This window comes from Cibotium barometz, chromosome 9 (assembly GCF_041138505.1).
Source record: "Cibotium barometz isolate CiBa-2024 chromosome 9, ASM4113850v1, whole genome shotgun sequence".
NCBI lineage: Eukaryota > Viridiplantae > Streptophyta > Polypodiopsida > Cyatheales > Cibotiaceae > Cibotium > Cibotium barometz.
In genome coordinates this window covers 25,123,257-25,411,279 of record NC_141054.1, presented here as the reverse complement: position 1 = coordinate 25,411,279, position 288,023 = coordinate 25,123,257, and the positions used below count along the sequence as shown (strand labels likewise).

The 288,023-nt window shown below is 44.4% G+C and overlaps 6 protein-coding genes across 21 annotated transcripts; 3 read left to right on the top strand and 3 right to left on the bottom strand.

The window, feature by feature from the left end:
- Positions 1-6,563: 6,563 nt before the first annotated feature.
- Positions 6,564-68,595, top strand: LOC147635373 (uncharacterized). 12 transcript variants are annotated; one of them, XM_086802633.1, is made up of 20 exons: positions 6,572-6,750; positions 6,935-7,452; positions 47,970-48,257; positions 48,456-48,521; positions 48,622-48,762; positions 48,881-49,013; positions 52,674-52,753; positions 52,891-52,954; positions 53,042-53,154; positions 53,320-53,497; positions 53,592-53,626; positions 53,721-53,774; positions 53,858-53,947; positions 54,041-54,169; positions 54,356-54,457; positions 54,552-54,599; positions 54,758-55,051; positions 55,141-55,272; positions 67,684-67,755; positions 67,875-68,595. In XM_086802633.1, the coding sequence occupies exons 2-20, from the start codon at positions 6,940-6,942 to the stop codon at positions 68,253-68,255; spliced, it is 2,913 nt and encodes a 970-aa protein (XP_086658759.1). In that variant the 5' UTR covers positions 6,572-6,750; positions 6,935-6,939; the 3' UTR covers positions 68,256-68,595. The 12 variants fall into 12 exon arrangements, with proteins under 12 accessions (XP_086658758.1, XP_086658765.1, XP_086658762.1 ...); XM_086802634.1 differs by having other exon boundaries at positions 6,573-6,682; XM_086802640.1 differs by having other exon boundaries at positions 6,574-6,682; positions 54,044-54,169.
- Positions 57,010-58,296, top strand: LOC147635375 (uncharacterized). Its single transcript, XM_086802645.1, has one exon. It carries the CDS (start codon positions 57,246-57,248, stop codon positions 58,164-58,166), a length of 921 nt encoding a protein of 306 aa, XP_086658771.1. The 5' UTR covers positions 57,010-57,245; the 3' UTR covers positions 58,167-58,296.
- On the top strand, positions 58,247-59,497 carry LOC147635374 (uncharacterized). Its single transcript, XM_086802644.1, has one exon. The coding sequence runs from the start codon at positions 58,324-58,326 to the stop codon at positions 59,362-59,364; it is 1,041 nt and encodes a 346-aa protein (XP_086658770.1). The 5' UTR covers positions 58,247-58,323; the 3' UTR covers positions 59,365-59,497.
- Positions 68,596-89,588: 20,993 nt separating the features above from the next.
- On the bottom strand, positions 89,589-118,540 carry LOC147635372 (uncharacterized). Its single transcript, XM_086802630.1, has 8 exons — positions 118,223-118,540; positions 116,400-116,543; positions 92,585-92,712; positions 92,225-92,410; positions 91,976-92,059; positions 91,809-91,880; positions 91,554-91,676; positions 89,589-91,310 (listed from the first exon to the last, which is right to left on the bottom strand). The coding sequence occupies exons 1-8, from the start codon at positions 118,434-118,436 to the stop codon at positions 90,057-90,059; spliced, it is 2,205 nt and encodes a 734-aa protein (XP_086658756.1). The 5' UTR covers positions 118,437-118,540; the 3' UTR covers positions 89,589-90,056.
- Positions 118,541-143,368: 24,828 nt separating this feature from the next.
- On the bottom strand, positions 143,369-195,261 carry LOC147635371 (calmodulin-binding receptor-like cytoplasmic kinase 2). Of its 5 annotated transcripts, XM_086802625.1 has the most exons (9): positions 194,908-195,221; positions 194,565-194,635; positions 189,266-189,511; positions 188,885-189,117; positions 188,545-188,713; positions 188,362-188,451; positions 144,128-144,426; positions 143,754-144,047; positions 143,369-143,636 (listed from the first exon to the last, which is right to left on the bottom strand). In XM_086802625.1, exons 3-8 carry the CDS (start codon positions 189,375-189,377, stop codon positions 143,799-143,801), a joined length of 1,152 nt encoding a protein of 383 aa, XP_086658751.1. In that variant the 5' UTR covers positions 189,378-189,511; positions 194,565-194,635; positions 194,908-195,221; the 3' UTR covers positions 143,369-143,636; positions 143,754-143,798. The 5 variants fall into 5 exon arrangements, with proteins under 5 accessions (XP_086658751.1, XP_086658752.1, XP_086658753.1 ...); XM_086802626.1 differs by lacking the exon at positions 143,369-143,636 and having other exon boundaries at positions 143,651-144,047; positions 188,885-189,108; positions 194,908-195,261; XM_086802627.1 differs by lacking the exons at positions 143,369-143,636; positions 194,908-195,221 and having other exon boundaries at positions 143,651-144,047; positions 189,266-189,293; positions 189,414-189,511; positions 194,565-194,794.
- Positions 195,262-204,360: 9,099 nt separating this feature from the next.
- Positions 204,361-264,269, bottom strand: LOC147635370 (uncharacterized). The gene is made up of 10 exons (XM_086802624.1): positions 263,206-264,269; positions 243,802-244,350; positions 243,634-243,721; positions 242,930-242,992; positions 242,652-242,812; positions 211,123-211,198; positions 209,160-209,219; positions 205,952-206,062; positions 205,650-205,859; positions 204,361-205,551 (listed from the first exon to the last, which is right to left on the bottom strand). The coding sequence occupies exons 1-10, from the start codon at positions 263,757-263,759 to the stop codon at positions 204,979-204,981; spliced, it is 2,445 nt and encodes an 814-aa protein (XP_086658750.1). The 5' UTR covers positions 263,760-264,269; the 3' UTR covers positions 204,361-204,978.
- Positions 264,270-288,023: the final 23,754 nt, after the last annotated feature.

The following is a 288,023-nucleotide window of genomic DNA, read 5'->3' as shown; positions in this document are numbered from 1 at the left end:
ACCCCCGAGGGACCCCCGGCCGAGGGACCCCGAGCTGCCCCGAAACAACGCAACTCCCGACGGGGGTCTAAACGATGGAATTTGGGGACACGCTATATATGAAAAATGACCAGTTTTCCGAGGGGATCGCAACCGCGCGGTCCGTTCGAAGAAATTCCAAAGTTGGCCGACATGCCTGGGGGCTAGTGGACAGTTGGGTTCCAAGCAAGGTGAGGTCCCGGGTGCAAGTCCAACATGCGACGTTGGCAAATGAGCTGAGCAGAGAATCAAGCAAACTGGATCCTTGTGGGGGCCGTTAGCACTTCAGAAAAGAAGAACAGCGGGCTTGGGGATCTTTCAGAGTTACCACCAAGGGAAGGTGATGCTTTGAAGAAAACGGCGAGGCTGGCGATACGTCAGGGTGACACATGGACCGGCAGCACCTCAGATGGGGACCGCGGGCTGGTAGCCACTCAAGGGCAAGCAAAGCAAGAAGACAAAGAGGCCACGCATGCAGAGACAGCGCCGGGAATGGGATCGGGTCTGCTTATGCTAAGAAACTGGATGCGGCAGAATGGGACGTCGTGTTGGTGTGGTGCCCAGTAAGACACAGCAGAAAGCAAGCCGCCGAGCCAATCTTTTGGGAAAAGTAAGCGGCAAAGGTGTTCGCTGAGGCCATGGTGGCGCCTTGTGGCAATGGAGCCACCCCCTCTCATCACGAAGAAAACGGGCTAGGCAGGAGAAGCCGACGCCCTTCCAGATTTTAAAAAAAAGGATTACGCCTTGGGTGGATGCAGCAAAGCTGAAGCCCCAACTTCTCCAAGTGCAGAGAGTAAGGTCTAGGGCCGGAAGGAGCCGAAGCCTTTTCCAGATCATCCCAGGATCAACTTGGGCGAGGCAGCAAAGCCGAGCTCGCACTCCTTCGCAGTGCAAAAGCAGGGTGAGACAAAAGGCGTCAATACCCCTTTCAGGCTTCTAAGAGCCATACAACGAACCTTCACACATTGAGCATGCGGGTGAGGGTAAGGCCGTGCGACGGCACCAACAGACCCATGACCCCAAAGGCAACAACGTCTCCACCTGGGTGAGGGTAAGTCCTAAGAAGAGGCACCAAGAGCCCTCGGCTTTCCTTCTCTGTGGCCGTGTAGCCCGCCGAGGCCGGCGCACGCGTCACCTCTCCTCTTCTCCGAAGTCTCCGCTTGGTGAGGGTAAGTCCTAAGAAGAGGCACCAAGACCCTTGGGCTTCCCTTCTTGTGGCCGTGTAGCCCGCCGTGGTGCACGCGTCACCTTCTCCTCCGAAGACTCGCGTGGGTGAGGGTAAGTCCGCGCGACGGCACCAAGGGCCCTGGGCAACCGAAGCAAAGTGGGCCCCACAAAGGTCCAAAAGCTCCAAGGTGCCAAGGGCACATGACGGCCCGAGCTGGAGCAATCCGGGGAGCGCCAAGCTACAGAACCATGTCAAATCAGGACGGTAAGGCACAGAGTTGTGTGACTTGGGAAAGCAGGTTTGAAGAAGGGGACTACTTGGGAGCTCTTGATTGCAGCCTAAGGACCGTGGTGCCGGGCAGATAGCACTCTGTATGAAGGAGCAAACGGGTATAGCTGGACTCATTCAGGTGGACTCGAGTTGTACGGCTCACGAGTTGAAGGGCTTTGGAAAGCAAGTTTGATGAAGGGGACTACTTGTGAGCGCTCAAGCACAAGACATGGAACCGTAGTGCCGGGCACATAGCACTCTCGGTGAGGGCGTGAACTTGTACAACTGGAATTGGGCAAGTGGACCCGAGTCGTTTGGCTCTCCAAGTTCACCCGAAGATGGAAACAGTTGGATGTGCAAGTGGCAGTGTGCATGCAGTTGGGTGGGTCAGAGTGGCAGCAGCTGGCTCACTGAAGTTCGAAGGCGTCTCGGACCAGGTTACCAAAAGATGGAAACAGCTGGATGTGCAAGTGGTAGTGTGCATGCAGTTGGGTGGGGCAGAGTGGCAGCTGGCTCACTGAAGTTCAATGGCAGCTTGGATGTGGAAAGCACTCATATCTAGCCAAAGGGCAAAGTGGGTGCAAAACTGAAGATCCAGCCCGAGACGACGAAGTTCAAGCAGGTAAAACTTGGGTCCTAGCCATCCAAGCAGAGCTTGTTGGGATGACGTCTAAGAAGACTAGCTCTTCGTAGTACGACAAGACACATTCTGAACGCAAAGGTTCAAGGTGATGGTGTAGAGTCAGGAAACGAAGCCGTGTGAGGGTCGTCATGGTGTCATGGGGGCCTAAGCAGGACCAAGTGGAGGGACTTTGCACCTTGGTGAACAGGAACAGGCAGATTCTGGCTAAAAGGTCGACCGCCTGAAAAGGTTTCGGGACAGTTTGGCTGGAGCATGGCAAAGCACGTCTTGGTGTCAAGGCAAGCTAGAGCACTCAAGTCAGGTGAACCAAAGCCGAAGAAGTGCAAAGATTTGAATGCCAAAGGTTCGCGGTGGTTTTCACTTGGTGTCATGTGGGGCCAAAGGCACTTTGTCACTTGGTGTCAGGTGGGGCCAAAGGCACTTTGTCACACAGAGAATCAAAGCACTTATGTACCGAACAGGTTGAAGCAGGGCATCAAGGTCCATGACAACCAAGTGCAGAGTGAAAGTGGCACAAGATGGGGCAAACCAAGCTGGAGTCAGTGAGGTGGGCAACTCTTGTCCATGAAGATTTTGCACAAAGAGCTCAAGGGGCATCGGCGAGCAGCAAGGCTCAAGACAACGCTCCAACGAAGAGGAATGTGAAGTCAGATTTGAAGTAAAGATGTTGCAACCAAGTTGCCGTCAACTCAACAGACAAGTCTCGACTTCCTTGAAGGCTTATGCATTCCGGGCAACACTGCATTGCCTCAGGTAATCACTCTTATTCAGCTCAGACAGGAGCCTCGGCGAGACCACGCAATCACCTCGCCAATTTTGTGGGGATTGGGGGACTTTCAAGCGGGGGCTTGAAGTCCAGGCCTTTTAGATGAAAGAAAAGAGAAAAATACAAAAATATGCACATTTTCTTTGTAATGGGTTAGACACTGACCCTGCTCCTGGCTATAAAGCAGGGTAAAGACCTCCCGTCGTTAAATATTATCTATCACTTTGCACATAGATGCTTTATATGAGGCGCATGCACTCAACCTTTGGTTTCAAAAGTAATTGACAAGGGCGTCAATTCTATAAAGGGGGGGTGTATGTGATGCGGTTGGGATTTCTATCCGGAGGGACTTGGTGCCCGAGGGGTATGCTAGACCGCCCCGAATATATTGCATCTATATGGGGAGGAAGTGCTAGGAGAGGCAAGGCATGGACCCATGGTAGGCACCCTAGAACGCACTCAAGCACCGGGTAGACACGTAGGCCTTTCCCGAGTGCGGGTGGTGTTCCGTGGGTGCCGGGTGCCCCGGGGGATGCCCTCCCCACCTTGACGGCGTCGGGACTGAAAACGTCGACGAGACCAAAAATGGTAGAAAAACGGCCGACCGGCGAGCCGTGCTCCGAGATGAGGCCAGGCCGGCAGATCATGGATGGAAGGCAAGACCCGAGACGAGGCTAAGGGAGCCGAGCCGGGCATGAATGCAAGTGATCGGTGAGACCCGCAAGGAAAACGTGCGAGATGCGCTCAACGGGCCGATGGAGCCGTGTCATGAAGCATGGTCCATGGAAAGCCGTGTGCGGCAAAGGCGTGGGCTCGTTTCCGCCGGGGCCCATGACACTTGGTGGTTCAAATTTTTGCGAAGAGGAGACTTAGAAATAGTAGAAAAATGCATAGAAATACAGCCGCTTATTTTGAGTGATTGTCCAAAAAAAAAGGTAAATTATAAAAAGACATGCATTATTTCTACTTAACCTGTCATTTTGCAAGCCCATCAAAAATCATCCTTAATAGGGAGGCTTCTTTAACAAGAAACCAATGATCTTACATTAGTGTGTTTTGGCATTCCTCCATGTGCCTTGGAACTTTATGTGATGGCTCAAAGGTAGAAAAGACATGTGGAACCAAAGGGAGAAAAGTAAGTGGATGTAAATAAGTAATGTGAGTGATTAGATGTGACATACTCAAGGTGGAGTGATTCTAGAAAGATAATAGATAAAAATTAAGAGATAAATTGGTTAAAGGATTGCTTCTCTAAGATAATAAATATATACATTTTTATGAAAACACTTAAGGGGGCAATTTAAGATTTGGGTTTATCTTGCCGTAGCTCTGAGCTTGTTTTATTTTTAGCATCTTATAAGCTTTCCCAGTAGCTTCTAATTCATTATGTATCTCTTACACTACCACCTACCATGAAGCATAGTATTAGAGCTTAAGTTTTTGGATTTATGTCTCTCTTTTCTTTTATGTCTTCGTGGTTATAGTTTCTAGCAAGCTATTTTTTTTTAAAAAAGGTAAAGCTTCTCTCAATCTATAACAAAATCTTCTTGTCAAGAATTCCAAGCCCTTCCATGTTGTGAGAGTTGTTTACATTTATGTGCTCTTTAAAAGCTTCCAAAGAAGGGTTTGCTACTCTCAAACGGTGCAAACTTTGCGGAATCTTTCTTCTACAAAGATCTAAAAGTCATTGTGATTGAGTGAAAATATTTGAGCTCAATATGATTATGTAAGTAGGAGCTATTATCTCTACCCTAAAGAGTACTTGTGCAATTATAGTAGTGAACAAGCTGATAAGTGAAAGTTGCCAAGCAACTTGGTAAGATCTTCAACAACCTTGGTGTTAACCTTAGGCTAGAACGGGTGCAGTAACTGTCATTGGGACTTGTTACCCATGCAGAGCCGAGTCATTGGGACTTGTTACCCATGCAGAGCTCGGCTCTGCATGGGTATAACAAGTCCCGCGCTCCGCATGCGGAGCCAAGCTCCAAAGCACAACTTTCATTTAGTTGCTCCTCTCCTCCTATGTGTGTCATTCACTGTGGTGCTTCACTCCAATTAAATATGTCATCGACTCACTCTCACTCTCTCAAAGAAGGAAGGCCAGGAAATGGGCCATCAATAGAGTTTATCGTGTTATCATAATAGAGAGATGCCTTGCATGTGATAGGGCAGAGTCTGTGAAACCACAAAGTCCAAATGAACAGATCTTGGTGGGATCATCAATCCTCCCCACATGACCTCATATGATCGAACTATTGAATGGGAACTCCACTTCCATTAAATTTGGTCATCATGCTTAAGATATGGATTAGCTCCCAAGTCGGAGCATTTAGGTGTTATATTTGTGGCAACACCATTCCCATTTCAAATGCCATCCTAAGCACACCTTCTACATATTCATGTGGTGGTGGAATGTATGGGAGTGGTTACATAAAACCTTATGTTTTAAGGTTTTAGATTTCTCACCCCATTAGGTTGGGTTGTGTCATTTCCAATGGCACTTGGCCTATCTTGGCTTAGCTATATGCCGAGGACACGTTATATAAATGCCCTTGTGGATCCCTTAGGTTCGAGGTAATCATAGACATTGGCTCTTTGCCCTTCCTTGTGTTCTTTATTTTCCTTGTCTAAACTAAGGATTACTGGAGCTTAGTTCCATGGTGAAGAAGCTTCTATAATGGGCTCCTATGGAAAGTCGTACTCGTGCTAGCTTGCACATTGTTTGTGCTTGCTATTTGTGGGTTTTTTGTGGAATACTTATCTCTGTACAACCAAAGAGACATGTCCCAATTGTCATAATTGTGGTTGTTGGACTACTTGTCGTGGCGCCAACTTCATATAAATCCAGCATAGCATCGAGACTAAATGTCTAACATTGTAGCATTTGACATGGTTTGACCACTTCCTTGGGGAGCGAACCATGAGGTTCGTGCTCATGCTCCCACTCTATCATTGGAGAATAAGGTGGTTTAATGCCATTTTCATAAAGTTTGTGGCACTCTTTATAGAGCTGATTAGTGAATCTCGGGCTTGGAGGACCATAGTAGCTCTTGTTTCTAGGTGTTCCGATTTTCCTTCATTGACGTCTTTGTTCAGTTGGCTCATTTTAGCTCCTTGCTTGAGGTGGATCCGAAGGAGTTTTGTCATCTTAATAAGGGAACACTATGTTGAGGCTGGACGATTTAAGGAAGTGTGATTTGATGCCCTATAGTCGAGTGTATGTCATTTCCAACAATTAGTCCATATCACGTTGGCATTAAAGATTTCACTCTAGAGAAACCACATACAACTTTTGAATGTACCCTCACTATGTCTTGTAGATTGCACGACAAAAAGCAAGTTGAGGTTCATAGATACTATCTTCCAATGCAAAGGTTATAATTAACATGAAATTAAAATGACAAGCTTCTGCCAAGGGCTTCATTTGTTGGAGCAAAAGCAGTTTACTTGTTCGAGTAGCAATTAACGCAAACTTCCCCTAGGGGCTTCACTTGTTGGAGCATAAGCAGTTCACTTGTTGGATCAATTAATGCAAACTTCTTCATGAGGAATCTCTAATGTTCTTACTCCTGGTGGGTGCCCACCTCTCTCTTGCTTGCTTCACCCAAGTGAGCATGAGAGAGTTTTCAAGTGTGCCAAGGTTGCAATTAACTTCATACATCATTTAATCTGATTCATATATATAGTTTCTAATCATGATCATGTAATATCGTTATAACTTATTGCTAACCCTATGTCTCGCCGACGCCCTAACTTTCTTGGATCTCTTTCTCAGCACTGTAAAATTCGGTACGACGGAGACGAGAAGGTGCTCGAGGTTCGTCTGCGCCTGCGTTTCTAGGGTTTTTGTTTGCAGAACTTCGAGTTTACCCTGACAGCGCTCAGGTTAGGGTTTGTGCCAATAGGGATTCTGGTTGCAGAAATTCTATTGGCTCGGAATTGTAATAGACGTGAGCACTAGAGATCACGGTTTCTGCTGGAGATTAGGGCTTCTGCTAGACTCCAGGTTTCTGCTGGAGATTAGGAGTTCTTCTGGACTAGTGTTTTTTTGTTTTGTTTTTTTGAACAGCAACTATGGCTTCCCAATCGCTGGTTGCATTCTTGGCCGAGGCCGGGGTCAAGGTAGAATCTCGCAGCAACGGCGAACCGGAGACAGCTTCACAGAATGCCGCAGGCTCTGCACAAGACAAGGGTGAAGCTTCCCCCCCTTCCCTTGCAGATGCTCCTACCACTTCTCCTACTACCAGTGGTAATGCTGCTTCCCCGCCTGCTCCCGTCGCCCATAAGGCTCCTGCTGAAGAGGTGCAGAAGAACGACAAACCCTCGGAGCCTGTAGAAGAGGTTCAGAACATTGAAAAACCCTTGGAACCCGAAAATGCCGTGGCCTTCACTGCGGCTCCTATATCTGTGCCGTCCCCCATGTCTGCAAATACCGGAGCTGATCCACCTTTGGAAGAAATCAATAGGGCAGCAGATATTCAGGAAGAGGAGCTGCCACCGGAAGTAGATGGTATACAGGTTCCTCCACATTGGCATGCGAAGCCGTGTGTCCATATCAGCAGCATTGGAGGACCCCTGACTGAAGAGGTAAGTGTTAAAAAATGCCATTGTTTTTGAAAATTCTGTGCAGTCTATTCATCACGGGATGCCTTTGAAAACTTGTTCGAACAGAATAAATTAGATTTTGTCGTGGTTATGCAGCTCTGAAAACCCTTAGTCATCAATTATAGCTTTGCTTGTAAGACTACAGTTGAGCTTTTGCCTATCTACGTTTTGGCTTCTACTAAGGGGGCTTCATAGACGTAACTCCTGCCTGAATAGTTCTCAACAAACCACCCCCCCAACGCCCTCCCCCCTGCCCCTTCTTTTCCCCTGGGTCCCTCATAGGCGGGGATCTTTCCCCTTTCATGAGTAGGGGATCTGTCTCTACATACTGTTAGAAATGTTGATTCACCAGTAGTGGTACACGATACAGAAATGTTGATTCACCAGTAGTGGTACACGGCACAGAAAAAAAGTAGGACATATGTTGGTCATTAAGTACATCAAACTATCTGCATTGTAAAAGCCAAATTAACATATCCAAATCGAAACATATGGACTTTGCCATTTAATGCCAAAAGGAATCACTCATTTGATGGGGCAAATTTGTGAATATGCATCATTGTTGGTGATTTTTGGCTTATGAAACTTTTCAACTTAGGGGCACCATTAATGCGTCCATTATGTGACTTTGGGGTACTGCATCTCTTCTTTTCTTTGAAGGTGGGGGGTAATAGTCTAAATCTTCATCAAGTATCACATCTGGCTGAAATTCTTCACCTTTATAAGGTGTGCCAATTGCTTGAGTTTAATAAGTTGCTGTGCTGGATTTAATGGGTAATATACAAGAGAGCAAAATAACCATCATATTTAATGTGAAAATGGTACCTCAGAAAGAGAACAGTATTGTTTAATTTCAGTGTTCTTTCATACGAATATGGACAACAGGGCTTGGAATTTTGAGAAAAAAGCTGAAAGCTGAAAGGTTTGGGTTTGTAGATGTTACTACTTCTGCTTGATTTGGTTGGTCTGCCCCTGAATTGCAAGCTAAAAGCAAGCATCATAACAGGATAAGCTCTAAGCACTATGGGCCCAGCAGGAGAAGGATAAAAGCTGGTGTGCTCGAACAGCTGGACTATGGGAGGAACCAGGGTATGAATCAATCCTATAGGACAGGAGAATGACATTTAAGTATCAAAAAGTTTGCCAAAAAGCAGAAAAGGAAGAAATATTTTCTTGTTTGCCTGGGTCCAAGGATAAAGAGGGACTGTTTTTGTATTTCTGTCGTATAGGAAGGAGTCAAATTGGGTGGGCTTCAGCTTCGTTGAATTGAAGTGTCTAAAGAGCAAAAAAACGGTGGATTGTAATGAAACTGAGTGACGAAAGGGTGTGGAAAAGTATGTTGGGGTTTTATGTGTTGAAAAGGTTTCTTGCACCATCACAGCAAAAGAAAGCAAGTTATAACTTCAAGTTTGGAGTCATGAGAGGACATTGAAATGAACAAAAAAGAATAACATTTGGAAGTTTTTCACCTTATCAAATGGGACCTATCATTCAACATTGGTACTATTTTCTTAACAAAAAAAGATTAGTTGCAAGCAGTACAAGAGCTGTCATTTCTATTATGAGCTGTTATAGCTTTGGCTTTAAAATGCACTCTTATTTGTGTTTTAATGAGTGCACTTATATTGACTTGTGAAGTTCTTGAAGAAGTGAGTGACCATGTAAGTTTGTGTGCGCACATGTGCGCACTGTGATGTGTGTGTGTGTGTGAGAGAGAGAGTCCAAGGTAATACAATCATTGACCTACAGGCATGAAAATGTAAAGTTAAACAGTGGCAGTCTACTTCATAATAGAGGTCGAAATGGGTGACTATAATAGCTAGGTTCAAACTTCAAGTGATGCATGAAACAAATGCATATGCCTGTGTTACAGAAGACTTAAAAATACCCATGTATCAGCTGTTCCTTGGCCTCTGCAATTAGAGTTTTTTGGCCATGAGCGGGCCTTAGTATCTGGATACCTCTATATGATCGTGTCCACCTATCTTTTCGTTTGTTGTCATCTGGTGCCAGGCATCAAATTGTAACATGCGAAAGCTTAGACAAACTTTTACTTGTAAGTACATTGAGAGAACTGGTGCGATATTTTGCAAGAATGGGAGAGAATAGAGAACTGAGAGGAAGAATAGAGAAGCACATGGTACACCAGCTGGGGCCCCAAATACCCACTGAAGGGGACCCGCTTGAAGGAGTATTTGCTGTAATTGCTGCAAGTAAGAATGAGTACAATGAACGAGGCTGAATCTGCCCGAAGAACTGGACTGAAGTGTTACCTTGAAATATAACAATGGAAAACTAAAAATCTTCCAGCTCGGAGTAGACAAGATAACAGCTGCCTATGGCAAGGGCCAGTACCAGACCTAATGAGAGTCTACCTTGGTAGCCTTTGGCTCCAAGAACTCGAACAATGCACCTCGCCTTACTCCAGACTAGAAGGCAGGCCAACAAGACAGGTGGTAAGCTCAGTCTCGAGAAGCACGAACAGTATATGCTCAGGTCAACAAGACAAGTGGTAAGCTCAGTCCTGAGAAGCACGAATAGTATAAGGAGGAGGGGCCATGTTTCTTTTGTCACACAAAAGGACATACATGCCCTAAGACGACCCCTGCACAGACCACCACTCTTACTTCGAGAGCTTCTGTGGTGAGCCAGACTCCCACACTGACCCCCTAGGTTGTCGCTATTCCTCCAGCCATAGTTGTTTCTCGTACCGGTACGAATGGGTTCGTTGTTAAAGTGAGTATCTCATGTGGAAATAAAGTCGTAACTAACTAAGTCGGCCATTTCCATTTTGAGGGTATATATACCCATGCCCACTATTGTATCTAATCATCTATTCATTGCTAATCAAGGTCAAGCGTTGTTCGTCAACTTTTCTCTCTCTCTCTCTCTCTCTGCGTCAACTTCTCTCTCTACGTGTATTCAAACTTCCGCTGGATCGATTCTGACATGGTATCAGAGCTGAGTGCTCGTTGATTCTTGGGCACACGGAGGAGTTGGAGAAGGTGGCTGCTGCAGCGTTTCAGCGTGGCAGAGCACAATAGCGAAGGTGTTGGCGGCCGGTTGAGGCGAAGGTGTTGGCGACCGGTTGAAGCGGCTGGATGGTGGTCGGCTGGTGGTGGGATATTCTGGGCAGCAAGGAGTGTTTTTTTTCTTGGCGGGGACTGCAGATGTTACGTTTTCGGGGACATTACCATACCCAGCGCTGAGCTGGACAACTGCCTCTTGGCTCGATTGTGATCGGAGCACGCCCTGCCCAGCGTTTCTTAAAACGCTACTGCTCTCTGTGCTTGGCAAACTTTGGAGCAGGCAGACCGGGTCGACTGAGAAGAGGTGGACGGAGTTTTCGAGATGGGACTCCCGTGTTCGAGCAAGGACGACAAACTGAATGGCGACAACTATGCGCATTGGAATTTGATCATGAGGCTGTGGTTTAGCAGAAAAGGCTTATGGGACATTGTTGATGGCTCGGAGGAACGTCCCCGAAGGGATAGCAATCGGTTCACACGTCTTCAGGAGGAGGAGTTTCTCAAATCTCTTGTGGATTGGGATGCCCACAATGCGAAGGCGATGTCGGCGATTGCAGAATCTCTCACCAAGGAAATTTCCCCTGCCATTCAGACTTTAAAGACTGCCAAGGAAATGTGGTCAAAGCTTGCAGGAATGTTTGATCGAGACTCAACAATGCGAGCAGTAACCCTTCTCGGCCAGTTGTTTTCCATCAAGTTTGAAACCGGGACCTCTATGCAGTCACTTCTAATGAAGGCAAAGGTTATCCATGATCAGTTATCGGCTATGAATAGTGCATTAACTAGTACCCAGTTAGCTGCCTTGGTTCTTACGAAGTTGCCTGAGGAGTACGAGATGGTCTCGAGGGCATTACGCTTACAAGTCACGAAGGAAAAGCTGGAATTTGATGATCTCAGCTCTTTTCTCATTGAGGAGGAAGCAGTGCTCATTTCCCAAGGCAAGATTCGGGTTCCGAAGGATGTAGAATCGGCACATGCTGCATCGGAATCCAATAAGAAGTCTAGGAGCCGTTGTTATAAGTGCGGAAAGCGAGGGCATTTGGCTCGGGATTGCACATCCAAAGCTAAAGCTCAAGGCTCGACAAATGACAAAGGCAAAGGCAAAGCTGACGAGGATGACAGGGACAGTGATTCTAAGAGGGATGCTACGGCGTCTGCCGGTGTGGCGAGGACTTCACTGGCACATGCTCCAGCATTCTAGCTTGGTGGATGGATGCTACCACGTGCTTCAGCCAGAGAGAGGCATGTGAGTGGCAGAGAGGGGCAGTCTGTGCTCCCGTTTTGGTGATTTGGACCCGTGTGTCGGAGTTCAAGGCACATGCATCTGGCATGGAACAGCTTGACAAATCTATGGACGTGATGTGTTCGTAGTTCATTGGTAGTAGACTATGGATGGGATGAGTTCCTTGTTCATTGTGTAGCAGAATTTTGGGCGTCGTGTCTGACAGTTCAAGCATTCAGAGATTTTTGGACGTGATGTGTTCTCAGTTCAACGAATGGGGGATCATGGATGTGGAGTTGTCTGCAATTCATTATTCTATGTGGCAGCTAAAGCTCAAGATGGCATTTTCTTGAGGAGACATGTTGTTTGGTGCATTTTCCGAGGTGTATTCGGTATCCGGCCGGTACTGAGGTGTCCATGGTTGCATCTACATCAACTTGGTTTCTTCATCTATGTCCACTATGAGCTACAGAGAGGGTGTTAAAGTGAGTATCTCATGTGGAAATAAAGTCGTAACTAACTAAGTCGGCCATTTCCATTTTGAGGGTATATATACCCATGCCCACTATTGTATCTAATCATCTATTCATTGCTAATCAAGGTCAAGCGTTGTTCGTCAACTTTTCTCTCTCTCTCTCTCTCTCTGCGTCAACTTCTCTCTCTACGTGTATTCAAACTTCCGCTGGATCGATTCTGACATTCGTACGGTACGGTTCGTACGGTACGATATCATACGGTACGGTTTTTTTTTCAATTTTTTTTTTCCTTGAAAAAAAAATTCCAAATGCTAAAAAAAATATAGAAACCCTGCTTTACGAAGATCCCAAATGCTCGCAATACTTCGCAACTTTCATGTCCACTCCCTATTCCATATAGGGTTGTTGAGAGACCAAAAAAATCTGGCGAGGTAGACTGGTAGTATACACTTGATTGGTAGGATGAGAGAATCTTGCTACATCACTTGGGGATCCTTGGTATAGGTAGGCTAGACAATTAGATTCTCAAGTTATGCATGAGGGAGAAGATTTGGACATGGCCATTTTGATCTAGAGAGGAGTCCCTAAACTTATCACCCTAGATGCACTCCTCGTATTTGTGCAAGGACGGTCCCTTAGTCATAAACGCTACAGTGGGAGACCTTTGGTATTGCATTACCCATCCAGGTTCTTTTTTGGAGACAATCGGGAGATCCAACCGGGAGAGACACATATCCATGTTCTGGTTCCTCAAGCACTTTAGACTCCTCCCCTCCCAACCTTCCCTCACATTCAAGCTTGAAGCTCCATAGGTTGTGAGTGTAAAAAATAAAAACCGTATTTTATCGTACGGTATCTGAAAATTTCATATCGTACCAAAAATTCCCGTACGGTATTGTATCGTATGGTATCGTATTTTCGTACCGTGACAACCATGCCTCCAGCTCCACTCCTACGGTTGGTGCGCCATTGTCAATTGGAAGCTTGAAGATAAGTACAAGGGAAACCATTTAACCACGACTAGTAGTAGGAGCGAAATGAGTTTGCTTAAGACGTTTGGCTACATAGGTGGCCAGAGAGGAGTCATATTGTTTGATAGCAGTAGTACGCAAGACGTGGCCACAGAATAGGCCGCTTGGCAAGCTTGTTTTCCATTGACCTTGGTGGATAAGCAAGTGGAGGGATTTAGCATCAAGTTTGAAGCTCGTCGTGCTAAGTTAGTCATCTAGGGCACATGATTTGTGAGAGATTTAATGGTTGCCCCTCTTGCAGGCATGGTTGTTAGAGGCGTTAGAGGCTTTTGGTACGAGGCGGGTATGGTACGTGCCTCGAAAGACTCGTATTTTTTAGAGACACTAAAGGCGTCTGTTTTATATATATATATATAGATATATAGTGAAAGTTGAGAGAGAGAGAGAGAAATGAAATGAAATGAAATGATATATTAACGTCTTCAAAAGGCCAAAATGACCTATGAGACCAAAAAGGTTACAACAATTGGTGGATCTGATACAATGTCTGTGTAAGGAAAGCTAAAAACAACTAAACAACTAACTGAAACTGAAACAACTATGAGGAAAAATACGGTACCAGAAGCTCCTAATGGATAACATCTGGGAGGAAAACTCCAGCAACAAAGGTAAGCATCATACACATCACTATCCAAAGATGTCTCTCATCGGTCGATGGCGGATATCCTCAATGTCCTCCATGGTGAGTACTCTGACTGGACGTCTCCCATGCCGAGAGAGAGAGAGTAGAGTGTGTATGAGCCTTGAGGGAGGGATAGAGAGGGTGTGTGTGAGAGAAGGAGAGAGAGTGTGTGTGTGTGAAAGAAAGAAAGCTGTATGAAACGTCTGGAGAAGGCCAAAATGACCTATGAGACCAAAATAGTACATCCTCCTCATTTGGATACATCATCAAAATTCATGGGTACAAAGTAAAATGAAATGAACTGAAATGCATTGGTGGAGTATAGAGATAGCTCCAAAAGTGGGTATAAAAAACATCATCATCCTAGTGTATTTGACCTTTGAACTTTGGGTCTTGAGAATGTATGAGAGAGGGAGAGAGTGTGTGTGAGAGGGGCTGCCTTGGGCCCTTAAAGCCCTCGTCTAAAGATTCGAACCAATATATATATATATATATATATATATATATATATATATATATATATATATATTTTTGGAGGACGCTGAAACTCGCGGCGGTACCTGGGGGACTAGGGCCTTTGACACACTTGTTGATACCATCAATGCATATTAAAACACTTAAACATGGCCACAGCCTTAACACATATCCATCATCACTTTGCATAAAACATAAAAGCTGGACAAAACATCCACAAATGCTGAAAATGGAGCTTGCACACGTGACACCGCATAGAGGCCGGAATGGGCCGACCCCCCCCCCCCCCTTGGAGTATTTTATTACCCAAGGAGAATAATATCATGTACAAGCTTTGAGGGCCTTACTCTCCCCACGGGAGATGCCGGTTTATCCATATACAAATGCCATAACACAGCCCAACACGAGGCAACCAAGCCGGAACATAGGCTGTAGAAATGCCGAGCCAACAATATAATCCATATACCTCCGTGTGGGTACTGATTCTTCCCCAAAAACCACGGGTCTTCATGCAATAGAAAGGGTACATCAAGTACAACTCTCCATTCAGCCGGTACAGCAGGTACAGTGGCTGGTACAATCGGTACGGTGGCTGGTACAGCAGGTAGTGGCTGGTACAGCCGTACGGTGACTGGTACAGCAGGTACAGCAGGTGGTACAGCCGGTACAATGGGTGGTACAGCAAGTACAGAAGCTGGTACAGCCAATACAAGGGCTGGTACAGCAGGTACAGTGGCTGGTACAGCCGGTACGGTGGTTGGTACAGCAAGTACAGAAGCTGGTACAACCGATACAATGGGTGGTACAACAAGTACAGAAGTTGGTGCAGCCAGTACAAGGGCCGGTATAGCAAGTACAGCAAGTACAAATGCTGGTACAACAAGTACAATGGCTAGAAATCATAATAAATGATTAAATACCCTTGCCTTCAGTATTTCTTCGCGATGGAAGCCTCCAAAACAGTCCCCAACAGGCGGTATTCTTCATGGGCAGCCTTCAAGAGAGAGAGAAAGAGAGTAGCCATCATTAGGGCAGCCTGTAACGGTGGTAGAGGCTAGTGTGCAGCAAGAGAGCCTCCATTAATGAAGAGAGAGGGCTCCAATTTATAGATTTGGGCCTCCCATGAGCTAAAATGCAAGAGAAGGCTACAATGACAAGTGGAGAGCCACACAATAGCTGAAGTGACAAGTGTGAGGCCACTTGTCTCACTTTGATCCACTTTCTAACAACTGTCAGGCCACTTGTCTCACTTTGGTCCACCTCCTTGCCACATGTCCCAATCTAAGAGATGGGTCCTTCCATAAACTTTATCTCTAAAAATATCCCAACTGGTAGATATTCTGTCATAGGCCCTTTGCCAACTCTTGGTATCTGCTCAATTCCAGATGTAATGACGCGAACAGAATTTCCATCGGAGTCGGGGCCAAAAATAGCAACTCTCCTAAATTTTAGGAGTGTGGTCCTTTGTATTCTAGGATAATCCCCCATTCCCAAAGCTTGTACTTTCCAAATATTTAAACATCCTGGAGTCCACCAGACCCCTTTCAGACTGGGAAATGTCCAGGCTGGTGACATCCTCCCCAACTTCTTAAAAGTTGTCCGCAACTTTAAGCTTCAAGCCATATATTCAAGATATAATCATGTCCCATCGATTGGGCGAGACGAGACAGTCTCAAAAATCCAATATAACTGAAGAATCCATGTCCCACAGAAATGGGTGAGACTAAATAAGTCTTCATAATACCAATATCAAAATCATGTCCCAAGATAAATGGGTGAGACAAAAACAGTCCCATAAGTCCAGATATTATAATCATGTCCCAAGATAAATGGGCGAGACAAATCAGTCCCATAAGTCCAAATATCATAATCCATGTCCCAAGTAAATGGGTGAGACAAAACAGTCCAGATATCATAATCCATGTCCCAAGTAAATGGGCGAGACAAAACAGTCCCATAAGTCTAGATATCATAATCCATGTCCCAAGTAAATGGGCGAGACAAAATAAGTCTCCTGCCAACAAGACATCGGTCCACATGACCCTTGGCATAGACATAAGTCTCGTCATGTCCACTTTACCACTTGCACTCCGTGTTGGTACTTTGACCACACACCTTGGATGAGAGGTGGGCTCAAGTAACAAGATAAAACAATCACTCGCAGGCGTAGATAACCTGGTGTTCCATAAGCATTTCTGCTACACATAGTTTATAGGCATTTCGGCCACCAATAGTTTGTAGGCATTTCGGCCACCAACTCACACTACCTTCTCAAGTGCCCATGTTCCCTTCCATCTGCTCTCTATTGTTCCACCCACACATGGTAGAAACAATCTTCAAGAGAGCACGTAGGACAAGAGAACACTACACAGGGTATGTTGTGCTTGTTACTACCCTTTGAAGTGCCCATGTTCCCTTCCATCTGCTCTCTATTGTTCCACCCTCACATGGTAGGAACAATCTTCAAGAGAGCACGTAGGACAAGAGAACACTACACAGGGTATGTGATGTTAGAAGTCATCTCCTGTCCAGTTTTATACACCAGGGCCTTTGTTGTGGGTGTGCCCGCCCTTATGAGGTGTTTTATCATTTTTCCCCACACTCCGTATTTTTCCCCTATTTTTTTCCATTTTTCTGAGGCTTGGGAGGCAGCTCTGAGGCGGCTGGAGGATCAGTAGCTGGCCGATTGCCTGGACATCAGTCGTGGACCTCTGTGATGCTGGCCGACTGGATGTATGCAGTCGTGGGCTTGATCTGCTATTGACCGACTGTTGTTGCAGTCGTGGAGGCCTCTTCAGCAGGCCGACTGCCTACCTGGGGGCATGTATATAGGCCCCCAGCCCCCATACCTTATTTGTATCATTTCTCGAGATCTTCTTGTGTATATAGAGCAGAGTTACACGCCTACATCTCTCTCTCTCTCGTGCTGTTTTTCTGCCTGCGTTTTTGCTCTTGTGTTCCCAGATTTGGTCATCATCTCCGCTGCGTATTCTGACATGGTATCAGAGCCCTAGGCTCTAGATAGGTCTTGGGATTTGTGTGAGCAAGAGGGGGACTGTTTTGTGGCTGATTGGTGGACTGTTTTGGGCTGATCGGGAAGAGGAGAAGCAAGAGGAAGGCGGGCTGATTTGCTGGACAGCCACTTGCAGGTTTTAGTTCTTCTTTGTTTCCACCCACCCACCCTTTTTAGAGTACATCCCCGCTATGGCAGATCTGTTTGAGATGGCCGAGAGACATGTGAAGATCTCGACACTCCCCACCTTCCCGGTGGACCGTCAGTTGGACGGAAGCAACTACGGCATATGGAAGGTGATGATGGAATCTGTTCTGGAATCTTACGACCTCGCCGATTTCGTCGTTGTTGGTGTTCCACGGCTGGAAGTAGAGGAAGGGGAGTTACCGTCGATCCGGAAGGACCGGGAGGCCCAGACACAGATGTGGGATCGTGTCAACGCCAGGGTCCGTTCGTTTATTTTCCTCAACTGCACACCACAGGTAATCAATCATATAAAGCATATGACGCTGGCCAGAGGTATATGGCAGCATTTGGCCTCACTTTACAACAGGGTATCGCCCATGAAGAGGATTTCCTTGGAAGTACATGGCCATCACGTTGCTGTCACATTTGCCCTCTTCGTACTCAGCATTTTACTCCTCTTTGATTACCAGTGGCAGGCTCAGCACCATCACGTGGGAGGAGCTTGTGCCCATGGTCCTGGACCAGGAGGAACGATTCACGAACCCTCCTCAGGGTGGAGGTTCGGAGGCCTTTTACTGGCCAACGGTCGAAAGGCCGTAACTCGGGCAAAGGGAAGGCCTCATCGGAGAAGTCTTCTGGGAAGAAGTCCGACGATGATCGCGAGAAACTGAAGGCAGAGAGGACCTGTAATGATTGTGGTGAGAAAGGCCACTACTGGAGGCAGTGTCCCAAGGAAGACCGAGAAGGGTGAAGATTCCTCAGTAGCAATCATGAAGACTCCGGCTTTTGTGCACCTGGAGGTGCTGGACACCGATGCTTCATTTTCTTCAGGCAGGGAGGAGATTGGAGGACTCTCCGCAACGGATACTCGGGAGTGGATTCTCGATAGTGGTGCTTCCAGGCACATGACTCCTTCCCGTTCCGGTTTACAGGATCCCTGCAGGCTTTCTGGTCATATTCTTACTGGGGATACGTCCACTATCCCAGTTCACAGTGAGGGCAGGATGGAGATAGTTCCCGATGGCAGAGGGGGGAAGCATTTCTCCCAGGTGTTGTATGTTCCGGCACTTGGTTTTCATCTGTTGTCAGTGCATCAGGTTTGCAAGACTGGCGTACGGGTGGAGTTTAATGAGCATTTTGTTGCTCTCCAGGACAAAGCAACAGGCCAAGTGGTTTGGGAAGGCGGAGTGGAGAATGGAGTTTACAGGCTTTCAGCACTCTCTCTCCCAGGTCCTCGGGTTTGTGATGAGTGGCAGTCTGGTAATGGCCACTTAAGTGTGGATACGCTGCAGGTACAGGCTTTCCGGGACCAGATGGTGGATAGCTTGCCAGTAGATGGCAGCAGTTGGCAGGAACTTTCCAGTACTGATGTTGGTAGTTCTTGTGTTCGTGAGTCAGAGGAAGCTGAACAGGTCACTTATGCTCTGATGTCTCGTAGTGTTCGGGACATAGAACTTCCAGTTGTTGAGGATGTTCTTTTCACGGGGACCTTTCGGAAAGCTAGGCAGGTGGTAGGTGATTACTTGCAGAAGGAGGTAGTTTCTCCAGGCTTTGTGGTTCCGGATTCAGAGGGGGTGGTTGACAGGTTTCATCAGGTTTCCAGGACTTGTTTGTGCACCGTAACAGGTGTTGATCCTTGTGAGCAGTGTGATGTCTCTGTGACTCAGAAGCTGGATGGTTCATTGATCTGGTTGATGGACACCAGATTGGACGGGAGCTTCCTGATGAGGCGGTTGAGCTCATGGTTGCAGATGTCTCTTTGGGAGGCAGGATTGCGTTTCCTGTGGTTTCTGCGGCATGCGAAGGATCATAGACTCTTGTACACAGGAGGGGGATTGTTGGATGGAGTCCGACTCCACGGTTGAAGTGACTCGGTTTGGGGAGAAGATCCGGACACGAGGGGATCTACTTTAGGCCCCGGAGCAGTTTTACGGAGCAGCAGGAGGTTGCATAGCAGGCTTGGGCTTCCACTGGAGGAACCCATGGTCATCCAGAGGCACTTTGTTCGTGAACAGATCGTTGCTGATGACATCTTGCTAGAGTTCTGTTCAACGGAGGACAGTATGGTTGACCTCTTCACGAAGTTGCTCTCTCAGGATTTGCTCAGGCGGCACCCCAACTCCCAGTGGTTGGTTACACAGCCAGGAGCTGAGAGGGGGTGTTAGAAGTCATCTCCTGTCTAGTTTTATACACCAGGGCCTTTGTTGTGGGTGTGCTCGCCCTTATGAGGTGTTTTATCATTTTTCCCCACACTCTGTATTTTTCCCTTATTTTTTTTCATTTTTCTGAGGCTTGGGAGGCAGCTCTGAGGCGGCTGGAGGATCAGTAGCTGGCCGACTGCCTGGACATCAGTCGTGGACCTGTGTGATGCTGGCCGACTGGATGTATGCAGTCGTGGGCTTGATCTGCTGCTGGCCGACTGTTGTTGCAGTCGTGGAGGCCTCTTCAGCAGGCCGACTGCCTACCTGGGGGCATATATATAGGCCCCCCCAGCCCCCATACCTTATTTGTATCATTTCTCGGGATCTTCTTGTGTATATAGAGCAGAGTTACACGCCTACATCTCTCTCTCTCTTGTGCTGTTTTTCTGCCTGCGTTTTTGCTCTTGTGCTCCCAGATTTGGTCATCATCTCCGTTGCGTATTCTGACATGTGAATCATGAGTTTCATAAGTCCAATGCATCCCAAATAAAGGGAGCCAAAAAGAATAATCCATCCCAGTAAAAGGGAGCCATAAACATAATCCATAAACCTGAGGATGGATCCAAATCCCTAGAAAAGAAGTCCAGGAATCCATAGACCTGTATACCATAATCCTTGTATACCATAACTCTTACCACATACTCCGTGCTAACCACACACCTTGGAGTAGAGGTGGACTTTATCCATAAAAGCATCATATCCATGAGATATCCAAAGATTTCTTCTCTATAAACTCGGACAGATTCGTCCATAGAAATTGCTTGTGAAGCCCAATATCTATATAAATCTCGTCCAAGAAAGAAATCTCCCTCGATATAATCCATCCCAATAAAGGGAGCCATGAAAAGAATTCATCCCATTAAAGGGAGCCATAAACAATGTTTCCCTTTCCTGAAACCATCTCAAGGCAAACAACAACACCTTTTTCCTTGCATAGCTATACAAGGGTTAGTGAACATCAAAAACACTTCATAGTAAATAGCCAAAGCACCAACTTTGCAAACTCAAAGTATACTTAGCTTTTCTTTGCGAGGTTGGTCATGAAGCCAAAAGAAATATCTCGTCACCATATCCTTAAGATATCCTGAGATATATCTCCATATAGCTTGCCTGTAAGCTTGATAATATAATCCACAATATCCATATGGAAAGAGTGCTAAACGTGTGCACATAAAGCCAACTTCACACTTCCACGATAAAATTCTGTGAATTCATAAATCCTTAGATCAACAAGCTGTCTACTGCTCATGCTCTTGCTTCATAAGCTATGAAGCGGCTGGCCATACTTAACAGCAATGATGGTAAGTGTGGTTCCCACTTGAGATCTTTTTTCTTCCTTATTGATAGAAGGAAGCCTCCGCTTCCAAGAAAGCCTATGCTCTGATACCAATGAAACTCGTGGCGGTACCCGGGGGACTAGGGCCTTTGACACACTTGTTGATACCATCAATGCATATTAAAACACTTAAACATGGCCACAGCCTTAACACATATCCATCATCACTTTGCATAAAACATAAAAGCTGGACAAAACATCCACAAATGCTGAAAATGGAGCTTGCACACGTGACACCGCATAGAGGCCGGAATGGGCCGACCTACCCAAGGAGAATAATATCATGTACAAGCTTTTGTTGGGATAAAGGCATTATGCCCACCCTTATAGTGTGTACAAGCCCATAAGTTATAGTACATAGTACACTTAGTACTTTTAATGTACTAAGTGCACTATGTGTACTAGTGCAATATACATGTGTGATAGGGGAGTCACACACTCATCATTCTCATGAGTTGACTTATCCCCACATATGTCTCTCTCTCTCTCCCTTCTTCTCTGTGTATGTCTCCCACATGAAACCCTAACTCCCATTCAACTGGTATCAGAGCCCTGGTTTTAGGGTTTTGTTCTCAAGTGCTGCATCACTGGAAATCAACTGTAGAAGAGCTGCGTGTGGTGCCGCCTGTTTGTGCTCCCTGCGTGTGCTGTACGGACTTGTTTGCTGCGTGTGTTGAACAAGTCGCAGGCGGGTGGGCCTTAAGCAGGTAGGCGAAGGCTTGCTACCCTCAAGGAAGCGTAACAGCTCGACTCTCCAGCAGCTGCTTTGCTGCACGACTCTCTACGCTGGTGGAGCTTCGCTCGAGCTGCTGGTGAAAAGCGGAGGCCTTTAGGTGGACTCCGTGGGAAAGCGCCTAGAGCTACTAGGCGAAGGCGTAAAACCGCTCAGCAGCGAGCGAACACGTCTACGAGGCGAACACAGGCGAACATGCATGTAGGCGTGCGCGTGTGCGCGCTTAGAGTTTTGACTCCAACGCGGCCAGCACAAAAGTCATCGCCACGCGTCAGCGCCTAGAGGGAGTTGCAGGCAGCAACGCAATTGGGCGTTAGACGGTTGGCTACTAGGCGCATCAGCATCAACACAGAACAACAACGAGCAGCAGCGCCCGCAGCAGCAAAAGCAACACCAAGCGCAGCCAGCGCTTGCAAAGCAGCAGCAGCCAGGCGTATCCGTACATCATCATCATCATCATCATCATCATCATCATCATCATCATCAGCATCAGCATCAGCATCAGCATCAGCATCAGCATCAGCATCAGCATCAGCATCAGCATCAGCATCAGCATCAGACGTGCCCCCCCCCCCCCCTTCTCTTGCAACAACAAAATTCAGTCTGCAAATCTCAGAGAAATTCAAAAATTAAGAGGTATTTGCTTCAATTCTTTGGGAATTTCTTATCCATTCAATCAATTGAGCAGGTACAGGTGCCAAATTGCTCAAATTTTGAGCAAATTTGGCAAAATTGGGTGACATTGGTCACATTCAGGATCAATTTGCAGGAAATTGGATGTCAAAATTTGGGACTTTTGATGTAATTGTGCAATTAAGCATTCATACATGCTGTATGATGTGAGAAATCGCACATTCGGGCAAAATTGCAGCAAATTGCAGTGCAGATCAAAGGGCTTTTGTGTCGATTGGATTGATTTGCATGCAGGCAATCGCATTTGATGCTTTGGGCAATGTGTTGATGCCTGACAAGCACTCAATGTGCCTGTAAATCAAGGGGCTTTTATGTATTGGATGTATATGTGGCTAGGAGGAAGCACTGTGAAGACTCTGGATGCCTTCATGTGCGTCAATGTACCATGTATGATCAGCAATTGATCTTAAATCAAGGGGCTTTTCAAGATTTTATGCTTGTTGAGCTTGGCAAAGCAGCAGGCAAGACATTTATGCCTTGAATCCTCAAAAATCAACTTGCAGTCAAGGGGCTTTTGTCCAATTTCTGTTCGGGACTGTTGTATGCAGTGGTCGGGACTGTAAAAGTCTGATTTTCACTCATTTGGACAGCCAGGAGAGCATTTATTGCTACTATACTTGCTGGTACAGATTTGGTACAGCTTTGTACAAGTTTTGGCATGGCTGCACATTGATTTGAGTGACCAAAAGGCTCAATTTCAGCTGCTGTACTTGCCGGTACAGGTTTGGTACATCATTGGTGAGCACTTAGTACTGCTGTACAGTACTTTGGAAGGGCAACAGAGCACATTTAAGGTGCTGTCCTAAATCTGCAGCAACCAGATTTTGGTGATTTCATCACATACATTGGGAGTAGAGTTGCATTTGTGCTTCCGCAGTGGGAGATAAACTTTGGGAGAACAACTGTGAGCACTTTGTGTGCTTTTGGTGCAGCGTTTGCACATTTTGCAGGGAGTCAGGCATTGACAGGTTGCATATTGCTATGGCAACCACCGGTGAGAGCTCTTCATTGCTTCACATCAAGAAGCTTGAAGGCTCACATAACTATGACATTTGGCAAACCCAGTGCTATAATGTGTTGCTCCAGAAGAAGCAGCACAAGCCTATCAAAGAAAGGGGTGTAAAGCCCGCTTCTCTTACTGCTGAAGAGTGGGAAGATATGGATGAACTGGCAAGATCTACTATCATGTTGTCTGTGTCAGACACTTTACTTTTCAGCATTCGTGAAGAGAAGACAGCTTGGGGAATGTGGCAGAGATTGCAGGACTTGTATGCCCAGCAAAGTGCCTCAAGCAAAGTGTATTGGTTGAAGAAACTCATAGGTCTTCAAATGAAGGAAGGGGCGTCTATGACAGCCCATCTAAATGAGTTTAATGGTATTGTCAGCCAAGTTATAAATCAAAAGTTGGCAATGGACGATGAGTTCAAAGCCACTTTTCTCTTATGCACTTTGCCAGAGAGTTGGGACACATTCAGGACAGCCACTAGCAATTCAAATGCTATGCTGTCATATGCAGATGTGGAAGGTGCTCTTCTTCAAGAAGAGATGAACATGAAGAACAATTCTGTTGGAAAGTCCAATGCAATGAATACACGTGGGAGATCCCAGCAAAGGGGTAAAAGCCAAGAACGGGGAAGGAGCAAGTCCCGCTCCAAAAAGGACTTGGAATGCCATTATTGTGGCAAGAAGGGACACATCAAAAAGCAATGCTACAAATGGAAAAATGATCAAAAGGAAAAGAGAAAAGGCAAAGACAAAGACAAAGATGAAGCCAAAGATGCAAAGCAAAAGGGCAAAAGTGGAGTCAAGATTGAAGAAGTCAATGTGTCACATGTAGGTGACAGTGAGGATGAGGTCCTATTCACGTCTTCACTTGATGCCCATTCACTTCTTACAGGAGATGGTCATGGTATGCACTCATGGATCATTGATTCAGGTGTCTCCTTTCATGTCACAGGTTGCAGAGACTTGTTTGTCAGGTATACTGCTGGCAATGAAGGAGTAGTTTATTTGGGTGACAACCATGCATGCAAGATTCTTGGCAGAGGTGATGTGAGGCTTGTGTTTTCAGATGGCTCACAGCTTATGTTCCATGATGTCAGGCATGTGCTTGAGATCAAGAAGAACCTGCTTTCTACTGGACAGCTTGATGATGCTGATTATGTTACCACATTTGGTCGTGGAAAGTGGAAGATTAGGAAGGGCTCACTGGTTGTTGCCAGAGGCTCTAAGGTGGACACTCTTTACTTCATGCATGCTGGTGTTTGTCACCATGCTAATGTAAATGCAACCGAGCTGCCGGAAATCTCTATGTGGCATAGCCGGTTGGGACACATGAGTGTCAAAGGAATGGAGCAATTGTCTCGTTTTGGTTACTTGCCTTCTCTAAAGTTTTCAAGTTTTCAGTTTTGTGAGCATTGTATATATGGCAGGCAACTCCAGTGCCCCCACAAGAAAGCTCTTGGACAGAAAGATGCTCAGTTAGAGCTTGTGCATACAGATGTATGTGAGATGCCTCAGCTTTCTTTGGGAGGGGCAAAATATTTTGTGTCTTTTATAGATGATGCCACATGCAAGGTGTGGGTCTATCCTCTTCGTTTGAAGAGTGATACATTCTCAGTGTTTCATAATTTATTTGCTCATGTTGAGAATCAAACAGGCAAAACACTGAAAGCTTTGCGTTCCGACAATCATAGTTGCAAGCATTCTTTGCATTCGTGCATTCGCATTCGAGAATGCCGAGTTTGCAAAAGAATGCATTGAGGGTGGATGCATTCGCATTCGTGGCAGGTTTAAAAAATAATTTTTTTGGGCATAAATAGAATGTTCAAAGTCAATGCTTGAAAACACAATGAAAAACTTGAAAGCTTGAAACTTGAAATTGCAGGCCAAGTTTGCAAAGGATGCAAACTGCAAACGTTTGCAAACGATTGCAAACGTTTGCAACACCATGCATTCGCGAATGTTTGCAACTATGCCGACAATGGTGGAGAGTATATGTCCAAACAGTTTCAGGACTTTTGTGATGCTAAAGGCATCAAGAGGGAGCTCTCTACTCCTTATGATCCTCCACAAAACGGGACAGCAGAGAGGATGAATAGGACCATTCAGGAGAAGGTCCGTTCTATGTTGTCACATGCTGCGTTACCTCATGGTTTTTGGGCTGAAGCTGTTATGACAACCGTTCGTCTTATAAACAGGTCACCTAACACGAGGCTTGGTGGGAAAGTGCCAGAGGAAGTATGGACAGGGAAGCCTCCGTCATACAAGCACTTGAGAGTATTTGGTTGCGTTGCGTACGTGCACAGACGCAGGGAAATGCGCACCAAACTTGATCCTAGGTCTCACAAATGCATATTCCTAGGATATGGTGATAGAGGTGAAATGGGGTATAGACTTTGGGATCTAGTGAATAGAAAGATTATACGCAGCAATGATGTCACTTTTGATGAAACATGCGTGTATAAGGAGCCTGCAAGGCAACAGGAACCTGGCAGAGTCATCTTTGATGATGATGGACATCATGGACAACAACCAAGGGCTGTAAATCAGCCATTACAGCAGCAAAACCAGCCCTTAAATGGTGCTGAAAATGGTCCAAATGGACAGCCAGAGATGGCAGAAGATATCCCTATGGATATACCACAGTTAGAGGAGATACCGGGCATGATATTTCAGCCTTATGGCATGGAACAGGAGCCACCAATAGGTGATATGCAGGCTGGACAGCAACTTGCAAATCATGGTCATTGGGTACGGAGGTCCACAAGACCCTCCAGAGCCCCTGACAGGTTTGTTCCAGGGGTTGACTACTTGATGCTCACTGACTGTGGGGAGCCCTCATGTTATAAGGAGGCTTTACAGAGGGCAGACAAGGCTCTTTGGGAGCGTGCTATGAAGTCAGAGATGGATTCTCTGCACAAAAATGGAACATGGAAGTTGGTGCATTTGCCTACAGGCAAGAAGGTTTTGCCATGCAAGTGGGTTTACAGGCTCAAAGTTGCACCTGATGCAAAGCCAAGATACAAAGCCAGGTTAGTGGCTAAGGGCTTCAAGCAGGAATATGGTGTGGACTTTGATGAGATCTTCTCTCCAGTGGTCAAAATGACCACACTTAGAGCTGTATTAGCTTTGGTTGCTCATGATGATCTGGATTTGATTCAGATGGATGTGAAGACTGCTTTTCTTCACGGTGATCTCCATGAGGAGATATATATGCAACAGCCAGAGGGTTATGCAGTGAATGGAAAGGAGAAGCTTGTATGCAAGCTGAAAAAGAGTCTTTATGGGCTCAAACAGGCACCAAGGGAATGGTATCATAAATTTGATACATTCATGAAATCCCAAAATTTCAGGAGAAGTGACATAGATCATTGCTTATACACCAAGAAAGCTTTGGATGGCAATCTGTTGATCCTCATCTTGTATGTTGATGATATGGTGATTGCCGGAAAATCTCGTAAAGAGATGGATGCCTTGAAGAAGAGGTTGCATCAGACCCTTGATATGAAGGATTTGGGTGATGCAAATCACATTTTGGGTATGCGGATACTTCGGGACAGAAATCAGCATGTGTTGTATTTGTCTCAGAAGGAATACATTGGCAAAGTTTTGCAGAGGTTCAATATGGATGAGGGGAAGAAGACTAGTACTCCTTTGCCTCCATATGTGAAACTCAGTGCTATGGACAGCCCACAGTCGGATAGTGACAGGGCTAATATGGCTAAGATTCCGTATGCTTCAGCTTGTGGCAGTCCCATGTATGCCATGGTTGCTACTAGGCCGGACATTGCATTTGCAGTGGGAGTGGTTTCTAGATACATGGCCAACCCTGGCAAGAAGCATTGGGAAGCAGTGAAAGGTGTCATGAGATACCTGAAGGGCACACAAGATATGTGCATTTGTTTTGGCAAACATGATGCATTAGTGCATGGTTACACGGATTCGGATTATGCCGGTCATCCAGATAACCGGAAGTCTACTACCGGTTATGTGTTTACATTCACAGGAGGTGCTGTGTCATGGATATCCAGGATGCAGAAGTGCACAGTCTTATCTACTACAGAGGCCAAGTATATTGCAGCCACAGAGGCTTGCAAGGAGGCATTATGGCTATACAGGGGATATTCCATTGTTACATTGTGACAGTCAGAGTGCCATCCAGTTGGCAAAGAACCCTGTCTTTCATGCAAAGACGAAGCATGTGGATGTGAAGTATCACTTCATCAGAGAGGTGATAGAGAACAAGCAAATTCAGCTCGTTAAGATTCATACGGATAACAACCCGGCTGATCTGTTGACAAAGAGTTTGCCTTCGGAGCGGTTTGCTCATTGCAAACACTTGATGGGCATTGGCGGATGAGGCCAGTTTCAGCCTTGATATGGCCTTGTATATTATCATGTACATGCTGATTTTTCTTTTCCTTTACTTAAGGGCACTTTGCCTTTAAGTGGGAGGTCGTTGGGGTAAAGGCATTATGCCCACCCTTATAGTGTGTACAAGCCCATAAGTTATAGTACATAGTACACTTAGTACTTTTAATGTACTAAGTGCACTAGGTGTACTAGTGCAATATACATGTGTGATAGGGGAGTCACACACTCATCATTCTCATGAGTTGACTTATCCCCACATATGTCTCTCTCTCTCTTCCTTCTTCTCTGTGTATGTCTCCCGCATGAAACCCTAACTCCCATTCAGCTTTGAGGGCCTTACTCTCCCCACGGGAGATGCTGGATTATCCATATACAAATGCCATAACACAGCCCAACACGAGGCAACCAAGCCGGAACATAGGCTGTAGAAATGCCGAGCCAACAATATAATCCATATACCTCCGTGTGGGTACTGATTCTTCCCCAAAAACCACGGGTCTTCATGCAATAGAAAGGGTACAGCAAGTACAACTCCTCATTCCTAGTTATGTTTCCCTGAAGGGCAACAGACAAAGAACCAGTTTCGAACCAGATACAAGAGCTTGTGCAGCTAGTGTGGGCGCATGAAGACTTGTGGTGGAACTAGGTGGCTATTGGCCAGCACATAAAAGGAGTATGCTTTTGTTGGTTGCAGATAAGGACAATTATTTGTCGAGGGATCTCATCGACAGCAAGTCGGCCAGTCCATGAGGGCACGATTGAGATTCCCACAGATCACTAGGCTTTGGGTTGGCTCGAGACGATGCTAGGCCTGAATTGGAGTGACCCCGATAGCACTATTGGACCTTTTCCCATTCTAAATAAGATCAACAAGGTTTCTCTGAAGCTAAAGCTACCTCCAAGGGCTGGGTAACAAGTAAGCCAGCACTTGGGCACTCCGCACCAGGCGGCTAGCACTCAACAGTAGGCGGTCAGCAAGCAACCAGTCGACCAGCAACCCATGTGGGCCACGTGTGAAAAGGCGCCACATTAATGGTGTCAAAACAAGTCGTCGAGCAATATGGAACAAGCTGACATGTCTTTATGTAGACCGATCCTCGAGTTCTATAAGCTAGCAGAGGGTCAAATTATCCCATTATTTACAAAGTGCTAAAGTACTCCAAGGGCCAGGACAGCCAAAGGGAGTTTGAAGCAAGGGTGAACTTGAAGGTCAAGAAATAGGACATCGAAGATCTCCAAGAAGCCAGTCTTGTTCAGCTTTCAATATATCTTGTTTGCAAGCTTCCGCATGTTACAACATATCTTACTCTCAATGGGTTACAATGACAACGCCTGATGTGTATGTCTAGAGGGGGCGGTCCGGGAGTTGCAGTGAAAAGCGTTTCATTCAATATGAAACATGTATGAAATGTGTGAAACGTTTCATGCATTTCAAATGTAGTTTTTTCATGGAAAAAACACGAGTTTTCTTGAAAAATCAGCATGCTAGTTTTTCTAGCGATTTTGAAAACATGCCTTTGTTTTGCCCCTTGTCTTTTGATACAACTAACTCAAGAAAATCAACTTTAGTACATAAGTTACCAAAACTGCTTGCCGGAAATGGCTACTAAACTTAGCATTTGGGTTTGAAACTATGGTAGGAGGAAGTCCAAAGACGGGGTATTGAAACCTAATGAATAGACGAGCAATGTCTTTGGCGGCGATGTTGGATCAACACGAGATACGCATGAAAAATTTCCTAAATTTGTCAATAATGGTTAGATATTGGGTATTGTTTCTTGGTAGGGGAGGCCAATTCGTCACAAATTCGATTGAGAAAGCATTAAAGAGTCCGCTTCTTGTTGTCGATGACGAGCTCTTTGTCATCCATAAGGACTTGCTCTACGTCATGCTTGTGCTACTCGATTGTTGTTGAAAATACAAGTATGTTGTCCACAAAGATGAACACACACTTTCCAATCAAGAGCCTAAACACTCGCATTGTCATTCTGGTGAAAGTGGCCGATGCATTAGTCAATCCAAAGCACATGACTACGCTCTCATAGAGTGTGTTCAGTGTAGAAAGCGGTCTAGGGAATGTCGGACTCCACAATTTGGACTTGGTGGTATCCACTTGTGAGGTTAATCTTTGAAAACACTTAGCACTGTCCAATCGTTGGAGGATACAATTGATCGGGAACTTGCTCTCAACCATGTGCTTAGTTAAGCACAAGGTAATCCATGCATAATCTGGTGGACTTTTTTACGATCAAATAAAATTGGAGCTAAAAAAGGTGACACTAGTGTGTATGAAGCCCGATCTAAGCAGCTCATCTAGTTGGGGATCTAGATTGGCCTCCATAGATTTATTGAGGGAGTAGGGAAATTTGCTTGTGTCACGTGCATCCCGCACTTGGATGCCATGGACATGACTATACAAAATAACTACAAGCATTGTGGCTGGTTTACCATGTCCCTTGTGAGCCCTTATCCAAGACATGTTAGCTAGTGTGCCATCAGAGAAATGTTAGGGTCATGTGTGCATGTTCCGCATAGGTGAGTCGTGCGTATCTTGCCCGTCGATGTAACCCTCTTGAATGATGTATTGATGTTCTCGGGCACTTCCGATGTAACCCTACTGAATGATGCATTGATGTTCTAGGCACTTATTAGGCTTGTAGCCGGGTGTACGGGCATCCGTAAGCAATTCATCTAGTTGGCGATCTAGATTGGCCTCCATAGCTTTACTGAGGTCGTAGGGAAATTTGCTTGTGCCACGTGCATCCCGCACCGGGATGTTGTAGACATGACTATACAAGATAACTACAAGCTCTTGTGAGCCCTTATCCAAGACTTGTTAGCTAGCGTGCCACTAGAGAAATGCTAGGTCATGTGTGCACGTTCCGCACAGGTGAGTCATGATTGTCTTGCATGCGGATGTAACCCTCTTGAATGTTGTATTGATGTTCCGGGCACTTTCGATTTAACCCCATTGAATGATGTATTGATGTAATAGGCACTTATTACGCTTGTAGCTGGGTTTATGGGCATCCGTCAGAGTCTTAGATTTAGGTAGAGGAGTGTGTATATGTGTGAACCCATCATTAGCATGTTAACTAGCGATATGCATTATGATGAATGTGGGAATAAACAGGTTCTAGGTGGTTGTGTAAACTGGCACCTAATTCTAGGTTTAAAATAAAGCGGCTCTAGTGTGTGTGAACAGCCGCTAGTGTGTGGGTTCTTTTGCTTGTAGGTCATGCCTCTTAGGGACAGTTGGCATCATAGTTTGACATGTGGCATATGTGGTGGCAGCTATGCTGCCCCATCATGTGCATCATCACTTCACACTATGGAGACATTGTGGACTCCCCCCAACCCCAACCCCCCCCCCCCCCCCCCAAAAAGAAAAAACAAGAGGCTCGGCCAGTAATTTATCTTAACAAAGTCCTTGCACCGTCTCTCTCTCTTTAGTTACCCAACCATATGCTAGGGTGGAGGCACTTTTCTAGCACACATCTGGTCCATTTGCACCTCTTTTCGTTCGCTCAAGTGTTGCACATTTCTCTTGCTTCAAATTTGTTGCCCACGCATTGTTCTTTTGTTTCCAGCCTGCTTATACTCATAGGCCTTTGCCTCCAGGCCCTTCAGTCACGCACTTGCCACCTACTTAATCTAATCTACCATGTACATGGACTCCACAGTCACGGCATCAAAGGCGTGATGCATGTGAATGTATATTCCGTGTTTCTGTGCTTCATGAAGGGCTGGTGTGCGAGAGAGAGAGAGAGAGCTTCATATGATATTACTTGGAAATCTCACTACAATTGACAGGGATTTCATATGGAGTTCTTGAGGCAGATGGAGTATTCAGTATGAGGGAGACTTTTTAATGCTTTAGTGAAGTGCAGGGGGCCAAAATGTTGGTACTCTCTGATTCTGGTAGTAATTTGGGATTCGATATCCCCCACAGCAGTGCAGAGAGCTAGTAACATCCACGGCAGTTTACAGTTTCAGATGTGTTTTCTTAGGCGTGTTTGCTACACATATTTAGAGAGAGAGTTGAAGTGCAGATGTGGTTTGAAACCAGCATTTCAAGGCCTGTGACTTCACATTACTGAATGCGTTAAATTGAAAGATAAAGGTCAGTAGCTGCTCATTTTTGAGCCTTTTTTAGCGTAGAGAACATGGTGAGGAGTTCACATTTTAGCCAGATTTTGCATTGTACTCCTCATTCTCCTCTGATCCCATACATGCATTAAAACCTAAAAACTTATTTGTTTGAACTTCTACAAAACTTTTCATAAAGCTATGAAATGTGTAAGAGATGGTTTTCACAAAACAGCTAACAACCATGCTCCTATCAACTTATTATGGGGGTGGGTGAGATTTTGGCCATTGGGTTCTTTTTTTGCAAGTTATTACTACTATTATTATTATTTCTTCTCGGGTGTCTCTATTAAGCTTTCCTATTTTTGATTTTGTTTGTTTTTAGTGATTCTCTTCTTTCTTTTAAATTATTCGTAAGTTCAAGTTCATGTGGCCTTATGGCGATATATATATATGTATATGTGTGTTCCTGGATTCATCCAGGTATATAATTCAGCCGTATTAGCGGACATGCAGATTTCACATTGTGAAGTTTTCGTTCAAGCTGCGGTCAGTTGATATTGTGCTAATTCTGGTGCATTTGCCCTATCAACTACTTATTTGCTGTACTAATTCTTTCTATTTGCTACTTCCCTTAGTGCTAGGCTTCATTTTGGCTGGGTCTGCCCTGCATCTCCGGAGGTTTGACAGAAATTTAGTACGAAGTCCTTTGTGTGAATATATGCTTTTATGTGTGTGTGTGTGTCACTGTGTGGACTGCGTGTGTGAGAGCATATCTTGATACAGAGTTCTACACCCACTATTGGGCATTGATGATGTTAGTGGGGATGTCGTAGTATCTAGTCCATACTATGCATAATGGAGTTGATAGTTATATAGTCTTGTGGGTTGACTACCATGAGTATACCATGCATGTTCCTAAAAGGTGAATTTGGGCATGTTCTTGGATTCATCTAGGTATATAATTGAGCCGTATTTGCGGACATGCAGATTTCACATTGTGAAGTTTTCGTCTAAGTTGCGGCCAGTTGATATTGTGCTAATTCTTTCTATCTTTAGCGGTGCATTTACCCTATCAACTACTTATTTGCTGCACTAATTCTTTCTATTTGTTGCTTCCCTTAGTGCTAGGCTTCATCATGGCTGAGTCTGCCCTGCATCTTCGGAGGTTTGACAGAAACTCAGTACGAAGGGCTTTGTGTGAATATATGCTCTTATGTGTGTGTGTGTGTGTGGAGTGCGCGTGTGAGAGCATATCTTGATATAGAGTTCTACACCCACTATTGGGCACTGATGACGTTATTGGGGATGTCGTAGTATCTAGTCCATACTATGCATAATGGAGTTGATAGTTATAGAGTCTTGTGGGTTGACTACCAATGTCATTTAACATGCACGTTCCTAAAAGATGAATTTGGGCATATTCCTGGATTCATCTAGGTATATATATATAATTCTTTCTATTTGCTACTTCCCTTAGTGCTAGGCTTCATTATGGTTGAGTCTGCCGTTTATCTCCGAAGTGGGCCTCATAATGCATAATTGGTGAGAGCGCACTAAATCGATCTCGGAAGTGACAATGGAATCTCCCTAGAATCTCATAGTAAGCTGGGTGTGTGAACATATAATGCTCCTTCGTCTCGACCTCCCCTATCGTGCATACCCTACATATCTGTGGCTCTCGAGGGGCGTGATCTGCTCTACTGGACTCAATCCATAGACGGTGGGATGATGCCCCAGCTGGCCAATGGTGATCAGCATAGCATGTAATGTGTGCCTTTGAAAATAGCCGGGGCTCACTAAATCCATCCGTTGAAACGGTAAAAAGTGCTCTGTTGAACTGGAGTTTCGTATAGTGAGCTCTAGTGGAGCCCCCCATGTGTGGCTCATCTGTAGCCTTGACAGATTGAGGCAGATAAGGCAGTTGATCTCTTGCCGAGAGAGATCAAGAAATGGTATGTACTCGAAGGGTTGGAGGCGGTCCATCTGAAGGCCATGTTTGTCAAACAGCTGACGACTACTGCTCATATATAAGTGATGGTCTGAAAGATTGCATCTATGACGAGAGGCCAAACTCAGCTAAGATAATCTCATGCAGCATTGTTGGCTTACTGCAAATCATATGTGAGAGCATCATGACCTACAATCTCGCTATAATCCGCCACTCATTCCAAAAAGGGACTCTGTACATTGCTGCGGGGCGTACCAAAGTGTTGAACAACCAACACTTTGTGTGAGGATTGTGGAATTGGGCCCGAAGTAGACGTAAGATGAGAGGATCTCCATGGGGGCTCCACTATAGAGAAAGGACCCGCCAGCCCACACTTGGTAGGAGGTGTTAAAGACTATGACCTTGGTTTTCCCGAGGTAGGTTGTGAGGTCTCTCTCGTCACAAAATCTCTGCAATGTATCTAGATGTCTCTATTATAACCCTCTGCAGAATTGGAAATTAAGACTATGTCATCTACATATAGCAAGATGGGCACCACTATCTGAGCCAACCGTGAGCCTGCCCCTCCCAACTTTGTCTACAGATGATGTGATCTCATCCATATACATCCCAAAAAATGTAGGAGATAGCGGGCAGCCCTGCCTGACTCCAATAGTACTGGGGATGTCTCTTGAGAGCCCTCCTAGTGCCCGAACTCTGCCAATCACGGTCTCATAGAGAGCCATTGGGTCCAAGATACAAAGCTGGCTAGTAGTGGTTTCAAATCATACAACCAAACAAAAATTAAAACAAGTTGACCTTGTGAGAGGGTCGAGGTCTCATGTAAGAAATTATAACATGGTCCTTTCCTAGCTTGGGTGCATGAAATTACTGGATGATGGCCCTTTCCACTTTTGAGAAAGAAAGAAAGAAAGTTATAGTAACGTCTACGGAAGACCCCAAGGGCCTATGAGACCAAAAGTAATACAATGGTACCGTGGATATACTGAGCCATGGAAAACTGAAAGAAAAAGTAAAATAAAGACATTGGACAGTACATGTGATCAATAGATCATGTGTAGATTGAGATATGCTGTGATCATCTAATGATGATACCCGCCTCGGCCAGAACCGATCTGATGGTGGAGTGAATGTCAGGCCTTTGTGATGGGAGCGTGTCATTTCGGCAGGTAACCTCACGAATCCGTCTCTGTGTGGTGGAGGGTCTTAATGCTCTAGGTCAGGGACATCTGGCTCGTAGAATGGATCGGGCTCTGTCGCCAAGATCTTGTTTGGGGCGTGGAGCTGGAGCGTGGGTATGGGGGGTATGGGGGGTATGGGTGGTGGGCTTTGATGTCGTAGTAGAGGAACTGTTGTGGGTAGTGGATTACGATGTGGATGTGTGTGCCACAAAGAAATCTGTGATGGCTCTCTCTGAGGTGTCTTGAGAGAGAGAGAGAGAGAGAGAGAGAGAGAGAGAGAGAGAAGAAAGTTATATTTATGTCTTACAAAAGGCCCGATGGGCCTATGAGACAAAAGATGATTACAAGTATCCATGGAATATCATCATCACGGAAAACTGAAACAAAACTTGAACCTGTTGGGTATTTCAGAGTCTCTTGTTTCCTGAATGTCCACCCGATAAACCTATTAGTATGTATTTACCTATGTGTGTTTGTATAGGTGTGAACACCTCATGAAACCGATCCCGTCGAGTGGGAGTAGACTCCGTTGGACACCCACACGTGTAATAGCACAACTTAAAAATCACAATATGAATGAACAACTCAATGACAACTGAAAAAAACTGAAATTAAATAATGATCAATGGACACCAGCATTGGGGCCGGAACGGGCCGATCCCCCCCCCCTCAATATATAATATATTATTGGGAGTATTTAAGGGGTACAATGAACGAGATGATGTCCATGTACAACTGAAATGAATACAGTTACTAAACAATAGTCTTGAAGTAGACGTTCGAAGTAGAGCGAACCACTTGAAGAAGCCCAGTCTTTACGGTCCCGTGCCTTCACTGGAATCCGCAGAGCGCCCCACTGGTGTTCTAGGACCACGCACAAACAGGTGCTCCCGTACTAACGCCTGGCTCTCCTGATCTCGGCACCCACGGACTGTGGTTCTCCAAAAGCTTGGACTACCCGGCACCGAACGGGTGTTAGCAGCAGTGAATATCCCTCGAAAAATTTACACCAAGGACCCGGTAATGAATATGGCCTCAAATAGAGCTACAAGAACTGAAACGGTTGCTGTTGGCCGGCTGAGCATACATGCTTCTAAAAGGAAGTTCAGCTGCAGTTGTTGTTGTGTCCTGGGCACCCACGCATGAGAGGAGAAGGCCCGATAGCTGCTGTTGCTGCCCGCAAGAGAGAGAGAGAGAGAGAGAGAGAGAGAGAGAGAGAGAGAGAGAGAGAGAGAGAGAGAACCTGTTGCAGCCCGCTTGCGTGGTAGAGAGGGGGTCGCCTGCAGCTACCCGATAGCTTAGGGGAGAGAGTCGCCTGTTGCAGCCCTCTTGCGTGGAAGAGAGAAGCTCAAAGCGATGGAGAAGGAGTCCCTGTTGTAGCCCGCTTGTGTGCCAAAGAGAGAGGCGCCAAGCGATGGTGGCCGAACCACGTACAGCTGGCCGACCCACCCTTTGCATGGGGGGCGGCCAGTTCGAAGGCTCCCAAGGGGGGGTAGAGAAAGAGAGAGAGAGGCGCGAAGCGATGGTGGCTGAACCACGTACAGCTGGCCGACCCACCCTTTGCATGGGGGGCGGGGCCAGTTCGAAGGTTCCCAAGGGGGGGTACGTAGGTGGCCATGCACGCACACACCATTAAGGGAGGGCTTCTCTCCCCACCATAGCCCATGTGTGGGTGCCCATAATGGGTGCCCACCCTACAAAAGGGCACCATAAAATATTGAGGAGGCTGCCCACTCATTAATGAGTGTGAACCTGCAACCTTATAAAAAAACAAAGGTTAGAAATAATGCTATAAAATAAACAAATGCAATACATTTACCACCTGTTCACACGCAACAAAACTCGTCAGAAGACAGAGCAAACTTCACGACTCACTGGCAGGCGTCCCCGCTCAGTAAGTGGCACGTCCTGTCGGGCACAGTGATGGCACGACAGAAAGTATAAATCCCGGTCTTCCTATGGAGTGACAGTCCCATAGGTAAGACACAGATCCAGGCACGAGCCTCCCTATGGAGTGACAGTCCAATAGGCAAGACACGGCACAAATACTGGCTCTTCCATGGCGTGACAATCCCATGGATAGAACGCAGTCCAGGTCATACACGGGTGGCACCAGTGTGGCTCCCGTCCATACAACACCATCTTGCTAACACACGGGTGGCACCAGTCTAGCTCCCGTCCATGTTCTGCAAAATACTGGCCCCTTCACATGAGACATCGGCCTGGCCTCAAGTGAACAAGACACAAATCTGGAGATGGACCAAGTGGTCGGCCAATTGGTGACATCCCCCCGGGCTTCTAAAGAGTTGTCCTCAACTGAAAAGCCTCAAGATACGCCTGCAACAACTGTGGGTAGTCAACAAAATAATCCTCATTTACCCACTTTGCATCAGTGGGCAAATAATTCTTGAACTTCACAAGGTATCTCCTGGAAAGCTTTCCTGCAGGTAGCCTTCTCTTCTTGTGAAAGACAATCTGCTCTGGCTAGAGGATCTCAAGCTCATCAATCTTTGGCGGATCTTCCGTGACAGGCTCGTCAGGATCTGGCCCGACATACTTCCGCAAAAGACTCACATGAAAAGCATTGTGAATCGTCCAATGACTAGGTAAAGCAAGTCTGTATGACACTTCATTGATTCTTTGAATCACCTTGAAGGGTCCATAATACCGAGTAGAAAGCTTAGGATATGATCCTTCTCGTCCTGGCCTCTTTCGAAGCCTAGCTTTCTCAAATTTCAGCAATACCCAATCACCTTCTTTGACTTGCATGTCTCTTCTATGCTTGTCAGCAGCCATTTTATGCTTATCTTGTGACCTTGCACTGGCTGTCCGCACCTGAGCAAAGGCTACATCCAAGTCACGCACATACTCATCAGCTGCAAAAATCTCATCCTTTGTACAAAGGATGGGTGGTAGGACCACTCTGCCATAAATAATCTCAAACGGGGCCTTTCCCGTGGAGGCATGAACTGTGTTATCGTAGGCAAACTCTACAAGTGGAAGATACTTCTCCCATGCAGTCTTTTGATCTGCCACATAACACTTCAACAAATCCAACACGGCTGAATTTGCAGCTTCACTTTGGCCATCCGTTTGGGGATGATAAGCTGATGAAAACTCAAGTTTAGTGCCCATGTTATCAAATAAAGCCCTCCAGAAGAGGCTCGTAGTCCTGGGATCTCTATCCCCAACAATGGACTTAGGCATACCATGATGCTTGAAGATGTTAGCAAGAAAAAGCTTCACCATATGATCAACTTTAATGGTTTTCTTGACGGGCAAGAAATGAGCTTGCTTGCTAAACCTGTCCACAATGGTCCAAATAGCATCATTCCCATGCTGGGATCTAGGCAAGTCCATAATAAAATCCATAGTAATACTTTCCCATGGCTGTGAGGGAATAGGTAATGGCTGAAGTAAACCTGGAGACTTTTGCCGGTCAAATTTTACCTTTTGACAAGTAAGACATGCACATACATATGCCTCAATGTCTTTACGCATGCTTGGCCAAAAGAAATCTCTCTAAAACATGCGTGTAGTAGGCATGATACTTCTATGACCAACATAAGGTGGAGCGTGACATTCCTCCATAACCTTTGGACGTATATCCTTCACCACACATAAGCAGTTATCCTTCATAAGATAACCCTCTTTGATCACAGAAGAGGCATGTGAGTGACCAGCCATCAAATCAGTCCATATATGGCAAAAATCAGCATCCAAATGATACAAGTCTCGCATGGCAGATAAGTCCCCATGAGAGGCCACTGAAACTGCAGCCACATAAGGCCTCCTGGATAATGCATCTGCCACCACATTTTTCTTTCCCGGAGTATGTACAATCTGAAAATGAAACATGGGAATTCTCATCTGCTTCTCCGAAAGCTTTATTTGAGATAGAAAGTATCTCAAGCTTTGATGATCTGTCTTGACTACAAATTCAGTCCCAAGGAGATAATGTTTCCATATCTTTAAGGCATGAATTACAGCCAAGAGCTCTTTCTCATAGATATCCATATGAAGCTCGGCATCATGCAATCAACGGCTCTCATATGCAATTGCATGACCTTCTTGTTTTAGGAAACCCCTATACAATCGCCACAAGCATCACATTCCACTATGAATGACCTTTGCAAGTCGGGAACAATCAATACGGGTCCACATATGATAGCATGCTTGAGTTGCAAGAAGGCATCTTGCTTTGAAGTCCATTTAAAAGTGGCTTTCTTCTTTGTGAGATCATGTAGAGGGATGGCTATCATAGCAAAATGCCTAATGAAATGCCTATAGTATGAACATAATCCCAGAAAACTACGTACTTGATGTACATTTTGCAACTCTGGCCAATTCCGAATGGTTTCTATCTTGGCAAGATCCATTCTTACTCCATCCTTGGATACAATGTGACCCAAATAGTGTATCTCTGAAAGAAAGAACTCACTTTTCTTGGCATTAATGAAGAGTTTATGCTTTCGCAACTCTTCAAACACTGTGGCCAAATGATTTCTATGTTCTTGCTCATCCTTGGAGAAAACCAAGATGTCATCAAAGAATACACCTGTGAATTTTCGATGGGGTCGGAATATCCTATCCATCATACGATTGAATGTGGCTGGGGCATTGGTGAGACCAAAAGGCATCACCAAAAATTCATACAATCCAAAAGCCGTCCTGAATGCAGTTTTATGGACATCCTGTGGCACCACTCGTATCTGGTGATAACCACTCTTCAAATCAATACGGCTGAAACAAGCCGAGCCATCAAGCTTATCCAAAATATCATCAATACGCGGGATTGGAAATCTGTTCTTGATGGTGAGCTTATTTAGAGCTTTATAATCCACACACATGCGGAATGACCCGTCTTTCTTTTGAACAAGAAGCACGGAAGAGTAATAAGGTGAGGAACTTGGTTGAACCAAACCTTTTTCCAAAAGCTCACTAGCCTGCTTCATGATCTCTTCTTGTTGTGTGGCACTCACACGATATGCAGGTTTGTTAGGTGGAGAACTACCTGGCACAAGATCTATGCGATGATCCTCGGGCCTTTGAGGAGGTAGTTCACCAGGCAATGCATCAGCAAAACAATCTTTGTATGCATGAAGAAAATTCAGCCTATCTTGAGTCAAAATATCCACATTTTTATGACTTGGTTCAATGCTATCACGAACAAAAACCAAGTACGCAGAAAGACTCTTTTTCATTGCTTTATTAATCTGGATGTAAGATACAAGTGGGATAGAATCCCCATCCTTGCCAGCATCAATAACATGCATGTGGCCTCTATGCATAAAGGAAATCATGTTTGTCTTGTACTCTTTGCGGGACTCAAGCCTATGATGCCACGGCTTGCCAAGCAATACATCACATCCATTAAGTGGTGCAACCAAGAAATGCTCATGATCAAGGTAACCCTGGATATGTATGCGCAACTTCCCTATAAGTGGGGTAACCTGCACCTCTTTACCAACAAAGGCAGCTTCTGCTTCAGTATGAGGCTCCATGTTCTCAACCTCAATATCCAAGGCGGCTGCCATCTGAATAGAGTGAAGTTATCTGTTGCACAATCATCAAACATGAATAGGGCGGGCTGATCCTTGATTTGACCCCATGCTTTGCATACCATCCTCTCTTTTCCATCATGCTTTGCACATTGGGAACTGCATGCAAATTTGCCTTGGTTTGATTGTCCTCAAGTTTTGGTTTGCGGTTAGGGCATTGTCTAAACATATGCTCTTTGCTACCACAAGAAAAACATTTCCCCTCCTTGGCATATTGCTCCCTTTGCTTGGCATACACGGGTGGCACCAGTCTGGCTCCCGTCCATACAACACCATCCTGCTAACACGCAGGTGGCACCAGTCTGGCTCTTGTCCATGTTATGCAAAATACTGTCCCCTTCACATGAGACACCGGCCTGGCCTCAAGTGAACAAGACACAAATTTGGAGATGGACCAAATGGTCGGCCAATTGGTGACACCTCATATGTGTAAGTGTGCCTACATGTGTGTGACCCTCTTATTTGGATAAGATAAATGTGTGTCATGTGTCATGTCCCCATATGTGAGTGATTTGTGTGAGTCAAAAGATAAGGTTTGCAACCTATAAAAGCATGTACTTGATGTACTTCATATAACATCTAATCAATTCGCATTGAGTCGTGCAATCATCTCTCCCTAGAGCATTGTTACATTCTCTCTCTATAGGTCGCCTCTCTCCACACCAGGGGTACACTGATTGATCGTGCGATTGAGCTTGGGTGGTCCAGACGCCCACGACCACGGAGGAGGGCATCCCAGCATAGACGGAGGTTGCAGCGGCAGATTCGGATTATTCTTGCGAGGCATGCGAGACACCCAGTCAGGGTGCTGACCACAGAGGATATTGAGGAGATCCGCCAGTGTCCGATGCGGCACATATTATGAGATGGAGGTACCTCCATAGTGTACCTTCCAGTTCCAGTTTCATTTTCTAGGTGCCAGTAGTATCATCTTTATTTTTCATTTTCTGGGTTTTTTTATCCAGACATTGTATCAGATCCACCATGATGTAACTTTTGGTCTCATAGGTCATTATGGCCTTTTGAAGACGTTAATATAACATTTCATTTCATTTCATTTCTCTCTCTCTCTCTCTCTCTCTCTCTCTCTCTCTCTCTATAGACGGAGGTTGCAGCGGCAGATTCGGATTATTCTTGCGAGGCATGCGAGACACCCAGTCAGGGTGCTGACCACAGAGGATATTGAGGAGATCCGCCAGTGTCCGATGCGGCACATATTATGAGATGGAGGTACCTCCATAGTGTACCTTCCAGTTCCAGTTTCATTTTCTAGGTGCCAGTAGTATCATCTTTATTTTTCATTTTCTGGGTTTTTTTATCCAGACATTGTATCAGATCCACCATGATGTAACTTTTGGTCTCATAGGTCATTATGGCCTTTTGAAGACGTTAATATAACATTTCATTTCATTTCATTTCCACTCAAGATAGAGCTCTTCCACCCGCCATAGCTGGTTGCTAGTGCAAAGCCCTAACTGCCTGAACCAACAAATGGTATCAGAGTAGGTGTAGGTTTTTCTAGGGTTTCTATATCTGCTGTCACTTGTAGTTACTACCTGTCTTCACTGCTCGCTGATTTCTCTCTATACTGCTGCCTATCGCTGCCTCTGCTTATGCACATCTACATCCACTAGCTATGCACAGCCTCAGCCCTGACTAGATGCCCCTTACTTTGACCGGCCATATGCCCTGTATCTGCTGGTGCAAATAATCACATCAATGGCGCCCTCTCCACGTACGCTCATTGCCGAGTGCTTGGCTAGTTGTGAAGAGTCGCCTGTGAGCGCTACCTCTGCCATCCACACGGTGCCCAGTCTTCGCTGCCTCAACCTGCTTACATAGTGTTGAATGCGCCGCCATGTCAGCAGCCCAGCGCTGGCCCTCTATCTCTGTCGCTTATTGCTCTGAAGCAGCCGCTTGTGAGCCTTTGCCAAGCAACCCGCCACAAACAGCAACATTGCCGGCACCAATAGTACTTGTGTACCTGCAGCAAGTCAACATTAGAAGTCCATTTCATCAATAAATGGTTTAGGGTTTTTCAAACATTAGGTAAAAAATGTCTAATTGATGCTCTTGCATGAACCAAAATTTTGGACTTCTCATACATTGGGGGAAAATCAGCAAAATTGAAGGCCATGCATTCAAGAAAAATTGGGGGGTTTTAATTTCAAGGCAAAAATCATCAAATTGAAGCTACCGTAATCTGTAAAAGTGGAGAGTTTTCTCCAAAATCAGTTAAAATCAGCTAATTAACCCCTCTGCACATGCCCAAATTGACCAAAATTGGTCAAACGGGACTGCCATTCTATGCATTGAGGTCTTCATAGTGCCATGGAGGGTGCGGTAGCATGGAAGAGACGTCACACCACCGGCATCGAGGGGGGATTTCACCTTGATTTCCTCGAAATTTGTAATTTCCATGTTGTGTGTGTGAGTCAGGGTTCTGTGCCCGGGATGTCTCCCAAAAATCTGGAAAATAATCATGTGTGTTATGCGTTTTGCCTGTGTGTTTTTCCCACAATGTTTTTATCGCCTTGTGTTATAAAAGGCTCTGTAATTTCCTCGGCAACCTTGTTTTGAGTCAGGAGGGTTGTTCTGGAGACTGAAGAATCATACGTGTGGTCAAGCTCCATTTGCAAGCTTGGCTGTGATCTGTTGTATCACTCAAAGGATGGCCATTATGATCTTTGGCATCAGGAGCCCATCATCATAAGTATGAAGGCTAGTCCTCATAACTCCACCCTCGCTCCAAAGGGGGCTTTGTTGGGTATTTTGGAGTCTTGTCCTGTATGTCCACCCGGTGTACCTTTTAGTATTTGTGTAATCATCTATATGTGTTTGTATGGGAAAAAACTGAAACTGGAAACCTAGTGTGTGCGTGTGAGAGAGATTGAAATTATGTGTCCATGGGGCTGAAAATGATCATGGGAACAAATACAAACATTGGGTCATAAGGCCTCAAATATGATCAACAAAAAGAGAAGATTTACTAATCAGCTTTGGTAGTAGCTTTGTGGCTTAAAGATGCATCAGCTATAGCTGAAGGTCTACTGTTTCAGGTTTTGGAAATTCTTGGATGATAGCTTTGTCTCCTTGCAGTATTGCCTACCTGCCCACCTTGCAGGCTGCTCAAACCTTGGCGAGTTTTGCTCCTCCTGCTTAAGCTAAGCTAGCGTGAACTCTTTCACTAGAGGATTTTGAGCGTGTTTGTGTTGGTTTGTAGGCGATGATTGCGTTGCTCTGCCGATGGTTGTGTTTGGCTGGTACGTTCTACTTCACAGGCGGCGTTTCCTCGATCACCGTCACTTCGAAATTTGTTGAGTCTTCCTACAACCCCATTGGGTAGCCACACCACTGGGATTTGAAGTGCTTGAGAATCCCTATGTTTGTGCTCCTCCAGTTGCACTGTGATCTGTGTTGTGATTTCACCTCGAGGTTCCCTTGCAAGTTGACTTCAACTCCTTGACTTCGGTCAAGATTTCTTTAGTAGGGTGGGTCTCGATCCCTGGGATTGGTATGGTCTCCGAGGTCCGGCTGCTGAATGCGACCTGCACAGTGAGGACATAGTTGTGTGTTGCTGAAGAAAGAGGTATATGGGTTGCTGCCACAGTGATGAGAAGCTGTGAAACATTTTCCTTAGGCTAGTGCGAGGCCCCGCCTCAACAACCTTGATGGGCAAAGGTGGTGGGGAGTAAAGGTAGGTTAAGGTTAAGGCGAGAGAGAGAGAGAGAGAGAGAGAGAGAGAGAGAGAGAGGAGTTGTATTAACCTCCACTAAAGATCCGATGGGTCTCTGGGACCAAAAGTGTTACAAAAGTTCCATGTGTAAACTGAAGATCATAAACATGGAGATAAAAAATGTGCCTCATTCTTGCTTAAGCTGAGCTTGCATAGCTGAGCTTGCATGAACTCTTTCACTAGGGGATTTTGAGCCTGTTTGTTTTGGGTTGTAGGCGATGATTGTATTGCTTTGCAGATGGTTGTTCGGCTGGTACGTTATACTTGACAAGCGGTGTTTCCTTGATCACTATCGCTTCGAAACTTGTTGAGTCTTCCTACAACCCCTTGGATAGCCACACCACCGGGATTTGAAGTGAATGCCTCACACTAGCCAATGTGGTCTCCTTGAGGAAAAAGTTTTGCAGCTTGTCATCACTGCAGCAGCAGCCCGTATGCCTCTTTCTGCAAGAGCAGCAGCCCCTATGCCTCCTTGGAAAAAGTTTAGCAGCTTGTCATCACTGCAACAGCAGCCCGTATGCCTCTTTCTGCAACAGCAGCACACAGCTATGACCTCATTGTGCAGGTCACATTCAGCAGTGGGACCTCGGTGACCATACCAATCCCAGGGATTGAGACCTACCGTGCTGAAGAAATCTTGACCAAAGTCAAGGAAGTTGAAGTCAGCTTGCAAGGAAACCTCGAGGTGAACTCATAACACAGATCATAGTGCAACTCGAGGAGCACAAACATAGGGCCTGCCTCAACCACCTAAATATGTGAAGGAGGTGGGGAGTAAAGGTAGGCTGAGGTTAAGGCGAGAGAGAGAGAGAGAGAGAGAGAGAGAGAGAGAGAGGGGAGTTTGTATTAACCTCCACTAAAGATCCGATGGGTCTGTGGGAAAGTGTTAGAAAAGTTCCATGTGTAAACTGAAGTTCATAACCATGGAGATAAAAAATGTGCCTCATGAAATGCTCTCTATTGAACTAAAACTTTGGGGAGAGCTTAGTGGGGGATTTCCAAGTCCGGTGTATGCGAAGCCGGGTCAAATCCAAGCAGATGTTGCTGTTATTCTCCTGCCATGAGAGGTGGAGGAGGGGGGATCCAAGCTTTACTCGAAGGGAGGGAAGTGATCCATTTTAAGGTCATGTGATTCAAACCAATTGGTAGTGGGTGCATACCAACAATTGCTATGACCCTTTTGTTCCAACCATGTAGGGGACTCCAGGCCAACTGTATGAAGCGATCTCTATTGTGTTATGTATGTGATGGTGTTGCACATGTCATCGATGACGAAGGGGCATGTGGCACTTTGGGTTTACTCATGATCATGTGTGAAAGCATCATAACCTGCAATCTCTACACTCTCCTCCAGTTCTCCATTCCCCAATCTGCACGCCCCCCCGACACACGCACAAAAGGAGGAGGAGAAGAAAACCACCCCCCAACCTCTGTGTGACACACACACACACACACACACACACACACACACACACACACAGAGAGAGAGAGAGAAAGAAAGAAAGAAAGATACTTTAAGCGTCTACTAAAGACCCAATGGGCCTATGAGACCAAAGTGATACAATAATGTCCATGGCGTATCTCATCATGGAATGGAAAATAAAATAGAAAGAAAACATAAACATAGCTATCTCACTATACAAAACTGTCCATGGAAACTCATCATGGAAATACCAAGAACATAGAAACATGAGAGCAGCATCAACTCCGAGTAGATGGTATACCACTCTCCAAAATATCAAGCATGACGCTAATGAGAGAGAGAGAGAGAGAGAGAGAGAGAGAGAGAGAGAATTCTATTAACGTCTACTAGAGACCAAAGGGTCCATGAGATCAACGGGGTTACAATATAGCCATGAAGTAATTAAATTCTAAAAAACCAAGTAGAACTGATACAATGATGTAATGTGGTGGGGCCAGTGAGGTTGTAGTTCAAGTGGTAAGTGTTTGCCTAAAAAATCATTAACAAACCAATTAGAATTGATACAATGATATAATGTGATGGGGCCAATGAGGTGGTCGCTGGTAGTTCTAGTGGTAAAGTGTTTGCCTAGGACCACATGGTCTTAGGTTCAAACTTTGCTTGGACCCCTTGGCGGCATCTTTCCTCCGCACCCTCCAAAGCCTCATCCATGACGTCGTTCGTGTTTTAACCCCTCCAGGAGGATTCCTGTGTAGCCGCTCCGCTCTCCGTGGTCAAGTGCAGCTGTCGCTCTCTTATGAGGTCCGCTTAGATGCACTTCGTAACTCTCGTCACCAGCTTGGCTGGGACGATGAGCAAGTTGTAATGTTAACTAATAGTAGGATCTCTCTCTCAGAAAAAAATTGATATAATGTGATGGGATCAATGTGGATTTTCAGCAGCATCAGTGGCTGTATAGAGGCTCTCCACGTCCACTGAGGGGCAATCCTGTGTGTCTGGAGGATTTCTCCGGATCTTAAGTTGTCGAGTTGAGCATTTCCTTGGACCAGATGAAGATCCTATGTTTATGGGCCTCAATCTGAGCTCTGATTTAGTATGTTTGCTGTTTTTTTGCCTGAGAAACAGTGGTAACCAAATGGTTGTTATTGTTGTGTGTTTCTGAGAACCTAGGGGGAAAATAGGGGCTATGGCACATTGTCTTTTCATGTTTAATACAGCCTTTCAATTTGTTCAACAAAGTCTTTTGGGTGGGCACTAGAGATCTCAATATTTATGTTGACATGTGCTTTTAGGTAACTTTTATAATTCTTTATTCAAAGCAAATTTGTCACTAGCAAATGTGATACCTCTTGTAGCCCGAGCAGAGTATTTACCAAGAAAGCAATCAAACTCAAAGTTGGCTTGTCATGTCAAGTACTTTTCGCCGACCACATCGACCAATCTGAGTGTTGAAGATGCACCAACCACATGGAGGCAAAGATAGGTCAAATACTTCAAAGACTTTTGAAGATTCTCAGCTATAAGTTTTTCATTTTTAAGACCATAATTGTCTTGCACGGAATACTACTGGTTGAGGTGGTGATGGTAGTGAAAGTGTTAAAAAGCAACAATTACCGTACAAACAATGTTTTCAAGTACTTTAATTGTGTTGTTTATCAAATAGCATGTGGAGTTGTCTGCAGATGCACCTTTTCTTTGAGAGCATTGCTCATAGCGTCAAAAGCTTGCTAAGGTAATAAGCTTCTCTTCTTCCTTCTCTGCCTAGCCTATGGGTGCCCCTTTAACTGTCGGTTTTTTAATCAAAGCTTCCCTGCCTCCCCACCTGTCCATCGGTGCCCTACCTGAATTGCGCTTCTCCAATATTACGTATACACTATGTTACATATTTTGGTCCATGGATGCCCCCTCCCTTTACCTGGTCATGCATGGTCTATTGTGGTTATGTGCTTTCACTTGGGTGGACTTTCAACAGTTTGAATCTTGATGTTTAAGCTTTAAATAGAATGGTAGCTTGCTTCTTTACTGTGGGTCATTGTTTTCATGCTGAGATGTAGTGCATGTTTTGTGATGTGTAAAGCAAAGCAGGTGGTATTAAAGGTGACATTTTAACTGCGAACCCTGTCCTGATCATAGGTGATACTTGGTTGGCATTGTGTGGTGTAACAGGAGCTCTTGCCTCTCTTCATTAAGTATGGGCCAATATCAAGTGTTTCATTTGAAAACGAAAGGCACGATGCAGCACTCATTCGTTATGAACTTCATCTTGAGGATGGAGAAGCGTTTCTTGCACGAGTCCGTCAAGCTACAAATAGCACAAAATTGGGAGACAAGACTTTGATAGTTGAGCCTTTCCGGCCGGACTCATTGCTCTTTATTGGAAATCTAACACCTAACATCGATGATGCAGCCTTGCAAGCAATGTTTGAGCCACATGGGAAAATTGAGCGTGCTTTTGTAAGATTTTCTCAGACTTGGCATGGGCACGCGCACGTGCACGACCATACAAAATCATAATTATCATTGTTGTAGCATCCATGCACCATCTGTCTGAGCATGATTGTAAGAGTAGGTCGATGGGACTCTAGGTACTATGCATTTTTGCAGGATTGTCTGAGTATAAAGAAGTATGAGGCTATGTTGACATGTATGTAGGTGTTGCAAAATGCTGAAGGGCAGAGTAAGTGTTATGGCTTTGTCGAGTACGGCTTGAAAACACAAGTAAGCATTATTCACATGACGTAGCTCAGCTTGCACAGATATGCCATGTTAGTCATCTCTTAAGCTTTATGGTTATGGTTTTGTTTGCCTTCATATGCAGGCAACTGCTGCTAAGATGGCAATGGGAAACATTAACATGGATGGGCGTGTGCTAAGGGTGGAGTGGTCTGATTGTAAGAAGGTTGCGGATATGTTTTCTACTGTTCTTTTTATTGACAGATTACCCAGAGAAGGACCCCATGTAAGTGACGGCTCTTGTTATGTGGGGTAATTACCCTTCTTTGCATGGAGTCTCTCTTGTGATGTCGCGGGTATGTATTCTGCATATGTAGATTAAATTCTTTTTGTTTACTTGGCAGATTGAAGCGGCCTTGATAGAGGTGTTTGGAAACTTTGGGAAAGTACGAGACTGCCATTTGGCAATTGGCATTGGTAATCAATTTCGAGGCTTTGCTTTCATTGATTTTTACCACTCTACAAGTGCAGACAAAGGTGAGTTGTTTTCTACGACACTAGATCGCGTGTGAGAGAGAGAGAGAGAGAGAGAGAGAGAGATGGAGAGAGAGAGAGTATTAATGAGAGGTGTGTTAATGTCTACAAAAGACCGAGTAGTCTATAAGACCAAAAGTGTTACAATGAATCCATGAAATAATAAAGTGACAAACTAGGTATCTAGGTTAAAGAACCACATGAATGACAAAGTTACAGAGTAGCGGTATGAAGGTTGAGGCATGTGAGCTGGTTATAGTACAGGTCCTTGACCGTGTTACTCAAGCAGGGGGATTGTACACTTGACTATTATCGCAGATTAAACACTTATGGATGGCCCCAACCACATTTAACACATCATTCAAATGACAAACTGTGAAAGAGACATGTGCAGGTAATGACATACTAGGGGCAGAATTTCCCCTCCCCTCCTTCCTCACGTGTGTCCCCGCCTGCACAGAGTATTTACAAGCTTGGGGGCCTTTCACTTCTCCACAAGGAGACGGACAAATTATCCTCCAGTGTTACACATACATATAGGTCTTTGACTCAAGCCGAAAAGCACCAAGCGGTCTTGCAACAAAATGGACGTCGAGTTGCTTACATGTCTCGTAAGGCAGAGAAGAACTACTCGGTCTATGATCGGGAACTCCTCGCGGTGATACATGTCTTGAAGCATTGGAAACATTTTCTTTATGGACGCAACTTTGTGGTTTGAATAGATCACCAAGCTTTGTGTTGGCTTCAGATGATGCCAAGCACGACTTGGAGTGACCGTCAACACAACTGGAGTGAGATTTTCAGTAGTTTGGTGGAATGATCAAGTACCTTCCAGACAAGGCCAACCCAGTGGTCGACGCCTTGATCAGGATAGGAACCGTGTCCCACATCCAACCCACACGGATGCATCTTACTGGTACAAGACTAGATGAAATGAAGCACAAGTACGCGGATTCTGTGGAATTCGATACTCAGTGGGAACATGCATTGGATCCCACATGACCATGCTATTTTTTGATGTGCGATGGTTGGCTTTTCTGCAAAGGTCGCCTTCGTGTATTGAAACAATTCCGAGCAACTTGTCAGGACCTTTTGACACTTGTAGAAGAATCCTATTTCTCAAACACAAAAATTAGAGCACAGCATAGACTTGGAACAAATTAAAAGCATTAACCTTACATAAGCAATATTAATCTTAATTATATCATACCAGCGCACACAATTGATTAATGTGGAAAATGATATAAATATAAGGCACATTCAAAAATAAAATACCCTCGTAAATAATGGGCATCCCCATAAAGGTTATGACTAACATTCCCTCTTGCTTGGGTTGCAATTGATCTAAATTGCGTGGGTGGTATGAGTGGATGAGATTTTGGTAAGAACGGAAAAACTTTTTTTGGCATCCCATTAACATCTTCAATAGGTGGTTCTTGAAAGTCACAAGATACTTAACATAAGCGTAACCTGTGCATGTAGTGATGGTCTCATGGTCAATGATACACTTAGACACAAGATGCTCAAATTGCCATTGAACCCTGATTTAATCTCCAAAAAATATCCCTTGAAGATTCTTTGCTCTTTCTTTTGTCACAAGTGGAGGCTTTGATAAAAAAAATTGGCTTAAAACTATGTAAACTTTGAAGCCTTAGGTGGGACTAAAAGCTTTGGAATGTAAAGCTTTTATAGCTTGTAATGTATAAAGTTTTAAAGTTTTTATAGCTTTAAATAGTTAAGCTTATAAGGTATAAAGCTTTGGAGCCTTTTTTTAAAGCTTTTAATAGATAAAGCGTTAGAGCTTAGCTTATGGCCTTTTTGTAAGCTTTTGAACTTAGAGACTTAATAGAGCTTGGCGTATGTCTAAGGCTTTTCTTAAAGCCTTAGAAAGCTTTAAAGGCTTTTATGCCTAGCTTATACACTAGCTAAGCTATAACTAATAGCTTTAGCTATTATAATCAGTAAGGTAAAAACGATGGCCGGCAGTGCAAGATAACCCAATGGAAAAAGGTATTTCCGGCCGCAGCAAAAAAAAAAAGATCCGCAGTCCATAATCTTTTGTTGAAGGAAAACGTTGAGAGAACAAGCGTCCCAACGTCCCTTAGCAGCCCTGTTGACCCCGAGCTATGAGGTGAAGATGGGTAGAGGCAGTGAGAAATCTAGATTGGCTATATGGCTGTCTAGATGAGTCTGGTATATGGGATCCAAGGCATTGTAAAATTGGATGCAGCTGAAGGTAGAAACACGGGGATTGGGGGGGTGGTGTAGGTGGAGATTTGGATCTAGTGAAGGTATAACTAAACCGGTGCCTGGCGAACTAGGGCCTTTGACACACTTTTGGTACCATCAATGCAAATAAACATTTTAAACATTGGCCACAGCCACTTCCCATATCCATAATGCTGAAAATGAACGAGACATTCTACAGAACTGAAAAATAGAGAGATGCACAGGTGATGCCACACTAAGGCGGAAAGTAATATTCAAGTACAAGCTTTGGGGGAGCTTCACATGCTCTGGATTTTTTCACATACAACCATCCATGATCCAAACACTCATGGGCTGTCATCAAATGCGCCCTAAAATAACCATGGATAAGTTGTCAACTTGTTGGGTACTGGTCTTTCCCCTCAATCGGGCCTTTTAAATTAAAATACTCATGAGCTGTCATCAAATGCCCCCTAAAATAACCATGCATAAATTGCAACCTTGTGGGTAATGATCTTCCCCATCAATCGGCCTTTAAATTATAATAAAACATCAAATCAAACCTCAGCTGGTGCAATGATATTAGCCTGGTTGTTGCAGGTACTGTACTGTGTGGACAGCAAATTCACCATCTATATGGTTCAATTCTGTCCAGATAGTAGGTACAGAAGCTGCTACAATAGGTACAGAGGTTGCTATGGCAATCCATGGAGAGAGAGCTCGTCTGAAAAGAAAGGAGCTTGCCCAAAAATATGTGTCCAGACCTAAGAATGTCACTTGTCAAGCTAATGCATACACACTTGCCCAAATGTGTGCAAAATATCCAAAATGTCCACCCTTGTGAGTAATGTAATTTGTTTCACATGACATTAAAAAGTTGGATGCCCATTTTTTTTAAACAGTGTGAATTCTTTTAAATACGAGGAGACCAACTAATAACTTGTCCACCTGGTTATCAGTGAGTGTGGACAACAAAAAAATAAAGAGCCTGTTTCCATGCCAATTTTTTCCCCAAATCCTTGGAGCTTGTTAGGCGTGCTTCACATGCACAAAACCTAGCTTCCAATGTCCAGCTCTTGTTCCGGGCGCCACGGTTCTTGGATTGGATAAATCCCCATTCCTAGAGATTGCACATCCATAATCTTTTGGGCATCCAAAGCCTGTCCACATATGAAAAACATGAAAATGTCCACATATGAAAAACATTAAAAATGTACAGGCTGGTGACAGAAGGCTAGGTAACCCCAAATGGGGGGTGGGGATGGTGAATTCCTGGATGGGTCACATAAAAGTAGGAGACCTCATCAGGGAGTCTGCAGTACTTGAACCACTGCTATGTGGGGGAAGAGAGAGAGAGTGGTATGTGTGCCTATGGCTTAACTTGTAGAGAGATAGTAAACTTTGTAGATTGCTGTTTTAGTTTTGCTGAAGTTGTGATTTTGTCCATCATATTAGCACATCGAGCATTGGATGGGCATGTTTTGGAGGGATCCAACATTCGTGTCAGCTTTGCAAACCCCTCTAAATCAGCGCAGGTAGTTTCTGAGTTCCAGTGCTGCATTCATGGTATATGACAGCAGGTTTTGGGTGCATGACTGTTTTTCAAGACTTTTTTGGTTGGTTATGGCACATCTTGTTGAATTATAATATAAAGAAGTTTTTTTTGTAACAGTCCTACAAGTTCCGTTATGGTAGCCAGGCAGCCCAGGCTTTTGTTGGGAGAGGAGGGATTGCAGGTACCATGCTGATATGTTTGACTTTCTTTTTGGCTTACTTGTAAATTCCTGTTTTTGGTTGTTTTAATTGAATGACATAACCTCAAGGTTCTGGAATGCTGATGGGTCCATCTCCAAGAGGTCCTACACCGATGCCCCTAATGCCATCCCGGTTCATGAGCCCTGCTCGGCCAGGAATGCTGGGTTTTGGAATAGGCATGGTATACTTGTTTTGTCAAATTTTTGTAGAATGATCTTAATCTTCTTTTATGTGTGTTGTGTGTGTGTGTGTGTGTGTGTGTGTGTGTGTGTATTGTAAGCTCAGTAAACCACTTCGTAGCTATTTCTTTTACCTTAATTTTCTTGACTTTTTGATCTGAATGCAGCAATTTGGAAGAGGGTCCTTTGAACGAGGTACTGTTTCTCCTCTTCACGGTAGTGGAGGGATGCTCGGCCCATCCTCAGGGGCGGCAGGTCGGGCAGCTCTTTTGTTGGGGAATATGGCCCCACGAGCCGGCATGGCAGTAGGGGAGAATAGTATGCAGAGGCTGCCATTTGGACAAGGTACTTCAGATGGTTGGATGATCTTCTTTTTTTGGCACTAGGGGAAAAATGAGAAATATCTAGATATTGCTGATGGTGTTTCTGAAATTTGCAGGAGCTGTCTCTATTACCCCTTCTGCTATCGTTCAGGTTAGGGCCATGCTTCTACCCTGGTCAGTTATATCAATGCTTTCTTGGGGAGAAGTAGTTTATGTTGAAGTGCTCTTTGCTTCTGTGAATATAGGTTGCTACTGCCCAAGCTAAAGCACGCGAAGAGGAAGCAAAGGCCAGAGCTGAGGTAATGCACCTCCTGTCTTTCCTCTAAAAATTATCAAGAGTCCTCCCAGTTGTTTTACCTGTTCCCTCTGTTTTTTGTGACAGGCTGCAAAGCAAGGGGTGGCAAGGCCAGTCTTGGCTGCTGATTTTCCGTCAGTGGACCAATATCAGAAATTCCAACAGGGGCCACATCAGGTATGAGAACATCTTTGCCTCCTCGTGCAAGTCATTTCAGGTGCAAAAATTTCAGTATCAATGCATGCTAACATTCAGAACTACCACCAACAGCAGCAAACCACTACCTATGATCAGCACTATAAGCAAGTTGATTCCTCATACACCTACCATCAAGCTTATCAACACTCTACCCCTCAGCAAGCCTCTTTGCAGCCACAGTATCAGCCATGGAATCATCAGGTAAATTATGCAAGGAAATGTTTTTATTGGTTTTATCTCATAGAGGTAGGAGATCTTGGGCTGGTATTCACGATACGACACTGATATTTTATGCAATGCTGGTTTGCTTCAATACCTGTATTTGCCTTTTCATACTGCTGAAACTTTTTTTTTTTTTGGCCGTGGGTTGGTTATTTGGGGCTACAGCAGCAGCATACCCAACAATCTCTGCAGACTCAAAGAATGCAGCATTATTCGCATCCAAGCCAAAATTACTCACAGCAACAGCAGGCAGATCAGGGCACACAAGTATGTCCTAAGAGCTACCTTCAATGCTTCTCTTTTGACGGCCGTTTGTTTGTGATTATGGGTTTCCTGATGCAAAAAATCAAAACTAATGCAGTATTCCCAGAATGATGGGTACTATCAGCAGACTGCCCAACAAGCACAGGTAAAGGCTCTGCATTTTGATTAATCACGTACGTCATTGCAGAATTGCCAGGCTTTCATGGGCCTTTCACCTTCAAATTCCTTTGGTAATGTGTCAATTACAAGCTTCCACTTTTACCAAACATAAATGTTAATTGATTTGCGTGACTGTTAAAGCAGCAATATAGCTATGCATCACAATATGGGCAGCAGCAAGGATATCAATACAGTCAGCAAGTGGCACAGACCTATGGTCAGCAGACAGTGCAACAAACAGGTCAGCAGTATCAGCAACCAACACAACAGCCACAGGCTGCTTACCCTCAACAAAATTATAGTGAGCAATACGTGCAAACACAGCAAGCTTCACAGCAGAGTTACAGTGGAGCCGCTATCTCAGCAGTGAACTCTGGGGGATCATCAGACCAGGATGCAGCTCAACAACAGGCATATTCTGCGTATTACCAGCAACAAGTATTCTTCTTACTACTAAGTTTTCTCTTTGGCATGGTTGCTGACTTTTACACTGCTTTTGCTGAATGCTTTCTTCTGTTTTTGCACAGGCACAGGCACAGGCGGCAACAGGCACCGTAGTTGGTTCAATGACTACGGCATCTTCAACACCTTTAACCACGCAACAAAGCTATGAGGCCCAATGGGCTGCTTACTATGCTAGCCAAGCAGCTTATCAACAGGTATACAGGATTTTCAGGTTTAGGGTCATAGGAATTGGCCAAGATTTATGGTGCATATTGGAGGCTGAGGTTATGGAGGAGGCTAGGTCATGCTTCATTGTTGCTTTGTGGACTCTGAAAGGCTTTTGATTTAGTCCCAATCACAGCTCTTGGGATGCTTGGAGGAGCTTCATTTTCTGCCAGAGATGATGTGAAATGCGATGGCATTGTCTGAGTCCCTCGCTGGTTGGGTTCAGGTACCAGGGGGTCTATCCAGGAAGGTCCATATCACGAGTGGGGTCAAACAGGGTTCCCTACTCTCCCCTACACTGTTTGAATTGTATATTGATGGGATCTCAGATATTGATCTATAAGGGCCACAGGTTCTGGGCAAGAGATAGTGGACTTCCATTTGTTGGATCGCTCTCGGCAAGACACCAATCGATACAACTACACATGAGTCGGACATTTTGGATAGCCCCAAAAGTCCCCACAAAGCCCCAGTTCTACAGAGCACTTTTTGAGGCTTATGGAGGATGGGTTCATTGAGAAAACTCGGGTATCTCTAGACACATGTGCCATCCTATGAAGATAGCCATTGGTCTAGTTGAGGGTGTCTTTTCACTGCCTTCAGATTGTGTCAAGGATCTCTGAGGGCATCCCGGGAAGGAGAGGGTATGCAGACTATGCATGATTGTGGAGATAGAGAGAGGAGTTCTATCTGTTTAGATGCCCAGTTTACTTTTAAGATACAGGGGAGATTGCACCGCCTCTTTAGGGATGGGTTTTATCAGTAATGGCTCGGTTTACACCTCCTAGATCTTTGTTGTATGATGAGGGTACACTGAGGGAGGCTTGATGGTCATGACTCTACTCAGACCTCCATTACAGATTTCTTTGGCCCTCACTAGATGGTTGCAATGATGACCTCACAGCTCTGATAGGGGCATGGAGATCAGAGCCCATGGCAGGGTTGTCATAACCTTTAGAAACACGTGAACAGCACGGATTTGGAATGGGTTTCTAAGTGTCACGTGCATCCCGCACTTGGGGGAGGTACTGTACACGTGTACAAATGTACATACATATTGTCACGTGCATCCCGCACGAGGATGCCACGTCTTAGAGTGGTAATTGGCGCTTGTGAGCCCTTGTCCGAGACAAGTGAGACATGAATCCAGTGTAGAGGATCAAGTTAAGTGTGCATGTCCTCGACAGGCCCGTTTCCCACTAACTTTGTTAGACAAAGAGGTTGAGGGAGTTAGCATAGGAATGACCAGGAGTATCAAGTTTGAGGCTCGTAGTGCTAAGTTAGTCATCTAGGGCACATAATTTGTGTGAAATTTCATGGTTTTCCCTATAGGAGCCAGGGTTGTTTCTCGTACGCGTACGACTCGATTCGTACGTACGATTCGTACGGTACGATACCGTACGATATCGTACGGTACGATATGCCAGATTTGCCCGTTTCTGTCCGTTGCGCCGCCGCCGACTGCGCATTTTCGTGGCCGTTTCTGTCCGTTGCGCCGCCGCCGACTGCGCGTTTTCGTGGCTGTTTTGTAGCCGTTTGCTGGCCGTTTTGGGCATGGCACATGCTTTGTGGCCCATGTGCCCATTGGCCATGGCCCATGCTACATGGCCTTGGCCCTTATAAAATGCCCACCCCCTAAGCCTCTCTCAAAGCTCTAGCCTCTCAATGCTCATTACTCAAGCCATCAAGCCCCCCCCTCTCTTGAGTCTTGCTCAAGTGACCATCAAGCCCCCCCCTCTCTCTCTCTCTCTCTCTCAACTCTCAACTTTCAAGCCACTCTCTCCCCCATAGGCCCTCTCTCAAGCCTCTCTCTCTCTCTCAAGCCTTTAGGCTTTCTCTCTCTCAAGAGTCAAGACTCAAGCCTCACTCTCATTTTCTCAAGCCTCTCTCTCTCTCTCTCTCTCTCTCTCTCTCTCAAGCCTATCCATCTCTTGAATCTTCTAACTTCTCTCTCTCTATTACAATGACAAGGGAGAAGAATGAAGCCTTCAATGTGCATGCTATCCATGTAGAGAAAGCCGATGGAAAGTCCAAGTCATATAGGTGGACTTGTAAGTATTGTGGCAAACAATACACAAGTGGAGTTACTAGGCTTCTCCAACATGTTGGAAAGGTGGGGGGGCAAGTTGCGCCATGCAAGGAAGTCCCCCTTGCTATATCCGATGAGATCTTCAACAAGATCAAGGGTGGATTGGGTGCTCACTATGATAGTGGTAGAAGCTCAAGGGCGGATGATGAGGTCATTTCCCCGCCTTGTGATACATCCTCCCCCGCCGCCTCCATCGGTGCCACCTCCATCGGTGCCACCTCCGCCTCCGCCTCCTCAAAGAGACAAAGGCTTGAGTCTCCCATGAGGCAAGCCACTCTAGCCCAAGCCACCGGGGGGTTCTCTTCTTCTCTATCACATCTCCGAGAACGGCAACGGCTAGCGGATATAGAGATTGCACGCACCATTATTGAGTGCAATCTCTCATTCCATGTGCTCAAGGTAGATCAATGGAAGTCAATGGTGAAAGCCATTGCAAATGTGGGCCCATGTGAAGGATGGACCGGCGTCTCCTATCATGACATGCGCACGAAGAGGCTTGTGGACGAGAGGGAAAGAATCGATAGATCTCTCAATCCGGTGCGGGCGGCATGGTCCAAGTATGGGTGTAGCATCCTCTCCGACGGATGGAGTGACCGGAAGAAGAGAGGCATCATCAATATACTTGTCTCTTGCCCTCTTGGCACATACTTTGTGCGGGGCGTGGATTCCGGAAAGGCGGGGAGGAAAACATCGGGTGCATTCATATATCGCCATATCAAGCAAGCCATCATGGAGGTAAGTTCCAACTTTCAAATTGCACTAAAGTCTTTAAAGTTTAGGCTTTGGTATATGTGATATGAATCATATGATCATATGTGGCTATATCATGAGTCATGACTCAAGTCTCATACGGCATACGCTCATTGCATCCATTCATGTGCATTGTGACATGTAGGTTGGATCGAAGAACGTGGTGCAAGTCATCACCGACAACGCTTCAAATTGCCGTCAGATGGGGAAGTTGCTCGAGAAGGACTATCCCTCCATAGTATGGACGCCTTGTGCCTCCCATTGCATTGACTTGCTCATGGAGGATATGGGCAAGTTAGTGTGGATGAAGGAAGTAATGACCGAAGCTATCTCTATTGTTACCTTCTTCACCACAAAGGTGAAGGTGCTTGCCATGTTCCGCGAACATAGCAAGTTGGAATTGAAGAAGCCTTCATCTACACGCTTCGCCTACATGTGGCTCGTCTTGGAGCGCCTCCACGATGTGAAATCCTCCCTTCGCCAAACAGTGGTCTCCACAATGTGGAATGAGTGGGATGAGCGAGAATCGGCGGAGGCCAAAGCCATGCAACGGCTTTGCCTAAAGGAGGAGTTTTGGCAGTCGGTCCGCACTATTGTCATTGCGGTCACGCCCTTCTATAGGGTATTGCGGATGACCGACATGGAGGGAGCCACCATGGGCCTTCTTGTTCACTTCATGGGAGAGGCCATAGCAGAGTTACGCGTTTCTCCTTCCATCGACGAGGAGAAGCGCGATGGTATGTTGGCCATTGTGGAGAAGAGATGGAAGTGGATGCGAAGACCTATCCATGGTCTTGCCGCTTTATTGCATCCGGCTTACAAATCACCCGCCCTCTTCACCAACGTGGAGCTACTTGAAGCCCGAGATGCTTACTTGCCCAAAGCATTGCCGGAGGATTGCCATGGGAAGTTCCTTGAGGAGCTCATAAGCTACAATGACCAAAGGGGAGGAGCCGCGTTTGCATCTACTACCTGTTGGAAGAGGGAATCCCTTGTGAAGCCCCTCTTTTGGTGGGAGACATTTGGGTATGCGCTCTCAAGTCTCCAAAAGGTGGCTTTGAGAATCCTAGCTCAGGATTGCTCTTCGGGTGCATGTGAGAGGAACTGGAGTTCCTACTCACTTGTACACACGAAGTTACGTAATCGCTTGAGCACGCAACAGTTAGAGCGGCTAGTGTATTGCCGCGCTAACTTGCGCATGCTGCGCGCAATGCAAAAGATGGAATCAGCGAGACAGGTATAAGTTACAACTTATAAGTTATAAGTTATAAGCATTCAAATTTCAAACTTCAATGTTTATTGAAATTTGGAACCAAATTCTAATACATTGCTTGTCACTTGATCATTGTACAATGTAGGTGAATGTGGATGCATTCAAGCTCACAGGGGACACTCTTCAGAGTGTAAACAAAGTGCAGGATGAGGAGGAGGAGAGGATCTATGCAGAGATCTATCGAGAGCTCGAGTCATTTGATCGACGACCTACTCGCACTCGTCGTGGGCGTGGAGGTAGTGGCAGAGGAGTGCAAGTAGGAAGCCGTGGATGCACGGTTCGTGGTGCTCCCAGGGACATAGTGCATACCTATGTGCGGCGTGGATCGGGTAGCTCCACACTCGCTCTTGCAGATGAGGATGCTCCCTTTGGCTTCTCACATGAGCTTAGAGAGCCCGAGTTCGATGATGAGGGCAACCTTCTTAGCGATGGCGACTTCGGCGAGGCCACTGATGTGTCCTCTTCTCATGAGGATGATTTCAGCGAGAGCTCTGATAGTGATGCCTTTGTCTAGTGACTAGTCTCTCCTTGGGCCTTGGCTCTAGCCTCTCTTTTTGTACTCGCGCCTAGCGCGCATGATCGCATCGCACCTCTATACTTATGTACTTTTGTTTGTCACTTCAAACTTGTTTAGTTGTTTTTAATGATATTTTGGTTTGAAACAACTTCTCTAGACTCTACCCTTCCAAATTGAAAATGTCTATGTTTGTAGGTGTTCTTTAATTTAAAAAACCGTATTTTATCGTACCGTATCCCAAAATTTCATATCGTACCGAATATTCCCGTACGGTATCGTACCGTACGGTATCGTATTTTCGTACCGTGACAACTATGATAGGAGCAGATATAATCTTAGGGATTTGTTGGTTTCACAAGTTTCAGTCAAACACTAATTGGGAGCAGCACACTTTCCATTTTCTCTAGAACATGTCCAAGACTCCGGTCATCATCAAATGTGAGCTAGGAATTCCTAACTTTCCTCTCGTAAGCAACATGCAGGCCAAACGAGAATTGAGGAAAAGGGTACACGGTGCGGTGGTCTATATTCTGATCACCTATACCGTTACCAATGTTGCAGAGAAGTATTGAGCCCTACATTATTGCTCCTTGCTTTTAGACCCGAGGATTACTGAGATGATCTCCTCCAAGGCTCGGATTCCCTAAGTAAGTTTCCATATCGCTTGAGTAAGGCTATGGAATCGGAGTTGGACGGCCAACTCCAATAATTGTTGCAATCAGGATTCATATTTTCCAATGTCTCTCCTTTTGCAGCACCAATTCTTTTTGTCAAGAAAAAGGATGGATTTTTGAGACTTTGTGTGGATTATCGTGCTCTGAACAAGCTAACAGTCAAAGAGAAAGTTCTCGATGCATGGATTGATTATATCCTATAGAGAGACTGAATGGAGCCAATGTCACAAATAGGGGACCCGGAACAATAACAGACCAACACTTAAAATACCAGGCAGAGCATGAAAAACATAGCAGAAGAACCATAAACAATATAAAAACAACGCACTGAGCCAGAACGGCTGGCCCCCTATAGGAACTTCTTTATTGAGAGAAGCTTTTACAATAAACCAAGGTGCGGGTCGAGACAACACCGGATTTTCCACAAAGTTTCAACTTGAAGCCAAGATACAAACACAGCACCAAAAAGCCATCCGAAGAAGTGTCTGTAAACAGTCCCATGAATCAGCCCATAAACTTTCCATAAAATAGCTTGGTTCGGAGCCAAAAACAGCCCCAAACTCCACACCAAAACAGCTCCAAAACAAAGTCTCCCCAGAAGAGCTCTATATCAGCCCAAAAAGGAGTCCACCAATCGCGTTAGGCTCTGGGAGAAAGCAACTAGCCATGTGGCTATTCTGGAAGAAGTCAACCACCCCTGTAGAAGCTATGGAAGAAGTCGACCAGCCCTGTAGTAGCTATGAAAGAAGACGATCAGACGTGTAGGAGCTCTGGAGCAAGTTGGCCTGCTGAAAACAGCCCTCCTACCTTGCTTTAATAGAGTCGACCTGAAACTGGACGGGAACCCGGAGCGATGGACAAACACTTCAAATGCCAAACAAAGATGTAAAAACGCAGCGGAAATGACCATAAACAATGCTAAAAGGAACACAACATTGAGCTGGAACGGCCGGCCCCCCTTAGGAACTTCTTTATTGATTGAGAAGCTTTACAAAATACCAAGGTGCGGGTGTGAACAACACCAGATCTTTCCACAAACTTACTCAGCAAACACTTGCACAAGAATCAAAACACAATCTTGTTTCTCCAAAAACAGTCCTTGATTTGGCCTAGCTGCTGTACCATTGTACAACCTGAGCAAAAATGGAGAGAAGTCCTGCCTGGCGCACAGTGGAGTGATTGGCAGCACCGTTGGAGCCATATTTTCTAGCAATTCAGTGGCATGATTGAGTATCTTCTAGGCAAGGCCAACCCAATGGACAATACAGCTTTTGTAAAGAAGTCAACTCTGTGTCTTGTTATGGTTTTGGGAGTTTTGGACCTTTTCCCATTTTGAAGACAATCAATGAGGTGTCCATGAAGTTGAAGTCACCTTCCAATTGGACTATGCCGGACTTTCTCCCATAGATGTCCAAGATGAACTGGAACTTGATATCATTGACGAAGCCGAAGTGATGGTTCCAAGACTGATCCTTTTACACTGTTTGAGGCATGGCTTTAGTCATACAGAGCATTCCTCACGAATTTCGAATTTTTTGGGCTGAGGGACTTATGGCTTGACAAGAATATCTTTGAAGATTTTCGAGCATTATTGACGGACTATTTGGAGGTTATGAAGCTTCCGTCAAGTAAAGCAAAAGGGATGTCACATGCACCCCGCACTTTGATGCCATGTGGCATATCTGTACAACATAAGCAAGTCTTAGAGTGGTAACTCGCCCTTTTGTGAGCCTTGACAACTTACAAGTCAGCCATGAGTCCACTGTACAGGGTCAAGGTAAGGTGTGCATGTCCCGCACATGAGGTCAGTGCATGTCTTGCACGTCTGTCACCCTCTGGAATGGTATAAAGGTGTATTGGGAATTTATTAGGCTTCCTGCCAGATGCATGGGCATCAAGGTTAGGTCAAGAAATGGACTTTGTAGAAGTCTTCTTTCAGGGACAGCCCTTGCAGGGACAGCCAAGGGCTGTCCATGTGACAGCTAGGGCTTAGGCCACCTCTTAGGCACTTGGGAGCATCAAGGTTGGGTCAGGAAATGGACTTTGTAGAAGTCTTCTTTCAGGGACAGCCAAGGGCTGTCCAAGAGACAGCTATGGTTTAGGCAACCTCTTAGGCACTTGGGACACTCCATGAACCCCTATCAGGGCCAGCAAGAAGGTTGTCGGTGAGTAGGAGGGCCATCATCAGATGCCTTATGGAACAATCTCAGCATTTAATGCAAATAGAGCTAGTCGTGGGCTGATAAAACAGGCCAACAGCCTTATGAGACAACCGACCAGCATAGGAGGGCCTATATAACATAATCATCTCATAAATTTATGGGCTCCCAAGGAGGGGCCGAGTAAGGTGGAAAGTGTAGTTCAAGGCATTAATCTTCAGGCTGAAAGCTGTCTCAGCCAAGGGAAGACATCCAAGTTAATTCAATCTTGGCTATTTACATCGAGAAATGTGTCATTCTACTCATTCAATAAAGCAAATACACCATATGTGGTGGGGACTCTCTTTGCACTCTTATCTTCTCTACATTGTGCTATTCATTGTCAAGAACCAAGGGCTGAAAGTATTTAATCGTCATCCATACGCGTCTGCATGTTACACACATGTATGTATGTATACAATGTACATATACTCACATAGATACATGCATGCATCCTACAACATGCATACATACATACATACACGTGTATGTATGTATGATGTATGCATGAATTTATTTATGATGTATGCTTGAATGTATGTATGTTGTGTATGTATATATGCATGCATGTATGTATATATGTAATATGTATCCATGCATGCATAGTTCCAATCACACATTTCATATTGCCAAACATCTCGGAGTATTATGGGTATGATAAAGTATGATTCAGCTCCTGGTGGAGTTTCATATGTGGCGCTATATATGTGTGTGGGAGTTGGAACTTAAAAAGAGTCAACCGTTGAGAATTTGACACTTGAAAGTTGAAACAAACCTGAAGGCTAAAATAAATTTGACATTCCAGAAAGCTTGATAACACAACGGGAGTCTAGCTTCTAGCAATTTGAATACAAAAAAACAAAGAAAATGTCATGTGACATGGCAAGGCACAAACAATCACTCCATACATGAATGATGAATGATAGTACTATGCAAATACAGGATATGAATCATGATAATATGATATGAATCAGGCTCATTCCTCATCCTCATCCTCTGCCTCTCCATGAGAGGGAGATGATGTAAGATCATTATCATCTGAGTCATCATCTGCAAGCTCTTTAGTACCACTTCCACTTGAGCATTTATGGGCCGTGCATCCCCCATCCTCCTCAGGCTCCTGTAGTTTGGAAAAGCAATCTGCCTGCCAATATCTTTCTCCTTGTTGATCATCTCCAAAGTCGCCTGCATCTTCTCATACCCTCTAGCCTTGATTTTGGAAATGAGGCAAAGATTTGAATGTACATCAACTTCTCCGTGGTTGAGTGCTTTAACCTAATCCTTCTTTTTGTATGTATGAGAGAGAAAGTTCTCCAATTTCTCTCACATACGAAGCTCTGTTCCCTTGAGAAAGTACACGGATAGCAAGTTGCCGCGCAATTTTGGAGTACCTACACCAGATGCCTCCCACCACTTGAGTGCTTGATGCAATCTTTTCTCCTTTTTTGCAAGTGCACGAGAGAAGCTAACCCCCTCCAATCCACAAACATCCAACTCATATATCAACACTCCCTGTTCTTCCACATTATACCCACTGTAGCGCTCCATGAGTGTCATCCATCTGTCGTGCACCTCTCCATTTTCCTCTTGCCCGTTCTCTCTCCAAATGGGATGCAACACAAAATCTGCAGCGTGCAAGGGAGAGTGTAACATGTCCCATCGACCAACACACAAATCCTTGACTTCTCTGAGCTTGTCTGCATCAAGACCATCCGTTTTTTCTTTGTTCTCCAACATTCGGTCTGTGGGCCCATGAATGAGCCCCATAGTTTCTCCCTCCCTATCAGACAAGCGGAGAATCTTGAGGATGGGTGCACAAATTTTCACAATCATTTTGGCAGCTTGCCAAAAAGAGTTTCCTAATATAATGCTTGTTACTTCCTGAGTAGCAGTGTTGTTGGAAGCATAGTCACCAGAAACAGGAAACGGAAACGGCACCCCCCTCCCTGAAACAAAAACATAAAACTAGTGAGAAACAGAAATAGGTAGGAAACGACACGTATACTTGATTTATTAAATTAGTGAACCAAAACTAGTAATTACAAACTCAAGAGCTAGACTTTCTCAAATTTGCATAAAAGAGCACACATTTAGAGCAAGAACACCTCAAGATCAAGTCAATTTCTTATCAAATTTAGAATACAAAATACAATGCAAATACATCAGCCAAGTTTGGAGCTCATGAGTAGACTCAAACTTGTGACAGATGCACAACATTTGAGCCCAGATCATCATAATCTAGGGAGTTGTTGGAGCTGCAATCCCCTGCTTCGTTGGAACTAGCTATCGGATCATGCGGTATGGTTAGAGAGATGATAAGTTCACATCCCTAATTTTACATTGAGGAGTGCTGAGATGTGTATGTAAAATAAACAGGTTATTTGGTTGAGTGTGTGAATACACCGTAGAGGTGCAAGATATTAGGTTATAAGAATGCCACATGATATATTATGTGAATGGTAAGAGCCACATAAAAGAGTGTGGAAAAGGGATTGCCACATGGCATGATGATGCGTAAAGGAGATTGGGCTAGAGGCTATCTATATTAGAAACCTTCCATTGTATAGCTCATAACATATTGCAAATACAAGGTGTTGAGCGTGCCTATCTTGTCCACCTCTCATTAGTGTGTAATTAGCATTATGAGTTTTTTATTACTAAGAGCCTACTTAGGTATATGGTTAATATGTGATTAATACTAGGCTTAGCACGTTCTCAAATTATTAACAGGTTTATTGGGAATTTTGGAGTCTTATGTGTGATCAGCCTCTTAGAAGGCTAAGTCTGCGAGTAGTGTGTGAGCCCACTCTTTTAGTGGTTCAATAATATCTCTCTCCACAATAACCATGAAGTCCTTTCACCCTCCATAGCTCTTTCTGTGTACATGAGATTTTAGCTGCAAACAAATGCTATCAGAGTGGCATTGCTCTTCAAATGGTAAAAAAAAAGGGGAGAAGAAGAGGCTTAGAAAGCCCACTCGTCCTTGACCTCACCTAGAGCAAGGTCTTTGACCTAAACCGTTGTAGAGGAACATCTACTTCAAGGCGATTTGCATGATGCTTTTCTAGCACTTTTTTCAACTTTTTAAAGCTGTTTGCCTCCATGCGTCCCATCCTTGTGCAGTACCTGCATTGAATGGTCTTCCAATTCTTGTTTGTGCTGATGAAGGCTTGATCAAAACCATTGCTGGTTTGCTAGGAATCGAGTGGGCCCTTGCATGCTCTGAATAAGCATTGCCATTTTATCCGCATCATCGGGTTCAAGCTGGTAAGCTGCTGCACTATGACCCAGGCTTGGCCAAATGATCGCTCAACTCTTCATTCTAATAGATCTTCAGATCATAAAACTTGAGTTTGAGGAAAACTTTATGATTACCAAAGATTGCTTCGAGCTTCTCCCAAATCTCCTTAGAAGACATGAAGTCAATATGAGGCACAAGAGTCTAAAGGGCTGAGTCTGATGAGAGCAATAACTCTCTCATTCCATAGCCGCGTGAACGGTACCCCATATTCCTTCCTGCATAAGGAGCGGTTGCACCTTGGTTTACCAAGTTGAAAACTTCTGAATGGATGGTGCAGACATCATGACGAGAAAGAAGGTTTTCCCCTTGAATGAATAGTACCTTTATGCAAGCAAGGGAGTGGATACCTCATGCTCCATGCACATCATGCAGCTCAGAGAAGGTGGCAGCAGGGCAGGGCAGGTCATGGAAGCGGCGGCAAACTGGTCCATGCAACTACAGAGACAGGCGACTTGTAAGATGACAGCAGGCTGTCGACGATCTCAGCAGCTGGTCGGTGACCTGGTGGCGATCTCAGGGATTGGGCCGAGCAGTTGGGCGGCAGATCTTAGGGGATGCGCCGAGCTGTTGGGCAGCAGATCTGTCCGTTTTAGCGCCACTCGATTTTGGCAGTGCCACCAGCGGGCTTGGTGGTGGTGGTGTGCCCTTGCCACCACGGACTGCTCTAAGCACCAGCAAGTTGAGAACCTGCACTCTGATACCATTTGTAGGCCCATGCTTGGTTGAGCTGAAGCAGTTGCTTTGGAGGCTTGAAGATATCCATGGTGGTGTGTAATAGAGAGAGTGAGAGGTGTAACAAACTCAAAGAGAGAGGAACAGTGATTGCATGACTCAATGATACTTTAGTCTTTGATTGATGTGTATTTGCTTCAAAGAGAACAATGCCTTTTATAGGCTTAGAAGCCTTATCTTTGACACATCAAGTACATTGGGGCTAAACTTATGACATCACTGCTTATCACACTCACACATAAAACAGCTATAAGAGTAGGTTCGCGCACACACTAACATACTAAGCCATCTAAGGTCTGTTTCACACACACGAGGCTCTGAATACCCAACAGTGCTCCCTTCATGGATATCTTCAATTCTCGTGTGTCCATGACCCATGTAAATAACAGAAAGGCAAGAAAACCTAGGCAATGGCCATGTCCAGGCAAATCGGCATTCACCGTGACGATTGGACCACACTGAAGAGCTCTTTCAAACAAGCAGTCCCATCAAAGAGGCATTCACCATGACATTTGACCACAAGAGCTGATTTAAAAAACTTTGAAATTCACGTCACCAGCTGGTGACAGCAAGCCTTTTCACAAGTAATTTTTATTGGGGACACTAGTATTTGTTCAAAACATCAGAAGATCTTATAAGTAAAATCAAGTATATGGAAAGCACTGGGAAGTCTTGGACAATTTATTTATGTTGGCCCAAGCTCCACCATTGATAGTGCTTATATTTATGCTAAGAGACTGATTTGTATGCATTTTTGGCTTAAAGGTTTCCACATTGCCCTCTATTACAAGAGATCTCTTCACATTGTTCTCAAGGGTGTTTTTTAGAGAATCGTAAATATTTCAATATTGCTTTTGCCTTCTGCAGCAAACCTCTACAGCAGCCGATGCTGGCCAAAAGAGAGCAGCTGACCAAATGGAATTATCAGCACAGAATCAGGTTAGTTTTCCCTTTGTCTGTTCATTTGTATTTTGCAGTGCGCCCCCCACCCCCCCTCTTCCGACGCCCGTTCCCTCCTCTCCAACCCCAAGACATTCATTGACAGTAAAGTTTTGCAGGCTTCCTACAACTATGCAGTTTATTCTCAACAGGGGGGTATTGCTTACCAGCAGCAGCAGCAGTCACAGATATCCACCAATGCTGCAACTCCTTATCAGCTGCAGGCTGCTAACACCACAGCTGCTTATCAGCAGCAACCCACCCTTGCAGCCACTGCCTACCAGCAGCAAGGGACTTCAGGTGTTGCTGGCATTCAGCAAGCCGGAGCAGCTGCTAGCTATTTACCTGCAACAGCAAGCGGGCAATTAGGATATGAGCAACCCATTTCATCTGCTGCTGATGGCTATCAGCAGCCAGCGACAGCTACACCAGGAGCATTCCAAGTTGGTGTGCAGGGTCAGACTGGTGTGTATGACTATAGCAAAAGGCCCAGATATTAATGTCATATACAGGAATGACAGTCATATCACTTCAATGTCAAAGCAATATCGCCCATTTTAAAGGGCATGTTGGAGGGTACCAATTTTTGGCTAAGAAAACTTGGAGAAGATCTGGACTTCCCGGAAACTTGGGGTACCGCAGGAGTACCCTAGTGATAGTTTTGCAGTGTGCATGCTTTTTTACTCATATTTTGTAGGTGTAGGGTGTTTGGAGGGGGTATTTTCTGTCCAGTCTGTAAACTCCATATGGCTTGGTCTTTGAAGCCACATGCTGTGGGGCAACCCGAAGATGGTCCATTGTTGTATTTTATTCAGCAGCACAGTTATTCTTTTCTCTGAAGTAATCTTGTGGACTACATGCACTATGAGCTGATGGGTCATATATGTGGGGTGCTTATTCGAAGTGATGAATCTGCATTAATGGTCAATTTGACCACTCTGCTCGATGTGGATGTTACACTTAGCGTAATTCAATAAATACTGTGGAAAAAAGAGCTAGACTTGTGGTCAATGAGCTGTGAAAATGCAAATGAATCCAGGACTCTTAATCCTATGGATTGAGTTAGTATATGGTGGTAGTTGGTTGTAAGATCAATGCATGACCAAGAGGTTCTCTCTCTCACTTAACAGAAACGTGCACCACTGCCTGTGCTTGTGAGTTGTTGCAAGAAGATGATGGTCCTCTCCAGGCTAGACTGTGGTCTATATAAGCACAAAAAAAGTCGAGATGTGCCAAGCACTTGAGTAGAATGAGTGTATAGACTGAGCAGATAAAGGAAAGCATGTTTGTTTTGGTCGTCTCCTAGGGTGCAGAATTTCTAACCACCCCCCCAGCATCCCCCCCCCCCCCCCCCCCCCCCCCCCCCCAACCCCCTCTTCTCTCTCTTAAATGGTTCAACCTTAATTCCCAAGTCGATGGGACCTAGAGTGAGCCAGTATGGTTGCACACCTAGCTTGGTGGGGGTTGATTTTCTGTAAGGTGCTCGAGCTATTGTAAGTCACCTAGCATCCAGGGTGGTGGTTTGTATAGCAAGCAAGTTTTGGCAGTTTTAGGCCCTCTTTCTATTAATTGTGCAGATGGAATCCTATGATTTGCAGCTTCATGGAAATCTTCCACGTTCTAAGAACCCATCTCGATTCAAGTAGTGAATTTTTTTGAAGGGTTTGTGATTTAAAAATCCCTCTTCCCGAGCGTTCTGTCCATGGTGGAGCATGCTTTCATTTTCCATTTGAGAGTGTGCAACATGATCTAGTTTTCTTAACCCAATGATTCCTCCTCTGGTCACCAAACGTGGTGTTCTTTTTTCTTTATACCTCAACATGTAAAGACAAGGAACTCTTTGGCTCTTCAGTGTCCAATCGATTGCCATTAGCATGAAGGAACTTTTTGATGGCTAAATTTTCACTTCCAACAATAGAGATCAAAGATACATAATCCTCAAGTAGCCCAGGAATTTAAAGAAATGGGCAGGATACTTGAGCCCTTGCCATAGAGTTCAAACAGCAGACGCGAAAGTTCTAGTACACTTAGCTTTGGAGTATGGAGACATGTAGTTTTATTTTCTTTCCTTCCAGCTTATAATAAGACCTTTCATGGTCAATGCTTTATGTTGCTGGAGATTAAGGGGAACCTCCTATGAGCCTCACAAGAGTGCTAATGGACATCATTAGCGCCTTCTTTTTCATGTGCAGCTTTGTGGTAAATAATCCTTCATGACAATATAAAAATTGGGTTAATTGGGTATGGTCTTGTTCTTATATATTTTATTACAGGTGATTTTTTCTACATGGAGGTTAATTGGGTATGGTCTGAAGTAATGCAACTAGCCCTTACAGATGGGTTGGTGATTGCTTTGAGATACATTTGAAGTTCATGTGCATTTGCAATTGTAATCTTGTTTCAATTGCCAAGCAATTTAGTTTAGTTGCAAATTGAGGTTTGCAGTTTGCATTTAGTTGCACCATGCCACTACCACGTTATTCACAATGCCAATCAGCTTTAATAACACATTGCTCATACAAAGTATACTTGATTAACCAAAGCCCAAACTATGTAATTATAGTAGTAAAAATAGAAACTTGATCGAATAAGGATTCGTATTCCAATGGTAAGTTTTCAAAGGCTATGCAATTCACTTAGGAAATAAGTAGTAGTTTCCAACTTTCTTTAAGCCCAAGATACTTTATGAGGTAGATATTGAGCTCTCCATGGCTCTCTTCCTCTTTTTTGCCTAATCAAGTGCAAAGCTCCGTTATAATGAGACCACTAGAGGCAAGGTTGAGAACCCTTGCTCTCCACAAGAGAGGGCTGAAGGGTGTAAACCAGTTACAACCTGTGCATTCCTTTGTTCTTCTCCCTCATGTAAGGCACAAGTGTTCCTTACAAGAGAGGGCTAAGGGTGTAAACCGGCTATGACCCTTGCATTCCTCGCTTCTTCTCCCTTGTGTGTAAGGCACAAGTGTTCCTTATAAGAGACAGCTAAGGGTGTAAAGCGGCTATGATCCTTGCATTCCTCGCTTCTTCTCCCTTGTGTAGGCACACATCTTTGCCACCACTAATCAAAAGGTGCCCTAGCTAAGGACTCCGTTGCTATACTTTGCATTCGGTGTTTTCTAAGGCCAAGTTGGTTCTTCTTATTTATATTGATCTAAAGCAAGCTTGGAGCTTTAAGGATCAAGCTGCAAGTAGGTGTTAAATCCTCTTTTCCCTTTGAATTTTACCTTCTTTTGTTCAATTATGTATTTTCCAATCTTGAAATATTAATTACTTTAATCCAACCCTTAGCCTCTCTATTGAAAAAAATAGAATCTCATTGTAAAAATTAGGGGTTGCTCATTATCTTGTTTATAATCTTTCCTTTTTGCACATTATCTTGTTTATAATCTTTCCTTTTTGCACCTAAACCAATAGACCAAAAACTTAGCAACAAAAAATTATGGGAACAAGTCCAATCTATGTGGAATTACGTTTTTCGATGTCAAATCATGTGTTCCCCAGAGAGGAATGACACATTAGCTCAGTAATTGTGCACGATTTTTGGAGGCCCTTCATGCCAATCCTGACAACTAAATTCTTGTCCTAGTCTAATCTTGGAGGGGATATTGGTCTTAAAGAAAAATTAAGGGTATTAAAGCATCTGGCACACCACTCCGAAGGAAAAACTACCAAAACACAATTGTAGGTAGGTATGAAACGGCTCTAACATTAACTTGTCAAACTCAAATTGTGCCAATCGAACAGCCCACTATTTCTAATAACGTGACATCCTCAGTGGCAGAAATGGCCCACCGAACAAACCTTAAATAAATCCATTGCAGGCCTGGAACACGATGCATCAAGAGCTGGGGATGGGAGTGAAAGCATGAAGCCATCTCCATGTCCACAACTAACACCACAACCATAGCTGCATCAGGAGCTTTTGGTTCTACCACCTCGGAAGCCTAGGTTTTTTGGCTTCTTTGGCCTTTGAGATTTCAGGGCGGTGGAAACATCAAAGAGTGTTTTGCCATATCCTTAGTCTTTGACACAAAACACTTAAGGAAGTTTTAGTTGGACACTAGAGTAGACACCAAACATCCTAGGTTCCTAGAGGGAGCCTTTTATCCACTTATGATCCAAACATTCACACGGATATTCTCCTCAGTATTTTAGCACCTGAGTTGGACATATGCCATATCATGCCCATACCTTGGTGCCATATCATGCCCATGCCCTGGCGCCATATCCTCCACTCGTATCCCTATGCTTACCCACCTCAACCCTCACCTACCCTCATGCCTTACGCAGGAGGGTTAACCCCATATATGCTTAGGATAGCAATGGAAATAAGGAGGGGGTTGTTGCACCTCTTATATAGCATCAAGATAGGGCTTAACAAGGTCAAACTTGTTTGGATTGTGTTAAGCTCCTATCGATATTCAACTGGAGAGGAGATGCTATTGCCCATCTAGAGATGTTTGAACAAATGTGTGAAACGTGTAATCGATGAATTGACCAAGTTAAGGTGGGTGCCTTTGGCTTCACCATGGAAGGAAAAGCAGGGTCTTGATTTAGATCACTCAAACCTAAGGATAAGGCAGATTTTGATGCCTTAGAGATAGCCTTCATGTAAGGTATTTGTGATAAGGAAGATGTAATCCCTTAAATAAGCTTTATCACGTAATCAGGTATGAGACTACACTCACTTTAATTAGGTCTATTAATACATTAAAATAGGTACGATACTACACTCGCATTAATTAGGTACAATACTACATTAATCAAGTACGATACTACACTCACATTGTGCAAAAATAAGGATAAATTCTGTGATGAGACACTGACAAGGAGATTCTCAACAACCTTTTACAATGCCCTGTCCTCAAAAAAGCATATGTCTTTCAAACTGTGTTGTGTTAGAGCACACTAGATAATAATCTCATGGGAACTCCCTCACGAGAGCTCCTTGAGGGGATCCCATCAAAACATCTTTCGACATAGAACCATCGAAGGCAAACATAAGGAAAAGAGCCACCACCATAGCACCACCCATAGAAGAGCTCATTACTATAGCACTTTATGCAACAAATGAAGCAACATTGTAGAGTTAGGTTGGGAAGAGACGACACATGCCAACCACATGAATTAAATTTCTATGATAACCATATGAGCACATAATGCGTGAATTTGAGACCAAAACAAGGAGAGTTTTGGTGTGTACATTGTAGGACATGACACGACTCATTGCTATAATAAGAACTAGCTCGCAAGATAACACGCTTGACAGCTCCATCAGCAAGGCCAGTGCGTGCTCGGCAATAGAGCAACAAGTGTCCCGAAGAGGAATCTTGAGTTCTAGAGATACCTTTGCTACTTTTGGTGTTACTGTCGTCTGTCTCGCCGCAACCTCCTATCCTAAGAATTGTTAGCTCACATAACGGAGCTAGAGTTAGACATACACCACGCTCAAAGACAAGAACACAGAGGTGTAGAGTGTGAGAGAGATGAACTTAAATGAGAGGGATAAAGATCACATAATAGAGCTAGAGTCAGGACACACACGATGCTCAAAGACAAGAACACAGAGGTGGAGCTCTTAGTCACCTTTAGCTTTCTCTTTAATCCAGGCTAATCTAGATTAAGCTAGGCTAATCCATGAAGCTCTCTACAAGTACAAAGGAGAAAGTAGTACAAATGAGCAACAATCCTAAACAGTGGATGAGGCTGCTTATATACTAGCTCCCTAAGGTGCCCATTCACACCTAAATAGCCATGAAAAAAAACACAATGTGATAAAGTGACCATGGCATAAGTACATAGCCTCACGATGTAGTAATGCCAAATATCTAACAAACCCTCCTATAGTACAAATGTGAGGTTTAGAGAGATTAAATATCAATCTATGAAAGGGAAGAGGCCCAAAGCTTTGTAGAAGGCCTCAAACTTTTCACGTGATAAATCTGCCACATTGTCATTGTACTACAATAGATTAGATTGATCTCTCCTACATAGAGTCTCTCTGACATAGTTGTAATGCATCTCGATGTGCTTGGTCTTGGTATGAAAGACATGATTCTTTGACTGATATTGCGCTCTGACTCACAGTAAGAATAGGAGTAGGAGTGTCTGAGGGGACACAAAGATCCTCCATCAATCTTCTCAACCATACACATTTACCTATCACAATGCTACTCTATATTCAGCTTCATAGAATGATGATATGCACGAATTGCCAAGAAAGAAGAAACTTCTAGATGTGGGCTATCGTGTATTGTAATCGCTTGCCCACTCAAATTAGTGAAGGTCTACAGTTGTAAATGATCCCTTGGCATTTAACAATCCAAGATCTTGAGTGTATTGCAAGTATTTGAAGATACGTTTAACTACCTGCTGCCAATGCTTGGTGCCTACCAAAGTTGGATACATTTAACTACCTACTACCAATGCTTGGTGCCTAGGCAATGCATGAACTTTGAAAGTTGTGACACACCATAGTGGATGTTTGGCCATGAGTTGCACAAATAGATTAGGGATCCAACAGCTTGTTAATCATAAGTGGTTATGTCGAATGGTTCACCAACATCCTACAGACTACGTTTTGCACCTCGTTCCCTTGGTATAGAGAATGGTTTGTAACTTTCCATATTGAATCTTTTGACCAGTGCCTTGATATACTTTGATTGCTTAATGATCATACCATCATCTTGTTGTATAAATTATATACCCAAGTAGCGGAAAAGACCAAGATCTGACATCTCGAAATTTGAGGCAAGGTCAAACTTAAAAGCTGTAACAAAATCCTGATTGATGCCTATCACTGGCATGTATCTCTTCATAGATGACAACAAGCAAATCATGTTTGTCCGTCTTCACATATAAAGTGCTTTCCCTAGGACTATTTTTAAATCCCTATCTAGATAAATAGGCATGAATCTTCTGGCACCAAGCTCTCGAAGCTCTATAAAGCGTGCATATCTTCTATTCTTGACCAAGTTGGAGCAAATTTAGTCGGTTGACTCACATGAACTTCTTCCTGCAAGTCACCATTCAAGAACGTTAGTTTGATGTCTAATTGGTGCACTTTTCATCCATGATGGTGCCAAAGTAATAATAAATCGGATAGTGGTCATACGGGAAGTGGGAGCAAAAGTTTCATTATGATCAATCCCTTTTTGCTGGGGCATAACCTTTTGCAACAAGTTTGGCCTTGAATCTATCAATGGATCCATTTTCCTTTCTCTTGATTTTGAAAACCCACTTATTTCTGATAGCTTTCTTGCCAAGTGGTAGATCCACTAAATCCTAAAGATTATTTTTGAATGGCATGAAGTTCATCTTGTATGGCTTTCACCCAATTTGGATCTTCTTGAGCCTCTTCAAAAGACTCGGGTTCATCTACATCATGTAGAGAACTAAGAAATGCAAAGTCAACAACATCTGCTAAAGAAGTGGTTCTAGCACCGAATCTTGTTCTACTCTGCAAAGGAGTAGACAATTTTCTACCCTACAAGGTGCTTCTAAAACATTTAGGCATAAGCCTAGATTCATTAATTGTTGATCTTTTAGCATTTACTACATCTTCCAATTGATCTAAAGTCAATGCATCAAATCCTTAAGCGATGCCCCCTTGCAACAAACAAGGATGAGGAGGCAAAAAAAACTGATGAGAATCAACAAATACTGGCACAAGTAATAACCTAAGAGAAAAAGAAGAGGAACTAAGTTATTTATGTATTATCATTGAATAATACCTCCCGGTTTTGGAGAGGTTATTTGTGTATTCTAGGTGTCCACAAACATCATGTGTGCTTCTTTGCTCTTTCTATAAATCTGCACACATGTGATCACCAAATGAAGATGGGTTTTTGTTTACTCTTGGGTTTTACCGGGTTACTACCTAGAGAGTATCTCTGGAAACCCACGGTTCGTCGAGGTAAACTAAATACTCAAATCTACTTTACACCTCCAATGGAGTGTATAGGTTGGGTCTAACACTTGTGGTCTAATAGATTATTCGGATCAAAAGTGCTCGTGCAATTAGTGCTGGTGAATACTTGTATAGATATTGTCACACTTAAAGATTGATAATAAAGACACAATGACAAAATGAAGAGAATTGGAACTATGTTTCTCGGTGGAATGCATATAAGGTGTACAAAATGGTTACAAAGAAGTATTTAAACTCCGATATTGTTTAATATAGTTATTTGCTTCAAAGGTTCAATTTGACATATCGAAAACAACTAAGATTCAGGTTCTGCCAAGGCAGATGTTCTCGCTTCTGATGGGATAGCTATCCAAAACTCAGATTTGATGGATGCCTAGCTCATGGGGTGAGTGCACTAGTCTCTCATGGCAAATATCCAATTTATTAGCCACACTCTTAATGTGCAAATGACCATTTTATTAGCCAAAGATGTACGGTATATGGGCCATGCCTCTAACAAAGCAGATGTCCAGTTTATCATTCTTTATGGCTATTATCCAAAGTTGTATAGTGAGTTATTGACTCGTGGGATTATATCGATCCAGTCCGAGTAGAATGTGTTGATGTTGGCGAATTTCGCTTACATCTTGATTACCTTAACACAATAGACTGAGTTGAGACTTGAAGTTTCTGGATACTTAAGGCAGTCAAAGTCTTATTGAGATAGGTTTCTACTCATGAATTGTTCTCAGTCTACTAGGCAACAAAGAGTTCTGGTGAAACATTGCACAGGTTTAGCACCAAGAGATCATTTGATTGATCAAGATCTACCTATTATGGTACTGAAACAGGTTATGTTTGGTATAGGTTTCAACCCAGGTTTCCCTTGATAATTAGAACTTGAAGTAGTTCTAGGTGCAAATAGCCCTAGAAAATTGACCTACTGCACATCCAATTTCACAATTTTACATTTGGTAGAGAATATGGTACTATAGAAGAGTTATCTCATGGGTGTTCTAGTTTGGACACGATTAGGAACACTTTCAAAGGTCATTTATGAGACGAGAGTGTTTAGATATTTGATAGTTTTTTGGCTCTTAGCAGAGGGTATTTTTTATATCCCCTCTGTGTACGAGGAATTACCCAATCCTATAAGGATAGGTAATTTGATTGGCTACGACAAGTGTCTCTGTTACGATAATTAATTTATTGGGTGATCCAATAAGTAAAAATAATATCTTGGGTGATCCAATAAGTAAAAATAATATCGTTGTGCGTGAATCCAACCAATTGTGACATGTGTGGATGCATGTAAGAAATATGTGAGTTTGATTGTGAGTGAATCCAATCAACTCTTTTGAATTAATGAGGGTGACCCTAGTTGGTTGTAAGTGAGTCCAACCCGCTGTGACACATGTGAAACGTGTGGTATACTTTGTGAATACGTGTGATGCGTATAAAAACATTGTGAGTGAATCCAATGTAGGAGTTTGATTGTGAGTGAGTCCGATCAACTCTAAGACACGTGTGACGCGTGTAAAGGTTTTGTGAATTTGATCATGAGTGAGTCCGATCAACTTTAAGACACGCGTGATGCGTGTGAGGATATGTGGGAGTGAATCCACTTAAATACATAATGACATTGTGAGTGAATCCAATGTGGGAACAATTAATATGTTTGATCACTCGCGTGTGTTGATAATTACAATCGATGGGACGGTTGTTTTCTCAAACAAGAGGACTATCACAAGAGTGAGATTTTTCAGAATATTTTATCATGGGAGTGAATCCAATTAATTATGTGTGATGCATGGTTCATGTGTGAAGCATGGTAGTGAATGATTTTCATTTGTTATAATTATTTTTGTGAATGATTCCAAAGTAATTGTGATCTAACATTGTGGATTATGTTGAGTATAGATCATGAATTCGAGACGACCAAGGTGGACATTGGACGAGATTATCTAGCCAAGCACATGTGTGCTAAATATTTAATTTTGTATGGTTTGGCCCATGTACATATGTTGGGCAAGGTTTATTTTTGATGAGATGCTTTAAAAGCATTGGACTAAGGTTCAATTTTGTAAAAAGCCCAATTTTGGAAAAGCTATGCTATTTATGGCTCCAAAGGGCTAAATTTATGAATATGATTTAAATACCGCGTCTGGGAGTGGAGCCACACATCTCGGGGGGAGATTGCACCCAGTCTTGTGTTCTTTGATCTTTCATGCTCTTGATTTATGCTATGATGTTATGGTTAATTTCTTTTATTATTTAATTTTATGGAATAATCTAATCGCCATGTACCATGGTCCTGTAAGAGTGGTATCAGAGATCGGTAAAATCAAGATTTGAATTTGGGACATGGAGAGTTGAAGAAAAATCAAGAAATTGATTTTTTCTTTAAGGCTATTGGCTTGGAGCAAATTTGAAGGATTTTCAACAAATTCAAAATACTTGCACGGGATGAAGAGCCAAAATCTTCAGCAGCAAGGATAGTACAAGGCTTTCGACAAGTACAAGGCTTTCGACAAGGACAGAATTCATTCAAAAAATCCAAGAGGTAAAGAAGAGAAGGTGTGGAAGACCTTTGGGCAAAAGAAGGTATGGTTATGTGAATTTTGTAGACCATTAGATCAAGATTTGGATCAAGGGTTAGGAAGAAAGCCACCCTTTTCAAGAAAACCACCCTTCTTCTTCCAAAACCACCTTTCTCAATTCAAATCCTCTCCCTAATCCAACTGTAGGATGGAATCCAACTGTAGGAGGAAAGAGCATTAGAACCCACAACAGGATTGCTAAATCAATAAGAGTGTCTCAATTCCATAATCAATGGTTGGGGGTTATAATTTTTTTTATTTTTCTTTTCAATCAATAAAAGCGCTAAGCGCTGCAGGGAGAAACAAAATCCATATATATATATATATATATATATATATATATATATATATTATATATATATATATATATATATATATATATATATATGGATTTTGTTTCTCCCTGCAGCGCTTAGCGCTTTTATTGATTGAAAAGAAAAATAAAAAAAATTATATATCTTCTATCTTCTCCAATTTGGTGGCGGGTGGCGTCGGCTCCTCCTCCCTTCCCTCCCTTTAGGTTTGCGTTGCACGCTGCTGTGGCGGCCGGATCCCTTTGTATGCCGCTTCACAGGCTGTTGGCATCCCTTGTTTAGCTAAGTAAAGCTCTTTACAAAGCTTTAATAAGCTTTTGAATAAACTTAATGTTATAAGCTTTTATATATATATATATATAAAGCTTATAATATTGATAAGCTTACTAAAGCTTAGTATAAATCTTTGATAAAGCTTAACATTAAAAGTTTTATAACTTAAAGCTTTAATAATTATTATTATATATATATATATATATATATATATAAGTTTAATTGATAAGCTTATATATACAAGCTTAATTTTAAAGAGCTTTTGAGAGTTTCAAAGAAGAGAAAGGGACGTAATTCAAAAAAAAACTTCATATTCGTTTAAAAGCTTCTTACAACAAAGGTTTTGGGCATTATTTTTTAGAAATATTTTCGAAGATCTTTTGAAACTTCCTCTCTGAATTGTCAACATCAAAGCATTACAGGATTATTATTATTATTTCTTTGTGGGACGCCATCGACATTCGAACGCTTCAACAAACCTTCTTTCTAAGTACACAGGAGTCAGATAAGTTTGCTACCTTTTCTATTTTATTTCTGCATTTCCATAATATTTTACTTGTTTCTTTTGCAATGGCAATCTATCCACAACCACCCACCATCCAAGCTCAAGTAAATGTACTTCAAACTTAGTTATTGAGTGAGAAGAGGCAAAGGAAAGATTTCAAGCCGAGATTACTCGCAGGAAGCAAAGGCATGCGTATTCCGAATTTGAGTTTTTGGATTCTGAGGAGGATCCTATTCAAAGAAATGTGCAAGCTATTGTCAAATCTCGAGAGTCTTGAAAGGGACTCAAGATCAACAGAAAAGATTTTACTTTTCAGGATTATGATGGCAAAAAGGATGCACACGTCATACTCGCATGGTTGAGCCAACTTGATGATTATTTTTCTAGAGAAAAATTTTCTGAGAGGGATAAGGTTAAATGTGCTACTAATCATTTGGTAGGTAGTGCAGCTCTTTGGTGGAATATTATTAGACGGCAAACGTAAACCAAAGTCATGGAAAGACTTCCAAAAGCTGATTAAGAATGACTTCTTACCTCTGTCATATAAGAGTAAAGCCAGACAACAATGGGATATTTTTAGAAAGTTCAAAAAGGAGAACATATCAGCCTATATTGACAGATTTTGGCAAACTTTATTGCAACTTCAAGCTATAGAGAAAGTGCGTGAGAAAGAGCAAAAGAGAAAGTTCAAAGCAAGTCTCAAGCCAGTCATTAGAGCAGAAGTGAACATATTTCATCCTCGTTCTCTTAGCAATGCCATCTCTCTAGCAACATACTGCGAGAAGAAAAATAGATTTTCGAGGGATGCTACAATGATAGATTCTTATAATATTAGGTCTTCTCGATCTACACATTATAAGAAGCTTCAGCACAAAGATAAAGCAGAGAAGCACAATGGTCCACTAATGAATGGAAAGAGTACTGAAGCTACAAAGAAGACCAATAATGGAGATCAAAAATCACATGTGTTACATGCTTTAGATGCGAAAAAGAAGGACATTATGCATATGAGTGTCCAGAAAAGAAAAAGAATCGAGTTACGATCATGAATGTGGTTAAAGATGAAGATTAAGGCGACCAACCTAAACAAGAGAGTACTCCCAACCATGATATCTACCACTAGAGAGGTAAGCTTAAAACTCATACTTATGCATTGTTTAATTTCATTATTATTATAAATAAATAAAAATATAGTTAAATTCAAATATAATGGTCAAGATGGTGCAATGAATGATATGTACTTTCTATACGCGGAAGAAAATACATATTAGACCATTCACTATCAAGACTTGAGTGAAATAACAATGATGCACATATATTTTTCGAGACTGATGACCAAAGAATGTATGTAACTTATTGTTATTTCACATTTAACCTTTAAACTCAAACACCTCATTTAAAACACCTTTTTCAAATTATTTTCTTTCCTATTTCAAATAAGATTAACCAGGTGTCTGTGAGAGATAGTTGTGTTGGTGTTTGTGTGAATAAATACGCAACTGAGGTCAGTTGCAACCCGAACAATTAATTTATTGGGTGATTCAATAAGTAAAAAGAATATCTTGGGTGACCCAAGTGTGATTAATTTGGTTGTGAGTGAAGCCAACCAACTATGACACGCATGTAAGAAATGTGTGAGTTTGATTGTGAGTGAATCCAATCAACTCTTTTGAATTAATGAGGGTGACCCTAGTTGGTTGTGAGTGAACCAGCTGCTGTGACACGTGAAACGTGTGGTATACTTTGTAAATACGTGTTACGCATATGAAAACATTGTGAGTGAATCCAATGTAGGAGTTTGATTGTGAGTGAGTCCCATCAACTCTAAGACACGTGTGACGCGTGTAAAGGTTTTGTGAATTTGATCGTGAGTGAGTCCGATCAACTTTAAGACACGTGTGATGCGTGTGAGGATATGTGGGTCGTGAACAGCTTCAGAACGTTTCACGTCGTGAACCGGTAAGGGTTTCATGTCATGAAAACAATTTTCAAGGGGTTCACATCGTGAACCAGTAAGGGTTTAACGTCGTGAATAACTTTAGAACATTTCATGTCGTGAACCCTTTCCTGAACTTTCACGTGCTCAAAAACTTTAGCAAATTGCAGTGTCAGAGGTATCAGGATAAGCTTTTCTATTTTTGGAAAGGCAATCCCGTGCTTTTTGGCGTTAATTACGGCACTGATTTCATGAGCGATTCAAGGCATGAAATTGTAGGAAATGGTTCACAGTGTGAATGACTTTTTGCATTTTCACATCCTGCGTCGAATTTTATGATTTTGGGTGCGTAATACTTATCCAATTGATACCAAATCGATTGTGCCACCCCTAAGGAATGAAATGCAAGTTGTTGGCACAGTCAACGGTCCCTTATATTTCACAACCAATTTCTCACAATGTACTACCACACACATCTTATCCATTCATTTTTCACACAATGTACTACCAAAATGCAAAGGAAATAATGAATCCTATGCAATGGGAGCTGAAACTCCAAGAGGATGGAAGAAACAAAGATGTTTCCCTAGCGGAACCAAAAATGTTATGAGCTACCACACCTCCGAAAGGGAACTCTACACATTCACCTAATGGATGAGCAATAATTACAATTGTCATAGGGTACTTACCAATGCTTCGATCTTGAGTCCCTTGAGGCCTCCAAGCTCACTCGTTAAGCTCCAAACTCTAAGCTCCACCTCCACACTGTCACCATGGAGTCGCTCACACCTTCACATAGGGCAATCACTCTCTCTCACACATACCTTCACATAGGGAAATCACTCTCTCTCACTCTCTCACACAAGCATGAATCACACAAGCATGAAAGAGACACAATGCTAGAATGCTCTCACTCCTCCAATCTCTCTCAAGACACAAAGGGAGAACTCTCATAGCACAAAGGGGATTGTATCTTTTCATTATGAGAAAATGCCTTATATACATTTGGCCCTTATTCTCACTTGGGCACCCAAAACTCACTTACGAGGCCTTGGGTGGCTAATATATCATAATGTACAACTTTTATAGTGCCATTTCATGACACTTATTAATGTCCTCAATTGAGGATCGTGTTTGTTAATCCAAAATGGGATTAACAAAGTCTCTTGTTTGGTATGGTTTTAAGAACTTATGTTTTGATTTTCATTTTATTATTATTCAAACACTTTAAATTTATGTTTCGCTAAATTTGATTGTAGGGTCAAAATAAATATAGATCATGTTCCTAGTTTTCGTTTCAAAAGTTCCTTTGAAATGATCACGGTTGGCTATTGGGATGACATTTAGCAAAGACGTGTTAAAGCACATATCAATGAGTCTAGATGCTCCAATTTGCTTTCTTTCCCCACAGTAACTAGAAAACTAAGGCATGTGACTGAGTCCAAAGCCTTAGTGAATCCCCAATAGAAGCCTTAGCGCTTGATTAATCGTTTGATCGACCTATTTTATACGCCAGATGATTGGATACTTGACTTGTTTTCTGAAACTTGTATACACTTATTTTTGCTTTAAAAAATCATATTTAAATATATAATTTCTTATTATTGATTGTATGTTAGTTCTTATATTCATTTTTTTAAAATTGCAGAGTACAATTGTGACATGTGCAGTTAAGAGAAAGAGAATCTGCATTGCAATTGAAAAGGATGAGATCCAAGCAGCCTTTATTCCTATGCGTGTAAAGGGTGCTATGGAACTGCGATGAAGATCAAGAGGTGGAAGCAGTCTCCATTGACGCTAATGAGAAGTTCCAGTCAGCATCAAAAGAACATATGCCTCCCCTCTCTGATGAGCCTCTAGAATTAGCATCTCTAATAGAAAATGAAAATCTTACTTTGATGCTCCCTGGTCCCCAAGGACAAGAAAATGATCACCAAATCAAGTCCTAGATGTTTAGATTTTTGAGTCTACTACTTTACATAATTTAGTTTATCATGACTCTCCTACTTTACATACTTTAGTTTATTTCTCTAGAAACGTTCAAGAAGTTTCATCTCATCTTTGTATGAAGAACTTTTATTTCATATTATTTGTATCAGCTTTGCTATTTGGGTTTAGAAATACACCCAAGCCTGATTGTAGGGTTTTTTATAAACTATAGAGCCTATGATGTTATCTATTCTAATATTTTTTTATCACTTGTCAAATAATGTGTATATTTATGTATAGTGGTAAACTTTGTTCCAAGAAAGTTCATTAAAAAAGGTCTATTTCATTCATGAAATTTATAAAATAATTTTTAATTAATATTTTTTTGGTAATTCGTTAAGTTATGGGGACTTCTTCTATCCTATTTAAAAGTCAAGTTGTTTGCATTATTAGTATATAAATCTATGGAGGTCACCACATGTTCTCTCTTGAAAAAAGTGTCAAAATTCATGTAGTTTTTTAATCTACACATGGAATTCTAGATGTGCTTTTAAAAAAAGTGTGTTTTTAAGTTATTTTAAAGCTTTCATGCATTTTTGGAGGGAATCGTTTTAGGTAACCCTCGTCAGTTACCTATTTTGCTCACAATAGTGTTTTATGGCATAGTTATAATGCCAGCTCATTTAGTCAGCTTCACACTACACCCAAACATTGCATGTTGTTGTAGGAGATTACTATCCCTTTATGTATGTACTCTTATGTTTTAGTTATATGTTTATAGAGAAGAGAAAAAGATAGAAGAAAATTCAGCCATCTTTATCTCTCATGTGTCTTGCACCCTCTTGTGTGTACGTGCGGTTGCTAGCAACAAGGAACTCAAGCTCTCCCTCTCCCCCACATTATCTTTATGGTATCAAAGCTCTGATTTCTATGAGAGCTAAGGAGGCAAGCAAGAAAACAATACACGGGTAAGAGCAGCATCATCTCTTCCCTTTCTTGGTTTAGGCACAACACCCCCTTGGTAACTCCGAGCTAAGTTGCATTATCCGTTAATTAACGAGATTCATTTTACACGCAAATATTGTCTATTTTATACTTTTTTCCTCTTTATACAGGCGTAGTATACAGTGAAATATCACGTATTTTGGGTTATACATTTAGGCCTTTAAATTGATATATTATCAATTGTTGATAAAGTTATCGATTGATATATTATCCATCAAAATAAGTCGCTATAAAAATAGTACATCATTCGCAATGTACTATGTACACAACTTTCAATATTTGAAGGCCGTAAGCTAAAATAGAAGCATTTCTTTCCAAGGTAGTTCTTGTAAAATTAGAAAATTAAAAATATTTCTAATATAATAAGTAAAATAACCTTAGGTATAGGTTTAGATATATGTGTACCTCTGTTCGAAGTTACTTCACACTTGTACATATATTTTAGAAAACAAAAATTAGTTTTGTCTTTCATTGTATTCGAAACTTGCTTCACACTTTAAAGATAAAGTCTTAGGAATAGGATTTATCTTTTATTGTTTTCGAAGGTTGCTTCTTCACACTTAGAAGATAAAAGTTTAGGTTTAGGCTTTATCTTTCATTGTGTTTTGAAGCTTGCTTCACACTTAAAAGATAATGCAAAATATAGGTAGCATGTTTTATCCTTTACTCTGTGTTCGAAGCTTTCTTCACACTTTAAAGATATTTTTAAAGTTTATAATTTATCTTTTTTGTATTTGAATATTTCTTCACACTCCAAAGATAAAGATTGATGAGTACGTTTTATTCTATTCTTTGCATGAAATGGGAAGCTTCAATGTTGCATACCCATGAACGTAAGAGTCATTAATTAGGAGGATGGGAGTTATTATCAACAAGGGGCCCATGGTAACCTAGGGTATCCCATGTCTTATCATCACCCTCTTCAGAGGTACCTTCGATGAACGTAAGAGTCATTAATTAGGAGGATGGGAGTTATTATCACAAGGGGCCCATGGTAACCTAGGGTATCCCATGTCTTATCATCACCCTCTTCAAAGGTACCTTCAATTTTAGTGATGGTAAGAATGTGGAAAGACTTTGGGCCCATGGGTAGACTAGCAGGTCATCTCTCAAGTGCATTGTTAACCCTTCATCCCAGCACTCTTACAATCATGGACATGCATATGTGTTGGGACCTCTTTGAATTTGTTCAATTAGAGTATTGCTCATATCTAATATTCTTTCACACATGTTTTCTAGATCAATCAGCTAAAATGGTCCGTGGTGCAAAATGGGATTATGTTGATGAGATACGACAAGGAAAAATATCATCTCATATGTGGTATAAAAGTTGTGGTCATGCATTTCATGGTAGTGCTACTAGAATCAAAGAATATTTGTTTAACAATGGTAATAATGTTGAACATTGCACAGTACCCGCTGTTGACTATACATACTAAACTACATAAGTATGTAGCAAAGCTTAAGGTCAAAGGAGATGTAAATATAAAAAGGAAATTAGGCTTTGTTACAAGTATATATTTTATCATATTTTTGATGATTTAATAATCCTAGAAAAATATGCTTAATTTAATTTGTGAAGGATTCAGCTTAATGGAATGTGCAAATGTGCACAAGATTATTATATGTGTAAATGTGCACAAAGTTATTTTATGTAACAAGGCCCATTAGCAATTATATTTGGCGAAGGTTTCTATATGTACAAACCTTAGGAGATTTCATATGGTTAATAATATGTAAAACAAAACCCCTAAAGTGGGAAAAGCAAGCCCAATTTGTATGCACATCTATTCTTAGATCCTTGGGCTATTTTGATGAATAAAATTCTCTAAATACTCAAGTCGTGGAAGTGGAGTTACACACTTGAGGGGGGAGATTGCACCCAATCTTGTCTTCTGTGTGGTATTCTCTATCCTTTACTCTTCCACTCTTGATGGTGATGTTATTCTATTTCTCTTGCCTTGTATTTTGCTATGTTATTTAGTTTTTCCATTTAATTAAAGTCTTTATTTCAATTTTGATATAATTTGTGAGTTTTTAAATTATTTCTTCAAGAAGTACAAAAGGGACTCATGACAGTGGTATTTAATTGAATGGTCTTATTCTATGTATTATTTGAATTTTATACTATCATTCATGAAGTATTTTAAGATAGTGTGACAAGCTTTGCAGTACAACCAATGGTACTAAAAGAAGATTATACACATGCGTGAGTGAATCCAATGTGGGAAGAATTAATATGTGTGATCACTCGCGTGTGTTGATAATTACAACTGAGGACGGTTGTTTTCTCAAATGGGAGGACTATCACGGGAGTGAATTTTTCAGAATATTTTATCATGGAAATGAATCCAATTAATGATGTGTGATGCATGGTTCATGTGTGAAGCATGGTAGTGAATGATTTCCATTTGTTATAATTATTTTTATGAATGATTCCAAAGTAATTGTGATCTAACATTGTGGATTATGTTGAGTATAGATCATGAGTTCGAGATGACCAAGGTGGACATTGGACGAGATTATCTAGCCAAGCACGTGTGCTAAATATTTAATTTTGTATGATTTGGCCCATTGTATATATGTTGGACAAGGTTTATTTTTTATGAGATGCTTTAAAAGCATTGGACTAAGGTTCAATTTTGTAAAAAGCCCAATTTTGGAAAAGCTATGCTATTTATGGCTCCAAGGGCTAAATTTATGAATCTGATTTAAATATCGCGTCTGGGAGTGGAGCCACACATCTCGGGGGGAGATTGCACCCAGTCTTGTGTTCTTTGATCTTTCATGCTCTTGATTTATGCTATGATGTTATGGTTAATTTCTTTTATTATTTGATTTTGTGGAATAATCTAATCTCCATGTACCATGGTCCTGTAAATAAAGTCTCTATGATGTCAGACTATCTAATTCCTTGGGAGTTGGATTGAGGGCTTTTTGTGTTCCTCACAACTCTAGTTTGAGTTGTTCTATCTTTAGTTCCCCTGAGATAGTTACAAGAATAGTGGCTACAAAACGTTTGCAGAGGGAAAGTATGTTACGTACCTAGTGCTAAAAATTAGTGGTCTAATCTAGGCTTAGAAGAGCCTTGAGATCAGTAGAAAGCAGGCTAATACATGTGGCTAAGGGTATTATTAATAAATCCGTATACTAGCTATTTATAACAGAATGGTTGGTTATTTATAGCAACGGTGGGTATATAAGTAAAACATGGGTTATTGTTGTCATAATCTCACTCAATTGGTCAAAGTTTGACCAAGACTCCGGTTACACATATAGCAAAGCATAGATCGGCATGCCGAAGGACTAGCATGGATTTGTGGGAGTAGACCTTAGCCTCTAGCTTGGGGGTGGTTCGAAGCATAGAACCTTGAGCTAGCATGCACCCCTCTAAGGGGGTTTATACTAATCACTTGTTTTGTGTGTTTAGGAGATCGGTGGGGTTTCAACACTTGGTACAACCCCACAATGTTACGTGTTTAGGAGATCGATGGGCTTGTAGCAAGTGGTACAACCCCATTGACCTACTAAACATGGAACACCGTGGGCTTGTACCAAGTGTTATAACCCCACAGATCTAAAGTGTTACAACCCCATGAAACACCATGGGGTTGTACCAAGTGTTGTAACCCCATGGATCTCCTAAACACAAAACACAAGTGATTAGAACAAATCCCCTAAGAGGGTTGCACGCTAGGTCACCTCCCAACCGTAGGTTCTATGCTTTGAAGCACCCCCGAGCTAGGGGCTAAGGTCTAACTCCCATAGATCCATGCCAATCCTTCGTCGTGCCGATCCATGCTTTGCCACAAGTGTGGCCGAAGTTTTGGTGACAACTCTGATCAAAAGTGGGGTTATACAACAATAACAAATAGCCAATACACATAGATTTAGTAATAATAACCTTAACAGCCCGTGTTAGCCTGATGTCTCCTAATCCCAAGGCTTTTGTAATCGTACCAGATTAGGCCACTAATCTTGACTAGGTACGTAACAGCAAGCATGTTGTTAGTTTTGTTAACATAATTAGTAATTAAAAGATGATGATTACCAGCTTTCTGCATGCATATTGTTCGATTGCTCTCTTTCCTACGTTCAAAATTGTGCCTTGGTCTACGCCTTTCTGCATTCTATTGTGCACGTTGCTTTGTCCTGGTCGCCCAAGCGTAGTTGTGCTGTGCATGGTTAAATTAGACTGCCACAATGCTCATTTCATACCCCTCTCCAGTTCCTATACTAAGTCCTAGTATAAATAGTAAAACTGGCCCTTTCTACTTTCCTTTGTGGTGCATACATATCAAACAATTTCTTCTAGAATTCTTCAAGAGCCCTCATTAACTTCATCCGCAGGTTCATTTACACTTTACTTTACAGCCTTCTAGTGTTTATCACAATCAGGTTTTATCTATGCCTTGGACCTGACATAACTAGGGGGTAGCCTCGTCTTCGAGGTTTTAGATTAAGCATATCCTTCATGAGCTAGTACTACCCTTCTTCAATAAGTGTTCACATAATTGTTCACCCTTCTATATTGTTTTGCCTCATGGTATAGCTTGTATCCCACTTTTATAAGACACCTTTTGTAAGTCTTGATATTGATTATTTCATCAACCATGTTTGCATTCTATAATGCATGTTCTTTATGATAGGTAGATATATGTGATGCACAAGGAGAAAAATGACCAATCATAGTTGTTCACCTCAATGCACAGACGGTGAGTTAATATATCAATAGGCATGCAATACACCAATAAAGACAGGTGATGTTTTCATCCATTTGAAATTACAGTCTTAGTACTATAGATGGTTAATATATCCCTATGAATTTAAAACGGAAATGAATTGCATTTTATAAAATTCATGTATAATAGAGATATTATCAATTCTAGGAATTGAAGGAACTTTCTATAATCTGTCACCACCAGTTGGATACACATATTAAAAGAAACCAACAAGAAACCTCACAATTACTGAGGAACACGGTAAAACAGATCTTTTGTGCATCATAATCCACAAAAACTAAGCATTAAAATTTTCCAGTGTTTCTCAATCTTGACCTAAGTTTACAGAGACACAGACTGTATAAAAGCAATGACCCCAACATTTAACTCACAACACTACAAGACTTCAAGCCATCCAGAAAAGCAGCTGTGTTGGTCATGCAGACTCAAAACAGTCACAAGTGGGGAGAGGTTAAGTAGACCCCATTGGCACACATGATGAACATCACCAAAAACCTCAAATTACAAAAAAGAGAACATTTAACATACCAAAACCCAAGCTGAAAACAAAAAAATTAGTAGCATGTAATTTACGAGGAAAAAAATTTGTGCTTGCCAGCGAAGTTAGAACCATGAGTTTGGGCTTCATCTGGAAAAGAAAAAAAGCATTAGAATATTTTGTTACAGGAACTAGTTTCATGTGCAGTAGTCACTATATTTCTATTCCTCCCTTAACTTTCTCCTCATGTCCCACAAGACCTTACAAAATACAAGAGAAAGGAGATTTATTACAGCCGTCAGCTTCAGATCACAATGTGGCAAGTTCAGTGTATCAAAAGTTGATATAACTGGTCCTCTAGAAGATAGAAAAACATAATTCAAAACTCTCCTGAAATGATTTGCTAATGAAAAACCAACCAAACTACGAAAGTAGAATACAAGTGAAGACTAGGAGATAAGTACACCCTTGTATTGGTTTTGTATAAAGCAGGTACTGGAAATGTGGGCCCTGCAAGCGGGCCAGTGCTAGCAAACAAACTGAATGTTAAGATGCACACCTTTTCAGATCGACTTGAAGGAGACAAGGAAGCCCATACTTTGACATGGCACAATCAGCTCTGAAGTTTCTGATCTTCATCAGTACAGGCCTGTGTTGACGCTGCATTTGCAGTTGTAGCCTGTCCATCTCCATCTTCATTTCCCCTACCATTATAGCCAGAATCATATTGACCATTGTATGAGTAACTATTTCCATAAGAAGGTTGATTTGAAGCCCTAAGTTGTTCTTGACTGTTTCCCTCCCTTTCATACTCTTCTTGAGAGGAGTTGGGCTGGCTGCGATCATGTTCCTGCCCTCCATAGGAGGGCTTGGGGAGTACGTCCTGATGTTGCTCATATACAGGCTGTCCATATCCAGACTGCCCAGGTACCTGCTCCCCATAACTGGTTTGATTAGCCTCATAACCACTGTAACTATATTGCGCTAAACTATGATTCCAATAACCTGTTCCAGGTTGCCCATAGTTCAGTTGGCCTGCTATCTGTTTCCCCTGGCTGCAACCATGTTGACCTGGCCCTGTTTGTCCATACAAGGAATGTGGAGGTTCCTGCTGTCCATAACTTGTCTCATTAGCCCCATCATAACTATACTCTGAGCTCTGCTTCTCATTTTCTGATCCCACTTGTCCATAACCTTGCTGACTTAGATCTCGTGCATCGTGAGCTTGTTGGTGTCCATAATCTGGCTGCCCTACTCCAGGTGGCCCCTGTTGTGAGCCAAGTTGCTGCTGGCTTGCTTGTTGGCCGGACCCTTGTGGCCCATATGCTGGTTCTCCTACTCCAGGCGGTCCATAACCCTCCTGTGAAGGCCCATGTGTGTAATTTGTAGAGGCAACACCTGGTGGTGCGTAAGGAGGCAAACCAGGTGGCCCATAGGTTTGATGTGAGCCCATCTGTCCATATGGCTCGGGCTGGCCTGCTGGCACTTGCTGCCCGTACAGGTCCTGTGAAGCCCCAGGCGGCTGTTCTACATATGATGCTTGCTGTTCATAACCTGCACCATGAGGCTGCTGACTGTATCCCGTCTGACCTTGCTGCTGATTATAATAGCCGTAACTGCCAACTGGATGGAACTGCTGTGGTGGAGCAGGTGGATAGTTCCAACCTGTAGGAGGATGCTGAGGAAAGCTTCCGTAATGCTGGGGTGGACCTGTATAGTAAGATCCCTGCTGTTGATAGCCCTGCTGATAGCCATAGCCTTGCTGTTGCATGGGTGGTCCACCTGGAGAACCCCACTGTGGTGGGCCTTGAGGGGGTTTGTAGGCTTGATTATAGCCCCCTTGTGTTGGGGGTCCTCTAATCCGATTCTGCAGGTGGACAAGAATGTTAGGGCCAAACTGTCGAGGAGAAAGCTGTTTACACAAAAGAACTTGGTTCCAAAAGCCTGAAAGAACAACTCAAACAACTCATACCATACACCAATGCACCCCTTCACAAACAATCGCATCCATCTGATACCAAACCCATTCCACATTGCCTGCATGCAGCCTAAGCCATATTCGCATGTCTAAACCCTAAGCACTAAACTTGACCTGGCTTTTGAAACATACCTCGCTTATGAGTTCTTTGATAAGCTCACTGGCTGCATCAACCTGCTGCTTACTGCCCACCAAAGACAACACTCTCTCAGCCACTCCTGAATGATATTCAGGAGGACCAGGAAGAGGAATAAGCTGTGACAAGACAAGAAATCAGTGTCAACCACACACCATCATATACATGTATGTATATACGTGTGTGTGTGCGCGTGCGCGCGCGCGCGTGTCAAAGTCACATTTTTATGTAGAAGAGCAGTCAAAAAACACCTGAATCCGTGCTCCAGTTTGACTCTGCAAGCTTTTGATAGTTTCTCCTCCCCGCCCGATAATCAGGCCAACCTGTTGAAATCGTAAGCACAAATGTCTCCACAAAGTCCTCAAAGTTTTTCTCGTAAATGCTCCTCAGCTGGATATCTTATAGGGAAACCTCTCACCTTATTGGTTGGAACACTCATCTGGATTTGCTCTCCTACAGAAGTATGTGTGCCATAACTAGGAATCGTGGCTGCTGCATCTGCCTGCATCAAAGGAATACTTAATAGAAATAGCACACATACACACGTACACACTCAAAATGTTTGGCTACATGCACACGCACATCCATCCACACGCCACGTATTTGCCCACCACCCAAACCCACCCACCACACACAAACGCCCACCCTTCAGATAAATGGAACTGACCTCTGCTATTACGTCCTGAATCAGTTGCTCTGCACGATTAATCTGCTCAAGTGTTCCCATCAACTCTACCATCCGAAAAGGGAAATTCGGGTTGTGGTCCAAATCTTTTGTGATCTGTATTCTCGCCCCAGATTGTTGTTGTATATACTTGATGGTTTCCCCACCCTTTCCTATAACAAGGCCAACCTGCAGTCAAATGTTGTCTTAGCAACTAAACAACTACATAATACCATCCTTTCCAACAGACTACATAATAGATGAAGTAATATATACAAGATAGTTGGGGTAAGAGGCTGGGTACATGTCCTGTCTTCCTCACACTCGTAATGGTAACTTGGCAGAGAGATGTTTGCTACATACCTTAGCATTAGGAATCTCCACTTTTCGGGACTCAGGAGGTCCATGCATGGAGTAAAAACTCCCACTGGTAACGTCATTATATGGCTTTTCTTGGCCCTTATTTTGGAAAAACTGGCCAGAATTGTGCACTGAGACACCATAAACGACCAGCTGAGTGTAAGCCAATAGAACATAAATGAAATAAAATAGCAGAATCATAAAACCATCATTTCTTCAAGTAATGAAATGGCCTAAGGGTGGCATTATAGAACATAAATTGAATAAAATACCAGAATTATGAAACCATAATTTCATCTAGTAACAAGACGGCCAATAAACTAGAGTTGCCACCAAGAATGACATCAGATATGCATTTGATCTTCTGACAAATAAAGCACGTGCAGAAGGCACTTGGCACAACCACTAACATGACACCAGACCTGGGTCTCAACAGCCAGGTCACTCAACCAACTTCCCAAGTCCCGCTCACAAAGGTCGGCTAAGCCCTAAAGTGTCCTATGCTACCCTGTACAAGTCCTCAGTTGTCTTGGAGCAGAGAAACTAGCAGCAGTAGGAGTGACTGAGCATAAATTAGGGTTTGCAAACACGAGTTAGATGTAGTTCACACCAATGACTGGTTACAGCTTACATGGAGGCAAATGGACGATACTGACACTCACTAGCGTCTGTTCCAAATTTATACCCCAGAAGTGGGGTGTTGTGTTGATAGGATCAGTGATGAAGATCAAGAAACTCAACAATGCAGCCAAAGCAAATGCACAAAGAAGACAGAAAGCTGGCATTTTCATCAAATCAGCCATCAGAACCCAAATTCAGTGCCATGCTCCCCCACTAGTGTGTGAAAATGGTATTTATCCAGCCCTAAAAAGGGGAATTTTCTGGATTTTATTGGCTTTATTTCATGTTTTTTGTGTCTTGCTGCTGGCCGACAGCCCCTGGCCTGGCCGACCAACAGCACACTACCATATATATAGCATAGCCTCTTCATTCAACATTCTGTACCACTACATTGATCACATCAGGTACCAATTGATCTGCTGCTGCTGCTGACAGCGCCTGCACTGCATCTGCTTCATCATCCTCACCTATCAGTCCAGCACATCAGCGTTTCGTTTCAGTTCATGGGACCACAGCCCTCTCTGCTACACAGCACACCATCGTTATATCTCAGCTCATGCGACAGCAGCCCTCTCTGCTACATACAACACCTCAGCGTTTTTATCTTCAGTTCATGGGACAGCAGCCCTCTCTGCTACACAGTACAGCACCTTAGCGTTTTATCATCAGTAGTAAGTACATACCTAGGGAAAAAAGCCCACTCTCTGCTACAGTTCATCATCGTTTTTCTTCTACAATTTACCTTGGGACAGCAGCCCACTCTCTGCTCACCATCACACCACTTGGGGACGGCAGCCCTCTCTGCTCCTCACCACCACTCAGGTATTGCAGCACCCTTGTCACCAAAGCTTGCACCACTACACCACTTGGGATGGAAGCCCCCTCTGCTCCTCATCACCACACAGGTATTGCAGCACCCTCATCACCAAAGCCTGCACCACTCGGGACGGCAGCCCTCTCTGCTCTTCATCACCCTTCAGGTACCGCAGCACCCTTGTCACTAGAGTCTACACCACTTCACCTTACGCTGCCCACTACCAATCTCAGAGTCCCTTTGCCTCACATCAACGCAAGCCTTTGTCAATGACCACACCTCAGTTCAGACATCATCTTTGCTTCTGCACTGGTCTTCTTCACAGAGTCTCGTCACATTAGAGGACCTCTTGTACATATTTTCACTCACCATCATATATACACTCACTCACCCATTTCATGCTATGTTGTTTTGCTTTGATCTCTCATACATTTGGTCCTTTTATCCTTTTGCCCTCACATCTAGATGTCATTACCCCATTGACCTTGACATTCCCCCCAAGCTTGGATTTGGGAGAATAGCACTAGTGCAACGGGCAAAGCTAGAGGAGCACATTCCCTAAGGGTATGTACTCAGAAATAGTACATCATTAAGCTCTCAGATCAATTCCAAAGGCCTAGCAACAAGCATGATCAATTCCAACAGGTGACCCACCGTTGTGTTAAGGGAAAGGGATAGTAGGCATGGTGACAACAGTGAACAGATGCTCAGTTCTTCAACAAGACTTGGAAGTGGAGATCAAAAGTGGAAGGTGTTCAGACAAAGAGAGTCAAACACCTTTTTGTACCATATAAATACAGAAAACCCTCACACCAACCATCTCTCTCCTCTGTCTTAATCATGTTTAATCAGCATCTTGTTCTCAATCAGGCTTAGGGTTGTGGATCAGTACAACAACGCTTCCGTGCATGTAACAACCAACTCCAAGGAGCAATCCCTCAATCAAAGTCCCATAGTCACCAGAAACGTTTTGGGGTTTTTGAGTTTCAGGCAAAACGTTTCGGCCTTCCACTAAGAAACGCCAAGGTTTCGGATTTTTTTCTATAGAATTTTGCATTGCAAAAGTTCCAAAAAATAGGAACTTTTAACTTTCAGAAACTTTTTTTTTTTTGAGAAACCAAAAAATCTGAAACGTTTCTTGTGTTTCAGGGTTTCTCACTCCAGAAACATGTGTTCATGTGACTATGCTCAATCCTCAATCCCCAATGTCACGTCAAACACATGCTACTCTCCATTGGCTTCCATCCTTACACATGCGAACGCCAAGCCAAGAAATAGAAGACCGATTGACCGTGCACATGGATGTAGAACGTCTACTCGGAGTTGGAGCCCCCCCCATACGCACGCCTGCACCTGCCCCCCTTCGTCTTCCAGCCCTACGCGTTGCCCCCCCTCCCCCTCCCCTTATGCGCAACCCCCTACCTTCACCGTCAACAGCCCCCCCTCCCCGCTGCCTCCCACCTCACTGCCCTCCCCCCGCCTCCTTTTGTGCTCCTGTGCATGACCTCTCCCCCTTCTCATTCCCTCGCACCTCTTGCCTCCTCGCCTTGCATTCCCCCTTCGCCCCTACTCAGCCCACCTTTGTGCACATGCCCTCAACCCCCTCAGCCTTCCTCTTCGCCGCACACCCACCCCCGCCGCCTATCAGAATGCACAGCGGAAATGAAGACAACTGCTGTACAGAGCAATACACAGATGAAAGAGAGAGAGAAGCTAGTGTAACTCTGCTATATACACCAATAAATCCCAGAATACAGAATGGAGGGTGTGGGGGGGCAAGGGGCCATTTTATATGGCCCCATGCTGCTGGTCGGCCAGCCCAAAACAGGCCGACAGCAGCAAAGATGCTCACGACCAGCAATAAGCAGAGTCGGCTAGGTGAAAAACCAATCGGCCACTACTGCAGGTCAGGTCGGGTAGCAAAGTCCAATCGCCCAGCATCTGATACAGCCGACAGGCAGAAAACAGCCTCCCACACCTAGCAAAAAATGGGAAAAATACATGGAAGTGAGGAAAAATGGGGAAACACCAAAACTGAGCGGGCACACCCACAACAGAGGCCCTGACATAGTGTACAAACAGGAGATGACTGCTAACACCCCCTCTCAGCTCCTGGATGTGGAACCAACCCCAGTGAGCTGGAGTGCCGCCGGAGCATAGCCTGAGGTAGAGACTTCGTGGAGAGGTCCGCCGCATTGTCCTCCATCGAACAATAAAGAAGCAAGATGTCACTAGCCAAGATCTTCTCACGAACAAAGTGATATTGTATCTCTATGTGCTTGGTCTGGGCATGGAAGACGGGGTTGTGAGCAATAGCGATATAGCTCTAGTTATCGCACTGGGGATGACTGTGGGCTCCGTCTGTGGAAACCCAATCTCGCCAAGCAACAACCTCCATAGCCACACAACCTTGCAAGTAGCACCACAAGCAGCCCGGTACTCTGCCTCTGTCAACGACGAGGCAATAGTTGGCTGCCTCTTGCTGCTCCATGAAACTACTCCTGAGCCGAGGAAAAAACTATAGCCTGATGTAGATCTCCTCGTGTCTCCCCAATCTGAGTCACTCCAACCTTGGAGTCGAACTCGTTTCTTCGTTTCACCTCCAGTGGTGTAGAAGAGTCCAAGATCCTTCGTACCTTGCAAATACCGCAAGACCCGCAATCCTGCGTCCCAATGAGACTTCGACGGCGTCTGCATAAATGAGCTCAAAAGCCCCACAAGAAAACTCAAGTCCAATCTGGTGTTTAGCAACAATCAGATCAATGAACCAACCAGCTTCCGGTAGAGAGAGGCATCAACCGGCTCACAAGGATCATTCACTGTAAGCTTCGTGTTCGGGTCCATCGGTGACGTGATAGGCTTGCAGTTCTCCATCCCAAAGGCCCCAAGCAACTCATGAACATACCGCTGCTAAGAGACAAAGAACCCCCTCTGGGTCTCCCAGATCTCCAATCCCAAGAAGAAGTGGAGTAGGCCTAAGTCGGTCATCTCAAACTCCTTTGACAAGGCAGCCTTCGCCACTGCAATGTGCTCCATATGACCGCCGGTGAGAATGAGGTCATCCACATAAAGGATGATCAATGTGACCATACCACGTTCCCGAAAGAGATATAGATTGGGATCTGCAACCGATCTCTGAAATCCAATCCGTAGAAAGAAGGAATCAATCTTCTAATTCCAAGCCCTGGGAGCCTGCTTAAGACCATACAAGGCCTTCCGCAACCTGTAAACCATCCCCTTTGATCCTGGAACCTCAAAGCCTGGAGGCCGCTCAACATACACCTCCTCTTGGACGTCACCATTAAGGAACGCAAATTTAACATCCATCTGAAATACGTGCCACCGCTGAGAAGAAGCAAGGGTAAGAACGGTCCGAATCGTGGTCATCCTCGTTGTCGGTGCAAAGGTATCCTCATAGTCGATGCCAGGCTGCTAAGCATAACCCTTAGCCACAAGTCTGGCTTTGTGTTTGTCCACCAACCCATTTGATATATACTTGGTCTTAAAGACCCACTTGACACCAATGACAGACCATTTCGACGACCTCGGAACCAACTCCCAAGTGTTATTCTTCTCAATGGCATCCAGTTCCACCTACATGGCTTACCTCCAAGTATCCTGTGCAAGGGCTTCCTTGACGGAAGTGGACTCTTTGTCCCGCATGATACAAGACATCAAAGCATAGTTTACCTGTTAAAGCTCCGCTAAATGACTTTTATCATGAACTCTATGCGATCTTCGAGCTCCATCCTCTGTGGTCCATTCGGAGGGAATCTCCATAACACCCGACTCCCGGAGGGTGTCTACCAACCACCTAGGTACTCGAACAGAACACAGAGCCTCTTGCTGCTCTGCAGGGGCTCATCTCCAACTGCGGGCTCAACCTCCTCAACTGATTGAGGCTGTCCAGCTAGAACAATCGACTGGGAATCATCATCAAAATCATCTGGGTCTCCAAGAAGTGGTGGCTCATCAATAGTGGAAACCGGAACATGCTCATCAAAAACCACATCCCTGCTGATGACAACCTCGTTCCTCTCTGGATCATACAACCTATATCCCTTGGAAAGAGAGTTATTTCCCACAAAGACAAGCTTTTGGGACTTTGAGTCGAGCTTTCCCCTCTGCTTCTTCGGAATGTGAACATATGCATCGCTCCCAAACACACGGAATGGGAGACATCAAGTTTCCTGCCAAAATAAGCCTCAAAGGGAGTCATGTTCGGTACTGAAGTCGTCGGAGAACGGTTGAGGATATAGACAACTATAGCCACAACCTCTCCCCAAAGTGGACGAGGAAGATCACGATGCTCCAGTATCGTCCTCACCATCTCCACTACAGTCCTGTTCTTACGCTCAACTACTCCATTCTCTGACGTCGAACCTGTATTGGCCAGCTCTCGCTTGATGCCATGTTCCACACAAAACCGCACGAAAGCATTGGAAGAAAATTATCCTCCTTTGTCAGCCCTAAGAGTCTTTATCTGCAAGTTAGACTCTTTCTCCACCATCACATGCCACTCCTTGAACCGAGCAAAAGCTTGGTCCTTCTGTGAGAGAAAATAAACCCATGTGAATCTACTACAATCATCAATAAGCAGCATAAAATACAAAGAGCCTCCCAAGGATGCTGTCTGCATAGGTCCACACAAGTTAGTGTGTACCATAGTCACATGAAAACATGTTTCTAAAGCGAGAAACCCCGAAACGCAAGAAACGTTTCAGAAACCTCTGTTTTTTTGGTTTCTCAAAATTAAAAGTTTTAAAACGTTGGCAACGTTAGGAAAAAAAACGTTGGTGTTGAACGTTGGCAACCCGTTAGGGAAAAAAAACGAGGAAAAAAAAAAGCAACGGCTCTCGTCGGCGCTTGCTCGACCATCTCCTGCGCACAGTTCGCCGGCGCTCGCCTCTCATCTGCTGTACACAGATCGCCGGCAGTCTCTCTCTCTCTCTCTCTTGCTCACGTAGGCTGCAATCAAGCTTCTCTCCCTCTTCTTCCCCTTCTTCTTCTTCCCCTTCTCTTTCTTCTCCTTCTTCTCCTTCCCCTTCTCTTTCTTCTTCTTCTTCTTCTTCCCCTTCTCTTTTTTCTCCTTCTCTCCCTCCTCTTTCTTCTCTTTTTTCTCCTCCTCTTTTTTCTCCTCCTCCTTCTCTTTCTTCTCTTTTTTCTCCTTCTCTCCCTTTTCTTTCTTCTCCTTCCTCTTCTCTCCCTTTTCTTTCTTCTCCTTCCTCTTCTCTTCCCCAATTACCTAATTTTCCCCAATTTCTCAAGAATTTCCCAATTTCCCCCAATTTTCCCAATTTCCCCCAATTTTTCCAATTTCCCCCAATTTTCTCAATTTCCCAATCTTCCAATTTCCTAATTTCTCACAATTGTGCCTAAAACTCCTCAATTCCCCAATTTTTTCTCCATTGCATCATGCCTCCAAAAAACAAGAAGGATCCCATGCGGGATGTGTGGGAGGACACCATCCACATCTTCAAGTATGGCACATCGTCGGGTTCTAGGTGCGTCGTATGCAAGCTTTGGGGGGGGATGTAATGTGCGGGAGCGCAACACGCATACGAGCTCATTACACATGGGAATCAAAGCAAGGTGGGCATGCTTGGTTTTTGTGTGAATGAAGGACTCTTTTATGCACATGGTGGCTCGGAGGAAAGGTTTAGGGAGGTGCGACCCCTTTTGCGCAATCCCTTACCACGAGATAGAATTGAAGAGTTGGTGACAACCGCAAGGCAAGAGCATGAAGCCAAGCAACGGTCCGCACCGGAAGAAGTCGCACATACATCCAATGTGGCTGCTAATGCATCCCGTGCAGCAAGTGACACAACACCGAATGCGGCAATCAATGAACCGGGAATGTCGGAATCTCCTAATGTAGGTGAGTCTTTGCCCATGCATTCAAGTTCCCAAATCTCCCATGCTTTTTCAAAGAAGAGAGGTAGAGAGCAACATGTGCATGGTCAAAGCTCCTTGCATGGACAATATGCTCCAAAGTTAAAAGAGGCCGCTCAAATTGCGGAGCAAAGATTTTTCTATCAATGCAATCTTCCTTTCAACATTGCTCGTGCGAAGGCCTACCACAACTTCTACAATGCATTGGTGGCGGCGGCGGCGGCGGCGGCGGCGGCCGGAGCTACGGGTTTGCGTCCCGTTACTTCGGAGGCCTTGAGAACAACACACTTAACAAGCCAAGTGAGGCTTACCATCAAGACCTAAGTGGGTTAAAAGTGTGTTGGGAGCAATATGGATGCTCAATTATTTCCGATGGATGGAGTGACATGGTAAATAATCTAATCTAAACTCTCATCTTTCATCTTCAATATTTAATGCTTGATGCTAGTTGCTCATGGGATGTGTAATGTGCATTTAAAAAGAAGTTTTTAATTTCTCATTTGGCTTTTGTAGAGGCGACGACACATGATTAATATCTTGGTGTCATGTTGCGCGGGCACAATGCTAATGCGTGTTATTGACGCCTCGGCCCCCAGTTTGAGCATTACGGGAGAGTGGATTTACGAGCACATACGACAAGCGATTGAGGAGATTGGTTCTCAACATGTGGTGCAAGTCATAACTGACAATGGCTCCAATTGTGCAAAGATGGGAGAGTTTGTGGAGAGGGACTACAAAGCCATTGTATGGACTCCTTGTGCTTCACATTCTCTTGACCTAATGATGAAAGACATTGCCCAATTGTGTTGGGTAGAGCCAGTGCTTGAAAAAGCCTTGCGAATCATAACATTCATCACAAAAAGACCACAAGCATTGGCAATTTGGCTCTCTTTAGAGCAACTTGCAAGTACGAGCTCGTGAGGCCCGCCGCGACACGCTTTGGTTATCTTTTTCTAGTGCTACAAAGGTATGTCATTTTATATTTGAAGCACTTCGCAAGAGCTTAAAGGCTAGACTTGCTATTGCTTTAGATTTTATCTTGTCACATAAGCGAAGAAGCATGACATGCATCATTGCATTGTAGGATGGTCCAAACCAAGGCCGAGCTTCGTCGCCTTGTATGTAGTGAGTCATGGAATGATTGGAGAGGAAGCAACTCATCCGACGGGCTTCTCATTCAACAACACATCCATCCTAAGCAACGATTTTTGGGAAGAGGCGGAAACCATCAAGGAGGCCGTTGCACCTCTTTACTTTGTTATACAACTCTTTGATCATGAAGGGTCGACCATGAGCTTCGTCTATCACTACATGCATCGTCTTGGTGAGTCTATGACTAAATGCCCACGGCTATCACCAGGACGGTAAGTACTATGCATTCTCATTGTTTGTTAGCACATGCCGCATCAATGCATCATTTGTTTTAATGCCATTCCTAATGGAAAACAATCTTCATTACATGTGTAGAGCAAGAGATCTTACTTGCATTTGGAATGAAAGATCAAGTTGGTTTCATAGACCCATACATAAAGTTGCCTACATGCTTCATCCCAAATTCAATAAACCCAAAACTCCATGTGTTCATTGGAAAGATAGGACACTACGTTCCGGATGGACTTCATACTTGGATAGAGTCTTCACATCCGAAGAACAATCCTCGTAAATACTTTGAAGAGCTTGCTTTGGATTTCCTACTTGTCTTTTTCAACTTTCCAAATCTATTACTCACGTTCCATGTAAAATCAATTGTATGTAGAATTGAAAAGCAAGCTCTTCTCTTTGCGGGCATGGTTGTTTCCGTACGCCGTACGAACGTATTCGTACGGTACGGTTCATACGGTACGATTCCGTACGGTGTCGTACGGTCGACAGCGCTCATCTTGTCTAGTTTGAAAAACTAGCCGTTTTTTACCGTTTTTTACCGTTTTTAGCTGTTTGGGAGCAGCCATAAGGCCTTATAAAAAAGGCTTCTCATCCCTCATTTGAATTTTGTTCAAGTCCTTGGTTGCTTTCATTACCATGGACGAGGATGACCTTGTGCCTCCCATTGAGGGGCTTAGAGAGCCGGAGTATGATGATGAGGGTAACCTTCTTAGTGAGGGTGACTTCATTTTTGATTAAGAGACAGAGGAGGAGTATGCCTTAGAGGATTTCCTTGCATCAGATCATTCCTCTGATGAGGATATCTCCCCTTAGCCCACCTAGTACGTGGGTCCTACCACTATTCACTTCTTTTTTGTTCTAGTCTCGACTATCTAGAGTCTAGATATGTATTTTGGAAATTGGACCTCTATGGCATATGCTCTATTAGCCTCTACTTTTTTTTGTTCTAAATTCAATCAGACTTGAATGCTGGCACTTCTAAGTTTTTAAGTTTTGTGACTTGCCTACTCTTGAGTCTTCATACTTCCGAGTCACAACTTTGAACTCTCGACTTGTATTGCTCTAACTTGAGAGTCAAGACTTGAGTCTTGTGCCTTGTTTCAAGATTTAAATGCATGTGGATGATGTTTCAAATGACAATGCAAGTGGTTTTCAAGTTTTTACGTGTGTTTTTAGCATCTTAAAAAACACACACCGTATTTATCGTATCGTACGATATGAATTATATCGTACCATAAGTACACCATACCGTACCGTACGCGTACCATATGACAACTATGTTTGCGGGTAATCAAGAGAAGTTTGCCCCAGAGCTTGCTTTGAAGGAGGAAGATAGAAGACTTGCAGTCACTTGGTGGGAGATTCATGGGCGGTTGTCTCCCGAGTTGCAGTCTTTGGCTCTTCGTATACTCTCCCAAGATTGCACTAGTGGTGCCGCAGAACGCATATGGAGCATATGTGCTGACATTCACACAAAAAAGAGAAACAAGTAAAATATAATTTGAAATTTTGAGCGCTCTCTAGAGTCTAACCTTTGTACTTATTACTTGAGCTATGCAATAAGTAAATATTTTTTACTCTAACTACTAAGTTTGCTTCTTTGTGCATACTTGATTTGACAGGCTTAGCACAAGTCAATTAGGCAAGTTGGTATATGTAAATGCCAATCTTCGTCTTCTTGAGAAGCTCAAAGGTGATGGAGACGCCTTGCAGTGGAAGGTGAAAGAGATCGATAGAGAGATCCTTGCAAAGCTAGAGGTTGGCCTTGAACGTGGGGAGCATATTGATCTCTCGTTCATTCAGACACGTACAGATGAGTAGCTGGTATACGATTTTCTTCGAGAGGATGATGCGCTTTAGGCATGTGACTCGTGCCCAAGCTCGTGCTAGGCGTCCAGCGCCACTTACTTCAAGCTAATGAGCCTTCACTTCCAGATCCGATTGAACCAGTGGGTAGTTCTATCGATGTAGATGGTCATGATGCCACATAGCGGAGCATTGTTGCTTATCGACGAGGAGCTTGTCGTGGTGGCTCATTTCTCATGCAAGCGATGATGCGAGACTCATCAGACTCTAATAGTGATGTTGATGAGCGCGAGCCTTGATGCCCAGAGCCTGCACACTTTAGTTTTATCTTTTTGCTATCTAGCATGTTGCCCACATATAGACACTAGTGCATTATGCCACATTTTGTACTACAAATTTCTCTTATGTAGTTTTTTGGATTTGATTCTTGGTCCATGACTCCATTGTGATTTGTGAACCATGAAACGCATATTGCTATGCTTTCTTTAATAGACTCTACACTTGTCTCCTCTTTTATTTATGAAGTGGTTTATGATCATTACAGAGTTGAAAGTCAAGTCATCATTGATTCATTGGCATGTATGAAATAATAGTGTTCACTAAAATGTAATTCTCTTTCATTTTGTAATCGCAAGTCTTAGGACTTTAAAGTTTACTAGTTAACTTTTGGTCGTGATTCATGACTTCTCTTATCTTTGGTGTGTTTAAACCTTCAAGCTTTGGCCTACAAACAAACTATAAGCTCTACACCATCTTATTGTATTTATATATAAAAAAATCCGAAACCTTGACGTTTCTTAGCCGAAGGCCGAAATGTTTTGCCTCGAAACCTCAAAAACCCCGAAACATTTCTGGTGACTATGGTGTGTTGGTAACTCCATAGGTTTCAAAGCCCGCTTGGAAGCCTGCTTCGGAAAAGATTCCTTGTGCTGCTTCCCATGAATGCAAGAACTACAGCGTCCTTGCTTGCTGCCAACATCTGGTAAGCCTACCACCATTTGGTCCTGGAAAGCTCGCCGCACCGCATCCACATTCAAGTGGCCAAACTGAAAGTGCCACAAATCACCAATCTAAGAACCTGTCAAAGAGGAGAGTGTGGAGAGTTTATATATACCATTCTCCACGCCGCCTTCCCAAACAACCTAGCCAGTCTCACGGTCCCGTAGAGCAACAGAATGCTCCTCAAACTCCACCCAGAAACCAGTCTTGCACACCTCATGCACTGAAAACAGATGAAAACCAAGTGCTGGGATGTAAAGAACACGAGAGGAATGCTTCCCCCCTCTGCCATCGGGTATGATCTCCATCCGGCCCTCACTGTGTATCAATATGGTGGAATTGTTGCCAATGAAAATGCGACCTCACTTCCGTTTCAGATCTTGAAAGACGTCACGGGAAGGATTCATGTGCCTCGAAGCACCACTATCAAGAATCCATTCCCGAATATCCGTGGCGGTGAAGCCAAACGCCTCCTCGCTCGAAGAAGATGAAGCATCGGTCTCCAACATCTCCAAGTGCACAAAGGCTAGTCTTTGCAGTTGAAGCTGAAGAATCAGCACTCTTCCCAATCCGCTTGGGACACTTCCTCCAAAAGTGGCCTTTCTCGCCACAATCATTACAAGTCCTCTCGACCTTCAGTTTCTCTCGATCTAAATCAGGCTTCTTCGATGAAGACTTCCCTTTGTTGGGGTAAAGGCATTATGCCCACCCTTATAGTGTGTACTAGCCATGTGTTTTATAGTACATAGTACACTTAGTACTTTTAATGTACTAAGTGCACACTGTGTACTAGTGCAAATATACATGTGTGATAGGGGAGTCACACACTCATACACTGAGTTGACTTATCCCCACATGTCTCTCTCTCTCTCTCCCTTCTTCTCTGTGTGTGTCTCCCACATGAAACCCTAATTCTCAGCTCCTTCAACTGGTATTAGAGCCTGCGTGTACTGTACGGACCTGCGTGCTGCATCAGAACTGGTCGCCTGGGTGTGCTGCGTGGGCAGAAGCTTGTGTAGGTGCTAAGGCACATGTGAAGCTGCTGTGTGCAGAACAGGGCAAACCAGCTCGAGGTACGCCAGCATTGGAGAAGTGCGCCAGCCTGTTTGCGCTTAAACAAGCAAGGTTCGCCACCATCGTGGAGCCTGGCCACCGCAAGGCATAGCTGCGCATACACTAGGGCCTGGCCAAAAGGCGTAGCAACGCACACCACAGGGCACCGGCAGTTTAAGGAGTTTCGCGCCAACTGGAGGAGTCGGGCACCGTGCGGGAGAAACTCCGTTCCAACGTCGCCGATCTCGATAGCGCAACTCGCCTCAGCTTCCCAAAATTGGCGTCCTCGCGTAGATATGGTGTGCGCCTGCCCCTGTCCTCTGGCAAAATCAAGCTCGCCTCCACAGTAGTACCGGCCTGGTAACATCGCTTCTTCATTGCTCGGCGGGCAGCGCAAATCGACGCTAAGACTATCGCGGGAATTATGAGCCGCAGCAGCAGAAGGACGATGGAAAGCTCGGAGCTCTATCGCATGCTTGGGGCGCTGGCCCTGGGCCAGTTCGCTTCGCTCCTCGTCACCTTCTCTGGTCTCACCTCCAACATGCTTGCCCGCCAAGGGTAAAGTCGCCAGGTACCGCCATATGCACGAACACAGCAGCAACCATCCGTACCTACACAGTCAGCAATACGACTCCTCCCTTTCTGAAACAGAAATCAGCTGATTTCAGAGGTATTTGCCTTCAATTTTGGAATTTGCATGTCCAATCATCAATTGAGCAGGTACAATCATCAATTGAGCAGGTACAGGTCCAAATTGCTCAGATTTTGAGCAAAATTGGCAACAATTAGGTGACATTGGTCACATTCCGCGTCAATTTGCAGGAAATTGGATGTCAAAATTTGGGGCTTTTGATGTAATTGTGCCATTGGGCATTCATACATGCTGTATGATGTGAGCAATCTCACATTTGGGGCAAAATTGCAGGAAATTGCAGTGCAAATCAAAGGGCTTTTGTGTCAATTGGATTGATTTGCATGCAGGCACTGGCATTTGATGCTATGGGCAATGTGTTGATGCCTGTCAAGCACTCAATGTGCCTGTGAATCAAGGGGCTTCTATGTATTGGATGTATATGTGGCCAGGGGGAAGCATTGTGAAGACTCTGGATGCCTTCATGTGCATTAATGTACCATTCATGATCAGAAATTGATCTTGAATCAAGGGGCTTTTCAAGATTTTGTGCTTGTTGAGCTTGGCAAAGCAGCAGGGAAGACTTTTATGCCTTGAACCCTCAGAAATCCACTTGCAGTCAAGGGGCTTTTGCTCAATTTCTGTCTGGGACTGTTGTATGCAGTGGTGGGGACTATCAAGGTCTGATTTTCACTCATTTGGACAGCCAGGAGAGCATTTATTGCTGCTGTACTTGCTGGTACAGATTTGGTACAACTTTGTACAAGTTTTGGCATGGCTGTACATTGATTTGAGTGAGGAAAAGGTTCATTTTCAGCTGCTGTACTTGCCGGTACAGATTTGGTACATCATTGGTGAGCACTTAGTACTGTTGTACAGTACTTTGGAAGGGGAACAGAGCACATCTAAGGTGCTGTCATAAATCTGCAGCAACCAGATTTTGGTGATTTTATCACATTCAGTGGGAGTAGAGTTGCATTCGTGCTTCCACAGTGGGAGATAAACTTTGGGAGAACAATTGTGAGCACTTTGTGTGCTTTTGGTGCAGTGTTTGCACATCTTGCAGGGAGTCAGGCATTGACAAAGGTTGCATATTGTTATGGCAACCACAGGTGAGAGCTCTTCATTGCTTCACATCAAGAAGCTTGAAGGCTCACATAATTATGACATTTGGCAAACCCAGTGCTATAATGTGTTGCTCCAGAAGAAGAAGCACAAGCCCATCAAAGAAAGGGGTGTAATGCCCGCTTCTCTTACTGCTGAAGAATGGGAAGATATGGATGAGCTAGCAAGATCCACTATCATGTTGTTTGTGTCAGACACTTTACTTTTCAACATACGTGAAGAGAAGACAGCTTGGGGAATGTGGCAAAGATTGCAGGACTTGTATGCCTAGCAAAGTGCCTCAAGCAAAGTGTATTGGTTGAAGAAACTCATAGGTCTTCAAATGAAGGAAGGGGCGTCTATGACAGCCCATCTAAATGAGTTTAATGGTGTTGTCAGCCAGGTCATCAATCAAAAGTTGGCAATGGACGATGAGTTCAAAGCCACCTTTCTCTTATGCACTTTGCCAGAGAGTTGGGACACATTCACGACAGCCACTAGCAATTCAAATGCTATGCTGTCATATGCAGATGTGGGGGTGCTCTCCTTCAAGAGGAGATGAACAGGAAGAACAACTCTGTTGGAAAGTCCAATGCAATGAATGCACGTGGGAGATCCCAGCAAAGGGGTAAAAGTGAAGAACGGGGAAGGAGCAAGTCCCGCTCCAAAAAGGACTTGGAATGCCATTATTGTGGCAAGAAGGGACATGAAGAGTGATACATTCTCAGTGTTTGAGAAGTTTGTTGCTCATGTTGAGAATCAAACTGGTAAAACACTGAAGGCTTTGCGTTCCGACAATGGTGGAGAGTATATGTCCAAACAGTTTCAGGACTTTTGTGATGCTAAAGGCATCAAGAGGGAGCTCTCTACTCCTTATGATCCTCCACAAAACGGGACAGCACAGAGGATGAACAGGACCATTCAGGAGAAGGTCCGTTCTATGTTGTCACAAGCTGCGTTACCTCATGGTTTTTGGGCTGAAGCTGTTATGACAGCCGTTCATCTTATAAACAGGTCACCTAACACGAGGCTTGGTGGGAAAGTGCCAGAGGAAGTATGGACAGGGAAGTCTCCGTCATACAAGCACTTGAGAGTGTTTGGTTGCGTTGCGTACGTACACATACGCAGGGAAATACGCACCAAACTTGATCCTAAGTCTCACAAATGCATATTCCTAGGATATGGTGACAGAGGTGAAATGGGGTATAGACTTTGGGATCCAGTGAATAGAAAGATTATACGCAGCAATGATGTCATTTTTGATGAAACATGCATGTATAAGGAGCCTGCAAGGCAACAGGAGCCTGGCAGAGTCATCTTTGATGATGATGGATATCATGGACAACAACAAAGGGCTGTAAATCAGCCATTACAGCAACAAAACCAACCCTTAAATGATGTTGTAAATGGTCCAAATGGACAGCCAGAGATGGCAGAAGATATCCCTATGGATATCCCACAGTTAGAGGAGATACCGGGCATGATCTTTCAACCTTATGGCATGGAACAAGAGCCACCAATAGGTGATATGCAGGCTGGACAGCAACCTGCAAATGATGATCATTGGGTACGGAGGTCCACAAGACCCTCTAGACCCCCTGACAGGTTTGTTCCAGGGGTTGACTACTTGATGCTCACTGACTGTGGGGAGCCCTCATGTTATAAGGAGGCTTTACAGAGGGCAGACAAGGCTCTTTGGGAGCGTGCTATGAAGTCAGAGATGGATTCTCTGCACAAAAATGGAACATGGAAGTTGGTGCATTTGCCTACAGGCAAGAAGGTTTTGCCATGCAAGTGGGTTTACAGGCTCAAAATTGCACCTGATGCAAAGCCAAGATACAAAGCCAGGTTAGTGGCTAAGGGCTTCAAGCAGGAATATGGTGTGGACTTTGATGAGATCTTCTCTCCACTGGTCAAAATGACCACACTTAGAGCTGTATTAGCTTTGGTTGCTCATGATGATCTGGATTTGATTCAGATGGATGTGAAGACTACTTTTCTTCACAGTGATCTCCATGAGGAGATATATATGCAACAGCCAGAGGGTTATGCAGTGAATGGAAAGGAGAAGCTTGTATGCAAGCTGAAAAAGAGTCTTTATGGGCTCAAACAGGCACCAAGGGAATGGTATCATAAATTTGATACATTCATGAAATCCCAAGATTTCAGGAGGAGTGACATAGATCACTGCTTATACACCAAGAAAGCTTTGGATGGCAGTCTATTGATCCTCATCTTGTATGTTGATGATATGTTGATTGCCGGGAAATCTCGTAAAGAGATGGATGCCTTGAAGAAGAGGCTGCATCAGACCTTTGATATGAAGGATTTGGGTGATGCAAATCACATTTTGGGTATGCGGATACTTCGGGACAGAAATCAGCATGTGTTGTATTTGTCTCAGAAGGAATACATTGGCAAAGTTTTGCAGAGGTTCAATATGGACGGGGGGAAGAAGACTAGTACTCCTTTGCCTCCATATGTGAAACTCAATGCTATGGACAGCCCACAGTCAGATAGTGGCAGGGCTGATATGGCCAAGATTCCGTATGCTTCAGCTTGTGGCAGTCTCATGTATGCCATGGTTGCTACCAGGCCGGACATTGCATTTGCAGTGGGAGTGGTTAGTAGATACATGGCCAACCCTGGCAAGAAGCATTGGGAAGCAATGAAAGGTGTCATGAGATACCTGAAGGGCACACAGGATATGTGCATTTGCTTTGGCAAACAGGATGCATTAGTGCATGGTTACACGGATTCGGATTATGCCGGTCATCCAGATAACCGGAAGTCTACTACCGGTTATGTGTTTACATTCACAGGAGGTGCTGTGTCATGGATATCCAGGATGCAGAAGTGCACTGCCTTATCTACTACAGAGGCCGAGTATATTGCAGCCACAGAGGCTTGCAAGGAGGCATTATGGCTATCTCGGTTAGTGGTTGATTTGGGTTATACAGGGGATATTCCATTGTTGCATTGTGACAGTCAGAGTGCCATCCAGTTGGCAAAGAACCCTGTCTTTCATGCAAAGACGAAGCATGTGGATGTGAAGTTCATCAGAGAGGTGATAGAGAACAAGCAAATTCAGCTTGTCAAGATTCATACGGATGACAACCCGGCTGATCTGTTGACAAAGAGTTTGCCTCCAGAGCGATTTGCTCATTGCAGACACTTGATGGGCATTGGATGAGGCCAGTTTCAGCCTTGATATGGCCTTGTATATTATCATGTACATGCTGATTTTTCTTTTCCTTCATTTAAGGGCACTTTGACTTTAAGTGGGAGGTTGTTGGGGTAAAGGCATTATGCCCACCCTTATAGTGTGTACTAGCCCATGTGTTTTATAGTACATAGTACACTTAGTACTTTTAATGTACTAAGTGCACTATGTGTACTAGTGCAAATATACATGTGTGATAGGGGAGTCACACACTCATACGCTGAGTTGACTTATCCCCACATGTCTCTGTCTCTCTCTCCCTTCTTTCTCTGTGTGTGTCTCCCACATGAAACCCTAATTCTCAGCTCCTTCACCCTTTGCCCATATCCTCTGACGATATCTCTTTCCCCGCCTGGAGAACTTCCTGTTGAAGAGCCTGCAGCTTGTTGATGTGCTCCCGCATCGTTGATGACTTTGCAGGATTCATCACCCACATTTGAACTTCCAAGGAGATTCTCTTCATGGGTGATACCCTGTTGTAGAGAGAAGCCAAATGCTGCCAAATCCCTTTGGCCAGCGTCATATGCTTTATGTGATTGATCACCTGTGGTGTGCAATCGAGGAAGATGAAAGAACGGAATCGGGCATTAACACAATCCCATAACTGTGCCTATGCCTCCCGTCCCTTCCGAATAGAGGGTAACTCCCCTTCTTCCAACTCCGACTGTGGAACCCCAACAACAATGAAATCAGCCAAGTCATAGGACTCCAAAACAAATTCCATCATTACCTTCCATATGCCGTAGTTGTTCCCATCAAGCTAGCGGTCCACCGGGAACGTGGGGAGTGTAGGGTGGGTGGGAAAAAAGAAGAAGAAGAGGCTGCAAATAGAATGCAAGGTGGCTGTACAACAGTGATGGATGCCTTCTACCCGATCTCCAAGTCCCGTACAGCCCAAAACAGTCTGCAATCAGCAAACCCTTAACGTCCCACTGCCTCCAAGCTTCAAGCCACCTGGGGCTCTGATACCATGTCAGAATGCACAGTGGAAATGAAGACAACTGCTGTAGAGAGCAATACACAGATGAAAGAGAGAGAGAAGCTAGTGTAAGTTGTAACTCTGCTATATACACCAATAAATCCCGGAATACAGAATGGAGAGTGGGGGGGCAAGGGGCCATTTTATATGGCCCCACGCTGCTGGTCGGCCAGGCCCAAAACAGGCCGACAGCAGCAAAGATGCTCACGACCAGCAATAAGCACAATCGGCCAAGTGAAAAACCAGTCGGCCACTACTGCAGGTCAGGTCGGGTAGCAGAGTCAAGTCGGCCAGCATCTAATACAGCCGACAAGCAGAAAACAACCTCCCACACCTAGCAAAAAATGGGAAAAATACATGGACATGAGGAAAAATGGGGAAACACCAAAACTGGGTGGGCACACCCACAATAGAGGCCCTGACATAGTGTTCAGACAGGAGATGACTGCTAACACCGCCTCCTCGCCACCTCCACCCCTCCACCCCTCCACCCTTCTGGGCTCCGACCACTCCTCTGCGACTCTACCACCTTCAGAGATGAGGGTTGGGGATGAGGAGAGGGGAGGGGGGGAGACGGAGGTGGACGGGGAAGCTCCAAGGAGGGAGAGGGAAGCAGAATGGAGGAACCCTCATGAGAGGAAGGGTGCAAGGAAGGGCCCGCCGAAGGCTCGGTGGGGCCAACACGCCTCACTGCAAACTAGGAAGTTGAAGAGGAATCTCAGCGGGGCAACAGCCTTCAAACCAGGGGGGGTGGGGGTGGGTTCCTCCAGGTGACTGGGGGGAGCCATCACCGTGCTGCGATAAATCTCGAAATGGTTCTTTGACGAAACCGTATCATCATGTATTCCGCCAGCCTGGCGCACTCGACGGCGTCACTTAGCTCTGGAGGTCGGCCCGCAGCTCCATTGTGGGCCAACGGTCTGCCACTCTCCAACATTAGTGTTGGCCGCGGCCGGATCCTGGTGCTCTGCTCTGCTGCCTGAGGGCCAACTTCCCTCCTAGCCCCTCGAGGAGGATTTGAGCAAGACCCCGCGGGGGCAAGGGGGACCACTGGGGGCGGTCTCTTGGACTGTCGACGAGGACAGGCTCAAGTGAGATGTCCCATCTGCGTGCATATGAAGCATTGGCATGGGAGGGCAGCGTGCTCAACTCTTTGCAAAATGGGGGCTCCCTGGAGACAAGGAATAGATGTGACGTGTGGCATTGTCTCTGGAGAGGCTTCGCAGTTTAAGGCCACTTGTTACCGGGAGAAGAGGAAGATATTCCTTTCGAAGGTCCGGGAAGTAGATTGTCGGGGCCTTGCTTCTCTCCAGCGTCTTCAGAAGAGTTCCCCAGATAGCCCGTGGATTGAGGTCAGCTGCTTGCCGCCCACACAGAGCTTCCTTCTGGACCCTGGCCGACGATAAAGTCACTAGGGATTTCTTTGAGATTGTAGGCCCCCCTAGGCGGACGGATGGTATTCGCAGGCTGCGAGGTCAAGATGGATCTTTCATTTTTGACACCCCCCCCCCATGTGAGAGCCATAGCCACATATTTTTTCAGATCCCTTCTCACAGGGGGGCCATTATCCTCATAGGTGGTGGATGCGAGAGACCGGGTCTAGCGGCACACGAGAGAGGTCGTCTCCCCCGATCTTCGGACTCTCCTACTAACTCCCTTCAACTGGCAGAGGCTTGACGGCTCTCCCTAGGGGTAAATGTCCAGGAGCGGATGGGCTTCCAGTTTCCTTTTCTCTTCATCACTAGGATCAAATGGAAGGTGGCCTTTGAGTAGCCTTCAATGAGATTATTACCACAGGCGCCATGCTAGAGAGGCTTGGACATTGGCAGTCTCAAGGCCTCTCACCACGCTTTCTCTCAGATTTTTGGAAGAGGCTCTGGGACAGTTTTCGACCTCGACAGATCACCCTCTTTTTGTGGTTGCTGGCACATAGGAGTTAGGTGGTTGGCACGTGGTTGGCCATTGGCGGTAGACCAACATCATGTCCGAGATGTGGCCATCCCCAGGACTCTCAACGACATTGGCTTTAGGATTGCTCGAAGGCTCAGCAATTCTGGGAGCAGATTCTCTTCATCTTCACTCTGGACAAGGCCTCTTTCAATACTATTATATGGGGCACTGTCACTTGGGCCACTGAGGCCGAGGTTGTCATGGCTTATGAGGAAGGTGGAGGGCTAGCCCTTCAAGCCTCTCACCTTCGTATTTCGACAATACCAATACTAGTCCCATCTATAGGTCACCTGGACTCCTGGTTTGCTCTCTCTCCATACCAGATCCCAGCCCAGCCACCTATCCCTCAGCCATCAGAGCGGCTCCCCACAGCCCCTACTTTCTTCACGCAAGATGGTCACTAGAGCTATATGGAGATTACAGTATGGAAGAGCCGCAGATCGCACATGCCTCCAAGGAGAGCACCTTATATATGCAGCAAAGACTCTGTCACCTTTCATTGCCTGGCTCTTTAATAGAGCTCTGGCAGAGGGTTTGCCTGAGACATGGACTATGCATACTGTAGTGCCTTTACATAAGGCTGGGGACCGTATGGACCCAGCCAACTATAGGACTATCATGGTTGGTCATACATTAGCCAAATTATATGGGGCAGTATTGGAGGCAGAGCTTAGTCACTATGCAGAGGCCAACGGTCTCCAAGCCCCTCTGGACAGACAGGTTTTCGGCGCGGCTTCTCCACCATTGACCATGTCTTCACTCTCAAGATACCGATTGAGCAGGCCAGGAGTTGGGGCAGGCGCTTACAGTGCTGCTTTGTGGATTTCCGCAAAGCATTCGATACGGTTCCTTGAGAGCGGCTCTTTCAGAGACTCATGACACTGGGAGTACCTACAGAGATGATGTGGGGAATTTATGCTCTTTATGAGCATGTGGCAGCCAGGGTGAGTTGCCCAGGAGGTATGTCTGCAGACTTTGCTAGAACCATTGGTGTGAAGCAAGGATGCCCACTATCTCCCACCCTCTTCGGGCTATACATCGACGAGGTAGCAGACTATATTCAGCGAGGAGGTGGAGTCGGCGGGCACATCTCGGACACACAGGTACATATTATGCTATATGCTGATGACATTATCTTGATTTCAGAGACACATGAGGGACTTCAGCAGTATCTAGGGGCTCTAGAGCTTTTCTGCAGAAACAGAGGCCTCACAGTGAACCTTGGGAAAACCAAGGTTATGATCTTCCATACATCGCCAGCAATAAGAAGGAGATCTATTTATATGTTTGAGGGCAGCCAAGTAGAGGTCTCTACATCTTATGTATATTTGGGGATTACATTCACCTACAGAGCCGGGCGATTCTCTATGATGCAAGCAGCCCATGATCGACTCACCCGAGCCTATGCAGCCTTGGCTATGATAGAGAGACAGAGCCATCAGGCACATTTCCAGGAGCCCCATACAAAAGGGTGGCTTTTTGACACTTTAGTCACCCCAGCCCTGATGTACGCAGCCCCAATTTGGACACCAGGCTTGGCAGCCTCCACATGGAGCCAGATAGAGCACCCACACGTCATACTACTATCCCGGATGGTTCGTAGCAAGCCATCCGTTCCCCATGACATTGTAAGAGCAAAGTTTGCTGCACCATCGATGCTAGTGGAGGCACTCTTTCAGACAATATGTTTCTTGCACAGACTCAGTGACATGCCGGTGGACCGACTCCCGCGCATTGTTTTTGAGGCATCCAGGCAGCTTGCAAAGTCAGGGGACAGTTGCTCATGGTATACACAGGTAGTCCAGTGGCTCCAGAGTTTTGGGTATGATATGGACCGATTACCACCTACCCAGTATGATCTACATGCCCCACACCTCTCCCTCTCACACACTGAGAGGAATAGAGTCGTCAGGTAGGAGCTAATTCAGAGACATATCACGCGCACATGGGTGACACCATCACAGCCTCCTCTCCATACGAAGACAGCATACTACAGAGATCATTTCTTGATGCTGACTTATGATGGTGTCATTCAGAGACCGCACTACATGGATCTATATCTTCCACATGCTCTGAGAGTAGTGATTGGACAGCTCCGAGTTTCATCACACCCCCTGGAGATTGAGGCTGGACGAGCAGCCCGCATCCCGCGGGAGGAGAGATTATGCAAATTACGCAGAGAGGATGTGGAGAGCGAGTCACACTTTGTATGCAGATGTCCATATTATGATGGGATCAGAGCCACCTACCCTACTCTCTTCAGAGGAGCAGACACATCTTTTCAGTCCATCCTGCAGATATCAGACCAACAAGTACTTGGGCGCTTCTTACTAGAGATATACTGACACAGAGAAAAGTTAATCCAGTCAAGAGAGAGGAGAGCCCAGATCCGACAGACTCAGCTGACCGATTTCTTCCAGAGGACAGCCATGCCAGATCCCACTGGGGTCACTTTGAGGAGAGTAGAGGAGATTCGAGTCTTGCGGCATCCACGAGTGCCCACCTTCCCACAGACATCGACATATGATCAGGGACATTCGGGCACAACACCAGAGGCGACTACAGGAGAGAGGACAGCCGGGTCCCATTGATCTGGCACATCAACATATTTTGGAGCATTCCAGAAATCTGGTAAAATTCATCTAATTGGAGTCTCTGCAAAAGTTAAAAACTGGGGCTTTTCAAAATTCCTCCAAATCTTGCTTAATTAGAGCATTAATCTTAAATCCCCCATCATTTTTGTAAAATTCAGGGCATATATCAAGCATTAAAGGGTTGGTACAGCCTACTACATCATCTTTTCTGACAACCACTACAATTCTAATGAGCAGAACAAAACTACTGTTAGGGTGAGTTCTCTGATTCTAGGGTCACATTCTCTCATTCAAGGAAATAGGCAAGATTGGCCCCCATCAATCTATGGTCCAAATGATAGATTCTGATGGGCAGGATTTGGGTGAACTCTTAGGTCTAGATGGGCAGAGGACTAATCCTGACCGCTGAATCTGCCTCGCTGAATCTGCCTGCGAGAATTCCGGGAATCTAGATCTTCCACACAAGCCTGAACATTCTGCATGACTGACATCCCCTGTGCCCACCTGTGAACATCAATGCAGAATTCTGATGTCTATGTCAGAAAACTTGCCTGTCATCAGAAAGCTCACCTGCCAACCCCACAAGTGAGCAGTCTGGGAACAGCACTTAATCGGCCATTCCCCTACACATCAAATAAACCCTCTTCAAAGGCCTTACAACGGAACTTAGGTTAGTTACATACGACTTTATCAATAGAAAAATGAAACTCCAATGTAAATCAAACCCAGAGTTGGGATTATGGTTCGGGTTAGGGGTGGTTACGCATACCCTCGCTTGTGTCTTCCTCCTGTTGGGAAGTACTGTTGTCCGGGATGCAATCTTCGAAGCGAGATCGTTTCGTGTCCTTTGAGACGAAGCGAGCCGCAATCTGCACCGCCCTCTGCTTGGCAAGCTCAAAGTCGCTGAGAGGCCCTGTTGCATGACACGCCCAAACCGCTGTCATCGATCTTGCGCTTGACTTATGATGAGGTTAGACTACTGCCAAAGAGTTACTAAGAATTAAGAAATCTTTAGTTCAAGAACACTCAATTGAAAATGCACACATTACGAAGGGTCTCATAGGTGGATACTCACAAGCATCATTCCTTACCAGATTCACTTTGCTCTAGCTACACACCCAAATAGTGAGCATAAGAAGTACAAGACCACATCTCTCGTTTTCTTGCTTCATGCTTTGAGGCACTCCTCATGGCTAAGTGGTGAACTTGCTAGCTCTCCCAAAAAGGTCCCTTGTACTGACTTGCATTGAAATTGCAGGCTCAACTGTTGAGATGGCAATCCAGATAGGAGAATGTGATCCTGATATCTTTATGGAGCTTCTTTCAAGTTCAGAATTCCCAAGCTCATTTTCAGATTGAGAAAATGAAAAAAAAGCAGCAGATGTATATCTTGTTGAAATGAAATCCCTCTATTGGCACCTATGTGACCTCCCCAACAACTTTTGAGGTTGTTGTGTTTGTCTTCAAGGAGCCTTATATGTAAATAACCCTCTACCCTTCATGGTCAGAAGGCTAGATAGAAGGCACTCTATCACCTGAGACATCCCCCCGAGCATGGTAGCAATAAATCAAAGGTTTTGGCATTGGTAATGGGATCTCAAAAATCCCCACAAGTGCTTTGTTGCATGTGTGCGTTGAGAACACATAGGCCTTGGTCATAGTTCTTAATTTCATTGTCATGAAAACAGGCCAGGTGAAGAGTTCACATGTGGTTTTAAATGGCTAATCAACCTCGCAGTTTACAGCAACACATGTTACCCATTCCCAAGCTGCAACGACATGGCTACATCATTCACCGTGGTTTGGCTATTGCAGTCATATTTGCTACGTCTGACAAGTTCAAGAGATGACTTTGAAACAATACTACAATGTAACTATGCCCGATGTCTGAATGCATACTTGGCTATGACAGCAGAATAAAGCTACTTATATATTCAAAAATTAATAATGTATACAAGGTTCAAAGGCAACCAGATTACATGAATTTCCACTCCAATCCTAATGAGCAGAACAAAATTCCTGTTAGGGTCATTCAAGGAAATAGGCAAGATTGGGTCCGTCAATCTATGGTTTAAATGACAGATTCTGGTGGGTGGGATATGGGTGAACTCTTAGGCAGAGGACTAATCCTGACCGCTGAATCTGCCTGCAAGAATTTCAGGAATCGAGATCTTCCACATAAGCCTGAACATTCTGCATGACTGACGATCCCCTGTGCCCACCTGTGAACATCTACGCAGATTCCTGATGTCTATGTCAGAAAACTTGCCTGTCGTCAGAAAGCTCACCTGCCAACCCCACAAGTGAGCTGTCTGGGAAGAGCACTTAATCGGTCACTCCCCTATACATGAACTTGAAACTGAGTGAAGATCATGAGGACATAAAATCTAGGGTTATGATATGATCAAGTTGAACTCAAATGAGGATTAACCCTCACGAGGACTAAAAAGCAAGGGTTAGGGTGCAATTCTCCACCAATTCGGATACAAAAGCCTTACAACGGAACTTAGGTTAGTTCCACACGATAGAAAAATGAAACTCCAATGTAAATCAAACCTGATTACGGATAGGGTTAGGGTTGGTTACGCATACCCTCGCTTGTGTCTTCCTCCTGTTGGGAAGTACTGTCGTCCGGGTCGCAATCTTCGAGGCGAGATCGTTTTGTGTCCTGTGAGACGAAGCGAGCCGCGATCTGCGCCGCCCTCTGCTTGGCAAGCTCAAAGTCGCTGAGAGGAGGGGGAACCCTGTTATATGACACGCCTGAACCGCTGTCATCGAACTTGCGCTTGTTCCGAGTGTCTGCCATGGCTATGGCTATGGCTGGCCGCGTTTTTGGCAATGGCTAATACCACATTGGGCAGCTCTCTGTTTTTTTTTTTAATTTGCGCTTGATAAAAAAAACCCTAACTTATCGTTATTCATTAAATTCATAATTAAATTTATTTTTATTGACTACGTGAATTTGTGATTTTCCTTTAGCTTATAATTCATTTGGAAATGTAAGAATTCCAAAATATGATGCACTCTTGTTGCTACATTCAAATTGTCACCTTGGGCGCTACTGATTGAAGATGGAGGAGGAGCACTGTGGCTAAACAAGTTATGGATACAATCTGAGGGATTTTTTCATCTCTTTTGTACATCTAACTTTGTGCAAGGAAGATCCTTGTGGGATCTATTCCTTGGGGTCTAAGGGACCCAATTTCAATGCAGAAGAGGACGCTAACAATGGGTACAACCAATCGCCCTAGTTTATATGCAGACAAAGCCAGTTAATTTGGCTAAGAAGATTTTGGAGAGGAGGCTAGAGAAGCAAATGTCCATTAAGAAATAAAGGCCTTGATAGCTATAGAAGAAGCCCATGAGAAGAGTATGCAAAAAGCAATCGGTGCATTAAGATGAACTCTCAGACATGCATTTGGGTGATGACTCCTTGGATGGTTGGAATCAGCGTTAACCTTACTGCAAAATGGAGAGATAAATTGCAGGAGTTGTTAACAAGGCATAAAGATGTATTTGCATGGAGCTATACAAATATGAGGGGCATCGACACCAGCTTCCTATCAGCACAAGATTAATCTCAAAGAAGATGCAGTCCCAATCCGTCCATATAAACTTCATTATGCCAAACAAGCGAAAGAATAAATATACAAGTTGGTTACAGGTGGGTTTCATTTATCTAATAGATAAAGCAAGATGCGTACTGTTGATTGTCATCGTGCCCAAGAAGAATGGGAAGTTACAGGTATATGTGGATTATAGTAGGAAGTCAAATTCTTCCACGATCATAACCCTTCTCGTTACCCTTCACAAATTCTCTTGGATGCATTGGTAGGTGGTCAGACACGAGATGTATTCATTTTTGGATGCTTTCAATGGTATAACCAAGTCTAGATAACTCCAAAAGACAAAGAGAAAACAACTTCTATATGGGGAGTATTTGCTTTCAATGCCATGCCATTCGGATTGAAAATGCTCTGACGACCTTTCAAAATGGATGGTGCAAGAAATCTTTCATGATTCTCACAAATTTCATGAGGGTCTGTCTTGATGATTCGGTATATTTGGGAAGCATTCAGAGTACCATCTTACACTTTGTCTAGAAAAGTGTTAAGAGATGCTTTGTCTATAAAAGTGTCGGGGGACTAGGCAGCGCATCTTGAATAATCAAGCAAAGTATGTGTTTACAATAAGCATCGGAGCTCTCTTGGGGCATATTATTTGTCTATAAAAGTAACAAGAGACACTTTGTCTATAAAAGTGGCAATGCAGCTGAATAATTAGGCAAAGTATGCTTTTACAATAACCATCAGAGCTCTCTTGGGGCATATTATTTCGGAAGAAGGGTTAATAGTTGATCCCCAAAAGGTGATAGTCATATCATGAGATTACAAGCTCCACACACTAGCAAAGAATTGGGAAGGTTTCGTGGCTAGATCAAATGGCATATCCAGTTCCCTTGCTATTTAGCTCATATAGCATTTCCATTGTACCTCCTTACACAACACGTCTGCTCTAAGCATTGCGATAAGGCGTTCCATAATTTAAAGCAACTCTAATTGTACAACCTCCAGTTGGCCCAAAATTTTCCATGTTTTTGTGAATGCATCAAATGTTGCAATTGGTAGTACCCTTCTCTAGGATGGGACTAACCAATTTATTATGACAATTGGGCGCTCTCCAATGTAGAAAAGTATTGCTTTGCAATTGAGAGGGAGGCCTTGGGCATGTTGTCCAGGATGGTACTGACCAATTTATTATGCTAGGATGATCTCCAATGTAGAAAGTTATTGCTTTACAATTGAGAGGGAGGACTTAGGCATGGTGTACTCAGTTAATAAGCTTCGGCACTACCTACTCGTCATCAATCATTTTGTTATTTCAGCCTTATTATATTTGGTGAATAAGCCAAATTTGATGGGTACATTGGCATGACTTTTTTTTCAAGCATTTTCGAGCGAGCGCTTTTTGGGAATCGGCCAAGCGAATTCCAAAAATATTCCCCCCTCCACAAGACAGAGAGGGCCTACAAATAAGGTTATTGGTTTGAACAAAGAATAAAACCTAGTTTTTTAATGTACATCTTCCAATTACTGAAATTCGGTGTAGCAAGATAGAGAGAGGAGTGAAGCAAGTTAGAGAGAGCAACATGACATAATTACTCCAGCGGGAGTGAACACATAAACATATGTCAACATCACATCCTCTACGTTGGGGTTATTGGTTCAAACTGAAAATAAAACCAAGTTCATTCAGTACACCTTCCAAATACAAAAATGCGAAAACCATTATCACATCCTTTACATTGGGGTTATTGGTTCAAACTGAAAATAAAACCAAGTTCATTCACGTACACCATCTTTACTACTATGGGCCTCGCTTGTTCTCTGGGGTGTAGGCACAAAGTAAGCGAACGGTGTTCGTACCTTTCCTTACTTCTTCTAGCTAGACATGCTCAAACGATTCATGAATAAAACCATGGACTCACCAAATTGCAATTAAGCCCACCACTTTGTCCTTAACTTGAGAAATTTTTTCATCATTTTCAGGAAGTGGAAAGGAAGTGAGACATTTCCATGATTGTGTACCATCCATGGTCTTTTGCTTGATCTCCACATCGGTGGCCTCCCTCTCGATACGCGCAGCAACAACTTCAATGCTAACATTTGATGAGGCCATCACAAACAAAAAGAAGGAGGGTTTGGGTTGTTTTACTCTTCTAACAAGGCTTGGTGGCAATGCTGTATAACAAATTGCTTTGGAGCTTGCCTCTATATTTATAGTAGTGGGAGAGGTTCAACATTCAAAATTTAAAAAAAATATTTTTTTATTGTTATTTATAAAGGTTTCTTTCCTCGAATTTCGGCACCACAATAAAAAATGCATATTTTGAACTTATTTGGGAAAGAGCAAGCACGTATTTGAAGGAGATAGACATTGCACAATAGAACCCTCTACAATGAGGCGACATTCATAAAGGTTAAGCTCAACTGATTATCCTTGCATTCAAATTTCTAAATTAGGGTATGTTCTCCTACGAGACAAAGCCTTGTAAAGCTCCTAGTTAGATAGGATAGGTTGGTGGATGAACATATTCTCACTCTGGCTTAAGCCTAGCACACATCATATATTTCCCACGTGTGCATCATCCTCGTGCGACTTGATCTTTGAAAACTTCATATTTGTGCTCCACTCTCTGCACTTCTTCTACCACCGTAGCTTTCATTTTCAAAGCAGCCTTTATTTTCTTCGGGCTGCTTCCTTTGATATTGATGTGCGGTACTTGACTCTTATGCCATTTCGCATGCTTGACCCACCAGCCTCTAGGTTAGTAGTGGACCCATATGGCTATTAGAATGCGCAGCGGAAGACTAACGCACGTAGGAGACGCATCACCATCGAGCACCACAAACACCCCCAACGGGCACTGCAACATCCCTCCACCGGGCTCCCATCTCTCGGTGAGCTGCCTCCCAAAACATCGGTCGGAGGAGATGACTATGACAAGGTGCCACTCTAGCCTTATATATGGCTCTTCAACTTCCCATGCTTTCACTTATGGGATAATCAAAGGCACCTTCTAGCCATAGATCACACGCTCGAAATCGCCAACCTTCCAACACCCTCCCTCGATTCGAGCTCCACAAGCCACCGCCGAGGTGCGAGGGGGTCGCCCAGGACCATACACGCCTGGGCTCTAATACCATGTTAGAATGCGCAGCGGGGAAGACTAACGCACGTAGGAGACGCATCACCATCGAGCACCACGAACACCCCCAACGGGCACTGCAGCATCCCTCCACCGGGCTCCCATCTCCTGGTGAGCTGCCTCCCAAAACATCAGCCGGAGGAGATGATTATAACAAGGTGCCACTCTAGCCTTATATATGGCTCTTCAACTTCCCATGCTTTCACTTATGGGATAATCCAAGGCACCTTCTAGCCATAGATCACACACTCGAAATCGCCAACCTTTCAACAATGGCAGATCTTTTAAAGTTGCAGTTGTAAAGAACCTTGAAGGCCCACTGCTACATGATGGGGTGGGCACAACAACTTCTACATTCTTGCACTCTACCTGGTATCCACCTTCCCATAATGAATAGACCTCCTCGTTTGTGAGGTTTGTTCCTATAGCAACTGGCCATATCTTGGGTGGTGGACTGGGCTTTGGGTCTATGTTGTTGTCCACTATATAGCAATGAAGCACATGGTTAGGGTAGAACCACATCCATTGTCTAATGAGACCATTAAGGTGCTTGCGATAGCCTTTAAAGGAAGGTGCAGGCACACCCTTAGCAGATCTGACTATGTGTTGCCCACACCTCTTAGCCCCACGAGGCATTCTGCTGTATGTGACCTTGTTACCAATGCATGTCCTTCGGATTGCCCACATTGCTTCATTCACCTTGTGCTCAATGACAATTGCCCTCTGTGACTTCTGCATTCTTTCTGGAGTTTTGCTTGTATTATGTTCTTTAAAATTGATCTTCTGTGGCCTCCCAAAATACTTGCATCTCTTACATGTGTGTTGTACTCTGGTCATTGCATGGCCTCATCATCAATATCAATTACCACCCTTGACGGTCTCTTGTGAGACGTGCACTCTCTTTGTCACAAGTGATGAGAGTGGATGTTAACCTAATTCTAGGGTTAACAAGGGCTACCTGTTAAAACCCTAAGATCTCTCTAGATCATTGTCATAAACATGCATAAACTCATCCACCCGACCCACCCCTCAGCCCAAGGGATGCACACATGAATTATAATGAAGTACATCATATCTTTACCTTGATGTCCCATACCATCAAGAGGTATAACTCCAATCCAACAACATGTAGCTATAGAGTGAAATGGTAGGTGAGTAGTTATGATCCTCTACACAAGAGAACATAACATAACCTAGCCTCAAGATAACATTAAGAGACCATAGCCTAAGCCTCCTTTGAGTGTGCCCCATGCCCCTATTATATAGGAAGGCCCTCAAGTGACTCTTGACTCTCCATCTCCCATGTGTGACCCTTGGATGCGTGACCCTAACCTTAACCCTTAAAGTTAGTCCTAACCCATGCTCCACTAGAGCTTGTTCCCATGCTCCCATGCTCACAAGCCTAATGTGGGTTAGCCTCCTAGTATATGCACACATAATGTGCATATAACATACTTCCCCTCTCTCAAAACATTGCACTCTTGCAATGAAAAGAAGGAGAACTGCGCTAAACAATCTTAACCGACTCCCAAGTTGAATCCTCTATTTTCCTATCTTTCCACCTAATTTTAACCTCAGGGATTAGTCAACTACAAAGTTTTCTTTCCCTGAATTCAAGTACTTTATCAGGTTTATGTAGAACATAGGATAATTCTTCGACTTCAACGAGTTCTTGAGGAGTAAATGTGTTATCCTCACCTCCCAGTTTCCCTTTCAATCTATTGATATGAAAGACTGGATGAACTCTAATAATTAGAGGTAGTTTTAGTTCATACGCAACCGTGCCAATCCGATGTATAAATCAAAATGGACCACAATATCTAGGAGATAAATTCGAGCATTTTCCTATTGACAAAGTCTGAGAATCTTTAGGAACATTAAAATAAACCAACGCTCTTGGTTTAAAAGACCAAGTTGAGCATCCTCTATCAGCATAGAACCGTGCCCTATCCTGAGCACTCCTGATAGAGGAAAACATGGCATTATAATAGCAGGAACCAGGTATCCATCGGCGGGCCGATGTACCCCACATCTGCTCATGGAATTATTGGCATCCCGAGTTACCCATATCAACATAGTGAGATCTTAGGGTTTTAACGGTGGTATCATAGTAATCTCTAGTTAATTGTTGTTATTTTTTCTTTCTTATTGTAATTTTTGGTATTTTTTTAAAGTAAATTTTAATATTTACTAAATAAAAATGTTATTTTGTTGATTTGTGTTGATGATTTACACGTGGATCATTGATATGGCGGTTGGAACGCGTGTTTCTTCTATTCAATGGACGAATTGATGTTGCGGGGGAATTCCGTGAGTTTAATGCTATTTTTTCCTATTTTTTATGGTTTAAAATAAGCATTAATGGAAATTTTTACCAAAATACCATATATTTTACTATGGATATTTTTGGTAGAATGAATTTTGTGATTTTCTACAAATTTTAGGATTTTTTTTCTAATTTTTTAGAAAATTTTTGAGCATTTTAATGGTTAAGAATGTATTTTTTATACATTTTGTGGGTTTTTCTGTGGGTATGCTATCAAATTTCTGCCGATTTTCTGCTGAAATGCAGTAGGGGCAGCATGTTGATGCATGGAATGCTCTCCCGTGTGCGTGGGACCCTCCTCGTCTCTCAAATCGAAATTTTCTCTTCTATTTTTCTCTCTCGCGTGCGAATGCCTCTTGCTAGGCACAATTTGATTAAGCTTAATCATAATTAAATTTTCTCTTCTATTTTTCTCTCGCGCGTGTGAATGCCTCTTGCTAGGCACAGTTTGATTAAGCTTAATCATAATTAAATTATAATTATGATTTAAAATGATTTAATTAAAAGCTAATTAGATGCTTAATCCTCTTCTCTCTTACCAGAGAAGGAGGGGGTGGAGTGTGAGAGTTGGAATGGAGAAGAAGGAGAGGAGAGAGGACTCCTCCTCTCTCATCATTTCGAAAACGCGCACCGGGGGGGGGGGGGGACTGCGCTGCAGTCCCTCGGGTGAAATTCGCCCCCCTTATAATTTTTTTTGTAAAGCTTAAGAAAAAAGCTTTATTTTTTATTTTAGCTTTTTAAATATATATAAAAAGAGTTCTATAAAAAAAAGCTTTTCAATGTTTCTCAAAAAAGCTTGAAAAAAAAGGAAAAAAGAGATTTGGTTATCTAAAAAATTTTCTTTTTTCACTGAAAATTTTGGAATCTCTTGGCTTTCCACATTCCCAGGAAACCTTTTGGCTTTCTGAATTTCGGAAAATCTTTTGACCTTTCGGATTCAGAAAACTTTTGACCTTTCACATTCCGAAAACTTTTGACCTTTCACATTCTGATTTTTTTTTTGTCTTTTCATTTTTTCGAAACTGTTGGCTTTCCGTATTCCGAGAAGACTGTTGGGATTTCGAAATTTTTGACCGTTCGTATTCAAAATGCGTTTGGGGTTAATTAGAAATTTCAAAAAATTCATGAAAATTAGTGGCCCTATAAAATTAGGAGAAAATCATAATAATTTTTTTTCTCAAGAATTTAATATTTTCGAGGGTTATTTAATATTGAAGTACGTGTTCTCGTGCTGAAGATAGATGCAGGTTATCGCATATTATTAATATGATTATACCTTGTATTAGTAGACATTTCTGTTTAGATTAATTCTAAACGATATTTTCATGAGTTTTTACCATTGTTTAGCCATTCTTTTTGGACATGTTCCTTAATTTCTTCAATGATGGCTAGAATTTGTGTTCAAAGTGTGCTTCACCTTTGACACTTTTCCATGATAATCTATTTTGCACTTATTTAAGTGTGGTCTGTGCTTAATTAGACAAGTTCTATCATGGGTTAGTTGATATGTTTGTTTTGGTGGATTTTATTGGATGTATTCTAAATTTTATATGGACTCATTAGGCTTTGCCTAGATCACTTGTGTCTAGGGGTTTTTTATTGAGTGTTACACACATGTGTTTCACTTGCTTACTTTGGAGTTTTACTTGAACGACACCACGTTCATATACTCCGGATTGATGAGTTGGCCACCAATTTTAATGCTTCTTTTGGCATGATTAATGACCATTAGATGGCATGCATTGATTGTTATGATCAACTATGGTTTTCATAGATTTAAGAAGCTTCTATGCTTTTATCCATGGTTTTATAAGGATCTTTTGATCTTTTGGATAATATCATATGCTTTGAAGGTAGCATTTGCCTTCATTTTTTGCACTTAATTTTGGAGTATATTGCTTGTACTTTTGTAAATATTCCAACTTAGATACCTAGTTGCTTATATATCTAGGTGAATTGTTATTTTTCTACCCTAACTTTGATACCACTGTTAAAATCCTAAGATCTCTATAGATAATTGTTATGCATAAACATGCATAAATCAGGCATAAACTCATCCACCTGACCACCCCCGAGCCCAAGGGATGCACACATAAATTATAATGAAGTACATCATACCTTTACCTTGATGTCCCATACCATCAAGAGGTATAACTCCAATCCAGCAACATGTAGCTATAGTGTGAAATGGTAGGTGAGTAGTTATGATCCTCTACACAAGAGAACATAACATAACCTAGCCTCAAGATAACATCAAGAGACCATAGCCTAAGCCTCCTTTGAGTGTGCCCCATGTCCCTATTATATAGGAGGGCCCTCAAGTGACTCTTGAGTTCCCATGCTCCCATGCTCACAAGCCTAATGTGGGTTAGCCTCCTAGTATATGCATACATAATGTGCATATAACACTACCACCATTATCTTACATCAAGGAGTCACAGTAGATACACCAAAGGGTCATACATTCAAGATATGAAGCAATAGTGTCCAAAGCTACAACTTGAACGGGCACCCGTAATGGTGTGACGAAGTATTTATGGCGATTCCCACTTCAAGAGCGTGTGGTAACAAGATAGGATGAAGTCTTAAGTGATGTACTTCATGGATATATTATGAGAGTAGTCATTGTAATAGCATTAGGCCTCTTATGAGCTTAAAGTACTCGTTCCGGCCATAGTTTAAGTGAGTGTGAACACTTATGGCCATGTATATAAGTGAATATCTCTCATAATACAACATACTCTCCCATTGTGCAATTGAGTCTTGCTCTTGCTAATCTCTTTTCCTAATGCATACTAGTGAGTGTGTGTGAATGAAGTAAGGTGGAAGGAGGGACGAGTACCCGTAGTGCAATGCGGTGGTGTGATAACGCTCGTGGTGGGAGGCGCAGTGGAATTGCTGCTCAAGGAGTTGTAGAGCTTGGAGACCTTACGAGCTCAGCCATTAGAAAGATTCTCACGATAGTTGCAGTTCACCAGGTAATCTCTTTTTAGATGTGTTTCAAGGAGGGTTAGGGTGAGCCATAACATTTTTGGGCGCCGCTGCCAGGGAGCCATCCCTTTGGCTTTTTCCATCATTTTTCTTTTAATCTAGGCATTACTCATTGCCCATTATCTTGATTAATGGTTTTCCATGAAAAAGATGTGGATTTTATGGTGATTTGTGCGAGATTTGGTGTAGAATAGCTCTCTATTTTGTTTTTGAAAAGAATGTCTTTTGCTTAATTTGTTATTTTTGTTGTTGTTTTTGTGGTTTTTTATATTCTTAGGGCTTGCACATAGTTTGTATTAGGCTTAGTTTGTATCCGTTGCATCAAACAATGCAATAGAATGCAATTTTTAGTGAATGTTAGCTCTCTTTAGTGTTAAACATAGAACTAAGATCATTAATTTTAGTTTAATTGTGTGTTTGTTGTTGAAATTGTTTGGACTAGAGTGTTAGCAAGTATTAGGAGTAGTTTAATCTTTCAAAAAAATTCTTAAAACCATCAAATGTGATGAGATGTGATGTGGATGAATGTGATGTGATATGGATAGATGTGATGAGATGTAATATGATATGATTGGATGAGAATGGATGAAGGATGATGGGAATAGATATGACTGGATGTGGAAAAAGTAAAGTGAATTGATTTAGAAGAATGTGGAATAACGAGAAATGATGTGGAACAATGTGGAAAGATGAGAGTTCGTTAGAAACGATATTTATGACTTGTTTTTAAATGACTGTTTTATGCCAAGAATGATGGGGAAGCATTTTGACCATCTTGTGAATGAGGTCGTGGAGACCTAAGTGATAAAGTTGCAACAGTCAACGGAGGTCTCGCATAGCAAGGTCGGCCAAGGTCTTGAAAACCCTTGAATTTGACTAATTTCTCTTTAATGGACTGGTTTTTGTCATTAAGGGTGATTAATCTTGCTCAAGAGAGGCAAAAATTTTAGAAAATGTGTTAATTAGAGGTCTAAATTGATTATTTGAGTAGTCGAAATTGGTGTTTTTGAGTGTTTTGAGAGCATCTAGATGCATCAAACACTTAATCGCATCAATTATTTCATCAATTAGAGAAATTTGACTCTCTTTGCTTAATTTTACCTTGAGAGAGGAGATCATAATTAAGAGTATAATTAATCTCCTATTTTAGATTAATTTACACATTTGTTGATGCACAAAGATTAGCATTCCCTTGCTCTATCCAATGATGTGCTCAATTGTGTGAATTAATTAGGGATTAGTGGTTAAAAGTCCTTGATTTGTATAAAAGAGAGAAAGATTAGTGAAAGAATTAATCTTTAATCGCTTTTTTACATAACTCATTAAGGCTAATGAGCATTCAGTGTGAGTAGATGCTCATGAGTTGTCAATTTGTCTATTTTTGGGGGGTCATTTATGAAGTGTGTAAGGGGTGTCATTAAAAGGTTGACCTCTTTGATTCCCACTTACCTTTTTGGAAACATGCTAATATCCCTTTCATTTTAAATTCAAAAAATGGAAATTCGTATTTCCCACTAGACTCCAAAAAAAATTTGAATTTAATATTCCGTGAAGTTCGGTTCATGGCGTGAATCATTTTCTACAACTTCACGGAACTAGAGTTTACGCCTAAAAGGTTCACGTCCTAGGGAACCGCACATGCAAAAAAAATAAATCAAATTTAATATTCCGTGAAGTCCGGTTCACGGTGTGAACCATTTTCTGTAACTTCATGGAACTAGAGTTCACGCCCAAAAGGTTCACGTCATTGGGAACCGTGCAAAAAAAAGAAACTCGAAACAACTTCACGAAACGAGAGTTCACGCCCAAAAGGTTCACGTCCTTGGGAACCACACGAAAAAAATATCGAATTTATTATTTCGTGAAGTTCGGTTCGGCGTGAACCATTTTCTACAACTTCACGGAATTAGAGTTCACGCCCAAAAGGTTCATGTCCTCGGGAACCCCGCGTAAAAAATAAATCAATCAAATTTAATAGTTCCATGAAGTCAGGTTCACGATGTGAACCATTTTCTACAACTTCACAGAACTAGAGTTCACGCCCAAAAGGTTCACGTCCTCGAGAACCATGCAAAAAAAAATTCAAATTGTGAGGTTTATCATCTCCACCACCAACCTCATTTTCTTCTGCTTGTCCTCATCGGTAGTTCCAGCTATCTTGTATTCCTTGGCTTTCCCCTTCAATGGGCCAAATTCTGCCTTGAGGTCATCATCTTCTACTAGATTGATCTCAACTTTGCCTTAGCTGGTAGGCAGAACATCTTTGCCACGTATAAGGGGTTGAACTCCCTCTTCTCTTTTGAAGGCAGTGTGATGATGTTGGAACACTGGAGATGTTCTAGCTGTTCACCTGCTTTGAAGTTGTTTTGGAGCTCCTCCCAGGGCAGCTCTATGAACTGCTTCAGGCCCATTTTCTCCAGCCACTTTGCATGTTTGTTTTGCTTCCTTGTACAGAGTGGACGACATGTATTCTAATTCTACCATCCTAGCAGGTGATAGATAGCTAGGGTTGGGTGAGAGAAGGTAGGGGTCACAATAAATCTTAGCAAGGAGAGGCCATATAGCATAGCAAAGTAGAGAGTGGGAATTGCACAATAGAAACATGCAAATTAGGTGTTCAATTGAGAAAGTGTAGAGCCTCTCAACCGTTGTCGTGGTTCATGCCTCCCCTTGGTACGGCCATAATTTCCTAATATTTCCATGATTTTCTGTAATTCTCTCCAGATTTTGTTCATCAATGCTTATTGCATGAGCCACGAAGTCATTTATGGCCGGGGAGTGATGGGGCAAAAGTGATGTGATGCCTTTCCCTTTCCATCCATGCACCCTTTTACAAGGCGACAACATCGATTTTCCCGCCACCTCCTTGCAGTTGCCAATTGTCTCCTCGCTTTCTGTACATACTACAATCATATTTACATCGATAGTTTCTATTTTTAGATTTTATTCTTTTTTGTTTTTGCTCTCTCTAGAATCATGTCCCCATTCCCATTCCTGATCTCTTGACTAGATTCAGATTCTACTCCTTGAATGCTTTCCAGTTCTTGATGTGCTTGTCTTGCTTATGTCAGCTTCATTTTAGAAGGCTGTCTTGGAGAGTCCAGAAAGTTCTCACATGTGTTCGGAAATCACAACACCCAAAAAGTTACTCTGTTAGAATCATCATCTTTTTATAATTTCCTTATTCTTTTAACATTTTCATTTTGGTTTACACTTTGTGTTTCCTGGACTTACAGGCAACTTGGTAAGGACCTAATGGGCCTTTCCTCCGACCCTCATGCCTCATTCTTGGACTTATAGGCGACACGGTAGGGACCTTGTTGGGCCTCTCCTCCGCTCCTCATGCCTCATTCTTGGACTTATAAGCGACACGGTAGGGACCTCTTTGGGCCTCTCCCCCGGCCCTCATGCCTCATTCTTGGATTTACAGGTGACTCGGTAGGGACCTTCTTGGGCCTCTTCCTCTGGCCCTCATGCCTCATTCCTGGACTTATAGGAGACACGGTAGGGACCTCTTTGGGCCTCTCCTTTGGCCCTCATGCCGCATTCTTTTTAATGTTTTTATTCATACAATATTTCAAGGCAACATACAACAATTGATGTATTCGCAATTGGCCAATTACTCACCATTCAAAATTCATTAGGTCGTTCCAATGATGGAGCCGGATCTAAACATCTTGACCCTCTGTCCGGATTCCTGTCACCTCAGGTTGACCATGACTTTTGGGTCGTATCTTTGGCCAAACCACTCTATGTCTACTTCGACGAGTGACAGCAAGTCAGGATTCTCTCTCAATATCTTCTCTTCTTCATCATCTTCCACTCCTTCTAAGTAGTTTAGTTCCTCTGCATGTAATGGTTAGCTAGCCAGGCTTATCTTGTCCTTTCCTATGACGATCAAGATGCATAACTTCTTCTTTCTGTTTTGGATGGCAATCTTGTCAAGTTTCCAATTGTGTTTGATTTTTTTGCTCCTAAGCCATGGTCTTCCCAATAACATGGGATACGCCCCTGCGATCTTAGTCATCTTCAAGACTATGAATACAATAGTGAACATACATTGAGCTACTTCAATTTGTTCTCCTGTGATGATTCCGACTGGTTGAACCCTTCGTTGATCTATCATCTTGATTTGGAACGGAGTAGGTGTGATTCCTAGCTTCTTAGCCAAGCTATCTTATATTATGTTAACTCCAAATCCTCCATCCAGGATGACTTGTGACACCGTCTGCCCCCTCATTTTTACAGTCACTTCTGAAACAGTCGTGTTATAGTCCTGAGCTTCTACCACATTTCTACATTCTGCAGTCCGCTTCTCCCTTTCTTGACTTGGCATAATTTGGCTTCTACTCATCCTTCCTTGTCACGTAGGCTGTAATGCCTGTGTCCGACGGCAGACCGGATGGCCATATCCGGGGTTCAGTGGGAGAGGACGCCCATGCGGAGTCATGGGCAGCCAGGCTAGTGTGGATGGCAGGCCACACACTATATAGCCTGGGGGATGAGGGGCAATCCTCATTCTTCCTCTATGGTTGGGTGGTGAGCCAGAGGCCGTCCCCTCTCGTGGTAACGCCCGTAGCGGCGTTACGGATATCTAACACTGGTATCAGAGCATGGTTCGAAGGGATCGTGAGAGTCCGCGCGCGAACGGGGGACCAGAGCCCACTCGGTGGTTTTCATGCACAATCTCCTCACCCTTATCTCCACAAGGGAATGTGTGGAGGGAGGAGGGCCAAGACTTTTGAAGGGAAGAACTCTTTCTCTCTCTCTCTCTCATTCTCTCTCCCCGTCACACACAGCATCGAGGTAAGCAAAATTTGTTTTGTTTTCATTTTTCTTTTGTTTTTCTGCGTTGAATCGCTTCGCAATACTCTGCGTTGAAGGTTTTCAAAAGAAAAAGCCTGTGTGGAGGTGGGGGGGCGCAGACCAACCCCCACGAAATACACCGTATGCGTTAAGGGAGGCGCAGACCACCCCCACGACCAGCCCGTGTGTGTGTGGGGGCGAAGCTGCAACTCCGTGTGTGAGGCGGCGAAACAGAGTAGCTTAGGCTGCAAACATGTAGCTGAAACTCAGCGTGGGGGGCTTGCCTTGCAAACGACCTGTGTGTCGAGGTGGGGGGGGGCACAGACCAACCCCACAAAATATAATGAGATAGTTAACTCTGTGTAGGATGGGGGGGGGGGGGAAAACCAGCCCGGCCAGTCCCACGAGATGCGTGAATGCGGTGTGTGGGGGGGGGCGAACAGCAGTCCCTACATCTCGTAATGGTGTTGTGCTGCGTGGAGAATCAAAACCAGAGTAGCGCCCTGCTATACACCGCGTTGAGTGAGCGAAGAAACACGTCAGCGTTGGGGAGTTACTTGCACCCAGGCAAGCCATACCCACGGCGGCGTCAGGCCAGCCGGTGGAGGCCAGCCAGCCCTGGGCGGCCAGCAGGCGGCGGCGCCAGCCAGCCAGGCCAGCCAACGGCGGCGGCGGCCAAAGCCACAACGGCCAGCACACGCCAGACGCCCACCAGCGGCCAGAGACAACCAAAAAAAAAAGGAAAAGAAAAAAAGAAAAGAAAAAACCATTTCTTTATATATATATATATATTTTTCATTATTCAATTTGAAAAAATTAAAAATAAAAAATTCAAACAAACATTCTCTCTCGGCTGGGGAGGAGAATAATTCCCGCAAGAAATAATCCCGGCAAGGCACCTCTCGATCATTTAAATTCTTGTTATAAGTTGCAGGCATTTTTCTCGTGGATCGGAGCATCCCGGAAGCGTCCTTGTAGGGGCTCGCAACGCAACAAATCGACAGGCGACCGTAAAGGGGGGTGACTATTATTCTCTCTCCACCATTGCTCATTTTTATTAGCGTTTTTTTTAGCAATTTCCGAGTTCTCGCATTATTTTTTGCAAGAATTAAAAATGTCTGCTAGGCGTTGTGTGTCTCCACCGCCTTCTACTTCTCTAGGTTTTTCCAGTCTCTTGTCCTCGATCGCGGGTTTGACCCCGACCGAATTGTCAGGCCGTACACGCCCGACCGTTGTTCGGTCCGGAGCGCGCTTATCGATCACTCGTGATCCGCCAGCGCCCTCCTCGTCTATTGACCCTGCCTTAGGACCCAGCGAGCCCGCAGCGGCCGCATTGGCTGATGACCCCTTTCTGGCCGATGAGCCAGAGGACATGAACACTGACGTCGCCGAGGGGACCGAGGAGGACCTCTTGGATTATGACGACGATGACTATGACCTACTGGACCCTGCTGATGTCCTGACAGAGACGGAGCTCTCTAGTGGACCGTTTAAATATCTTAATGCCAAATTGAATACTATGGGTAAAGTCCAAGCTGATTTAGTCACGATGCTATAGAGCATCTCCACACGGTTAGATGCACTGATAGCCGCCTCGGCTAATACTCCGACTCCTCGTGGTAGCCGAGCTCCTGCGGCACGGGTGAGCGTAGCCTCGCCAGTGGTTTCAGGAGTACAGGCCGATGCGCCTGCGGGGCCGTCCGTAGCGACAGCTTCGTCGTTGTTAAAAGACTTAAAGCCGCCTAGTTTTGGTGGCGAGGAAAAGGAGAGAAACAAGGACTCAGTCAATATGTTTCTAGCGAAGTGGTCAGATTTGCATGCGCTGCGACAGCAGCCTAGCCGTATACAGCCCGTAGAGGCTAGCCTCTCTTTAACCGGCAAAGCGTACAAGTGGTGGATGAGTCTGACAACTCGCCCTGCCACTTGGACGGAATTTGAAACAATGTTTCGAAAAGAATTTTTGCCTGTTAATGAGGCAGAGAGAAGCTGGGAGTTATGGGACAAGTGCTCGATGGAGAACAAATCCCTAACTCAGTACATCTCAAACTACAGGGAGATAGTACTCAAACTAAAGGGAATCGATGCATTCCAGACATTGCGAGGCTTTAAAAGAGGCCTCAAAATGATTACCTTGAGTACGTAGAACCCCTACAGCCTAAAGACTTAGCAGAGGCAATTCAATATGCACAGATATTCGATGACATCAAGCGCCGTAGTGCGCGTGGTGGTTCTAGCAGGGCCGAGGGTAGTGAAAAGAGGAGGTCAGGCCTCAAAAGAAAAGGGTTCCGCAGTGACAAACAAGGGGATAGGACGGACCAGGAAGGACAGGGTGGTCATTGGTCTAAAAAACCGCGACCATCCAGAAAAAAAAGAGACACCGAAAACCAAAAGAAAGAGCAATATATTAAAGCGCAAAAGGAAAATCGCTGCTTTAATTGTAATGAAGTAGGACACACGAAGGCTGAGTGTCCAAAGCCTAAAGCCAGCACGAGTGGCAACGAGCCCAAAAAAGATGGTAAATCTTCTAGGCAGTTGCATACAGTGCAGAGACTCCCTCTCAGTTCCGCAGAGTTCAGAGAGGTGACAGTGTGTCATTGTGATGAGCATCACGCTTGTTCAGTGACACCAGCGATGTGGCAGCCTACTGTAGGTCCGCATGACATGGTGCGCATGTATGGCACCATAGGTGGCCGTAGAGTCACAGTTTTTATTGATGATGGAGCTAGTCACAACTTCTTGAACTACTCGTTAGTCAAGAAATTGGGATTGACTGAGACCCGGAGTGATCATGAGTATACTGTTGGCCTAGCCAACGGATATGACAAAACGGTATGGAATACCGTAGTATTAGAGGTCCCATTATCTATGCAGGACTACAAGGCTCCGCTTGACTTTCAGGTCATGCACTTAAGCCAGAGCAGACGTATATCTAGGCAGGGAGTGGCTGTATGGCTTGGGCCCTAGTCTAGCTCGGAATTACTTACATAACACGCTATGTTTTGAGCATGGAGGTAGAGTCATCACCCTGCAGGGCGACCGTACTGTCCCTGCCACACCACTTATTTCCTCCATGGAGTTGTGTACAGCGGTCCGCAGAGACCAGATAGCAGAGGTATATGCTTGTTACCCTCTTTTGAATTCTGTTTCCGTAGATGAAACGATAAATGATGTTTGCGTAGACAAACAAGAAAAACAAAATAACCTTGGACGAGACACACTGTTTGAAAACCCTGTTTGGCATGCATGTGATTCAAACAAGAAAAAATCCAAGGTGAATGAGACATTAAAGAAAAAGTACGTAGATACTTTAACGAATTTATTAGAGGAATTTCAGGATGTTTTTCCTGATGATTTACCAGATGGTTTACCACCATCTAGGGAAGTAGACCATGGCATCGAAGTTATGCCAGGATCAAAACCTATAAGCAAACCTGCTTATAGATTAAGCCACTCCGAGGCACAGGAGGTGGAAAAACAATTAACGGAATATTTGAACAAAGGCTTTATTCGGCCTAGTTCAAGTCCGTGGGCATCGCCTATTCTTCTGGTAAAGAAGAAAGACGGATCTATGCGGATGTGCATAGACTATAGGGCTCTTAATCAGATAACGATTAAGAACAAGTATCCGATGCCACGCATGGATGAGTTGTTTGATCAACTCTATGGATCGAGATACTTCACAAAAATAGACCTGAGATCTGGGTATCATCAGGTTAGAATTAAACAAGAAGATGTTGCGAAGACAGCATTTAAGACCCGTTTCGGGCATTTTGAGTTTTTGGTTATGCCATTTGGGCTAACCAATGCTCCAGCGACGTTTATGACGCTGATGGACAGTATTTTACGTCCATATCTGGGAAAATTCGTAGTAGTTTTCCTAGATGATATTCTTGTGTACAGTAAAACACAGAAAGAACACATAGAGCATTTGCGTCTAGTGTTCGAGTTGTTGCAAGAGCACAAATTATTTGCAAAGAAAAGCAAATGTGAATTTTTTGAAACAGAAATTCACTACCTTGGCCATATTATATCCGCCGATGGTACGCGGATGGAGCCAGAAAAAGTAGAGGCTATTCTTAAATGGCCAGCGCCGAAGAATCTCGAGGAACTACAGATTTTTCTTGGCATGTCGGGGTTCTACCGACAGTATGTAAAGGACTACGCGAAGATCGCAGTCCCGTTGACTGACCAGTTACGGTCAAAAACAAAAAACATTAGTTGGGGGGACGCCCAACAGACGAGCTTTGACAAGCTCAAGGTGACCGTAGCAGCTGCACCTGTTTTGACAATTGTCGATCCAAATGAGCCGTTTGTTTTGGAAACAGACGCTAGTAATGAGGCCATTGGGGCCGTACTTATGCAAAGGGGACGCCCAATTGCATTTGAAAGTAAAAAGTTAGATCGTGCGTAGCGTAACTACTCGGCTTACGAGCGAGAGTTACTAGCGATAATTCATGCACTGAAAAAGTGGAGACACTATTTATATGGTGCCACTTTTGAGGTCCGGACGGACCATGAAAGTCTGAAATGGCTTTCAAGTCAAAATGAACTGAAGGGTAGAAAAGCTCGGTGGGCGGAGATTCTACAAGAGTTTGACCTTCAGATACGTTACCAGAAAGGTAAGTATAACGTGGTGGCAGATGCACTTAGTCGCATGCCACAGATTAATGAACTTAGTTTCACAGTCTTCAAGAATGATTTCTTGAAGTCCCTACGTGGTTTATGTGAGCACGATCCATCTTTTACAGAGGTCTGGCGCGCTGTACGCGTACGCACTTCTTCACAGACGCGACCACCTCCCTCGTTGGCACGTATTGCTAGTCCGGAGAGACTGGCCGAAGGTGCAACGGGAAGGGAAGCGAGAGTTAGTCCGGAGAGACTAGCCGTGTCTTCTGGGTATAGTTTGGAACCGGAGAGTTCTGACATAGGCCCTTCATCACCTTTGACTGCCACGGCTTCAAAGGGGAGTGATAAACTTCGTCGGGGGGAGAAATATGCTAATTACTCCATTGACGACGGGTACTTACTCTACAAGGGTAGAATATGTGTACCAACTATTGGTGACTTTCGGGCCCAAATTCTTAAAGAAAGTCATGATAGTCCAAGTGCGGGTCATCCCGGGATTCAGAAGACCTATGCACTAGTAAAAAGACAGTTTTATTGGCCTAGTTTGTTTAAGGACGTCTAGACTTATGTGCTGAAATGCAATAAGTGCCAGGTCAATAAACATGAACGTCTTAAGGTTGGAGGACTACTCCATCCGTTGGAGATTCCTCAAGGGAAATGGGAAAGCATTTCCATGGATTTCATTACTGGTTTACCCAAGACGAGTCGAGGGAATGACTCGGTGTGGGTGGTAGTGGACAGGTTAACTAAAATGGCAAAGTTTATTGCCACGAAGAAAACTGTTAAAACGCCAGAGTTGGCAAAACTCTTTATTGAACATTTCTACAAGCTATATGGCCTGCCCGCAGATATAGTGTCGGATAGAGATAGAAAGTTCAACAGTCATTTTTGGAGGGAAGTCTTCAAAAAGCTGGATACTACTCTGAGTATAAGTACGACAGATCATCCGGAGTCTGATGGTCAAACTGAAAGAGTTAACCAAATTCTAGAGGATATGTTGCGTTCTTATGTTAGTAAGAAGCAATCTAATTGGGAAGAGTACTTACCCTTACTGGAGTTTGCCTATAACAGCTCCAAACACTCAGCAACTGGATTTACACCATTCATGTTAATGTATGGATTCCAGCCGAGATCTCCAATGGCTGTAGGCCTAGAAAAGGAGAAGATTCAATCTGTCAAGGATTTCCTTGAAGATATGAATGTCTGCTTCAAGATCCCTTTGGCTCTGGTTGCTCCTGCTCCCACCTCCTCAAAGGTGAGGGTCTCCAAATCATAAGAATCTACCACCATCCTGGAGCTTCTCCCTCAATCCTCTCACGAACCTATAACTGAGCGTGGCTACTGTAGGTTTGTTTGGCTAGTCCAGACGCATTAACAATGCTCTCAATTTTGCTGCACAATCTTCTGTTGGCCTCTTTTTCTAAGTTAGCCTTTGCAGCTTTTCTAGTGGTGGTCTTGTCTTTGTGGAACTTTTTAAGGAAAGCTTTCTTTAGTTCTTCAAACATATGGAAGTGCTCTAGACCATACTGAGCATTCTAGTTAGTGGCCTTTCCACCTAGGGTTGTTGCAAAGTACTCGATCTTCTATGGCAATGGGGCTCTGGTGGGCAAGGGCATCTGGATCCTCCTCACTTTTGCCCTTGAACTTCAGGTATTTTAGAGACATCCTTCTGAAGGCCACTCGTTCTTCTTTATCTTGATTTCCATGCCTCCTATTTAACTACTCCTGGTTTTCTTTTCCAGAAATCTTCTTGGACGATGCGGTCGCCCTTCACTTCCTAAGGCCTTGACTGCTTATGGCGGTACCACATTGCTCTACTTGAACTTCCTTCATTCTCCATGCATTGTTCATTGCACTCCTATGAACTTGAAAACATGATGCACACACTTTCTCTCATGATCTACCCCAACTAGCTCCTCTATGTCAGAAGCGTTCCAAGAGAACATGTATGTCATAAGTCAACATGATGGTGTGCATTGAATGCTGAGGAATCCTGTCCACATTTACTTGTTGTAGGCACCTTCTTTTGGTGATCTTTTGAGCCGTGACATGAGTAAATGCCAAAGTCATATATGCCCCCATTAACCTTAATGTATGGCCATGCAATTGAGTGTATTTCCCACCATGACTATGGTTAATAAGGCCTTGAACCCCATCATGATTGCCAATCACCTAGCTAGAAGGATAATGGTGGTAGAGTTGTGGGTCCATTTTCTAGGCATTAAAAAAACATTATTTTAAGAATCATAGATGGTTATAATGGATAATGTTGATCACAACCACATTTCTATATCCTCAATAAGGTAATATGAATAACATCTTTGAGATTCCCATAGTATATATGCCCCCATTGACCTTAATGTACGACCATGGATATTGAGTGTATCACCCACAATGACTATGGTTAATAAGGCCTTGAACCCCATCATGATTGCCAATCACCTAGCTAGAAGGATAACAGTCATAGAGCTAAGGGCTCATTTTCTAGGCATATAGAAAAATCCATTTAAAAAAAAGTTATAGATGGTTATAATGGATAATTGACCACAACCACATTTCTATATCCTCAATACAGTAGTATGAATAACATCTTGGAGATTTTTTCCCTAATGTGATGAGAACTTTGAGCAGTGTACTTTTACCAACTATTATGCAATATTCAAAGTTAATTGAAAGGATCACCAATCATTTCCATAGTGTTTCATTTGAGGCAACACACACATGAGCATGTTCTAATGGAGGTTCTCAAGTGTGTATCCCTTATCTTCTTTCTCAAGGGAATCTTCACATGGAGAGCTTCCCCTAGCCCTTTGAAGCATGCACAACTAGAAATCTATTGATGTTTGACGGTTTGACAATAGAGTTCTTCATCACTACCTCGGACCTTGGTTTTATAAGAGTAACCCTTTTAACCCTACACCTACACCTTTTTGCTAGCTATTGAAGAGCATTTGATTAACCATAAAATCGTTATAGAAGAGCATTTGATTAACCATAAAATCATTATAGAAGAGCTTAACGGTCAATAACTTGGTGATTGATGTGATCCTAGAAATAAGATTTAGGATTTGGCTTCCCCTTCATCAATTGAGATTCAAATGTTCATCACTATATTGCTCTCTCTCTACCAATAAGTATGACATAATTCAACTTTCTTCTCTAGGTATTATTTGTTGTTGTTTGTGGCTATTCTAGATTTGTTTGCTGTCACCATATACATGATATCTCTTGCCTTATGGGTGGTCACACACATACGCTTTCATCAGACACATGGTGTGAAGAACTTAAAATCATGGAAGTTAGGGACGCTTAAAATAATAAAGAGAGCTCATGGTTGGAGAGTAACACTTAATGTAAAGACTTGTCAAGATAATGCGAATAACTACTAAGCTTCTATTCATAGAAATCTCTTCCTCACAAAAGGTGAGGCCGAGCTCAATATATATATGTAGTTCAACATCATTGCTTTTATCACACATTTGACATCGCCCCTTACATTACTCAATCTCACATATCCTAGTCACACCCAATTCTTTTCAGCCATTGGAGAAGAGACATTGTGGGCTGCTGCTTGATCTTCTAGGAGGCTTTGATACTATGTAAAAAACATGGGGGCTAGGGAGGGTCAAAACAATCAACTCACAAAAAGTGAGGCCAAGTACAACATATATAGCCACGAAGGCTCAACTTGACATCACTGCTTGCATCAAACATTTGATCTCACCACTAACTTCACTCAATCTTATCTATCCTAGTTACCCTCAATCACAACTCACCCAACCTCACACTCTCTCAAACCATTTTTTGTACACATTCTTGATGCACCTATTGGAGCTTATTTCTCAAAAGAACTGAACTTCAAAATTTCAAAAAGAAGTCAATCTGTGTGTGTGTGTGTGTGTGTGTGTGTGTGTGTGTGTTGATCTCAGATTCTCCAAGAGGGGATGCAACGTCATTTGGATGCATTGCACACGTTTGCACAGGACAGTGGATTGTCTGTTAACCTTGGTAAAACCAAGGTGATGGTGTTTAACACCACAACACAGTGGGTTAGGAGGTCAGTACCCACCTTTACATACGGTCAGGAGACAGTGGCGTATACAGATGCATATACTTACCTTGGTGTGGTTTTTAGTGGCCCACTATTTTCCTTGAGGCGAGCAACTGAGACCAGATTGACCAAAGCTTATGCAGCATTGGGGAGACCAGAGAGGATGTGTTCGCAGGTTCAATTTCAGGAACCTCGAACAAAGCTCTGGCTCTTTGACACTTTAGTCACTTTAGCCATGCTGTATGGAGTGGAGATATGGGGACCCTCAGTGGATCACCACAGCCGAGTTGGTAGCACTGATGGATGGAGATGTATGGAGAGGCCCTTAGTTTCTATGATTTCCCGGATGATTAGGGCCAAGGCCTCCGTACCACATGATATTATCCGTGCAGAGATGGCTGCCCCCCCATTGGTAGTAGAGGCACTCACTCGATCAGCCTCCTTTATACATAGCACTTGGGCTCTCCCTAGAGACAGATATGCTCACTTAGCCCTGGAGTCTTCACGACAGTTGGCATCACAGGGAGACGGATCATGTTGGTATGCACAAATGACAACTTGGTTCCAACTGCATGGCGTTAGTATGGACAGGCTACCTCCATTTCAGTACTCCTTGGATGCACCCTCCCTCTCTCTCACACGAGCAGAGATTACCAGACTTATCAGGCAGGACTTGACTCAGCTGGACACTAGGAGGACATGGATACAGCTGACACACGAGCTTGGTATGAAGATGGCTTTTTATAGAGATCATCTTCTCCAGCTCACGGAGGATGGGTTTGTGATTAGACCCAGCTACATGGATACTTATCTTTCTCATGGGGTACGGTGTGCTATTGGTCAGATGCGCACATCCTCACACCAGCTAGAGATTGAGACTGGCAGATTCAGAGGAGTACCAGCTGAGGAAATTTATCAGTTGTGCCAGATGGAGCCAGAGACAGAGTTACATTACATATGTCACTGTCCAGCATATTATGAGATACGAGGCCATTTTCACTGCCTGTTCAGACAGGGTTTCGGACCACTTTTCAGAGTCATGAGATACCAGGATCAGAGATGCCTCGGATTATACTTGCTGGAGCTGCGTAGACATAGAGAGGGTCTCTTGAGAGGGAGGGGATCAGAGAGGGAGAGACACCTACAGAGGTAGATTACAGACTTCTTTCGACCAGAGATTGAGCAATCACGCCAGGCATTGCAGCTAGCCCTAGAGTATAGCCGCACTAGAGGTACACTGATTGATCGGGCTATAGAGCTGGGGCGGTCCAAGTGCCCCAAGATGAGAGGCCCATCCCGACACCGGCGGAGACTACAACAGAGGATCAGGACCATACTAGCACGGCATGGGAGACGTCCAGTACGAGTACTCACCATGGAGGACTGAGGATATCCGCCATTGACCGATGAGAGACATCTTTGGATAGTGATGTATATGATGCTTACCTTTGTCGTTGGAGTTTTCCTTCCAAGATGTTATCCAGTAGGAACTCCTAGTACCTTACTTTTTCTCATAGTTGTTGTTTCAGTTTCAATTAGTTGTTTAGTTGTTTTAGCTTTTCTTACACAGACATCGTATCAGATCCACCAATTGTTGTAACCTTTTTGGTCTCATAGGTCATTTTGGCCTTTTGAGGACGTTAATATATCATTTCATTTCATTTTCATTTCATTTCTCCCTCCCCACCCCCTCCCCCAACCATGCAGACCACATTTGATCTTTTATACAGGTGCTGCAGACGAGGTGCAAAACACGAAAGAAAAAGGGAGGCTAGGTTCTTCTGGATTGGACCAAGGGTAGCCTCACCCATGCCCAAGCTTCTTGTTTATGCCCGTGTCCAGATGACCATGACATATGCACAACATGTGGAATGTTTCTAAATCGACAAACGTATATCAGTTCACCCATGCACAAGTACGAGCTTGTATCCAAATGGTCATGTACAGACAGATCCACACCAGGATTGTTTCTAAATTGAAAGACCTGTAACAATGGAGTGCTTGAAAAAGAGATGGGTGATTGGGGCCAACTCATTTAAGCAATGGATGGACAAAATGTGGGTTGAGTAAAAGTAGGGACCATGATTTTTTTTTGGGGGAGAAGATGCCTTATCCTACTCAAAACTGGTTCCAAAACTGTATATTTTCCGCTCCTTTGTGGAAACTGCAAGCATGTAACACACCACCCATAGATACTACTAAACTAAAATGGCCCTTGATACACAAAGCTTTGCCACAACCACCATGTAATTAGGAGTTAATTACATAAATATGATCAATCATTTGAAAGGCAGGCATTAAGCAACATAAGCCTTTCCCATATCACGATCATGATATCAGCTTCAAATTGCAAAAATCATCGATAATATATATTATGTGAACACGGCATTTTTCCGTATGTGCAGAGCTATTGCAGCTTTTTTAACCATCACCTTGGTTAAATTATTGTAAGTGTGAGTTGTCATTGAGTAAATACCACACATAGCCCTCATGTGACCTGATTCTCCACACCCCCCCCCCCCCCCACAAAAAAAAAAAAAGGGATCGGAGAAAGAAAGAAAAAAAGGCAGCTCAGGATGGAGGAAACCCTCCTAAAATACAACACAACCAATACCTGTAAATTTCAGAGCTCATTAGCTCCAAACTCTAGTCTAGGTTGCTACTGAAGGGAGTTTTGTGATTGATTTTGTTGTTGCTGACCACCCAGGGCAAGAGCTTGATATTCCTTCCGAATTGACCACAGGTACTCGGCAGCCTGCTTCATACTGGGTCTATCCTGCTTGGTCGGTGCCGAGCATTGAAACGCCAGCTCAAAAATCTTCTCAACCACACAGCAAGTGGCATCAGTCTTCTCAAGTCGGGGATCGAGGCTGTCAATGATGTGTCCATCAAGAAACTTTTTGTACGCCTGCACACATTGTCCAGAAACCACTTAAGAGTCAAAACAACAATAGGTTACATCACAACCAGACGGATCATGAGACTAACCCAACGCACAGTGATCCGCTCCTCGATGCCTCTAGTCTGCTCTATGGGCCGCCTCCCAGTTAAAAGCTCCACCAATAATATACCAAAAGCATACACGTCAGATTTCAGCGTTAACTTGTAGGTTTTCAGGTATTCGGGATCTAGATATCCAGCAGTTCCTTTGACTTGGGTTGATACATGGGTAGCATCTGAGTCTACAGGACCAGTTCTAGAGAACCCGAAATCAGCCACTTTGGCCCGGAAATTTTCTGTCAACAGGATATTTGAAGCTTTAACATCTCTGTGAATAATGGGCTGATCTGTCAAAATCAACCAAGAGATATCAGCAATTTGCAATTACAATATCAATAACTTACCATTCACCAAAATGAACTTTTTGAAAAATATATACAGCTACAAAATACGTATGACACCAAAAGTATAGTGAAGAAACTCATTATGAAATGGGAAGGAGCTATGTAGCCAGCTATCAATCTATTTGGTATCAACATAGATTAAACGGTGACACAGTGATACAGCAGAGCATCTCTCCTACTTGTGATAACATTACAACTATGTGCAGACTCTCCTCAAGTTGGCAGTGCACTACACTAAGTATCTGCTCTCTCTCAAGACGTGGGAATCACGTATCCAACAGAGTCTACAAGGCAGCCTGTGCACGTCACCCCAAATATTTTTGTGATCCATCCAGCCTATTCAGAATGGAGTGCTCTCGTTTGCGTCGCGGATCCTCAGGAGGGATTTACTCCAGCAAATCTGTCCCATCATAAATATTCCAACAACTGTTAGGCAATCTCATCCTCTTTTAGCTGGCTCATCCTCTAAGGTGCAATACTCATAGGTAGAGACCTTGGAATCAACTCAATCCTATGGTCAACTGATCGACTAGGTGGTAAACCATGAGGTAACTTTGCAAGGAAAACATTAGCAGACTCTGCTTTAATGTTTTCCAACTCTCGTGTCTCCCAAACATCTAACTCACTCGATTTAATATCAGAAGTAACATCAGATGAAAGAGGATCAAGAACACATTGAAATACTTCATAGTCAAAATACGAACTCCGTATAATATTATGAAGTTCTGCAGAGTTTACAAGAGTAGAGGGTGGGACTCCAAAATCACCCTTGAGACAAATTGGAGCATCTTCCAGTAAAAAATGTATGATCCTTCCAGTTTACATGGATATCATGGTTATGAAACCATTCTTCACCTATAATAATGTCTACCATATCTAGATTCATCAACAAAAAATCTAGTCTATCTAAATAACTCTGGATAGATATAGGTAATTGGGTCACACATCTGTCCCATATTTGTCCATGCCTTGCCACTAGGTTTACATGGTAGACATGATCACTTGGTTGGGTCTCCACTCCCAATATTTGCACCAATTTGGTAATAATAAAATTGTGAGTGCTACCAGGATCAAATAGGATGTGTGCAGCTTTACCCAACATTGATCCATACATACGTATGAGATTATTGGGCTTGAAAACTGTCATACTAAAGTTACAACCGTGCAAGAACTATGATCAAGGATTGTGGTATGAAGAGAAGTAATCTTATGGTTATCTGTAATCTCGATCAAGTAAGCTCCCTTAAGCTTTTGCTTCTCCGCCTTGGAAACGAGACGTCTATTAAGTATGAAAAATTTTACAAAAAGGGAGATTTCAGACCAAGTAAGGGGGAAATCTCAACCAATCGGGTGCTTTTTTTTGTGCTTGAGGGGCTCTGCTTGGTCCTCTTGAGTCTTCTTGGAATTGGGTTGACCCGAAGTCTAGGATAGATTCTGGGTTGTGGAAACCTTCACAAACCTAAACTTATGTTTACATTTGAATTCTGGTTCGGAGTTGCTTGAGCTTTTATGCTTTTGAGGAACATTCTCATTCTTGCCGGCAATTGTTTCTTGATAAATCTTTGCAAAACGGATAGCATCCTCAAGTGTCTTGCAATTAAAGTTCCTCACCTGCAGCTTATGATCAGGGGACAATCCCCGCAGAAAAAACCCAAGCAAGGTGAATGCATCCATATGCATTGCTTTCGCCTGCAACTCTCTAAACTTACGCAAAAAGATGTCAAAGGACATGGTCTTCATATCTAGCTCTGTAAACCTCGATACTACATCATATTCATCCTCCACCCGGAGGAACTCATCCTTGAACGTCTGCTCAAAACTACCCCAAGCAGTTTCCCTTTCAAGAGTCCCTGCACCATCAGAATCTTCCGAACTCAAAATGGACATTCCGCCATTTAACCATGCATCAGCCACTTCCTGGGGTCTCTCATTCTCCTCCGAAAAGATGTATGGAGTGAAGAATGGAGCTGCTGCTGTATGCCCTACAAGTGTGGGAGTACTAGCCACCGTCTTCTGCAAAATAGTGATTTGCTGATGCAAGGCAGTAATCTACTTGCACAGATTAGCCATCTCACTACCCTTGTTCCTTAGGGTAGGGACATCCGCTTGGAGTTTCTGCATCTTGCTATCAAAATAAGCTTTCTCAACCACAACTATCTCCTCCTCTTCCACCATGATGGTATGGTGCCAAACTCAGGATGATGGCCAGGTTCCCCAACATCGGCAACTTTCAACAAGTCGGTCATCGGTAGTGTGCGCTGAGAGTACTCCCGCACAGATTTTCGAAGAAAAACAATGAAACCATGAAAAGAACGAAGTTGTTTCACTGTTCGCGGTATAGGCCAAGTCCAGAACCTTCTGAACTCGGTCATAGTCAATGCTCAATCCAGATAGATTCAGTATTTTTCTTCAAGTCCAAATATTGAGTGGTTTAAGACTCTTTAAGTCCAGATAGATTGGTCTAGTCATATTTTTTCTTTTGAACATAGAAACACCCAGTATAGTATCTTAGGTGATTGTATACATCCCTCTTAGGGACCTCTTGTAAATATAGTTGATTTTGGTAATATAATGGATTCTTCTTTTTGTATACAGCTTTCCATTGTGTATTGATTCCACTTTCTTCATTTCTCATTCCTTCTATGAATGTCAATGAATTGAGTGTATTTGAAAGCAAAGAATTATAGAAGATACTTGATTCGTTTCAAGATATATTTCCTAAGGAACTACCATTAGGCTTATCACCTGAAAGGGCAGTAGATCATCGTATTGACCTGGTCCCTGGTGCTCACCCTGTTAGTATTCCACCTTACAGGATGAGCCAAGCCGAGGAAGATGAGTTGGTTAAACAACTCGAAGATTATTTGAGGATGGGCCAGATCCGTCCAAGTAAATCACCTTGGGGTGTACCTGTGTTGCTTAGGAGAAAGAAGGATAATACCTGGAGAATATGTATAGATTACAAGAGATTGAACAAGCTGACAATTTAGAACCGTTATCCTCTCCCTAGATTAGATGACCTGATTGACCGGTTAGCAGGAGCGAAATATTTCACGAAGATAGATTTATGTACTGGCTATCACCAGATATGTATTCATGAAAGGCATGTCGAAAGAACTGCCTTTCGGACTAGGTATGGCCATTACGAGTTTCTCGTATTACCTTTTGGGTTAACCAATGCTCCAACCACTTTCCAGCAAATGATGAACGATCTTTTTCGTGAACATTTGGGGAAATTTATGGTTGTGTTCCTGGATGATATTTTGATATATAGTCGTACTCTTGAGGATCACGTTAGACACCTCACGATTGTCTTAACTATTTTAAGACAGAATCGACTATATGCTAAATTAAGTAAATGTGAGTTTTTCATGACATACATCATTTACTTGGGACACGAGAACTTGAAGAGTCTTAAACCACTCAATCCCTAATAACAAGTCTACAAGTTCTAGGTGCATAATATAGCATTCCTGTAGTCCTGAATCCGGATTGGTAGCATCTCCACCTTTCGATCCCATACTTGCTGACCCGCAAGTAGGCGTACCTCATAGGTATGATTGCTGGGTGTCGTATCAAGACCCAATTTCTGCATAAGTTTGTAGTTAACAAAGTTGTGTGAGCTGCCAGGGTCTAAAAGAATGTGGATTCTATGGCCATTTACTTCTCCATAAACTCGGAGAAGATCATGCAAGCCAAAAATTGTAGAGTTGAACAGACAATCAGAACATGTACTAGGGCGAGAAAGTACAGTAACTGATGTACTTGTCAAAGACAACTGGTTAGCTACCTTTGGCTTGGGTCTTGCGTTGGTCTTTGCACCCTTTTGCTTCAGGCACTCGTTACGCATGTGTCCTTTTTCTTCGCAGATGAAACAACGTCCCTCCTTCTTGAGCTTCAAAGCTTTAAGGAGACGTTTCTTCTTCGCTGGTGTCGAAGTTGAATTCTTTGAAGGTTGGTCCGAAGACTTTCCGTCAGTCGTGCTAGCCACTGGTGTGGAGACCTTCCTTTTGTGCTTGTTCCCCTACTCGGTAACGGGTTTAGACTTGGAAGAGACCATTGTATCGTCATAGATGCGAGCGGAATGAATGGCCTCGTCCAAGGTTTTGCATTTGTTATTTTTAGCCTGTAAACGCTATGAGTCGGGTAAACCGGCTTACGAAGAACCCCAAAAGAGTTGTGGGATCCATCTTCGTAGCTTTCATCTGCAAGTCCCTAAATTTCTGGAGGTATACCTCATAAGTGAGGTTCTGCGAGGTCATGGTCAAAGTAGTAAACCGGGCAACATCATAATCATCCTCCTTCTTGAGGAATTCTTTCTTGAAGATGTCTTCAAACTGTGCCCAAGTCGTTGGTTTAGGGTTGAGTTCTTTCCACCAAAGCAAAGCTTTGCCTGAGAGGAAACTTGCTGCTAATTGAATCTTTTTCCCATCGTCATATGGATGGAATTGAAAATGGACTTGCCACTTATGTAGCCAAGTGTCCACTATCTCCTTGGTATGCTGCTTTTGCTCACCCCCGAACTGTTCTAGAGTAATGTTGGGGCCTAAAGTAGATGCCAAGGTATCCATATCCGAAAGAGTAGATAGGGTAGTGGTCAACAAAGAGATGGAGTTCTGCAAAGCTTGCATCTGCGCGGCGATTTGTACTTGACGTTCCGAGGAAGAAGATTCGAGCGCAACTTTAAATTCTTGGAAATCTGATTTTGACACATAATCGTCGAAAAGATCGGCATCGGTATCTTCCGTAGTCGGCAGGTCTTCACATTCGATAAGGGGCTCCAACTCGGATTCTTGGGTCGACATCTTGAAGAGGGCAAGGTGAGAGAAAAATTGATCTTGCACAATAAGAGTGCTAGGGAACTCGAGAGGTTGAGAGCTTGAAGACTTGAGAGATGTGTGGCAAGAAGCCCGCTTAAGGGGTATATATAGGTTTCCTCAAAAGCTATCTTTAGCTTTTGCTTTTGTGTTTTTTTTTTGGGCGATATATATATATATATATATATTCTGTTTTCTTTTAAAAAAAAAAGAAAAAAGAAAAAAAACAATTAAAAAGCAAACTTGGGTTTCTTAAAAAAAAAAAACCCTTTTTCCAAAGTGTGGGCTTATAAAAACGTTAGGTGCATCTGAAAATACCCACCTCTCTCTGCGCCCTCTCTCGCCCCCCTCCCCCCACTGCCGTCTACGATTCCACCACCCCCCCCCCCCCCCGCCTCTGCCTTTAGCACCCCTCCCCCCTATCTGCTGTCAGCGCCCCCCTCCCCTCTGTCTTCAACGCCCTCCCTTCTCTCTTTCTCTCTGTTTGAGGAGAACTCTTCACTACATCAGTTGATGGAGGCCTTGGACCAGCGACAGCTTGGCAGACTACTACTAGAGCTTCACAGTTCTCGAGAGAGACTCCTCCAGACACCCGCTCCCACTAGGGGTGGGAGACAGTGTCGTGTGCACAGTGTGTATCTACCGTGTGCTATACGCATGCAAGACTAGTTTCGAGGCTTGGGGAAGCTTGGAACTAGGCAGGCTGATTGACGAGCTGAGTTAGGGAAATACTAACGGGCGGGCACCCAAGTATGGACGGGCGGGCGGCCAAGTGTGGACGCCCGATGACCGGCCAAGAGCCTATAAAAGGGTGGCCAAGGTTAGTTATTGTATGATAGAGAGTCTCGCGAGTTTGTGAGAGCTCTATGGTCTTGGAGCCTGGATCTAGTGCAGACGTGCACCTGCTTTATGCAGCCGAGGCAGACAGCAATCTCGAGGCCCGCGAGGGCAGCTTCGTGGCGGTATGGGACGTCGCGAGGAGGAGATTGGTCGGTACGTCATCCTAGTTAGCTCAGCTCGTGGCTCGGTGGGGACAGCCAAGACTGTGGGCTCGCCCACGGCTGTCATGGTTGGGAGGTGAGTCAGGCTTGCACCCCCTTGCTTGCTGTTTGTTCGTTTGTTTGCAGGAATCGAGTTTCGAACCAAGATCGATCACGAGGGGATCCGTGGGGATTTGACAGTGGTATCAGAGCATACCTCGTGAACGAGCAAGTCGGTAGGTAGAGAAGAAGAGGTCAAAGGACGGTATGTGTTAAAAAAGCTTGCTGTTTTTTCTGTGCATACTGCAGTTTTCAGTTTAGTATGTGTTTTCCTTCATCAAAGAAACCCATATTGTTGATGGGAGATGGTAGTGTAATAGGGTTGATTGCTTTTGCAAAGAAGAGGAGTCGTGTTTGTGCAGTCGCATGAGAGAAAACAGAAAAACAGAAAAAAAGCATGATGCTTTTCGTTGCTTTTCGTTGAACGAACGAGAGAGAGAGAGTGAGAGAGAGAGCGTGCGAAGCATATGCTATCCTGCTGGTTATGTGCGTTGGCCGGGTGTTGTTCGATGCTGCGGGCTATAGAGGGCGCAACGGTATGGGCGGCCAGGACCCGTAGGCTGGCAGGCGCCTAGACTTGCGTGGCCAGGCCTGCCAAGCCAGGCGGCCAGGCTAGCGCAGCCAGCCAGGCCTACGTAGGCGCCCCAGCCAGGCCTACGCAGCCTAGCGCAGGCGGCCCAGGCCAGGCCGGCCAGCGCTCACGCCAGGCAGGCCAGCGCCTAGGCAGGCGCCCCAACCACGCCATGTAGGCGGCCCAGCGTAAGTAACGCTTGGCGCACACGCAACCACAGGCGACGACGGCAGCAAGCTGACGGCGAAGGTGACGCCTGCAAACAGCACGCCGGCAGATTAATCCTGGAGGGAAAAAAAAAAACACAAGGCAAGCACGTTTTTTTTAGCTTTAGTTTTTTTTAGAATTTAAAACTTTCAAAGTTTTAAAAGAATCCTCCAAGGTTCAAAGGTTTCAAAGGTTTCAAGATGTTTATTTTTTTAAGAAAAGAGAATATATATATCCATATATATATATATATATATATATATATATATATATATATATATATTCAAAAAAAAAACACTCAAAAGCTAAGCGTAGCTTTTCGAGATTTTTTTTTTGGCTTTTGGGAAGCCTTTATACACCCCTCTAGTGGGCTTCTTGCCACACATCTCTCAAGTTTTCAAGCTCTCAAGCTCTCAAGTTTTCAAGCTCTCAAGCTCTCAAGTTCGCTCGCACTTTTGTTGTGCAAAGATCGAATTTTCTCTCCACGTACCCTCTTCACGATGTCGACCCAAGAATCAGAGTTGGAGCCCCTCGTGGAACGCAAAGGCTTGCCGGCTACGGAAGGAACCGATGCCGATCTTTTTGACAATTTTGTGTCAAAATCAGATTTCCAAGAGTTCAAAGCAGCTCTCGAAGCTTCTTCGACGAAACGTCAGGCACAAATCGCAGCCCAGATGCAGGCTTTGCAGAACTCCATCGCTCTCTTGACCACTACCCTCTCTACTTTCTCGGGAATGGATACCTTGGCTTCTGCTTTAGGCCCCAATATTACTCCGGAACCGTTCAGGGGCGAGCAAAAGCAGCGAACCAAGGAGATCGTGGACACTTGGCTACACAAGTGGCAAGTTTACTTTCAGTTTCATCCATATGATGATGGAAAGAAGATCCAGTTAGTAGCAGGTTTCCTGTCCGGCAAAGCTTTGCTTTGGTGGAAGGAACTGAACCCTAAGCCAACGACTTGGGCACAATTTGAAGACATTTTCAAGAAAGAATTCCTCAAGAAAGAGGATGATTATGATGTTGTAGCCCGGTTTTCAGCTTTGACCATGACCTCGCATTTGACTTGGTATCCTTTTGCTTCGGCACTCATTACGCATGTGTCCTTTTTCTTCGCAGATAAAACAACGTCCTTCCTTCTTGAGCTTCAAAGCCAGAAGGAGTCGTTTCTTCTTTGCTGGTGTCGAACTGGAATTCTTCGAAGGTTGGTCCGAAGACTTGCCTTCAATCATGTTAGCCACAGGTGCGGAGAACTTTCTTATATGCTTGTTCCCCTGCTCGGTAACGGGTTTCGACTTGGAAGAGACCATCGTATCATCATAGATACGAGCTGAATGAATGGCCTTGTCCAATGTTTTGCATTTGTTATTTTTAACCTGTAATCGGTACGAGGCTGGTAAACCAGCTACGAAAAACCCCAAAAGAGTAGTGGGATCCATCTTTGTAGCTTTCATCTGCAAGTCACGAAACTTCTGGAGGTAGACCCCAGGACCCAAGCCAAAGGCAGCTAACCAGTTGTCTTTGATAGGTAAGTCAATTACTGTACTTTCTCGCCCTAGTACTTGTTCTGATTGTCTGTTCAATTCTAAGGTATTTGGCATGCATGATCTTCTCCGAGTTTATGGAGAAGTGAATGGCCATAAAATTCACATTTTGTTAGACCCTGGCAGTTCGCATAACTTTGTTAACTACAAACTTGTGCAGAAATTGAGTCTTGACACGACACTCAGCGACCATACCTATGAGGTACGTCTACCTGCAGGCAGACAAGTTTGGGATCGCAAGGTGGAGATGCTTCCAATCCAGATTCAGGACTACAAAGATACTCTGGAATGCTATGTTATGCATCTGGAAAATGTAGACTTGTTATTAGGGATTGAGTGGTTTAAGACTCTTGACGTCCAGATAGATTGGTCTAGTCATATTTTTTCTTTTCAGCATAGGGACACCAAGTATAGTATTTTAGGTGATTGTATTCATCCCTCCCAGGGACCTCTTGTAAATACAATTTATTTTGGAAATATAATGAATTCTTCTTTGTATACCGCTTTCCATTGTGTATTGAATCCATTTTCTTCTTTTCTCATCCCTTCCATGGATGTGAATGAATTAAGTGTGTTTGAAAGCAAAGAATTACAGAAGATACTTGATTCGTTTCAAGATGTATTTCCTAAGGAATTGCCATCGGGTTTACCACCTGAACGGGCAGTCGATCATTGTATTGACTTGATCCCTGGTGCTCATCCTGTGAGTATTCCACCTTATAGGATGAGCCAAGCTGAGGAAGATGAGTTGGCTAAACAACTCGAAGATTATTTGAGGATGGGCCAGATCCGTCCAAGTAAATCACCTTGGGGTGCACCTGTGTTGCTTAGGAGAAAGAAGGACAATACTTGGAGAATGTGTATAGATTACAAAAGATTGAACAAGTTGACCATTAAGAACCGTTATCCTCTCCCTAGATCAGATGACCTAATTGACCGGTTAGCAGGAGCGAAATATTTCACGAAGATAGATTTACGTACTGGCTACCACCAGATACGTATTCGTGAAAGGCATGTCGAAAGAACCGCCTTTCGGACTAGGTATGGCCATTACGAGTTTCTCGTATTACCTTTTGGGTTAACCAATGCTCCAGTCACTTTCCAGCAAATGATGAACGATCTTTTTCGTGAACATTTGGGAAAATTTGTGGTGGTGTTCCTGGATGATATTTTGATATATAGCCGTACTCTTGAGGATCATGTCACACACCTCACGATTGTCTTATCTATTTTGAGACAGAATCGACTATATGCTAAGTTCAGTAAATGTGAGTTCTTTATGACCAACATCATTTACTTGGGACACAAGATCACTAGAGATGGATTGAGCATTGACTATGAGCGAGTTCAGAAGGTTTTGGACTGGCCTATACCACGATCAGTGAAACAACTTCGTTCTTTTCTCGATTTTGTTGTTTTTCTTCGGAAATCTGTACGGGAGTACTCTCAGCTCACACTACCGATGACCGACTTATTGAAAGGTCATGGACGTAAGTCCAATCAGCCTATCACTTGGAATAACGATTTGGATATGGCCTTCAGACTTTTGAAAGATAAAGTCAAGGAAGCACCTATCTTAGCATTGCCTGATCCTAGTCGGCCTTATGTTCTTGAAACTGATGCCAGTGACTATGCTATCGGGGCTGCTTTATTTCAAGATGGTAGATCGGTTGCTTTTGAAAGTAAAAAGCTAGACGACACTCAATCTCGTTGGCCAACCCTTGAGAAGGAGCTTTATGCTGTGATTCATGCTCTCAAGGTTTGGAGACATTATTTATATGGCTCCAAGTTTGTGGTATTGACTGATCATCAGTCAATCCAGTAAGTGTGTGATGCGGATGATTTGAGAGGCAGGAAAGCTCATTGGGCACAGTTAATGCAAGATTTTGATTTTGAGATCCGTTATCGGAAAGGGTCCATGAATAGTATTGCAGATGCGCTTAGTCGGATTAGAGAGGTGAATACTTTGTCGGTCACCGAGATTTCTACTGACTTATTTCAGTCATTGAGAGGGCTTTGCAAGACTGATAGTTATTTTGGTCCATTTTGGCAAAAGATCCAGGACGGGAGCTCATTGATTGACCAAGACTCGGTGACTGAGCAGTCTACCATTCAGACTGCAGGAGGTCAGTGGGTGATTCGGAATGGTTTGCTATTCCGTAATGACAAAATTTGTGTACCACAGATCTCGGACATTAGGTCCAAGATTCTTAAGGAGTGTCACGATGCCCCTTCTGCTGGACCCTGGGGTACACAGGACGCTATCATTAGTGAAACACACTTTTTATTGACCGAAGATGAAAGGGTATGTAGAAGATTATGTTCTCAAGTGTCAGGTTTGTCAGGCAAATAAAGCTAAACGCTTTAGACAGGCTGGGTTGTTGCATCCTTTGCAAATCCTAGGTAATAAATGGGAAAGTATTTCCATGGATTTTATTACCGGATTGCCAAGAACACATCAAGGCCATGATTCTATTTGGGTTGTGGTAGATCGCTTGACAAAAATGGCTAGATTTTTACTGACCCGGAAGACTATTACAGCTACGCAATTAGCTCGGCAGTTTATCGAGCAATTGTTTAGACTGTACGGGTTACCGCAAGACATAGTCAGTGATAGGGACTCTAAGTTTACGAGTGATTTTTGGAAACTTGTTTTCGAGAAGTTGGAAACAACTTTGAATTTGAGTTCCTCTGATCATCCTCAATCTAATGGCCAGACTGAAAGAGTGAATCAGATTTTGGAGGATATGCTTCGAGCATATGTATCCAAAAGACAGAGTTCATGGGAGGATTATCTTCCTATGTTAGAATTTGCATATAACAGTACTAAGCATACGAGTACAGGGTTTAGTCCTTTCATGCTTATGTATGGTTTTCAACCTAGATCACCTGTTACAGTAGGATTCTCAGGACTTCAGCATGATGCAGCACGTAATTTTTTGCAAGATATGCAGGAAATGTTACAAGTTGCAAAGGAATCTATTAGAAGTGCTCAAGACCGAGACAGGTTTTATTCTAATAGACATCGTTCACCTAGAGAGTTCTCTGAAGGAACGATGGTGTATTTGCGAGTTCCGAAAGATTCCAAGACTTTACGGACAGGTAGATCTTCGAAATTATCTCCTAGATACTGTGGACCATTTCGTATTACACGACGGATTGGTTCAGTTGCATATGAATTGGATTTGCCTTCTCATGTAAAAGTTCATCCTGTATTTCATGTCAGTCGACTTAAGGAAGTACTGGGTGAAGCAGATCAGTTAGTTACTCCTCAAGAAATCATAGATGTCCAGGACATGACATTTGTTCCGCACGAACCTGAAAAGATTCTTGGCTTTCGTGAACGAAGATTGCGTCATACGCTTATCACGGAATACAAGATCAAGTGGAAGGATCGTGTTGAGGAGGACGCTACATGGGAGACATTGACTTCTCTTCAAAGAGATTACCCTGGCTTTTTAGTGAGCTCAGGAGTGAGCTCTTAGAGGAAGGGGAGTATGTCATGTGCACAGTGTGTATCTACCGTGTGCTATACGCATGCAAGACTAGTTTCGAGGCTTGGGGAAGCTTGGAACTAGGCAGGCTGATTGACGAGCTGAGTTAGGGAAATACTAACGGGCGGGCACCCAAGTATGGACGGGCGGGCGGCCAAGTGTGGACGCCCGATGACCGGCCAAGAGCCTATAAAAGGGTGGCCAAGGTTAGTTATTGTATGATAGAGAGTCTCGTGAGTTTGTGAGAGCTCTATGGTCTTGGAGCCTGGATCTAGTGCAGACGTGCACCTGCTTTATGCAGCCGAGGCCGACAGCAATCTCGAGGCCCACGAGGGCAGCTTCGTGGCGGTATGGGACGTCGCGAGGAGGAGATTGGTCGGTACGTCATCCTAGTTAGCTCAGCTCGTGGCTTGGTGGGGACGGCCAAGACTGTGGGCTCGCCCACGGCTGTCATGGTTGGGAGGTGAGTCAGGCCTTCACCCCCTTGCTTGTTGTTTGTTCGTTTGTTTGCAGGAATCGAGTTTCGAACCAAGATCGATCACGAGGGGATCCGTGGGGATTTGACAGACAGTCCCAGCTCACAGATTTCTTCCAGAGAGCTATGCCAGTGCCAGCTGATGTACCACGTGGGGTGACCGCATAGAGAGCAGAGGAATTGAGAGCCAGGAGGAGACCTAGACAGACTGGACATAGAGCACCCCGACTCCGTCACCGAGAGATTCAGACTCAGGGTACATGTTCACGCCATTCACAGCCTCAGCATCGGCGATGTATGATATCTTATATCCCTCTTATGGCACTGGATGGAGTTAGACATAGATCTGCATAGCATGCTTGTACTACCCCTTCAGCATATAGAGATGCATCTTGCCTTAGCACTCCATCCACATCCCCACTCCCCCTTATATTGTTTGTATATGGGCTCCACCGATCCATGATGATTCACAGTTGTATCCAGACACATGCACACTTTTTCTTTTCTTTCTTTTCTTCCGATGACCGGAAGAACACAGTTGTATTATTTTGTGTCTCATAGGCCGACTTTGGCCTCTCGTAGACGTTAATATATCTTTCTTTCTTTCTTTCTCTCTTTTTAGGAGATGACCTCACGTTGGCACAACTAGCACATATGAGGGAGTGCATGCCGGAGATTAGGGCAGCCAGAGAAAAAGGGAAGCTAGCATTTTACAGAGGAGGCAGAGTGGTGATACTAGAGAGACGCACCACTTGACGGTGCGAGACCTATGCATCTTCTACTCGGAGACACATCAGGCCCCAGGCAGCACATTACCGAGAGTGGCGGGATACAGATGGGAGACGACTTGTAGATAGGAGGCCCATTCAAAGCATGGTGGTCACAGATCTGGAGGAGTTGCAGTTCTTTTTAGAGAGGAGCTTCAGCCACTTATCCATGTTATGCGCCGTGATGAGAGCGCGAGGTACATGTGGGTCAGAGTGAGGGCAGATGAGGGTAGACCCCTATACATTGCTATATGTTACTTTCCACCCAGCACATCTCATTATGCAGCGCCCAAGGGGCAATCTCCATATATGATTCTAGATGAGGACATATGGGAGTTCTCCAGGGAGGGAGATGTTATCACACCTGGAGACTTTAATGCTCGAACAACTTAGTACCAGACCTCCTTCTTTGACACTTCGGAGGAGATGTTGAGAGAGATAGATGTGGAGGAGATGTGTTTGACCCGGAGATCACAGGATGAGGCGGAGTGTACTGAGTATGGGAGATACCTCTTGATGGGGACTGCACATGGGCTGGCCATTTTAAATGGCCTAGAGAGGTATCCACTTGCCAGTGGCTTTACTTCCTTTCCACACAGACATGGGGCCAGCACAGTGGATTATGTTTTAGCCTCGCCAGCCTTCATCCCGAGTATCGAGGATTTTGCGATTGGCCCCAGGTCCATTGGTGTTACGGTGGATCATGCACTTCTCTCCTTTACGGTGGATTTCCACTACAGTACCCGCCAGGTTGGGCAGTCCTCCTATCACCCGAGATATACCTTCTGTAGAGAGACTGATGGAGTATACACTGCAGAGATCTATAGCTTGTTGAGTGCAGAGGATCCACAGAGGCCATTAGCAGAGCTCGCACAGATCCAGACAGAGGCTTTACATACAGCTGTAGCGACGGCCTTCCCACACACGCAACCCACATTACGACCATGTCCTGGGAGCATGCCCCAGAATAGTTGGTATGATGATGACTGTGTTGGAAGAGAATGACTCAAACACAAGAGCTTGCAGCCAAGGAAGTGCAAAGGAGATAGAGAAGAGTGAGAGTGAGAGAGAGAGAGAGAACTCACACAATGCTCAAGAATATCTTGATTGTCTTGATGAGGCTCAAGGGAGACCTCGTATTTATAGTGATACAAGGGTATGGGCGGGCGCCCAACTTATGGGGCGCCCGGCGGACCAAATACAAAGAATGCCGTTACAAGGCCCAAATGGGGGCCAAATGTACAAGTAAATATATGGCCGCGAAGCTCTCGAAAAGAGCTACGCGATGATCAAGGTCCGGAGGCGAAACTGGGACTCATTCTCAAACACAAGAGCTTGCAGCCAAGGAAGTGCAGAGGAGATAGAGAAGAGTGAGAGTGAGAGAGAGAGAGAGAACTCACACAATGCTCAAGAATATCTTGATTGTCTTGATGAGGCTCAAGGGAGACCTCGTATTTATAGTGATACAAGGGTATGGGCGGGCGCCCAACTTATGGGGCGCCCGGCGGACCAAATACAAAGAATGCCGTTACAAGGCCCAAATGGGGGCCAAATGTACAAGTAAATATATGGCCGCGAAGCTCTCGAAAAGAGCTACGCGATGATCAAGGTCCGGAGGCGAAACTGGGACTTTATACCCAACAACCTCCCACTTAAAGGGCCAGTGAAGCTCCTCTAAGCTATGTAACTCCCACCCGCTGTAGACACATATCAAGCTGTGCTTTTGGCAAACTTTTGGTGAGAGCATCTGCAGGGTTCTCATGAGTGCCAATCTTGACCAAACTGACCAAACCATCATCTAGCACCTGTCTGATGAAGTGGTACCGTACATCAATGTGTTTGGTACGAGCATGAAACATGGCATTCTTAGCCAGGTATATGGCACTCTGGCTATCACAACCAAGGACCGGAGCCCTCTCTGGCAATCCAAACTCTGTGACAAGGCGTGCTAACCAAATGGCCTCCTTAGAAGCCTCTGTGACGGAGATGTACTCGGCCTCAGTAGTAGAAAGTGCTACTATCCTCTGGAGTCTAGAGCACCAAGAAACAGCACCACCTGCAAGAGTATAGATGTACCCACTAGTAGACTTGCGGGTATCAGAATCACCTGCCATGTCTGAATCACAATAACCCTGCACCTCAAGTGGACCTTTACCATACATAAGGCATTTCTTCTGTGTCCCCTTCAAGTACCTCAAAATAGACTTTATAGCATCCCAATGTGCTTTGCCCGGGTTGGACATAAAACGACTGACTACTCCCACTGAATGAGCAATGTCTGGCCGTGTAGCAACCATAGCATACATAAGAGATCCACAAGCAGAAGCATAAGGGATCCCACGCATAGTACTGGCTGCATCATCATCTTTTGGGCAATCATCCTTGGATAGTTTAACATAGGGCTGCAATGGAGCACCCAAAGGCTTAGAATCAGCCATGTTAAATCTATCAAGGACTTTCTGGATATACTTCTCCTGCGAGAGGAAAAGCAACTTCTGTGCTCTGTCCCGTCTAATCCGAAGACCCAAAATATGTTCAGCGGAACCCAAGTCCTTCATAGCAAAAGCTGACTTCAGCTGGTCCTTAAGAGCTTCCAAAACGCTCTTATTCTTCCCGGCAAGAAGCATGTCATCAACATACAGCACAAGTATCATTGGGCTGCCATCTGCATCAGTTTTAGTATACAAGCAATGATCTGCATGGCTACGATTAAACTTCTGGTTAAGCATGAAAGCATCAAACTTTTTGTACCACGCCTCGGGGCTTGTTTCAGCCCATAGAGACTACGCTTCAGCTTACAAACCAGATGTTCTTTGCCAGGAATGACAAAGCCTTCAGGCTGCTTCATATACAGCTCTTCATCTAAATCACCATGTAAGAAAGCTGTCTTTACATCCATCTGATACAGTTCTAAATCCAAAACAGCAGTGAGAGCAAACAAAACACGAAGGGTGGTCATTTTGACCACAGGGGAGAAGACCTCCTGAAAATCAATCCCTTCCTTCTGAGCATAGCCCTTAGCAACAAGGCGGGCTTTATACTTAGGCTGGCCGTCAACTGTCTTGACTTTGTACACCCACTTGTTAGGAATAGCCTTCCTTCCTTTGGGCAACTCAACCAAGTCCCAAGTGTCATTTGCATGTAGAGACTTAATCTCCTCCTGCATAGCATGCTCCCACTTGTTTCGGAGTTCACAAGACTTAGCCTCTTTGAAAGTAAGAGGCTCACCCTCATCTGTAAGCAAAACATGTTGCAAAGAGAGATCAAAACGCTGAGGTTCCCTCCGAAAACGAGTAGACCTCCGTACCCAATGATCATTGGCTGGTTGGGGGTCAATATCGGGAGGAATCATAATTTCAGCATCAAAAGGCTGTGGGTTTTCACGAACAGCCTGATTTTCAGCATATAGGGGTTGCTGCCCTACACCTCCAGGAGCATGAAGCGGCTGTCCAACCTCTTCTGGCTCAAATATCACGGACTCATTATGTTCAGCCCTTTGTGAAGCATCCTGGGGCTCATTTTCAGCATCAATGGGTGGCTGCCCTTGCTGAAATTTGACCTTTTTTTGATCACCATGAGAGGCACAAACATTACGGAGCAGCTTTGCCTCATAAAATACAACATCCCGGCTGCGAACCACTTTGTTGGTTGATGGCAACCACACACGGTAGCCCATCTCACCTTCATCACCGTAGCCAACGAAGGTGCCCTTCTCGGACTTAGCATCAAGCTTGTTCCGGTCTTCCTTGCGGATATGCACATATGCATCACAACCAAAGATGCGTAAGTGGTCATATGAGGACTGTTTGCCAGACCAAACCTCCTCAGGGATTCCACCTTTCAAAGCTGTGTGTGGAGATCGATTGCAAACATGAACTGCAGTTTTCAAGGCTTCTCCCCAAAAATCCTGAGAGAGATTAGCTGTGGACAGCATGCATCGAATTCTTTCACACAGTGTACGATTATACCTTTCAGCCACACCATTTGAAGAGGGGCTATAAGGGGGTGTAAGTTCCCTCTTAATGCCATTATCATCACAAAATTTCTGAAATTTAGTACTAACAAACTCACCCCCATTGTCAGTGCGTAAGCATTTAATCTTCACTCCAGTTTGAGTATGAACAAATGCATAAAACTTTTGAAAAGCAGCAAAAGCATCATCCTTAGATTTCAACAAAGTGATCCATACTTTTCGTGAGTGATCATCCACAAAAGACACAAAGTACTTTGAACCACCTTTAGATTTAATGGGCATGCTGCATACGTCAGAGTGGACCAAGTCCAACTTTTCAGCCTTGCGAGAGGCACGAGAGGAATAAGAACTCCTATTCTGTTTCCCATACAAGCAATCATTACAAAAATCAAGCTTGCTTCCTTTTGCATCAAACTTGTTCAAGGAGGACAAAATGGAGAGACCCTTTTGGCTCATGTGGCCAAGTCTCTTATGCCAAAGCTCCATGTGGGAGCGTACCTCTGCAAAAGCAATAAACTTACCAGACAAAGCCTGACCATGAAGGCTATATAATGTTCCTTTCTTGCATCCTTTTGAAATCAGCCTTGTGCCTTTGGTCAATTTCCATGTGCCATTTCCAAATATGGCCGTGTATCCCAAGGCATCAAGCTGGCCCACAGACAGGAGACTGGTTTTCAAACCAGGCACATACCTCACATTTGGCAGCACAAACTCACTACCATCCTGCAAAGTCAAATTCACGGTGCCCATACCTTCAATATTGCAAGCATGATCATTCCCCAAGAACACCTTTCCTCGGGAGCCTGCAGTGAAAGTTGCAAAACACTCCTTGATAGGAGTTACATGAAAAGAGGCACCCGTGTCAATAATCCAAGTCTGTGAAAGCACATCAGATTCATACATCAAGGCATGAATAACATCTGGTTCTGTGACATGCAAGTTATGAACATCAAGAGCAGAAAAAACACATAGCACATCATCTGAGTCAGACAGTTCCTCTATGACAACACCAGAGGCCACATTGGCCTTGCTCTTGTCCTTTTCGAACTCTTCTGCTTTGCTGGAATTACTCTCTTTTTCCTTCTTTTTGTCATTTGAGTGACTGGATTTCTTCTTCCGGTCTTGCTCCATCTTGTAAAACTTGCAATCTGGCTTCTTGTGGCCTTTACGACCACACTGGTAGCATGTAACATCAGACTGCTGGCCCTTGCTCTTGCTTCTACCCTTTGAATTGGTAGTAGTATTTCCCTGCTTGGTCGTCCTCCCTCGTGAGACATTTGCAGAACCGCTAGTCTTTGAGGTCTTCCTCCGGATATCTTCATTGAGAATAGCACCCCTGACTCCATCAAAAGTTAGGTTGGGATTTGTCCCAAGTGACACCACAAGTGTTTCCCAAGAGTCAGGCAAAGTAGTGAGCAAAAAGATAGCTTTCAACTTATCATCAAAAGCAGGCAATCCAGAATCCTGCATCTGATTAAGCACCCCTGTGAAAGTAGTAATATGCTCTACTGCATTCTTAGAATCATCAAGTTGCATATTCATGAGTTTCCTGATGAGATGTACCTGGTTCACTGGCGTGGTGATCTCATAGGTGCTTCTCAGCTTCTCCCAGACGGCATAGGCTGTTGTCAGCCCTTTGAGGTCAACTAGAACCTCATCAGCAACAGCCATCTGGAGATAGGCAACGGCCTTTCTGTTCAGGATTCCCCATTCATCATCTGTCATAGCAGCGGGTTTGAACTGCTCAAGTGCAGTATCACATTCCCGCAGATAGAGGATATTCTGAATCCTCACCTTCCAAAGATCAAACCCAGTGCCTGCAAACTTCTTAATCTCTAGTAGACCCTTAAGATCACTTGTAGACGCCATGACTTATCAAACTGACACTTCAGAAAGTAAGCAATAGCAAGATGTTATGTACCAGATATGGGTTGACAGTAGGATGCTCGTAGATTGATGAAACAACTTCAAGTGAAGAAGACGGCGGAAGAGAATCACCGGATGTCGATGTAAACCCGCCGAGGGGCAGTATGTTGCTGTCTTTGGGGGCTGCTCGTAGTTCCTGGCTGCTGGAGGCAGCGTCGGCTGTCGCTAGTGGCCGTGGAGCTGCTGGCTCTGCAGCTCGGACTGCTTGCTGGTGGCCGTGAGGCTGCTGGCTGCAGCCCTAGCTGCTGGTGGTGGTCGTGGGGCTGCTGGCAGCAGCGTTGGCTGCTGCTGATGGCAGCCGTACAGGAGGCAGCCGTACAGCAGGGAGAGGACAGAACAGCAAACGCTGCTGATTGCAGCAGCACAGCAGCAGAAACGCAGCAAAGGGGGGCAGCAGGGGAGAGGAAAACTCAGCAGAAGGGCAGCGTAGAGTGGAGCAGAAAACGCAGGAGAGGGGAAGAGCAAGAAAAAAAAAACGCAAAACAGTTTCCTGCGTTTAAAAAAAAAGAGAGCAGCACTCTAAAAAAAAACGCACCATCTTGATGATAGAAGGGAGGTGTTTGACGCGAAAAACGCAGACGATCCCGTGGTCAAGTGGTGGAAGACACCTCTAACTCCATAGCTTCTGCATACAGCTTCCCTCCATAGCTCTGATACCAGTTGTTGGAAGAGAATGACTCAAACACAAGAGCTTGCAGCCAAGGAAGTGCAGAGGAGATAGAGAAGAGTGAGAGTGAGAGAGAGAGAGAGAACTCACACAATGCTCAAGAATATCTTGATTGTCTTGATGAGGCTCAAGGGAGACCTCGTATTTATAGTGATACAAGGGTATGGGCGGGCGCCCAACTTATGGGGCGCCCAGCGGACCAAATACAAAGAATGCCGTTACAAGGCCCAAATGGGGGCCAAATGTACAAGTAAATATATGGCCGCGAAGCTCTCGAAAAGAGCTACGCGATGATCAAGGTCTGGAGGCGAAACTGGGACTTTATACCCAACAGACTGTAGGGAGCTCAGAGGCCGGCTACAGAGAGAGGTGGCCACAGGTGTTACTACATCGACAGTATGCCTCATTCGGCGGAAGAAGAGAGCATTCTTAGCTCGGCTGGAGAGAGACATGTATCAGCTGTTTTTGAGTCAGGATTCTGGGGAGGCCTGGAGATTGCTTAGAGAGCACCCCTCGCCTCTGGCCATTACCTCTCCAGATACATGGGGCGAGTATACAGCCTCCCTCTACACAGTACCAGAGCAGCCACCACTACCGAACCCTCCAGAGCCCTGTCCACCCACTTCTACCTTCTTCACAGCAGAGATGGTGAGGAGGGCCATCAACAGATTGCATACAGGGAGGGCACAGGATCATGAGGGCATTGTAGCCGAGCATTTCATACATGCTAGAGATATGATTGCAGACTTGCTAGCTCTCATGTTTAATAGGGCCATGTGTGAGGGGTTTCCTAGGACTCGGAGTACTTCCACGATTGTGCCAGTACTCAAGTCTGGAGATCCGAGCCTGCCGACTAAACCGCACCATTATGATTGGTCACTCACTGGCCAAGCTATATGCCTCTATTCTTGAGCAGGAGTTGAGCACACGGGCAGAGAGACAAGGGGTCCGAGCTCATGGACAGGCTGGTTTCAGGAGAAGATTCTCTACTTTGGATCATATCTTTACCCTCAGGGCTATCATTGAGGAGGGCAGAGCACATGGGAGGAGGATCTACTGTGGCTTTGTGGATTTCTGCAAGGCCTTTGACACAGTGCCCAGAGCTAGACTGATGCGCAGGCTGCAAGACTTGGGGGTTCCATGTGAGCTCATTTGGGGCAGTAGAGGCCAGACTGACTAGAGGATATGCAACGCTAGGAGGTCTAGAGAGGATGTGCTCACAGGTACAGTTTCAGGAGCCATGCACTAAGCTGTGGCTTTTTGACACGCTGGTCACATCGGCGATGCTATATGGAGTACAGATCTGGGGGCCTAGCCTAGATCGTCACAGTCGATCAGGACGCACATACGATGGATGGAGATCGATGGAGAGACCACTTGTGTCCATGATCTCCAGGATGATTCGGGCTAAGGCCTTGGTACCCCATGAGATTATTAGAGCTGAGATGGGAGCACCACTGATCATAGTCGAGGCTCTTGCTAGATCAGTGTCCTTCATTCATAGCACCTCGGAGCTTCTCCGACACCAGTATACACGACTTGCTTTAGATTCCTCTCATCAGCTAGCCATGGAGGGAGACACTTCATGTTGGTATGCGCAGATAGCATCCTGGTTTGAGCTCCATGGGTTCAGTTTAGACAGACTTCCACCCTTCCAGTATTCTCTGGAGGCACCGTCTCTCACCTTGACACATTCTGAGATTAGTAGTGTCATCAGACAGGACCTCATTCAGTTGGACACTAGGAGGACATGGCTAGAGCCCTCACGGGACCTCATTCAGTTGGACACTAGGAGGACATGGCTAGAGCCCTCACAGGAGTTGGGGACGAAGATGGCTTTCTATAGAGACCATCTTCTCCGCACCACTGAGGATGGCTTTATACTTAGACCGAGCTACATGGATACCCATCTGTCTCATGGATTGAGGTGCGCCATTGGGCAGATCCGCACCTCTTCACATCAGTTAGAGATAGAGACAGGCAGATTTAGAGGCATACCTCTAGGGGACATGATTTGTCAGATTTGTTGGATAGAGCCAAAGATGGAGGAGCAGCACATCTGTCGCTGCATAGCATATTATGAGATTTGAGGGTGCTACCATTGCCTTTTCAGAGAGGGATCTGGACCACTGGCTAGAGTCATGGACTATTGTGATCAGAGATGCTTGGGTTTTGATCTCCTGGAGATCTGCAGGCTCAGAGAGTCCATTATCAGGAAAAGACGCCCGACTGGCGGGGAGTCCACACAGAGAGAGATTACTGACTTCTTTAGAGGGACTACTCCAGAGGACACACAGCCGACAGCCCAACAGCAGGCACCCCATGGGACTCTAGTTGAGAGAGCTATCCAGTTGGGCAGATCCACACGCTCGAGGGTTCGCGGATCCTCACATCAGAGACGGTGCCTACACCGGAGGATTCAGAGCATCATTGCGAGGCATCGGGCTCGTCCGACTAGGCATCTCACTATGGTAGATATCCAGGACATCGGGCTCGTCCGACCAGGCATCTCACTATGGCAGATATCCAGGCCATCTAGCAGAGACCCATGCTAGAGCTCCTAGGATGATTACCACTCTAGCCATATACTGTTGTACTCACTGTCACTTTTGTACTCCCCCATATTCATGTATTCATGTATCCATGTACTCATGTACCCCGTTTTGACTAGTAGCATTAGCTTTTCACTTTCCCCTCCCTATTGATGTATTGTAGGGCTAGATACTTACCTTCAGTTCTTTCTTTTCTTTTCCAGACAGTGTATCAGATGTCACATGGTTGTAACTTTGGTCTCATAGGTCACTTTGGCCTTTTGAAGACGTTAATATAACATTTCATTTCTCTCTCTCTCTCTCTCTCTCTCTCTCTCATTAGGAGCTCCTAGTACCTTACTTTTCCTCATAGTTGTTGTTTCAGTTTCAGTTAGTTGTTTAGTTGTTTTAGCTTTTCTTACACAGACATTGTATCAGATCCACCAATTGTTGTAACCTTTTTGGTCTCATAGGTCATTTTGGCCTTTTGAGGACGTTAATATATCATTTCATTTCTCTCTCTCTCTCTCTCTCTCTCTCTCTCTCTCTCTCTCTCTCTTTGATACTCTAGTACGACCAGTGGCTATTTATGGTGCAGCCTTTTGGGGTCCAGGCCTAGGGAAGGATCATTGGAGGAGCATAGAGAGGCTATAGGTGATGATGTTGTCACGCATGATCAAGAGTAAGCCATCTGTACCACATGACATTCTACATGCAGAGTTTGGTGTGGCCCCACTGGTTACAGATGCCCTTTTTCAGACTGTCACTTATATTCAGCATGTATACACGCTTGACAGAGATTTCCTCCCACGACTAGCACTAGAGTCCTCTATGCAATTATACTTAGGGAGCGATTGAGACGAGCTGGACTGCCCTCCTCCTCAGCGACACGGCCACCACCATTATCGACACATGCATGGTACTCTGAGGTAGTCGAGTGGTTTCATGCACATGGCATATAGATGGACCGTCTCCCCCCGTTTCCTACTTGGGCTACACATACACCAGACATGGGTGTCTCCGCCAGAGATTGGTAAGAAGTGTGAGTTCAACAAAGATCACTTCTTGAGACTCTCCAAGGATGGATTCTTTGAGATTCCGGTATACATGTAGATACACATGTCACATGCTATGCGTATCATGATCGGCCAGCTCAGGGTATCCTTCCACCGCCTCAGAGTAGAGACTGGCAGAGCTGAGGATGAGGAGAGGACATTCACAGTATGCATCACAGGAGCAATAGAGGATGAGGCCCATTATATGTTCAGTTGCCCGGCTTACTATGAGATACGGGGGAGATTCCACTACCTCTTCCGAGAGGGATTCGTACCACTCACACGGGTGATAAAGTTTGAGAATCATAGGTTCTTGGGCATGTACTTGATGGAGCTCAGACAACACAGGGATGTAGTGATGAGGCAGCATGCTCATAGACAGCCCTGGCTCTGACAGGACACCTCACAGAGAGCCATCACATATTTCTTTGTGGTACTCCCATCACAGAGGCCTGACATTCACTCCACCATCAGATCGGTTCTAGCCGAGGCGAGTATCGTCATTAGCTGATCAAAGCATATCTCACTCTACACAGGATCATCTATTGATCACATGTACTCTCGAGGTTTTCATTTTACTTTTTCTTTCAGTTTTCCATGGCTCAGTATATCCATGGTACCATTGTATTACTTTTTTTTTTTTTTCAAAAAGGAGATTTCTATTAAGTATGAAATTTTTTTTACAAAATGGAGATTTCACACCAAGAAAGGTGGAGATCTCAACCAATCAGGAGCCCTGTGCTGCCAATAGGGTCCCGAGTGAGAGGACGTGAAAAAGATACCAATGTCCCACTCTCTCATAAACTGGCCGCGCTTCCTCTCCGCAGCCCTCGAAGATCCCTGGATTCTGGACCAGGTAGCCATGATGGTGTGAATAATATCACTCCAAATCCTGCAAAGACACTGAGAAACAAGAACGGGAGTACCCTCAATGGCCTCGGTGCATCTAGCCTTCCAGATATTCAAGGCTGAGATGCTAGCAATAATCTCCCAAGAGCTGTCTAACCTCTGTGCCGGAGGGACAAAGTGTGAAAGTGGCAAATCTTGAAGACAACACTGCCGAGCAACTCCTTGCCTAACCATAATGGCCAAGATCCTGTCAGTCCCCTCGAATCTCAGCTGAGGCCCAGACTGTGTCAACCAAATGATAGAATCAAAAGAAATGATAGCATCCCTCTTAATCCTACCAAAGAGGGGTGCAATCGCAGACCAAAGCCTCTGTGCTTCCCTGCATTCCCATAAACAATGGTAAACTGACTCCGAAACTCTTGCACATCTAGGGCAAGTTGGGCAAGCACCAGTAATAACTGACCTCCACTGATTGGTGGCCAGACCACCATGAAGAGAAACCCAGATAAAGGAGGAAATCTGTGGCTTCCTATAAGAATGCCACAATCTCCGCCAAAAAACCCTCTGAATGTCAGTCGAAATGCCGTAAGATTCCCAATGGGGTCTAAGAGTAGGGACACACTCAATGTGTCCCAAGATAAGATGTCTGGCATTCCGCACCATATAACTGAAAAAAAGCATGCTTTTCAAGGGCTTACAAGCATCCTTCCACACCCACTCACCGGGGTCCCAATGCAAATGTCTGATAGGGCAGCCACCATACAACCAAAGGCTAACACTCTCTGTGATCATCCCTGTGGGGGGGTCAACAAAGACGTGCTTCCCTAACCTACCAACAACTCTGACTGGACAAATCTTGGGACCCTCAATAAGGTCCTGTACGTCACATCTCTCCAACAGCCATTCATCCTGTACAGAAAAAAAGACCGGAACATCATCCTCCCTAGGCAAGGGGAGACCCATAACCTGAAGAGGAACACCTGTCCTAGAAAAAACCCCAAACCAAGAATGATGACGGTCTTCCAAAAAAGATCCAGTAATCCAGTGGTTGGGAATGGCTGCATCAATCTGTGCAATCCTCCGACTAGAGCCTCTCAAATGCTGCGTGAGATCCAATCTCTGTACCTCGGTGAGGCTCTGAAATCTCTTCCAAGCCAACACTGTGGGACAAAGGGTCTCCCAGCCAGCCCAAAGAATATGCATAGCTGCCCCAAGAGGCCTACCATGCACATCTAAGATCAAATCATTCCACAGAGTGGGCTACCGGTTAACTTCCCCCGCTGAACGCGGGGGGATATGTACCAAAAAACTCCTTAGGCAGTCCCAGGCCCGTAGGAGGGACCTAACCAGGGGGGATGAAGGGGAGCGGTGAACTACATCCGAAAAAATAAAGCGTGAGCTGAGAGTCCAGTCACCTCCGTGAACAGGGACACACTTCGTGATCTGCTGCATGAGAAAGTCCTTCCACGGCTCAGTGCCTGGAAGAAAGCCCCTAACAACCAGCTTACATAGCAAAGCCTTACATTGCACCTCAGGGTCAATGATATTCAATCCCCCTTCTTGCTTAGGCCTGATAATGGTTTCCCAAGCAACTCTAGCCCTGGTGTGTGCATTTCCATCAAGCCATGACCAAAGAAAGTTCCGAATAAGGCTACGAAGTTGGCCAATGCAGCCCTTATGAAAAATCCAGTACGAAGCGATAAACCAAGTCGTGGCTAGCAAAAATTGGTTAACCACCAAAGATCTAGAGGCCAAGTCGAGCTTCCTCCTACTCTAGTAATGAAGTTTGCTTTTAACGCTTAAGAGCACTGGAGCAAACTGTTGTGCAGGGGAGATGTCAACGCCCACCTGACAACCAAGGTATCTGGCAGAGCATCCTCTCTCAATCCAAGTAAAACCAACATCTGTACCACAATCTGCAAGAGAAGAATCACTGATCCAAAAACCAACTGACTTATGCCAATTGATAGAAGCTCCTGAAACAAAAGGCCTCCAGGGCTGTCCGGAAAGCACATAAACAAGCATGTGAAGCCTCAAGGAACAACGCCGTATCATCTGCTAACTCAGAGTCCAAAAACTCTTCCTCCGTACATAAAGGCAGCCTGAGACCCACAACACCAGGGGGCAGCCCAAAGAAACCTGCTCATAGCCTTAGCTACAATGAGGTACACTAAAGGGGCGAGGGGACAACCCTATCTCACTGAACGGGAAATCTGAAAACGCTCACCGTGCCCCCCACAGGCTAAAACAATGCTATGAGCCTCCCTGTATAAGCAAGACACACCTCTGATCCAGTTTTGGGAAAACCCCATGTATGCCATAGTGCCCTCCAAAAAATCCCAATCCACTCTGTCATAAGCTTTTTCAAAATCAAGCAAAAGAATGGCAAGAGGCTGCTGACTAGACTTTGCCCACTCGACAGCTTCCCAGAAAGAAAAGATGTTATCAAATATACTCCTTCCTTGGAGGAACCCATTCTGGGTATCATGGATAGTCCTTTGGAGAATCGGCTGCAACCTTATACTCAAGGCTTTAGCTAAGATTCTATATGCAGATCCAAGGAGGGTGATGGGCATCCATTGCTTGATGTAAGTCTTGTCCCCACTCTTGGGGATAAGGTGAATCAGCCCCTCCGTGAGGTATGGAGGCATCATACCCGACAACCACATTTCCTGAAGGGCAACCTTGATAGCATAGGACCAATCATCCACATAAAACCTATCCAGACATGCAAAGATGCTCTCATCCTTGCTCCTGCGGTTATGCCAAGAGAAAGATAAGGAATTTGGCCTTCTCTGGAAGTCATCCTCAGTCTAGCAATCCCTGCCAAAAAAGGAAAGCGTGAACCTCTCCCACGAGGCTCGCTCCAAAGGGTGTAAACCCCCTTCGCGTCCACCCTCCTTGTCAGAAATCTCCTCCCATATTAAAATATTAAAATCTCCTCCCACTATCCAATGATCAACTTGGGGAATGACATTTGTAATGGTGTCCCAAAAGGCCACCCTTTCACCTCTCACGTTAGGTGCATAGATATTCAAGATTCCCAATTTCTGACCCTCATGCATGATCAAGATCCACTGCGCTCTAGCAGGGATGATAACACCGTGCCCAATAACATGAGGTATAATAGATGCTGCCACTGAAATACAAACACCCCCTCTAGTCCCAACTGCCGAGGACCAGAAGGTGTGGCCAGAAAGCATCTTACCAGTTTTGCCACACCGAGATCTATCCAATTTGTGTTCCTGCAACAAAAGCACATCCATAGACCCTCCTATAACAGCAGGGTGAAGCTGGTCCTTCAGAAGGCGCTTCCTACCACAGGTGGGAAGCCCTCCAAGGCCCTGAACATTCCATGAGACGATTCTCATGGAAGAGAAGAGGGTTTGACCCCCGATCTAAGAAGACGATGGGCAGCCTGAGAACGCCTCTCATAATGCTGGAGGACCGGAAAATCCACGGGGCAAAGTCCACTGACATGCCCTTGTCCGAGGCCCTGCAGCGTGCCTGCATATGTACGAGAAACCTGATCGCCCTGCGGGGCATCAAGGGCAATGGCATCATGCTGAAAATCCTGCAATACATGATTCCCACTGTGCTGAACATCCTACATATCGCCCCCTCCAAGTAGAGAGGACTCCACAAAGTCATCCTGATATGAGATATCATCTCTCTGCAAAGATGCACCAGCTGACACATCCCTCTGACCAGAAACATCATCTATCTGTACATGATCCGAGGAAGCCTTCCCATCAATCGCACCAGGGGGCGGGCGTGAGAAACAGCTCGCCACACCTAGCGGACTATGAAGGACGGGAAGGAACCAAGGGAGGTGGCGCCTGAGAGGCACGCTTACGAGGCCTCCTGCGACCTCGAGCCCGAGGACAATCTCGAGCAAAGTGACCCTGTTGGTGACAAACCCGGCACTGATCGGGTTTACCTGCAATCTCCATACGTTGCTTTAAAGGGCCACAAGGGTCCGGAAGCAAAACATAATCCTCGATGAGCTCAATGTCACGGGCAAGAACCATGACCCTAGGGACAGCATCCGCCGAGGCAGTGACCACCTGGGCAGAAGATGTCGGCAAGGCGTGAAGGGGGGGCACTTGAAGAACAAGCCCAAAGGGAAGAAAGAATATCTTCCTCGGGCCCAATGGCAAAGGGCTGCCCTTCAACAATGATCACACGAGCAGGCACCGCGAGCTCCCCAAACCCTGAAATGCTCCCCTTCGCCTCTGATCCTTCCTCTGCCTCTGTTCCTCTACCATCGCTTCCTTCCTCCATCGCTGCGCCCCTCCTTCCTCCATCGTTTCCTTCCTCCTCCGCTGCCTGAATCGTCTCATAGGCCCTTGGGGCCATTGACAGAGATACACATAGCAGTATGGAACTGTAATGGTTCACTATGGGTGCAGCCTGGACGACTGGAGCATGTTATGGTGGGGAGAGACATCATACTTCTGACAGAGACACATCAGAGCCCAGAGAGAGGGCTACCTCGAGTAGAGGGATTCCAGTGGGAGTCAGCATACAGGAGGACCACACGCCAGGGTACCTCGAGAGGGTCGGGGGGAGTAGCAGTCCTATTCAGACGGGAGCTACAGGGGAGACTGAGAGTGGTAGCACAGGATCCAGAGGCCAGATACATGTGGATCAGCTTACAGCTCTCACAGGACAGGGTTATATACATAGCTCTATGTTACTTTTCTCCATCAGGATCCTCCTATGTCATTACAGAGGACATGCCACAGGAGGAGGAGATAGGAGCCTCGCCATACACTTGTCTGTCAGAGGAGATTATGCATTATTCTACACTAGGGGAAGTATTTCTTACGGGCGACTTCAATGCCCACACACAGAGCAGACAGTGTGAGGTGTATGACTATGATGACATGGAGATCCTCCACCCTGTGGATCCAGAGGAGATAGGGGCTAGTCGGGCATCAGAGGACACTGGACCAGACAGAGGACATTATGGGGACCACTTACTAGAGTTGGGAGCCAGGCATCGTCTCGTTATTTATAACGGGATGCTACAGTGGCCGGGATCAGGAGGGCTGACATGCTTCCCACATGGGGGTCATACACGGACCGGAGGCACGGTGGTAGACTACATTATGGGGTCTTTGGAGGCATCACAACTTGTCACCTCATTCTCCATTCCACCTCGTCCTATTGGGGCAGATCATACATACTTGGCATTTTCACTAGCCGGATCACCAGTATCACCAGCCCCCCACATACCGACGCCACACACTACCATCTACTTCACACATGACATGGCAGACATATACACTGGCAGAGTAGAGGATGGGCTCCTACTCATGGATCCCCTGGCATCTATGGATACCATTACAGCCCAGCTCGCATCACTCCTACACACGGCTGCATTACAGAGCTTCCCACATCGTGTACACTCAGGAGAGCCTGCGAGACCTGGGACTATGCCCCAGAACAGATGGTATGATGACGAGTGCAGAGCCCTATACTCACGACTCCGCATACAGAGAGCTTTGGGAGCCATCACAGAGCAGGAGTCGAGGAGAGAGATGAGGAGACTTACTCGCCGCAAAAGGCGGGCCTTCGCAGAGATGCAGGAGCTAGAGATCTTTCATTTCTTCATGAGTAGAGATAGCCCTGTCTCATGGCGGCACTTTAGAGAGCCCCGGACCCCGACACCTATTGCAGACCCACAGACATGGCACACATATGCAGAGGGTCTATACCATGCCCCACAGCAGCCACCTATACCTCAGCCACAGGAGCCTCGACCTACCACAGCTAGCTTCTTTACCCACTCGATGGTACAGGAAGCTATCCGCCGCCTACAGCATGGACGGGCCGCCGACCATATGGGCCTGCAAGGTGAGCATCTCATATATGCAGTAGATTCTTTAGCTCCTTTTCTTGCACACCTGTTTAACAGGGCACTAGCAGAGGGTTTGCCTGCGGAGTGGACGATGCACACCATTGTGCCGATTCACAAAACAGGGGATATGCTCGATCCGAGCAACTACAGGACGGTTATGGTTGGCCACGTGCTGGCCAAACTCTATGGTGCAGTGCTGGAGCAGGAGCTTAGCTTATATGCTGAGCGAGCAGGTTTACGCTCATCAGGGCAGGCAGGCTTCAGGAGAGCTTTCTCTACCACTGACCATGTATTCACTTTGAGATGTATGATTGATCAGGCCAGAGTGAGGAAGAGAAAGCTCTATTGCTGCTTTGTGGATTTCCGCAAGGCATTTGACACAGTACCACGAGAGAGGCTCTTTCAGCGCCTGCAGTCTCTTGGCATACCAGCAGATATGACATGGGGCATCTATGCATTATATGAGTAGGTTTTTGGGCGAGTCAGATATCCAGGAGGTATGTCCGAGACTATTGCTAGCACCATTGGTGTGAAGCAAGGGTGCCCACTTTCCCCCACGCTATTTGGGTTATACATTGATGAGGTGGCTGACTTCATTACACGGGGAGGCGGAGATGGAGTTGATTTAGCAGGTACCTCAGTACATATTATGCTCTATGCTGATGATATTGTATTAGTGTCTGAGTCCCCAGGTGGTCTACAGCAGCATCTACATGCACTCCATGATTTCTGCACACAGAGGGGTCTTACTGTGAACCTTGGGAAAACCAAGGTTATGGTCTTTCATACATCGAGACAGGGCAGGAGTCAGCTGACATTCACTCTCGCCGGATGCCAGGTGGAGGTGGTGACATCATACGTGTACCTAGGGGTTACCTTCTCTGCAGCAGCCACACGCTTTACCATGGGTTCAGCAGCCAGAGCTAGATTGACACGGGGATATGCAGCATTGGCTATGCTAGAGAGACAGTGCCACCAGGCGCATTTTCAGGAGCCCCGGACGAAGGGGTGGCTATTTGACACATTAGTCACACCGGCATTGATGTATGGAGCAGCAGTATGGGCGCCAGGCCTTGCTACCCATTGGTGGACACACATAGAGAGACCACAGGCCCTCATGATGGCACGCATGATACGCAGCAAACCGTCAGTACCTCATGACATTATCCGAGCAGAGTTTGCTACGCCTCCTATGATGGTAGAGGCCATATTTCACACTATATGCCTGCTAGACAGATTCAGAGAGATGCCACAGGACAGATTATCATACAGAGCTTTTCAGGCATCTAGACAGTTGGCTGAGGCAGGAGACAGAGGATCATGGTATGCACAGGTCACACATTGGTTCTCACAGCATGGCCTAGACATGGATCATCTACCACCATTCCAGTATGACAGGGATGCACCACATATCCGTCTCTCTCATAGTGAGAGGAACAGAGTATTGAGACAGGATCTATGGCAGCTCTATACACGAGAGACATGGATATCGCCTACACAGCCTCTTCCACCGAAGATGCTATACTACAGAGATCACTTCATGAGTATCACTGATGATGGATTTATAGAGAGGCCTAGATACATGGAGGGCTTTTTACCACACGGCTCCCGAGTGGCTATTGGTCAGCTCAGAGTTTCATCACACCGATTGGAGATTGAGACTGGCAGAGCAGCACGGATCCCCCGAGAGGAGAGGGTATGCAGATTGTGCAGAGAGGAGGTGGAGAGTGAGGAGCATTATGTATGCAGATGCAGAGCATATACAGCCATCAGAGAGAGATATCCCATTTTATTCAGAGAGCCACATTCCCTACGCCAGATCTTTGAGACAGCAGACCAGCGCATACTGGGGAGATACATTCTAGACATACAGCGCCACAGAGAGACATTATTACAGGCTCAGACAGCTCCAGAGGGGGGGCGGCAGACACAGATTACTACATTTTTTCAGAGATCCATACCCCTCCCAGCCCCTACACGGCAGGGAATTACTCTCCAGAGAGCAGAGACACTTAGAGCCCGCAGGAGACAGAGGACACCTGGCTTTCGGACACCACGCCTATACCAGAGAGAGATGACAGAGATCAGAGCTCAGTTTCACAGAGAGGGTGCAGAGCGACTGGCTCGCTTCAGAGCACACCCAGGCATGTTCTTCAGGGAGCTGTGGACACCCCCTTCACTGATGTATACCATTTTATACCCCCAGTATGGTACAGGATGGAGCTAGCTAGGTTGCATATCATGATTGTATACTCCATGCATATAGCTTTGCATTCTCCTAGTAATAGAGCTCCATCCCCTGCACACCCAGATTCAGCTTTTTTATTCAGTACTTTTTCATTTTGTTGGGATGACAGAGGATACCCCATACAGGTACTCCGATTTGTCTCATAGGCCGAGTTCGGTCTTTTGGAAGACGTTAATAAAATCTTTCTTTCTTTCTTTCTTTCTCTCTCTCTCTCTTTCTCTCTAGATCAGATTTTAAAGTTCTAGATTTTTGTTATCTTTCTTTCTTACTATTTTGTACCCAGGATGATGTACCTCATGGATATGATGTAACCTTTTGGTCTCATAGGTCATTTTGGCCTTTTGAAGACGTTAATACAACTTTCTTTCTTTCTTTCTTTCTTTCTCCAAATCCCCTTCGATGTCTCTACCTTCCCTCCGTTTCTTCAGGCAGCTTCTCTTGTTCTTGGGTAACTTTCATTTGGTAAGCCTCGGCCCCTTCTGGTCTTTACCCCTCAGGAGGACTCCATGGAAACCGCTCCGCATCCCCAACCGAGGCCGCCATTCTTTGCCTATCCTTCTCAGAAGTGGACCTCCAGCTCCTCGCTAAGACAGTTGCATCTTTAGAGGCCTCCACTCTGGTGAGCAAGATTGTTGGTAGCCACCCGACGCGTGGACAACTCAGAGATCTTCTACAAGCTAGCCTTCTTGGAGCACCTGCAAACAGGGATTTCATATTCACGTGATCACAGCCTTTTTTCTTGTGATCACAGCTATTGTTCACAAATCTCAATGTTCACAAAATTCACAGTTCTCAAATCCTAGAGGGTGGGATGACCTGGTAACCCACAATTGGCCCGCCGGGCTACAAGTCTGGACCGCCGGGCCCGCCGGGCGCGCAGAAGCCCGCCGGGCCCGACTCCCGGCCCGGCGGGCCATATTGTGGTATAAAAGAGTGGTCCAGGGGGTCACTGTTCACAGAATCTTCCTTGTACTTGGTGTCAGTGGTGCTAGTGTGATCTATTTGAGGTAATTTTTAAGTTGAAAGTGTTGGTGTCATTTAATTTTTTGCATATGCTTAAGTTTAAGGTTGTTTGTGATGCATGTGCATGTGTCGTTAAATGTTAAGAGGCCCGCTGCAGATGGCCGAGCGATTGGCTAGGTCTGCTGATGTGCACTCTTAATATTTAACTTATGTAGAAGTTTTCGTTGTGGCACGGTATCTGCAAATGGTCGGTTTACTGACTAGGTTTGCAGTTACCAAGTTACAATGCGGCTTTGTTTTTGTTAAATGCTTTGAGAGCCCGCTGCAGATGGCCGGTTTACTGGCTAGGTCTGCTGATGTGCGCTCGTAGCATTTGACATGTGTGATGCTTTGCTACTTAGTACGGTATCTGCAGATGGTCGGTTTACTGACTAGGTCTGCTGACACCAAGCTATGTGGTGAAGTTTGTTTTTGTTATTTGGTTTGATAGTCATCTGCAGATGGTCGGTATACTGACTAGGTCTGCTGACGATGTGTCAAAGCATTTAACTTGTGCCATAGTTTTCATCTTAATGCGATATCTGCAGATGGTCGGTATACTGACTAGGTCTGCTGACGTCAAGTTAAGTCGTAAACTTGTGTTTTGTGTTTGTTTTTGACGATGACTGTGATTATTTAGTTTGCATGACATGAGTCATAAGTGTGTTGGATGTAGAAATCTCTTAGTTAGCTTACAAATAGCATTTTTTGTGGTTATAAATGTTGCAACTATTTGTCAATTATATTGTGCAGATTGATGGCGACGCTTACTCCTGAAATCAAGAAATCAATTCGTATCAAACTCGTTACCCTCATTAGTTGCTTGTCACCTAATCACATCGAGGGTATTGTGTCTGATAGGAATCGATTTGAGCAAATATTAGGTGAGGTTGTCCGCGCAGTGAAAAATATCCATGAGGGTGCTGATGGAGCAGCCATCAAGCATTTTGTTACTAGCATTGTGGGCAACATGCCTAGATGCGCTGTTGACCTAGGTGACGACAGACCAGCGGAAACAAATGAATCCAAGCTGGAGCACTTCCACACAAAATGGAAGGTAGAGAAAGAGAGGTCCAAGCGTGCAAAGGCCATAGACACCCAAGCTATCCTGAGCAAGAGAGCTCGCAAAGAGCTGGACCGGCCTGCTGATGAACAAGAAGATTTATCATCTGGTGCACGTGAGGTCTCTAAAGGCACCCACTTGCAGCGCACAATGCATAATACTAACTGCAGCATGACAATTGGGTTGCCTGCAGAGGCCATCATCACAGAAAAGAAGATGGGCTCTGGATCGTACGGCGTTGTACATAAATGCCATATTCAAGGTGTCTCCTGGTTTCCAGAAGGCATTTCTTATTGTGCAAAGCAATTCCTTGGTAGCCGAAGGGCTCAATTGAAGTCTTTTGCTCAGGAGGCTTCAATCGACCTAACCCACAGGGGCATAGTGCGCGCCATTGGGCACACAAGGAAGGAGCCATGGATACTGCTCTTCCCCCTCTTTAATGGGGGAAGTCTTGGAGATATAATGGAGTGTGTTCCGCCTCCTAAGGGGACCCTCAGTTCCATGCTTGCTGCAGACAAAGGCAACAGATACAAGAAAAAACAAGTGGCTCCTCATGAAATGGAGCGATACAAGTCTTTGATTTTTCATGCTCCCGAGCTTATCTGTGCCCTTGTGAATACCATGGCCTTTGCACATGCTGAAGGGATCATCCACAATGATTGCCACCCCTGGAATATAATGATAGATTTCACCAAAGAAGGGGTGCCACGGGTAGGCATCATTGACTGGGGTCTTGCATTGAGGGATGGGATTGAGTTCAAACCCACAAATATCGCCAACAAAGCAGAGCACGATCAACGCCCCTGGAGAGCCCCTGAGCTCGCAGATGTAAGGTCCCCTTGTCCATGGAGCAAGGCATCAGATGTCTTCTGCTTGGCTTGGGTGATTGAAAAGTTTACATTATTTTGTGCTGAGTTTGCAGAAATGACCAAAGTGCCGTGGGTGGGTAAAACTGCCATCCACACAAATTTGATTAGAATGGACGGCTGCCTATATGACGCCATCAAAGGAAGATAGGAAGACCATGGCAGATTTTGAGGAGCAATTGAAGAATTTGGAAGTGTCACCTGCTGCATGCTTACGTCCACTATCTGAGATGACACCACACTTATTATAAAGCCTCTTGTAAATGATATGTTTTGGTTGGCTATCTATTCCATGACCTGCCTTTAATCGACTGACACTATTTTGGTCCCAATTGTTAAATATTGTTTTGATCCCAATTCTCTCTCTCTCTCTCTCTCTCTCTCTCTCTCTCTATGAGTATTTGAAAATAACAAGTTTGCAGTAAATAAACATTGATTTTATAAACTTATACCTAACATCTGAAAATAACTTTAAAGCTATTCCTAAATTAACATTGATTCTATAAACTTAAAGTGTACATACTTTTTCTCAGATGGCTGATAATAATGAAGCCGCAAAGAAGGCATTTGAACGCTTAAAGCAAATCTCGAGCAGTGGCACTGTGAATGATGCGGCACGTATTGCCGGACGCACCTCCAAATGGGCACCGGCCCATGGATTACAGTATGCCCAAGTAAACAAGAATGTGTCCAAAGAGATGGTCAAGAGCATCTGGCCTGACGTCTCCAATGATGCCATAAAAAAAGGGCGCTTGAAGCTGACACAATGTAGTGTTCCTTTAATTATCGAGCATGCGGAGCGCATTTTTGTGGATGTCATGGCCCAACCCATGCATCACGGTGACTGTCCCTTCTGGTTTGCTAAAATGCTATATGCACAATTTGTGCAGAATTCAGTTGTAGACTTTAGCTCTCGACCTCCTCATCTACATGTGGAAGACATTCGGAGTGAGTCAATCACTATGCCTCGAGATGAGTTGCAACTGGCCATTCTTGGAGCCTCAATGGAAGTTCATCACACGGTTGATGAGCTTCAAACTCAAATCAACCAAATTAGAGGCACCCAAGGCCCTCAACAGACGGAAGCAGCACCAGAGCGCGGGCAAGCACCTGAAAGTTCAAGCGCTAGAGATATACTAAGAGAGAACAAGCTCTTGAAGAGACGCATAACGCAAATGGAGGAGCAAGGCCATGCAAACTCTCCTATGACGGCATTTGAACACCCGAATAGTTTGGAGCAACCACCTCTACATGGGCACGAAAGTGGCGGACCATGCCCTATTTGTTATAGTTTCTTTCACTCATGGTCTGGCCACTACACTGTCCCATGTGGGCACATGTACCACTTGACCTGTCTTTTGCAACACATGGTCAACAGTACTACGTGTGCTTTGTGCGGCAAAGAATTTCACAAAAATTTGTATATATGTTTTAAATTGGGTGCCGACCATGATCGGTTGACCAATGCACGACACATGGACGAGTTAGAGCCGCATTTAAACTTATCTCTCTCTTAAATGCAACCCTGGAATTTAACAAGATTCGGCAACTTTGTTCAAAAGATTTCCAATGCTCTCTCTCTCTCTCTCTCTCTCTCTCTCTCTCGCACACACACAAACACATGCACACAGATTACTTTGGAGTGTGTCAAAACTAACATGATTTCGTATTCTAAGTTTAACATGACATGACTAAAAACCATACTCTCTAAATTGACACTAACATGTTTGATATCCAGTTGTTGCAAGACGGATTACATTGGAGTGTGTCAAAACTAACATGATTTCGTATTCTAAGTTTAACATGACATGACTAAAAACCATTCTCTCTAAAATGTTCACCAACATGTTTGATATCCAGTTGTTGCAAGACGGTTTACATTGGAGTGTGTCAAAACTAACATGATTTCGTATTCTAAGTTTAATTTGACATGACTAAAAACCATACTCTCTAAATTGATCACCAACATGTTTGATATCCAGTTGTTGCAAGACGGATTACATTGGAGTGTGTCAAAACTAACATGATTTCGTATTCTAAGTTTAACATGACAAGACTAAAAACCATTCTCTCTAAAATGTTCACCAACATGTTTGATATCCAGTTGTTGCAAGACAGATTACATTGGAGTGTGTCAAAACTAACATGATTTCGTATTCTAAGTTTAACATGACAAGACTAAAAACCATTCTCTCTAAATTGATCACCAACATGTTTGATATCCAGTTGTTGCAAGACGGATTACATTGGAGTGTGTCAAAACTAACATGATTTCGTATTCTAAGTTTAACATGACAAGACTAAAAACCATTCTCTCTAAAATGTTCACCAACATGTTTGATATCCAGTTGTTGCAAGACGGATTACATTGGAGTGTGTCAACTAACATGATTACATCAAACGTGACGAGCGTCTGCGGGTGGCTTTACTAACACCAAAATCGGGTTGCAAGTTTTCTTCTATCTCTTCAATAAAGCACAAGTTATCGCTTGTATGTGGGACATTAGGCTCTACATCTCCATTCTCTTCTGCATCATACTCATACTGAGTAATGTCATATGTCCACTTAGGCATCTCTTCGTTGTAATCATCTGACTCAATTGACTTCACCAATTTATCATTACAATACATATACACCAACTTCTCAGCTCTATCACTCAATAAACGATTTCTGCTAATAGAATGCACATACTTGTAACTGCTCCAATTACGTTCAGAACTAGAATTTGAAGCACATTGCGCAAGCACTCTCACAGCTAAGCGTCGCAAAGTTGGAACACTTCCCCCATTCAACATCCACCATTTCCAAGCAGGCTGTTCCTTAGCAAGCTTTTGCACAAACTCCAAGGCAAATCTACCTTCTTTCAATTTATACTTGGTTAGCTCAATTACCGCTGTTGCTTGCTCATCTGAACCTTCATAAAATCGCTCCACAACATCATAGAAATCATCGATTACCTCCTCATCTAGGGCATTCACGTCCATATGCCAGTATTCTGGGTCAAGACAATATGCAACACTATGCAATGGACTATGTGCTCCTACCCACCGAGCGCTTACATACTTGGCCAAGATATTTCTCCTTGCTCTGGTGAATGGAGGACTCCAATGCTTGACAACAGTTTTAGTGGGCTCCTCTGGGTTTGCGAGGCTTTCTTGAATGGACCACCACGCCATCCAAACCTTCCCGATATTTGGCAATCTAGAATCCAACTGGCGCAAAGCAAGCATAACTGGCATCATAACATGATAACAATCTCCTGCTTCCTCCCATAAACTACGATCCGATATCAAAGATCGCATGTACCTCACCTTTTCTTTAACCTTTTCGGACTGGTCAACCTCCCACTCAGAGAAGCCAGCACACACAAAGGTTTCCATCACTGCATTCCTATTTCTTAGGAGAGATTGAAGCATATAAAAATTAGTGCAAAATCTGGTTTCACAAGGCAACTTTAGCATAGTTTCCATGCGTTGACGATACATATCTAAAACACGTTGCCGTTTGAGCACAAATTTGACAATCTTACTTGCACTATCGATAATCTCCTTGAACCACTCTGTATCAGCATTTTTGTACCAATCTTGTAACACCAAGTTAAGGCTATGAGTGTTACAACCAAATGTATAGATATTGGAAAATCGAGATTCCAACATATGACCTGCTGCTCGACAATTAGCTGCATTATCCATAATCACTTGAAGTACATTTTCAGACCCAACTTGGTCGATAGTATCACCAATGATATCGGCGATAAATTGACCAGATTTAACTTCCCCGGAGGTATCAACAGCTTTGATAAAGCATTCCCCACGAGGACATACCAACATTACATTTATCAATGGACGTCTTTGGGCATTCGACCAACCATCACTGACAATTGTGCATCCAGACTGATTTGTGGTGTCAATTATGAGTCTTTGAACGCTTTCCCGTGTGTTGTCATAGCACTTGTCAAGTAATTGATTTCGCATGTGGTGATAAGTTGGTGGACAAAACCCAGGTCCATATTCTCCAATCTTCTTCCAAGCCATCTTCCATGAATCTTTCGTGACCATAGACAATGAAGAACCAGTAAAGAAGATCGCTTTCGCTAATGCAAGTTGAGCATCCTCTAAAGCAGTGGCACGAAAGCTGTCAACTAGATTAGTTTGTCTGGTACGAAACATACCCACCTGAAACTCAGGAGATGCATCCATCGGTATTGAGACATCTGGACCTTGGGTGTCATTTTGGCAAGTAGTATGTGTTGGAGTCACTCCTTGGTTGGAGATCCCTCCACTTGATGCTGCCAAATTCGGCGATTGGTGATTTCTTGCACAGAGATTGGGCCTCTTGTTTTGTGATACTTGTTTACTTATCAAAGCTCTAAGGCGCTTTGCAGCATCATCAGCTCCTGCACCCTTGCATTTACCTCCGGGATTTTTTGTGTTAGTGCCAAGCAAATGCTCCCTTATTCTGGGAGCACCCCCAGATTTTACCAAGCCACAAAAATTACACTTCCATTCGACAAATCTAGAAAGATTGGAAGCAAATTGCCATTCAGGTCCCGGTGATTTTCCTCCGCTCCTCCTCTTGCCACTTTGAGACGCAACATTCAAAGTTTGTGCTGTCATATCTCGTTGCAAGGAAACTCCACTAGTTTCTAATGGTCTGTTGCTTCGTTGGGTTGATGTGCCGCAATTAGAAGCAACCATTGTAACACCTAAACAACAATCATGCAAGATTTGAGATCCAAAACAGCCTGAGTAAAACCAAAATATGCAATTATAAAGTCTAAAACCCACTTCTTGCCAATGCAACCGAACGTTTGGTGAGATGCATTTGAGGCAATCCATCCCTAAATAGAGATGATGTCCCGAACATCTCACCACCTATATCCTCCTCTAGAGAAGCTCCTACCCAGACCAAATGGCACTCGAGTAGACCACCCAAGAGGAGGTAATTGCTAGTCGACCTAAAGAAATCAAACGTTTGGTGAGATGCATTTGAGGCAATCCATCCCTAAATAGAGATGATGTCCCGAACATCTCACCACCTATATCCTCCTCTAGAGAAGCTTCTACCCAGACCAAATGGCACTCGAGTAGACCACCCAAGAGGAGGTATTGCTAGTCGACCTAAAGAAACCAAACGTTTGGTGAGATGCATTTGAGGCAATCCATCCCTAGATAGAGATGATGTCCCGAACATCTCACCACCTATACCCTCCTCTAGGGAAGCTCCTACCCAGACCAATTGGCACTCGAGTAGACCACCCAAGAGGAGACATTGCTAGTCCACGTAACAAATACGATAAACCATTTACAGTCAAAATCTTATAAAATACAAAATATTATTAACAAGCTTCAAACAAAAATCCAGAATATTTATACTCACCTCTTGTGTCTTTTAGCCTGAGGTGAGCCACCCAAGTACGTTGGTAAAGTACATTTGGAAGTGAGGGGAAACCCTTTATATAGGTCTCTCCAAAACGGCGAAATTTTTGGCGCAAAAAAAGGCCCGCCGGGCTAAATAGTGGCCCGCCGGGCCAAGCTAGTAGCCCGCCGGGAAAACCGGGATAGCAGGTTTCTCCCGGTTGTGTGAATATCTATGATATTAACAAGTGTGTGAGAGTGTTATTAACTAGTGTTATTACCACTTCGCGGTTAACGTGATCACGTGAATGAAATCCCTGCCTGCAAAGATCAGCGACATTCATCCTTTGGGGCGCGGCTACTACCAGGTTCAGTTTGACTCGCCAGCGGCATCAGACAGAGTCATACAGTTGCGCCCCGTCACATTGCATACGGCCCAAGCCTTCTTTGCGAGGTGGTAGCACGGCTTCGACCCCGCATCCGGCCTATTGGCTGGCGTTTCAGGCTTTCTCGTGACAGTCTACTTCCCAAGCCTCAGGAGGAAAGAATACCTTGCTCTTCTCTTGGTGACTGGTGGAGCCATTGGGAGAGTGATGGAATACCCCCCACTGTCGCTTCGTCCCTCGCACGGGCGGCCAGGGTTCCATCCCTTCACATCTGTATTGCCTCGCCAGAGACAGTGCCTCATATCATATCCCTTCCATGCCTTCGGGGAAACCCCATCCTGTGGAGAGTGGAGTACTTAGGCCTCCCTGGCCAATGCTTCATCTACAGTCAGATGGGACACCTCACAAGCGCTTTTCCTCGGCAACAATCTAGGAGACAGCCTCTGATGCCCCCCCCCCCCCTCCCCCGGGGTCCCAGCTTAGATCCTCATAAGGGTGTAGGGAAAGAGGCAGGCCCTCAAGCAGCCAAGCACCAGGACCCGACCACGGTCAACTCTATTGCCAGAGAGTGGCAGACCATTGGCCCACACTAGGGCTGCCAACCGCAGACTTCCATAATTGAGGGTCGTTGCCGTGCACTCTAGGCTGATAGAGTATAGGAGGATTTGATTCTATCAAGGAATCGTTTCGAGCATTTATTGCAGCGCCCACCCCCCTCAGCGATCCCCCCCAGTTGCGAGGGTCCCGCCTCCGGCCCCTTCGGTCTCGCGGCCATCACCTTGCCGCGACTCGTTGTCCTTGAGTTCTTAGATTCCAGTGAGGCCAACTAGCCCCATTGAGCCCCTGGCGAGCCGCCTCCTGCACCCTCCCTCTCCGGTGGATCACTCCCAACCACCCCAACCGCTTCCATCACCCCCTCCCTCGCCTGCCCACCCCCACCCCCACCCCCCTTTGCCTCCACTCCTCATCTTCCATCCTCGCCTCCCACTCTTCTTGCATCTCTCCCCTGCCCCATCCTCTACTTCTGAGCCCGCACTCTCCCCTCCCTCCGCCTCTCCTAAGCACTCCCGCTGCCCTCCGGCAACACTCGACCTGACAACCAGCGAGCTCCGTCCGCCGTTTGATTCATCGATTCTCGGAGCCGGTAGAGAGCTTCCCCAGTGAGGGCTCTTCCCCTAGAGTCCCCCGGTGGGCCCCAGGATCTTGGGACTGCCAGTGAATTACAGTTTCTTCCGATGTCTTCCAATGGAAGGAACGGATATTTTTGAGGAGACATTGGCTCCCATTTGGATCTGTGCGGTGTTTCATCATTCTAGGCCATCCACGCTAGAGAGTGGCATGATGATCTTCTCCTTTCCCTTGAATGCAGTACCAGGGATGGAGTGCGATTTGGAGGCTAGTGCGCCTTCCCCCCAGGACCGATTGTGATTACTCCCTATCAAAACCCATGCCCAAGACTCTTCAAGTGGAGGGCAGTTCCGGTAGTTCTGCCTCCCATAGAGATTTATATGCAGATAGCCTCATGGAACATTCAGGGTTTGGGGGAGGGCTCAGTGCTTTCAAAGGCGAGGCATCCTCAACGGAGAGCTACATAGAGCTATAGTTGGGGGACCCATCGACATTCTCTTTCTCTAGGAGCACCATCTTTTTGAGGGGCGTACTTGTCGCTGTGGGAAGATTTTACCACCCAAGAGTCACACTTTCTGACGGGCGTACCTGTCGCTATGGGAAGATTTTACCAGGCAAGAGTCACACTCTTTCGGCCCCTCTGGGAAGATTAGCAACTTTTTGCAGGAGGCAGCACAAAGCAGATTGGAGGGATTTCGTGAGCAGGAGAGGAGCATTCAGAGGGGTCTTGCTTCTCTCCAGCGTCTTCAGGAGAGTTCCCCCAATAGCCCGTGGATTGGGAGTCGGCTTATTGCCGCCCGTCCAGAGATTAGATCCATTGAGGAGAGGAGGGTGGAGTATAGATACCATGCCAGAGCTTCCTTCTTGACCCAAGCCAGAGATAGAGTCACAGGGGGCTTTTTTGAGATTGCAGGCCCCCATAGGCGGAGAGATGGTATTCGTAGGTTGAGGGGCCAAGATGCAGCTATTGTTTCTGAGAACCCCACCCCCCCTCCCCATGTGAGAGCCATTGCCACAGATTTTTTCCAATCCCTCCTCACGGGTGCCACATTATCCCCATAGGTGGTGGATGCACACGAGAGGGTCTGGCGGCACATGAGAGGGGTGGTTCCCCCCGCTCTCCGGACCTTCCTACTGACTCCCTTCACAGCAGAGGAGCTGGCAGAGGCATTGACAACTCTCCCTAGGGGAAAATGCCCAGGGGAGGATGGGCTTCCAGTTTCCTTCTTTCTTTGCCATTGGGATCTCATGGAAGGCGGCCTTCGAGCAGCCTTCAATGAGATTATGATTACAGGTGCCATGCCAGTGAGGCTTTCAGAGGGTTTGATTCACTTGATTCCTAAGGAGGGTGGTGACAGATTGGAGATCCAACAGTGGAGACCCATCACCCTCCTTGGGACTGCCTACAAGATTTTGGCCAAGGCCATGAGCCAAAGACTTTAGCCTTTCCTCCCTAACTTGATCCATGACACTCATACAGGTTTTGTTCAGGATCAGAGCATTTTCAACATCTTCACTTTCTCGGAGGTGACAACTTCGGCTAGGATGCAGTAGTAGGACCCCATTGTTCACAGATAGAGGTGGTGATCCCACTTGGCATTACAGACCACCTGTGTGGTTATTCCCTCCCCCTCCCCCTGTATGAGATAGCCTTCTCCTCATAGAATGGCTAGCCGAAGGAGAAGTGCATCTTTCTACACCTCTTGATTCTTTGATCCCCGCCCTGTACATGGAGGCGAGTTTGTATCCAGCCCTTCATGGTTGTATTTAGCCCTTTGAGGCCGGGTTTTTGTTAAATAATAGAAGGATCCTCCGCAAGAGTTATGGGTTGGGGTGGTGAGCTGCCAGCAGCCAAACTATGTGTCTTGTTCTTGTGTGTGTTTGTATGCAGGGATGATCAGGCGATGATGTGGCAGTTTCAAAGGTAGGCCTAATCAGTTCTTTACTTACAGTTTCGCTTATGCAACCTCTCACAACTTCGTTTTGTTACAAAAAGTAGGCACGTCTATAACAAGAGAGGGAAGCATGCATGAAACAAAGGAGCCTACCTGCATAAAGGTGGAGATAGGTAAGGGCATGGGCAATGTCAATTGCGATATCCATACGCAAAAAGAAGTCCAGAACAATGTGAAACTCGCCTGCAAACAAAGTAAACAAAATCCTACGGTTAAGATAAGTACAAACACGAGCACATTATCACTACCCAACATGTATTCGCCAGAAACACTCACAATCAAGATGCTGCCGGAGGTTGCCATTTGCCACATACTCTTCGACGAGTATCCGTTCATTTCCCTCTTCCAGAAACCCAATCAATTTTACGAGATTAAGATGCTCTACTTTGGCCAGCATGTTAACTTCGCTTTGAAACTGCGCTGTCAGCTGTGCTTCGAACACATCCTGGGATATCCAACATTTTCATGAATGGGGATGCAAATCAAATAATATCCTATCTTGGCATCCAAAAAAAACTCTCCTTCAGGCCTGAAGTTCCAAAAACTATTTTTAAAAAAAAGCAAATTTTAAATATTAAAAACAATTTAGCTCACAAAATTGAGTAAAGATTAGTACTTTTCTGGCCCGCTTGATGGCAACTGTAGTTCCGTCTCGGAGTCTACCCTTGTAGACAATACCAAAACCTCCTTGTCCAACTTTACAAGATGAAGAAAAGTTTGAAGTGGCCTTGTTAAGCTCCGCCATTGTAAAAACAATAGCTTTCCCATTCCCTGACAGAACTTCTGAAGTCGAAAAAGACGGGCGAATTGATGCAACTGAATGGCCTTCTACTGAAGACACTGAAGCCACTTATGACACACAACATGGGCAATCATATCAAAAGGAGTGCATAATTGATGTAAGGTAGGCATGTACAACTACTTCAGATAAAATTACCACAAGCGTGCCACAAGCACAAGCAGGCATGTGCATGCATTCTAGCAGAAAACTACTCACATGAGAAATCTCCCTGCTGATTCGGCTCCTTCTTGACCTCGAAGCATGAAAAAGCAGTAAGAAGACACGAAAAGAAATGCTCTGATATACGTGAGGGATGTTTTTCTTTCATTTCTTGGTTTTCTTGCACGACAATATCTCTACTCACTAAGCAGTATAGCCCAATGCAAACTCCCCCTTAGCACATGCCTGCATCTGCTCTACCGCTCTCTTAGAGATTTCTCAACACCCAGTAGTATCTTCCGCCTGCCAAAGAAAGTATAAAGTTCAGTCTAAGCATAGAAAACCCAACCAGCTAGCAGCCATGAAAGCATAGCAGAGCCTTAAAACCTAACAAGCAGTTATGCCACCACATTCTGCATCGACTACTAGCTGCTTAACATTCACGTACGCAAATATATAAGGCCTTTTGAAGGGGGGGAACATGTAAAGCATACTCCCTCCCAAGTGTGACTAGTTTTGTCATGCACCACTCTAAAGACTTTCACTAGTGGAATGTGTTGTGTTGTTTAGTATTGACTTTCACTAGTGGAATGTCACATGCATCATCTCCAACACTAAGATCCATGTGTCATGCTAGGCTACTAGTAAGAGTTAGGGTTTTGTATATTAATCAGACCACGTGGTGAGTCCTGATCTATGAAGGAACAAAAGAAGATATTAGTGTGAGATAGGAAGCCCAAACTAATAAATGCAGTTCATGCAAAAAATACAAATAAACCATAGTTGGCAAGATGGTGATACTATTTGGAGCCCTAAACTAAGTATTATGTGCCCTACTGGGACCATATATATATATATATATCAGAGTATTGCATTTTACTTTGGGCCTACCAATATGCAGGTACCCCTGACTGTGACTCCAACGAAAAACAAATATCCATTTGATGGTCGCACCATGTTCTTCCTCAAATCGAAAAAAATATACATCAAGAAGACAATAAATAACGTTAAAATTTGTATATCAAAAGGCCAATCTTCAAGAAAATCAATTCCTTAGAATGCCCCATACATACACACACCTGTGTGTGTGATCTGCCTATGCCGCTCGTGTCTGAGATCTGCCTGCGCAGCGCCATCCACTACCTGTCGCCCTCTAGTGCTTCTGCAGCGCCGGCCTCCTGTCCTTCGCTGTGTCTGCAGCGCTGGTCATCGTCTGTCGTCTGCAGTCTGTTCAGCGTCGACTGTCCTGCCTCCTGCCTCCAGCTGCTGCCTCTGCAGCCTTGCGTGTCTGCCGCCTGTCCCCTGCTCCCTCTCCTGCTGCTCGTAATTCCTTCATTTGTTTCTTCTGGGTGTGACTGTGTGTGTGTGTCTGCCCTTTTTGCTGCGAGCTCTGTGTGTGTGCGCACACGCGCGCGCGCGCCCGTGTGTATACAGCAGTGATTGTGTGTGCGCAGAAGCAGTTTCTCAACAAAACAAAAACAAAAAAACAGGTGTGCGTAATAGCAGCTGCGTTTTTTTCCTTTTCGTAATTGCTTCCAGTTCTTCGCAGCCTATTGCAGTGTACAGCCGAGATAGTGAGAGTCATGCCTGCTCAACTAGTGTGGAACCTAAATGCCGACAGTTTATGCATCAGGACAGTCGCCCTGACACTATTGATACTCAGATAGTCAATGATGCAATGCATGAGGGTTTTGCTGACATTCACAGAGCATGGGATAAGCCACTTCCTGAGCACACTGTGTCGATTGCATTGCCAGATATTGTATCCCCTGTTAAGCGCTCTGCAGAGAATGCAATCATTTTGTTTTTTCCGAGAAAAATGCCCAATGCAAATGATGTTGCTCAATGGTTGAACTTAGAGTTGGGTGTATGCGGTGTTGATGGTATTTACTTTGCAGCACGAGGCTTTTATGAGGTTTTGTGTTCTAAGCCTCGTTTTAAGCAAATGCTGTTAGAAAAATCACCATTGTACTTTGGGGCACAAATGACTCATGTATTGCCGTGGTCACCTACAAAGGATTATCAAAGTTTGATACCTCATAAATGCCCTGTGTGGCTGGAGGTTGTGGATTTCCCCAACACAAATTGCTACCAGTTTGGGAAAAGTTATTTTGTCCTCTGAGGCCTAATGGCAATGGGAATAGGTTTTGCATTCTCTGGGATACGGATGTACCATAGTCACAGGGGACGGCGGGGACGGAGCCTAGGAAAGCTGGGACGCCGAAACGGGACAGCGCAGGGATGGGGACGGACGGACGTCCCCCGACGGGCGTTTCAAACCGGGGACGGCGCAGGGACTGGGACGGCTGTCGGGGACGGCGCTGTGCGGGGACGGCAGAGAGCCGTTGCGCTTGCCTGCCGCCTGCCCGCCCCTCCGTAGCCGTTTATGGAGGTTGGGCCTGGGCTCTTCTAGCCGTTTATGGCTGTTGGGCCTTGGCCCTTGGCTCTTTGAGGCTTGGCCCTCTCTCTCTCTCTTGCCCTTGAGGCTTTCCCCTCTCTCTCTCTTGCCTATCTATATAAGAGCCCACCTCTACAAGGCTACAAGCACACACAAGTTCATAACTCTCAAGGCTCATTGCTCAAGCTTTCAAGGCTCGAGCTTCTTGAATCTTCTCTCTTCCAACTTCCAAGTTCCAAGCTCTAGGGCCTAGGCTCTCACCTCTCCCTCAAGCCTCTTGAGTCTTGACTCTTCGAGTCTTCCAACTTCCAAGCCTCTAGGCTCTCTCTCTCTCTCTCTCTCATTCCTCAAGGCTCAAGAGTCAAGCCATCTTCAACCATGGCATCCTCCTCACGTGCCGGGGCTTCTCGTAGAAGGACAACGGGATGGACATGGTGGGAGGAGGTAAACTACACCACATCCGTTCATGGAGGCGGTTCTCGGCCATGGATATGCAAGCTTTGCCCGTACCGGCGAACGGGTGGCGCCGACAAAGTGCGAGCCCACCTCTTGCATGAGAGTGGGCATGAGGTGAGGTTTTGCACGAATGTCACGCCCGAGAAGAGACGAGAACTTCTTGACAAGCTTAGCGTCTACGAAGCGGTCGAAGCGACAAGGACACCACGAGTGGCCATGGATCCCGCGACGATGGGGAGAGGAACTCAAGCCTCTACCATGGAGTCATGTGGTGGATCGGGATCATGCACACCATCACCTTCACCATCAAGTTGGAACGTTACTCCATCCACGACACCGGCACCCTCCATCTCCACGGCCTCTCAATCATTATGTGGCCCACGGCGATAATCTACACTTGGGGAGAATTGGAACCCCAAGTTGAAGGAGGAGGTGGATATGGCGGTGGCCCGCTTCTTCTTCCACGACCACATTGCCTTTCAAGCGGCTAGGTAAGTGCAATCGATCATTGCCAATTCATCATTCATGTTTTCATCATCCTAGTCCCCTTCTCATTAGTAAATTACTTTCTTGAATAGGTCGGAATACTTCAAGGTAATGGTTAAGAAGATTGGGGAGTATGGCTCAACCTATACACCCCCCTCATCCGAGAGCTTGCGCACTACATTGCTCGACAAGGAGAAGCGCATTGTAGAGCAAGCGGCCGACAACACAAAGCGACAATGGGAGAGGAACGGAGTCTCCCTCATTGTGGATGGATGGAGTGACACCCGCAAGAGGAGTATTCACGGCATGGTTGCATATTCCCGCGGAGAGATGTACTTCATCTCATCTCATGATGCATCCGGCACTGGGAAGAGCGCGATGTGCTTGCGGCGGAGTGGGCTACCACCATGGAGATCGTTGGCCTCGAGCATGTAGTGGGCTTTGTTGCGGATGGGGAGCCTTCCAATAGGGCGGCGGGAGCTATTCTCCAAAGTATGTATGGACATGTCACGGTGTCCTTTTGTAGCCTGATGCATCGGTTAGGCGCAAGATCAGGGACCAACTTTCGATGTACAGGTCATTTCATGGCTCCTATGGCTGTCATGATGCACAGGTTGACTGCTCCAAAGTTGGTGCTGCTCTATGGTGGGAGGACTTTGGTTCAGATGGACCGGAGCTGCGGCAGCAGCTTGCTATCCGCATACTTAGCCAGGCCGTCAGCTCCTCTTGCTTGGAGCAACTTTGGAGTACCTACAGCCACATTGCCTCTAGGAAGAGGAACCGACTCGGGGTAGAGCGTGCCAATGGCCTTGTCTTCGTCAGCGCGAACTTGCGAATGCTTTGCAAGAGCGTGACCAAGAAGGCAGATTCCTTCACCGAGTGGGAGATGAGTCAACAAGAAGAGCAACGGGAGGATGAGGTGCAGGAGCAGCATGCCAGTGAGGATGAGACTGAGGATGAGCTTGATGCTTCTTTGGCACAAGCTACCCATGACCATGAGGCGAGCACTTCACGTGGATGATCATTCATGGATCATGATTCATGGGCCTTACTACTTAGCTCTAGCCTCTAGCCTCTAGTCTTCAGCACTTTTTTGTCATTGACTCATTTGAGTCCGTCCTTGTATTTTGCCTCCTTAAGGCTTAGTCCTAACTCCTGAGTCCTGACTCTTGAGTCATGACTCATTTTGTATCTACTTAATTATTAATATGACTCAAAAGCTTACCATTTTAGTGTAAATTTGTGCTCATTTTGATGTACTTCCAAAGTAGAATAAGTGCAGAGTAGAAAAATTTTTAAAAAAAGTATTTTTTGAGTGCCGTTCCCTCCTCCGTCCCCGTTCCCTACTTATGGCTGTCCCCCGTCCCGTCCCCGTCCCCGTCCCCGTCCCCGTCCCCCGTCCCTTGTGACTATGGGATGTACCCACTCCTCCCTCGATTATGCTGCAGATTGATGACCTTACCATGGGTCCTGCGTTTTTTGAGTTGAAATGGTACACATTTGCAGGTGCTTGTTTTACATGCAAAAAATTTGGACACATGGCCTCGGAATGCCCTCAGACTCCTCTTGTAACCTCCAGTTGTAGCCATGTATCCTTCAAAAGTGGTTGAATTAATCCAAATGCAGCAACAACAAAAGGGCAAACCAGTTGCTTTTGGGGTGGACGGTGGATGGTGGTGCAGTGTCTCATTGCTGGTGAGGTTTACGAGTTTGCTAGTATATATGCTTCATAGACATCGCTTCGTAGAGTGGAACTTTGGCCCTCCATCCGGTGTTACCCATGGGTTACAAATGCGTTTCTCACATGGGATTTCAATAACTCGCCTAGCCATGAGGATAACTCCTCACATCGTTCCAATATGTTGCGAGAGAGCAGGGGAGGGGAGGAAAGGAGAGGGCGGGAGGTGTTCTAGAAAACAAAATGTGCCAAATTGAAATTCAGCGAATTAAAATTTCAATAAAAGCAGACCCACAACACGGGCAATCGAAATCTCACAAAGAGATTGGATAGAATACCTTGCCGGGAAATTACACACAGCTTTGATGAAGAAAAGCTTCTGTGCAGCGGGTAGAAATTGGTGATCCGACTGTCAAAAAGAAAAGGGTAAGGAAACCTTAGTAAGCATCTGAGAGAAACCCGTAAAGCCTGACAGGAATTTGCAGAAAACGGTTAGGAAACCCTGAAACAAGAAACCCTAACAGAAAAGAGCCTCGGACAGTGTATAAATCATGGAGAACTGTTTTAGAAAGACCTAAGGATGTGTGAGTGTACGTGTGTGTGTGTGTTTTCTTCTATTGCTTGATCGATGATGATGATGATGATGATGATGATGATCAAGAATCAGCAGGGAAAACTTGCCAGACGTGAAGCTGATTTGAAGGTGACGATGGACTTTTGACTGACCCCCGCGGCAGCTGCCCACGTTAATCAACACTAGTCGCCCACAGTGTGTTAGCGTATACTCTTCTAAGGTTTGACCCCTTTCACACGCTTTCATTGTCGTTGACAACGGCCTCTATGAGGTCAAATGTGGGCGACGGCGATCACAGATGCACAGAGGAGACTCCCATCCATGAGGATGGGTAGGCTGGGAAATGGAGATCCATGACCTGGTCTCCTCTGCCCACCATCATCCTAGCCTACCCAAAGAAAATCTATGCAGTCTGTAAAGACCCTAATTGTCATTGCCTGGCTTGGGTGTACTACGCTTGGGTGTGAAGCCCCACTAGAATCACAATGGAGTAAAAATGTTTTGTCACCTTGTCTTCATGTTTACAAATGCATCTTGGTTTTTGTTTTTCAAGCCGGGTCAGAAAGGGTCAGAAACAAGCAAGCTCGTTCTAAGACTGGAACAGAGAAACGCTTTTGCCATTAGCTTCACGTTTACAAGGCCTCGTTGGCAGCAAGGAAACAAAACATGAAAAGCACGCGCTAGCTAAAATTATACATAAGAACCGATGAGGTGTTGTGCACTCAACTTTAGATAAGCTCCCACATCACACTCACATTTTGCTCTTTTTTTATTTTAGTGGGGTTTCGCGCAAGGGACCATTTTTTTTCTACCACATCCACCATTACAATCAATATAAATTAAACACGCAACGTCGCACTTGCGACTTCAACCCTTTAACTGGGATACAGTGTGAGAACACCCACATTCTACTCTCTAAAAGCACATTTGCATTATGCTCTCCACTTCAATTTAAGCACATGAAACCACTCTTATTATGTAACACCTCAATCCGATTATGTTGGTATTATGGACACATTCATGTGGCCCCATACTAGAAGCTTAGGTGAATACACAACCTCCCTTTTACCTAGAGTTGTTTAAGAGGGTTGGTTTAGACGAGGCGGCACAAAAGGGTTGTATGACATAAGGCCAAGTGACTGTATATTAGGAGATTTTGTTGTGCCTTGTGTCTTGTGTTTTCTTTGATTCCTTTAGAGAGGCCTCACTTAGTCGCTCAGTTTTCCCCGCTCCTGAACAAGCAGGACATGTCTATTGTTGGCCCCTCGAGAGGTTCACTACATCAATTCCCTATATATCACATGTGTTTACGGGATATTTTTAAGAACCTTTTCTCCATAAATTTTGACATTTGATAAACACCCATGTCATAAATTTGAAAGTAACGAACTAACCCTTCTAGACAAAGTTACATATTCTGTCACTTTTTAATTTAAAAATCCCCTTATGTGGAATTTTTTATTTGTAAGTCCATGAACAAAAACTCATTTTGTTAAACTCATATGCTATCTTCCTAGGTGAGCCCTTAGAGGATGAACTTAATCAACAAGTCTTTATACTAGCATGCTCCATTTAGTACTACCTAGCTTTGTGTGTCATAGCTAGAGAGCCCGCTTGTCAAAGTTAGGTTAGGCTACAAGTTGACATTGAAAAGAAGATAGCGATCCCATATAAATGAAGCAATTGAGGTTAGGCTGAAAGTTGACATTGAAAAGAAGACACCAATCCCATATAAATGAAGCAATTGAGACCACCCCAAAACATTCAATCAATATTGTGTAGAGAACTTTACATGTAGAAAGGTAGGAACAAAAGGGTCACATCACAAGAAAAAGCCTCCCAAAAAGGGGTCTTTGGAAAGTTTGTGAGACTTTCAAGCTACTAGACAAGACACCGAATCGAGTTTTAGATTCAAGTCTGAAGAAAATGGCCAACCCCATATACATCAAGTAGATGGTGGCTCAAGTCCTCAATTTGTCAACATGGAGCAAAGGACTTTGCATGTTTTCAATACAAGGACTTTGCATCTTTTCAATACAAGGACATGCCATCCTTAGTTTCACAAAAAAAGGTTAATTATTTCTAACTCTAATTTTGTGGTGGGAAAAAATACACTCAAATTTAAATCATAGCTCTCACTTTTTTGTGTGTGAAGCTTTATTTGCTTTTTACCTTTACCAACTCAAGGTCTTTATAATCTCAAACTAAATACTATAGTTTTGATACATATGGAAAAAGATAGAACTTTAAATTCAAAGCTGCTTCTTACCTTGTTGAGATGACGTTTTTTTCCTTTATGGCTTGGTGAAAAGGAATTAGAATTCATACTTACACAATAAGTTTCTTTAGTCTTGTATTAGAATGAATCTCCAGTTTTGGTAAGGATCCATCTTAATATGTTTACGAATCAATGGATGCATATCCCTTGCAGTCTTATGCTAATGAGAGTAAAATAAGTTGACCCCTAGATGGGTTGGTACAATGTCTCATATTGTGAAGAGCAAGGTTCAAAACTCATGATGTGAAGAGCAAGGTTCAAATCTCACTTAGGAGGTAACCTTCTTAAAGCATGAAATCTACAATTTAAAATAAGGAAATAAAAAACATTAACCATTTAGAGATCAGAGGAAATATGTGTACAGATGACTAACCATCCAGCAAAGTCAGTCTGTGATGATCAATCTGTAAAGCCAAATGTGCCAAAAGATGCGTTGGCTAGCAAAGGATTTGACTAAAGAAGAGAAAGTGTAGTATGAAGAGCTACTGGATAAATACCCTCAACTATTTACAAAGGATTATACTTAGATGAGGGGTACCAATAATGTTGTCCATCAAATCAAATTGAAAGAAGGTGCCAAACCAGTAGTTCAAAAATTGAGAAGATCAGGAACTATACAAAGACAAATTTTGGAGACAGAGGTTACAAGGCTACTGCAGGCAGGTTTTATCTATCCAGTAGATGATGCTAAGTGGGTGTCTCCCATTGTGATTGTTCCTAAGAAAGGGAATAAATGGAGGGTCTGTGTAGATTATAAACCATTAAATGCAGCTACCAAGAGACATCACTATCCACTTCCCTTTCAAGATGAGATCTTGGATCAAGTAGCAGGGCATGAAAGGTACTCAATATGAGGATGTTTGGTTTTGAAGGATCTCATACTCTCTTAGAGATGTCGGTTGAAAGCTTTTAAGCAAGGCTGCATAGAATTCGGGGAATGACAATTCCGAGATCGATCGCTCTTTAGCCATTGCTTCACTTATTTTAGATGAGAAACATCTCGTATCATGATCATCTTCCATCATGTTACCATCTAAACGTATCGCTTCTTTACAACATTAATTAAATGTTTCTAGATTGGATACAATGATCAAGTTGTGTACACTGTTTTTATTTAAGTCCAATGAAACATCTCTTTAATTAAGAATTGTTTAATTTTTTCCATGACTCACATCGTGAGTCCAAGAGTTTTATTCAAAGAATAAAGTCTCTAATGGTTTCGTTTGGTTTACGCTCAATTGAATATAGTTCGCTTGCTGCACTCCACTGATCACTTTATCTTGAAAAGCTATGGATAAAGGCTGTTTTCAAGGTTTTGAAGTTGGTCTTGATCGCCAGTATCAATGTGATGAACCATCGACTAGCCTTTCCCATTAAGCATAGGTTCAACGGATGTACCTTGTTGGGGAAGTTGGGATTTCCAAAGGTTTCGCATCACTGTTCAAACATTTGTATGAATTGAATAGGATTAGTTGTTTCATCATATTTGCCTATGATTTTGGAAATTTGTACGACGGTGTTTTTGTATGAATCACTGAGGTCGTATCGTGCTCTTGTGGGTAGGGACTCACTTAGTATTTGGGCAACCCCCCTTTCTAGACTAGTCAATATGTCCAAGGTATGGGTAGCCAGGGGTTGGTACCGATAGGATTTATAGAAATGTTAGGTAAAGGACCAAAGCCCGAGGGGATTGACATGACAAGGGGTGCAAAACACGATGACATTCTTGTTGTTAGCATGGCGAATGGTATTGGGAGGTGCATTTGCGGCATGGATCTCAATGGCTTGAAGATGTCATACATTGGGTTCAGTGAGAGTGTCGGCCCACGTAGTCCCTCTATCGTTTCTATGTCTGACGCTGTCAATTGCTTCTTAATGAGCAAGTACGTGTTTTTTTTTGCTTTTTATATTTTCTCATAGCTTGTTACAGCCTCAGGAAGCCTAGTGTTCTCTTCATTGGGTCAAATGAGTGTCAGTTTGCCCTAATTAGCTTAGGCACTACATGTACGTGAACGACCTCTTAGGGATATTTTTTCGAAAAAGGTGCATGCTAGTAGCTTTCCAGATGGAAGAGGAGTCATAAAACCTATTTTCCATTGTTGTCTCAAGACGAAAATTTTTATGAGAATTTTTTTTCTGTTAGGTGTTCCAAAAGGAATTTGGAAAAACTCTGTATGAGAGAGTTGTAGTATTTTTGGAGTACTCCTACTTTGTCTCTTTGAGTCTTTCGTGATTTTGTCGTTTAGATCCTCAAAAAGTAGCCCGAATATGGTTCGTAGTCATTTCACATTGTTTTGACAATTTTTAGTGCTTTTCGGATTGTTTTTTGCCTCGATTTTTGGGTCAAATTTTGAGATAGGTGATCGGAGGCTAAAACGATCGATTTTGCCCTCAGAAGGCGACCAAATTCGAAGAGCTCAATGCCGTCTTTCCGATGAGTACTAGAGCACATTCATTGGACTCACGATCTAGGAGATACGAGCCTCCAAATAGGGATGTTTTCCAGAGTCCTTTCACGACGTGAACTAGCAGGTGTTCCAAAAGGAATTTGGAAAAACTCTGTATGAGAGAGTTGTAGTATTTTTGGAGTACTCCTACTTTGTCTCTTTGAGTCTTTCGTGATTTTGTCGTTTAGATCCTCAAAAAAGTAGCCCGAATATGGTTCGTAGTCGTTTTCACATTGTTTTGACAATTTTCAGTGCTTTTCGAATTGTTTTTTGCTCGATTTTTGGGTCAAATTTTGAGATAGGTGATCGGAGGCTAAAACGATCGATTTTGCCCTCAGAAGGCAACCAAATTCGAAGAGCTCAATGCCGTCTTTCCGATGAGCACTAGAGCACATTCATCGGACTCACGATCTAGGAAATACAAGCCTCCAAATAGGGATGTTTTCCAGAGTCCTTTCACGACGTGAACTAGCAGGGTGTAGTTCATGGCATGAAACCGACTTCACGGATTTTATCCTCGGACGGCCAGACCAAATTCGAAGAGCTCGATGCCTGCTTTTCGATGAGCACTAGAGCACGTTCATCGGACTCACGGTCTAGGAGATATGAGCCTCCAAACATGGTTGTTTTCCAGAGTCCTTTCACGATGTAAACTAGCAGGGTGCAGTTTACAGCATGAAACGGACTTTACGATTTTTATCAAATTCTATTTTTTAATTTTTTGTGCGCGAGGGCTGTTTCATGACGTGAAACACTTAGGGTTCACGCCGTGAAACGCTTAGGACATGAACCAATTTTTGATTGATTGATTGATTTATTATTATTATTTTGTGCTCGCGGAGTGTTTCACGACATGAAACACTGAAGGGTTCACGCTGTGAAACGCTTGGGACGTGAACTAATTTTTGATTTATTTATTTTTTGGGACGTGAACCCTTAAGACGCGAGTGTATAAACGGTTTACGGCATGAGCCACGTGACACGCGGATTTTTTTTTGATGTGAACCCTTAAGGTGTGTGTACAGAAACGGTTCACGGCGTGAGCTACGTGTCTCACACAGAATTATTTTTTTATTTTTATTTTTTGGATGTAAACCCTTAAGGCGTGAGTGCAAAAATGGTTGAAGATGTGAGTCACGTGGCTCACGAGGATTTTTTTTTTGAAGTCTAGTGGGAAATTCGAATTTCCTTATTTGGGGGGAATATTTTTTGGATTTTAAAGTAGGGAGATATTGGCATTTTTCCCAAAAGGCAAGTGAATAAAAAAAGTCAACCTTTTTATGACATCCCCTTACACCCCTCATAAATGACCCATGAGCATCTACTCATTCAATGCTCATGAGTCTTAATGAGTTATATAAAAAAGTGATTAGTAATTAATCAAAAAATAATGATTCCACTAATGTTTTCCTCTTTTAGACTAATCAAGGACTCTACTTAACTCCCAATCACTATTGAGCAGATCATTGGATAGAGCAAGGCATTGCTAAGCTATGTGCATCAACTAATGTGTAATTACTGTATAATTAGAGATTAATCAGACTCGTAATTTTGGTCTCTTCTTTTAAGGTAAAATTAAGCAAAAGAGAGTCAAATTCTTCCAATTGATGAAGAAATTGATATAATTAGGTGTTTTGATGTATCTAGATGTTCTCAAAACACTAATTTCGACTACTTACATGATCAATTTGGATCCCAAATAACACATTTTCTAAATTTTTTTTGTCTCTTGAAGTGCTTTAATCACCCCAATCGATTAAAGAAAATTAATCATTTTCAAGAGTTTTTTGATGCTTTGGAGAATTTTTTTCAATGATTAAGCTACTCCTAATGCTTTCTAACACTCTAATGCATACAATTCCAACAAAAAAACACACAATTTAAGCAAAAAATAATGATTTTAGCTCTATGTTTAACTCTAAAGTAAGCTAAAAATCACTAAAAATTGCATTCTATTGCGTTGTTTGATGCAATAGATGCAAACTAAGTCTAATACACTATGTGTAAGCCCTAAGAACATTAAAAACCACACTAAGCTAAAAATTAAACAAGAAGGCATTCTTTACAAACAAAAAAGAGAGCCATTTCTTACAAAATCACACACAAATCTCCATCACATTCACATCTTTTTCATGGAAAATCATTAATAAAGACAATGGACAATGGGTAATGCGTAGATTAAAGAAAAACGATGGAAAAAGCCAAGGAATGACTTCCCAACAACGGCGCCAAAAATGTTATGGCTTACTCTAATCCTCCATGAAACACATCTAACAAGAGATTACCTGGTGAACCATAACTTTTGTGGGGATCTTTCCAATGGCCGAGCTCGTAACCCTTTGAGGTCTCCAAGCTCTACAACTCCTTAAGAAGCAATTCCATTGCACCTCTTGCGAGACGAGCGTTGTCACACCACCACGTTGCACTACGTGTACTCGTCCCTCCTCTCATCTCACATCACTTACACACTCGCTAGCATGCATTAGAGAGAGAGATTAGCAAGAGTATTCGCAAGAGTAAGACTCTATTGCACAATGGGAGAGTCTCTTGTATTATGAGAGAAATTCACTTATATACATGGCCATAAAGTGTTCACACTCACTTAAATTGTGGCCGACCAGGCATTTTAGGCTCATAAGAGACCTAATGCTATTACAATGACTACTCTCATAATATATCCATGAAGTATATCACTTAGGACTTTATCCTAATTTGCTACCACACGCTCTTGAAGTGGGAATCGCCATAAGTATTCCGTCAAACCATTACGAGCGCCCGTCCAGGTTGTAGATTTAGACGTCATCGCTTCATATCTTGAATGTTTGCCCTTTTGGTGTATCTACCTTGACTCCTTGATGTAAGATAATGGCGGTAGCTCTTGTTAACCATAGGAATGGGTTTACATACGCTAACTGAGACATTCTTTACTGTTAGCACCATCTAGTGCTCATTTTAGACAATCAAAAACTGATCTTAGAGCAACACATATCTCCCCAAATATTCTTAAACCATTAGACACAATCCATTATTACCATCTAGGAAATTCTAGGAGTAACTTTAGACCATTCTAGACCATCTAGGTTTCATTTTAGACCATCTTAAAGTAACTTCTACTTCATTCAACCTTCTCAAGTCACTATACATAATCTACGACCGTTTTTTTACCATTTGAAACTATCTATGACTCATTAAAAACAATCTAAGACCCATTTCAGGCCATCTAAGAGAAACTTATATCTTAGTGGATATCCTTAGACTATTATACAATATCTAGGACTAATTCTTAACTATATATGATCACTACAAGTCTTTTTTAACTATTTGAAACTATCTAGGACTTATTTTGCACCACTTTACACCACCTTAGAGAAACTTATACGTCTTTGGACCTTCTTAGACCATTATACACCATCTAGGACCTATTGTGTACTGTCTAAACCATCTAAGACTCCTTTTAATTTATCTTAAGCAATCTAAGATGCATTTTAGGCCATCATAAAGTGTTTTACAGCTCATTACACCTTTTGAGGTCATCATACACCATTAGGAATCTTCATCACCGTTTTAGACCATATGGTCCTTTAGACCATGCAAGACCCTTTGAAGCTTATTTAAGGCTCTCTTAAAGAAATTCATAGCTCCTTTAGGCCTTCTAAAATTACAATGTTATTACTACATTGTGATACATCATGGTCATGTAGTACAAGTGGTAGAGCGCAAGCCCCAACTCACCCACTTAGGTTCAAAACCCATCATTTCCACTTTTTGAGCAACTTTTAAACAAATTAACCCAATGTTATACACATTCATGAAGGCCCCTCCTCAATTTTTACCTTGATGGCAATGAGATGTATGTGAAAGTCACATGATAATATGACTTGAAAAACACGTATTTATCTCTCATCATAAACCCTAATGTTTTGAGGGCAATGGGTCATATTTACAGATTGAATTAACCATTGGTGTGTACTTTTTTTCATTAAGTGTTGGAATTTGTGTTGATGCACAAATTGTGATTGCAGAACAAACTATTCTACATCGACGAAAACAGCAACAAAATACAACTTGACCAAGCTTATACGTCAATGGATTACCAGAGCAAATCATCCTTGAGTTTTGGATGCATGTGTGTAAGGTCTAAAATGGCCTTGATTCAAAGTTCGTAGATACGAATGGTGAAAGTGGGATTCTTGATGTAAGCAATGGTGTCATCTTGATGAGGTGATAGGCCATGTAAATTGATGGAGAGATCCTAGGCAATATGATGAGTTGTGGATGTAGATGCTCATATTTTTAACCATCAAACGATGTACCTAGAGGTTTCTCCCTTGAGTGAGAAACCAAGCAATGAAATAGAGTCTTGTGTTTGCAATTATTCTCGTGGTTGATCTGTCCTTCCGATTAGAGTCTTTGCTTGCTTATTAAACAATGGATTTGTTAGTGATATTTGATCCTCCCTAGCTCTAGGTTCTAAAGTTAATGGGACCATCAAAGTTGTGTTAATGAATGTCAACTTTTATGACCATAAAATTTATTCACGATTTTTTGTGGTCTTATTTTGAATGTTATCTACGACCCACGAAGAATAAAGAAAGAGGGAGAAAAGGGTTAGCCTTGATCTTAAAGAAAATAGGAAAATGGAGGGATGGTTCACAATTGTTTTGAAAATAATTTCTTAACCTTAACACATTGGTTAGGCCCAAATTGTTTGACCAAAACCTTACCTTTGCACCTCACATCCAAATGTAAAGCAGCTTTTCACCCTCCACATGATACCACCACTACCTCTTGCCACATTTTCAAACAAATAAACATGGAGGACGATGAGCAAAAACAGTTAAATGGGAATAATCTTGATTACAGTCATATATGAAAGCCACCAAAAGATTGTTTAGATACTGTGTCAACAAAGTTTACACGAGTGCAAACTCGCAAGGCTTTACCAGCCCTGCTTGGATCAGTTAAAGTTCACCACATATATCCAAGGGACTGCTAAACTTACACAAGCAGCCCTCATTGTGAAAACCAGTGTGACATTAGTATCAGTTGTCACAACAATCAATATCAAGAGAACTGCATCTGCAAGAACACAAGGCAAAAGAATATGCTATCCAAATGCAGACAGGCCTCAAGATGGTACAGAATTCATACGTGCACCACTTATCTTTTGCTCCAAGAAGGGTTCTTAGATTCCATCGATGCTTCCATGTGTTCATCAAGATTTTGAACAATACTCTGATACCAATTTCCATGACAAAAATCGCATGGCAGTAGTTAAACAGACCCGCTTAGCTTGCAACATGTGTAAAAACCACCATTGCAACTTTCCCCAATCCATGAAGTATATTACTTTTTTGGACAATTGCATTGAGTTAGCATGTGTCTTCTGTGCTGTTGCCAGTTTATGATGGGTTTGAAAGCTCCAATTCCTCCCAGTAAGGTTGAACTAAACTTTAGTTGGCTTCTCGCATTCTTTGAAAACCACCGCTAGGCCTCCATGCATGCTCTGGCTCTACCTTGATAGGTGAACCAGCATGCCCAGAAGCTGCAAAATCTTGGTGTACTCGGGTAGTGTTCAGAGGCATTTGCCTACTCTCAAATGATGGTGTTGAGAATCCAGGTAAGATACCAGCAGAGTAAGTTGGGTACAAATTGCCAAGATTGCGATGTGGTGACCTTGGCGAGACGGGGGCACTCAGAGAAGGCCGAGCTCGAGTTTGAAAAGACTCACTGTTTTGCCTATTTCCAGCACCGGAGACTGGAACATCGTCTGTGACGTTCCTTGGTCTCCTTGACCACCTATGAGGTACAGCCAAATGGTTCCCAGAAGCTTCATTCTGGTCTAATCTTGTAGCAGGAAAACCTCCAAAGGCGCCCCTTGGCTGTGTTTGGAAACCTGCTGATCGTGTGGGGTACAATTCACTGAAAGCTTGATGTGAAGATCGTGGTGAGCATGGGGCACTCAAAGAAGAAGGATGTATGCCAGGTCCAGCTGGAGGAGACGGCACATGCATTTCCCCAATATCCTGTGAGATGTCAAGTAGCCCATAGAAACTCTTAAGCTAGTATCAAATGTGCATGTATATGGAGGATTAAAAAAAGCAAGAAAAGCTCCAGAAGTTACCAAGGCATCTAGCACATCAAAAGCATGAACCATAATATCATGGAAATTGTTTTGAATCTGCACAAATGGATGCTCCAGAAGTGCTGCTGCAGTAGGCCGGTCTGCTGGATTTTTTTGCAAACAAAGCCTAATGAAAGAATGGCCATCAGCAGACAGACTGTTGGGGATGGGAGGCACATCTGCTCTGGTAACCTTGAACATTGCCACTACCTGGATTAAGCAGGAATGACGTGTAGAGTAAGTTCAGAAAATAGTCTAAACCCCGGCAACACAATTTGTACAATTGTGGTGGACAGGCTTACCGCTTCAAGCTCACTCCAGGGAGGCTTCCCTGTGACCATCTCAATGACGGTGCATCCAAGACTCCAAATATCCACAGCATACTCATAGCCGATGTTTTTTTGCATGATGACCTACAAGTTCATCCAATAAATCATGATTGACATTCCCAAGAAATTTTGACAAAGTAGATGCAGTCCTCTAATGAGGCATCCTTTCTAATACAAACAAAATGCCCTCAACCGACAACACCTCAGCAAATGGAAGCTATTATCAAGATGGACATCCTTCAATTCTCTACCTCTCAGACATGGATTAAGGCATCTCATTTTTTAACAAAGATATAGTTTTACAAGGACCATTTCTTTTATTCTCTCTTTCTTTAAGAAAAGATCCTTTCATTCATCAAGAAAGTGTACATTTGAGAAAACAGATAACCCCCCATTAGAGAGGTAAGAGTAGAGATAAAGAAAAAGGACGCGGGTGTGTGTGTGTGAGGGGGGGGGGGGGGGGGGGTGAGGGTGTTGGGGTTGTTGGGACTCCCTCCATGGCTGGCCACTCGTAGAGGGAGGCTACATATGAAAGGGTGGAGGAAACGATGACACTGGCGACCCATAATGCCAAGTTACCCCATCCTCCTCTCTCCCCTGCATGGCCTCGTAGTACCCTCTAGGTGCTCCTAGCGACCACAGAAGGTCTGGATGGAGCAGATTGATTCTGCGAAGGAGTGGGAGACCCCTTACTGGTCTCGTCAGCAGCGCTGGGACCTCCAAATGTGCAATGTTGCAAGATTGTTAATCATCTCCTTGCAGGAGTTGCTCGCATAGTGGAAGCCAATTGGTTCACCAGCATCTGACTAGCCACTGTAGCAGTCATCTGCTGCTAGGATGAGTGGAGCACCAATCCTGTGCCATCCTCTTTGTATGGAAGGGTGGAAGGCCTCTCTCCACTGCCCAGGCTACAGTACTCCATGTGACCAAGTCCTTCCTGGATGAGGCGGCATAAGATTGTCCTTCTACCTGTTGTGCTGCACGGCAATGTCAGTGCCGCTGGGGTTCCCATGCAATGACAGCCCACCCATCGATTCATGGTGAAAAATCATGTCCCCACTGCAATATCTCAATGAGCTGTGATCTTGAAGAAATAGGAGATCTTGCCATGATGGAAGCTTCTCCAGAGACATCTCTAAACCCAAGAAAATGTTCCCTGAAGGCTGAAATGCCCTGGGCCAGACAATGCTATTGAGCTGCGCTATGCCACCAATGCCACTCTCCTAGATCCTAGTGTAAACGGGCCATGGGTCTAATGCAAAGGTGAAAAAATGGGTCCTCTGCTACCTTTAGAGAGGAGGGGTCATTCCGCCAGGTGATGCCATGGAAGTCACTAATCCGAACCCACTGAAGAATTTCTCTAAGATCCTCCTTGGATGTATCCTATAAGAGGATCAGGGGACCTTTAAGGGAAATAGAGAAGACCACCGCAGAAAACTATTCCTGTAGGTTGAGGACCTATCACATAGGCCACCTTTAAGGGAAATAGAGAAGACCACCACAGAAAACTATTCCTGTAGGTTGAGGACCTAGGGATATCACATAGGCCACCTACAGAGAGATGAGAGAGAGTCCAGAGACGTCCATCACTCACATGTGCTCACCAAATCAACAGTGTCAACGTGATCTCATCCACCCCATAGTTGTGCTGTGTGCTGCTCAGCGGTGAGCTAGGAGAAGAAAAGCCACGATCAGCAAGAATAAGCTGGACCTGCATCCAAGTCTACCCAAGAGATGTAAAAGCGTGTGCCCAGCTGGTGGCCTGAGGACAATAATATATAATCATATCAGATAAAGGGCATTGCAAGTGCTCTCCTTCTGTATCTGAAGGCTCTAGAAGAGTTCAGGTCTGAGTCTATCCCAGGCATACAGGCAAACTTGGTTGAAGAGGAGGAAGCGGGCCAGTGAAGCTTGGCCAATGCAAAAATCTACCTAACTCATGGTAGCCAGGGGCTGCCAAGCCTTGAATTGCAACCTGCTATGCCTGCACTCAGGAAATTCTTCCAGGCTGTCCCCTGGCTGGAGACCATGGACAATGAGCTTACATAGTGAAGCTATGCTATAAATCTCTGGGTGATAGAGAGGAAGAATAAGACCTTAATACAAGCATTGCAGTTCTCTCCTGACAAACGAATCTCCAAATCAACCACCGAGTCTCACTACTGCAAGAAAGGAAAAAAGACCAAAAGGTGATGCACCACATTGTGGTGAGGAGAACCTCATTAACCACAACCGCTCGTCCCTCTAAGGAAAGTGAAACTATGTTCCAGACAGGAGCTTCTTGTGAAAGCTTGCAAGAAGTGCCGACTTGCTGTTTTGAAGAAACATCAATGCCCACATGGCAGCAAAGATATTTTTCTCTTCACATACACCTCTCTCGATTGTCCCTTGATTGATTGAGATGAGATACATCAGACAGGGAAGGGAGATGGAAACAAGATAGAGTAAGGAAGAAGCTTAGATCAAGGGTTCAGGGGGCAGCGAGCAGGCAGTCTCAATGGCTGACGGCCACATGAACACATGGATACTAACAAGTGGCAACAGACAGAGATAGCAGGCAGCAGGGGCTTAAAAAAAAGTAGATGCTCTGGCAAGAAAAGGTTGTAAGGTACTAGAAGCTAAAGACTTCCTTGACAGAGTAAATTGATATTCAAATAATCAAGCTGGTTCAAGACATCATAAGAAAAGCTAAATATAGAGTCAAAAGTTGTGTAGCCACATAATAATTTCCTAGGTATTGTGGTCTATTCATAGTGGTTACAAAGATGGGTGAAATTGCAAAACTATCAGAAGTTGACATGGGAGAGTCTAAGCAATCTTCAGAAGAGATTTCCTGATTTTGTTTTCGTGAATGTAAATGTTTCTTGGTGTGTGTATGGGGACCAGCTTAGCAAACCATTATCATTTTTAAACGTTTCTTGATTTTGTTTTCGTGAATGTAAATGTTTCTTGGTGTGTGTGTGTGTGTGTGTATGGGGACCAGCTTAGCAAACCATTATCATTTTTATAACTTACACTCCTTGTGCTTAACAAAATCACATGGTTAAAGCAATTTTAGTATGAAGTGCTTTATGATCCTGTACAAAAGAGATGCATAATATAGCCAGAAAACACAGAAGCATATGCCTATGACTCTGAAATTTTTGAAATTAGTAATTAAGTTACTGAATACAAGCTATACCTCTGGAGCCATCCAATATGGGCTTCCCTTCAAAGAGAAAGGAATGCCTTGCTCCTTTATCTGCATACAAGACAGAACTTGTTCATCTTTAAACATTCGTAAGAAAACATTTAATATGCAAAGAAGTTTACATGAAGAACCTCAACAGAAAATAAGAACATAGTCATAGGAAATTTTATCTACATCCCCCTTCTGTTTCCATTGCTACTGCAAGACTCACCCCAAAGCATCACACTGAACGCACCACCACATGGTTGCATGTGTAGCAGACTATCACACCAAAAAATCCAAGCTAGGTCTTATGTCTTTATAATATACTGCACATGATGATGCATGCCCAAATATTGATGATGCATAACCACAATAATTAAAGTTACAAGTGTGAGTTCGTCCATACCCAACACCTGTAGATCTTGCTTACTACTTGTTTGTCAGCAATGCGTAGCACGGAATCTAGACATGATCATTTTCCCTTTCTAACCAGTTTAGTAAATATAATTATATATAATATTTATTTTTTAGTTCCAATATATCATAATTATGTTTGGTAAATATAATTATATATAATATTTCTTTTTTAGTGCCAATATATCATAATTAACCTTCGATATTGTTATTCTTCCAACCATAGATGTAGCCCTAAGCTCTATTAGATAGGATGTGCAGGTCTACATACGTCAAAGATATAAACCCACATCTGGGAAAACCAGATTGGGGAAATCATTCGATCAGCGCCTAGGGGAAATAGTTCCATGGAGCATTTAGGGTACCCAATCACTGCAGGAGACAACTGATCAAAGATCAGCTCCCTCCTTAGTTGTGGGAGACCAAATACACATTCTTGCTTCAAGAGCATAAGCCAGGTGCCAGTATACCATGCTCCAGTCCCCTCTGGTAAGGAGTGAAGAGTGAGCAGTGGTGGGAAAGAAAATCCACTCTGTCTGAGCAGGTGGAGAGGAAACCTCATTAACCTGAGCGTCATTTCCACAGGGTGATTCAAGATGGGGAGTGACACCAGGAGAGACTGGCTGTCTCCTAAGGTCCCCAGTACTGTTAGCAAAGGATCAAAATGGTTTGCATTGAGGGAAAGCGGATCAGCAGGGATAGTTCCTCAATTCAGAGGTAACTGAAACCGTTTCCTAGTTCTTGTAGTGGGGGTGTCTCAGACCCTGGGCCCATACCTCAGATCTCTCAGCCTGTATGTGATGTCAAAACTATAAAGTTGAATTAGGGTTGAGGTTACACCATGAGCCTTCTATGGGATTGCTACATTCACCTAGGAAACCCTCTTGCAAGATGCCCTATTTGATGACAAACAATTCATTTCCCTAGAAGACCTGATAACTCCACACTCTGGCTGTAGAGAGTGGCATCATCACTCTGTAGCCTGAAATGGTAATTTTAAAAGGGAGAAGCCCTAACCAGCACTGGCAGACGCCACTATTTCTATTCTTGAGTGCAGTTTTACATGATACCATGGCACTTCTATAACCATTCTATGAGCTAACTTAGAGTGGGAAAAAAAATGGGAGAGGCGAGAGAGATACTGATCATGTCTGCATTGACTCCCCTAGTTAAAGTGACCAATGTGAGGAGGAATGCCTAGGGAAAGGCCCAGTGCCTTAGTTAATATGTCAGTGGTAAAAGGCCAGTTTAAGCATTAGAAGTGATTGACCACATGGCAGCCATTGTACAAGGGGGGTTTCAGCCTATATATGTGTGCAGAACCTCTGAAGTGTGTCTTTGTTCAATTGATGAACTATAAATCAAATACTGGTTGAAAATTAGAGTTTAAGGCTGCTCATAACATGCATACATTTTACAGCTAAGAGCCCCATATTATCGAGCTCTTGTGCACTATGTTGTTGCACTCTTAAATGACTCTAATTATAAAAACCAAATGATCTTCAGTGTGTCATCTGCTGCTGACAAAAAAAAAAGGTCCTCAGAGATCGGCACTCACATATTTGGCCAAGCCAAAATCAGCCAATTTAACTATTCCATCCTGGTCCACTAGAATGTTCGCACACTTGATGTCCCTGAACAGCATAACATGTATACAAAAGAATTTGTTCTAACAGATGATCTGAACACAGGCAAATATTTGAAAACTCTATCCTACAAAAAAGCACCCTTTCTTCCTTCCACTAACACAAAGTAACCCCCCCAAATTTGCTTTTGTATATATACTATGTAAAATACACTTAAAAACTATACAGATGCTTCCTCTCTTTCATGACTTGAAGACAACACAAACTTCAAGCTGAAGGACAGCTACACACATACAGGCGCACATGCACAGACACACAGGCATGTAGGAGTTATTCCTTTATGGTTGTAGGAGTCTTTTGAAATTCTGAGTCCTTGATCTAGCTAATGGCAAACCTTGTATGCCACATCATCATATTTCAGCGTTGAGTAAAAACCCTGCATTCCTTAGTCGAATTGTCCTTGACTTTGGTGCTCCCACCTGACTCTCTCTTTCACAAGCTTCTATTACAAGTGGTTTCAGAGCCAGCCTTTTCCACACCTGTGAATCCCCAATGGTTGGGGCAGTCTCGTGAAAGGAGGAGAAAAACACAGGGTTTGTGGTGAGAGGAAGATGGTTTGTTAAGCTTTGAAGCTCTAGGCTGTGGAGAAGTAACTCCAACCAAGCTGCGTCTGCTAAACAAAGCTGTGCAAGGATGGATGAGAGCAAAAAAACAAATTCAAAAACAACTTACTAATCAATTTCCGCGGCAAGCTACAGCCTCATTTCAACAAAGCCCGTGGCCATTCCCAAACACATTGCAGACGCGCGACCTGGCCCCATACTTGAGTTCCAAGATAGAGACTTGCATCGAATGCTCAGCTTTGAAACAAATTCAGGTTGTCAGAATACTCAGACAATTGTTGGAGCAGATGACTATTCTCGAAGAAGTATTCTGGGGTAGGCTCAAGTTCCAAGGCAGCAGCAGTTCTCTCTTTTTCCATCTACAGTCAGCCTGGGGTACTTCTACAAGTTTGAAAAAGAATTACAACAGCTTTGAAGAGATTGTACAGCCCATTTACCCTGAAGTACAAAATCCTCTTATCTCCCTATTTGCTTCGGCATTTTTTTGGGGACAGCATATCTACAACAGACAGCATGCACATGTTGAAGAAAAACTCAATAGTGCCAGGAACTACCTACCCCATGTGCATGTTCTCTATTACGATGATTCTCATTGGGAAAAATCTATGGAACAGAGCTGAAAATAAAGAGCCTAAGCCTGGTGATGCAAAAAGGGCAGAGGAATGGGAGACTCGAGATGGACAAGCAATGTCCATAATATCTAACTCTACTATACAATATCATGCGGACTGGAACTTCCACAGAAGCTTGGCCCCTGCCTCCTTTAGTCCCTCAGCCCCCTCACACATTTTTGCCCTTCGCTACCTGCTCCCCTCCATTTCAGTACTGCACTGCCCCCCGTTTTTTCTTGCTTGCATGTTGGTTTTGTGTTTTTTGCCTGCCATAATCTCTGGTTTTACCCGCCCTTCTTCCCTTCCTTGCTCTTCTTTTTGCCCATCCTTCTTCCCATCTCCCAACTGCTTTCTAGCTCCTGTTTTTCATGTGGTAAATGTGAGTGCACTCTGGTTTTTCCCCTTCCAGAGGCCTCCATGACAGCTGCTCCATCTTCCCCTACTAATGTTGCCCTCAACTGCCATTTTTCCCATGTGGACCTCTGGACCTCTAGCTCTCGACATGGTCTGTGGCCTCCCTGGAGGTGACCCCCAGCCGATGCTCGCAATCTAGATGGAGGGAGGGAGGTCACCCCTCTGCTCCTTATATCTTGACTGCTGACTTGACTCTTCACGCCATTGGGCTGCTGTTGGCTACTGAATCCGCAAGACCCATCTGGCTTCGATTGGTTCGACGATTCTTTGCTTCCATGAAAACGGTCATCGCCTCCTCCCTGGTTTTTGTTGTCCCCTCCCCCCCCCCCCTCCCCCCCCTTTTCCCCCTCGGATTACGTGGAACCCGGTGGATTACGGTTTTTTAGGTGCCTCCCAATCAAGACAATTCCGTGGAGGTGGTAGCCTTTCTCCGTGCATGTAGTTGTAAATCGCATTCGACCCACCGAGCATGATGTTTGGGCCGACATGTTCTCCTTCCGACTAAAAGTCCCTAGTACATCCCTAACTGGACTTAGGACCAGTGTTAACCAGAGGTTAGAATAATCAAGGTTAAGGAGATGTTCTAACCCAAGGTTAGGGTTGTTAGATATCATCCCCTACTTGCTGGCTTCCTATTTGGTGTCCTATTTTAGCCTCTTGGGCTGACCATGTTAGTCTGAGGGTCTGCCCTCACATGTATTTTACCCATATTTATTCCCCATTTATGGTCTTGGGTATTTTTCCCAGTTGTGGAGATATTTATCACCAGTCGGCTGCCTTCGTGTAAAGGTATATATAGCCGGCATGCCTCCCTCATATTTTATTGCTTGCCTAGCTGCAGTCCCTCACTTACAAGGTTCTCCCCTCTTGCTCGGGACGTGTATTCCTTTTACCGCCAAACTTTGCTAAAAATGTGCACAAAGAATGGGATTGGTTGAAGCAAGAAAATGGGGAGTGGGTGCAGACTTACATTGCCAAATTGGAAGGTATTGCTAAAACTTACCCCTTTCATGACACTTTCTGATGAAGAGAAGGAAAGAAAGTTTGAGTTCGGTTTGCATCCGATCATTCAAGAGAGTCTTGAGGTGTATCCGAATCAAACACTCAGCAATTAACACATTCGGCTATTGTAGCTGAAAAGTTACATATGAAACAGGATAAATTTAAACCATTTTCAGATTCTTTTAAAGGCAAGAAGAGGACTGGATATGACCAGAAAAAGGGCGGACAGCCCTTAAAGAGTGATAAGAAAGATGCCCAAGATGCAAAGGAAGGCTCATCTAAGAAGCTGGGGGGGGGGGGGGGGGGGGGGGGGGCACAAATGTAATGAACATGGGTTGTCAAAACAGCAAAGGACTGATTACATACATGATGGAAAATGTTTTGGATGTGGTAGTAAAGATCACATATATATCCCAAGTGCCCACAAAACCCAAAGAATGCAGGTAGTGGTAAAGCCTCATGTATAGCTAGATGTACAAGGAAATATAGGACACAATTCTACTAAGAGACTCATATGTAAAGCATGGGGACAGTTGAAAGATCAACTTGCATTATTTCTCTTTGATGATGCATCCACGGACAATTTCATTTTTGGGCAGATGGCTGCTACCATAGGGTTGGATGTATCAGACTATGGCACACAAATGAATGCAGATGCAGCTTTCGAGGGTAAAGGAGTTAATGTAACGCCAATTATTGGCAAGCTCCGCATTCACATACAGGGGTATCTCAATCATGAGAGTTTTATGGTTGCTCCTCTCACAGGCTGTGATGTTTTGTTTGGAATGCCTTGGCATGCTCGCATGGAACCAAAGAAATCATACAAAGCCAAAAAAATCAGTTTTATGCATAGAGGTAGAGAAATTGTTATGAATGCTGGTACTCCAGGAAGTACCATACCTATTGTCAGTCATGTACATGTCAATAAAGTAATAAAGAAATCAGCTTGTTCTTACTTGGTTTTTGTAAGAGAGAGTGCTAAGCATGAAAGAGTGAATGTTGACCAACTAATTCGAGAGCATGCAGACTTCTTACATCGCTATAGTGATTATTTTCGAGATGCGTTTCCTGGTGAGTTGCCACTTGAGCGTCCAAAGATCACCATGTTGATGTGATACCCGGAAGCACACCGCTTGATTGGCCTCCGTATAGGGTGAGTGCTAGTTAGCAACAAGAGATTATAGCACAAGTAAATAACTTGCTTGAGAAAGGGTTGATACAACCCAGCTCTTCTCCTTATTGTTCACCTATGTTATTGGTGCAAAAGAAAGATGGAACATACAGAATGTGTGTGGATTATCTTGCCCTTAACAATGTAACGATAACGAACAGGTTTCCAATTCCACGCATTGATGACATTCTGGACAAGCTGGAAGGTGCAACTTACTTTAGCCGAATTAATCTCAAGAGTGGTTACCATCAAATACGTGTGGTACCACAAGATGTACATAAAATTGCCTTTTGTACCCAATTTAGACTCTATTTTTGGTAGTGCCATTTGGACTTACCTGCAATTCCACCGGTGAAGGTGTGGAATGTTTGGTTAAACACAATGCTACTCAATACACTTAAATACACTGAGATTTAATGGACAACAACCATAATACAAGATGTAATTTGCTGAATTGACAAGAGACGCACAATGAGCCGGAACGGACGGCCCCTCCCTCAAATTATGTATATTGATCTTGGGAGAATCAAGTACACAGTGTCATGGGCATTTCTGACCAAATTTCCATACCAATGCATATGAAAACAATATGGTTGTCGATGAAGATATTCAACTCACACTACCTTCTAAGTGCCCATGTTCGCACATAAAGATGCTATGCAATGCAGCATTGGTATGAACAATCCCCATTCATGAGACTGTACCAAAATAGACGTGCTCCAGGCAAGTACATGAGGTACCAGACCCAATGAAACACCAATCCACCAGGTATTTCCGGGCATGTATACAGAGGCACAAGTCCCAACGGAAAGCCAAGTCCATAGTATTGTATGAGTGGCATCAATCCCTAGCATATACAACTGCCATGGACACCAGTCCAATGTACATACATGATGAGAAAGCACAGGTGGACCAATTGGATAGCCAAATGGTAACATCCTCCCTCGCTTCTAAACAGTTGTCCGCAACTGAAAAGCATCCAAATATGTCTAAAGCACATGCGGGCAATCTCTGAAGAACTCTTCATGTACCCATTTAGCATCAATGGGAAGATAGTTCTTAAACTTCACAAGGTAACGCCTAGCAATTTTGCCTTCCGTTCCTTGTGATACACAATCTGCTCTGGCTACAAGATCTCCTCAAGCTCATCCACTTCCAGTGGATCCTCAATGACGGTTTCATTGGGCTCCGGCCCTACATACTTGCGAAGGAGACTCACATGAAAAGCATCGTGTACGTGCCAATGACTAGGCAATGCCAATCTGAAAGCCACTTCATTGATCTTCTCGATAACTCGAAAAGGCCCATAGTACCTGGTTGCAAGCTTAGGATATGCACCCTCTTTGCCAGGCCTCTTTGTAAGTCTTGCTTTCTCAAATTTCAGCAATACCCAATCATTCTCTTTTACATCCAATTGCCTTCAATGCTTGTTGGCAGTCTTTTTATGCTTGTCTTGTGACCTTGCAATGCACCTGAGCAAAAGCAATATCCAAGTCTCTTACATACTCATCTGCTACAAATATCTCATTTTTTGTGCGAAGGATGGGTGGCAAAACCACCTTACTATAAACAATCTCAAACGGGACCTTTCCTGTAGATGCATGCACCATGTTGTTGTATGCAAATTCCACGAGCGGTAAGTACTTCTCCCAAGAAGACTTCTGATCTGCCACATAACATTTCAAGAGATCCAACACGGCTGAATTTACAGCCTCACTTTGCCCATCCGTTTGAGGCTGATAAGCTGATGAGAAGTCCAATTTGGTGTCCATGTTATCAAATAAGACTCGCCAAAAGGGACTTGTAGTCCTGGGATCTCTATCCCCCACACTGGACTTCGGCATTCCATGATGCTTGAACACTTGTGCAAGATATATTTTAACCATATGCTCAGCTTTGATGGTCTTTTTGACTGGCAAGAAGTGAGCTTGCTTGCTAAACCTATCCACAATGCATCATTACCCTCTTGGGTCCGTGGCAAGTCCATAGTGAAATCCATTGTAATACTTTCCCATGGCTGCATGGGAATAGGCAATGGCTGAAGCAAGCCTGGTGCCTTTTGCCTATAAAATTTCACCTTTTGACAGGTGATACATGCACGTACATGTGCCTCTATGTCTTTTTGCATACCTGGCCAAAAGAAATACCGCTTATTCATGTGCATAGTAGGAATTATGCCTCTATGACCAGTATATGGAGGTATTGGCATATATGCTATGAGTAGTGCCACAAGTGAACATGGGCTAACCAAGGGCACTTTTCTCCCTTTGGGTTTTTTCCCTTGGATATTAGGTGTGAAAGGACACCACACTTATTTTATTGTATTATGATATTGTGGAGTCAACTCACTTTGCTCCTGAAACCGGTCTATGGACACATAAAGCGTAATTCATTCACAAATAACCTGGACTTACTCAGACACACAATCACAGAATCCTTGCTCCCTCGCTCAACAACACATTGGCCCCGAAGTCCGGCGCCCCTTGCGGTATTTCTTTATTGTTAAAAAGTTGGAAAATACAAAGCACGAGTGCAACAGAGCACTCTACTTGCACCAGCTGAGTTTTACAAATTCTGGGAGAAATTTGCCAGCATAACTGCACTAAAACTGTTCCATAACATCTCAGAATGAGTCCCAACTGACAGGCTCACTTCCATAGACATCAGACTACCCAATGGAGTCCAAAACATCACAATTCAGCTTGCTGTAATTTTCTGCACAGACCTGTTTTCAGCTCAAATTAACCCTTGTACTGTCCTGGAGGACTTAGCAAAGTCCTACTGCATTCTGGCATCAACCGGGCAACATAACAGCCCAAAAACAGCACCTAAACAGTGCTGAAACAGCGTTGTATTGAAGAGGTTATTACCCTCTTCCGTCCCTGCTTTGGTGTAGGAACTAACTACACCGGTTCCTGTTCAAGGAGGCAACTAGCCTCTGCATATAAGCATGAAATTCACACAACTGTACCTGATTTTATCTGATGAGAGCATTACCATAGTCTGCAAGAGAGAGAGAGAGGCTGTGGGGAGCAAGCTCAACCCTCAATACATGAGTTGCAGGGCAAGGGAGTGCACCACAATAGCTCTTAACCTGCAACAATCCACCATAATGGCTGCAAATGAGCCTCATTCAGCCCAAAATCCCACGCTTCCCCCTTCCCAGTGTGGAAAATGCACATAAATTTGACACTCGGCACATTTTTAAGCCTTTTCCACATGCAATCTTCCAAGCTAAAAATCTCCTGGCTGGTTCACACTCTCACAATAGTCCTTTGCCAGCTTTTGGTCCCCTTGACATTTTGCACAAACTGACGCGAACACTTTTCAATTCCGACACTGCCTAAAATAGCAGTTCCCTAGATTTTAGGGATGATGTCGTCTGCATTCCTTCTGGTCTCCTGACCATCTTTGACCACTATGGTCACTTCAGAATTTGCTTAGAATTCAAGATACATTCACATTTCGGTGGCGGCCACTTACTAGTGTAAACCGGCCTATGTCCTCATTCAGTGGCCATGTCCTGGACACTGTCATTCATCTTTCAGTGCAGTTCTCAGGCTTAGCCAACCACTGGTCCAGAGTCCCACTGGCTGACCCATTCTGACATTGCAATGGCCCAAACCCTTCCAAGAGATCCCGGGGGAAAACAACAGCAACCAAAGAGAAAGAAAAGAAAAATATATATTTATAAAGAAATGTAAATAAAGAAAACAACTGCAAAAAGTTTCACCTCCTATTGACATACCCCCCTCTTGAAAGAAGCAAGCGACCTCGATTGCAAGTCTACATGCAAACGGATGACACAGGACGATCACAAGATTCCCCAGGTGATTAGTGTCATCGCATGTATCTCTTGCCAACGGATGACACGGGGCGATGATAGGAATTCCCCACTACCATTTGTGCCATCGCAGGTTCAAGCCTTTCAAATGCATGTTTCCGGATGCAACACAGGGCGATAGCATATATCTTGTACTATTAGTGTCACAACATGTAAATCATTCATTTGAAGCGTAACAGATACAACTTCAAAGCACTGAAAGTTCATTCATTGATTAAGTCATTGACAACAAATGTCAAAACTGTACATTGCCAAACATATAATACGAATGTACAGGTCATTCAAAATTCAGGTTCGAAAAGCAGAAATAACTGGGACAGACTCTCCTTTCAGTTTCACATCCAGAACATGAGTCTTGTCCCTATGTACAATTGTGATTTTCCTGTTGAAAGCATCCAACACTGAATGTTTCCTATGACACCATGGAATTCCTAACAGGACATCACATCCTTCCAAGGGCATGATAAGAAACTCCTCTGTGTCGACATAATTTTGTATATGCATGCGAAGTTTGCCAAGTATAGGAGTGACAGGCTGAGGCGCCTCCTTATTAAGAGGAAGGGTGGTGGAGTCGATGTGGTGGCGCACTTCTCCTTGGATGGCTCGTCACCAGAGAGCATAGGCTGAACTACAACACGGGCGTTTCTCCTTGGATGGCTGGTTGCCAGAGCGCACAGGCAGAACTACAGCGCAAGGTTTTCTCAGTGTGAAAAGCAAGGCGGATACAGGAGGAGCAGGGTGCACAGGGCTGAATACCCTTCCCTCTATCTCTCCTTTGGAAGGGGACTGGCGGGCTGCGGCGCAAGGCTGGATTACTCTCGCTCTCTCTGTCAAATCCCCACGAATCCCCTCATGATCGATCTTGGTTCGAAACTCGAATCCTGCAAACAAACGAACAAACAAACAAGCAAGGGGGTGCAGGCCTGTGACTCACCTCCCAACCATGACAGCCGTGGGCGAGCCCACAGTCGTGGCTGTCCCCACCGAGCCACGAGCTGAGCTAACTAGGATGACGTACCGACCAATCTCCTCCTCGCGACGTCCCATACCGCCACGAAGCTGCCCTCGCGGGCCTCGAGACTGCTGTCGGCCTCGGCTGCGCAAAGCAGGTGCACGTCTGCACTAGATCCAAGCTCCAAGACCATAGAGCTCTCACAAACTCGCGAGACTCTCTATATCCCAATAACTAACCTTGGCCACCCTTTTATAGGCTCTTGGCTGGTCATCGGGCATCCACACTTGGCCGCCCGCCCATCCATACTTGGGTGCCCGCCCGTTAGTATTTCCCTAACTCAGCTCGTCAATCAGCCTGCCTAGTTCCAAGCTTCCCCAAGCCTCGAAACTAGTCTTGCATGCTATGTCAAAGAGGATCATGGTATTTTGATTATGCTCATACTCTACATGGATGACATACTTTTGACTAGAAATAATGAGGATGCAATTTCAACTTTCAAAGCTACATTAAAGACCTCATTTGAAATGTCAAATTTGGGTTTATTGCACTATTACTTGGGCATACAACTTGTGCAGATGAATGAAGGCATTTTTATGCTTCAATCCAAATACATACAGAAACTCCTGCATAAGTTTGGCTTCCAGGATTGTAAGCCTATTTCTACACTTGTAGAACCCGGGCTCAAATTGAGCATGTATGATGCAAGAGAACCTTATGACATAAGCCTGTATAGTCAGGCAGTGAGCTGCCTCATATACTTGTGCAATACACGCCCAGATATTCAGTTTGGTGTGTCCCAGTCAAGCAAATTCATGCACAGCCCAGGCTTACTCTTCTACAAGGAGTGATCTGCTACCTTGTACAGGTTCACAACATCACAACAAGGGGGATTTGAAGGCATCTTACAGATCTTACAAATTAGTAGTGCTATGTGTGAACATGGGCTTACCAAGGGCACTTTTTTCCATTTGGTTTTTCCCCTTGGACATCTAGTGTGAAAGGACACTACACTTTATATCTTGTACTTGTACTTCATTTTCTTATCATTCAATATACGTGCAAGTACTTCTCCCACTCCTGCTCCCAGTCGTGTTGCTTCCTATGAGTGTGTGTGTGCTTCATTGCTATCCATACCCTAACCCTAGAATCCAAGAGGGCCAACACTTTTTCATTTATTTATTAAATATGTAACTGGAATAGTGTCTCCAGCTAATCCTACATCAATAGTGTGCTTCTTATGCTTGTGAGTTATTACTAGTTTCTTATTCTTATAATCTGTTCTCGGATTCAGGCATGCATGCCAAGGCATTCCCAATAACATATCACATCCCTGCAATGGAGCAATCAAAAAGTCCTCATGGTCCATCAATCTCTATTCCCATATCATCCATGCTAAGGCCCAAAGAAACAACCATCTAAGATGAGATGAGGTGAGCAATTGTCAAACAATTCTTGAGTTGACCCCATGCTTTAACTGTCTCTCAACTGGAGCATGAGAAGTCTTTTCTTGTACATCCGGTATACTATTAACTTGTGGCTTCTTATCCTTCTCGCTTAACCACTTCGGACAATGTCTAAGCACATGCTCTTTACTGCCACACCAGAAACATTTGCCCTCCACATATTCTACTTTATCTTGCCTAGTGAGGCCCAGATTGTCCCTCTTTTCTTTCTTTTTAGGGGGCTGATTTGATTCAGCATTTGCAGCCCTCTTGTGCCCCTTTGCATCACATGGTTCGGGCTTCTTTTGCTGTCCCAATTTGTGCAATTTCGGACCAGCCTTATGGTCCTTACCCAAACATGCATTTTTCCTATCTGTGAGGTGCTTCACATGCAGTTTTTCAGCTACCATGGCTGAGGGAACTTCCTGCTGAAAATTAGCACGAGGGTAGAGGTCTAAGCTGTCCTAAATGATAGGGTGTAAACCGGCTTCAAACTTTCTCAGCTTTTCTACCTTAGAGATATGCAGAAAAGGTAAAAGCTTGAGGAACCAAAAGCGTGTATGGTATGATTGCACCATTTCATGTTTTTTTTGCCCAAGAGAGTCCCACTCTTTAGTGATATCTCTCTCAAAATGGGGAGGTAGGAACTGCTTGCGGAATGTCTCTTTAAAACCTTTCCAAGTCTTTGGTGCAATAATGCCTAGAAGCTTCTCAGCCAACCACCAAGAGCTAGCAGTACCCTTGAGATGATGGCCGACTTGTCGAAGCTTTGATTTCTCTGTATAATCTTCTTCCAAAAAGGCTATCTCAAATTGAGCCATAAAGGCCAGTGCCTTATCTACATGCAAATCCCCATGATCGTCAATTTTTACCCGTTTATTACCTGTTTTAAACTCTACATTCCCCCGATGCTGAGGGCTGGAGTCCTACATTCTTTTCCCCTTTACCTGCATTGTTAGGCACTACATCACCACCACACATTTGTCCTTTGTTCTTCTTAATACATACATTAGGCACCTTGCCTTTATCCTGCATAAACATGGCTTTTGGAATTCCATGCATAGCCTTTTCTGCATAGGCTTTGGGCTGCAAGTCACCAGGACTCTCTTCGTGCATTTGCATACCTGCATGAGGTCCACCAAAAAGGGATCTAGGCAAAGGCACCACCCGAGGTGCTGGTGAATGCATTGATAGAGTGTGAGTGTCCTCTTGTGCATGTGTCTGGGCTGTCCAGGCAGCCCCACTTCCTTGCACATCCCGAAAGGGTTTCACAAATTAAAGACTTGCATCCTTCCCCAAAACCACCTTACCTTTCTTTATGAGGTACGAAAGGGCTAAATCTATGGGGTTTACCTGCAATTGATTGGCAAAATCCGCAAATAGAGAAGACTCTTGCTCTACATGAGAGGGATCAAGAATTTGTTTACCTTTTCAACCCATCTAGCTTCCGAATCAGCTTTGCTCTTCTCAAGCTTCTCTTCTTCCATGCGAAGCCGGGCTTGAAGCTCCTCCACTTCCTTCTGCTTAAGTCTGAGGGCCTCCTCAAGATCAAGTTCCAAATGAACAAATAAGTGTCTCTCTTGGGAAGTACTCACATGAGAGGGTGAACGATCAACCATCTTCAATTAGCAACCTTAATGTGGAGCTATCCCTTGAAAGTAGACTAATATTCCACAAAGGTATGAGCAAGGAAACCGGACTCTAATACCAATGAAACCAAGGTGGGTGAACAAGTCCAAATTCCCAGAAATATTAAAGACAGGAAGTGCAGATACTTGCATTACATATGCCGCTGCCCAGTATACTATGAGATCCGCGGGAGGTTTCACTGTCTATTTCATGAGGGAAGGATCATGGACTTCCAAGACTAGCATTGCCTGGGCCTCTTCCTGCTTGAGATCCGCAGACATAGGAACACCTTGAGGGAGCCTCGGCCCCAACCACCCCGCCCCCCCCTCGCCAGCCAACCATCACCAGTTTCTTCCGGACCCAGGAGGTGGAGGACACCGACATAGTGGATCTTGTGGACCCTCCACGAGCTACTCTCGACCTACCCCGCCCAAGAGGAGTTATCTCGGACCGAGCCTCTACACTCCAGCGTGCCCGACGCCCTCGCCCCCCCCCCCTGTCAGCCACGATCACCTCATCAGCTCCAGATCCAGGACATACTCCACCGCCATCAAGCTACCTTTCCACGTGACATAGCTGAGGGAGACCTCTCGAAAATACTCATTAGCCCCATGCTTGATATTTTGGAGAGTGGTATACCATCTACTCGGAGCTGATGTTGCTCTCATGTTTCTAGGTTCTTAGTATTCCATGATGAGTTTCCCGAGACAGTTTTGTATCACCCCAGTGAGATATGTTTATGTTTTCTTTCTATTTTATTTTCCATTCCATGATGAGATATGCCATGGACATTATTGTATCACTTTGGTCTCATTGGCCCATTGGGTCTTTAGTAGACGCTTAATACGGGGACATCTACCACATGCTCATGAGCAAAGATGCAGCCACTGCTTGGCGACGACTCAGAGAGCCACGCCCCCCACCCCGATTACTAATCCTCAACGCTGGCAGAGTTATGCACAAGGGCTTTATGATGTTCCGCACCAGCCACTCATCCCTCGCCCCACCGAGACTCCACCGACCTCATCGGTTTTCTTTACTACCGATATGGTATCTCAAGCTATACATAGATTCCAACATGGGAGAGCTGAGGATAACACCGGCTTACAGGGTGAGCATTTCATTTATGCAGCTGACACACTCTCTCCTTTTATTGCTTACCTCTTTAACAGAGCTCTGGTAGAAGGTTTCCCGGCTGAGTGGACGATGCACACTATTGTACCGATCCACAAAGCTGGGGACATGTTGGACCCCGGTAATTACAGGACTATCATGATTGGTCATACCTTGGCCAAACTCTATGGGGCTATCCTGGAGGCAGAATTGAGCACACACGCTGAGAGGGAGGGGCTTCGTGCCCCTGGTCAGGCAGGTTTTCGGGGAGCCTTCTCTACTATTGATCACATTTTCACCCTGAGATGCCTGATTGACCAAACTCGGGCACGGAGAGAGAGACTCCATTGCTGTTTTGTGGACTTCCACAAAGCCTTCGACACAGTCCCGAGAGAGCGCCTCTTCCACCGCTTACAGACACTGGGCATACCCCCCGACATGATGTGGGGGATTTACAGATTATATGAGCAAGTGTTTGGACGAGTTAGATGCCCAGGGGGACTATCAGATATGATTGCCAGCACCATTGGTGTGAAGCAGGGCTGCCCTCTCTCCCCGACACTCTTTGGCTTATACATCGACGAGGTAGCAGACTACATCATACACGGAGGAGGCTCTGGGATTGACATCTCAGGTATGACTGTACACATTCTATTATATGCTGATGATATTATTCTTATGTCGGATACTCGAACAGGGCTACAAAGGCATCTACAGGCCCTGGATACTTTCTGTGCGGAGCGAGGACTCACAGTGAACCTTGGGAAAACCAAGGTTATGGTCTTTCATACATCAGCAGCAGTCAGATGCCAGACTATCCTTACACTAGCCCGGGGACAGGTAGAGGTGGTGGGCTCATATGTATACCTTGGGATCACACTTCATCAGGGAGATTCTCTATGGCACAGGCAGCCAGAGACAGAGTGACACGAGGGTACGCAGCACTAGCAATTTTGGAACGCCAGTGTCACCAGGCACACTTCCAGGAGCCCCGTACTAAGGGGTGGCTATTTGATACACTAGTTACTCCAGCATTGATGTATGCAGCAGCAGTATGGGCACCAGGTTTGGCTACATCCTCATGGACACAGATAGAGCGCCCTCAGATTTTGATGCTCTCACGGATGATCCGCAGCAAACCTTCAGTACCACATGATATCCTTTGAGCGGAGTTTGCTGTACCACCTATGTTAGTAGAGGCCATGTTCCAAACTATATCTTTAATACATAGGATGCGGGAGCTCCCACTAAATCGGGTATCTCGGGCTGCTTTTGAGGCATCCAAAAAGCTTGCTGAGGAGGGACATACCTGGTCATGGTACTCCCAGGTGGTACAGTGGATATCATCACACAGGATTGATATTGACAGATTACCACCCTTACAGTATGACCTAGCTCCACCACACAGACGCCTCTCTCAGACAGAGAGGAACAGAGTCATGAGACATGACATTTGGCAGGGCCACATACAGGAGACTTGGCTATCTCCCAGTCGGCCACTCCCGACGAAGATGCTCTACTACAGAGACCACTTCTTGAGCACCTCCACAGACGGCTTCATCCAGTGACCACGATACTTGGAGCACTTATCACATGGAGCCAGAGTAGCCATTGGGCGACTAAGAGTCTCATCACACCAACTAGAGATCGAGACTGGGAGAGCAGCACGCATCCCTCGAGCAGAGCGCATTTGCAGATTATGCCAGACGGGGGTAGAGACAGAGGAGCATTTTGTTTGCCAGTGTGGTGCTTTGCAGGAGATCAAGGCAGGCTATCCTGAGGTTTTTAGAGGGACCACATCACTTAGACAAATCTGGGAGAGATCGGACCAGAGACAGCTAAGCAGACTACTACTAGCACTACAGAGACACAGGGAGATCTTGCTTCAGACACCCGCACATCATAGCGGAGGAAGACAGTCCCAGTTGACTGACTTCTTCCAGAGATTGGCACCAGTAGCCCAGCCACACACATTGGGAGTGACATCTCACGAGCGGAGGAGATTCGAGCTAGGCGACGACCCAGACTAGCCGGCTACCAGACACCACGGCTACACCACAGAGAGATCGGAGACAAACAAGTAGTACAATGATGTTCCTCCAGTCATCAAGAGGAAAATGTGGAGTGAGAATAAAATGTACAAGTATGACAACACGACCATAGGGGACTCAATAGTGGTGTACAAACGAGAGGGTGTGGATGGAGTACTAGGGCTACTAATGCATCTCTATATGCTGAAGGGGTGATACAAGTATGATATGTTATCTACTCCTAACTCCATCCAGTCCCATAGTTTGGGTACAATATGTCATAATCCGATCTGAGGATGCCGTAAATGTCTGGAACATGCGTCCTAGATTAGAGCGAAAATGTGCCAGCTGCTCCTGGACCTCCTGCTGGTGTTGAGACCGGGCCAATTTTGGCCTTTTGCAGACGTTAATATATCTTTCTTTCTCTCTCTAGGCCACCCATGGTTGTGGATATTATTCTAGGCCACCCATGGTTGTATGATCATGTGGGCATTGGTTTTCTTGCACAGGCCATACAGGAGTCGTCTTCCCATCTTCTGAGGTAGTCGACGGCTGTTTTTCTCTTTTCCCTTGTGCGCACAGTACAGCAACCGGACAGCTTCTTAACCACTAAATGCTAGTGGTTGCCAATTTGGGATCATGTGGATATTATTCTAGGCCACCCATGGTTGTATGATCATGTGGGCATGTGGTTTTCTTGCACAGGCCATACAGGAACCGTCTTCCCATCTTCTGAGGTAGTCGACGGCTGTTTTTCTCTTTTCTCTTGTGCGCACAGTACAGCAACAGGACAGCTTCTTAACCACTAAATGCTAGTGGTTGCCAATTTGGGGTTATGGCTGCACTCTTCAACGCTTGCTGTCCTCAGCCTGCTGTCATCCGTACAGAAGGCTGCACAGAGTTGGCCGTACAGCTGTGAAGTTCTTCCGCTTGCTGGTTTCCTCTCTCTCGCTTTCACCACCCACCCTGCAAGTCAACCTCTGTAGAGGCAAGCCAGCGCGAACAGCAAGTCACCATCCTGCGCAGGTCTGTAGAGGCAAGCCAGTGGCTGCAGCACAGAAGGCGCACAGGGTTGAGCAGGCTCTCTCTCTCTTGTGGAAGGTGGCAGATTATAGGAGAAACAAGGGGGGCATTGCTGAACAGAGAAAGCCGACCAGTTTAATCTCTCTCTCTCTCTCTCCCCCTTGCAAACAGTCAGGCACAGGAGGTGCAGTCGGGCAGAACTCTCTCTCTCTCATCACATTGAATTCTCTCTCACACTCTTGTGAAGGGTGCGGCAGGAGACACAGAGGCACACAGGCGACTGGCTGATCCTCTCCTTGGGCACACAGTCAGGCTGCAGCATACGTGGGTGGTTTTTCTTTGAAAAAGCTGGTCGGCTGGGCACACAGGACAGAAACGATCTTCTCTCTCTCTTTGGCGACAGGTCTGGACTGCACGTGGTAAGACTTTTTGGTGTGAGAAGGCTGGCGGGCTTGACCTGTGCCTGCTCTATGCGGACCCACCTGCACGCCTCTCTGCTGTACTCTGTGCGCAGCCAGTTCCCAGTTCTCGCTTTTCTCACCAACCCTTGCTCACGCCCCCAAGGCAGCAACTAGTAGGGGAAAACATGTCTCAACCCCTGGAGGGGGAACAGGATGGTGAGACAACCTTTCACACCCCCACGAAGGCACCCAATGCCTACCGCAGAAGACTGAGGGAAGGAATCATGTCCCCTGGCTCACGAAGGATTACGAAGATGGCCCGACGAGATGAGGCCCTTTATGAGAAGCTACAACTTCACATAAGGACAGAGATGAACACCATGCGATAGGAGCTTGAAAAGGAATGGACCGAGCAGATGCATGCCCAAAGGAAAGTGATATACGAAACGCTGAAGGAAGAGATATATGTCCAATTGAAGGGAGAAATGCAAGCCCAAGTACGGGTTGAGATGGAATTAGCCCAAGCCTTGATGCACACGGAAATGAAAAAAGAGATGCAGAAATGGAAGGATGACATGCTCTGAGAGATTGGCACAACAGTTGCATCGTACGAAGGCACTTTGAAGACATGTATGGCTGACCGCAAAAAAGACATCACAGAAATGCAAAACACTTTGGAATCATGTAAGGCAAAAGTGGCTGCAGGTGAGAAGGAAATGCATTCATGGGCTGAAATTGCCAGTGCCACAAAGAAACAAATTGAGGAAGTCAACCCATGGATTGAAGTAGGTGATGAATGCTACATTGGAAGAGGAAGCCAAGAGACGGGCACATGCCTTACATGTACGTGTAGTTGGGTGGGAAGATAAGGGAAATCCCCAAGAGGATGCAAAAGCTCTTGCAACAAAAATTGGAGCCACTGATGTACCCATTACCGGAGCTTGGCGAGTAGGCAGAGATGAAACCAGGGCGAAGATATTGATCATCACGTTTGGTGACTTGGAGAAGAAGAAGGCCTTCCTCTCCAAAAGGATGGCCCTTAAGGGGGAAAAGATTTATTTGGATCAGGACCTTACACCGGCACAGATAGCACACCGGAAGGAACACATGCCGCATGTGCTTGAGGCAAGGAAAGAGGGGAAATAGGCGGTATACAGAGATGGCCGAGTCATCATTACGGAGAGGAGGCCCGCTTGACGGTGTGCGGCCTATGAGACCTTGCTGGAATTGCAACGAGCCCTTAGAGCAGATGCAAGATACTTTGAGGATACTTTCAGACACATGATATTGCTATGAGGATACTTTCAGACACATGATATTGCTATGTATACGGAGACCCATCAGTGCACAAACAAGAGGCTTCCTGACGTCCGGGGTTATAGATGGTAATCAGTTTTCCGCCCTCAGCCACGCACAGTGGGAGGTACCAGAGGATCTGGAGGAGTGGCAATACTTTACAAGGAGGAGCTTCGTAACAAAATACATGTGGTACATAGAGATGCAGATGCGATGTCACGTAAGCTGTAATGCCTGTGACCGACGGCAGACCGGATGGCCATGTCCGGGGTTCAGTGGGAGAGGACGCCCATGCGGAGTCATGGGCGACCAAGCTAGTGTGGACGGCAGGCCACACACTATATAGCCTGGGGGATGAGGGGCAATCCTTATTCTTCCTCTATGGCTAGGTGGTGAGCCAGAGGCCGTCCCCTCTTGTGGTAACGCCCATAGCAGCGTTACAGGCATCTAACACTGGTATCAGAGCGTGGTTCGATGGGGTCGTCAGGGTCCGCGCGTGACCGGGGGACCGGAGCCCACTCAATGGTTTTCGACCATTCATCTCCTCATCCTTATCTCCACAATGGAGTGTGTGGAGGGAGGCGGCCAAGACATTTTTGAAGGGAAGAACTCTCTCTCTCTCTCTACATGACGGTGCGAGACCTATGGGACCAAATTAAAGCTGGCAGCCTGGAACTGCAATGGATCCCTCAGACTTGATGTAGGTGCCTTTGAGGACAGCTTTAGAGATAGAGATATAGTCTTCTACTCGGAGACTCACCAGGCCCCTGGTCAGATGATGCCACAGGTGACAGGATACAGATGGGAGACAGCTTGCAGAGTAGGGACGAGATCGGTACACAGTAGTAGAGGATCAGGAGGGGTGGCAGTTCTTTTCAGGGAGGAGCTGCAACCGCTTCTACACATCGTTCGGAGAGATGATCAGGCCAGATATATGTGGGTGAGACTGAGGGCCGACACAGGCAAATTCCTGTATATTGCCATATGCTATTTTGCTCCTAGTACATCGACATATGCAGCACCTAGAGGGCAGTCTCTCTGTGTTAGATGATGACATATGGGAGTTCTCTAGGGATGGAGACATCATCCTGTTAGGGGACTTTAATGCCCGGACGGGCAACCGCCAGACAGCCTTTTATGATACCTCGGAGGAGATGCTGAGAGAGCTGGACACTCTGGATATGGGATTAGACAGACGCTCACAGGATGTGGAGTGCACAGAGTATGGGAGATATTTGGTAGATATGGGGACTGCACATGGGTTGGCCATACTTAATGGCTTGCAGAGGTTTCCGTCAGCAGCTTTACTTGCTTTCCACATAGACATGGTGCTAGCACAGTGGATTATGTTATGGCTATGCCCAGCTTTGTTTCATGCATTGAGGACTTCACAGTTGGATCTCGGCCCATTGGGGTAGTAGTGGATCATGCATTGTTGACATTGACTATCTCTTTTCACTTTACCACAGCTCAGAGGACACGAGGGGCAGATCACACTCGATATACTTTTACCTCAGAGACTGATGCTGTCTACACAGATGGGATTTATAGACGTCTGTACACAGAGGAGCCAGGGAGACCTTTGGAGGAGTTGACCCATATACTGACAGAGACTTTACATGATGCAGCGAGAGAGGCATATCCACATACTCAACCTGGACAGAGACAGCGTTCTAGATGTATGCCCCAGAACAGCTGGTATGATGAGGAGTGCAGAGAGACCAGAGCCCGACTGCAGCAGGAGGTTGCTTTGGGAGTCACTACTCACCGACAGTCACGTATTGCCTTCCGACGCCTTGTGCGAAGGAAGAAGCGGGCCTTCCTTCCTCAGCTAGAGCAGGAATTATACCAGCTGTTCTTGAGCCAGGATTCGAGGGAGGCTTGGCGTCTGTTTCATGAGTCCTCCCTTGCTTTGGCCATCACTTCTACAGAGGTCTGGGGTAGTTATGCAGCATCTCTATATACAGTTCCTGGACAAACACCTTTTCCTGACCCGCCAGCACCATGCCCACAGACATGTACTTTCTTTACCGCAGAGATGGTAAGGAAGGCCATTGATAGGATGAAGACTGGGAGAGCATATGATCATGATGGATTGGTCGCTGAGCACTTTATTCATGCGAGAGACATGCTGGCAGAGCTTCTAGCAGTGATGTTCAATCGTGCTATGTGCGAAGGCTTACCCGAGACTTGGAGTAGGTCCACCATCGTGCCTATCTTCAAGTCAGGGGACCCTATGGAGCCAGGGAATTATCGCACTATTATGATTGGTCACACACTAGCACGATTGTATGCATCCATTCTTGAGCAGCAGTTGAGTAGATGGGCAGAGAGAGTTGGCATTCGAGCAGAGGGACAGGCAGGGTTCAGGAGAGGTTTCTCTACTCTTGACCACATCTTGACTTTGCGGGCCATTATTGAGGAGGGCAGGTCGCATGGGCGACGGATTTATTGTAGCTTTGTGGACTTCCGCAAAGCATTTGATACAGTGCCCAGAGCCAGATTGATGAGGCGATTACAGGAGATGGGGGTACCCACAGAGCTCATATGGGGGATTATGGCTTTATATAGATCAGTTGCAGGACAGGTACGCACCCCAGAGGGGGTCTCTACTTTGGTTCACTCCACTATAGGAGTGAAGCAAGGTTGCCCGTTATCTCCTTCATTGTTTGGTATGTATGTGGATGAGGCTTCTGACTACATTGAGAGATTGGGGGACAGAGGAGCCCAGCTAGCAGGTACATGGATCCCACTATTGTTATATGCTGATGATATTGTGTTGATCTCTAACTCCCCTGAGGGTATGCAGCGTCATCTGGATGCTTTACATGAGTTTGCACATGATAGTGGATTGTCTGTCAACCTTGGCAAAACAAAGGTTATGGTGTTTAACACCACGCCACAGTGGGTTAGGCGATCAGCTTCCACATTTACATATAGGCAAGAGATTGTGGAGTATACAGATGCATATACATATCTTGGGGTAGTATTCAGTGGGCCAATGTTTTCGATGAGGAGAGCAGCAGAGACAAGATTGACTAGAGCACATGCAGCCCTGGGTGGTTTGGAGAGGATGTGTTCGCAGGTTCAGTTTCAGGAACCTCGAACGAAACTTTGGCTTTTTGACACTCTAGTGACATCAGCTATGCTTTATGGAGTGCAGATATGGGGACCTTCAGTGGGCCATCACAGCGTAGGCGGGTGGAGAGGTATGGAGAGGCCTTTGGTATCTATGATTGCTAGGATTATTAGAGCCAAGGCTGTGGTACCTCATGAGATTATTCGAGCAGAGCTGGCGGCTGCACCCTCTGGTGATTGAGGCTCTTACGAGATCAGTCTCCTACATACATGGCTTGTGGGATCTCCCCCGAGACAGATATGCACGCCTCGCCCTGGAGTCCTCCCGACAGTTAGCTTTACAGGGAGACACGGCTTGTTGGTATGGACAGATGACATCTTGGTTCCAGGCACATGGTTTTAGCATGGACAAATTGCCTCCCTTCCAGTATTCTCTGAAGGCACCCTCTCTCACTCTCACACGGACAGAGATTACCAGACTCATCCGTCAGGATTTAGTTCAGCTAGACATTAGGAGGACATGGATACAGCCGACTGAGGAGCTGGGCACGAAGATGGCTTTCTACAGAGAGCATTTTCTTCAGCTCACAGCAGATGGTTTTGTGATCAGACCCAGTTACATGGATGTACACTTGTCTCATGCAGTACGATGTGCTATTGGTCAGATTCGCACATCCTCACACCAGCTTGAGATTGAGATTGGCCGATATAGAGGTATACCAGCTGAGGCCAGGATATGCCGAGTATGCCATGGGGAGCCAGAGACAGAGCTGCATTATATATGCCATTGTACTGCATACTATGAGATACGTGGTCGTTTCCACTGTTTATTCAGAGAGGGTTTTGGACCACTTTCCAGAGTCATGGGGTACCAGGACCAGAGGTGTTTGGGATTGTTCTTGCTTGAGCTGCGGAGACATAGAGATAGCATGCTTAGGCGCACAGAGAGCCAGACTCAGAGGCACATTACAGACTTCTTTAGTCCAGCCATCACTGCGCCAGATGGACCACAGCAGCAGCAGGACATGGATACCGCCCACACCAGGGGTACACTGATTGATCGTGCGATTGAGCTTGGGTGGTCCAGACGCCCACGACTACGGAGGAGGGCATCCCAGCATAGACGGAGGTTGCAGCGGCGGATTCGGATTATTCTTGCAAGGCATGCGGGACACCCAGTTAGGGTGCTGACCACAAAGGATATTGAGGAGATCCGCCAGTGTCCGATGCGGCACATATTATGAGATGGAGGCACCTCCATACTGTATCCCTCCGTCCCACATGATATTGTATCCCCTCACTATATTCCACTCACCTCCATAGCGTACCCCCCCTCACTATATTCCAGTTCCAGTTTCATTTTCTAGGTGCCAGTAGTATCATCTTTATTTTTCATTTTCTGGGTTTTTTTATCCAGACATTGTATCAGATCCACCATGATGTAACTTTTGGTCTCATAGGTCATTATGGTCTTTTGAAGACGTTAATATAACATTTCATTTCTCTCTCTCTCTCCCCATCACACACAGCAAGCAAAACGCAGGCATTTTTTCTCGTGGATCGGAGCATCCCGGACTAGCGACGCTTGTAGAGGCTCGCAGGAAACACAAATCGACAGGCAACCGTAAAGGGGGGTGACTATTCTCTCTCCACCACTGCTCATTTTATTAGCGTTTTTTTTTTAGTAATTTCCGAGTTCTCGCATTGTTTTTTGCAAGAATTAAAGATGTCTGCTAGGCGTAGTGTGTCCCCACCGCCTTCTACTTCTCTAGGTTTTTCAAGTCTCTTGTCCTCGGTCGCGGGTTTGACCCCGACCGAATTGTCAGGCCGTAAACGCCCAACCGTTGTTCGGTCCGGAGTGCGCTCGTCGATCACGCGTGATCCGCCAGCGCCCTCCTCGTCTATTGACCCCTCCTTAGGACCCAACGAGCCCGCAGCGGCCGCATTGGCAGATGACCCCTTTCTGGCCGATGAGCCAGAGGACATGAACACCGACGTCGCCGAGGGGACCGAGGAGGACCTCTTGGATTATGATGACGACGATTATGACCTATTGGACCCTGCTGATGTCCTGACAGAGACGGAGCTCTCTAGTGGACTGTTTAAATATCTTAATGCCAAACTGAACAATATGGGTAAAGTCCAGGCTGATTTAGTCACGATGCTACAGAGCATCTCCACACGGTTAGATGCACTGACAGCCGCCTCGGCTAGTACTCCGACTCCCCGTGGTAGCCGAGCTCCTGCGGCACGGATGAGCGTAGCCTCGCCAGTGGTTGCAGGAGTACAGGCCGATGCGCCCGCGGGGCCGTCCGTAGCGACAGCTTCGTCATTATTAAAAGACTTAAAGCCGCCTAGTTTTGGTGGCGAGGAAAAGGAGAGAAACAAGGACTCAGTCAATATGTTTCTAGCGAAGGGGTCAGATTTGCACGCGCTGCGACAGCAGCCTAGCCGTATACAGCCCGTAGAGGCTAGCCTCTCATTAACCGGCAAAGCGTACAAGTGGTGGATGAGTTTGACAACTCGCCCTGCCACTTGGACAGAGTTTGAAACGATGTTTCGAAAAGAATTTTTCCCTGTTAATGAGGCAGAGAGAAGCTGGGAGTTATGGGACAAGTGCTCGATGGAGAACAAATCCCTAACTCAGTACATCTCAGACTATAGGGAGATAGTACTCAAGCTAAAGGGAATCGATGCATTCCAGACATTGCGAGGCTTTAAAAGAGGTCTCAAAGATGATTACCTTGAGTACGTAGAGCCCTTACAGCCTAAAGACTTAGCAGAGGCAATTAAGTATGCACAGATATTTGATGACATCAAGCGCCGTAGTGCGCGTGGTGGTTCGAGCAGGGCCGAGGGTAGTGAAAAGAGGAGGTCAGGTCTCAAAAGAAAAGGGTTCCGCAATGATAAACAAGGGGATAGGACGGACCAGCAAGGACAGGGTGGTCATTGGTCTAAAAAACCGCGACCATCCAAGAAGAAAAGAGACAACGAAATCGACAAGAAAGAGCAGTATATTAAAGCGCGAAAGGAAAATCGCTGCTTTAATTGCAATGAAGTAGGGCACACGAAGGCTGAGTGTCCAAAGCCTAAAGCCAGCACGAGTGGCAACGAGCCGAAAAAAGATGGTAAATCTTCTAGGCAGTTGCATACAGTGCAGAGACTCCCTCTCAGTTCCGCAGAGTTCAGAGAGGTGATAGTGTGTCATTGTGATGAGCATCACGCTTGTTCAGTGACACCAGCGATGTGGCAGCCTACTGTAGGTCCGCATGACATGGTGCGCATGTATGGCACCATAGGTGGCCGTAGAGTCACAGTTTTTATTGATAATGGAGGTAGCCACAACTTCTTGAACTACTCGTTAGTCAAGAAGTTGGGGTTGACTGAGACCCGGAGTGATCATGAATATACTGTTGGCCTAGCCAACGGATATGACAAAACGGTATGGAATACCGTAGTATTGGGGGTCCCATTATCTATGCAGGACTACAAGGCTCCGCTTGACTTTCAGGTCATGCACTTAGCCAGAGCAGACGTATATCTAGGCAGGGAGTGGCTGTATGGCTTGGGCCCTAGTCTAGCTCGGAATTACTTACATAATACGCTATGTTTTGAGCACGGAGGTAGAGTCATTACCCTGCAGGGCGACCGTACTGTCCCTGCCACACCACTTATTTCCTCCATGGAGCTGTGTACAGCGGTCCGCAGAGACCAGATAGCAGAGGTATATGCTTGTTACCCTCTTTTGAATTCTGTTTCCGTAGATGAAACGATAAATGATGTTTGCGTAGACAAACAAGGAAAACAAAATAACCTTGGACGAGGCCCACTGTTTGAAAACCCTGTTTGGTATGCATGTAATTCAAACAAGAAAAAATCCAAGGTGAATGACACATAAAAGAAAAAGTACGTAGATACCTTAATGAATTTATTAGAGGAATTTCAGGATGTTTTTCCTGATGATTTACCAGATGGTTTACCACCATCTAGAGAAATAGACCATGGCATCGAAGTTATGCCAGGATCAAAACCTATAAGCAAACCTGCTTATAGATTAAGCCACTCCGAGGCACAGGAGGTGGAAAAACAATTGACGGAATATTTGAACAAAGGCTTTATTCGGCCTAGTTCAAGTCCGTGGGCATCGCCTATTCTTCTGGTAAAGAAGAAAGACGGATCTATGCAGATGTGCATAGACTATAGGGCTCTTAATCAGATAACGATTAAGAACAAGTATCCAATGCCACGCATGGATGAGTTGTTTGATCAACTCTATGGATCTAAATACTTCACAAAAATAGACCTGAGATCTGGGTATCATCAGGTTAGAATAAAAGCAGAAGATGTTGCGAAGACAGCATTTAGGACCCGTTTCGGGCATTTGGGCTAACAAATGCTCCAGTGACGTTTATGACGCTGATGGACAGTATTTTACGTCCATATCTGGGAAAATTCGTAGCAGTTTTCCTAGATGATATCCTTGTGTACAGTAAGACACAGAAAGAACACATAGAGCATTTGCGTCTAGTGTTCGAGTTGTTGCGAGAGCACAAACTATTTGCGAAGAAGAGCAAATGTGAATTTTTTGAAACAGATATTCACTACCTTGGCCATATTATATCCGCCGATGGTACTTGGCATGTCGGGGTTCTACCGACAGTATGTGAAGGACTACGCGAAGATCGCAGTCCCGTTGACTGACCAGTTTACGGTCAAAAACTAAAAACATTAGTTGGGGGGACGCCCAATAGAAAAGCTTTGATAAGCTCAAGGTGACCGTAGCAGCTGCACCTGTTTTGACTATTGTCGATCCAAATGAGCCGTTTGTTTTGGAAACAGACGCTAGTAATGAGGCCATTGGGGCCGTACTTATACAAAGGGGACGCCCAATTGCATTTGAGAGTAAAAAGTTAGATCGTGCACAGCGTAACTACTCGGCTTACGAGCGAGAGTTACTAGCAATAGTTCATGCATTGAAAAAGTGGAGACACTATTTATATGGTGCTACTTTTGAGGTCCGGACGGACCATGAAAGTCTGAAATGGCTTTCAAGTCAAAATGAACTGAAGGGTAGAAAAGCTCGGTGGGCGGAGATTCTAGAGGAGTTTGACCTTCAGATACGTTACCAAAAAGGTAAGTATAACGTGGTGGCAGATGCACTTAGTCGCATGCCACAAATTAATGAACTTAGTTTCACAGTCTTCAAGAATGATTTCTTGGAGTCACTACGTGGTTTATGTGAGCACGATCCATCTTTTACAGAGGTCTGGCGCGTTGTACGCGTACGCACTTCTTCACAGACGCGACCACCTCCCTCGTTGGCACGTATTGCTAGTCCGGAGAGACTGGCCGAAGGTGCAACGGGAAGGGAAGCGAGAGTTAGTCCGGAGAGACTAGCCGTGTCTTCTGGGTATAGTTTGGAGCCGAAGAGCTCTGACGTAGGCCCTTCATCACCTTTGACTGCCACGGTTTCAAAGGGGAGTGATAAACTTTGTCGGGGGGAGAAATATGCTAATTACTCCATTGACGACGGGTACTTACTCTACAAGGGTAGAATATGTGTACCAACTATTGGTGACTTTCGGGCCCAAATTCTTAAAGAAAGTCATGATAGTCCAAGTGCGGGTCATCCTGGGATTCAGAAGACCTATGAACTAGTAAAAAGACAGTTTTATTGGCCTAGTTTGTTTAAGGACGTCCAGACTTATGTGCTGAAATGCAGTAAGTGCCAGGTCAATAAACATGAACGTCTTAAGGTTGGAGGACTACTCCATCCGCTGGAGATTCCTCAAGGGAAATGGGAAAGCATTTCCATGGATTTCATTACTGGTTTACCCAAGACGAGTCGAGGGAATGACTCGGTGTGGGTGGTAGTGGACAGGTTAACTAAAATGGCAAAGTTTATCGCCACGAAGAAAATTGTTAAAATGCCAGAGTTGGCAAAACTCTTTATTGAACATCTCTACAAGCTATATGGCCTGCCCGCAGATATAGTGTCGGATAGAGATAGAAAGTTCAACACTCATTTTTGGAGGGAAGTCTTCAAAAAGTTGGATACTACTCTGAGTATGAGTACGGCAGATCATCTGGAGTCTGATGGTCAAATTGAAAGAGTTAACCAAATTCTAGAGGATATGTTGCGTTCTTATGTTAGTAAGAAGCAATCTAATTGGGAAGAGTACTTGCCCTTATTGGAGTTTGCCTATAACAGCTCCAAACACTCAGCGACTGGATTTACACCATTCATGTTAATGTATGGATTCCAGCCGAGATCTCCGATGGCTGTAGGCCTAGAAAAGGAGAAGATTCAATCTGTCAAGGATTTCCTTGAAGATATGAATGATATGCTCAGAGCCGCACGTGAGAGCATTCGTAGCGCTCAGGATCGCGCTAAAACTTATGCGGATAAAGGACGTAGAAAGCTTTGCAGAAGGTGACTTTGTATTCCTCAAGGTTCCTGCGCAGTCAGAAACCATGAAAACGGGAAAGTGTAATAAACTTTCTCCGAGATATTGTGGTCCTTTTAAAATCCTTAAGAAGATTGGGGACGTAGCATATAAACTTGAGTTACCAGAGAGTTCTCAAGTCCATCCTGTCTTCCATGTCAGTAAACTGAAGAAATCAGTTCACGGGTTAGAGAACGCAGTTTCTCCAGAAATTTTGATGGACTTGATAGAGCCACCAAAGATACCACATGAACTTGAAAAGATTCTACAATATCGTGACAGACAAACCCGACATAAAGTGTACCAGGAGGTACTTGTTAAATGGACAGATAGGGATGAGGAGGTAGCTACCTGGGAACGCCGTAGTGCAATTTCCAAAAGGTTTCCCCAGTTTGTTTCCGAGGACGAAAACTCTTCTTAAGGGGGGGGTAATGTCACGTAGGCTGTAATGCCTGTGACCGACGGCAGACCGGATGGCCATGACCAGGGTTCAGTGGGAGAGGACGCCCATGCGGAGTCATGGGCGGCCAGGCTAGTGTGGACGGCAGGCCACACACTATATAGCCTGGGGGATGAGGGGCAATCCTTATTCTTCCTCTATGGCTGGGTGGTGAGCCAGAGGCCGTCCCCTCTTGTGGTAACGCCCATAGCGGCGTTACAGGCATCTAACATGCGAGGTACATGTGGGTCCGAATATGCAGAGAGGGGCTCCGCGAGCTATATGTGGCGGTATGCTACTTTCCCCCAGCCCACTCCAGGTTTGCACCATCAGGAGAGTTGCCCTATATACCACTATATGATGATATCATGAGGTTTGCCAGCATGGGAGACATATTACTATTGGGAGACTTTAATGCACGTACAGGCACAAAGCAGACAAAGTTGTATGATACTCAAGAGGCTATGTACTGGGAGATCACGGCAGAGGATGTAGGGTTGCAGAGATCAGCACAGGATGAGGGGGAGATTACAGATTATGGCAGGCATTTTCTCACACTCGGAAGTGCACATGGGTTGGTCATATACAATGGCTTATCGTGATGGCAAGGATCAGATGCTCTCACACACTGGAACTCTAAAGGGGGAGCGAGCACAAAGGACTACTTGATAGGATCTCCTTCATTGATACCTGATGTGCGGGGTTTCACGATTTCCAGTAGGCCCATTGGCATAGCAGCCGATCATGCATACCTGAGTTTCACACTAGTAGGTAGATCCCCGAGAGATGGGCCAGCCACTCATCTACCTAGGTACCCGAGATATCAGTTTACACGTGGGGCAGTTGGGGTTTATCGAGATGCAATATCTGATGGCTTGTTCGCTTTAGACCCACATAGCCCTCTGGACGAGATCACGAGAGGATTGGCAGGTGTACTACATGCATCCGCCTCATATGCGTTTCCCTGCACTATGATCCCTTCCACCCACCCCCACAGCGCTGCCCCACAGAACAGTTGGTATGATGATGAGTGCACAGCTACAGCGTGAGATTGCCATTGGGTCTCACACGCATAGACAGGCCAGGATGATCTTTCGGTGCCTTGTGTGGAGGAAGAAACGAGCCTATCTGGCTAAGCTAGAGGATCTACCAACTCTTCCTGGGAAAGGACAGCAAGAGGGCATGGAAGATGTTTCAGGAGAGACAGTCTGGTACTCCGATTACTGCACCTGAGGCATGGCATACTTATGCTAGAGAGCTATATGATGCACCAGGACAGCCCCCTACCCCCCCTCCACTGGGAGCTGACCGGCTAGCAGCACCTTTTTTACTATGCGGATGGTGCTAGATGCGATAGACAAGTTACAGAATGGAAAGGCACAGGATTATGATGGGCTAGTTGGAGAGCACTTCTCATATGCACGAGACACTTTGGCTCCGCTCATCGCACACGTGTTTAATCGTGCCATTTGTGAGGGTTTCCCGACAAGCTTGACAGAGCATATCATTGTACCACTCTTTAAGAGTGGGGACCCCATGGTACCAGGCAACTACAGGACGATCATGATTGGTCATTACTTGGCCAAATTATATGGCTCTATATTGGAGTCGGAGTTGAGCCGATGGGCAGAGAGGCATGGTCATCGAGCACATGGACAGGCTGGCTTCAGGAGAGGATTTACTACCTTGGATCACATACTGACACTTCGGGCACTTATTGAAGAAGGCAAGGCACAAAAGAGAAGGATATACTGCTGCTTTGTGGACTTCCGCAAAGCCTTCGATACCGTACCACGTGCCAGGCTTATGCACAGATTGCATGACATTGAGGTACCCGAGGATATGCAATGGGGGATATATGCTTTGTATGAGTCTGTGACAGGCAGAGTCCGAGCTCCAGGCGGACTATTTGATAGGGTGACCAGCACGATAGGGGTGAAGCAGGGATGCCCGCTATCGCCCACCCTCTTTGGACTATACATTGATGCGGTCTCTGATTATGTAGACAGATTGGGAGGCCCAGGGGCATGCCTGGCAGGGGTGTTGATACCCATCTTGTTATATGCTGATGATATTGTTCTAATCTCAAACTCTCCGGAGGGATTACAGAGACACCTGGATGCATTACAGGCTTTCTGTGCGGATAGAGATCTGACAGTGAACCTTGGGAAAACCAAGGTTATGGTGTTTAACACCAAACAGGCATGGGTGACGAGATCAGAGCCTCAATTCACTTTCCGAGGGGAGCCGGTAGAGTACATCAGGTCATATGTCTACTTGGGAGTTACTTTCATAGGACCGCGTTTCTCCCTGAAGGAGGCAACAGTAGCTAGATTAGCTCGAGGGCATGCAGCCTTGGGGGCACTTGAGAGGCAGTGTGCACACACAATTTCAGGAGCCACGCACCAAATTGTGGCTATTTGATACGCTTGTCACACCGACCCTCCTGTACGGAGCTCCAATTTGGGGGCCCAGTATACATCACAGATCTCAGAGAGGGACAGATGAGGGATGGAGGCAAATGGAGAGACCACTGATTATGATGATTGCCCGCATGATTCGGAGCAAATCATTAGTACCACATGAGATTCTTCGGGCTGAGCTGGGTGCCCCACCAATAGTAACCGAGGCCCTATTCCAGGCAGTTACCTTTTTACAGCGGCTATGGGAGCTCCCTCAGCAGAGGTACTCCCGGTTGGCATTGACCTCATCCATACAGTTGGCATGGCAGAGGATGGAGATACTCACTGTTGGTACGCTCAGATGAGATCATGGTTTGACCTACATGGTTTGCAGATAGAGGCACTACCACCCTTTCAGTACAGTCTGGATTGTCCATTTTTGGATCTCACCCGCTCAGAGCAAAACCGCGTGACCAGGATGGATATCATCGGAGTGGACACAGAGAGGACATGGACTAGCCCCCTTGAGCCCTTGGGCACGAAAATGGCTCATTACAAGAGCCATTTTCTACACCTCTCACCGGATGATTTTATCACCCGCCCGGCGTACATGGATGTACACCTATCACATGGGATACATTGTGCCATTGGACAGATCCGGACATCATCACACCAGCTAGGTGCATTAGATCTTGGATGACCGCATTTGACAGCTATGCTACCACGAGACACAGAGAGACCCTCTTGGCAAACAGGAGGCCGAGCCATGATGTACCTAGACAGAGGACCCTGACAAATTTCTTCGGCACCAGCACCAACAACCCAGCCCACACACCTCCTGATACCTCCTCCATTGGGCCATCAGGGCACTGACCACGCTCCCAGGGAGTCACCACTGATAGAGCAGTTATCTTATGTCGTGCTCGTCGGCCACGCCCACCAGGATCCCGACCACGGCATCCTCACCATCGCCAGATTAGAGCCATTATTGCTCAACATCGGAGACGCCTACCTTGCTTCTACGACCTCTCCATTCTAGAAAGCCCCATGGCGGAGATACTTCATCTAAGGAGAGGGCAACACTTCAACTGATCAGCATACATGGATCTACCTGATATACATTTTTTAGTATTTTCCAGTATTTTCTACTCAGTATCATCTCGGAGTCTTACAGTTCTGTTCTTATAACTGTAGGACAATCAGTTTATTGTACTTTTGTCTCATTTAATTGTTCTCTTTGATGAGACACCAACTTCCGATGTACTCTCAGTTTTGGTCTCATCATAGGCCACTATGGCCTCTTAGAGACGTTAATATATCATTTCATTTCTCTACTTTCTTCGAATAAGTACGATTTGTGTGTGCATGTGCGTATGTGTATGTACATTAACACACACGCACACACATACACGTGAGTATGTTTATATGCATGTGGGCATTTAAGGGGAAAAAAATGTGTGCATGCACCCTTTCAACATCTTGTCAATGTGTGCTCTTAATTTTCTGATAAGAAAATTTTGTTATCTTTCTTTAAGCTTCATGTACACACAGAAAAAGAGCAAGATATCAAGAAAAATTATACCTGTGCACAGTATTCCTGCTGTGTAAAAACTGTAGGCCAAGAAGTATCTGTCTTGTATAACGCCGAACGACAGGCTCTTTAAGTTTGTTAAACTCTTGATATAGCTTGCATAATGAGCCTCCGGAAATAAGTTCCAAGTAGATATACAAACTATCACTCACCTAAAACAAGAACAAATCTGATGTGATCATGTGATTTTGCTTAATACTACTTAAAACTGCACTAAAGCTTCAGACAATAGGATAAAACAGAAAAAAGGCAACATAGAAGTACATTACCAACTCGCTTCCTTTATATTGGACAATGTTTGGGTGATGAAAGGAGCTCAATATAGCTATTTCCTGCACATTAAAGGTAAAGATGGTAAATGTATTAGATGAATTTAGGCTGGTTACACAACACGACCGTCAACAAGGAATCATCCATGCCTCCCATTAGGGATGGATGAGCAACTTTGTGTCCCTGCTCATCACATGTAACCAGCCTCATACTCAAAAAATGCAAACCGATTGTAACATCCACCAATCTTTCCATGTATGAACAATAATTATGATACCAAGTCAAACAACACCCCCCACAGTTCAAACTAGACACACAGCATGCTGACTTTCATGGTGAATAGGTGTGGTGTGCTTTTGGAGCTGTGAGCTTGAATGGTCGACTCATGAGGTGGTGACAAAGGCTGAATGCTGGACGTCGGAAGGGGATCAGGCTTCTGCTAGAGTATGAGCGCGAGGAATGGAAGTTCGCCCTTAGACATGCCCATGATTCTCTAGAAACAAGCAGTTGGAGAGGCGCAGAGGGGGTGGATGCACACATCAAACATCAGGATGAAGAAGAATCCTCACCGTGGGGAGATGGAATCGGTCAAAGGAGGCAGCGGGGAGAGAAAATAGCAAAGCAGGGCAGGGGTAAGTTGGGCAGTGTTGAGAGCCCAGAGCTGTAGAGTGAAAAGGTCGGACAGACGGACGAAGGGACAGACCTGTGCAAGCTGCTTGGCAGACTCTTTTGATTTAAGATCACCTCGGACAAACTCCACCTCTTTTATGGCACAAAATTCCCCCGTTTCACTGCAAGAAAACAAGACATTAAACAGCCCTCACATCATAACTATTTTTCACATTGTAAATTTATCAAAGCTGCATTATACCTGTGTATCCCTTTATAGACTTTACCAAAGGCCCCACATCCTAATAAGTGCCCTTTCTGCCATTTCCCAGCTGAGGGCTCTGACTCTGCATTCCTGGGACTCCGAGGTGTAGCAACACGCGGTGAGCGAGGGGGAGAAGGTGAGGCAGTCGGTGTGCCTATCATTTGAGGGTAGGGCAATGGGTGTCTAATAGCCCTAGATGACGCATAATCAGCTCCGTCACGGTGAGGATATTCAGCCCTGTTTAGTGCCTTGGGGCTAAAATCTGGACATGAAAAGTCATTTGTTATTGAGTTCTGTCCACTAGAGGCCTGTTGTGGCTGGCCAGATGCAGTGTTCCAAAGCCAAGGATCCTTCTGAGGACCTAGTTCTCGTGGGCTTGGCACTTGACTTGAAAACCTGCTATTTGCAGCACTATGTTGAACATGGTTAGCATGTGTATGAATATGAAGGTCTCCACCTCCTTCCCCCTTGGCATTTCTGAATGGTAATCTTTGTCTACTATAAGCAGCAGCTTCAACAGAGCTTCCAGGCCCCATCCGATCAAACCTTGCAGAGGATAGAACAGGGACATATGAGGGTAATATTTGCAAATCTCTAACAAAATAAAACATGGAATCAGCAGATCTTTCGGTGATATTAATTCCCCAAAAAAAGAGCAACACTTTCTAGATCCACACAGCACAATCTCTCTTGGTCCCAACATTTACAGCAACTTCGATAGTAGTCTTGAGCTAGAGGTGGGCTACTCAATACCAATAATAGCCACACTAGCAGCAATTCAGAGCTCACGGCCAAAACTATAGCAGGCCAAGCGACATACAAGAGTTGTACATGCAATAATAGCTTACAACATGCCTTGCACCGTTACCTAACCTATGTGGTGGGCTTTATCAACGGACTATGTTGTTCTATACAAATCATGGACCTCACAGTCTAAAAATCTTGAAGCTTATTAGTCAAATTTTCAGAAATTTTTTAAAATGCATGCAAATATCCTTGAAGCATTCATGGAGAAAAAGCAAACAACCTTCAACCTTGCTATAGTCAAACATGAGTAAAAATTGTGGGATCCCTATACGTGCACAGAAAATCTTTATCAGTGATTCAATGGCCTTTCTCTTCTACATACTCTAGAATGCATCTGCCGAAGACATCAGTTGTGTGTGCCATGTCCTCTCCAGAGACCAGTGTTTGTGTTTAGGCCATTGTGATCCCTTTTTGATAAAGGTAAAGGGCAAAGGTGTTGTGAGGTTAGGGAATGCACACAGATTAGGCTTGGTGCATGCCTATGAAGGGAGATTCAAGACCAGGAAGCATTTGGCCGATGGTACTGCCGATAAGGAACGCATCAATTGGAGCATGCAGCCCAAAGGAGGAAGTCAAGTGAGTGCAATCGGGTGAAAAGATTAAGGGCAGTTATGGGCAACTAAAACAGTACCCAGCTAGGAGCCCAAAGTTCACCATGGGTAGGCTATGTTTGGCAGCCAAAATGGTCATTAAATGACTGGGTCGGATGACTGGATACTGAGACCTAATGCTTGTATCACTGTATGAGTAAATATCTTTCAATTTCTAGTACCCAAAACTGTTTTCCCCCTAATGTTTAGTTTTGTGTTTTCAGACCCTACACCTATTGCAGTCCAACAACAGTTACAACAATTGGGGGCTGAGGGTTGTCCAGTTTTGGTTTGCAGGGAGAAAAAAGAAAGACATTAACTTCTTCAAATGACCCAAGGGTCTATGAAACCAAAAAGGTAGTATGATGTATCCATGATGAATATTGAGCCATGGAAAAGAAAAGTTGTACGAAACTCACAAGATAAGCTAAAGTATCCATGTAATGCTACATGATGTCAATATGTGATTATATAGTGGTACTATCCTCCTCCAGAATAGAGCTCCCGAATCAAGTGCAAAGCAGCCATGCATCTCCCCTCTGTGATGAGAGCTCACATGTTGTTGAAGGATATCCTGGACCTGCAACTGCCCGGTGGATGGATAAGGCCTTTGAGATCTGGGGCATCTGGCTATTGTGCTCGCTCATCACTAGTGACACCCCATGTACGTGGGGCTAGAGGATCAAACGTCCGTGTAGGCTGTTGTGAACCTTTTTTTTTCCAGAAAGGAGACTTCTATTAAGTATGAAAAAATTTTACACACCAAGCAAGGTGGAGATCTCAACCAATCAGGAACCCTGTGCTGCCAATAGGGTCCCAAATGAGAGGATGTGAAAAAGATACCAATGTCCCACTCTCTCATAAACTGGCCGCGCTTCCTCTCCGCAGCCCTCGAAGATCCCTGGATTCTGGCCCAAGTAGCCATAATGGTGTGAATAATATCACTCCAAATCTTGCAGAGACACTGAGAAACAAGAACGAAAGCACCCTCAATGGCCTCAGTGCATCTAGCCTTCCAGATATTTACGCTGAGATGCTAGCAATAATCTCCCAAGAACTGTCTAACCTCTGTGCCGCGCAGGGACAAAGTGTGAAAGTGGCAAATCCTAAAGACAACACTGCCAAGCAACTCCTTGCCTAACCATAATGGACAAGCTCCTGTCGGTCCCCTCGAATCTCAGCTGAGGCCCAGACTGTGTCAACCAAATGATAGAACCAAAAGAAATGATAGCATCCCTCTTAATCCTACCAAAGAGGTGTGCAATCGCAGACCAAACCCTCTGTGCTTCCCTGCATTCCCATAAACAATGGTAAACTGACTCCGAAACTCCTCCACATCTAGGGCATGCTGGGCAAGCACCAGTAACAGACCTCCACTGATTGGTGGCTAGACGACCATGAAGGGAAACCCAGATAAAGGAGGAAATATGTAGCTTCCTATAAGAATGCCACAATCTCCGCCAAAATACCCTCTGAATGTCAATCGAAATGCCATAAGACTCCCAATGGGGTCTAAGAGTACGGACACTCTGAATGTGTCCCAAGATAAGATGTCTAGCATTCCACACCGTATAACTGAAAAAAGGCATGCTTTTCAAAGGGTTACAAGCATCCTTCCACTCCCACTCACTGAGGTCCCAATGCAAATGTCTGATAGGGCAGCCACTGTACAACCAAAGACTAACACTCTCTATGATCATCCCTAGGGGGGCAGGTCAACAAAGACGTGCTTCCCTAACCTGCCAACAACTCTGGACGAATCTGGGGGCCCTCAATAAGGTCCTGCACATCACATCTCTCCAGCTGCCATCCATCCTGTACAAACAAAAAGACCAGTACATCATCCTCCCTAGGCAAGGAGAGACCCATAACCTGAAGAGGAACACCTGTCCCAAAAAAAACCCCAAACCAAGAATGATGACGACCTTCCAAAAAAGATCCAGTAATCCAGTGGTTGGGAATGGCTGCATCAATCTGTGCAATCCTCCGGCAAGAGCCTCTCAAATGCTACGTGAAATCCAATCTCTGCACCTCGGTGAGGCTTTGACGCCTCTTCCAAGCCAGCACTGTGGGGCATAGGGTTTGCCAGCTAGCCCAAAGAATATGCATAGCTACCCCAAGAGGCCTACCATGCACATCTAAGATCAAATCATTCCACAGAATGGGCTACCGATTAGCTTCCTCCGCTGAACGCGGGGGGATGTGTACCAAAAAACTCCTCAAAAAGTCCAGTCACCTCCGCGAACAGGGACACACTTCGTGATCTGCTGCATGAGAAAGTCCTTCCACGGCTCAGTGCCTGGAAGAAAGCCCCTAACAACAAGCTTACAGAGCAAAGCCTTACATTGCACCTCAAGGTCAATGATACTCAATCCCCCTTCCTACTTAGGCTTGATAATGGTTTCCCAAGCAACTCTGGCCCTAGTGTGTGCATTTCCATCAAGCCCAGACCAAAGAAAGTTCCGAATAAGACGAAGCTGGCCAATGCAACCCTTATGAAAAATCCAGCACGAAGCAATAAACCAAGCCGTGGCTAGCAAAACTTGGTTAGCCACCAAAGCTCTAGAGGCCAAGTCGAGCTTCCTCCTACTCTTCTAGTGATGCAGTTTGCTTTTAATGCTTAAGAGCACTGGAGCAGATTGTTGTGCAGAGGAGATGTCAACGCCCACCTGACAACCAAGGTATCTGGCAGAGCATCCTCTCTCAATCCAAGTAAAACCAACATCTGGACCCCAATCTCCAAGAGGAGAATCACTGATCCAAAAACCAACTGATTTATGCCAATTGATAGGAGCTCCTGCTGCCAAACAAAAGGCCTCCAAGGCTGTCCGGAAAGCACATAAACAAGCATGTGAAGCCTCAAGGAACAACGCCGTATCATCTGCTAACTCAGAGTCCAAAAACTCTTCCTCCGTGCATATAGGCAGCCTGAGACCGACAACACCAAGGGCAGCCCCAAGAAACCTGCTCATAGCCTCAGCTACAATGAGGTACAGTAAAAAGGGGGAGGGGACAGTCCTGCCTCACTGAACGGGAAATCTGAAAACGCTCGCCGCGCCCCCCACAAGCTAAAACAGTGCTATGAGCCTCCCTGTATAGGCAGGACACCCCTCTGATCCAGTTTTGGGAAAACCCCATGAGTGCCATAGTGCCCTCCAAAAAATCCCAATCCACTCTGTCATAAGCTTTTTCAAAATCAAGCAAAAGAATGGCAAGAGGCTGCTGACTAGACTTTGCCCACTCAACAGCTTCCCAAAAAGAAAAGATGTTATCAAATATACTCCTTCCTTGGAGGAACCCATTCTGTGTATCATGGATAGTCCTTTGGAGAATCGGCTGCAACCTTATACTCGAGGCTTTAGGTAAGATCTTATATGCAAATCCAAGGAGAGTGATGGGCCTCCATTGCTTGATGTCAGTCTTGTCCCCACTTTTGGGGATAAGGTGAATCAGCCCCTCCGTGAGGTATGGCGGCATCATACCCGACAGCCACATTTCCTGAAGGGGGCAACAGTGATAGCATCTCCAATATGATCCCAAAAAAGAATAAAGACATCCTTCGAGAAAGGGGCATCCAAGGAAGAACATATAGCATCTGTAATGAGCCTGTGCATGCACTCCCAAACTTTCTACCATGCCACATCTCTCGGAGGAGAGGGCACCTCTGTAGTCAACAAAGACCGATAAAAATCTGAAGCAATACCCATTACCTTATCAGGCTCAATCTGAACCTCACCCTATGAATCCTCACAGAATCCCTGCTATGGGAAGGCCTGTGCGCTGAAAAAAACTCTTTGTTGCATCTGCCACCCATTTGAGTCCAAAAAGCCTCGTTCGCATGAAACAGGAACTCAGCCCTCCTGTCCATGGCCAAGTGCAGCTATGCTCTAACTGTGGTCAAGAGGTCTGTAATCCAAGACACATGTGGATGCTTTTCATGTTCCCTCTGAAGAGCAGCAATCCTATGCCTAATAGCTCTCCTTGTCCAGAGCCTCCTTCTTCTTGGACAACGCAACGCTATGATAATGATGGCTGGTCCTCTCAAGAGCCAGCGCAATATTATGATGAGGATCAGGACCGTCACAAGATCTCCATCTCTCTCTCATCTCAAGGGAGATGTCAGCATCTAGATAACGAGAGTCAGGGATACGGACACGGGGCAAAATCATCCTGATCTGATATATCATCTCCCTGCAAATCCATGAACTGATACATCCCTCTGCCCAGAAACATCATCTATCTGAGGTACAAGATCCGAGGAGGTCTTCCCATCAATCGCACCAGGGAGGCGGGTGTGAGAGACAGCTCGCCACACTTGGCACACTGTAGGACGGGAAGGATCCAAGGGACGTTGCGCCTGAGAAGCACGCTTGCGAGGCCTCCTGTGACCCCGAGCCCGAGGGCAATCTCAAGCAAAGTGACCCTGTTGGTGACAGACCCGGCACTGATCGGGTTTACCTGCAATCTCCATACATTGCTTCAAAGGACCACTAGGGCCCGGAAGCAAAACATAGTCCTTAAAGGGCGCACTGTCACGGGCAAGAACCATGACCCAGGGGACAGCATCCGCCGAGGCAGTGACCACCTGGGCAGAAGATGTCGGCAAGGCGTGGAGGGGGAGCACTTGAAGAACCAGCCCAAAGGCGGACCCGATGGCCTCTAGCATAGGCCAATATGCGCGAGGAAGACCTGGGAATCTGAGAGTAATCGGGAAACGGTTCCGGTCTTCCTCAACAGGGTCAAAATAGCTAGAGTAGGGAAGAAAAAAAACCTTCCTCGGGCCCAATGGCAAAGGGCTGCCCTTCAAAACCTCTGAAGCTGCATCCTCAGAGTCAAAATCCACTTGGAAGAAACCTCTTCCAAGCAACCTGACATCTCGAAAGTGTGGAGCGAGGTCGGAAGGCAGAGCCGCCAGGACCCAATCCCGAGCCTGGAGACGGGAAGGGTGAGATCCAAAGATTCTGGCAATGAGGGTCATTTTGGAGTCTTTCTCGATTTCGGCGAAGAGGACCGCGAGCTCGGCTTCGGAAAAAACAATGGTTCGCCCAACCGAGGGAGAATGATTAGCCATGATGCTAATCGAAGAAAAACGCCGACTTGAACCCGGATGAGGAGCAATCCGAACCAAGGGGAAGCGGCAGGTAAGGAGGCGGAGGAAAGGAAGGGAGGGTGGAAAAGGGAAAAACAAAAAGGAAAGGGAAGCAAGGGGGAGGGGAAGATGGCTGGACACACAGGCAAAGTTGGGCAGGGGAAGGGCAGCACAACAAGGGCTGCGCAGAGGGATGAGGCAGAGGAAGGAGGGGAGGCGGGGAGAGGCAGCACAACAAGGGCTGCGCAGAGGGATGAGGCGGAGGAAGGAGGGGAGGCGAATCAACGCAAACAGGAGACAACAGCGGGAGGAAGAAGGGCGGGCAGAGGCAGGGGCGAACAGCGGTGGCGGAAGGATGGGAGCCGGAGGAAGGATGTGGGCGAAACAGGCATAGAGGCAGAGGGGCACAGGCCAAGGTTCGGGGAGCTAAGCGGTCCAATGTGAAAAATGAGTACTATGGCTGTTGTGAACCTGGCTGGTCCTGTTGCTGCTCCAGTCGGGTCTCTGTAGTTGGTGGCTGTGACCCAACGAAATCTGTGATGGAGGTCTGGGAGTATCACATCTCAAAGCCCTAGGCTGGTTAACAAGTCTGACTAGATTAACTTGGGCGTGAAGATGGGGCATGTAAAGGGGAGGTCTAGTGTGAATTAGAGGCGATGGCTAATTATAGTTCCTAGTTTACAGAAGGGACTATATCAGTCTCTAGACACCTCTGGACCTCCAGCTCAGGGTGAACCTGAGGAGTTCTATGGTCGGGTAAGCTAGATGCCCGATTTCTTGTGCTCCTCAGTTAGCCATCCCAGCACAAAGGAAGAGTAGCTCCAACAGCCCTTGATCTCAAACAACTCAGTATACCTGCCCTCCAATTGCGGGGGGTAGGAAGGAAAGAATCTGGGCCCTCTCAATATTACGCTTTCTGGCTCTTCTTTTCATGCCTTCCAGCTGAGCAACAGTGTTAGACCTCTCAAGATTATGGTTTCTGGCTTTCTTTTCATGCCTTCCAGCTGAGCAACAGTGGTAGACCCTCTCAACCCTATGGATCCTCACTCTTCTTCACACACCTTCCAGCTGAACAGCAATGTTAGGCACCACCTGGCTGTGTGGTGATGAGACCTCACTACCACTCCTGACTCAGCTATCCCTAGAAAGCAGTCAATTCTATTCATCCACCTCTCCCAACAGTGTATGGCCATATCTCCCCACGGCAACGCCATGTTAGTCCTCTGCAGTGGTCTTCTTGATACAACACTAGGAACGCCTGGCCCTCTTCCTGGACACAATCGAAAAGGATCTCGTAGTTCTTTCATAGCATGTTTGGGTCAATGGTTTTCACAGCTGCACCTAGTATACCGATCCTTCTCTCAAGGCAAGAGCAGATCAATCTTGGCAACTGCGAATTTGAAAGAACCTGCCCCTGGCGTGATTGCAGTGGGACCGCAGCCGGGGGATTTGGGGGGGGGGGGGGGGGGGGGGGGGGGGGCAGATGTGGAATTGGTGAGACTCCACGGCATGCCCTTCCCACCCCAGCTTTCCCTTCTTTGCCTACTCGCTCCACATAGGATGCTATTTCCAGCTTCACTCATGAGGCCCAGCAGCATTAATCAGCACAAGGCTTAACAAGCCCTACCCTTTCAAAGTTCAGGTGATGCCTCCAAAGCAGTTTCTGCCACTGCAAAATCTCCTACTCGCAGATCACAAAGGTCTTGCAGTGGGGGCAAGGCTAGACATGATGAGCAAACCAGGCCGCCCAAAAATACTTTCCCTACACTACCAAATCCTCCAAAAAACCTCCTAGACCCATGACTGGCCAAAATGGGTGGTATGATTATAGGTGCAGGCAATGTGAGTGTATCAATGAGCAAGTCCCCCCATGACATCCTCATGCACGTCAAACAGACGAAAAATACAAACAAGCAGCCAGGCGCTCACATTGTCCCTATAAGAACTCGGGGCACCAGAAATTGAAAAAAAAATGCACTCATCACCCTCATGTATGATGATCTTTTGGGCCGGACCCACAATCAAGATTCCTAAGTGGGGGCCACTAGGAATTGGTGAGACTCCACGGCATCCCCTTCCCACCCCAGCTTCATAGTGGTTGAGTACTTTAGGTACAGTGCGGTATGGTACGTGTAAGGTACGAGTACGCATCAAGATAAGTAGTTTAAGTACGTAAAGTACGCATCAAGATAAGTAGTTTAAGTACGCTCACGTTTTTTACTATATGTATATATATATATATAGTAAAATAAGGAATATCTAGCATCCATACAAAAATAGCATGAAAGAAAATGGTAATGCTAAAATGAAAACTAATCTATTAACTACTGAGCAATGACCACTGACTAAAATAATTAAAAAACGGGCCAAATATGTGTTGTACATTGAACCTCATTTTTGGTACACAGACCTTATTTGTACGAGGTACGGTACGTATGGAGTCACGTATGTCAGCAAGGGAGATGCAAAATAAGGGGGAGGGGGGACAAGAAGAGGCCATGGGCAGGTTTTGGTAAGCTTAAGCATGTGCAGTCCAGCTTGGCCAAGGGGCTAAGAGTTGGGCACCTTTTTGGCCCAATGCAAACATGTAAAGTTACTTTTATGACACCTGTAGGGCTTGCAAAAGGCTGCCTAACTAGACATTAATTTGTCTATAAATAAGGCATCAGAGCCCCCCATATTGCTCATCAAATATTATGTTTCTTAGGAGCTCTTTTAAACACAAAGTAAGGCGATTGTAAGAGAAAGGAGGTGATCTTGCGACGACAGGTGTTTGGAGGTTCATCTACAACTTGGGCTGAAAACAGCAAAGTTGATCACCTTTCGTACCTTGAACATTCAGTTGTAATTTTATTCATTGAACATAATACAAGGATTAGTGCTAGGACTGTAAGTGTGTTTGTGTTTGTGAGTGTGTGTGTGTGAATGCATTTTGGGTGGAGAACTTTCAGCCTCTTGGTATCTTGGGAAATCTGTTCGGCAGGGTTATGCGCTTAGTGCACTAATGTATGCCATCACAACTCACTCAATGCTCCTTTACATGGACAAACTAACACAAGATGGGCACAAAGTACGAGAAGGAGGTAATCTTGGCGACGACAAGTGTTTGGAGGTTCATCTACAACTTGGGCTGAAAACAGCAAAGTTGATCACCTTTTGTACCTTGAACATTCGGTTGTACTTTTATTCATTGCACATAATACAAGGATTATTGTTAGGGCTGTAAGCGTGTTTGTGTTTGTGTGTGCGCGTTTGTATGTGTGAATGCATTTTGGGTGGAGAACTTTAGCCTCTTGGTATCTTTGGAAATCTGTTCCAGCAAGGTTATCCACTTAGTGCACTAACGTATGTCATCGTGACTCACTCAATGCTCCTTTACATGGACAAACTGACACAAGATGGGCACAAAGTACGAGAAGCGACAATTGTTTGCCATCACTGTGATCATGAACAATACATTTGTCATCCATAAACTAAACCACTAAGCCAGCCTTAGAAATGGCAGAGACAAATAACAAGTTCTTCTTGATGCCTGGTACATATAATACATGTGAGAGCATGATTGTTCATCTCATCAAAGACAGCATCTTTGCTTGCTTGCATCTCGCGAGTAGCAGGGTTATAACAACTCCTTTTACATGATATGAGGAGTTACTTGCACATGTAACAGTGTTTCCCTGTGGAGCAGATGCAAGTGATGAGAACAAACTGCGATGAGAAGTAATGTGCTTACTAGCACCACTATCAAAATACCAGACATGTAAATCTGTAAACAGCCATGCATACATCCTTATGCGAAGGGTCAAAACTGCACTGCACAATGAAAGCCCAATCATCATGTCCATGGTTTGCAGATTCTTTGTTTTCTGCATTAGATGCTGACGCATCAGCTACAGCCATACCTGAGTCTTTCTTTTTCTCCTTCTCTAGCCGCTTCTTGCACTCATTAATGTAGTGACCAGGTTTAGCTTGCCGCCTTCCTTGTCTGTAGGCTTGCCTAATGACTCTGATTTCGGCTTGTAACTACCTTGAGGAAAGGATTTACCTTTGCCTCTTTATTGACTAGCAGCACCAAAAGCCTGATCTCATGTACACATGACAAATCTGTTTTGCCTAGATTGCTCTTCTTGCAAGAGCACAGAAACCAACTCCTTAAACTTCAAGGCATTTGGATTGCCTTTCATCACGAGTCTGATGATAGAAGCAAATCCTTGATACGAGTCCGGCAACGCATTCAAGACAGTAGACACCAATGAACTATCAGGATATACTTCATCCACACTAGCCACCTGCTCCTTAAAATCCTTGATTTTTGTAAGGAAACTCATCCAAAGGCTGACCTACACTCAATGTCTTTACACATGCTGGGCCAAAAGAAATATCTTTCTAACCCAATATACCTCTATGACCAGCATAAGGTGGAGCGTGACATTCCTCCATAACCTTTGGACGCATATCCTTCACCACACATAGGCAATTATCCTTCATAAGATAACCCTCTTTGATCACATAAGAGGTATGTGAGAGACCAGCTATCAAATCAGTCCATATATGGAAAAAATCAGCATCCAAATGATACAAATCACGCACGGTAGATAAGTCCCCATGAGAGGCCACTGAAACTGCAGCAATATAAGGCTTCTTGGACAAAGCATTTGCCACTAGATTCTTCTTTCCCGGAGTATGTACAATCTGAAAATGAAACATGGAAAGAAAGTTTACCATTCTCATTTGCTTCTCCGAGAGCTTTGTTTGAGATAGAAAGTACCTCAAGCTTTGGTGATCTGTCTTGACTACAAATTCAGCCCCAAGAAGATAATGTTTCCATATCTTTAAGGCATGAATTACAGCCAAGAGATCTTTTTCATAAATGTCCATATGGATCTCGGCATCATGCAATCGACGGCTCTCATAAGCAACTACATGACCCTCTTGAGCTCCTATGCAATTCCCACATGCATCACATTTCACCGTGAATGGCTTTTGCAAGTCCCGGAACAATCAAAACGAGCCCACAAATGATAGCATTTTTGAGTTGCAAGAAGGCAACTTGCTCATTTGAAGTCCATTGAAAGGTGGCTTTCTTCTTTGTAAGATCATACAAAGGGGAGGCAATATTAGCAAAATGCCTTATGAATCGCCTATAGTATGAACATAATCCAAGAAAGCTACACACCTAATGTACATTTTGCAACTCTGGCCAATTTCGAATGATTCAATCTTAGCAAGATCCATTTTTACACCCTCTTTGGATACAATGTGCCCCAAATAGTGTATCTTTGAGAGGAAGAACTCACTTTTCTTAGCATTTATGAAGAGTTTATGCTTTCGCAACTCTTCAAACACGGTAGCCAAATGAGTCTTATGCTCCTTCTCATTCTTGGAGAGAAAACCAAGATATCATCAAAGAATACACCTATGAATTTATGATGGGATTGAAATATCATGTCCATCATACGGTTGAATGTTGCTCGGGCATTGGTAAGGCCAAAAGGCATCACTAAAAACTCATACAATCCGAAAGCTGTCCTGAATGCGGTTTTATGGACATCTTGGGGTACCACACGAATCTGGTGATAGCCACTCTTCAAATCTATACGGCTGAAACAAGCCGAGCCATCAAGCTTATCCAAGATGTCATCTATGCGTGGGATTGAAAACCTGTTCTTGATGGTGAGCTTGTTTAGAGCTCGATAATCCACACACATGCGAAAAGATCCATCCTTCTTTTGCACAAGAAGCACAGGAGAACAAAAGAGTCAAGAGCTTGGCTAAACCAAACCTTTCTCTAAAAGCTCATTGACCTGCTTCATGATCTCCTCTTCTTGTGCGGCACTCACACGATATGCGTGTTTGTTAGGTGGGGAACTACCTGGCACAAGATCTATGCGATGATCCTCGGGTCTCTCACGAGGTAGCTCTCCTGGCAATGCATCGGTAAAACAATCTTTATAAGCATTAAGAAAATTCAAAATTTCTTGAGTCAATACATCCACATTCACATTACTTTGTTCAATTTTGTCACGAACAAAAACCAAGTACACGGAAAGACTCTTTTTCATTGCCTTATTAATTTGGATGTGAGATACAACTGGGATAGAGTCCCCTCAATGCACCGCTAAAGATAGAAAGAATAAGCACAATATCAACTCGCCGCAACTCGGACGAAAACTTCACAATGTGAAATCTGCATGTCCGCTAATACGGCTGAATTATATACCTAGATGAATCCAGGAACATGCCCAAATTCACCTTTTAGGAACATGCATGTTATATACTCATGGTAGTCAACCCACAAGACTATATAACTATCAACTCCATTATGCATAGTATGGACTAGATACTACGACATCCCCACTAACGTCATCAGTGCCCAATAGTGGGTGTAGAACTCTGTATCAAGATATGCTCTCACACACGCACTCCACACACACACACACACACATAAGAGCATATATTCACACAAAGCCCCTCGTACTGAGTTTTTGTCAAACCTCCCCCGAAAATGTTTTGGTGGTTTTGTTGGCCTCGAGAGCTGGTGATACATGTCTCGTCAAAAGATATGAGAACTGGCGACCAAATGCTCATACGGTGTTCGGCCAATACTCGACGAGTAAGTATCATTTAGGATTGCCTGAACCAATGGAAGATGAGCGTTCTCAACAAAAAGTGGTTTGGTTAGGGCTTATACAAGAGGATGCTCATCAGTGGCCAAGAGATCTTCAAGAGGATATTTGTCTGTGGCATTGCCGTTTCATTTGCAAATGTTGATGTCGTTGAGGCATGGACAAAATGTTAGCCTCCGAAGTGGGGACAACTTACAAGGTGGTCTCCTAGATTTCCGGCCAACTACTTCCTTGGGGGAGATTGGATTGGTTTTTTGTGCATAGCACTTTTTTAAACACTGTCACGTGCATGCCTGTGCCATGACTAATCTTCAGCATGAACAGCAAAATTCCTTCATTGGGACAGCACTTAGGACAACATTTAGTGCATAATCATCATCAGCATCAGCATGTTAAGCACATGGAGGGCATGGAAACCCAGTTGGCAACCAGTAAGAAGGTCAACAGCATTCAGCAGCAACCAGTAAGGAACTCAAGCATGTAGGCGGCCAGTAGCATTCACTCGGCCAGCAATGTGGGCAAGCATTGAATGGAAAGCAGCATTTCAAGGATTTATTTCATGAATATTTTGTCCAAGAACTGGCCGATAGCAGTCATACACGCCAACCAGCATCTCCAAGCATATATATATAAGCAAAGTTAGCATTTGCATTCATCATTCAGCATAATCACCATTTTGAAGAAGTAGAAAGCAGTAGAAGTATGTAGAAGGGGCCAGAGGTCACCCCTAACGGGTAGACCAAGAGCCTAGCATATGCACAGACTCTTAAGCGTCACGTGCACACCAGTCAGGTGTACAGTGACATGGCATCATATTAGCATCATAGACATCATCAGGCATTTAATCATGATTTATTCAGGCATATATGAGGGTGTTTTATCACCAAAAATCAGCATGACATTATTTATGACCAGCCGACAGCAGTTGTGGACATGGCATCTGGCCGACAGCCCTTGTGTTGGCCGACCAGCAGCATTCATGCATATATATATAGGCGCCTCTCCATTCAGCCATTCAAGCTCATTATAGCAGCATTCAGCCCAGTGTGCTCCAACGCATCTCCTCCAGGAAGCTTTGGGAGCAGCATATCCAGCCAACACATCAGCATAACAGTAACGCATCATCATCAGCATTCATATTCAGCAAACGCAGCCACATTCAGTTCAGTTCAGCCCATCAGTTCTGCGTTTCATCATCAGGTCAGCATAATATCTGTTCCAAAGCATCCCTTCAGCGTTTCCTTCCCAGGAGACAAGGGAAAGATAGTGGACAGCAGTTCATTCAGTTCATTCAGCATATAGGCAGCATATTCAGCAGTATAGATCCATTTGGATCTCATTGTAACCGCATTCATCATATAATATAGCTGCATTGCATTGACACATATTTGTCTATCTCTTAAACATCATTAAGTGCAGTTTAGTTAGACTAAGGTTGTGATTACTACGGTCTTAAGCTCTCACATGTCACATTGGTATCAGAGCGTTACAGGGTAACCAGCCTTAGATCATGTTCAGTTCATCAATCATTTAGTCAGACATCATTTTTATCGCTTCCGCACAGTTAAACCCAGTTCTCAAAATTTTGCAAGCCACCCTTAGGGATTTTCCCTTAGGTCTGCATCAGTAACCCATCCATCTGCATTCTTGCACAGCATATAGGGTTGCACATGGCTTGCATAGTAGTCATCTTAGCAGTCAGACTTGCATCTGCAAGGCATACATGTTTGCCCATGAACTCTCTGGGGAAGAATGACATCCATCATCAAAGGAGGACATAAGTTTTGGGCTTCAACTGGCAGCAGGGGGGTTTCTCTTCCACAGAAGACGGAAGTTTGCTCCAACATCGCCTCAAGAGGGTCAGAGCTTCAGGTACGACGGAGATGGTAGGTGAAAGGTTTCCAGAGGCAGGTCAGGGGTGACTCAGGTATTTGCCATTCAGTTCCCGCAGTACATAGAGTCTTGGCTCAAAGGATTTCACTCCTGCAGACGGCCTCAGTCCCGGCAGAAGACAGAAGGGGGCAATGGTTTGGAGGAGAAGGATCACAGAGGAGTCGAAGGTTGCTAGGTTTATCACCCAGCAACAGTTTAGCAGCGGGGAATGTCATGTGCACACCAGTCAGGTGTACAGTGACATGGCATCATATTAGCATCATAGACATCATCAGGCATTTAATCATGATTTATTCAGGCATATATGAGGGTGTTTTATCACCAAAAATCAGCATGACATTATTTATGACTAGCCGACAGCAGTTGTGGACATGGCATCTGGCCGACAGCCCTTGTGCTGGCCGACCAGCAGCATTCATGCATATATATATAGGCGCCTCTCCATTCAGCCATTCAAGCTCATTATAGCAGCATTCAGCCCAGTGTGCTCCAACGCATCTCCTCCAGGAAGCTTTGGGAGCAGCATATCCAGCCAACGCATCAGCATAACAGTAACGCATCATCATCAGCATTCATATTCAGCAAACGCAGCCACATTCAGTTCAGTTCAGCCCATCAGTTCTGCGTTTCATCATCAGGTCAGCATAACATCTGTTCCAAAGCATCCCTTCAACGTTTCCTTCCCAGGAGACAAGGGAAAGATAGTGGACAGCAGTTCATTCAGTTCATTCAGCATATTCAGCATATAGGCAGCATATTCAGCAGTATAGATCCATTTGGATCTCATTGTAACCGCATTCATCATATAATATAGCTGCATTGCATTGACACATATTTGTCTATCTCTTAAACATCATTAAGTGCAGTTTAGTTAGACTAAGCCTTAAGGTTGTGATTACTACGGTCTTAAGCTCTCACATGTCACATTAAGTCACCTTTTTGTACCATATAATAAAGAAAACACTAACACCAACTATCTCTCTCTTCTTCTTTCTCCTCTGTCGTAATCATTTTTATTCAACATCTTGTTCTTAATCAAGCTTAGGCTGTGGATCAATACAGCAAGGCTTCCGCGCATGCAACATTGGTATCAGTGCAAGGACCAAGAAACCCATGAAGCGGTATGGTTGGATGAAGAGTTCTTTCAAGAGTACCCCCAATTATTGGTGGACTACTTGGAAGCCATGACCCTGCCGCCAAGCTAAGCAGGAGGGAACGTCATGTGCACCCTGCACTGGGGTACACAGTGACACACTGGCATCATCATCAGTGCAACATTTGTACATAAATAGTACCTTTTAAGGAACATCTGTCGTACGGCATGGCCCCATTGTGAGCCCTCAGTCCAGGGACACTCAGGCATGAGCTACGTAGGTCAGTCTCCAAGCCATAGAGGTCCTTTTAACCCACTTGAAGAACCCCATCAGATAAGTGCATGTAGCAGTCAGCCCCATAACCTAGCTTTGCATCATTTAGGCAGACATGGGCCTGAGTACAAAAGGAGTACTTGCAGCCCTACACTCTGCCATGGGCAGCCCATACAACAGCCAAACCAGGCTGTAGAGCATAGTCGTCAGCCCTAGAAGCATATGGGACAGGCCAACAGCAGCTTATAGGCAGCAACTACGGGCATTAAGCTTGGCCAACAGCAGTATGTGGGGCAGCAGCACTATGCGCAGCATTAAATGCTGTTTGTGCATTTTTTGTCCCACCAGAACTGACCAACAGCCTCTCTGCTGGCCGACCAGCAACCCCAAGCCTTATATACACAGCCGCCTAGTCATCAAGCAGAATTCAGTCCTCAAGTCAGCATTCAGTCTTCATCCTCTTCAGGCAAACACCTCTTCAACATGGAGCCAGCATATGTGCAGTCCTACAGCTATCCTGGATTTGCATAAGTGGCCCAGAAGAGTCTTCTACAGTGCCCTTGGATTGGCGGATTCTCAGCCGACATACGGTCTTCCTCGTCCTTGCGTTGGGCAGTCATAGACTTCTAAAGCATTGTCCTGTAGTATAAGCAAATACTCCAGGTTGCAAGGGGAGGCCCTTGAGTGGGTATTTGGGACCCAATATTGTGTCGTCTACTTTCTCCTCTCTCTCTCTACTTAGTGAATGGATGCTAAAGATCTCACCAGAGTAAAGGTTGAAGAAGGCTTTGTTGTGCGTTACCACAATCAACCTCAGTGCATGCAACATTGGTATCAGAGCATTCAAACTCAACCACTAAGCATAGTCCCAAGGAGGTGCACAGATCCATCAGAAGAATGCAATCACGGTGGCAAATGGAGTGGTCTACAACAGGCAAAGCTAGAGGAAAGCATTCTCTGGGGTCTGTACTCAGAAACAATACATCATTACGCTCTCAAATCAGTTCCAAAGGCCTAGCAAAACAGGCATGATCAGTTCTGGCGGGTGACGCGCCGTTGTGTTAAGGGAAAGGGATAGCACGGCATGGGAACCCAGCCGGCAGCCAGCAAGAAGGCTCAACAGCATTCGGCGGCAGCAGGGAACTCAAGCATTCAATCGGCCAACAGTGTGGGCAGGCATTGAATGAAGTGCAGCATTTCAAGGACTTATTTCATGAATATTTTGTCTAAGAACTGGCAGACAGCAGTCATACAAGCCAACGAGCATCTCCAAGCATATATATAAGCAAAGTTAGCATTTGCATTCATCATTCAGCATAACCACCATTTTGAAGAAGTAGAAAGTAGTAGAAGTATGTAGAAGGGGCCACAGGTCACCCCTAAGGTGTAGACCAAGGGCCTAGCATATGTATGTACAGACTCTTAAGTCATCTTTTTGTACCCTAACACCAACTATCTCTCTCTTCTTCTCTCTCCTCTGTCTTAATCATGTTTATTTAGCATTTGTTCTTACTCAAGCTTAGGCCTGTGGATCAATACAGCAAGGATTCCGCACATGCAACAAACACCATACAATTGAGGACAGCTGTAGTTTTAGTGGGTAAGAATGTGACCCACCTGCGAGTGCAAGGCAGACAGAATCCAAGGCTCGTGTGGAAGCAATGTGGGCACAGCATGGGCAGCCATCAAGGCAGCTTTAGACCAGTTTTGTGCAGCCTAAGCACAAGCAAACCAACCTCACTACAAGGGGCCAAGAGTTGGGCACCTCCTCTTAAGACCAATATGAACATGTTAAGTGACTTTATGACACTTTGTAGGGCTTGCACAACAAAAGGCAGGCCGACCAGACGTGAATTTGTCTATATTAGGCACCCCTGCCTCCCATATCGCTGATCAAATATTCTACACCTCAGGAGCTCTTTTGTGAACCATTGGGGGAGAGAGCAGGGAATCTTGCACCCAACGTTTGCATTAGACCAGGGAGGTTCATTTGCAACTTGGGCTGAGATAGGTATCGTTGTCCGCCTATGGTATTGCCGTGATGGCCTTTCAACATAGGAATCGAGGGCCACACTCCTCAAGGTGCCTCTATGCAAAGATTCCAGGCATAGTTGTCAAAACGTCCCCACACAATGGAAACGGCAACCCCCAAAGCAAAAACTCAAAACGGAAACAGATCCCAATGCCACATCATCATGACATGTCACAGGGTTAGTTGTATTCCATAGACATGCTTACATGCATAAGTAGTATTTTGTGCAAGATTACAACAAGAGAAAAAGTTTTTGAAGGTGCACCACAATGGCAATGACACATCTGCACTTGGGATGGCACTTACAATCTTTCCATTGACAACTTGGGACATTATTTTCTTAAAGCTTAATAATGTAGCCTTTCCCAACTTGCCAACCAACGCTTCCAATGTTGTTGTCAACGGGATTGGAAAGGTTGGCTAACAAGTCGGCATGCAAACGTCTCAACAGGGTTGGCAATGGCTTCTCCCGGGTAAAAATGTGAGGACAGGGTTGGGACCTTGCCAATACCAAGTTTTGACAACTATGATCCAAGGATAACATCCATAACTTTTCACATGGCTCACTCTTAATGCAGCTGATTATTTGCACCTTGTAAGCATCTATGCCAGTGCCATGGAGGGCTCTCCACTATGTCACAAGTGAGGCTCTGCCATATGGAAGGACTTGTTGCATCTAGGAATGTGGCCAGCGGTGAGGTGGTGCTCCTATAGCAGAAGGATAACGATGTTGCCTCCCACTAGAGCTCATTGCAACTCCTCTCTAAGCATCACCTTCTGCATGTACCCATAGACCCTGCAAAATTTATGTGATGAAAAAGATGACTGGATCAAGAAAGCCTGTTTTCAAGACTGATATCTATGTGTACGGTAAAAAGCCATGTCACTAGGGGGCTAAATATAAATGGTAGAATCGTTGAACCATACGTTTTCCAGTTAATCTTTATTTCAAAAAAGCCTATAAATTGAAGGTTTAAAAGGGAAAATGCTCTCTTACTCGGTATCTATGGTGGACTGCCGTAGCTTGTATGTGTCCCCTTCAAGCAACCCTGTGTAGGAAGAAGGTAACATCTCATGGCCATCCGACGCATTTTCCAAAGAACAATCACTCAAATCCCTCTCATTGTCCTGATTTCCTCTGGGGCATTGTCTCGGCGGAGAGGGAAGTGGCCACAGTCTCGAAGATTGGATGCCGAATTGACCAGGTGACCTTGGGGGCGATGGGAGAGGCGACAACATCTCAAAGTTGCTCGCATGCCTAGACAATGAATTGGAAGGAGGGGGTGAACGTGAGCCCGGAGCCAACGCAAAGGCCATCTCAGAGGACTGATCCACCCCAGTAAGAGAGATTCCTGATAGATCACCATCGTCTGGATGTCGCAGACCTCGAATAATCGGTGACCTTGCCAACCTTGGGGGACTCTTTTTCGACCTGCTACTATAATCTAATCCCTCCTGCCCATGCCGGGATGCATCCTCTTTTTTATCATCGCTTCTTCCTTTGTGCTTGGCATCCTTGGGGCGCTTAAAAAGTGAGGAAAATTTGGCCATATAGGCTAGCAAGAAGACCCTTTGCTGATTCAAGGCAGCTTGATTAGTGTTGAATTGATTCCTTGCAACCCAAAACTTAACTTTGCCTGTATTGCAAGATTCTGTGCTCAGAGAAGCTTCCTCAATGGAAATTTGCCACTTTAAACACCAGTACTTCAACTGGATTAAGGCAGCTTGATTAGTGGCTTCTTCACCACACAAAACCCTGTTCAAGCTAGCTTGATTAATTTAATGGCGAATAGCTTCTTCTTCTGATCAAGCTAGCTTAATTAGCGGGAAAATGCTTCTTCATCACACTATCCATGGACAGATACAGCCAGAAGGAGGTGATATGGAGAGACCCACCTGCTAAAGAAGCAGAATGAGGGTGGGAATGACGGAAAGTGACGGAACCCAGACGAATTTTGGAACCCAGACGAATTTTGGACCTGACGAAAATGCCCAACTCGTCCAAATCTCAAATGTGCAGAAAAGGTCGCGAACGATGTCACGATAGAGGTGTTTTATCGTGCTTTCACAGCTTTTTTTTAAACAATAACTAGTATTGGACCCGCGCATTGCTGCGGGGCCCACAGGTAGAGTTCTAGAAAAAATAAACTCAGTTTCTCCAATTTAGGTCATGTTTTAAGTAAACACAATACATTATTTCAAGTGACTTTATATATACATATCTCAAAATAACATCCATGTCTTGTAGATTTATGGCGAAAACAAAAATATCATAGTAATGTAGCATACAAAGATGCAAAAAAGGACCAATATTACATATTCTCAAAATACACCACAAAATACGTATTCTTAGTCAGTAATGTCAGAATCAACAAATTGAATTCTTCTCTTGTGAGAAGGATCATTCAATTGTCTCCTCATCACAATACGCTCTCTATTGTAAAGCGGTGATCCATCCCGCACATGCTCTACTATCGATGAATGTAAAGGACCTGCACAAACGAAACAATGATAAATCAAATCTGCACATAACGACACATCGATAAATAAAATCTCAAAAAAATCTTATAATAGAAAAACATAATCAAAATTACCTCGTACAATAGAACATCGAGTCGATGGTACATGAGGAGCTCTAGTATAAAACGCATAACGAATACCAATGGCCATGATGGATGTAAGAAACAACCACTCATCGGGTACTGAATACCCCTCAAATGATGCAAAGCATCTGTCCATCTCTCTCCAAAACAAATAGACACCCCACTCCTCATCAGGAACACCAATCCCGTACATCTCGATGCCTTCGTCAACAACTCTTACCATAAACGTATCAATGTCATGTAATATCCTAAAATCAAAGCATAACAAATAGGTTATACAATTATTTATATATAGGTTCAAAAAATATTCATACAATGCCTAACAATTACACTTATACTTACCCATCCCTATAAGCATCAATCATAATCCCTGCTACGTGACCTGCAGTAATAGGAGCTGACCATAGCGGTGGCTCTGTATACAGATAGACATTAGTATAGAATGTCATGTTCCATACTTTGTAATCAAGAAAAGTTAAGCAAATATAGAGAGAAACTCACGTACTATCCTCGACAAAGGCATGTCCAATGTAAAGGTAATCTTAGACATGTCTGTCAAAACATAAACAACAAAAATAGGTACTTTTACCATGGACAAATATGTATAAAAAAAGAAATCACAACAAAATTAATCAAATTGCAGAACTTAAATAAGAAACCTGATTTGTCACTCTGAAGTCATTAAGATCTCCTTATAAACAATATTGTTTGTTGTAGGTGTATAACTTTGAAGATCATCAAATGAACACTCCACATTAGCGTTATCCTCAAGTAACACCTTAACAGCATGAGGAGACCGTGCTCGTGACAACGCGACATACAGTTGTCCATGAGTAAACACTGGAGTCACCAAATACAACCCCAAGACATTTAGGGTTTGGCCTTGTGATTTGTTTATTGACATGCCAAATGCCAGCCGCACGGGAAACTGTCTCCTCCTCATGGTGAATGGTAGTTGGGCCTCGCTGCATATAAAGGTAATCCGTGGTGGAAGAAATACTCTTTCACCAACTTTAGTACCAGTGATGATTTCAGTCTCCAAGACTTTAGAGTGAAAGGCCTTACATATCATCCACGTACCATTACAGAGTCCACGTCTTGGATCCAAGTTACGAAGCAAAATAACAGGAGCTTCTAACTTTAAAACCAAGCAGTGAGGTGGATATCCGCCCCGAAGGTCGATTGTGTTCAAAAATTCTGTGGAATACAGGAATGAATTTTCATCATTTTCAAGAATTGAATCTGCACTGAAATATTGCTTAGGCTCACCAGGCATTGCATCCAAAGGTGTCTTATTCACAATATCCACTTGACTGTTTATCGGAGCAAGAATAGCACGCTCACTAAAGTATGAAGCATATGTCGTAGTGATAGCCAATTCAGAGTATACCCAATGTACCAAGTCTTTAAGACTCGATCTTTGCAAGACCATATTACTTGGTAGTGTCACCATCGTATTATCATTGCTACAATCCACTCCATTCCCAATATTCATGACCCACTGTTTAAATTCATTGCATCCATTAGTATTGCTTGATTGAATACGCATATTTCCAGCTAACTTTAGAACTTTGATAGAGTTCCATAGAAAGGAACGACACAATGCTGCATTAACAATATCCTCACGTCTTCCCTTCATAATAACAGGCAAGATTTGTCTAAAATCTCCTCCCATTAATACAACCTTTCCACCAAATGGCTTATCTGAGAATAATACATCTTGTAAGCTCCTATCCAATGCTTCAAAAGCATAACGATGAATCATTGGAGCCTCATCCCAAATAATGAGCTTACAAACTCTCAAAACCTCAGCAAGTTGTCCATGTACAGGGATTTTGCAAGTTGAAGAATTGTTTAGCTCCAGAGGTATCTTGAATCTAGAATGTGCAGTACGTCCATTCGCCAAGAGTAGAGAAGCAATACCTGACGATGCAGTGGCCAAAGCAACATACCCTTGTCCACGTACTCGCGCAAGCAAGCAATTATACAAATAGGTCTTGCCCGATCCCCCCGGACCATCCAGGAAAAAAATGCCACCTGCATCTGTCGCAATTGCATGCATTACAGCATCGAAAGCAACACGCTGGCTATCTGTTAAAGTTGACTCCATAGCACTTGACAGGTTATATTGTTCCACAGTATCAAAAGATCTCTCTTCCAAAAGCAATGTATTTTCACCCAAGACTTCCAAATCAGTTCTGTTTAGTCCAGGCATCCCTTAAAAATCTGCCAATGTCCGTCTCTGAGCACGAAGAATTTCTTCCAAATGTAGTAGTGCATGAGTTTCAGCTAATTGTTCAATACCAATAAACTGACCCTCCCTCTCTCTCTCTCTTTCGCCTTTACGCAGAGGCTTGGAGTCGGCTTCTTGCACAGAGGCTTGGAGTCGGCTTCTTGCACGTGAACGCAGAGAGCTTCTCAGCGTTTCTGGGCAAAGCTCTCAGCGTTTCTGGGCTACGTCAAGGCTTGGAGGCGGCTTGCAGCTTCTCAGTGTTTTGGTGGAATCTACGTCCAGGCTGGCTGCAGGCTTGGAGTCGGTTTGCAGAGAGCTTCTCACTGTTTCTGGGCGCCGTGGTGGACATGCATGCATCATCTCCCTCCCTCCCTCCCTCCCTCCCTCTCTCTCTCTCTCTCTCTCTCTCTCTGCCGCCTCTACGTCCAGGCTTGGAGTCGGCTTGTGTTTCTGGTTTTTGTGTTTTGTCTTTGAGGACTTGGTCTTTGAGTCAGTCCAGAAAGCTAGCTCTCAGCATTTCACAGCTCTGTGGACTCACTCAAAGACCAAGTCCTCATAGAGAATGTCTCTTTCAACCTTTTTCTCTTCTCTCCTCCATAGCAGCGCCCCTCCCTGCCTCCCTACCTGCCCTTCGTGCCTCCCCACTCTCATGTAAGCACCTTCACAATCACCACCTTCACAATCTGTTTGCATGCAACACAGAGGAGCTGTTGTTGCATGCAAACAGAGGAGTTGTTTTTGTTGTTGCAACAGGCCATGGGGGCTGTGGGCGGCTCCGTCTTCCATCTCATCAACGCCATGAAGAACTTCGATGGGGTCCTCATAGAGAATGTCTCTTTCAACCTTTTTCTCTTCTCTCCTCCATAGCAGCGCCCCTCCCTGCCTCCCTACCTGCCCTTCGTGCCTCCCCACTCTCATGTAAGCACCTTCACAATCACCACCTTCACAATCTGTTTGCATGCAACACAGAGGAGCTGTTGTTGCATGCAAACAGAGGAGTTGTTTTTGTTGTTGCAACAGGCCATGGGGGCTGTGGGCGGCTCCGTCTTCCATCTCATCAACGCCATGAAGAACTTCGATGGGGTCCAGGTAGAGCAAACACGGCGCCAACATGCCAGTGTTTGCTCTCTTTTCTCTCTCTCTGTGTTGCATGTATATTCTACGGCGTTTTTGACGCTATGAGGAATCCTCTTGCGTATTTTGACCTAACTGTGGCTTGCTGTCACTTGCAGATTGCCTAGTTGTTGCTGCAGGTTGCAGATTTTTGACGCAATTGTCCTTTTACCCATGCAGATTGCAGCTCAACATAGTTGTGCTTGGTAGATCTTGGTGTCCCTTTGCTCCTCCGGTTCCATCCCCTGTTTCAGTGGTGCATGGCCATGCGAGGAGGAGGGGGAGGTCCAAACCGACAGGGTGGAAGAGGCAGAGGCGGTGGCGGGAGAGGAGGCGGCCGAGGTGGTGAAGGAGGGAGAGGAGGTGGCCACAACAGAGATGGTGGGATCCAGAATGGCGAGCAGAAAAGCTGACACAAATTCGTGCAGATGTAGGTCATCTTGTTTTTTTATCAGTCCCTCTCATCTTTGTATTTTTGCCTTCCCTCATATGAATGGCTATACTTGTCGATGGCCTTCTCCATCCTCACTAACACCACCCATGTTTCTTCGTATTGCAGTCCCGACATGAAAGACGTCTTGCAGTAAAAGCAGACAATGGACACGGAGTAAAAGCAGACAATGCACGTGGAGGGAACCTTAGAAACGTACCTGCACCGTGTGGAGGTCGAGGCGAACAGCAGGCGTGGAACAACCGGAATTGATTGGACTCGGCTATTTTCAAATTTTCAAATGCAAGCGTGACGTGATCGGGTATTTTCAAATGTAAGCGTGAACGTCACGCTTGCAAGGAGGAGGCAGTATTTTGAAATAGGCCCCCCTCCTTTGCCCACGTGGAGGGAGGGCCACCCTCCCTTAATCCTGTATAGATTATATATATACATATATATTCCAAAAACCAAATTACAAAATTACCTCTACAAAGCTCTATCCCCTTGTTTACATATCTTTGTTAAGTAGGCTGAAGACGAGATTCTGCCTTTCATCTTCCCACACAAACTCCCAAGAAATTTGATACCCCAATTGTATGCATGCGGCATGCCTCAATCATAGCTTCAAAGGTGCTGCCTTTGGGAGACTGCCTCTCCAATGTTTCACCTTTTGTCCAAATTTTGACCGCTGGCATAGTCCCCACACGGTTTTCAATAAATGCCACATAAGTGTGAATAGGTAGGTGGCTTCTCTTTTTGATACCACCTCGTAGTCTTTGGCCCAAACTTCAATGGCTTTGCTTTCACATATATCCCTGAAACATAAGACCACCTGTTAGGATAACCTAGTGAGAACCTAGTATGCACAAGAGTCTCCCTAGTTGATATATAGGTCATGCCATCCCAATCTGCAAAGCCTGGACTAATTGTGCCACCCCATCCTCATTCAGCTTATTCAAATGATAAACAGACCAGCACATATATATACATTTATGCATCAACTCTGCCACATGAATCCCAAGAGTAGTTTCTTTCTAGAAAATTATGCAATTTCTAGTATTCCATATCTCCCACAGGCAGCAAAATCTAATTATGTTGAATATCAAATCAACAATCCCATCACTAATAGACCATCTTCCTAAAACGCAATCCCCCCATTGGCCTTGAATCCCTATACTACAAGAAACCCACTTCGCTATTCTACCGCATGCCCCTTTAATAGCAGGACACTCTGAAAATGCACGTCTCCCATCTTCCAAGGCAGTCCTGCATCTAGGGCAGCATCCGTAGTAAAGTTTCTCTGTAACAGCTTAATCCCAATAGGTAAGGCCCATATGCATACCCTTCAGAGGAAAACCTAAGACTTCACATGAATACCTACCTCCCATATTACCTTCAATCTCCTCCTCCAGCTACTAGGATTCCACTTTAACCTCCAAATTTTGTTACAGTAATCTACATTCACTTCACTTTTCCTTAGTTCTTCGTGTAGGTCCCTAGTTGCCCCTTTATCTAGTTTTACTCCATTATACCAAGCCCAAACTTTAACCCAATAAGACTCATCAAATGCTGTGGAGAACCAGTCCTTCTATCTTCCAACACTTGTCTAACCAATTTCCCTTCCCTTGGAAGAATTCCAAACTCTTCTTCTAATTGCTCCAATTCTTTCCATCCCACTAATGACCAGTCCTAGCAATCTGCCAACTTCTTAGCCCTTTATTATTCAGCCTCTTAGCCAAACTAATTTCATGGAGGGCTAGAGGAGGATTGAATTTGTGAGTCCACCGTATCTCTCCAAACTTAATAAAGAATTTCATGAAGCTCTATAACATCCATCCCATGCCATCAACACCCCAGAGCCTCCTTCCATTTGCTACATACGAGCTTACAAAGGGGGAAACCTGTAACTTTAAGGGGGGATAAGACAACAGCTTATCTCTCCATCCTAATCCTAGACACCTACCTTTTAACTGAACATGAGAGTCTTCTACTAGCTCCCTTACCAGCCTAGACCATATCCCCTCTTTGTTGTTGAAGACATTTGGGAAGGTGCAGAGCAATGAGAGAGCAATCCTGGTTGTAGCTTGAGTGGGTAAGTGCAAAATACCAATACCTCCTTCACTCTTGGGTAGGCATGTCCTTGGCAAGCCAAGCTGTTACTTTTTTGAAGGTTTCCCCATTCCTCCACAAGAAATCCCTTATGGGTCCCCCAATCTTCTTCCAATGACATTTGCAAAATTCTAATACAGGACATAAGAACATGATGTAAGCATTTAGTACAGTGTTGCAGATTTCCACCCTATCATGAAAGGGAACTCTAACTCCCTCCCACTTCTTCAATTTATGGCTAAACCTCTCTAAAGCCCATTCAATTAGTTGTTTATTTGTAACCTCCACACCAGGGTCATGGAGACTTGAAGAAAAATCAAGAAATTGATATTGGCTTGAAGCAAATTTGAAGGCTTTTCTACAAACTCAAAATATTTACACGGGAAGAGGAGAATCTACAACAAGGGTACAAGGGCTTAGCAAGCTTTGGACAAAGAGAGGGTTCATTCAAAAATCAAAGGGTTGAAAGGTTCCAAGCTTTTACCTAAAGGGTAATAACTACAAGGCAAAAGAAGGTGAAAAACCACAAGTGGATTTGCAGTAAACTACCCTCTTCATCAAAAAGCAGTTTTTTAAATCTCTCAACCTCTCCCTAAATCCAATGGTACAGATGGAATCGGCAAGAGGAGGAGCATTAGAACCAACCAGCAAAAACAAGATTACTAAACTAGTAGTTGTGTCTGATGGATGGATCTAGGAGCCTCTTAAGTCAATTTATGGTTTAAAAATCAAATCGTTTTCTCACAGCCATAATTGGAATAATTGGAAGTAAATTTTATTCCTCTCCCTCCAATTTAAGCAAGCGGCCATTTAGCGAACAGGTGGATTCCTCTTGTTTTTTTTTTTGTGGGCGGAAGTGAAGACATGCAATGGCAAATTTTTTGTTTTTTCTTTCTCTCTCAGTCACGCAGCGTAAGATTACATTTTTTTTTAATAAGCCCTTTTAAATCCTAAGCTTTGAAGCTTTTTTAAAATAAAAAAATAAAAAGAGGCAACAGTTTTTTTTAAATGCGCTCGGCGCTTGGTTCACGACTGTGAAGAAGCAACTTCCCTCTAACTTCCAAAGGCTTAAGCTTTGTTTTAAAGCTCTATATTATCCTAAGCCTTTAAAGCTTACAACTCTTTTAAAAAAAGGCTCATGATACTATAAGCTTTTAAAGGCTTACATCTCACAAAAGGTACTATTTTTCTCTCAATCCCTCAAGACTTCATAGCTTACAAAAAGAGATAAAGAGAGGGAGCTTACAAAACACACAAATTTTAGCAAGTGGCCAAGACTTGGGCGTTATTTCTCGGTAAAATTTTTTGAAGCAGTTTTGAATGGGCTTCTTTCTGAATTGTTAACATCAAGGCATTATTGGATTATTATTCTTATTGTTTGATTGGAAGCCATCCACTTCGAGCGCTTCAACAAGCCTTCTTTCGAAATTCACGAGACTCAGATAAGCTTGTTACTTTTTTTACTTTATTTATGCACTTCCATATTATTTACTTGGTTTTTCTACAATGGCAACCTATCCTATACTGCGAACTATCCAAGATCAATTAAATGTGCTTCAAGATCAATTGTTGAGTGAGAAGAGACAAAGAGAAGATCTTGAGTGGAAATTTTCTCACAAGAAGCGAAGACATGCATATTCCTGTTGGAATTAGGGTTGCAGGAAAGCACACAAAGCTTGGAGAAGAAGAAGCAAGAATGCACACAACACCAAGTGTATTAGATTGTGTCAATGTACAAAAGATAAGTTAGCCCTAGAAGGATGGGCGTATATACAAGCTAGGGGAAAAAACCTCCTAAAGAGAGAAAAAGTGCCCCGGCGGTCCTAAGTGTGTTCACACACATCACTGCCTATATATATATGGCAACAAATCTCCCCTGGGAGTGATGGTGTGAACGAGATCTGGCACTCATGTATAGGGGAGTGCCATGCCCGAAGTAGATCAGTCCACAAAGGGGAGCAAGCCCAAAGCTTTGCGGAAAGCTTCAAACTTCTCACGAGGAAGCGCTTTTGTGAAAAGATCGGCGAGGTTGTCCTGTGTTGGCACATAGGCCAAGCTGATCTCTCCTGCTGAGAGTCTCTCCCTGACATAGTGATAATGCACCTCAATGTGCTTTGTGCGAGCATGAAAAACTGGGTTTCTCGCAACTGCCAATGCACTCTGACTGTCAGTGAAGATAGAGGTGGCAGACTCCTGTCCAACACCCAAGTCAGCCATAAGCCGTTTGAGCCACACACACTCAACCGTAGCTGTGAAAGCTGCCCTGTACTCAGCTTCACAACTAGAAGTGGCCACAGTAGGTTGCTTCTTGCTCAACCAAGATATGCATGAGCTACCGAGCATGAAACAAAAACCACTTTGTGGACACTCTTGTGTCATAGCAACCAACCCAATCTGAGTCCGAAAAAGCATGTAAATCTGGCAGCAACGATCCCCCCTTGGGATAAAACAACCCAAGATGTATGGTGCCACTCAAGTAGCGAAAGATGCGTCTAACTGCCTTCCAATGCTGAGACCCTAGGCTATGCATAAACCTGCTCACCTATGAGACTGCAAACTGAATGTCCGGTCTCGTAATGCATACATAAATGAGGCAGCCAACAGCTGTCTGATAGAGTGTGACATCAAAGTGATCTCCAGCATCATGAAGACTCAACTTCAAACCTGTCTCCATTGGAGTAGCAATACGCTTGCAGTCTTCAAGGCCAAATCTCCGCAACAATGTCTCAATATACTTTGTCTGACACAAAGCAATACCTCCATCACACTGCTTAAATTGTATCCCCAAATAATAATGCAAATGCCCCAAATCTGACATCTCAAAAGAGGCATTCAAATCAGCCTTAAAATCAGCAATATGACTCTCATTTGGTCCTGTGAGTAGCATGTCATCGACATAGAGAGCAATGATTAGATGTACACCATCCACACATTTAACATACAAAGTGCCTTCAATCTGATGTATAAGAGTGCTGAAAACCTGAACGAGTACGACTAGTCATAGGTGCATCAATCTTACTATCACGCAAGGTTTGCACCAGCCATTTTGGCATACCTCTAGCCTGCTCATTTTCAGCCCTATCCTCATGAATTACATCCTGTAAATCTGCATCAGAAATAGGCTGATCTATGATGTCGTTTGAAATCTGCATAGGCTGCCTCATTAGGACTTACATTTGAATTCCCACCTGTAAACAGAGGCAACAATGTATCAAATACATCCCGTGAGCTCACACCTGTCTCTTTGGTACATGATAACAAAGGCTGCACAGCATCTTCCACAAAAACAACATCTCGACTAATCAAGATATGCTTTTACTGTGGATGATACAATCGTAACCCTTGCTCTCAGCGCTGTAACCAACAAAAATGCATTTGACAGCTTTATCATCCAATTTTCTATGTTGTTGCACAGGCACTAAAGCATAGGCCAAGCAACCAAAGACACGTAAGTGACTAATAGAAGGCTTCCTGCCATGCCAAGCTTCGTATGGAGTAATAGACTGCAAGGCCTTAGTGGGACACCTGTTGAGTACATATCCAGCACACATGACAGCCTCAAGCCAAAACGCATGTGGCAAAGCTTGGCTCTTGACCATACATCGTGCCATCTCCACCATAAGTGACCTGTTCTTCCTCTTAGCAACACCATTTTGCTGAGGGGTATACGGCACTGTACATTGGTGTTTTATCCCACGACTAGCCAGAAATGCATCAAACTCTTTAGACATGTACTCCCCCCCTCGATCAGAACGGAGGGTGCCCACATTACAATTGGATACATTTTCAACCATAAGCAAAAACTGTTTGAAGCACAAAAACACTTCGGACTTTGCCTTCAGTGGATATATCCATGCATGCCTTCAGTGGATATACCCATGCATGCCTTGAGTAATCATCAATGAAAGTCACGAAGTACAAGTGTTTACCAAATGACGGAGTTTGCATAGGCCCACATACATCACTATGTACAAGTTGCAATTTGCGATTGGCCCACACAGAACCATCCTTTGGAAACGCAGAACGCTGCATTTTGCCCAAAATACAGCCTTCACAAACATGTTTCAATGGTGCCTCAAGAGGAGGCAATGAAGCAACCATATCAAATTTCTGCAAACGCAGCAAACTAGCAAAGTTCAGATGACCAAAACGAGCATGCCATAGTTTTGCATCTGAAACTGCCTTTTCATCAGAAACTGCATTTGCTGAATCTTCCACACACTTGTCATAAGAATTGAGCCTATACAGCCCACGAAACAAGGTGCTAGATGCAATAATCGTATCACCAGAAGTCAAATCATGAACAGTACATCTGTCATCTACAAATTTGACTACAAGTCCAAGTCTAGCAAACGCAGAGATAGACAATAGATTCTTCTTTATCCCTGGCACATACAAAGCATCTAAAGTGTGAAAGCGCTGCCATTTGCAGCAGTAAGCATAATTTTACCAACGCCCTTCACTGGGTAAGAAGCATTATTGGCACATGTGACAGTATTCCCATTAGGGACAGCCTCAAGAGAAGTGAACATATCACGATGCGAGGTAATGTGCTTTGTAGCACCATTGTCAAAATACCAAACATGAGAGTCAACAGAAACTGCCAAACATGCATCATGTACAAATGGGTCATACTGGCAATACACGGTAAACGCCCATTTTGTATCCTGCACAACATTTACAGAATCTACATTTGTAGAAGCATCTGCTATTGTGGCTGCATTTGACTCTTTCTTCTTTGCCTCTTTAGCCTTTAGCTTAGGGCAATTCTTAATGACATGATCATTTGCCTTACAATAGTTGCACCTGGTCTTTTTCTTGCCTTTATCAAGAGCCTTCTCAGACTTATTGTTGCTACCTATGGAAGGAGAAGAAGTTGCAGACCTACCAATAGGAGAAGAAACAGTGGAAGGGGCTGCCTTACCACTTCTTCTCTGCTGCTGGGCAGCAATAAATGCTTGATCAACTGCACGCTGCCTGGCCCTGTTTTGTCTGGACTGCGCTTCTTGCAAGAGCTTGTTGACTAAAGTATCATACTTGACAGCATCAGGTCTGTCCTCATTAAGAAGTCTCCACGTGGAAGCAAAAGTCTGATATGTCTCAGGTAAAGCATCAAGAACAGTCTGCACAAGAGAGTGATCAGGAATAATCTCACCTGCAGAAATCAACTGTTCTTTGAGATCTTTAATCTCAACAAGAAAAACATTCATGTCATCATCTTCTTGCATAATCTTCAATTCTAGCTCTTTACGCAGGTAAGCGATTTTTGCCTCGTTACGACCTGCATACAAACCAGCTAGAATATCCCAAGCCTGTTTTGCTGTTTTAGCTGAACAAATATGTGGGGTGATGTTACGTTTGACAGAAAGTGCAATCAAGGCATGAGCATGTGCATCTTTACCATCCCAAACGAGCTTGTTCAGCAGTGGGTAAAACAGCAGCAACAGTAGAGCTGCTAGAACCTGCAACATCCTCAACAGATCCTACATCCACGAAACCTGGACGTACATCCATACCCTGCACAATGTTCCACACTCCTTTTGCAACCAAAACATGCTGCATCATGTATGCCCAAAGTGGATAGTTGCTGTCTCCATCCAGTTTGTCTTCACTTCAGCAGACAACATGCGAAATACATCATTGCTGTTATCAGCCATGGCCACTGACTGAAACTGATGCAAAAGCTACCTGTAATGAAGCAAAGACTGAACAGAAAACAACTCGTGCTATGTAGCACGGTCCACAATAGAGTACGTATGCCTGTTTTGCAGAAAACTGCACTGTTGAAATTTCTACAGAAAATGACGAAAACACCTGTGCAGAACTTGAAATGCAAAAACGGAGCCCGAAACGACCTCAGATGCAAATTCTGAGACCTGCAAGCGTTCGTGAAAACTCACCTCAATCAGAGAACGTGAGTCGGAGGGTGCTGGCGGCGTAGCCCTGGGAGGTATGGGATTTGAACAAGAGAGAGCGAGAGAGCATTGGAAAAAATGTTTCTTCCTTAAACTCGCCCTATTGAAGCAAAGATAAAGCTCAATGTTGGAAAATGTGCACGACAGAGAGAGAGAGAGAGAGAGAGAGAGAGAGAGAGAGAGAGAGAGAGAGAGAGAGAGAGAGAGTAGTGCATATAGTAGGGTAGGGTTACATAATGTGGCTAAGCCCTAATCTAGATTAAGAGGTAAATTAGGGTTAAATCAATATTTTTATAGATCTATGTAGGATTAGATAATTGTTGATGAAAGGATTCATAGACACATAATCAGAAAAAAGGCTTGCATTGATTCTCAAATAGTGATCCTTACATGTTTTTGAATCTCAAGAAGAGCATCTTGAGTCAAATCAAAATCTTCAATTTTCTCCACCAAAAAATCCCAAATTTTTCTATGTCTCCTCAACTTTCGTCATGATCATCTCCACCACGATGTCAGGGTATACTTTTCTACCAATAACCTTGGTTACAAATATCTCATCAAGACACATCTATGGACCATAGACTTTGAGACCATTTGGCTACGTGCCGATATTTTGTTATTATGTGGTTTCACCAAAGTGAGTGTGTAGAGACTAGGGTTATAACCCAGGGCATGCTCTTTGCTCCATCTTAGTTTAGATCAAATTTGGACTAACCTTAATACTACCCTTGTCTTAACTAGAAAATTTGGACTAACCTTAATACTACCCTTGTCTTAACTAGAAAATTTTGACCATCCACAACAATAGTTCCTCACTGCTTGATTGATATTCGCATTTTGCTTAAGTTTCAATTAATTTCCACAAGAACATCTTATTGGTTATACCATGTTGCCTTGTGGACCTTATACAAGATCTCTGACATTTTCAATGCCAACATGCATCCAACATACAACCTCAACGCATCTTCATTGATATATTTCAAGGACAGAATCTGCATTAGGAAGGAGGGTATGTTAACCCTTGTCAGAGACCTCTATGGCATCGATGCCGGCCACCACTGTATCATTTTCACCACCATTGGGCCACACGTGCCGGAATGTGCGGAATTCACTTGAAAACCATGTATTGTATATTTGACATGTGTACTTGCCGCTTGTCTATATTAAAGGCACACCACAGGATTTTAGGTAGAGAGTACTATTTTAACCAAGGTGCTAAGTCATATCACAAGTGTTCCCTTGTCGATCAAGGAAGAGGTAGCAAAAGCCTCTCAAAGTTTGATAAGGAAGCAATGGAGGAGACCCTAGAGGAGCCTAGTGTCATTATAGCCAGGACAAAGGAGATATTGGCAAGCATGGAAAATAAGAAGCAGTTCAAGGGTTCTTGTTTCAAAAAGACTCCAAAAAGCTTTTGTTGTTCGGTTGTAAGCGTTCATGGCTTGAAAGCATCAGAGGTAGTCAATATCTCATGGCTACATTTTGAAGAAATCTAATAAGCCTGTCTTATGCAGCAATCGACTTGGCATCTACATCTTCAAGCACTAATTTCCTAGACTCTAAGGATGGGATCATGGCATAATAGTGTTTGTCAGAGTACCCATCCTTAACATGGAACCTGAGCATGCATTCGTTGCCCATTTTGTATAGTTGGGGCGTGCTATATTTTGTACACATATGAGTGCAATTATTTATGGCTAAAACCTTAGTTGTAAGACTTATGGTTATTTTTGTAAAAGACAAGCCCAATTTTGTAAGAAAAATCTAATTATGGCTCCTTGGACTATTTAGGAAGAAATTGCATCTACTAGCATTTGTGAGTGAGGAAGTGTGAAGAGTTAGTTCTAGCTCATCTTTATGGACCTAAGTCAAACACACATTCATTGAACCTCCTTTGTGTGAGAATGAGGGAAAATGGTGAGCTACTATAAGCTTAAAATAGAGCTTAAAAATGTGCATTTCTACTCAAAGAACTAGCTCAAATACTCAATGATTGAGCTCCTTTGTTTGTGAAAGAAGAAGCTATTAGAATACACAATAGCGGAAGCACGATCAACACAATACAAAGCACTAAATTGCAAAAAGAAGTGGAGAGTAAACAATATTACTGCTTGCAAAACTTGAGTACAAATTGATGGCATCCACCCAACTATGTGCTCTAGGTATGGAGCTTTGATGGTGATCTAGATTGACTCTGGAAAGAGGGTATCTTGCTTACAAGAGTGCTTAAACACAATGTACTCTCGATGATGAACTAAGGTTGGGCCAAACTAGTCAATATATAGTACCCAAGGTCAGCATGGATGTAGGTCGCGGCCATGTTGGCCAATCCATGACTTGGTCCAAAATGGCCAACCTTCCATATTATTCGATTGGGACCATATTAGGCTATAATTCAAGTGCTGACATTCATCTCAAGACTTCTAATAAAGAAAAACTCAATTTGAATCAAAAGTGATTTTAACCCTTACAAATAAATCTACATACATTGGCAAGATAAGTAACTACAAGAGTTTAACATGATATTTACTCATGTATGATCTAACAAGACTCCTTCATTCTAGTATACTTTGATTGTATTTATTTCCAGCATCATTGTTAATTGAAGAAATTTTTAACAAAAAATTTAAAACTTATAATTGTTATTAGTTTTAAGGTAAAAAAATTTTACGTCGAGATGTAAGTTTCAAGGAGAACTTGTTGGATTATATCATCTCCTGAGGGTGTACATCACCTTTTCATGCTTGTACTAGTCATTTTATGAGACCATGTATATGTGCATATTTATTTAGGCATTTTTCCATTATTTTATGCTTTTTATAGCATTTTTATGCTATTATGATGCTGTCGGCCTGCTCCTACAGCTGGCTGATCAACTCTCTTGAGGGGTATATAAGGGTTGTCCCCCTTTCCCCTCATTCCATCTCATTGTTTTGCATCTTGTTGAGCTCATTAGCAACTTCTTTTTACCATTGTACAGGACCTACAAGCTTCCCTCATGCTCAGTTTTCAACAATAAACATCAGTTTCTAGCATTTATAGGTCTTGTACCATCTGTGTTTTCTATTGCTTTCACTTTCTTTCATGGTATCAGAGCAAAATGCTGACCTGTGAACATAAGAGAGTTGTGTTTTCCATTTTGGAGCAGAGGCTTCAATAGTTTGCTGCGTTTTCTATAGATTTCAGCAAGGAAGGCGTTGCGTTTTCTTTCGGGAGCAAAGATTCCTCAAGATTGTTGCGTTTTCTTCATCTGACGCATGGGGCTCTTGTATTTCTAAGTTTTCAGCAAAGATTGCTGATTGGATTGTTGAATCCCTCTTCTAGGTGCTGAGGACATGGATCTACAGCTTGGAGAGATCTTCCTTCTTCCTCTCCTTTCAGTTTCCCACCCTCCATTCCTTTCTTTTTGTTGTGCATAGCTTGAGATGAGGATTTACTGATTTTTTCAACCCCTTTCTTAAAAGAAGGTTTCTTGTCAGAGGACATGGCTTTAGGAGATTTCTCTCGTGCTGCTCCTTCTACAGTTTCTTCTCCAGTACCTGGATCTCCCACTCGCCCTCTCTTCTAGTCTTTCTTGAGGAAGTTTGGATTCTTGGTGGTGATGGCATCTGGAAACCCTCCCCTTACTTCTACACCAGCTATCAGATTTGGTCATACTGGACTCAGTTAACTTTGGAGGCTTCTTGTCTTTGGGCTGTTGTTGCTTCTCCTCAGTTATTAGATCCTGTTTATCGGGGAGTTTATGATGCTTCTACCAAGATGGTTATCATCCAATATTTGTCACCTTCCATGCATGTGGAATTTTTATCTGCTTCTTATGATGCCTCTCAGTTATGGCTTGAACTTCAAAGGTGGTATTTGAACTCCGGCATTGCCTCACAACATCAGGAGACTAGGGACAAAGTGGTCTCTTTGTCAATTTCATATTTTCTTTCTCCCTCTCCACAGGACACAATCCTAGTGACCACAGCTATGACTTCTTCAGTAGAGGTTAGGGTCACATTGGATGAGGTTGAGGATCATCCACCATTGATTTCTTCCTCCGTTAACATTGCAATTGATCATGCCTACCCTCTCTATGGTGTTGATGATATTTCTATGGTTCCCCTCCTATGCTACAAGATATGCTTTCAAAAGAGGATTCCACTTCTTATGTTCCAGAGGAGGCATCTTTAGAGGGTTCTATAGAATTCTCATTGGTGGTTACTTCCACTATTTTAGAGTCTATTTTTGTTCAAACTTCAGCCCTGATGGATTCAATTATCCCTGATGATCCTCTTGTGCTAGAGCTTATATCATATCCTCCTCCTCTAAAGGAGGATTCATCGTTTTGAGTATCATCTTTCTCCTATTATTGGAGAATCTTTACCCCAGATAGTGTTTTCATCTAGCATACCTTTGGTGGATTTTGGAGTTGCTACCTTTGCGATTTCTCTAGTGACTCCTCTATTGGTGGTTGTTCCTAGCCCTTCTCTAGGCATTTTGGTGTCATCGACTCCTACTTCTGCACCAGTACCTGTGGTTGTTTCCTCTTCTTCTTCTTCAGAGGAGTCTACTACGGTACCGATACTTTTAGATACAAAAGAGGTACCATTTTCCTTGGAGCTATCAGTGGTTCCCCTTCTTGAGAACAAGTTCATCTAATTGATCCCGAATGGAGCTCAATGTTCATCGTTTTAGAGTGGATTCCACTCCTAATCATAACTGCTAAACTATTCCTTGGATCAAAGAATTGAAATCTAAGCCTCAAGCGCTCCAATCTTATATAAATCACAAACTAAGATTTTGCCCTTCTAATATATGAAACTAGAATGCCCTAATTCAAACAAATTTCCAAAAGCAACAAACAAACACATCCAATGAATCCAAAAACATATGATTTTTGGAGTGTGACCTCCTAATCAACACCGGGCAATATTAATCCCAATAGCTTGGAATGGATGAAAAACGAAGCTAAGCCCTAGTCCCTAGTATCAATGCCAAATATTATGAAGTCAAGAGCTTACCTTAGCCTTGCCGAAGCATGTGTCATTGGGTTTCACCTTCGAGCTACAGCTTTCCTATGTGTGTACATTGCGTCCTCACTCCATTGTCACATTAGAATTCTCCTTTGCCAAAGGGGTGAAGAGAGAGCTCTCTATCCCTAGATGGAGGCAACAAGAAATGGTGCTACGCGATGGCTGTCTCTCACAAAAGGCAAGAGAAGAAGAAGCTAATGGAAGAGGAAGACCTACATTCAAAACTATTCAACCATCTTACATGTAAGAATCTAATAGTATGCAAGCAAGCAAGAAGAAGAAGCTAATGGAAGAGGAAGACCTACATTTAAAATTATTCAACCATCTTACATGCAAGAATCTAATAGTATGCAAGCAAGCAAGAATAGAAAAGAAGAGGAGCTCAAAAGTAAGCTATTACAAGGGAATGATTGTTTATTGCTTATTTTAAAAAATGACTTAAAAATGGTCCGATCTCTATTACTAAGCAACTATGTACAAGGCATCCATAGACTTTCACACTAAGCACAAGATAAGTCTGCTTTATATGTTTCAGTGTCATCCTACAAAAGACGAGTGCCCATTCAAGCTGGTAAGATGACAAAGTGCCTTACGGTAGGTTAGGCGCAAGTGAAACAAGGGGTGAAACCATGTTAACTTATGGAGTGGTTAACAACATGAAATAAACGCAAGATAAAAACTTAGCTGTTGCACACATGCATCCATATGCTCATGCACAAATAGAGAGACATGTGGAGGTACAAGTACACACACACACAACAACAACAACAACAATTAGATGTACACACATTACTAGCTTTAGTTGTTGAGAAAGCGTGGACTCTATGAATAAAAATATTTGCTATGTTATCCCAAAGGAATGAATGTATGTTATGTCAAGAGGGACAAGGTTTAGACATGAAATAAATGCAAGTTAAAAACTTAGATCATATTTATGTTCTCCTGTGGCCTTAAGTTGATAACTAGTTTTTTAAAGGGCTTTCAAGTCACAAGCATACAATAACTCTAAAGTGAAGAAAAGAATAATTGTAAAGGATAAGAAAGAATACATAGGATGTTTATATGAATAAGTAAATTAGGTACATATACACACACATGTGTGCACGTGCACACACACGCACATGCACACGTACACATGCATACACACTTACATATATACACATCCATACATATATTTATATATACATGTGTGTGTGTGTGTGTGTGCACATGCACACGTACACATTCATACACACATACATATATACACGTCCATACATGCATTTATATATACATACATATGTGTGTGTGTGTGTGCGTGCATACATACATACATACATGTGTGTGTGCTTAAGTATGTATGTACATATGTATGTATATGTGTACATATGTATATATGTATATAAACATATAGACACACACCCACACATCTACGTATGTATGTAGGTATGTGTGTGTGTGTATACATACATACATGCATGCATGCACACACACACACACATGTACATACGTGTATGTGTGTGTGTGTGTGTGCATACATACACACATACATATTATACACACACACACACACACATATATATATATATATACATACGTGTATATGTGTGTGTGTGCATACATGCATACATACATATTATGTGTGTGTGTGTGTATACACACACATATATGTATATGTGTGTAGAGAGAGAGAGAGAGAGAGAGAGAGAGAGAGAGAGAGAGAGAGAGAGAGAGAGAGAGAGAGAGCAATGCTGGTGAAGGGGCACCAATAAGATTTATATAAAAGCAACTAAAGACGAGTGTGACAATACTAGAGTAAATGTGATGTGGAGAGGAAGTGGGTATTTGGGTTGGTCACAAAACAAAGCAAAGAATAATTAAGTGAGAAAAAGGAGAGATATAAAGTTTGACAAGACAAAAGTAAATGCTTTGAGGGTCAAGAGTGGACATTAAGATTGGTCACAAAAGAAAAAAAAGACCAATCAAGAGAGGTAGAGGTGATTTGAAAACTTCAAAGCCTTTCAAGTACAAGGTATGATAGTGCCTTTTAAACTTGTAAACTATTAGCTTTCAAGTAGATACAATAATGCAATGATATCAAGAAATTCCACATAAGGCATTAAGTCTCTATTGCAACTGTTTATAAATCTAGGTTATGATTCCTTTCATTGATCTATAAAGGCCACATTGGCTTGCTTGTGTAATGAGTTGGAAAGGAGAATTACAATTCCCATGTTTTATTGTGGATTAGAGAGTGTATACTATTTTAATGGAAACACAATGAGAAGAATGTGATTTTGAGGTCTATAAAGGCCACCTTGCCTGTGTGATGAGTGTTGAAATGGGGCATTACAACTCGTATATATTTGCAAATGGAAGGGTGGATAGTTATGTTAATGGAAAAAGCAACGACAAGAAAACTGTTGGTGTCCAACATAAAACCATTTACATCCAACCTGAGCTTGATATATTTAAGTTATGTTGTTCGAGTCATATTAAAATTTTATTGCAAATAAATTCACATTATTTGCATACTTCTTAAAAATACCTCATAGAGAAATTATTTGTAAGGAAAGAATAGTATTTTTTAATACAAAAATGAAATTACAAAATTAAAAAAATATATGTAGAGGGTCTTAAATTTAGTAATATTTTTCAACCAAGGTTCTTTTTGGGTTGATTATAATGACAAAAATATCAATCTTGGAAGTAGAAATACTTGAATCGAGAAAGTTATGAAATATTTGAGAGACTCAATTATGCTAAAGTGATTCCATTCTTCATTATGAGGCACACAAAATCAATGGGCATGTACACGCCCATTTATTATCTACGAACACTCTTCTTGTGCTAAATTTTGTGCTAGAGTCATTGACAAATGCAAAGCAAGCTCAAGCACATGTCCACTCTTTAGAAAAGTCAAGCACAAGAAGTAAACACTAACTGCTTCCCAAATGCACTAACTGCTTCCCAAATGCACTAATTAGCCTATTTAACATCATCAATATTGTGTCTAGCTAGAAAATGGTGAGTGTGATAGAGAGGATGCATTGGGTTGAAGAACTCTCATGTCATGTAAAACTCACACTTCTTATTAAGCTCACTTTTGCAAGGCACTTTTACAATTTATTATTGCATGAAAAGTTATGTGAAGTTCCCACTTCTTCTTAAGCTTATTTTTGCAAGGCATTGATTTGTTTTCTCAATGGTTAGCCAATCATTATATGCCAAAATTGAGGAATAATATTAAAAAGCTCCCCCTCCCTCCCTCTCTCCCCCCCCCCTCTCTCTCTCTCTCTCTCTCTCCCTCTCTCTCTCTCTCTCCCCTTTATGTGTGTGTGTGTGTGTGCGTGCGCGCGCACGTGTGTGCATGTGCATTTGCATGTGTGTGTGCATGTGCATGTGCGTGTGCGTGCGTGTGCATGTGTGCATGTGCGTGTGCATGCGTATGCATGTGTGCGCATGCGCATGTGCGTGTGTGTGTGTGTGTGTGCATGTGTGTGCACGTGTGCATGTGCATGTGTGTGTGCGTGTGTAAAGTGTTAACATAACTATTGTAGGAGAGTGCCAAATTACAAAATAAGAGAGGTTTGTACTCAAGACTCTTATAGTATATAGATTAATGGTAACTATGCAAAGCATGTTTACTATTATTTTAGCCATCTATCTATATATATTTTCATGTTTAAGACAAGGTGATTTGATCACATCACTTAGGCCATGCTCTATATTAAAATTCAAAGTCATCGTACAAACAAAGAAAAATATATAAAACTATCAAAGATTTATTTGCACGTTGTTTGCAAATCAAGTAAGGAAGGCCAAATAAAAGTAAGAAGAGAATTTGACAAGATGTACTCTTCTTCTGAGACTTAAGGACCAACAACCTTCATGAAGTCTCATCAATGTAAAATGCATGTTACTTTGTGCCTTTTCTATAGGTTTATTTTATAAAACTCCACACCTTACTAGGCAAAGAGATGCAAAGCGTGATTGATAATACTTGCTTTTGATAAATATGTCACACACGGTGCAACTGTAAATGAATGTAATGAATCACTTACATTCTTGGGCAAGGGAGGCTTTCACATGGGGTGATGGCACTAATGGGGGACTTTCCCATGCTTAGGATAACCCTTGAAGGAAACAACACAATAGTAGCATGCCATGGAAGCAATCAAACATTGATCTTTTTAATTTCACATATTTTGGGCACGTTCACATGATTAGGATTTTGGCAGGTAGTTCGCAAAGTTTTTGTGAGCTGTGATATGTATTGCTAACTAGTTGCCACAGGTTGAAAGTTTATCTATTCAGTAATTAGGGTTTCGATTGCTACATCAGTTAAGCAGGGTTTACAAGTCTCAAGGTAAGCATGAGGCAAATTCGTGGAGTCTGAGGTGGTTTTTGTCGTCAGCTACATCTATCTCATTAGTGGCATCCTTTTGTCTTTAGCTACATCTATCTATGGTCTTAGTGTCGTTAGCAAGCTCTAATGGCTAGCCCATGGTGGCCAGTACACTTTACAAAATTATTCAAGTGACAAAACAATCATGATGGTGGAAATTTTACATCACATGACATGTCCAGCCTCATCCTAGAAGTGCATATTGCAAACCCATCGACATTGGACATTGCTTTCACATATCTCACATATCCTTTTCACATGCTTTAATAATACTTTAAAGAAGAAAACACCAATTCCATGGCATGACCTTCACAATATAAATATCATAGGACCTATTCATACGTACATAGAAGTGCAAGTATCACTCTAAGAGTTAGCTCACCTAGCAATTTTTCAAATGGCTAAGTAAGAGTAGAAGAAAAATAAATAGTCTCATAAGTGGTTTTCTGTTATAGAGTTATAGTAGACTTTCAATGGTGGTTTTATTAGTGCGTGTGTTGGTTCTCTCATTGTTTTAGCATGGTCAAGGATGTTTCATGTTGTTAGGCAACTCGATGGCCAATCAGAAAGCCAAAAAGTTTGGCTACTTGCAAGACCATCAATGCACCACAATGTTGTGGTGATTAAATTACTCCATATTTATATCAAAGCTAAATCTTACAATGCATACGCTTACTCCACTTGCATGTAGCGGATTGGTCAAACTATGCCATTCCTAGGACCATGCTCCATGTGGGCAACACTTGTAAAGAAGCTTTAAGATGGTTTGTCTTGTTTCTTGTAAGCTCAATGTGTTTGGAGCATTGGAAAAATATTTGGACACACACACACATATATATGCAAGGTTTGCACATGCAAACATACCCATCTTCCTATCAGAAACCACTTGTTTTTTTAAAAGGAAAAGTTCTTAGTAGAATGTGGCTTGCATTACGTGAGATGTATGTTATTTAAGATCTTCGCTTCTTAGGTTAGGCTTTTTGGGTACCATCTCCTACTTACATGGACTCCCATAATACATTTGAATTTCTCTTTCCCTTTAGGCTACTTCCCATTCTTATGGCAACCTAGCTAGTGGAGCCCCATCTATTACAAGATAAAGGAAGAGTGCCCACCCCTTTACGTGGAGAAAGGAGAGGGAGAATTTTTGAAAAGGAGAAACGAGAAGAGAAGACAAGTGTTTGAGGATTTCTTTCCCACGCGCCTAGATGCATTGGGGCTCACAATTAGTTGTCACCATCAAACCATTTACTCATTGAATGAGTTTCTTTTATATATATATATATATATATATATATATATATATATATATATATATATATATAATACATTAGAAAGCAAATTGCCCACCCCTCCCACACACACACATATCTTCTAATATTATATTATGTGCATGTGTAAGAGAGAGAATATACATACACACACACACACATATATTATGTATGTATGTATATCTATAGGTATGTAAGCATGTATATTAAATAGATTTATATGTATGTCCACGCACACACATGTATGTTCATGCACACACACACACAACACAAAGACACAAGCACATGATACATACACACATGCATACAAACACACATACATACACTCGCACGCATGGACACCCGTGCAACATATAGAGATATGCACACTTGCACACATACTCAAGCTTGCACATGATACATACACACATGCATACAAACACATACACGCACTCGCACGCATGGACACACGTGCAACATATAGAGATATGCACACTTGCACACATACTCAAGCTTGCACACACACACACACACATATATATTATGTGCATGTGTAAGAGAGAGAATATACATACACACACATGTATATATATTATGTATGTATATGTATCTCTATAGGTATGTAAGCATGTATATATAAATAGATTTATATGTATGTCGACGCACACACATGTATGTTCACACATGCACACACATGTATGTTCACACACACACGACACACAGACACAAGCACATGATACGTGCACACATGCATACAAAC

What these genes read in the sequence shown, in the direction of transcription:
- LOC147635373 (XM_086802632.1), top strand. Translation starts at nt 6,940, where the DNA reads ATGGCTTCCCAATCGCTGGTTGCATTCTTGGCCGAGGCCGGGGTCAAG. An exon ending in AGTACGGCTTGAAAACACAA is followed by an intron (nt 48,522 to 48,621) that starts GTAAGCATTATT and finishes CTTCATATGCAG; the next exon opens with GCAACTGCTGCTAAGATGGC. An exon ending in CTGCGTATTACCAGCAACAA is followed by an intron (nt 55,052 to 55,140) that starts GTATTCTTCTTA and finishes GTTTTTGCACAG; the next exon opens with GCACAGGCACAGGCGGCAAC.
- LOC147635375 (XM_086802645.1), top strand. Translation starts at nt 57,246, where the DNA reads ATGACAAGGGAGAAGAATGAAGCCTTCAATGTGCATGCTATCCATGTA.
- LOC147635374 (XM_086802644.1), top strand. Translation starts at nt 58,324, where the DNA reads ATGGGGAAGTTGCTCGAGAAGGACTATCCCTCCATAGTATGGACGCCT.
- LOC147635372 (XM_086802630.1), bottom strand. Translation starts at nt 118,436, where the DNA reads ATGGCAGACACTCGGAACAAGCGCAAGTTCGATGACAGCGGTTCAGGC. An exon ending in TTCAGGACGTAATAGCAGAG is followed by an intron (nt 92,060 to 92,224) that starts GTCAGTTCCATT and finishes CCTTTGATGCAG; the next exon opens with GCAGATGCAGCAGCCACGAT. An exon ending in TCAAAGAACTCATAAGCGAG is followed by an intron (nt 91,311 to 91,553) that starts GTATGTTTCAAA and finishes GTCCACCTGCAG; the next exon opens with AATCGGATTAGAGGACCCCC.
- LOC147635371 (XM_086802625.1), bottom strand. Translation starts at nt 189,377, where the DNA reads ATGAAAGAAAAACATCCCTCACGTATATCAGAGCATTTCTTTTCGTGT. An exon ending in CCATCAAGCGGGCCAGAAAA is followed by an intron (nt 188,714 to 188,884) that starts GTACTAATCTTT and finishes TGGATATCCCAG; the next exon opens with GATGTGTTCGAAGCACAGCT. An exon ending in AGCGGATCACTGTGCGTTGG is followed by an intron (nt 144,048 to 144,127) that starts GTTAGTCTCATG and finishes CAATGTGTGCAG; the next exon opens with GCGTACAAAAAGTTTCTTGA.
- LOC147635370 (XM_086802624.1), bottom strand. Translation starts at nt 263,759, where the DNA reads ATGGCCAAATTTTCCTCACTTTTTAAGCGCCCCAAGGATGCCAAGCAC. An exon ending in GTCTATAAAGGGATACACAG is followed by an intron (nt 243,722 to 243,801) that starts GTATAATGCAGC and finishes GTTTTCTTGCAG; the next exon opens with TGAAACGGGGGAATTTTGTG. An exon ending in CTGCCAAGCAGCTTGCACAG is followed by an intron (nt 242,993 to 243,633) that starts GTCTGTCCCTTC and finishes TTTAATGTGCAG; the next exon opens with GAAATAGCTATATTGAGCTC.